We start from the raw sequence: 288,358 nt of genomic DNA on the forward strand, positions 1-288,358 counted from the left end.
ATAGTACCACTTCTTTTAAGACCCTTGACCTCAGTTTATTAGGGTCAGAAAGTTAATTTGTTCTTTGTCAGCAAAGGTGCTATAAGTTTATGTTTATTTTAAAGAGAGAGATCTCTAAAACCCCAGTGGGATCTCTGAGGCCGTACAAAGAGGCACAGATTACAATGCAGGCAACTCCCCTCCCCCCAAAAACTAAACTTGGATGTCTTTTAAATTTTTAGTTTGCCCTGTGTCATTTCTTTCGCAATCATAAACCACCTCATAAACATGAATGTCTTTTATTATGAAAATTGCTGTTACATTACAGCCAACATTCCAAAACAGTATTTTACTAAACACTTGTCTTGATTATAAAGTAGAGCAGAAACCATGATCCTTTTCCAAAATCAATTAACATCTGTAGATATTAACACAAAGCAGGAGGAGGACACTCCGTACGCTCACCCTGGTGTGTAGGAGATGAGATGGGCAAGAGCACCTACGTAATCCAGAACAGCTACTAGTGTTACTTGTACAGTGTAAACCAAACACTCACAATAGGACATTAAAAAAAAAAAAAAGCAAAATGCTAAAAGGTTGAGGTGTCACAACACTTTTGAGATGGGAGAAGCCAAAGCGAGTTTCCTTTTCCTTCCCCTCTGTGAGTTCAGTGCAAGGTACAGGGAAGAACCACAACACTAGGTCAAGGATGGATGCAGTTTTTTGTTTCTGTATTTTCCAGGCTCTAGTTCTGCTCCAAAACACAGCCTGCATGCAAAAGCTCTTCAGGCTCTCATTCACAGGCCCTGGAATACAGCGTTTGCACACGGATGAATGAGGTTCTGCAGCAGCTCGGAGTCAGTGTCTGAATTCCAGTGTATTCACTCCGTAGCATTGTAAGGAATCCAAGAACAAAATTCCTATGTTCTTTCTAGTCGGGAGGCAGAAGACTCCTATTTGGATGTGCTCCAGGTCTGGGGTCAGGGTATGGTAGAAGTAACTGCATAGAACCTCTCCCATCATGAATACCCTGGTGGGAAAGCTTAGAAAAAGTTAAAATTTCAGTTTAAAAGTTCCTCTTTCCCCTCCCTCAGCAAAGAAGCATGGTGCACACATGACTGCGAGGAATTTTGGAAGGCATAGTGTGGCTACTATAGTTTCAAGTACAATCTGCTCCTTGCAAAGGGGTCTGGGGTAACTGCAGGCAAACCAGAAACTCAAAAATATTCATCAACCTCTTTAATGTAAGAAGCTATACTGAGAATTTTTTCTTACAGCTTCATGAGCTGGCATACTCTTCACTGTAGGAAGGGATATCCTCTTTTTTCCAACAGAAGATGTATGGCATTTGGGGAACTTAACACAGGCCAGGGACTGGTCTAATCTGATTTCTACCTCCTTTTCAATCCTCCCTTTAAACTATACAGTCTTTTATTCTGGGCTCAGAGCTCCGATCATTAGCAAGGCTCAGAAATAACAACCAAAATAATACAACGTCCTAATTTCAACACTGTTCTTTTTTGCCACTACAGGAAGATGCCAGATGGTGCTAAAACACTTTGAATAGATAATCCAGTTGTCAAGCTGTTATGCAGCCTAGTTAAGCTTCTCACGCTGGATCTGGTAGTAACATGCCTGAAAAAAAGTTCAAAACCATTTAAAATTTACTTTAAAAGAAATTACATAAATATAACAATGCACATGGGACTAAGAAAGGAAATCCTTTATTAATGCTGATAGCTCAACTAAATCAGTTGCTTCCATTTTTCCCTGTTTTCTTCCAGTCCCCCTACCCTATCCCATGTCTATTTTGCCAAGTTATAATTAGTAGAAATAAAATTTTGTAAAATCCCTCTGATTCTAAAACAGACAAAAAATTTTTAACAAGCTGTATAATATTCTTCATTAAGCAGAAATACCTTAATTTGTTAAGCCACTACTGACTGGACATGTAGAATACGCTGATGATCAGTATAAGGTACACAAACAACTATAATCAGAATCACCTAGCATGTTTGATAAACATACAGGTTAAGATTAAGCATCATTCCAGACCTAGTGAGTCAGAATTGCCTGGAATGCATTTTTAAGAAGCATCTCCAAGCATCTGAAAGTATCCAGGTTTGAGAGTTCCACTACAAAGAACGCCTCATCCAAATAATATACAGTGTATTCCATTCTTTAATTTCTTGGGATAAATCACTAGGAGTAGGACTACTCAAACTCTAGAAACATTTTTGATGTTGTTGATATAAATGTTAATAACAACTGTTTTCCAAAAGGGTGATTTATTCTTTATCAGCAATGTGGGACTAATTCTGATTTCACTATAACCCCACCAGCCCTGGGTATAATTTTATAATATTTTTGCTAATTTAGCAGGGACAAAATGGCACTTTCTTTAAATCTGCAGTGAGGTTGAGCGTTTTCTTTTATATAAATATATTAATTCATTTCTTTCTTGGTGATATGTTTAGAGATGATCTTCATATAACATAAGTACTAATAATGTAAGTCATTGGTAGCCAATATTTTCCTCAGTTGTCACCTCCCTTTTCAGTTTATTTACTATAAATGTTAATGATATTTAAGTTGAAAAGTTTAGGGCTTCCCTGGTGGCGCAGTGGTTGAGAGTCTGCCTGCCGATGCAGGGGACATGGGTTCGTGCCCCGGTCCGGGAAGATCCCACATGCCGTGGAGCGGCTGGGCCCATGAGCCATGGCCGCTGAGCCTGCGCGTCCGGAGCCTGTGCTCCGCAACGGGAGAGGCCACAGCAGTGAGAGGCCCGCGTACCACAAAAAAAAAAAAAAAAAAAAAAAAAAGTTTAAACAATTAGCCCAAGCCAGAAACCTCGCATTAAATTCTAGTCTTTTCTCATTTTAATTTGCCTGTCTTTTCTTCTGTCTCCCTTTTTGTATATTTAAACCTTACTAGGCATCTGTAATTCGCTACGTGAGTGATTCTACCCTGATGCCACCCTCCCTCCAAAACTGCTAATAAGCTCTTCCAATACTTTGACCATTTATTATATAATTCTCTTTTCCATTTTTGTTTGATGTTTCCATTTTCATATGTGGAATTTTTATTATAATACTGCCTATATGGGAGCTATCCCTTCCACTAAGGTATTTGTCTATTCCTATGACAGTAACATACTATCTTAATTATTATAATTTCATAACACTTCATTAACTGACACAGTGGGTCTGTTCTCTCTTTTTTTCAGAAGTGTTTGTGCCATTTTCTATTTGTTATTCTTCCAATAAACTTCACAGTGATCGCATCAAATTCCAAGAAAAATCAAGGCAGGGGAACTGAAATGACTTCCAACAATCCCTACAGAGCACCCAGATCAGAGAAGCTCATTTGTAACCTACTGGTTACAATAAATGGGAAAGAAAGAAGATGCGATTCATATTCATTACATACCTACTGCCTTCTGTGTTTTACCTTAATGCCATTAAATAGCTCTAATGTTGAATGTTTTTTTGGACACTAAGAATTCTTTCTGTTTCCTTTTTAAAGTTACATTTATATAGATGGTCTACATTTATAAGGATTTGTAACGATTTGAATGATCAATTTACAGGGAAGACTGGGTAATGAATAATTTGCTTTAGTATTTTGAGAATGATTCTACTTTAATGTTATCATATTTTAAAATATTAACAGTATGTGCTCTAAAGGCACTTAATGTTTGCATTAAGGTTTTATATAAAAGAAAGGTTAATGACAGATTCATAATATGGTAAATGAAGGAGAGATTTTAACATAAAAAAATATTAAATAATATCTATACTTTACCTTCAAAGTGGTGAACATTATACCCTGTTCCCCATGCTGAAGATATGGGTCCATGAGATCCTCGATGAGGTGTACTTCAGAGCCTAAATTCCTAATCCTGCCCAACAAGAAAAAGATATTGAGTTATTTCCATTTATATGTATGTCCTACTTCTGAATCTATTTGAAAGGAAAAGGAAGAACAGCTCAACAAAAAGGTAACAACGTCGTGAAAAGGGTTAACAGAAATGGATGGTTTTTCCAGTGGGGGAGCATGTTCCTGTCATCAGCTCAGAAAAGCAAGGGGCAGACTTGTTAAAATAATGTCACTGATATTAAAGTCAGAAGAGGTTGATCACCTGGCCCGTAGCACCACATATAAGAAAACAGGAAACAAATCATCCATGGACCACAAGAAGTCTTCCTGAAGTGATGCCAGGACACTCTGAGAGATCTCTTCAAAAGTCTGCTGGATGACTTTAAGTTTGTCTGATGGGGTAAATGTTGTGCTGTTGTTAAAAAAAAAAATTAAAAAATAAAAATAAATGACGAAAAGATATCTTATGGTTTTCTTAATAGAGCCATTTGATACTAATTGTTTGATATAAATATACCCTCTTAGGGCTCACGTGCCTTAAGTTGGATACATCAGGCAAAAGGAGTCACTGGAGGGGATGATCTCTGTAATCCTATGGTCCTTTGAGGAAAGAAGCCTCCAACTATCAATGGTTCACATGAAAGAATTCACTAAGTCATAGATCATCTCCTTTTACCCATGTGGAATCTTATTTTCCTAATACATGTTCTTCTCTGAGTAAGAAGTTTGGTTAATTTCCATTTGGCTAAAGATACGACTATGTAGATAAATTGCTGGGTAGGTTCTCCACCACTTTTGAAAATGCAAGGGCCTTGTAGAGCAAAAGGTAACCCAAATGTCTCAGAGTCTTTCTGATCTTCAGGCTGAGTATGACACCATCTTGGGGGGTTGGGGGGTTGGGGGGTTGGGTTAGAGCTTAGGTAAAGATAAGATCTCATCAGTATCTTAATAGACTAACCACTCCTTTGATTTATGTAATTTTCAACAAATTAGAGATTACCTGATCTGCTGTAGACATTCTACAGCTGAGGCAAAACAAGCATCTTTTGTGGTTGGCAAAACCTGCAAAAAAAATAATTTATAAAGGTCAAAGAGGAAAGCTGTCTTATGCAGCAACAAGAAACATAAATGATACCAGTGGCAGAATGCAGGTCTTCAGTGAATAACTCATGCTTGGGTATTATATTACCGAAGTAAAATAGAAACTGTTTTGCTATCTTGAAACCCCCCACACCAAATAAAAGCATATTTGCTGAGGAAACTAAAATCCACTATACCTTTTTACTCTCTCCAAGGATTGACAAGGTCACTGGCCAAAATTTCCTAAAACGAAATCCATACATTGTTAATACAAGTTGTTCCTTATGGTAAATTAGTCCCCATAAAAACAGTTAATGACTAGATTGACTTCCCTGTCCCCATTTAAAGTAAGTATTCCACAGTTCCTTCATTTTTACTATTAAACCATTCCACTGAAACAATTTACTTTCCAATTAAGGCTCATTCATTTTTTTCTGATAGCACAAATATATAATTATTGAGTGTTGGGGTGATCCGTTTTATCCTAACACTTCTAGAAAGTACAGTCACTTAGTACTTTCTTGGACTAACAAGAAACAATGCCCTACAACAAAAAAGGGCACTTCTAAACTTTTACATGAAAACTGTAGATGGGGAGGGAGGGAAGAGAAGAGAAAAGAAAGGAAAGAAGAACGCCAAAGACTGAATACAATTAACTTTCTGAAAATATGAATATATGTATTTTGCTTTGAAGAACTGCAAAATATCAGGCAGGATAACTCAAATTATTTACTTATATTCAGAAGAATAATCACATTTCAAACTCATGTCTAAAAACTCTCAGAAATAAAGATTTTTAAACATCACTATTTTGCTGAAGACAGATAAGCGATAGGTAAATAAACTGCAAATCATATATACAATTAGATATCAAAGTACCAAATTCCCAATAATGCTGTTTGCACGTTGAGTTAAAACAATTAGGTTCCATTCATAATTACTGTACTGACCTCTGCACCCCGAGGAAGCCCAAAAGAGCAATGTCTGGCTGCTTATTTAGTCGGAGAACACATTCCCAGTAAACATCCTCCTCACGATCATTATCCAGGGCATAAAGCATGAACAGTGGTGGGTAGAGCCGAGGTAGGAGCACAGGAAGCAGTAGACCAGAACCTGTTACCACGTAACTACAAAATAGTGGAGAGAGAGGGAGGAGCAGTAATCTTAGAATCGAAAACAGAATCAAACACGGAGCTTTAGTTTCTAGAACCTGAAAGTAAAGATGGGAATTTTTGAGTAAGGAAGCAGTTATATTCCTTCTTTTATGTAAGGAGTTAACATGAGACATCTACCTATGGCCCCAGAGTTTTGTCTTGGGCCAACTGTGAATTCCTATCATAAACTCAAAATCTAATTGAAAGCCCACTCTGTTTCCATTTTAAGGCTGATTTCTCTGTTGTCCTAGGGCAGAATGATTTACTTTGCTCAGCAGCCTTTGTGCCCAGTCATTTGTAGTTACAGTTTCATGGGGTTTGGCTAACCTAAAAGGAACCTCAGAGATCACAAAGTCCAGCCATATCATTTTATTTATTTTTTAAAAATTGTTTATATTTTAAATTATTTATTTATTTATTTATTTTTGGCCACGTTGGGTCTTTGTTGCTGCACGCGGGCTTTCTCTAGTTGCAGCGAGCGGGGGCTACTCTTTGTTGCGGTGTGCGGGCTTCTCATTGAGGTGGCTTCTCTTGTTGTGGAGCACGGGCTCTAGGTGTATGGGCTTCAGTAGTTGTGGCGCACTGACTTAATTGCTTTGCGGCATGTGGGATCTTCCTGGACCAGGGCTCGAACCTGTGTCCCCTGAATTGGCAGGCGGATTCTTAATGACTGTACCACCAGGGAAGCCCCCAACCGTATCATTTTAAAAAGAAGGAAACAGATCCAGAGAAAACAACTTTTCCTGGGATTTTTTGCATAAGATCACTTGGTCCCCACCCCCTTTCTCACCATCTCCACCCAGCTCCACTCACCCTGGCTCTGGTGATTCAGATCTGGAATCTGACTTCCCAGTGCAAAAGGATTTTTTTTCAGTTGGCAGAGGAGCAGAGAGAGGAATTGTGGTGCCCTCTTCAGGAAGCTCAGGAAATAAGAACCTAAGGAAGAATAAAGAATATCATTACACAATTACACCTCCAGAGTGGATAAAAAGAGTAAAAACACATTTCCATTATTTAATCTTTTAAGGACCAATAAAACCAAACTTTCTATCAACTAAATAAGTCAGTTTCCTTAGTCTTAACTGATGCTTCTTACAGGATAAAATTAAGAATGTAGCTAATGAATAACACTAGTAAAAAATCTGTTGTTTTTTTCTGTCTAGTTACTAAAGAATGAACAAGTCTGATCTATATTATATATGTTTTTCTTACTGGCAAATCTCATCTGAGGTCAATGTGTATTGACTCTTCAAGCAGAGATCATTGCTTTCAGAATAGAAACAATTAAATGTCCAACATTAAGAAAAAATGAAAACTCAATTCATGCAAAAATTTAAAATTTTTTTTAAAAAGCCAAGCTGTTGAAAAACTTTTCCAAATGATTGAGCTGCTAAATTGTTGAGGATTTTTCCCTAGGCGTTGAATTCCCCCTGGATTTTATTTCCCACCTCTTGTATGCAAATGGTGGATTCTAACCATAAACAAGTTTATTGTCCTCTTTATTTTTACAGACTTAAACCTTAACTCTTTACAGGCAGTTTGCAATCTTCTGTATTTTTGTAGACTTATACCATGCCCCTGCCCCGATTTTATAGTGGAGAAAACTAAAAAGTTCAGGGAACTTATCTTCATTTCACCCATCTAGCTAATGTCAGAGCTGAAACAATCCTAGCCCAGAGATCTTTTTAGTAGATAACACTGCCCCCTCCAAACTGAAACATTTCCAAATGCATTTATCAGGGTTTTTTTTTTTTTTTTTTTTTTGCGGTATGCGGGCCTCTCACTGTTGTGGCCTCTCCCGCTGCGTAGCACAGGCTCCGGATGCGCAGGCTCAGTGGCCCTCACGGGCCCAGCCGCTCCGCGGCACGTGGGATCTTCCCAGACCGGGGCACGAACCCGTGTCCCCTGCATTGGCAGGCGGACTCCCAACCACTGCACCACCAGGGAAGCCCCTATTTATCAGTTTTGAGGCTAAATAATATAAGGAGGTTTTTCTGGGACAAATTCATAAACTTTTATATAACTATCTCAATACAGTATTTACTTGTTGGCTTAAACCCAGTAAAATATCTTGAATTTCATAAGTTCCAAACTTGCTTGCTGCCTGAAACTCTCCTTCAAAAAGATGATTGCTTGCTTGCTTTCTCACCTTCTTCAAAGTCTCTGCTCAGATATTACCCTATTAGTCATGTCTCCTTGACCTTCCATTTAAAATAGCAGCATCTCACCTCCAGCTCCATCCTCTTCCCCTCCATCACATGAATCATCATCTCACATATTACATATTCTGTTTACTCTGTCCCCAGTAGAATGGAACCCCATGAGAGTACAGATTTTCTCTCTCTCTCTTTCTTTTGGGGGGTTGGCTTACTGATAAATTCCTCCAAGGGCCAGAATGGTGGCTAACACACAGATGCACTCAAACATTTGTTGAATAAGTGAACAAACAGGCTGTTGTCAAGGAATAGGACATAAATACTCAGGCCTAAAACTTCATATTAGACTTTATCTTCTCTGTGGTTAGGTTTTAGAGACATGATTTTGCCTAGAGATTAAATCCAAATAAGACTACTACATTTCATACCAAAATTGGTATTAAAAAATTTTATTTTAGCCTTCTATTATATCCAATGAGTAAGAAAGACATAAAGGAAGTAAGTTACAATGGCTAACGTCCATCTTTTTTATAGTTATAGCATAAACACAAAGTAAAAACATGTTTTCATTATTTAATCTATTGAAGGATCTGTGGCATAAAAGCATTTTCTTGATGACTTCAGTGAAAAGATCTCTCACCTCACCAGCTGGAAAATTCGCTTCAGGTAGGACGTAATCTCCTTCACAGCCTCCTGCAGCAGCCGGCGGTTGGCTCCCACACCCACATATGTCATTCTATACACTGCAACCAGTGTCTCCACGAGCCTGCCCAGTGGGTGCAGAGGAGTGTCGCAGGCCTGAGCAGCAAGAGAACGGATGCAGCTGGTCAGTGTGCACTAACAGCAGAAACAACTGATCCATCAAAAAGAAACACTTTCATAAATGATGAGCCATTTTCAAACTGTCAAGAGTCTACTTTTGGACCAGGAAAATTTAAATACTTCAACTTTTCTGAAAGTGTTGAGTCTACCCAAATTATATGGAGTAGGAGTCCCTATTCTTAAAGAATCCTTTTAACATTTTGGGAAGATAGCTTTGGATATACTGATAAAGAATATTAAAAGAAAAGTTCTAAGGGAATTCCCTGGAGGTCCAGTGGTTAGGACTCCACTCTTCCACTGCAGGGGGCACGGGTTCGATCCCTGGTCGGGGAACTAGGATCCCAAATGCTACATGGCACGGCCGAAGGGAAAAAAAAAAAAAGAAAGGTTCTAACATACCTTAAACGTCATGAAAAATATATGAAATGTTGCTTTCCAGAAAACTGAATAATGACAGTTGATTATGCTCTGAAACAATCACTGTTCAGTTCCCTTGATTTCTCCTAATACTCCTTCCTGCACCCCCATGTCAACACATGTCATTCTTTAAATTGTGGGCTGATCTCACAGGGTTTGAGAAGGAAGCAAAGACAGCATAACCGTGGGGTGAAGGCAGCATGCTTTATTTATACAATCTCTAGTTTGCTAACGTTACAAACAAAAAGCCATTATAAACTCTGACCCTAGATGTCCAGAACCCCCTTGAACACTTTACAAAACTTATAAAGTTCTATCATAATAGGTCAATCTTTAGGGAGAAATGTGCTTTTAGTAGTCAGAGAACTAACAAAAGACATACCTCGACAGCAAAAACAGGATATGAGTAACAATAAGCTGTGAGTACATTTGAATGATATATCATGTCAGTTGTATCATTAATTCACAAGACTGGTATGGTTTTGACTCTTGTTTACCTTTATTAAATATTTCTTGATGTCATCATATTTCTCCACAGAGAAGGCACCAACATGCTGAGGAATGAATTCCAAACTCTCTAGTGTCTGAGTCTGTGAACGACTTAATATCTCTGGACTATAAAAAGAGAAGAGAAAGCCTATCATATATTTCAAGAAAGCAAGATAATTGTAAGTGCACGTGAAGCACAGTCACCAACTAAGGATGAAATGGAGCATCCAGCACAGTGTTCAGCCCAAATGTGTGCATAATTGGTAACTGACCTGCTGTTAGGTTTATGTAACAGTCATTCAAAGTAGCATTTAATGTTACTCCACACCAACCACAATAAATTAATGAAGATGTTGCACCAATAGAAACCATGGTGTTGGAAAATACTATAACGTTAGCTTGAAGAGAAAACTGGCGATAGACTTGTTAGTGATAATAAAAATGGAATAAAGGGGAGAGGAAGAGCTAAGGACTAAGGAAAATAAATCAAATGGCAAAGGCTGAAATGGAAATGAGCTCAAGAAGTAAGGAGATAATGTGGATGCCACAGCAGTGGTGCGGTAAGCACACAATGGGTAAAAGGGAAGCTCCGGATGAAGAGGCTGAGATAAAACACATACTAGTCATCAACTGAAAGTTTTGGTAATGGCACTCTATTAAGATTACAATCAATGAGAAATTAGAAACAGTGCACAATTATCATTATGATACTGATTTAGATAAACAAATAAGACCTTTGTGGCAGCAATGTGGTTTTATACAAAAGTTCTTTCATTCTTACTTCTTGGAAACACCCAACAAGAGTTAACCAAGGTTAACTGTAGGGCTCAAGTCTCAATGTCTATGCACATGGGTTCTATCAGAGAAGGGTGACCAACTGCATCCCACACAAGGGCAGGTCCACAGCTTTAATCAATCCTGGGAGTTTCCATTTTTTCTACTGATAGAAAGAGTAGGAGGTAAAAATTATAAACTTCATGAATGAAACACTATAATCAATTCCCACTTATCCCAAATACAGGAAAAAAAACAAAACAAAACCGTCTTCCTATACGGTAGGGATTAGCAAGTTCTTTAGATATGAATGCTAGTCAATGCCTGCAGAAGTGACTGGCCAAGTTAAATAAGGAAATATGAAGAATGGCAGATGGAGAAAAACAAAAGCAGGAAAAAGGAAAAGGAGAAAAGGGAAGAAAATAAGAAAAAAGTAGAAAAAGAAATGGAAAGTACATCTGTAATTTTTCTTTCAGCACTTCAAAATTGTTGTGCAACTTCCTTTTGACCACCAAGGTTTCTGACAAGTGTGCAGCCATTTGAATTGCTGTTTTCATATACGTAATGCAAAATTTTCCTCTATCTGCTTTCAAGATTTTTTCCTTCCAATTTGAATGTAACGTGTCTGTACATGGATATTTGGTTTTTTCTAGGATGCAGTTTGTTCAGCTTCTTGAATGTGTAGGTTTATGTCTTTCACCAAACTTGGGAACCTTTCAACCACTATTTATTCAAATATTTATTCAAATATTTTTTCAGCCCCACAGTTTTTCTCCTTTCCTTCTGGGATTCCAAGGACACAAATATTAGACTCTCAGGTCCTTAGAGCTCTATTCACTTTTTTTTCACATTCTGTTGTTCATTTTAAATAATTTCTACCAATCTATTTTCACATTTACTGACTCTTCTGCTGTAATCTCTAATCTGCTATTGAGCCCACCCAGTGATTTTTAAAATTTTGGTTACTGTATTTTTCAATTCAAAAATTTTGATTCAGTTCATCTTTGTATCTTCTATTTCTTTGCTGATACTTTCAATTTTAATGTTTGCTTCAAGGATGTTTGCAGTTGCTCATTTGAGCATTTTTATAATAGCTGCTTTAAAATTCTTGTCAGATAATTCCAAAATCTATGGTAGGGGGTTGTTGATGTCTATTGATTGTCTTTCCCCAAATGAGTTGAGGTTTTCCTGGTTCTTTTATTGCCAGGTAATTTTGGTTTATTTCCTGGACATTTTGAGTATTATGTTATGAGATTTTGGGTCTTGCTTATATCCTAATGGGGAATGTTGCCATCCATAACATAGTAAACACAGTAGAACTGAAACTGTTATCTTTACAAGGACCTGCTTATAAAGTTGGCCCTTGGCTGGTACCTGGGAACTAAGCTTTCTAAAAGTTCCCTATAGTAATATGAAACATTGCCTAACTGATAAGGATATTTTGCTGTCCATAGACTGTACTAACAAAGCGATTTGTGGTGAACATCTGCTTCCTTCTGGGACTATGGAATTCTGGTAGTTGCTAAGCACAGGATGCCTATGTGACTAGTCCCCAGTAAAAATCTGGGGCACTGCATCTCTGATGGGCTTCCCTGAGCAGAAACACTGTATATGTGTGGCTGCATTTTACTGCTCTGGGAGAGAGTGTGCTCTGTGTGACCCGTCACAGAAAGGACAGAGCATGGGAAGCTTGCACATGGGTTCCTCCAGACTCTGCCTGTGTCTTCTTCCCTTATGATTGGGCTGTGGAGCCTTACTCTGTTGCTGTAATAACTCTTAGCTGTGAGTACGACTATATGTTGAGTCTTATGAGTCTGTCTAGTGAATCACTGAATGTGTAGGTGATCTTGGGAATCTCTGAAACAGCTGATACTTTTGTTTCAGCCATCTGTGGGCTGTGGTTCCAATGTCAGTTCAGTTCTCAAGGGCTTTGCAGTCCTATCTGGGTCTTTCTGTGAGTACCACTGAGGTGTTTGTCTGAGACCTAGAGTTCTTAGTAGCTGAGTTCTCAAAGTGTTTGGCTGATTCGGATCAAATCCACGTATGCAGGTCTGGGGTGAATCCAGGAGTTCATAAACAACTTTACAGGGTTGCTTTCCAGAGCTCCTCTCTTCCCATGACCTCCCCAGCATTTTCTGATTCCCCTTGTAGGTCCTCCAGCCAGAAATTGCCCACTTCCATGAAGTGGTAAGAGGATAGAGAGAGAGGCCAAAGAGCAATGAGGTTTGGCCAGGACTCTTGGACCTGATGATTCATCAAGGGAGAAGAAGGGTCCACTCCTGCAAGAGTGCTGGCTCCTGCACGCATCCTGTTTCATGGCTGCTCCAGCCGCAGCCATCACTGCCCCTGCCACAGAAGTGCCTGCAGGCTGAGGCATGAGAAAGTGGAGAAAGAGGAGAGAGAGAAAACCCAGTGTACCTCCTCCACTCTTTCTGAGCTTTAGCACGTCTCTTTTCTGCATCTTGAGCCAGAAACAGAGGGGTTTTTCTGGATCTCTGTCTGTCTGCACCACAGTGCTTGTTTCTAGTTTCAGGTTATACTGGGTTTAGGATGAGGAATATTGAAGTTAAGAAACCCAGTAAACTCACCACTGGTTGGGTGGTACTCTAAATTCAGCTGCTCTTCCCCAAAACACCTGCTGATATTTACTTTTCAGAGTTTCAAATAAATGTCCATGCATTCTGCCTAGGTTTGATAGCTGAGTTCAGTAGCAAATACAAGGAGGTGTGTTTTATCCATCCTTACCCAGAAGTACATAATTGACTTTTAAGTTATATTTAAAAACGAAATGTGGGAAGCCTTGACAACTTACTGGTTTAAGTTTCATCTTCCTACCAGGCTCTGCCCTATGCTGGGCAGGCATTCACGCACCTGTCTCTGTGTTGGCGCCGGCTGGTAGTCAGGGCCACAGCAATATTGTCCCATGCTTTCCAAACTTCCCCTTGGCCTGGGTTCTCACAGCCAAGCTGATGCCAACATTCATCAAACACTGCTTTCCACTTCTCATCAGCTGGCACTGCCAGGTTTCCAAGCTTCCTGCTAACAAGGTCACGTCAGCCTCTCATTAATCACTTATTTTGTGCAAAAACCCTGAAGAACAGAAACTTTCTAATATACAACTGCAAATACTTCTGTGACAAAAACTACCTAAACTGATGGTGGTTCCATTATTTAAAAACTGAATAAAAATTTAAATGAATGGTTTTTAGCTACTTAGTGTTTATTAGATAGTAAAGTATATGAATTAAGTAGGGAGCACATCAGAACTGACTCCTTTGCTTTCTACATTTCCATAGAATTGATGTTGCAAAATTGATCCCTGCTAAAATGAGGACTTCCTGTGCCTTGCACATCTCATACTGAGAATTGTGAAATGCATTACATACTGGGTTCTAAAAATACTAAGAATAAACATGGTATAGAAAGTATATCAAGCTCCCATGAAAACAAAGAATCTGAGATGCTATCAAAATACAAAAACAAAGCTAAAGCTAGAAACAATAAAGGGAAATAAGCATATGCCAAAATCTTGGAGGAAAAACATCATACACTTAAAGACTTTGACTTTTCCCAATATATGCAGCGTATTAGTGTATATATAGGATTGACCTTTACTTTTCAAAATCAAGTTGTGCAGGGCTTCCATTTAAAACCTCTCTTTCAATCAACTTGGATACCTGCACCATTAACAGTAAGATTATTCCCGCACACAGAACTTTCATCATTTTAAACATTTAAGCTCTACAGCTATAAACTAAGCCAAGAATACAGATTTAGCTATCTATAGCAGATTCAGTTTACAATTCAAGGTTATACGTTGTTTAAAGACAAAAAGAATTTAAAAACTTCTCCTGCATTTGAAATATTAACCAGCTTTGATAAAAGCAAGACAACTCAAAACATTCAATAATTAATCCTTAATTAACACTAGTTACTCACAAAACTTTAGGTCTGTCTTTATCACTCTCATACAGACTAGGCTTAAAGTACGTTCCAGTGATTTTTATCCCAGATCCCCATTCTCCACTAAAATAACCTTCAATGTAGTCTCCATTTGGCATAGTTAATGTTCCCTAGGTAAAGTCAGAAAAAATGTGGAATTAGAGGAAATATTTTCAATCTTAAAAATCAAGGAAAAAAAGAACTAAATGGTTAACATTTTCATTTTTAACTAGTCCCTAATTCTTTTTAAAAAGGTGTATGTACATGCATGTACAAAAAGAGTGTATGAAAACAATCCGTGGATTAAAGAAAAATCACAGGAAAAATTGGTAAAATATTTTTACCTGAATGAAATGAATACACGACTTATCTAAATTGATGCGACGCTACTAAAGCAGTACTTAGAGGCAAATTTAAAGCTGTAAACATTTATATTATAAAATAAGGACGATCTCAAATCAGTAATCTAAAACTCCACCTCACAAAGTTAAAAAAGGCAAACTAAACCCAAAGCAAGAAGGAGATAATAAAAATTAGAGCAAAAATCAATGAGACAGAAAACAGAGAAAAATGAATGAAGCCAAAAGTTGCTTCTTTGAAAAGATATACAAACTTGACAAACACTTAGTAAGACTGATCAAGAAAAAAAGACACTTAACTAGATCAAGAAAAAAAAGAGAGAAGACATAAAATTACAAAATCAAGGAATGGGACATTACACCAACCTTACAAAAATTAAAAAGGTTAGAAGGGAATACTAAGAGAACAACTTTATGCCAATAAATTAGGTAACTTAGATGAAACAGAAAAATTCCTTAAGAGGAACAAATTACCAAAAGTGCCCCAAGAAGAAATGAAAAGTCTGAATAGACTAATTAGAATTAAGGAAATTAAATTAGAAATTAAAAACCTTCTCACAAAGTAATGCTCAGGCCAAGATGATTTCACTGGTGAATTCTCTAAGATATTTGAAGAAGCAATAATAACACTAAGACTTTACAAATTCTTTCCGAAAATGGAGAAGGAGGGAACCCTTCCCAACTCATTCTATGAGGCCAGTATTACCTCAGTACCAAAGACAAACATCATGAAAAAAGAAAACTATAAACATAAATATAATAAATACCTCATAAATATAAATGTAAAAATCTTCACCAAAATATTAGCATTAATTCTAGCAATATATGAAAAGGATTATATGCCATGACCAAGTATGATTTATCCCAGGAAAACAAGGTTGCTTTAACATCAGAAAAGCAGCCAATATAATATGCTGTATTAATAGCATAAAGAACAAAAACCACATAATCATCTCAATAGACACAGAAAAAGCCCTTTGACATAATCTAAAACCTGTTCATAATAAAAACTCTCAACAAACTAGGAATAGAAAGGAACTATCTCAATCTGATGAATCTATGAAAAATCTTCAGCTACATTATACTTGATGGTGGAAGATTTAATGCTTTTCCCCTAAAACAGGGAAAAAGACAAGGATGTCTACTCTTACCACTTCTATTCAACATCTACTGGAGAGTCTAGCCAGTGCAGTCAGACAAGAAAAAAAAATCCTTCCAGATGGCAAAAGAAGAAGTAAAACTGTCTTTATTTGCAGACAACATGATCCTGTATGCAAGAAATCCTAAGAAATCCATTTAAAAAAATCCTACTAGAACTAATACATAAATTCAGCAAGGTTTCAGGATATAAGAACAAAATACAAAAATCAATTGTATTTTTATATAATAGCAATGAACAATCCAAAAATAAAATTAAGCAAACAATTCTCTCTATAATAGCATCAAAAAGAATGTTTAGGAATAAATTTAACCAAAGATATGCAAGAGATGCATATTGAAAACAACAAAATATTGCTGATAGAAATTTAAAAAGATCTAAATAAATGGAGAGACATTCCACATTCAGGGATTGGAAGATTCAATATTATTAAGATAGTAATTCTTCCCAAATTGATCTGTAGAGTAAAAATAATCCCTATAAAAATCTCAGCAGGCTTTCTGCAGATTTTAACAAGCCAGTCCTAAAACTTATATGGAAAAGCAAAGGATCCAGAATAGCCACAATTATTATTAAAAAGAACAAAGTTGGAAAACTTACACTTCCTGATTTCACAACTTACTAGAAATCTATAGTAGTCAAGACAGCATGGTACTGGCATAAGGAGAGACACGTAGATCAATGGAATATAATTCAGAGTCCAAAAATAAACACATTTTATAGTGAATTAACTTCAACAAAGGTGTCAAGAAAATTCAATGGGAAAACTTGCTGAAGCAATTGGATACCCACATGCAAAAAGATCAATTTAGACTTTTAATTCACATCATACACAAATTACGTCAAAATGAATCATAGACCTAAACATAAGAGCTAAAACTATTTCGAAGAAAATCTTAGTAACCTTGAGTTAGGCAAATTCATCATAAAGTTTTTTTGATAAACTGGACTTCATTAAAATTAAAAACTTTAGTACTTCAAAAGGCACTATTAAGAAAACAAAAAGACGATTCCAAAAAAAAAAAAAGAAAACAAAAAGACAAGTCACAGACTACAGGAAGATATTTGTGAACCCTGTATCTGATAAAAAAACTTGTATCCAGCCTATATAAAGAAATCCTTATAATTCAATAAGACTATAAACAAGCAAATTCTTAAAATATCAAAATATTTGAATATACATTTCATCAAAGAAGACAGATGAATGGCTAGTAAGTACATGAAGATATGCTCTATAATGAGTCTATTAGTCATTTAGGGAAAGTCAATTAAAACCATATCACTTCACACCCACTAGAATGACAAAGAGGAAAAAAAGAAAATAAAAAATACTGGCAAAGATGTGAATAAATTAGAATCCTCATACACTGACGACGGGAATGTAAAATGATGCAGCCACTTTGGAAAACAGTTTGGCAGTTTCTTAATATGTTAAGCAACAATTTTCCATACAACCCAGCAACTGCACTCCTAGGTATCCTCCCAAGAGAAATGAAAACACATGTTCACACAAGAAGTTTTAAATGTAAATGGAACAGAAACAGACTCACACACACAGAAAACAAACTTGTGGTTACCAAAGGGGAGTGGATGGTATAAGGACAAATTAGGGGTATGGGATTAACAGATACAAACAACTATATATGAAATAGATAAGCAATAAGGATATACTGTATAGCACAAGAAATTATACCCATTACCTTGTAATAACCTATAATGTAGTATAATCTACAAAAATACTGAGTCATTATGCTGTACACCTGAAACTAACACAATATTGTAAATCAACCATATTTCAACTAAAAAAAGAAGTTGCAGTCAACTTCAGTACACATAGTAGCCCAAAGTTGGAAACAGTCTAAAGTTGGAAATAATCCAATGCCCATCAACTGGTGAAGGGATAAACAAAACGTGGTTTTTATTCAGTAAGAGAAAGGAATAAAGTACTGCACATGCCACAATATAGAAAAACCTCAAAAATATACTAAATGTGAGAAGCCACAGGGAAGAGAATACTTGTTGTATGATTCCAATTATATGAAAGGACCTGAAAGGGCAAATCTTTGGTTATAAAGTCCATCAGAGGCTGTCTGGGACTGGAGGTGGAACCAGGGAGTGACTGCAAATGGGCAGGAGATGGTGAAGGAAATCTTTTTGGGTGATGGAAATGATCTCAAACTGGATGGTGGTAATGGTTGCAAAACTCTGTGTATTTACTAAACATCATTGAAATGTACACTTAAAACAGGTGAATTTTATTATAGGTTAGCTTTTTTAAAGGTCAGGAAAAAATCAGTAAAAGATTATCAGAGAAAGAAAGAAGTTTCCAACCTTTCCACTCAGGGTCCAATCATCTGAAAATTCTCCCTCATAGATAGTATCATCTTCAGAAAGTAAAACTCCATTTCCCTATGTGAAGAAACAAAACAAAAATCACAACACATAAAACACACAGTAACTTAGGATACCCACAGTCACATCCCCCAGAGCCTTACATAATCTTAAGACAAGAAAAATAGTACTAGGAAAGGTAGAACACTAATAAAAAGATGAGTTAAAAAGTTAAGGACATAGGAGTTTCAAAAAGTCAACAGTAACTATATGTAAAATATTCCACTCACCATCATTTTATTAAGGTGGAAGTTGCCTTCATAGTATAATCCAAACTGGGTAACTACCACACCATTCCCTTGACATACATCATCTTGCCACATTCCCATGTACTTCTCCCCTCTGCAAATAGGAGAAAAAAAAGAAATGAAATAAAAAATCAATGATGATGAAGATGAGGTGGGGAAAAAATAATTATCACATGGGAGGTACCAAGCCTCACCCCTAGGTTGGTATCTGTTCCATTTCTCTAGTCAAAGTGGTCAACTCTGTCTCCTCAAACATGGGACAATGTGATTGTAAAATATATCCTACTCAGAGCAATGTTCTCTCAGGAATTTAACGTTATAGTCTACCAGACATAGATCTGTATATACTTCCAGTACTTCCTTGATAACTTTAAAATATTTAATTAATGCCAAGAATTCAACTCTAAATAATGTCATCAAAATGAGTCACTCAAAAGGTAGGCTCAAACCTGTGCACAATATTTTCTCACCCAAAAGTTTACTAACTTAAAAGAAATGGGATTTATCATAAAAGAAGGTTCATTCTTCACCTACTCAAATGTCGAGAAATCTTACTAATCTCCACTAAAAAAATTAAAATTAGTACAAACTACCTGTTAAATAATCATGGATTTTAGTGATAGCAGCAAAAATTTTTTAATCACACATTATGACAATAATATGAGAGGAAGAGTATATATTTAGTCCAAAAGCAAATCAGGCCAAATCAAATACAGAGGCAAAAGAACTATATTTCTCCCCAAGGTTTAGTTAACTGAATTTAACCAAGCTTGATTCCTGGGTTGCTGGCATGGTTACAACTCTCTAACCTGATGGGAAGACCTAGGCAGAAAGGTGTTTAGATACTATTCTACGACCCCAAAAGGGAATTTCCATTGATCCTCCTAAACTTTTACTCCTGTTACCTACTGACTGCATTAAAGGTTTCTCTCTGTATAACAGTCAAAGATTTGGTAGCCTCTTTGAGACACTAAAAGCTTTTTATGTGTGAAGCTTTAAGGAAAATGGTACCAATGTTAATTCTGAATGATCTTGATCTTGTAAAGAAGTAACCTGTTGTTTGGTTCACAAACAAATGCATAAAATGACATCTGACAACTCTGTCTTATTAAAAATGTTCGAAATACTGTCAAATTAAGGTGCTCGGCCTTCATAAAATCATCAGTTTTGGGAGAAGTATTGGAACCTTATCCTCTCGCGCTAAACTGTGAGATTAGAAGGATACTGTACCTGGTGATATCATCAAAGACACCATATCCTGCTTTCTTATCCATTACCCACTGGCCAATGAACATACTGGGAGAAGATGAAGTCAACTTTCCACTTCGTAGGAGACCATGACCATGACGCATGTTATCTTGAAAACAGCCTTCAAAAACTTCACCAGAGGCATAACTGTGGTTAGAAAGAATGAATAAAGATCACAAGCACACTGAGTTCTGATGCTCATTTTTACAAAGTTTAGGAAATTCAAAATTATACTCATGTCTCACTGATAGCTGTAATTATTTTTTATATGACTATTTTTCACCAATCAAATCTCATTTTGGTTTTTTTTCTCATGGCATTTATTTTTTTAAACATCTTTATTGGAGTATAATTGCTTCACAATGGTGTGTTAGTTTCTGCTTTGTAACAAAGTGAATCAACTTTACATATACATCTATCCCAATATTTCCTCCCTCTTGCGTCTCCCTCCCACCCTCCCTATCCCACCCCTCTAGGTGGTCACAAAGCACTGAGCTGATCTCCCTGTGCTATGCAGCTGCTTCCCACTAGCTATCTATTTTATATTTGGTAGTGTATATATATCCATGCCACTCTCTCACTTCGTCCCAGCTTCCCCTTCCCCCTCCCCGTCCATCCTCTACGTCTGCATCTTTACTCCTGTCCTGCCCCTAGGTTCTTCAGAACCTTTTTTTTTTTTTTAAGATTCCATATGTATGTGTTAGCATATGGCATTTGTTTTTCTCTTTCTGACTTAGTTCACTCTGTATGACAGACTCTAGGTCCATCCACCTCACTACAAATAACTCAATTTCATTTCTTTTATGGCTGAGTAATATTCCATTGTATATATGTGCCACATCTTCTTTATCCATTCATCTGTCGATGGACGATTAGGTTGCTTCCATGTCCTGGCTATTGTAAATAGAGCTGTAGTGAACATTTTGGTGCATGACTCTTTTTGAATTATAGTTTTCTCAGGGTATATGCCCAGTAGTGGGATTGCTGGGTCAAAGGGTAGTTCTATTTTTAGTTTTTTGAGGAACCTCCATACTGTTCTCCACAGTGGCTGTTATCAATTTACATTCCCACCAGCAGTGCAAGAGGGTTCCCTTTTCTCCACACCCTCTCCAGCATTTATTGTTTCTAGATTTTTTGATGATGGCTATTCTGACCGGTGTGAGGTGATACCTCATTGTAGTTTTGATTTGCATTTCTCTAATGATCAGTGAGGTTGAGCATCCTTTCATGTGTTTGTTGGCAATCTGTATATCTTCTTTGGAGGAATATCTATTTAGGTCTTCTGCCCATTTTTGGATTGGGTTGTTTGTTTTTTTTGAGCTGCATGAGCTGCTTGTAGATTTTGGAGATTAATCCTTTGTCAGTTGCTTCATTTGCAAACATTTTCTCCCATTCTGAGGGTTGTCTTTTTGTCTTGTTTATAGTTTCCTTTGCTTTGCAAAAGCTTTTAAGTTTCATTAGGTCCCATTTGTTTATTTTTGTTTTTATTTCCATTACTCTAGGAGGTGGGTCAAAAAGGATCTTGCTGTGATTTATGTCATAGAGTGTTCTGCCTATGTTTTCCTCTAAGAGTTTGATAGTGTCTGGCCTTACATTTAGGTCTTTAATCCATTTTGAGTTTATGTTTGTGTATGGTGCTAGGGAGTGTTCTAATTTCATTCTTTTACATGTAGCTGTCCAGTTTTCCCAGCACCACTTATTGAAGAGGCTGTCTTTTCTCCATTGTATGTTGTTGCCTCCTTTATCATAGATTAGGTGACCATATGTATGTGGGTTTATCTCTGGGCTTTCTATCCTGTACCACTGATCTATATTTGTTTTTGCGCCAGTACCATACTGTCTTGATTACTGTAGCTTTGTAATATCGTCTGAAGTCCAGAAGTCTGATTCCTCCAGCTCCGTTTTTCTTCCTCAAGATGGCTTTGGCTATAAAAATCTCATTTTGAATGACTAAGTCTAAGAAGTTGAAGATGTTGTGGGCGGTATTTTGTGTTAACATGGGGAAAAATGTGTATTTAGTCCCTTACGGGAAAATGAAATAATGAGTCATCTCTGAAAGAATGACAGGCTTTGTCCATATCAGAGTCATGCAGTAAATATAAGATAAATTTACATGCAAGATATTTAGGAGATTCTATGAGAAAGTTATGGTGTACAAGGTTTACACAGTTTTGTGAAGAACTAAATAATAACCTAATATTTTCATCTTGTGATAGATGAGAGGTTGATCTTTTAAAGAAGACTCTATATAGCTTCAGTCATAAGAAAAATAAATAAAACTTACTGCTTGGAAACTTTGGCTACACAAACATTTAGGTTTAAATGATTCTTTGAACAAGCAACACCAACCAGTCCAGCAACATTTCTAATGCTATTACCTATAGACTCCTTGACCACACATTTTTCCTTCTTTCCAATGGCCCACATAATGGTCTTCTTTGTTCAGTGCTTTGTTTGGGATTCTGTATTCTCCATACCTGCCAAGGGGAATAAAAACATCTTAAGATGCATTATGCCATATTCACCTTTTATGTGTATACATTGGCAAATATAACAAGAACAGAGAAAAGATCTGTTGATACCTAGAGGAGGAAAGGGGTAAATGGGGTCTTGGTTTAAGCTGTTATCTATTACCTAAGCTATGTGGCAAGTCTTAGAGGAGTGGGACATCAACACCACTACACAGAGCAATTAGGTGTTTTATCCAGTCCAGTGAAAAACAGAAAACGTGTGGTTAGCCCTATTTCTGCCACTAATTAGCTGCATCACCTTGGGTAAATCCAGGTACCCAGTTCCCTCATCTGTGTAATAAGGGGGGTAAATCAGATTATCTCATGTCTCTTCTCATTCTGAAATTCTATTAAATGGAGATTAAAAGACATCATAAAAATTTATATTATCACACACAAAAAAAATCACCTACACAATTTATATAATAATCTTTTGATATAGTAAAATATATCAGTTCTCTAACATGATACAAAATACTTCACTGCCATATATTTACAGTGTTAGAAAACATAAGTTTATATAAAAATAGTGTCATTTGAGTACCATTAGGATACCATATCATTTAGAAGATTTCCCCTTCAACAGATCACAGAAGTTAAAGATGAATTAAAACTACTGAAAGGAAAATTTCTCTATGTCCTTTGTGTAAAGGGTGCACTTCTATATCAACAATCTCAACATCAACATTACCCAAGGCCCTCAGTCTTTACAACTAAGAAACGGATAGAAAACACAGTCCCACGTCAACAAATGGAAGCTGTGTAACTTGAGGTAACACAGCTGTCAAGGTAAGTGATTCATTCTAGACAAATCCAGGCTGCACCCTGGATTCCTAGCTCTCTTCATGTTCATACATGTGCATTATAAGCCCTAATCCACTTCCAAAAGCACAAAACAAAATTCTACTAACTGTCTCGAAGATAACTCTAAACGCAAAATAACATAATTTAAGTCTGTAGTTGAATTTACACTCATGTTCACGAAGTTCTTACCCATCTTCCAAGCCATTCCTGAACATGCCAGAATACATCTTTCCATCTGGCCACTTCAAAACCCCTCTGGAATGCATAAGTAAAGAATAATACATGTCAATTAATGTCTCTGATAATCAGTACTTTTGCAGTAATTAGACTACCATCCTGACTCCAGGCATACATCCAACTGTAAACATTCTCACCTGCCATGAGGCTTGCCTGAAAGCCAACGTCCATCATAGGTTGCATCCTTTAGGCGAGGATCCTTGTAGAAAGTATATTTGGCACTGCGTGAAATGGGTGGTTCCTGCCTCTGAATACTGCTGCCGCTTCCATAAGGTGGAAAATCAGACGTCCCCCTCAAAGCCTGATCTACAGCTTGGCTTATAGCCCGGAGCCACTTTGCCTAGGAGCAAAAAGTAAATTCCAGTAAGCTTAAGGCAACAACTCATCAAGCACTGCTTTAAATCCTGCTAGCTTTCCTTGGTGTAAAAAAACTTCTGACTCCTAATACTCTCTTTATTGAGTAATACTGATTGGCTCTTGAAATGAACTGCTTTATGTTTTAAATTGCTACACTAAAACAACAAAAGAGAAGCAAGAAGAACTAGAATCCTGCAGGCTGTGGAACAAAAACCACATTCACAGAAGGATAGACAAAATGAAAAGGCAGAGGGTTATGTACCAGATGAAGGAACAAGATAAAACCCCAGAAAAACAACTAAATAAAGTGGAGAGATAGGCAACCTTCAAGAAAAAGAATTCAGAATAATGATAGTGAGGATGATCCAGGACCTTGGAAAAACAATGGAGGCAAAGATCGAGAAGACTGCAAGAAATGTTTAACAAAGACCTAGAAGAATTAAAGAACAAACAAACAGAGATGAACAATACAATAACTGAAATGAAAACTACACTAGAAGGAATCAATAGCAGAATAACTGAGGCAGAAGAACGGATAAGTGACCTGGAAGACAGAATGGTGGAATTCACTGCTGTGGAACAGAAGAAAAAAGAATGAAAAGAAATGAAGACAGCCTAAGAGACCTCTGGGACAACATTAAACACACGAACATTTGCATTATAGGGGTCCCAGAAGGAGGAGAGAGAGAGAAAGTACCCGAGAAAATATTTGAAGAGATTATAGTCAAAAATTTCCCTAACTGGGCTTCCCTGGTGGCTCAGTGGTTGAGAGTCTGCCTGCCAATGCAGGGGACAGGGGTTCGTGCCCCGGTCTGGGAAGATCCCACATGCCGCAGAGCGGCTAGGCCCGTGAGCCATGGCTGCTGAGCCTGCGCGTCCGGAGCCTGTGCTCCGCAATGGGAGAGGCCATGACAGTGAGAGGCCAGTGTACTGAAAAAAAAAAAAAAAAAAATTCCCTAACATGGGAAAGGAAATAGCCACCGAAGTCCAGGAAGCACAGAGAGTCCCAGGCAGGATAAACCGAAGAAGAAACATTCTGAGACACATAGTAATCAAACTGAAAAAAATTAAAGACAAAAAAAATTATTAAAAGCCACAAGGGAAAAATGACAAACAACATACAAGGGAACTCCCATAAGGTTAACAGCTGATTTCTCAGCAGAAACCCTACAAGCCAGAAGGGAGTGGCACGGTATATTTAAAGTGGTGAAAGGGAAGAAACTACAACCAAGATTACTCTACCCAGAAAGAATCTCATTCAGATTCGATGGAGAAATCAAAAGCTTTACAGACAAGCAAAAGCTAAGAGAATTCAGCACCACCAAACCAGCTCTACAACAAATGCTAAAGGAACTTCTCTAAGTGGGAAACACAAGAGAAGAAAAGGACCCACAGGGCTTCCCTGGTGGCGCAGTGGTTAAGAATCTGCCTGCCAATTCAGGGGACACAGGTTCAAGCCCTGGTCCGGGAAGATGCCACATGTCGTGGAGCAACTAAGCCCTTGCGTTACAACTACTGAAGCCCACGCACCTAGAGCCCATGCTCTGCAACAAGAGAAGCCACTGCAATGAGAAGCCCGCGCACCGCAAGGAAGAGTAGCCCCCGCTCGCCACAATTACAGAAAGCCTCTGGGCAGCAACAAAGACCCAATGCAGCCAAAAATAAATAAATTAAATAAATTAATTTTAAAAAAAAGGACCTACAAAAACAAACCCAAAACAATTAAGAAAATGGTAATAGGAACATATGTATCGATAAATACCTTAAATGTGAATGGATTAAATGCTCCAACAAAAAGACACAGACTCACTGAATGGATACAAAAACAAGACCCATATATTTTCTGTCTACAAGAGACCCACTTCAGACCTAGGGACACATATAGACTGAAAGTGAGGGGACAGAAAAAGATACTCCATGCAAATGGAAATCAAAAGAAAGCTGGAGTAGCAATACTCATATCAGATAAAATAGACTTTAAATCAAAGAATGTTACAAGAGACAAGGAAGGATACTACATAATGGTCAAGGGATCAATCCAAGAGGAAGATATAACAATTATAAATATATATGCACCCAACATAGGAGCACCTCAATACATAAGGCAAATGCAAACAGCTATAAAAGAGGAAATCGACAGTAACACAATAATAGTGGGGGAGTTTTAACACCTCACTTACCCAAATGGACAGATCATCCAGACAGAAAATTAATAAGGAAACACAAGCTTTAAATGACAAAAATAGACCAGATGGACTTAATTCATATTTATAGGGCATTCCATCCACAAACAGCAGATTACACTTTCTTCTGAAGTGCACACAGAACGTTCTCCAGGATAGATCACATCTTGGGTCACAAATTAAGCCTTAGTAAATTTAAGAAAATTGAAATCATACCAAGCATCTTTTCTGACCACAATGCTATGAGATTAGAAATAAGTTACAGGGAAAAAAATGTAAAAAACACAAACACATGGAGGCTAAACAATACGTTACTAAATAACCAAGAGATCACTGAAGAAATCAAAGAGGAAATCAAAAACTACCTAGAGACATATGACAATGAAAACACGACAATCCAAAACCTACGCGATGCAGCAAAAGCAGTTCTAAGAGAGAAGTTTAGAGCATTACAATCCTACCTCAAGAAACAAGAAAAATCTCAAATAAACAATCTAACCGAACAAACTAGTGGTTACCAGTGGGGAGAGGGAAGGGGGAAGTGGCAAGGTAAGGGTAGGGGATTAAGAGTTACACACTACTATGTATAAAATAAACTACAAGTATATGTTGTATAGCACAGGGAATATAACCAATATTTTATAATAACTTTAAATAAAAAAAATTTGAATTGCCAAAAAAGAAATCTAAACTTACACCTAAAGGAACTAGATAAACAAGAACAAACAAAACCCAAAGTTAGGTAGAAGGAAAGAAATCATAAAGATCAGAGCACAAATAAATGAAACAGAAACAAAGAAAAAAACAGCAAAGATCAATAAAAGTAAAAGCTGGTTCTTTGAGAAGATAAACAAAATTGATAAACCATTAGCCAGACTCACCAAGAAAAAAGGGGAGAAGACTCAAATCAATAAAATTAGAAATGAAAAAGGAGAAGTTACAACAGACACCACAGAAATACAAAGCATCCCAAGAGACTACTACAAGCAACTTTATGCCAATAAAATGGAAACCTGGAAGAAGTGGACAAATTCCTAGAGAGGTATAATCTTCCAAGACAGAACCAGGAAGAAATAGAAAATATGAACAGACCAATCACAAGTAATGAAACTGAAACTGTGATTAAAAATCTTTCAACAAACAGAAGTCCAGGACCAGATGGCTTTACAGGTGAATTCTATCAAACATTTAGAGAAGAGCTAACACCCATCCTTCTCAAGCTCTTCCAAAAAATTGTAGAGGAAGGAACACTCCCAAACTCATTCTACAAGGCCACCATCACCCTGATACTAAAACCAGACAAAGATGTTACAAAAAGAGAAAATTACAGATGAATATCACTGATGAATATGAGATGCAAAATTCCTCAACAAAATACTAGCAAACAGAATCCAACAACACATTAAAAGGATCATACACCATGATCAAGTGGGATTTATCCCAGGGATGCAAGGATTCTTCAATATATGCAAATCAATCAATGTGATACACCATATTAACATACTGAAGAATAAAAACCATAAGATCATCTCAATAGATTCAGAAAAAGCTTTTGACAAAATTCAACACGCATTTATGATAAAAACTCTCCAGAAAGTGGGCATAGAGGGAACCTACCTCAACATAATAAAGGCCATATACAACAAACCCACAGCAAACATCATTCTCAATGGTGAAAAACTGAAAACATTTCCTCTAAGATCAGGAACAAGACAAGGATGTCCACTCTCGCCACTCTTATTCAGCATAGTTTTGGAAGTCCTAGCCATAGCAATCAGAGAAGCAAAAGAAATAAAAGGAATACAAATTGGAAAAAGAAGAAGTAAAACTGTCATTGTTTGCAGATGACATGATACCATACACAGAGAATCCTAATGATGCCAGAAAAACTACCAGAGCTAATCAATGAATCTGGTAAAGTAGTAGGATACAAAATTAAAGCACAAAAACCTTTTGTATTCCTATACATTAACAACGAAAGATCAGAAAGAGAAATTAACGCAACAATCCCATTCACCACTGCAACAAGAAGAATGAAATACCTAGGAATAAACCTACCTAAGGAGGTAAAAGACCTGTACTCAGAAAACTATAAGACACTGATGAAAGAAATCAAAGATGACACAAACAGATGGAGAGATATACCATGTTCTTGGATTGGAAGAATCAATATTGTGAAAATTACCAAAGCAATCTACAGATTCAATGCAATCCCTATCAAATTACCAATGGCATTTTTTACAGAATTAGAAAAAAAATTTTTTAATTTGTATGGAGACCCAAAAGACCTGGAATAGCCAAAGCAATCTTGAGAAAGAAAAATGGAGCTGGAGGAATCAGGCTCCCTGACTTCAAATTATGCTACAAAGCTACAGTAATCAAGACAATATGGTACTTGAACAAAAACAGAAATATAGATCAATGGCACAGGATAGAAAGCCCAGAGATAAACCCACACACCTATGGTCAACTAATCTATGACAAAGGAGGCAAGGACATACAATGGAGAAAAGACAGTCTCTTCAATAAGTGGTGCTGGGAAAACTGGACAGCTACATGTAAAGGGATGAACTTAGAACACTCCCTAACACCATACACAAAACTGAACTCTAAATGGATTAAAGACCTAAGCGTAAGACCGGACACTATAAAACTCTTAGAGGAAAACATAGGAAGAACACTCTTTAACATAAATCACAGCAACATCTTTTTTGACCCACCTCCTAGAGTAATGGAAATAAAAACAAAAATAAACAAATGGGACCTAATGAAACTTAAAAGCTTTTGCAAAGCAAAGGAAACTATAAACAAGACGAAAAGACAACCCTCAGAATGGGAGAGAATATTTGCAAATGAATCAATGGACAAAGGATTAATCTCCAAAACAGAAATGCAAATCAAAACTACAATGAGGTATCACCTCACACCAGTTAGAATGGGCATCATCAGAAAATCTACAAACAAATGCTGGAGAGGGTGTGGAGAAAACGAACCCTCCTGCGCTGTTGCTGGGAATGTAAATTGATACAGCCACTATGGAGAACAGTATGGAGGTTCCTTACAAAACTAAAAATAGAATTACTGTATATAACCCAGCAATCACACTACTGGGCATATACCCAGAGAAAACCATAATTCAAAAAGACACATGCGGGCTTCCCTGGTGGCGCAGTGGTTGAGAGTCTGCCTGCTGATGCAGGGGACGCGGGTTCGTGCCCTGGTCTGGGAGGATCCCACATGCCGCGGAGTGGCTGGGGCCGTGAGACATGGCCACTGAGCCTGTGCATCCGGAGCCTGTGCTCCGCAACGGGAGAGGCCACAACAGTGAGAGGCCTGCGTACCGCAAAAAAAAAAAAAAAAAAGATACATGCACCCCAATGTTCATTGCAGCACTATTTGCAATAGCCAGGACATGGAAGCAACTTAAATGTCTGTCGACAGACGAATGGATAAAGAAGATGTGGTACATATATACAATGGAATATTTACTCAGCCAGGAAAAGGAAAGAAATTGGGTCATTTGTAGAGATGCGGATGGACTCAGAGACTGTCATACAGAGTGAAGTAAGTCAGAAAGAGAAAAACAAATATCATATATAAAAGCATATATGTGGAATCTAGAAAAATGGTACAGATGAACCAGTTTGCAAGGCAGAAATCGAGACACAGATGTAGAGAACAAACGTATGGACACCAAGGGGGGAAAGTGGTAGTGGTGGTGTGATGAATTGGGAGGCTCGGATTGACATGTATACACCAATAATGTATAAAATAGATAACTAATAAGAACCTGCTGTATAAAAAAATAAAATAAAATAAAAATAAAAGAAAAAGAACAACAACAGCAACAACAAAATTCTACAGTCTTGGTTTAATGAAGATTTATCAGACATAATTATGGATCATTAGGCAAGCAAGAACAATTTTTATTTCTTTCTTACCACCATAAGAGACAGAAAGAGCCAGGCCAAAGATGGAAAGAAAATACCATGATGGACTAACCTTTTCCTGGGGTGTTGATGAAATGAGAGTGAACTGCTCCTCGGGTGTAGTTATCTTTAGGCCATTCCTAAATGTTCACAAGGACAAAGATCAGTCAGTATGACAACCTGTCATTACAACATCAATCCTCAAATATGAAAAGCAACTTGTTTCTTTCAAAGGGCTCAGAAGTCAATTAAATTTAAAGATATTCAATGCTCTGGGTGTGGTTCCCACGGTGGGAAAAGGACACAGTTATTTCTCTGGGTTAAACAATGGGGATGAGAACAATGGAGAAGCCCTTCCGCCACTTGTCATGATTTGTCATGTTCTTCACAGCAGGGCACTTACTACCTACGTACTGGGAGGGTAAGCCTTCTTGTGCAGAATGGGGAGGCCTCCTGAGACTCCCCATTTTATTCATGTCTAAGGAAACAAACTGGGTAAGTAACAGAGGAAGGGAATGAGGTTGGGGGGACACTTACACACCACCAGCTTCTTCAGAAAGTGGCTCTGCCCACAGTGTGGCCAAAGGGAAAACATGGTGTGTGGAGAACTGAAACAAAGAACATGGAGACACATCTGAGAAAGCCCATGTGGGCCCTGGGGTCGCTGCTGCAGAACCCCTTTCAAATGGTTAAGTCCACCTCAGCCACATAGGCCCCATAACATAACTAACCCCAATGGTCTCGCCATGTCTGCTGCAAGGACCCCTTCAGATGGCTGACACTCATTTTCAAGTTGGAAACTATAAAAGCTCCCTGAAATCTGGCCGGTACCACAAAAGCAAGCTAAACAGTGTCTTTTACTCAAGAGTTTCAGTAAAATCACAATAGTTTGTAAAATAAACTGATACTACGATTAATTAAATATTCATAGTACGGCACCTTCCAGGGCCTCTTTTAAGGTTAGGAATCCAGCCTACCTGGGCATGGACTAGGGCATCATTAAAGAGAATGAACCAATTCACAGAAAACCTCCCAGCGTGCTGCAGAGACAGGGCCCGGTTACTGCTCTCACACAGCAGTCGACGCTCTGGCTTCCTCAAGGAATCCTGGGATTAAAAACAAATACAAAATTGAAGTATCAAAATTATTTTCTGCAAAGAGAGGATGAAAAAGATACACATCACATTTAGGAGAATTTGTTGGTCATAGCTTAGCTTGGTGTTAAACCTAAATTCAGACGGGATCCAAACATTTCACAAAATCAGTGCTCAAAGGAAAATAAAAAGATAGGAACAAACAAAAGAGGGAGAGACATATTCAGAAAGGATTCCTAGCCATGAGGGAAGGTGTTGATATTTAAAGCCCCCACTGCTGTGGTCCTTCGTTGCCCTTAGAAAAGGGGTCATTAAAGCATTATTACCATAAATAAGTGAGAAACCCAGAAAATTATGGCAGCTGTTATGGATAAGCCTGCTGTTTGTTGGGATATCAACAATTGGCACGGTTTACCGTCATTTTTCCAGGAAAGGTCTTCCAGAAACCCAGTGTGTATTCTGCTTCCTTCCTTTTCCTGCCGAGATGGAGAGCAAGAGACTCATAACAAGAACTGGAATCTTGCAGTTTCTGGTATTCTGGAGATGTCTAGAGGCCAATAATTAAGGAGGGAAAAAAGAATATAAAACAATTGTCCAGAATTTGTAGACTCAGTGTGGTTTAGATATGTAGTAATAATTTAGAGAGGGAAGCCAGCCTAAGAACAGATATGGTACACTAAAGGGAGCTGAGGAAAAAGAAGACTGGTTCCAGAAAATCCTACCACATACAGGTACATATGAAATAAGGGAAGAACTCAAGGGGAAAAGAAATACACACTGACAGTTATCAGTGAGGACAGCAGCAGAGAACTCAGGATAGGACAGGAATTCTCAGGGGTTTTGGTCTCGGGATCCCTCTGTTTTGCTTCTGTGGGTTATTATCTCCTGATATTTACCATATCAAAAAATAAAGTTTAAAAAACTTTAAATCTTTATTAACTCACTTCAAATACAATAACATTTTTAATGAAAAATAACTAAAATTTCCAAAACAAAAAGATGTTTCATGAGAAAGGTAGCATTGTTCTACATCTTTTCCAATCTCTTGATTATCTGACTTAAAAGATGACGGCTGGATTTTCATATCTGCCACTGCATTTAATCTGTTAAGATTGTTTATTTGAAATAAATGAAGAAAATCTTACTTTTTAAAGATATATAGTCGGAAAAGGGAGGAGGATTTTAATAGCCATTTCATATAATTGTGGATATTCTCCTTTGAAACTATACCAAAACTTGTTAAGTGGTAGTTTCTTAAAGAGTAGCTAAAATGTGGAATCTGAAACTACATCAAACTCTTTGTATCCTGTTACATTAAAATTCACTGGTCTATCCTACACTTTGAATAGATTTTTTTTAAACCTATGCATGATTTTATAACGTGTGAATTGGACATTTGAAAAATACTGGTTCAGTGAATTATGCAGATCTTCCAAATGTTGATACATTTTATTGTATCAAAAAGCACATTAAATCGTCACCAATCTCATCAGAAAGTCTTTAAATATTGGAAAAATGCCAAGCTTGCAGTGATACACACGTTTTCCACATTTTAATTTTTGCTTAAAAATTCAGCTTTTGGGCCTCCCTGGTGGCGCAGTGGTTGAGAGTCCGCCTGCCGATGCAGGGGATACGGGTTCGTGCCCCGGTCTGGGAGGATCCCATATGCCGCGGAGCGGCTGGGCCCGTGAGCCATGGCCCCTGGGCCTGCGCATCCGGAGCCTGTGCTCCGCAACGGGAGAGGCCACAAGAGTGAGAGGCCCGCATACCGCAAAAAGAAAAAAAAAAAAAAAAAAAAAAAAAAAATTCAGCTTTTATCATTGGCAACAAATACTGTCAGTTGTTCTCCTTGAAGTGACAGGCCCATTTAACCCCCTTTTTTGAGAAAGTATCTGTCAAATACCCAAGTCTGAATAACCATAGTTTATCTGTCAATTGTTCTTTCAAGTTAAAAAAAAAAAAAAGTGCTGCTTCAGCAGCACATATACTAAAATTGGAACGATACGCAGAAGATTCGCATGGCCTCTGAGCAAGGATGATGTGCAAATTTGTGAAGCGTTCCACATTTAAAAGAAAAAGGCAGCTTTCAACTCAAACGATCTCAATCTTGTGCTTTTCCTTGAAAAACATTCATACTTTGGGATGCAGCAGAGCTGCTTTCTGTGTACTCCCCATTTCATCATGCAGAATGTTAAAAAGATGTATTTCTGTGTGCGGTGATAAATGTTAACTAGACTTAACTGTGGTCATTTCATAATATGTACATATATTGAATCACTATGTTGTATACCTGAAACTAATAAAATGTTATATGTCAATTATATCTTTTTTTTTAATGTATACTCAGTGGTTGATGTTAAAAAGAATTAAGAGTCTTTTGCAAGGAGCCCGCGAGGGGGGTTGGCGCGCGCTAAACGGGAGAAGCACTGGTTTGAGAAAAGCATGGGTCGCAAGTACACATTGGGACCCTGCCATTAATGGAGGGGAAAAGCGGGGAGACGCCAGCAGATTCCATCCTGTAAGCTGGTAGGAAGCCTGAAGGCTTGATGGGATTCCAGTGTGATAGGAGGCAAGGACATGCTTCAGGACCCCGGAGGAAGATGGCGGAAGAGTAAGACGCGGAGATCACCTTCCTCCCCACAGATACATCAGAAATTCATCTACACGTGGAACAACTCCTACAGAACACCTACTGAACGCTGACAGAAGACCTCAGACCCCCCAAAAGGCAAGAAGCTCCCCACATACCTGGGTAGGGCAAAAGAAAAAAAGAATAAACAGAGACAATAGGATAGGGACGGGACCTGCACCAGTGGGAGGGAGCCGTGAAGGGGGGAAGGTTTCTACACACTACAAGCCCCTTCGCGGGCGGAGACTGCAGGTGGCGGAGGGGGAAAGCTTCGGAGTAGCGGAGGAGAGCACAGCAACAGGGGTGCGGAGGGCAAAGCGGAGAGATTCTGGCACAGAGGACCGGTGCCCTCAGGCACACACCAGCCCGAGAGGCTTGTCTGCTCGGCCGCCGTGGCGGGCGGGGCTGGGAGCTGAGGCTCGGGTATCGGCTTTCAGTCGGAGCGCAGGGAGAGGACTGGGGCTGGCGGCAGGAAGAGAGCCTGAAGGAGTTAGTGCACCACGGCTAGCCCGGAGGGAGTCCGGGGAAAGGGTCTGGAGCTGCTGAAGAGGCAAGAGACTTTTTTCCCTTTTGTTTCCTGGTGCGCGAGGAGAGGGCATTAAGAGGGCTGCTTGGGGAAGCGCCGGTGACAGGCACGAGCCGCGGGTAAGGCACGGACCTCGGAGACGGGCGTGGGCCGCCGCCGCCGCCGCCGCCCGCCCGCCGCGGCCCGCCGCCGCCGCCGCCGCCGCCGCCGCCGCGGGGCCTGTGTGCGAGCGCGGGTCACTGTCCGCCCCGCCTTCCGGGGGGCCTGTGCACCCCGCCACTGCTGGGGTCCCCGAGACCCGGGGACGGCTTTCCCGGGAAAGCGCACGGAGCGCCACGGGCTGCTGCAACGTCACGCCGGCCTCTGCCGCCGCAGGCCCGCCCCACACTGCGCGCCCCTCCCTCCCCTCTGCCTGAGTGAGCCAGAGCCCCCGAATCAGCGGCTCCTTTAAACCCGTCCTGTCTGAGCGAAGAACGGACGCCCTCCGGCGACCTACGCGCAGAGGCGGGGCCAGGTCCAAGGCTGAGACCCGGGAGCTGTGAGAGCAGAGGCAGGGAAATCTCTCTGTGCAGCCTCGGAGGCAGCGGATTAAAGCTCCACGGTCCATTTGATGTGCCCTGCGTCTGTGGAGTGCATGAATGGACAGCGAATCATCCCAAATTGAGGAAGTGGACTTTGAGGACAAGATTTAAGACTTTCCCCCCTTTTCCTCTTTTTACAACGAATTATTCCAAATTAAGGAGGTGGACTTAGAGAGCAAGATTTCAGACTTCTCGCCCTTTTCCTCTTTTTACAACGAATTATCCCAAATTGAGGAGGTGGACTTGGAGAGCAAGATTTTTGATTTTTCCCCCTGCTCTCTTTTTGTGAATGTGTATGTGTAATCTTCTGTGTAAGATTCTCTCTGTATAGCTTTGCTTCCACCATATGTCTCAGGGTTCTATCGGTCCGGTTTTTTTTTTTTTTTTTTCAATAATTACTTTCTAATTTTAATAACGCTACTATATTTCATACTTTATTCTATTTTACTTTACCTGCTCTTTCTTTTTTTCCTACTCTCCCTTCCTCCCTCCCTCCCTCCGCTCCTCCTTTCCTTCTTTCTTTTTCTTTCCTCCCTCCCACCCTTCTTCTTTCCACTTTCTTTTTCTTTCCTTCCTCCCTCCCTCCTGTCTTTCTTCCTTTCCTTTCTCCCTCCCTCCCTCCTTTCTTTCCATCCTTCCTCCCTCCCTCCCTCCCTCCTTTCTTTCTTCCTTCCTTCCTTCCTTCCTTTCTTCCCTTCTTCCTTTCTTTCCCTCTCTCTTTCTTTCTTCTACTAATTCTTTCTTTCTACTTTTTCTCCCTGTTACTCTGAGCCGGGTGGATGAAAGGCTCTTGGTGCTGCAGCCAGGAGCCAGTGCTGTGCCTCTGAAGTGGGAGAGCCAACTTCAGGACACGGGTCCACAACAGACCTCCCAGCTCCACATAATATCAAGAAGCGAAAATCTCCCAGAGATCTCCATCCCAACACCAGCACCCAGCTTCAGTCAACGACCAGCAAGCTACAGTGCAGGTCACCCTATGCCAAGCAACTAGCAAGGCAGGAACACAACCCCACCCATTAGCAGAGAGGCTACCTAAAAACATAATAAGGCCATAGGCACCCCAAAACACACCACCAGACGTGGACCTGTCCACCAGAAAGACAAGATCGAGCCTCAACCACCAGAGCACAGGAATTAGTCCCCCCCACCAGGAAGCCTACCCAACCTACTGAAACAACCTTAGCCACTGGGGTCAGACACCAAAAACAACGGGAACTACGAATCTGCAGCCGGCAAAAAGGAGACCCCAAACACAGTAACATAAGCAAAATGAGAAGGCAGAAAAACACACAGCAGGTGAAGGAGCAAGATAAACACCTACCAGACCTAACAAATGAAGAGGTAATAGGCAGTCTACCTGAAAAAGAATTCAGAATAATGATAGTAAAGCTGATCCAAGATTCTATTTCCATGATCCATAATCTTGGAAATAGAATAGACAACATGCAAGAAACAGTTAACAAGGACCTAGAAGAACTAAAGATGAATCAAGCATCGATTAAAAACACAATAAATGAAATGAAAAATACTCTAGATGGGATCAATAGCAGAATAACTGAGGCAGAAGAACGGATAAGTGAGGTGGAAGATAAAATAGTGGAAATAACTGATGCAGAGCAAAATAAAGAAAAAAGAATGAAAAGAACAGAGGAGAGTCTCAGAGATCTCTGGGACAACATTAAACGCACCAACATTCGAATTATAGGGGTTCCAGAAGAAGAAGAGAAAAAGAAAGGGACTGAGAAAATATTTGAAGAGATTATAGTTGAAAACTTCCCTAATTTGGGAAAGGAAATAGTTAATCAAGTCCAGGAGGCACAGAGAGTCCCATACAGAATAAATCCAAGGAGAAATACACCAAGACACATATTAATCAAACTGTCAAAAATTAAACACAAAGAAATCATATTAAAAGCAGCAAGGCAAAAACAACAAATAACACACAAGGGAATCCCCATAAGGTTAACAGCTGATCTCTCAGCAGAAACCCTACAAGCCAGAAGGGAGTGGCAGGACATAATTAAAGTGATGAAGGAGAGAAACCTGCAACCTAGATTACTCTACCCAGCAAGGATCTCATTCAGATTTGATGGAGAAATTAAAACCTTTACAGACAAGCAAAAGCTGAGAGAGTTCAGCACCACCAAACCAGCTTTACAACAAATGCTAAAGGAACTTCTCTAGGCAAGAAACACAACAGAAGGAATATACCTACAATAACGAACCCAAAGCAATTAAGGAAATGGGAATAGGAACATACATATCAATAATTACCTTAAATGTAAATGGACTAAATGCTCCCACCAAAAGACACAGAGTGGCTGAATGGATACAAAAACAAGACCCATATATATGCTGTCTACAAGAGACCCACTTCAGACCTAGAGACACATACAGATTGAAAGTAAAGGGATGGAAAAAGATATTCCATGCAAATGGAAATCAAAAGAAAGCTGGAGTAGCAATTCTTATATCAGACAAAATAGACTTTAAAATAAAGACTATTAGAAGAGACAAGGAAGGACACTACATAACGATAAAGGGATCGATCCAAGAAGAAGATATAACAATTGTAAATATTTATGCACCCAACATAGGAGCACCTCAATACATAAGGCAAATACTAACAGCCATAAAAGGGGAAATCGACAGTAACACACTCATAGTAGGGGACTTTAACACTCCACTTTCACCAATGGACAGATCATCCAAAATGAAAATAAATAAGGAAACACAAGCTTTAAATGATACATTAAACGAGATGGACTTAGTTGATATTTATAGGACATTCCATCCAAAAACAACAGAATACACATTTTTCTCAAGTGCTCATGGAACATTCTCCAGGATAGATCATATCTTGGGTCACAAATCAAGCCTCGGTAATTTTAAGAAAATTGAAATTGTATCAAGTATCTTCTCCGACCACAATGCTATGAGACTAGACATCAATTACAGGAAAAGATGTGTAAAAAATACAAACACATGGAGGCTAAACAATACACTACTCAATAACGAAGTGATCACTGAAGAAATCAAAGAGGAAATTAAAAAATACCTAGAAACAAATGACAATGGAGACACGACGACCCAAAACCTATGGGACGCAGCAAAAGCAGTTCTAAGGGGGAAGTTTATAGCAATACAATCCCACCTTAAGAAACAGGAAGCATTTCGAGTAAACAACCTGACCCTGCACCTAAAGCAATTAGAGAAAGAAGAACAAAAATACCCCAAAGCTAGCAGAAGGAAAGAAATCATAAAGATCAGATCAGAAATAAATGAAAAAGAAATGAAGGAAACGATAGCAAAGATCAACCAAACTAAAAGCTGGTTCTTTGAGAAGATAAACAAAATTGACAAACCATTAGCCAGACTCATCAAGAAAAAAAGGGAGAAGACTCAAATCAATAGAATTAGAAATGAAAAAGGAGAAGTAACAACTGACACTGCAGAAATACAAAAGATTATGAGAGATTACTATAAGCAACTCTATTCCAATAAAATGGACAACCTGGAAGAAATGGACACATTCTTAGAAATGCACAACCTGCCAAGACTGACTCAGGAAGAAATAGAAAATATGAATAGACCAATCACAAGCACTGAAATTGAAACTGTGATTAAAAATCTTCCATCAAACAAAAGCCCAGGACCAGATGGCTTCACAGGTGAATTCTATCAAACATTTAGAGAAGAGCTAACACCTATCCTTCTCAAACTCTTCCAAAATATAGCAGAGGGAGGAACACTCCCAAACTCATTCTACGAGGCCGACATCACCTTGATACCAAAACCAGGCAAGGATGTCACAAAGAAAGAAAACTACAGGCCAATATCACTGATGAACATAGATGCAAAAATCCTCAACAAAATACTAGCAAACAGAATCCAACAGCACATTAAAAGGATCATACACCATGATCAAGTGGGGTTTATCCCAGGAATGCAAGGATTCTTCAATATACGCAAATCAATCAATGTAATACACCATATTAACAAGTTGAAGGAGAAAAACCATATGATCATCTCAATAGATGCAGAGAAAGCTTTCGACAAAATTCAACACCCATTTATGATAAAAACCCTGCAGAAAGTAGGTATAGAGGGATCTTTCCTCAACATAATAAAGGCCATATATGACAAACCCACAGCCAACATTGTCCTCAATGGTGAAAAACTGAAACCATTTCCACTAAGATCAGGAACAAGACAAGGCTGCCCACTCTCACCACTCTTATTCAACATAGTTTTGGAAGTTTTAGCCACAGCAATCAGAGAAGAAAAGGAAATAAAAGGAATCCAAATTGGAAAAGAAGAAGTAAAGCTGTCACTGTTTGCAGATGACATGATACTATACATAGAGAATCCTAAAGATGCTACCGAAAAACTACTAGAGCTAATCAATGAATTTGGTAAAGTAGCAGGATATAAAATTAATGTACAGAAATCTCTGGCATTCCTATACACTAATGATGAAAAATCTGAAAATGAAATCAAGAAAACACTCCCATTTACCATTGCAACAAAAAGAATAAAATATCTAGGAATAAACCTACCTAAGGAGACAAAAGACCTGTATGCAGAAAACTATAAGACACTGATGAAAGAAATTAAAGATGATACAAATAGATGGAGAGATATACCATGCTCCTGGATTGGAAGAATCAATATTGTGAAAATGACTCTACTACCGAAAGCAATCTACAGATTCAATGCAATCCCTATCAAACTACCAATGGCATTTTTCACAGAACTAGAACAAAAAATTTCAAAATTTGTTTGGAAAAACAAAAGGCCCCGAATAGCTAAAGCAATCTTGAGAACGAAAAACGGAGCTGGAGGAATCAGGCTCCCTGACTTCAGACTATACTACAAAGCTACAGTAATTAAGACAGTCTGGTACTGGCATAAAAACAGAAAGATAGATCAGTGGATCAGGATAGAAAGCCCAGAGATAAACCCACGCACATATGGCCAACTTATCTTTGATAAAGGAGGCAGGAATGTACAGTGGAGAAAGGACAGCCTCTTCAATAAGTGGTGCTGGGAAAACTGGACAGGGACATGTAAAAGTTTGAGATTAGATCATTCCCTAGCACCATACACAAAAATAAGCTCAAAATGGATTAAAGACTTAAATGTAAGGCCAGAAACTATCAAACTCTTAGAGGAAAACATAGGTAGAACACTCTATGACATAAATCACAGCAAGATCCTTTTGGACCCACCTCCTAGAGAAATGGAAATAAAAACAAAGATAAACAAATGGGACCTAATGAAACTTCAAAGCTTTTGCACAGCAAAGGAAACCATAAAGAAGACCAAAAGACAACCCTCAGAATGGGAGAAAATATTTGCAAATGAAGCAACTGACAAAGGATTAATCTCCAAAATTTATAAACAGCTCATGCAGCTCAATAGCAAAAAAACAGACAACCCAATCCAAAAATGGGCAGAAGACTTAAATAGGCATTTCTCCAAAGAAGATATACAGACTGCCAACAAACACATGAAAGAATGCTCAACATCATTAATCATTAGAGAAATGCAAATCAAAACTACAATGAGATATCATCTCACACCAGTCAGAATGGCCATCATCAAGGAATCTAGAAACAATAAATGCTGGAGAGGGTGTGGAGAAAAGGGAACACTCTTGCACTGCTGGTGGGAATGTGAATTGGTACAGCCACTATGGAGAACGGTATGGAGGTTCCTTAAAAAACTACAAATAGAACTACCATATGACCCAGCAATCCCACTACTGGGCATATACCCTGAGAAAACCATAATTCCAAAAGAGACATGTACCAAAATGTTCATTGCAGCTCTATTCACAATAGCCCGGAGCTGGAAACAACCTAAGTGTCCATCATCGGATGAATGGATAAAGAAGATGTGGCACATATATACAATGGAATATTACTCAGCCATAAAAAGAAACGAAACTGAGCTATTTGTAATGAGGTGGATAGACCTAGAGTCTGTCATACAGAGTGAAGTTAGTCAGAAAGAGAAAGACAAATACCGTATGCTAACACATATATACGGAATTTAAAAAAAAAATGTCATGAAGAACCTAGGGGCAAAACGGGAATGAAGACGCAGACCTACTTGAGAATGGACTTGAGGATATGGGGAGGGGGAAGGGTGGGCTGTGACAAGGCGAAAGAGAGGCATGGACGTGTATACACTACCAAACGTCAGGTAGATAGATAGTGGGAAGCAGCCGCAGAGCACAGGGAGATCAGCTCGGTGCTTTGTGACCGCCTGGAGGGGTGGGATGGGGAGGGTGGGAGGGAGGGAGATGCATGAGGGAAGGGATGTGGGAACAGATGTATATGTATGACTGATTCACTTTGTTATAAAGCAGAAACTAATTAAAAAAATAAATAAATAAACTTAAAAAAAAAAAAAAAAAAAAAAAAAAAAAAGAATTAATAATTTTTACTGCTTTACCAAGAATGTTTTTTAAGTGAAACTGGCAATTTTTTGTTTGTTTATTTTGTTTTTTAACTGCAAGTACATGCCAGCAAAGAACACAATGACTGAGTATAGTTTGGTGCCACTGCCTTGATTCATGCTAAGGAGCCAGCAGTTTGACCCATCTTTATCTCTGCACCATGAGTGCAAACAACAACACAGCGTAATCAGCAAATGTCTTAGTACTGTCCTGAAAACAGTTTGATCCTGCCATCTCCTGAAAGGGTCTCTAGAACCCCCAGGTGTCTGTGACCAAGCTTTGAGAATCAACCATGGGATAGGGTATAATTGCGGTGTCTTGTGGAGAGTGAGCAGAAGGTAAGGTGAAAAGATGATTCCTCACATTCGTAATTACTTTACATTCCACAGTTCTCAGTCATTCATATCCATTTTTTCCATTCATTTAAGGAACATTTAATGGTATCTACTACATATGGAATATTCTGTTGAGTGCCAGGGATAAAAAAAGTAAGGCACAATCTTTGTCTTCTGGGAGCTTATAACTAGGCAGAGAAGACAGAAAAACATATTAACATACCAGAATAATACAGTGGTTTTGTTAATAGGTTATTGGAAGAGACAATATAGTAAAATAGTCAAAGAAAGAGACTCTGGAGCCAGAATGCTCTGATATGAATTCTAGCTCTACCAATTCTCAGCTATGCCTCAATTCTCTCATCTGAAAAAGGGGGATGATAATAATAATATCTATTTCACAGGGTCGATGTGGGAATAAAATGAATATATATAACAGGCTTAGAACAGTACCTGGCACATGGAGTGCATTTAATAAATATTAGGTATTATTTTTATTTAAAGAATTTTATACACATATAATGTCTGAGCTATACCTTACACTTACTAAATAACAATTTGCAGTGATGGAACATAGCCACGTGTTTTGAAAAACACGGACGATTTTGATCCCCAACCCTGGTTGAGGATCACCGACATAATGTGATAAGAAAATAATGGGGACATAAAGTACTAGCAAAACACAGAGAAGGGAATAACTAATTCTTAAGAGATGGGCAGGGAAAGGAGTGGAGTATGGTCAGAGAGGGTTTCATTTTCATGAGAAAAAGATTTTTGACTCAAGCCTTGAAGGTTTCCCATAATGAGGATAGAGGTAGGGTGTTTCAGGAAGGAAATATAAAGCATATGAGAACTATATCCAGGGAATCTGAACTAACATGTAGGACACAGGGTAGACTATAAGGCTAGAAACAAAAGAGAGTATCAGACTGTGAAGGGCCTTTAATTCCAAACTAAAAGAGCGTGGATTTTTTACACAGAATTAGGACTCTTCAAACTGGAAATAGTACAGTATCAGACTCTGAACAATTTGTGCAGCTCAAACCTTCATAGCTGAAATTAGATCAGTTTGGGGTAACACTGAAACCAGACAAAAGAACAGACCCACAAGCCCACAGTAGGATCAAACGTAGAAAGGCCACATCAATTCCTAGATCACTCTGGAGACAGTATCTGTCCAGAGAAGGAGATAGATTCCAAGATTTGAAAAATCCTGAACTATAAGAAACCCTAGAATCATTATGGTTTCTCTAGAGCCCTTCAGAATGGAAACAAAATAAAACAACACATTTCAGTACAATTTCAAAGGTGACTGCCTTAGGACCAGCTTTAACATACACCCATATCCTACAGCAGTGCTAATTTTCTAGGACTCCACCTAACTAATTTAATACAGAAAGTGAACTCGTTAACATTTGAGAAAATCCTGTAACACTGTGATTTCTCATAGCATATGCCAAGGTGACCCAAATACCTGGCATAAGTCTATCATGAGTCCAGGCTAGGTGCTAATGCCACTGCCGTACAAGTGTGTGTCATTATATAGGAAGCCAGGGTTTTAAACAGCTCTGTGTAATTGTACTCAGTATGTACTCAAACTTGGACAACTATTGAATGAGTAGCACAACTGGGTCTCAACTTTAGACTTTCATAAAATGAATAAAATTAATCTTGTTAAGGTCCTGAGAGGAAACTGAATCTACAGCAAAGAACACTAGATATACCTACAGTCATATTTTCTTCTTTCATTTCCCTGAAGAAAAATAAATTTAGACACGTTATAAATATAAAACTAGTGTAGTTCCAGATCTTGGGGTAGCATTATTCAAACAAACAAACAAACAATGATCCTTGACTTCCCAAGTGTCCAAAGGAGGTATACATGAGAGCTTACCACTTCAAAACAAGTAGCAAGCTTTAGCAAAACCTTGGCATAATTATGAAGTCGTCTGATTGGCAAGAAAAACAGGGTATTCAATATTTCCATCAATTGGGTGTTTTCATCATTCACTTCTGATAAATCTTGCAATAGTTCCTGGTTTTTATTTAGGAAATCACTGAAGGTAGAGAAAAAAAGGGATTCAGTTAATCATTTTGGTACTGACGACATGCATGATATTGAGTAGAAATATTTCACTTGATACTACCTTTTTCAAAATGTACATTTTTAGGTGCTATGAAAGAAAGTACCAGAAGATTAATACAATGAAATAAACCGGATGTAATTAAAAGAAATTCCCTGCCTATAAAATGGGATTTGGGGGTACAAAAAGTAGCAAATGGTAGCAATAGTAACTCTGTAATAGAGATGGTTAATCACAGGCTTGTGCCTGAAGTTCTAGGAAATGAATCATACATCCCACAGTTTCAGGGAATAATTGGAGACCAGCTGACACATTTACCTGTTAATTTCCAAGCCAAAAGTTACAGCAATAAATGGCAAGACTAACTGCTCTAGTCAGTTGTGCTACACAGAAATACTGGAGGAAAAACAAAGCTCTTTGCTCTAACAGAATTGGCGTGGAATATTAAAATACTTCTAATTTCTTATTTTTTTTTCAATTGTTTATCATCTAATAAGAGTTTATTACAGGACAGTAATAAAAAGCTGTAGATACCAGTACTACAATTAACAGGAAACAGTAAAGCAAATTACATGTGCAGATTTCAATGCTGAGATGGTCAAAAGCATTTCAAACTGAAGCCAACATTTAGTTTTTATATTCAATTATATATAAGTTCATAATTAAAATTTTACTGCAAATTTTAAGGCTGATCAGTAACCCATTGAGACTATGCTCGCCAGACTAAAACACTTAAAAGATTTGTAAAGTAGTAAGAGTTGGTGGAACAGAGTAATAATCATTATCTGCCACTTAATGAACAATAATTATGTGCCAGGTACTACCCTGACTGCTTTACAAGCACTATACTACAATTCTCAGCTACAAGGCTTCAAACAAAACAATGTCACACAAGACTATAAAGCAAAAATGAATAATTTTATAATCCCTTAGAGAACTATGGAATAAAGAGATGTTTAACTCAGAAATTATAAAAATATTATCTTAGAAAGATGGAAACATATGTAATAATTTCCAGGAAACCATAAGTTCAATGGCACAAAGTGGACTGTGGAATAGAGAACTATGGAATAAAGAGATGTTTAACTCAGAAATTATAAAATTTATCTTAGAAAGATGGAAAAATATGTAATAATTTCCTGGAACCCATAAGTTCAATGACACAAAGTGGACTGTTTAATAATGCAATTAAGAGAGCGTGCCCCGAGGAACATGGCCCAGATTTTGTTTATATTGACTTGTTGGATGTTCCTACTTCCTCCACCACATTCTATTGCTGACAGCTGCTGGGGAAACTTATTTAACCCCACAGAAGTATTCTGCTTTTACCTGCTCCTGAGAGATGGAGGTGGTAAATGGTGAACACATACTCCCTCTGACCACATTTCTTCTGGATGCCCAGTACTAGACCAGAAATGTTCCAACACTTGTAAATCCCTATTACCTTTCTGGACTCACTCAAGTCCTTGCCTATAGACTTTCCCAAAAGGGGCCCTAGTATGCTCTCAGAAAACCTGAACTACTCTGTTAAGCTTATCTTCTCTTGGGAGTTTTGAATCCAATAGTGGCAATATTGCTCTTTCCTTATATGGCTAGGTTTGCACTTGTTACTCAAAAAATAAATATATTAAAGGTAAAAACAACCCAAGTGTCCATTGACAGATGAATGGATAATCAAAATGTGGTATATACATACAATGGAATATTATTCAGACATATAATGAAATGAAATTTTGTTATATGCTACCACATGGATGGACCTTGAAAACATTATACTTAGGGAAATAAGCCAGACACGGAAGGACAACTACTATGATTCCACTTATATGGTACCTAGAGCAGGCAAATTCATAGAAACAGGGAGTAGAGGTTACCAGGGGCTCGGGTGGGGAGAGTCTCTGTTTAATGGGTACAGAATTTTTGTTGGGGATGATAAAAAGTTTTGTGTAGAGACAGTGGTTTACACAACATCTGAATGTGCTTGATGCCACAGAACCATACACATAGGAATGGTTAAAATGATAAATGCTACGTATATTTTACCACAATATTAAAAATATATATATCTGATGATCAAACCACCAGGCTAGCCTGAGGTGAATGGCTAAGTGATAAACCAGCTAAGTGATGAAAGCTTAGGCAGATTCACTAATTGCCCATGGGCTCACTAGCTATACTCTAGAGATTCTCAACGTGTTCTCTTTTTAAATGAATACCTTAAAGTAACTTAAATTACTGATTTTGTAAATAGAAGTTAAAAAATGTTATTACTGCCTTTAACTATGTAGAACCCTGGGGTTCATGAACCACTGTTTAGGAAATGCTGCCCAAATCCAAACTTAATATCTGCTTCCATAGCTCAGAGTCACCCAGAGTTCATTAACTGCTTTCCACTTGTCCAGGCTCTCGCAAGAGGCTTTCACTTATGTCATTTGCTTTAGCTGCTCTAACAAGGAATCAGGTCAACCCTTGAGAACTCGACTCTGAAATACTAGAGAAAGGTTACATTACAGAAGGGCTAAAAAGTAAAAGAATAGAAAGCGGTGTCATAATATTAATATTAAACAAAATAGCGGGCTTCCCTGGTGGCGCAGTGGTTGAGAATCTGCCTGCCAATGCAGGGGACACGGGTTCGAGCCCTGGTCTGGGAAGATCCCACATGCCGCGGAGCAACTAGGCCCGTGAGCCACAACTACTGAGCCTGCGCTTCTGGAGCCTGTGCTCCGCAACAAGAGAGGCCGCGATAGTGTGAGGCCCGCGCACCGCGATGAAGAGTGGCCCCCGCTTGCCACAACTAGAGAAAGCCCTCGCAAAGAAACGAAGACCCAACACAGCCAATAAATAAATAAATAAATAAATAAGCCAAGCATTAAAAAAAAAAAAAAATAGCAAGATCAAGGATTTAAAAATTACTACATAGTTTAAAATATAACATTCTTTAACCTGTCATTTAAAAAATGAAGGCCAAACCCCTATATTTTGGAAATGAATGAGCACGTGACATGAGTCAAATCATGATGGAAATCAGAGAAATATTTAGAACTGAATGACTACAAAAACAAAATGGATCAAAACTTTTTACATACAGCTAAAGCAACACTTAGAGGGAAATTTATAGCCTTAGATGAGAACTTTAGAAAAATTAAAAGATAGAAAAATTAATGAACTAAATGCTAAACTCATGAAGTTGGAAGACATGAACAGGTGAACATGAAGAAAGTAGAAGGAAATAAAAAAGAAATTAGTGAAACAGAAAACAAAGAAAGGAAAGGATTAATTACAGCTTAATCTTTGAAAAGAGTAACAAAAAAGGGTAAACTGCTGATAAGACTGACCAAGATAAAAAGATAAAAGGCTCAAATAAATAATAATAGGGATGAAAAACAGGAGCTACAACAAATTATAGAGGTGAACACATCTTAAGACAATGATAAAAATATTATGCCAATAAATTTGAAACAATTTTCCAGAAAAGTATAAACAATTAAAGCTGAAAGAAGAAATAAAGACTTGAACAGACCTATTCATTAAAAAAAACCAAATAGTAGCTTAAAAACTCCCTACAGTAAATGCTCCCATGAAGGCCATGCTTTTTAACAGATGATTTCTACCAAATCTTCAAGGTACAGATAATCCTGATCTGTATTTTGATAGAAAAAGAGAGGAAGCTCTCTAACTCATTTTATAATTACTACTACAATCCTCTTACCAAAACTGGGCAAGTTCAGAAGAGAAGGAAAACATCGTATTCATATAAATGCAAACATCTTAAATATTAGCAAATTGAATCCAGAAATGTATTAAAAAACTAATACATAAAGAGCACTGAATTTACCTTGGGAACGCAAGGATATTTAACATTTTAAAAAAATCAATTGCTCTTCAAGTTTTAGAAGGGAGCTGTTTAACCCTATAAATAATATTTACCAAAAACCTAAGGCAATCATGTTGAATGGTGAAATATTAAAAGCATTCCCTTTAAAACTAGAAATGAGACACAGTCATTACTATTCTTTCTATTAGGATATAAGATCAAAAGCAAACATGCTAAAACACTGACATCTGGGTTTAAACTTCAATCTTGGTTGTGAGTATATATTTGAAATGTTTACTATTAAAATATAACTGATTTCTTAAACCTGTCTTTCTTGCTAGGTCAACACTTGTTGAGAAACTACACAGTTCAGAATGACTGGCTCATGAAAGGGGCTTTTATATTTATTACTTATCCAGAGACTAAATGCAAAAACTTTGCATTTGTGTAACACTCTGCACTTTTCTCTGTACCATCACATAAATATTTGTTCCTCACAACTGGGGAGAGAACATTCCCATTTTTCAGAGAAAAAAAGTTAGGCTCAATTTGGTGAGGAGAGCTGTCCAAAGTCTTGGGGATAATCAGTGGTAGCAGTAAAGAAGGACACAGATCTTGTGGCTTTTTCAATACCATGCTACTTCCAATGATAATAAGGAGCTAATAAAACCTATCTTTCATAAGATTTAGTGAAAGTCTACATTTTGATTTGTTTGGCAAAAGGACCAAGTCAAAGCTTTTCCTGGGCACTCAAAAACACAGAATGCTATAAAACATGATCTTTGGTTGTTAGAATAATAACTGTAAAGTATGTATTTGCTTACATGGCGGGTTTAGCAAGAAGCTGGAATCCTCCCATAACCAGGAAATTTGTAATAGATGTGCAATACCTTGAGCAAAAAAGAAAACACATGCATATTAGTGTTAAAAAGTAAATTTGCTCTTCAGAGTTTTTGAACATGCATCTGGAATAGATACTTCTTGGAATCTCATCAGCGAGTTTCAGAACTTTTGTGATGCTAACATTCATGAACTATAAAGGACTGAAGAGAAGGGCAAGTTACGTGATCACAACAGTCAGGAGAAAAAGGCCATTTCAGTAAAGATGTTAATAGGAATTTTTTTTACAACACCTAAAGTTATGCAGAAGATGCTAGAATTTACTTGGTAGATTTTACTTTGGTAACTTAACAAACATGAGAAAAGATGGCTAAAATTGTTGGATTTTTAATAAAGATTTTCTCTAATCTTCTCTTTAGGTTTCCCAATTAAGTCTTCAGAAATAAACAATAGAGAAGGTAAGAAAATATGTTAAAGGAGCTTAAGTGAAAAAGGGTTAGAAAATGTTGGTTAAGTACTGATGTACAGTTAAAGAATAAGTCTTGAAATACTGCTTTGCACCGTGTACATTTCTTTCACACTCCCGGGCCAGCAAGTGGAATCAATTGACTTTGAGAGAGAAGGCAAATTCCTACTAAGACCAGCCCAAGGTACTGAACACTTAAAAATGGTTACAGTGGTATATTTTATGTTATGTGTATTTTACCACAATTAAAAATAGTTTTAAAAATTCATAAACAAATCAAGATTTTTTTACTTGCCTGATCTATATGAATACATTATTACATTTTTTAAAAAAGCCCAAGGTATCAAAATAAAAGCATTTCCAAGCATAAGTCCTGACGTATCAGAGCAGAAAAAGAAATACATTGAGATTTGTACAAGTCAAAAAAGAAAAATTAATACTAGTCAAAGCTGAACTTTCACACACAAAAAAATTTAGTTTAAAAAAGTAAATTCATATCACATTATGCTACTTTTTTTATATCTGAAATATGATGACTTAAAAGACTCTAATCAGGGTATTTCCTCCCAGACCATAGCTTCAAATATATTCAATTTTGCTTAGAACTAAAATCACATACCTCTATCTGCACATATATGCGTTAAGTTTGAAAGGAGATACACTAAGATTATTAACAGTGGTTATTTCTGGTGGTAGGATTATGGGTGACTTTAAAATCTACACTTCAGAACAACAGCAGGACCTAATATACATTAAAATAACACTTAAATTATGCCTCACATAAGAAAAAGTGAGAAATACTTAAAATTTCAAATACAGTTGGGATATTTTACTTGAAAAACATGAAAAGAACCTTGGATCACTATCTTAGGTTTTATTACAAAAATATCATTATTCTAAAGATAGTTCGGTCTTTAAACTCTCTATGTACACAACAGTGAAAAGCAGGCACTGGAAGAGCTCCATATTTACAATCAACAGTTGGTCTTAAAATAACTGCTTAGTTACCTATTTCCTCAAATTTTAGTATAATTTACTTCAGGAAACAAAATTGTTCTCTAAAGAACCATATTTATTATAATACTTTTTTGTAAACTAAGTACACTGTCAATCATTCTGCTAGAATACAGAAGGAAATTTGAGAATGCATTATACTGAAATCTTTTTTCCCCTCTTAGAGCAAACTAAAATTTTAGCGATGCAGAACTATAGTTGTCTTAAGATTAAAACGCTGCTTTGCAATTTCTATTACCTTATAGCACTCTCCCTAATCTAGTCTCTTCTGATTAAGGAGCTGTTCTCCTTGGCAGAATAACCCTGCAGAGACTGAACATGACACAGGACTGGATACTTGCTCTGTATAACTATCCAAGAAGAGACTTGCATGCTTCAGGATGACCAAACTCCTGGCTTCCTTTATCCCCTGAAGGAAGCTGCTCAGTGAGGTTCCATGTTGACCAATTAGGTAACACAGCTTGCTGAACCGGCTTGCCACCTCCTGCAACAGCTGGACTGTACTTGCAGTGCCCAAATTTTCTGGAACAAAATGATGATGATGATGATAACATAACCTAAAGATTCATTATCTGAATACTTTTTTATGACCAAGATTACGAACTTCCCTCTTCTAAAAATACTTAACGTGTTGAGATGTACTCTCAACTATGGAACTTAAATAATCAGTGTTAAAAAAAAAAAAGCAAATTCAGAGATCACAGTATCCAGTCATTTGAGGAACCTGTTAAAAACATTCACAGGACCCTACAGATTCTGACTCAGTAGGCCAGAGTTAAGATCCCCCGATGGATTTTTTTTTTTTTAAGTGCCTTCCAGTAATTCTGAAGACCAGCCAAATTTGAGAACCACTGTGCTAATCCAATTCTCCTCTCATTTTGAAGATAAGTCATCTAAGGCCAAGAGAAAGGAAGTGAATTATCTAATTTCACACAACTGGTTAGTGACAGCCAGGAATTAAACTCACTTCTATAGCTATATCTTGGTTAACATTTTCAACTTTTGCACTGACTTCTGCTCTACTTGTCCCTTGGACAAGCCCAACCCTTCACTGCAGACAAAGCAATCAAAAAATCAGACTGCCTTGGTCACTCTTAACTTTATAGAGGGCATCAGGAGATTATTGCTTTTTCCCAGTCCAAAGTTCCCAATTTGTAGGACTTTTCTCCAAGCAGTGAGGTTGATGAGCAGACCAGCTAAAACCAACAAAGAAATAAGGAATCAGAACAGGAAAACGGCAAGTTTCACTTTCCTTTCAGAGCAATCCAGGAAGCTTCCAGCTTGGATTGCTTCCATATCCCTTGCCAACGTCCTGGGGTGTTGAGCCCACCCACTGGAGGGGAATTTATAGAACAGGAACTCTACAACATTTAAAAAAGCAAAACATATTAAAAACAAAAACAAGCAGATAGTCCCCAACTTACAAAGGGATTGAATTTGGAAAGACTATAAGTTAGGTGTTTGAAAAATAGAAAAGCAACTATACTCCAATTAAAAAATAAATAAATACAAGCAACTATACTCCAATTAAAAAATAAATAAATAAGTAAAAGCAACTATATTCCAATAAAAAATAAAAATTAAAAAAAAGTAGACGTTTTCCCATTAAAAATAATGGGCTGATCTACACAAGCCAACGTCACCTTAAAGTGGAAAAATGATGTATAAACAAGGCAGAATTTAAGTACTACAGTATTGGTCTGAATTCTGTGTCCACACAGTGGGTCAAGGAGTTCAGGAGAAAGAAAGAGAAAAAAAAAATCCTGTCCATCTTCTGAGTGTAAGGCCAAATCCTGAAAAATTTTTGAACTATGGGAAATTAACCTTTAACAGCCCACCCTCATCTCCATTTTGCATTCCTTTCTAACCTCGATACCCTAAGTGGGGTCTATATGCTATACCCTAGTATATCTGGACAGTAGCACCCCATCTAGGACTATTGTAATCTATTTTCCCCATATTATCTCCTTACCTTCAATCTCTCTTGTAACTGATTACAGCTAAGAAAAGGGATCAGATTTAATCAATTCCTGCTAATGTTGGGTAAGACACTTAGCACTCATACAGTTATCCACATTTTTAGAGACTACTTGTAAATCCAAATGAAGTTCTACTTGATAAAATTCTAAGAACCAGAACAAAGAAAATGAAAAATTTGGGTAGCATATAACGTAAGGTATCTTAGGACTAGCGGGGCTAGAAGTGTTGTTTAGAAGTCTGACTCCTAGGATTAACTCTCCCAAAGTTGTTCTGCTTCTCTGCCATGAATCTTCTGAAAGCTCCATTTTTCTACTTCCGCAAGTGAAAGGAGCTCTGGGGGTGGAAGGATAGGGGCAGCTGGGCTATTGGCCAAGTGGAAATAGTTCGTAAGTTGTGGACTACCTGTGCACAAAAGAAGAGACTGGAAAGAAAGGAGAAGAGTACAACTCAAACAAAAAGTTTTCTTTATTTGTGATATAGAAAAAACAGATAAAACAAGAGTCCTGATAATTGAGTGGGTGGAAAGAGGGGAGGGGGGAGGTTCTACTTACCTAAACTGAGAAGAGGCCTCAGAACCTGAGACTTGATATCACTTAGTTTTGAATAGAACTGTCTTTCTGTAGTAGCCAACTCATGGAGACTGGCAATATATCCCATAATGTTTTTGTCCACCAAGGCTAGATAGCTGTCTTTTCCTGCTGTCACTCTGCTTATATATCCAAGCTAAAACAGGAAAAGAAAAAGATTAAAGATAAAATATAATTTATTAGTAGCAATTTGGGCACTGAAGTTGACTCATTTCAGCTGGTGAGAGCCAATGCAGGAATTCTGCAGCAAGTTGCTTATTAAATCGTTAGTAGTTTGAAAGTGGCAATAGGGAAATTACCAAAAAAAATTGGAAAACACTATAAATCAGAGCTTTTGGTTTTACTTTGATTTTTAGGGCTGGTTTACCAGTACACTGTTGTTATATATCTATAGCATGATCTATGTATAACTATATACACCTATACTATTATTTATTGCCACAATACCTTTTATTTCATTTTACATGTGGTTAGAACCACAGACCCTCTAAATATACAAAGATCCAAATGATACAGACACATGCCTCAGGACCCCTTTTTGCATGAAATAGATGAGAGCAGAGAGGATCTCTATGCTGTATGTCAAAATATCAACGATCTAGGAGCTATCTTTTAAAAGTACAACAGAAAGGGGTTTTCTTTAAAAGGGGATTTTGTCATTTATTCATGACACCACTGAATAAAAACTTTTGATGCCTTTGTCACATATCCCTATTAAACTAGGCAACCAAGCTGCAGGCCAATAGACTATTAATAGCCCATGGTAACTAAAGACACATATTGAGTCTCATCCCTTTCATCAGCCTATTTCATCCTTTATCTGGACTGTGGAATCTTTAATGAGGAATGTGGAGTCAGAATCAAGAACTACAGAGAGTCAATTAGTATGTCTGGAATAACAGTCTAATATAGGTCAAGAACCAAATCTTGGCCAGTGTTACCTTTAGCAAGGAAGATCTCACCCCTATATACATTCAGAGCTTACATATTTAGCCAGAAAAATAAACACAAAGGATAAAAAACAATCCATAGGATATATTCATCAGTAAGAATAAAAAATCCAGAAGGTACTAGCTTTGAGGGTTAATTTCCTTGCAGTGTATCACTTTGAGGGTGTGAGTTACTGAAGTGGGGAAAAAGAAAACCAGAAACAAACCAATGGTTTTATGTTTATGAAAAAGAGGTAAGAAGTAGGAAAGCAAAGAAATTCAGATCAATGAAGGAAAAATGAGTAAACAGTAGTAAACAAAATGAAAAGCTAAGAAAAGAGGGGAAGTGATGGGAAAAAGAGCACTGTTTGTGGCCTGTCAGGTCTGCCACGAGCCCACCTCAGGCCCCTGCAATTTTTACTTCCCACTTACAGTTAAAAATGCATCTATTCAATTTCTATTCTGATTCACCTCTGAGGACTCCATGAACACAGTCAGAAGACTTTGCTGTGAAATATGTATTTTAATATCCCTATGTGAGGGTGTTAATTCAACAAATATTTATAGAAATATTTACTATGAGGATCCAACAGTAAATGAGAGAGCCTAAAATCCTTACTCTTATGAATCTTACAGTAAGGGAAGACAGACAATAGACAAAATAAGTGAACTATATAGTGTGTGAGATGATGATATGCACTGTGGAGAGAAATAAGGCAGGAAAAGGAGATAAGGAGAGAAGGGGGATGGCAAGTTGGTTTGCAATTTTAAATACATTAGTCAGAGACACTTAATAATAGGCATACCATACAAAAGCAACAGAAACGAAAGACTTCTCATGTGTTATAGAATGTGGGCCTTAGGATCCAATTCCTGTTCACCTTACTACAGGAGAGAAGTATTGGAGTCTTAGTACCACTGTGATTCTCTGGAAGGTTGTCACCTTCTGTCGGGTCCTGCCGGCCACTGTAACATAATCCAGGCTGGAAGTCTTCGGTATCCACTAAAAACAGGGAATAATCCTGGCCTGCAGCTACACTCCAGACTCCATTTTCACTGTTCACCTGCAACGACAGGAGGACATTGTCTGTCCGAGATGAAGGAATCTGATGGAACTCCAAATCCACGGGAAATGGAATGTTAAGTTACTTGAACAGGTGGAGTACAAAGTCAGCCACATCTCAAGACGGCAAAACTCACCCAGCAATGTACCCGATTAACTGCAGAACAGATGCAGGAGTGAGAAGGAACCCTTGTTCAGCCTGTAAATTTAGAACTGGATTGTTTCATAAAAAACTGAAAAATGGAAATTTAAAAAGATAAAACCATAGACTTGATTTTTCATTGTTATTTTTGGAAGTTGCCACAGACTCAGCTTGTATTACAAAGGCCCAGAAACTTCTAGAGCCCTATTCTGACAGCTAGGACACACCTTTGTCCATACATATTCTGCTATGTGCACAAAAATCAAGGTGAAAAGAAAATCTAACAGGGCTAAATTCCATCCTGGCCAACTAAACCCGTGGGTGCTAAAGTTGTTTTCCCACTTGGAACTCACTACCTCTCTGATGTGACTTCACTGTGTCCCAGGATGTTGAAACAGGCAGGACCCCTTAGAAGCCCATCTACATGGATCCCCTAGACCAGTGGTGCTCAACGAGTAGTCTTTGCAGCAGCAGCAGCAGCAGCAATCATCTAGGAACATGTGAGAAATGCACACTCAGGCCACATTGCTACTGGGGGGTCCGACCAGAGCTTTGACAAGCTCTCCAGGTGATTCTGCTGTATGCAAAAGTTTGAAAACCACTGCCTTAAATCAATGGTTTTCAAACCTTAGGATTCCACACAATGATTCAGAAGCCACCATGGAAAGGCAGGTACCAGGGTTTTGCCCCCAACCCACCTCCATCCTTCAACTAAAATAGTTCCACGGTTACCTGTTTTATGTAGGGGATTCTGCATAAGGTTTCATTTGAAGGAAGTGTTCTGCTAATGAAAACTACTGCCCCAACCTGCAGACCCAGCTTCAGCCATGACTCGTATAACAATAAGCAAAAAACTTCTAATCTGTTAGATTCTCTGTGTCTAGATAGGGTTCAAATCCTAGGTGATTAGGTGAATGTGTGTGTGTGTGTGTGTGTGTGAGCTTGCACACACACGTCTCCACTACTTTATAGTTATCCTCTTCCAGCATGACATTATCTTCTCAAATTCAGGCTATCCAAATAACTGACTTCCTGTTGGTTTTGCAAAGAATGAATTAAAATTTTTGGAGGAGGAGAGAGTCGTCTTCTTAATCTCTAATCAAAACTAATTCAGATCTCACTCTGCCTTGACTTTAATTCACATATTAATTAAAATAACTTCAAAATGTTTTTCTCACCCTTCCCCCAAATAAAAACCAAAATAATGGTGCTGTATTTTCATACGCACAGTTAAAGAGGAATGAAACTAAAACCTTATAACAAATTCTATTCTCTCTTGTCTGACTCTAAAATTTTAAATAAAAATTGTATTTCCAGCGTCTCCATGCTATATTACAAGTTTCCTTAGTGTGAATAGATGCATATTCTACTTTATTCAAATAACAGAAAACAAGGAACAGTGAGTTACCATATTTTTATTTGTGATAAAATATCAGAAATTGAATAGCTTACTACTAAAATGTTTTATGCTGAAAATATTTAAGATTGGAGCTAGAATTAACAACTGTTCCCTAATGTTTTATTTAAGTCCTTTCTTCCCAGTAAAATTAAGTTCACTGGAAGGAAAGGCAGCATGTAAAGGTCTTATATAGTGATGGATGCATAGTGTACACTGAATACATGGATCAGCAGAATATGTATTAACTATAGCTTATATGTGAATGATGTTCCTGAAACTGAAGTAACTATACTGTTTTAGTCTCTATTACTCTCAGTGGAGAGAGCATGTGTTGGGATAGGGGAGATATCAGAATCAAACTATGAATACATGAGCTCCACATTCCATTCTGTTAGCCTACCAGGCTAGCAGCATGCCTACTCCCTGTCAACAACATCCCCCAAAACAAACAAATCTTATATAAGGAGTCAATACTATTGATGAATTTTGTATTTCTGCAGGACGTTGTGGCAGAAAAAAAGGTTGAGAAACAGTCCTCTAAAACTGCACCAAAGGGACTAGAAGTTACCAATCTCTGAATAGCATTACATAAACTAAAACCAATTCACACAGCAGTGAAGAAATTATCTATGCTTTTAGCTTCCCTATAGAAAATTAAAAGGGTTACAAAAAGGTTTTACTACTATGTATGTAAAAACAAAACAAACAAAACTAAACAAACCATCAAATAATGTTATATAAAAGTCACACTTAAAATAAAAGTCAAACTTAGGCGAGAAGTCAAAGAGTAGGCATTATTTGGTAGTATAAAGCTCAAAAGTCAACATCACAGTGCTAGAAACATTTGCTTTAAAAGAATGAACTTGTTCATTTTTACTTAAAAAAAAAAACTATGAATGCTCAATGAAGCCAAGAAGAAAAGAAATATAAACTAACACATCAAAAAAAAAGGAAACATTTAGCCTGAAAACAAGTGGCTTCACTTTTTTTTTTAATTTTAATGTACATCATAACAAACTTAGGTTACAAGTATACAATTCTCCTAATTTTATAAAACAAAAAATGGAGAAATATAAAGTGTTCTAACTTAGAATTCTGGAATAAGTTGCTATAAAAGTTATCAAATTCACTAAAGTACCTTTACAAGACGAGGAACTGTTGTTGGAAAATCGGAATGCCCAAGTTGACCAAAGGTATTGCTACCCCATGAGTAAACCTATTAGAAAACAACAGGAAAGTAGGTAAGAGATGTGACTCTGAGTTTCCATGTCAATTCTGAACTTTTATAATAACATATATATACCAACAGTTACACACAAATTACTTATACTAGTCTTTCCACTCTTTAGAATAAAAAATATTAAGAAAATTCACTTTAAAACAAGACTGAGATAATGGGGAGATAGAGTACATAGTTAAGACACACTCCAAGGACTAATAATAACAGTAACTAATATTTTGGGGGGGTTATTACCTGCCAGGCATTGTTCTGAATATACTTTCTGTGTATTAATTAATGTTTCATTATCACAAGAACCCTTTTTTTAATAAGGAAATTGGCCCAGGGAGGTCACAAATTTGTAAGCAGCAGGGCCAGGATTTAATCCCAGGAACTATCCTATACTGTCTCTTACAAAGAAAGCGATTTTTTTTAAAAAAGGTAAGTACCATGAAGAAAAAGTAATCATGATTCTTTACTCTGTGGATAGCACTATAGAATGACTAGAGAGCCTTTTTATACATGAAGAGTTGCTGTAGGAGACACACAAATACCTATGCTCCACTACAGACAAAAAACAACCAGATTGCAATGCCTATGTTTAATGAAAATGGTTTTGTTTATTCTGATTATAAAAGCAATTCATGATCACTGTACAAGACTGTGACAGTACGAAGAAATAAAAAGAAAGTGAAAACCACTGATGAATCAACCACTTAGAGATAACTACTGATACTACCTTGTTTTAGGAACATACACATATATCAGTATAATTCCAGAAATTTCAATATCTACTAGATATAATGAATATACAAAATGGGACTCTACTATCAATGCTGTTTTGTGACCTGATGTTTTTTATGTAATGCTCTGCATTGACATTTTTCTAGGGCAACAAGTATAGAGCTACAATATCATTTATAATAACTACATAAAATTCCACTGTGGGTGTAGTTTAATCAATTACCTAATGAAGTAAGTACATCTATTAATAATTTCTTTCCAATTATTTAATATAAAAATTACATTAAAAATCCTTGGATAGGGCTCCCCTGGTGGCGCAGTGGTTGGGAGTCTGCCTGCCGATGCAGGGGACACAGGTTCATGCCCCGGTCTGGGAGGATCCCACATGCCGCAGAGCGGCTGGGCCCGTGATCCATGGCCACTGAGCCTGCGTGTCTGGAGCCTGTGCTCCGCAACAGGAGAGGCCACAGTGGTGAGAGGCCCGCATACCACACACACACACACACAAAAACCCATGGGTATATATATTAGTGTATGTATTTCCTTAAGATAAGTTCCTAGGCAAAGAACTCTGGGTCAATGAACACACACTTTCTGATTTTTGATACATACTGACAAACTGTCTTCCAGCGAAGTCCAGTGTACATTCCATTCCCACCAGCACTGTGTGTACCTTTTCCCCACACTCTCACCAACACTTAGTACTAAATGCAATACTTGCTAACATGATAGGTGAGAAAATTTTGTTTTAATTTAAATTTGCTTACTGAGTAGTTGACCATCTTTTCATTTGTTGCTGGCCATTTCTATTTTTTCTTCTATGAATGAAATACAAATGTCCTTTCACAATTTTTCTTTATGGATCAGGTAATAACACAGTCATATATGTTACAAATTTTTTTTCCCATATGTTATGTATCTTAATTTAGTTTATGGGGTTTTTTTGGTTTGTGTTTTAGTTTTTGCTGTGTGGGACTGCTGAATTATTACGGAGACAAACATATCACCTTCACTTTCTAATTTCTGGTTTTCATGTCATGTCTTTTTCTACTCCTAAGATTACTGGAAAAAAAATCACCTAACTGTGTTCTTACACCTGTAAGGTTTTATTTCTTAAAATCTACATCTTTACTCCATATGGAATTAGAATATGTAAAGTTATCTTAATTTTCTTCTGTAAATAAGAAGCCAGTGGTTCTAACAGTACTTACTGAGCACTCAGTCTTGTTTTTTCACCTGATTTGAAATGGCCACTTTTTATCATAGAATAAATTCACACATACACTTGGGTCTATTTCAATTCTACAGGTATATTTCTGTTATAATAATCTGTTTGTAGTTTTATAATATATTTTATAAGGCTAATTCTTACTCTTCCTTTCTGTTCTTTTTCAGAATTTATGTGGCAACTCCTATGTTTATTCTCCTAGAATAATTTTGGGAATCATTTTATTAGGTTGTAAATATTCTATTGGAATATTTGGGGATTGTACTGAATTTATACTCTACTGATTTAATAATCTAGGAGAAATGGCATTTTTGCAACGTTGATTCTTCTCATCTAAAAATAAAATTTCTTGACGACAATCCTGCAGCCTGTGGAACAAAAACCACATTCACAGAAAGACAGACAAGACGAAAAGGCAGAGGGCTATGTACCAGATGAAGGAACAAGATAAAACCCCAGAAAAACAACTAAATCAAGTGGAGATAGGCAACCTTCAAGAAAAAGAATTCAGAATAATGATAGTGAAGATGATCCAGGACCTTGGAAAAAGAATGGAGGCAAAGATCAAGAAGATGCAAGAAATGTTTAACAAAGACCTAGAAGAATTAAAGAACAAACAAACAGAGATGAACAAGACAATAACTGAAATGAAAACTACACTAGAAGGAATCAATAGCAGAATAAGTGAGGCAGAAGAATGGATAAGTGACCTGGAAGACAGAATGGTGGAATTCACTGCTGCAAACAGAATAAAGAAAAAAGAATGAAAAGAAATGAAGACAGCCAAGAGACCTCTGGGACAACATTAAACGCAACAACATTCACATAGGGGTCCTAGAAGGAGAAGAGAGAGAGAAAGGACCAGAGAAAATATTTGAAGAGAGTATAGTTGAAAACTTCCCTATCATGGGAAAGGAAATAGCCACCCAAGTCCAGGAAGCGCAGAGAGTCCCATACAGGGTAAACCCAAGGAGAAACATGCCAAGACACATAGTAATCAAAATCGCAAAAATTAAAGACAAAGAAAAATTATTAAAAGCAGCAAGGGAAAAACGACAAATAACATACAAGGGAACTCCAATAAGATTAACAGCTGATTTCCCAGCAGAAACTCTACAAGCCAGAAGGGAGTGGCATGATATACTAAAAGCGATGAAAGGGAAGAAGCTACAACCAAGATTACTCTATCCGGCAACGATCTCATTCAGATTTGATGGGGAAATCAAAAACTATACAGACAAGCAAAAGCTAAGAGAATTCAGCACCACCAAACCAGCTCTACAACAAATGCTAAAGGAACTTCTCTAAGTGGGAAACACAAGAGAAGAAAAGGACCTACAAAAACAAACCCAAAGCAATTAAGAAAATGGTCATAGGAACATACATATCAATAATTACCCTAAACATGAATGGATTAAATGCTCCAACCAAAAGACACAGGCTTGCTGAATGGATACAAAAATAAGACCCATATATATGCTGTCTACAAGAGACCCACTTCAGACCTAGGGACACATTCAGACTGAAAGTGAGGGGATGGAAGAAGATATTCCATGCAAATGCAAATCAAAAGAAAGCTGGAGTAGCAATACTCATATCAGATAAAATAGACTTTAAAATAAAGAATCTTACAAGAGACAAGGAAGGATACTACATAATGATCAAGGGATCAATCCAAGAAGAAGATATAACAATTATAAATATATATGCACCCAACATAGGAGCACCTCAATACATAAGGCAACTGCTAACAGCTATAAAACAGGAAATCGACAGTAACACAAGAATAGTGGGGGACTTTAACACCTCACTTACACCAATGGACAGATCATCCAAAACGAAAATAAATAAGGAAACACAAGCTTTAAATGACACAATAAGCCAGATAGATTTAATTGATATTTATAGGACATTCCATCCAAAAACAGCAGATTACACTTTCTTCTCAAGTGCACACAGAACATTCTCCAGGATAGATCACATCTTGGGTCACAAATCAAGTCTCAGTAAATTTAAGAAAATTGAAATCATATCAAGCATCTTTTCTGACCACAATGTTATGAGATTAGAAATGAATTACAGGGGAAAAAACGTAAAAAACACGAACACATGGAGGCTAAACAATATGTTACTAAATAACCAAGAGATCACTGAAGATATCAAAGAGGAAATCAGAACATACCTAGAGACACATGACAATGAAAACACGAAAATCCAAAACCTATGGGATGCAGCAAAAGCAGTTCTAAGAGGGAGGTTTATAGCTATACAAACCTACCTTAAGAAACAAGAAAAATCTCAAATAAACAATCTAAACTTACACCTAAAGGAACTAGAGAAACAAGAACACACAAAACCCAAAGTTAGGAGAAGAAAAGAAATCATAAATATCAGAGCACAAATAAATAAAATAGAAAGAAAGAAAACAATAGCAAAGTTCAATACAACTAAAAGCTGGTTCTTTGAGAAGATAAACAAAATTGATAAACCATTAGCCAGACTCATCAAGAAAAAGAGGGAGAGGACTCAAATCAATAAAATTAGAAATGAAAAAGGAGAAGTTACAAAAGACACCACAGAAATACAAAGCATCCTAAGAGACTACGACAAGCAACTCTATGCCAATAAAATGGACAACCTGGAAGAAATGGACAAATTCTTAGAAAGGTATAACCTTCCAAGGCTGAACCAGGAAGAAACAGAAGATAGGAACAGACCAATCATAAGTAATGAAATTGAAACTGTGATTAAATATCTTCCAACAAACAGAAGTCCCGGACCAGACGGCTTCACAGGTGAATTCTATCAAACATTTAGAGAAGAGCTAACATCCATTCTTCTCAAACTCTCCAAAAAATTGTGGAGGAAGGAACACTCCCAAACTCATTGTATGAGGCCATCATCACCCCGATACCAAAACCAGACAAAGATACTACAAAAAAAGAAAATTAAAGACCAATATCACTGATGAATATAGATGCAAAAATCCTCAACAAAATACTAGCAAACAGAATCCAACAACACGTTAAAAGGAACGTACACCATGATCAAGCAGGATTTATCCCAGGGATGCAAGGATTCTTCAATATATGCAAATCAATCAATGTGATACACCATATTAACAAGTTGAAGAATAAAAACCATATGATCATCTCAATAGATGCAGAAAAAGCCTTTGACAAAATTCAACACCCATCTATGATAAAAACTCTCCAGAAAGTGGGCATAGAGGGAACCTACCTCAACATAATACAGGCCATGTATGACAAACCCACAGCAAACATCATTCTCAATGGTGAAAAACTGAAAGCATTTCCCCTAAGATCAAGAACAAGACAAGGATGTCCACTCTCGCCACTATCATTCAACATAGTTTTGGAAGCCCTAGCCATGGCAATCAGAGAAAAAGAAAGAAATAAAAGGATACAAATTGGAAAAGAAGAAGTAAAACTGTCACTGTTTGCAGATGACATGATACTATATATAGAGAATCCTAAAAATGCCACCAGAAAACTACTAGAGCTAATCAATGAATTTGGTAAAGTTGCAGGATACAAAATTAATGCACAGAAATCTCTTGCATTCCTATACACTAATGATGAAAAATCTGAAAGAGAAATTTAGGAAACACTCCCATTTACCACTGCAACCAAAAGAATAAAATACCTGGGAATAAACCTACCTAGGGAGACAAAAGACCTGTATGCAGAAAACTGTAAGACACTGATGAAAGAAATTAAAGATGATACCAACAGATGGAGAGATATACCATGTTCTTGGATTGGAAGAATCAATATTGTGAAAATGACTATACTACCCAAAGCAATCTACAGATTCAATCCAATCCCTATCAAATTACCAGTGGCATTTTTTACAGAACTAGAACAAATCATCTCAAAAGTTGTACTGAGACACAAAAGACCCCGAATAGCCAAAGCAGTCTTGAGGGAAAAACAGAGCTGGAGGAGTCAGACTCCCTGACTTCAGACTATACTACAAAGCTACAGTAATCAAGACAATATGGTACTAGCACAAGAACAGAAACATAGATCAATGGAACAAGAGAGAAAACCCAGAGATAAACGCATGCACCTATGGTCAACTAATCTTTGACAAAGGAGGCAAAGATATACAATGGAGAAAAGACAGCCTCTTCAATAAGTGGTGCTGGGAAAACTGGACAGCTACATGTAAAAGAATGAAATTAGAACACTCCCTAACACCATACACAAAAATAAACTCAAAATGGATTTGAGACCTAAATGTAAAACTGGACACTATAAAAGTCTTAGAGGAAAACATAGGAAGAACACTCTTTTTTTTTTTTTTTGGTGGTACACGGGCCTCTCACTGTTGTGGCCTCTCCCATTGTGGTGCACAGGCTCGGGACGCGCAGGCTCAGCAGCCATGGCTCACGGGCCTAGCCGCTCTGTGGCATGTGGGATCTTCCTGGACCGGGGCACCAACCCGTGTCCCATGCATTGGCAGGCGGACTCTCAACCACTGCACCACCAGGGAAGCCCCGAAGAACACTCTTTGACATAAATCACAGCAAAATCTTTTTTGATCCACCTCCTAGAGTCATGGAAATAAAAAGAAAAATAAAGAAATGGGACCTAATGAAACTTCAAAGCTTTTGCACAGCAAAAGAAACCATAAAAAAGATGAAAAGACAACCCTCAGAATGGGAGAAAAGATTCGCAAACGAATCAACAGACAAAGGATTAATCTCCAAAATATATAAACAGTTCATGCAGCTCAATACTAAAGAAACAAACAAGCCAATCCAAAAATGGCAGAAGACTTAAATAGACATTTCTCCAAAGAAGACATACAGATGGCCAAGAAGCACATGAAAAGCTGCTCAACATCACTAATTATTAGAGAAATGCAAATCAAAACTACAATGAGGTATCACCTCACACCAGTTAGAATGGGCATCAACAGAAAATCTACAAACAACAAATGCTGGAAGGGTTGTGGAGAAAAGGGAACCCTCTTGCACTGTTGGTAGGAATGTAAATTGATACACTATGGAGAACAGTATGGAAGTTCCTTACAAAACTAAAAATAGAATTACCATGTGATCCAGCAATCCCACTACTGGGCATATACCCAGAGAAAACCATAATTCAAAAAGACACATGCACCCCAATGTTCATTGCAGCACTGTTTACAATAGCCAGGTCATGGAAGCAACCTAAATGCCCATCGACAGACGAATGGATAAAGAAGTTGTGGTACATATATACAATGGAATATTACTCAGCCATAAAAAGGAATGAAACTGAGTCATTTGTTGAGACGTGGATGGATCTAGAGACTGTCAAACAGAGTGAAGTAAGTCAGAAAGAGAAAAAGAAATATCGTATATTAACGCATGTATGTGGAACCTAGAAAAATGGTACAGATGAACCGGTTTGCAGGGCAGAAGTTGAGACTCAGATGTAGTGAACAAACGTATGGACACCAAGGAGGGGAAAACCGCGGTGGGGTGGGGATGGTGGTGTGCTGAATTGGGCGATTGGGGTTGACACGTATACACTGATATGTATAAAATGGATGACTAAAAAGAACTTGCTGTATAAAAAAATAAATAAAATAAAATTCAAAAATTCAAAAAAAATAAAAATAATAATAAAAATAAAATTTCTCTTTACTCCTATTTTTATAACTAGAAGAGTTCTTGAATTTGTGTCATGTGGGCTCTACACTTTTCCTATTAACGATGTTCCTATTTCCTTAATACTTTTGTTGTAATTGTGAACAGCTTCTTTTTCCCCAAGTATGCTTTCTTCACCTTGCTTATTTTGTAACTTGGTACCTTCCTAATTTCTTATTTTTAAGCCTTTTTGATGATTCATCATGTTAATAATAATAAAATTATCCTTTTCTTTCCTAATATTTATATTTATTTATATGAGCTATAATAGCTTTTTGGCTATCCTACTATGTGATAGTCAAAATAAAGCACTTAAAGGTTTTAGAATCTTTTACTGACTTTTCTTAAAAAGATAAAGGGACTGATGAAGAATCATTATATGAATATATTTAAGAATAAGTTTGAAAAACTACTTTCCTTAGGAGGGTTTATGCATATGGGCATGGTTTTAAATGATTCTGGAGGTCACTTTCAGGTCCCACAATTTTAAGAGAGAAATGCGTTTTGGTTTCTTAGTGTCTTACATATGGATTTTCTTCATCAGAAAACAGAAATTCACCCATACCCGAGAAAACTCAGTTCTATTTTTCCATAAGAGCACGTTATAGAAAGCTTCTTTGTCAAGTAGGCCAATGTTGAATCCAAAGTCTACAGTCACGTGTGTGACTTTAGCCAAGTTACATAATTTCTCTAAACCTCCCTTTCCTCACCTGTAAAATGGAAATAATACAGTGCAATGTAAAACACTGAAAAGATCAAATGAGATACGGACTGTTGCCTGACACACAGCATATACTCAATAAATGATGATCCAATCTCATCAGGTTGGCCCTCCATGAAATGAAGATCAGCTTTTAATAGTTTGCCTCCTACCTGGGATTTCGCAGTAAGTGCAAGAGAATGGTAACCACCTGCCTCCAGATGGATTACTTCTTTACCATCCAGACATTTTACACACAATGGTTGAAGCCTTAAAGAAAAACATACACACACACATAAAATTCAAAGTAAGAAGTATTCTCAGCAAGAATCATGTCCTTTCTCAAATTATGGAGTAAGTGCTTTCAAGTAAAAATTTCAAAAGAAAACATTAAGATAAAAATACTGGATGTATGTTCAATCTACTCCTAAATATAAATACTTTTTAATGGTTTTAACCTAATCTTTTGTCTATTAATCACTAATTAACCACCATAGTTCAGAATCTGTTAAGAATCATAAAACAACTGAATGATTCATATGGCAGAGAATATACTCAGGACAATGAAATATAACCAAAGAGGGGAGTTGTCATTTTTTTAACACATTAGTTGCTTTCACTCTGCTAGGAATAAAAGAGACATTTATATTAACTGGCTGTTTTAGATAATCATTCTATTTACACACTTTCACAAATATCTATTGTTAATATCATAAGAGTTTCTCTTAAACAAAACAGTTTTTCCATGATGTACATGAATAGACATGGTTTATTACTGTGGTTATACTTATTCTGGCAGCAGCAGATAGACCACTTTCAGGTAAAAAAAAAATTGTTGGTTGTTTTCTATAAGTTAAAATTTTGAACCATTCACGTGTTCCAATGAAATACAATCTTATCCCAAACACCCCTTTCTGTATTCTAAGATGAATATACATCAAAGAAGACATGGAAAGATATACCATAGATACTTAAGTCCTTTATTGCTAGAAACGAATTCAAGACTAAGACTGATTGGGGGTGGGAGGTATTTGTTTTGTTTTTTATCAGAGTTAATGGTGTATAATAATCTAGAGCTAGAAGAAACCAGATTTCCTCTATGAGGAAATGGAGAGTTGGAGACCTTCCCAGGAGAGAGGTTGTTTAATCTAATTTCTAACAGTAAACACTGGCAGCACTCACCTAGGCAGAACATCACCATGCCCCAGCTGTCCTTCCTTCCCTTTCCCCCAGGTCCACACCTCTGTTCTCAGAGAAGGCAGGAGCGCATCCGCTTCTCCACTGTATGTCGGGGTCAGAACCACTGTCCGCGTTTTCACCCGTGCAGCTTTTCTCAAGAGCCTGGGGGAAACTGAAAACAAACCAGAGATATCATGAGGGAGTGGATGGGTAAGGAAAAAGGTACCACTTTAATGAACTGTTGATTTTCAAAGAAATACACTAACATGGTATTTGTGAAGCATATTCTACAGGTTCTCAGCAAAACTGGGGATTAAGTGGTCAAATGAGTTTGGTAAACACTGCCTACTGCATTCTTTCCTCCCCCCTACCTCCCCTGTAGAGATTCACACACACGCATTAGCATGCTAAGGGTGCTGAAAAGCCCTGCAATTAAAAGTCCTGTTTAAATCTGTTTAACTCTGCCCCACTTCCAAACATTTAGCCACAAAATCCTTTTCTGTATAACATTTGTTATACAGAATGTCTACGTGACATCCTACGGAACTGGTATTCTAAAGAATAAGCTTAACAAAATACTACACTAAGGCTAACAAATATTTTTTCCCATTTCAAAGCAGAGTTAAAAGTTAAGTCTTTCCAAATTAAGGTCTAAGTTCAAGCATACTATAAATATTGTAACAAAAGATTTATTTTAGACATAAAACTTAAAAGTTTCTACAGTGAGGAAATGGTTATGAATGGGAAGTACTAAAGAGATTTTGTATTTTGCTGCCTACTTTAAATTATTTTATAGAGAACTTAATATTTTTAAAAAAGAATGCTGACATCTTTTAGAGTGTTCAAAATTGTAACAAAGGCATACAACACTGTGTAAATCTTGTACACCAATCTGGTGACAGGATATGTTTTGAAGAAAATCATCAAATGTCACTAGGTACAGACTTAAGTCACTTGGTCAATAAGTTGTGGGCCACAAAAGAAAGTGATCATCACCGGCTAAGACCACAATCTTTTCTGGTGAGTGTATCATCCACTTGTACATACAAAGACTCAAATACACCTACTTGAGGTTTCCTCAAAGATGTATTCTAGATCATTTTAAAAGAGAGAGAAAGAGTACATGGAAAATTTTTCTAAAGATACTTTAAGTTTACTAAGTAAAATTTAACCTAAGGAAATAAGTCTGTTAGTAGAATTGCATATTTCGCATGGTCTAATGGCATGACAAAAATCAATATCCCACATTTGTGGTTCAAGGAGATCTCAAATATTATATTTATACTGAAAATGCTAAAGGACATTTCAGAATAAGAACATTTTGGCCCAAGATTATCCTTCAGACTTAGCAGAATTCATGGGATACACACACACACACACACATACAATCAGGACTAGGGTTTTATTTGCACAGATGAATCTAGTGGCGATGAGAATCAGGAGGCAGGATAGCAAAAGTGCTCAGTGGCACAAGAGCAGTAAGTAGAACAAGGGTAGGGAATAGGGACATAGCAGAAAAGGTAAGTTTTAGTCTAGTCTAGTATTCCTAACTTCCTAACCACTGGTTTATACCATTTTGTGCAAAGCTCTAAACTATAGCCCATCGGTCAAATATAGTCCACCGCCTGTTTTTGTAAATAAAGATTTATTGGAATATAGCTCATTTATTTATGTATTGTGTATGACCGCTTTTAAGAAAAGTCAAGTAGTTGTAACAGAGACTGTATGGCCTACAAATCACAAAATATTTCTCTTTAGCTCTTTACAGAGAAAGTTTGCCAGGAACTCCCTGGCGGTTCAGTAGTTAGGACTCTGCACTTTCACTGCCAAGGGCACAGGTTCAATCGCTGGTCAGGGCCCAAAAAAAAAAAAAAAGAGAAACTTTGCCAACCCCTGGTTGATCTAATCCAATACTTCTTGAACTTTAATGTGCATGTTAATCACCTTGGGATCTTGTTATAATGTATATTCTGATTCATTAAGTTTGGTATGCAGCCTGAAATCCTGCACTTCTAACAAACTCCCAGATGCTGCTGATGTTGCTGGTCTGCAGGCCACCTTGAGAAGCAAAAGTCTAGATGACTGAGACTCCTGAACTGAGTGAGAATGCAGAAGCAACAACTGTGCAATATTCTCAATATTCTAAGAAGCTGATTGCTAATGGTTTCAGAAAATGAAGCTTTCTCTTATTGAAGCTTAAGATCATCTTCACTTTCAGGGCATAAGTACATTAACTCCTCATGATCACATCTGCAACCTCATTGATCTGGAGTCCAGGCCCACCCAGGAAATAAGGAGGCTACTGCTACATTCCAGAACAATCAAGTAAGACTCAAAACAAGGTTCATAAGCAGAAGCAGGTATTATGAAAAAGTGAGGGTCTAAAGTTATTTCTAAAGCAGAGAAACATGTAGCTTTTAAAAAGCTATTTATAAATTTTGACATCTGAATATGTTAGGAAAGCGAATTTATTATAAATAGCATGTGATGTCAGGAGCATCCTGGATTCACCAAAAGTCAACTCACAAAAGCTGGTTATTTCCTTACCTTGTGACAACAATCCAGGGAGAGAGAGTCTTCGGCTGCCTCCCTCTGATTCTTCTTCTCTGATATCCACAAGACTTGAACTCTTCTTTCCTTGCATTGACTCCTGTTTAACCTGTTCTTCTCTGCTATCTTTCAGACCTTCTGGGCCTATGGGACTACTGCCTGCCTGAGCTCCAGGTTCACAAGGGGCTGTACTATAAAAGTTCATAACTTTCTTAAGAGACAAGGTCCCAGCTTCATATGTAGCAGCCACTCTCACACCAACAGCAGATGCACAAGAGACCACTAGGCTGTTCAGGGCTGAAGTGCTTGTGGTTGCTGGGCTGTGAAGATTAGGAATCGCTTCTGCTACAAGAGGCTAAAATATACACACGTAAAAAAGTATATAAAAATACAATCCCGTATACAACAAGCGATCAATAAAAAGAAAGTGTAACATCTACCACTATTTGCAAATACAAGAATCTAAAACAACAAGAGGTCTCTTAATCTCCAACCTAAAGGTATCCCTTCTTGATCACAGATTTAACACATTAGATGGAAATGAGTGCTTAAAATACAGTTCCTTATCAAAAGTACTTCCTTTTGTTTGAGTGGTGTTTTATCATGGTATTTAAAAATAGGTCCCAGCTGCTTTTATAAAATAAACACAGTAGAAGGGAGAGGGAAGGGAAGGTATGGAAAACATCACCTTCAATAGGAGGTAATAGCCCTGGATAGGAGGTTGGAAAAATGCAAGTTTTACTATTGATCACTGCTAGGAAAAATTACACAGATTTTTACTAAGAAATAATGAGAAAAAATTACATTTTAAGAAGAAAAGGCTCTTCCTAAAATGTTTTATGAACACAAATGTATATATGGCATACACAGGCAGAAAAATTAGTTATACCTCTAAACTATCCGCCCCCAAACTATGTTCTGAAATTTCTGTCCTTCTACTGTTTCATCAAGAGTTATTTTCCATGACCCAGGGGCAAGGTAAACTGAAAGATTACCTTTGCTCTCACTACCATCCAGCAATGTGGTAGGTTAATCATTAAACATTTGGATCCAAGGTTCTTAGTGTTATTCACAGCTGTATTAGAAAGCCAACTAAAGTTTTCTGATATCTTAGTGAAAAATCAGTTAACACTTACTCTGAGCTGTCAAGCACCACTGTTTACTAAAAAAGAAAGTCACTAGATATACCTATTAACACACGAAAAGGCTTTTGGCTCATGAGCATAGGTCACAATGAAAATTTTGTTTCCTATGCTACCCAAAGATCCCAAGGGGTGGGAGGGTGTGTGTGTGTGTATCTTAATTTGTCCTGAATTGCAAACCAAACCAAAAATATTTTTTAACACTGGCTTCTGATTTTTCTTAAAGGAAATAATTCCTGTTCCCTGCACAGTGCCTGGCATGTAGTAGGCACTCAATACATTTTGTTCAATTAAACACTAAATTCAACAAAATGTGAGTCTTTAATTAAAATATCCAACAAAATAAACAAATATACCATATAAAAAAAGATAAATACAAAGCCTATTACTTCCTTGGTGACACAGTTCTCATGATAACTTGTTCAGAAAAACTGGTGTCACTATTTCCAACATCTATTTACAAAAGCTCGTAACAGAAGCAGTGATGGCATTTAGGGGTGACTAATTTAGGGAGTTCTTACTGGAGGAAAGTCAAAAAAACTCTACCTTATATAAACTTTAAGCTATTGTTCTAACTGGCTCCTCTACTTAATTATATTTAACAATTCATAAAATAAGTAAATAAATAAAACAAAAACACATGACCAGCAATTTTGATGGAAGACATAATTTCAGGAGTTCCAATCAACCAATAGCAAAATGCAATAATGAAATATATGCTTCATTGCCAAATACTTTGGTTTATTTCACAAACGTGAGATATTCTTTCAATTATATCTGGCCAGAAGAAAAAAACTTGTCCTAAGCCACATAAATTCCTAATGGTTAGCTGTATGACTGAGACACTATTTACAAAGATGGAATTACACTTAGTTAAACACACACTGCCAAAACTAGCATAGGTAACCAAACCTTACATGTTTAACCAAACAGGTCCAAAGGAAAGTGCAATTTCAATGATGATAATCTATTATTCAAATAAACAGTATACAATAAACTTTTAACTACAACTTTAATAAATCAGAGAAATGACTTTTGGAAAGTCAAAATCTAACTTTTTTATAAGCATGTACAAGTCCTGTTCAATTATTACTTTTGCTTTGTTTAGATTTTTCTTTCTCCAAACAGCTTCTTAATAAAAAATTTAAAAAAAAATCAAACACCTACAAGGTTCGGTGAGTAGAGTGTGAAATAAAAACTGTTTCTAAAAACACCTCTAAGCAACGTTCCCATTCTGAACCAGTAAACAACAGTGATGAAGAATCCAGAGGCTATGTGGTTTCAAAAACCTGAAAGCAACGCCACAAGGCAGCTCTTTTATGATTAGTTTTTTTTTTTTTTTTGAGTCTTAACCACTGGACCACCAAGGAAGTCCCTAGGATTATATGTTTTTGTTTAGATTTGTTTTCTTAGAGTTTTGGAAAAGCAAAAGCAAAAGGCCTCCACTAAGAGTAAAAAAACAAGTAACCTTTAGAACAATTTGTTTTAAGTAGGGAGACACAGCTTACTACATGCCCCTGGTAAATAGCTTTTATCCACTTACTACAAGTTTTCAAAGTGAAAGTAGTTTAAAGGAGATGAAGAGAATATAAAACCCTCCGCCCAGTGATGCCCAGTGAGGACCACTGGTATAACTGAAAAGAATTCAAACAATATGTAATGCCAGTCAGTTTCAAGTCTGCCTATAATCGAGGGATCTGCCACACAGCAACCTTCTCTGATAAAGAAGGAAAGGATTTTTCTCAATAGTATCTGAAGAGTGCTACAAATACAGATAAGAGAATTCTTTGTGAATATATAGTCATGTTAGATTAAACTCTTCAGGAGCCCACCTTAGCCATGGGGGAAAAAGTACTTGGGGAAAAAAAAATGGGATTTCTCTACTTACAAAAGAATCCCAGAATAACATCTTTCAACATCATAAATAAAGGGCCAGAATGTGAACATGAAAAGTAATTCTGAATTAATCCAGGGTTCTCCTTATCTAGGCTTGCATGAGAAGACAGATTAGTAGTCAAACTCAAAAAATCCAAAATGGTACCAACACTTCGGTGTTTTGAAGTTTCTCAGGAAAACTCATACGGTTCAACTTTATATTATAAAATTTAGCAGGTACCTGAGGTGGCACTGGCTTTTCACCATTCTCTGAGTTCTCTCTCACTGAATGATCAGACAGTTTCTGCACGTATTCATTTACTGCCTGAGTGTCAGGGGACGATGGTACACTTCTTGCAGAAGAAATTTCAGCTGTTCCCATGACATCTTGTGGGGAGGAAATGGTCCCAACACTGGTGGTCTGAACATTTCCAACATTCAGTTCGGTGGCAGCAGGCAGCTCATTTTGTACGAAGGTGTTCTCAAACACTTCTCCCTGGCCATCAAGGGTTTCAGTGGAGGGGCTGATGGCCGTGCTGGCCTGGTTTTCTGACTGGGATTCTGAGAGTGTCACGCCTAATGGACAGCAATGGCTGTCTGATATAATCACATGGTCTTCTTTGTCAGTCATTGTAATTAACAGCTGGCTGCACTGGTTACATCTTTCTGGCACTGGCTTCAGATCCTGGGAAGGGAGGCACTGCACCAGGGCTAAGCTGTGGAATGCACCACAGGCAACTTGTAGCACTACTCGCCCAGCAAGATGTTCCACCTTTTGTGGCTTTGTCACTGGGAAGGTAGTGGTAATGAGACCCAACTGACAACCGGTACCCCATGCCCAAATCTCTCTGCTTAGGGACAGTGCCAGAGTGTGCTCCTCGCCACATGCCAGCTGCAAGACCCTGACCGCTAACAAAGGACTGGTCTCGGAATCAGAAATGCTGACAGGGTTTGGTTCTGGAACATACTGCTGGTTAGCTACCGCACACTGGCCAGCAGAGTTCTCCCCCCACATGTACACTACGCCACTTTCTGTCACTGCTCCGCTATGGAAACTCCCTGTTGCCACAGTAACGACATACTGCCCAACCAGCACCTCTTCTAGAATGGGGCTACTCGGACAAATCTCTGCTGGTTCACTTCTCCAGGGGAGGGTCCCAAAGCTGTAGACCTCACCATCTGAAGGTTTAAAAAAAAAAAAAAAAGGGAGGGAGTTAGTGAATTAACTAGAAATTTTGTCAGCTAACTTTTAGTCCCCTCTAGGTTTAACAAAATAGATTTTTTTTTCTTTTTTTAATTTTCAAAAGCACAGTTGTAGAAATTTGGTTGAAGCAGATAGCATTCCACACTTATCAATCTTTTAACAAATAACATCTTTTAACATTCTGAAATATAGTGACAATTTCTACAAATTGCAGGAGACTACTTCAGATGAAGGGTATTGTTCCCCTCCTTCAGCCTTATCCTACAAACTCCTAGCATCGATCCGTTACTAATGGCTATCATTGCAGGCTATTACAGAAGCAGATTCCAAGAGTTCAAAGACAAAATAATGATCATGACATGGTTAGACAAAATAAGCAGAAGATAAAACAGACACATTCGCTAATATCTACAACATTCACTACTACTGAATGAGTCAGAGCAGCAAAAAATTATGCAATGACATAAAAATATTAGAGACTCACTTTGGCCAAAACTATGAAATTAGCTTTATACCTCCAGGTTGGACTGAGAGCACCAATGTTAACATGACGTTGTGTAGCATACTATGTATAATTTTTAAATGTTATTTATAATATATATTGTGTACTAGGTAGCCTTCCTGAGATGTCATTTGTTTAAAAAGCAAATCACAACAAAACAAAGAAAAAAACAAATGAAGCCATGACTAGCTGGCTTTAGAATTAAAAGGGAAGGCACCAGTGAGTTGGGTACATGAATGACGATAACCTATTTGTGTTCACGTGTGCTACCAAGTCATAGTTTTACTGCAGGTGTTGGGGAAATTTGGGGGTATGTGCAAATGATTTATGCTAGCTAAAAACCTCAAATGGAACAAAGACTTGGCCATGGGTTTTGAAAAATATTAAACAAAGCCCACCATCCTTTCTTTCCTATGTGACCAGAGGGTCACCCATTTTCTTTAAACTAATGAAAATAGGTACTATTTTTCCTCCACAAAGCAGCAATTGAGTTGCTGATAAAAAAAGGCATACTTTATCTTTGGCCTATTACACATGGCAGATACATTTATACACTCAAACTCACTACAACATCTATGTAAGGAAAAACACAATGGTGGCTAGAGGGAAGATCAGCTTTTATTAGGGAATTTCTAATTTGTATAGAGTACTGAGAAAATAAGCTCACTGGTTAAGATCTTTTAAACTTTTCTTCCCAAGTGATATAACACACTTGCAACAGTTCACCAACACTTTCAATTGGTATTATATTCCATTAGAATAACAGTCTCTCCAGAGCAAATTGCAGAGAAGTGAATATTTAGACATCATTTTTTTAGCCTGGAATACCTCAAAAATAGTGAGTCAATGAGGTGCCCTCATTGAATTATGAGCTAATGGTTAAATTGAATAGAGACAAAGCTTGAAAATTTCTAGTATTCAATCAGAACCATTTCCTCACTTAGAAAAGAAAGTACCTGAGATCTTTGTGCCATTTCAAGCTACACATCTGTGTGAGCTGAGATTTTTTTGTTACTTTGACACTTAAACCAGAACACTGCTTAAACATGAACATAGGTTATTTACCTTTTTTTTTTAAGTTTTCCCTCAGTTTTCCCAGGCTTTTAGGTTTGATTCTATATGTTTAAAGATATCATGCTCGTGAAGGATTCCTAAATATCTTACTGAGGGGCTAATAAAACGACAGTAACAGAATTCTACTTATATGAGAACTATAGATTTTGAAGCCCATAGGGAAGGTACTGGATATAGTTCACATTTGAAAAATAAGGCTTTCTCCAAATTCTGGCCTAATACAGTAATAATAATAGTATTATGTATTATTATAATAAAAGTGACATAATAATAAAGAAATTAGAAAGAAATCCATGTTTGCCCCAAAAAACCACCATGGTCAGATTTATGCTTTGTTTCCTAGAATCTGTCTTCCCTTAGTTCCTACAAGGAAGATACCACAGCATTGTTAAATACTTAATAGATACTTACAGAGTAGAAATTTATAAATTAGTGAAGCTGATGGCAGTCCTGACCCAAATCAAATTTGCCATGACTTAGTCGGTAAAGTGCCATCAAAATTAAAGGCAGCTCTCTATATAGATTATAGCCTATGTTTCTGATATAGATTTGTAGATTTTATTATATGTTCTTATGAGCTGCTATTTATGCCTGAGAAAAACGGTACTGAGACAGTACAGCCAAGAGATTTAAAAAGCAAATTTTGAAATTAGACTTTCTGGGTTCCCACCCTAACTCTGACCCTTTACATAGTCGTGTGTGCTTGGGAAAACAATTTAATCTCCCTGACCTTCAGCTTCCTCATCTGTGAAGTGGGGATAATAACAGCAGCTACCTCATAAGGTGGCTGTGAAGAGGCAATGAGATAATACATATAAAGTGCTTAGTGCAGTGCCTGGCACATATAATTGTTTAATAAACATTAGCTATTATTAGCATTATTATTATGATACATTTAATGAACAAAGGTATAGTAAAAGGGTCTCTGAATATGTAATCTTTTAAAAAATCTAATTTTTCATGTACTTATCACTACAAGATTTTTAAACTGTAATTCTCCCTTTTATTCTAGTTATGGTACATCTTAAATATAAGAACTCATCTGATTTCTGATAAAGGGAGTAAGAACATATTTTGAAAACAAAAAAAGCATAAGCTCCAGCAAAGTTCACTCAGAATCCCTCGTACCCAGTAACCCTCAGCTGCTCCTATACGCTCCGACACTGGTCAGGGTCTCAGTTAGTGTTGGCTAAGCCATTCTTTTCAATACCTTCAGTCAGAAGAACTCCATGTTTCACTCCAAGGGCCGCATGAAGAACAGTCTTTCCTCCCCAGCCTGGCAATCTCTCTGGTGTTACAGAACGGGAGCCTGCCTGCCACACATGGACCAGGCCTCTTTCTTTGGATCCTTCAGCTTCTGTTGAGCTACAAACATCAAGAAAAATAGCTTAAAAATAGCTTGTTCCTCCAGTTCAGAACTGTATCTTTTATCCTTCATACCGTCATGAGATTTATACCTTTTACCAGTACATGGGTGACTGAGTCAGATAGTTTAGCACCTATTTTATGCCGTGGTTATGACACAGGAGCAGAGGTAAAATTACTATTTATATAAATGATTTGAGGATAAACCCACAAATTACTTATCTCTACCTAAGAAGCAAACAAAACCTGGGCTATTTTTTGAAGTTTTCTGATTTAAAATTTCAAGATTCTTACTTCTCAGTACATTAACTCCTTGTTTAGATGTTAAAGTTATAACATGTCCCAAGTTGGAGTCTTATTTTAAATTTTCAGTTTTTAATTTGGTATTTTTAAAAAAAAGTATTTGATGAGAAAGACAGAAGGAATAGAGATCCATATTTCCCTTTATACCAAGCTTAAGCTCTATAATTCTTATTTATATTTTTAAGAACTAAATTTATAACGGGTACCAGTAAAATCCTTCATGCTTTACTCACGTTCTAGCCAAAGAATTCTATCCATCTGATAACCCTAGTTCAAAGAACATAAAACACACAGCTGTGTAACAATGACCGTATCCCAACTGCCTCCCTTTCCAAGAAAAGGCCACATTAACATACTCTGGGTTTCCCTTTATATAAAATTTTCCTTTGTGTCACCATAGATGGGGCATTTATTTTCATATTCTTTTTTCTAGAACACTGATGCCAATATTTTAATGAGGCACAGAAACTTTTTTTGGTTTTCTTTATTTTATAATACCTAGGATTTTCTCTACTTTTGCTAAATAATATTCCTCTGAACTGTAATTAGGCATAACCATGTTTTTATGAAAGGAAAGCCACAAACCTAACCCTCCTTTCAAAATATCATTCATGGCGCCGAGTTCCCTAAGGATAGAATTACAATTAATAAGGCTACTTTTGAAAACCTGAAATTATGTGTGACAAAAAAAAATGGCTTCAAAAGCTTTAAAATGGTGAAGACATTTTGTGCCTTTTATAAGCATAAGAAAGGAACTAGCAACAAAGTGTACCACTAACAAGCTTTATTGTAATTATCTTTCTCTCTTTACCAATCAACACAAATGTCACTATTCCTACTTAATAGCCATCAACAAGAAAATTAAACTGAAGAGAAGCTACACATAAGTGGAACTGTCTGTTGTGTTTTCCTAGAAGGGTAGGGGAAAAGGACAAAATGGTTTTACCTTTTCTTCTTTGAGTCCATCGGTCAGTGGCAGCACTCCATCACCAAATCATTCCCTCCTTGCAAAAGGTATATAAAACCCTAAACGGCAAAACACACGTAAGCACGAAGAGCAGTCAAAGAGCACTTTGCTATTTTATCTGTCAGATTTTAAAAAAAGAAGAAAAAAAGGCAGCTCTCCAACAAGTGCACATTCACTGGGCAATAAATACACAGCAAAACTATTTAAACTATTTCATATCCCGCCTGCCAAAGTCAAATCTCTAGACTGAGCCTGCCCACTGAGCTTATAAAAATGCCTGTTGATCGTCAAATGTAATGTCAAAGTGAGAAAAGACTACCCACAACCTAGCTGTTCTTTGTCAGGCAACAGATTTTTTTCATTTGTTTTTTATTATAAATAAGTTCAATCTGAAAACTCAATGTGTTAAGTATTCATTACACACAAATTAAGGCTACTTTTTAAAAGCTGCTGGGACATATGAACACTTAAATACCAATTAAGTAAACAAGAATTTCTTGGGGCTTCCCTGGTGGCACAGTGGTTAAGAATCTGCCTGCCAATGCAGGGGACACGGGTTCGAGCCCTGGTCCCGGAAGATCCCACACGCTGTGGAACAACTAAGCCCGTGCACCACAACTACTGAGCCTGCGCTCTAGAGCCCATGAGCCACAACTATTGAAGCCCACGTGCCTAGAGCCTGTGCTCCGCAACAAGAGATGCCACCGTAACGGGAAGCCTGTGCACCACGATGAAGAGGAATCCCCTCTCACCGCAACTAGAGAAAGCCCGCGTGCAGCAGCAAAGATCCAAGGCAGCCAAAAATAAATAAATAAAATAAATAAATTAAAATTAAAAAAAAAGAATTTCTGCAATCTCTCCAGTAATGTATCAGATTCAAACAGTTTTAATTTCATTTTCCAGTAATGCACACACACAGAATTACATCATTAAAACAAAGTTTTCCATGTATTGGAACTAGCAGTGTTTTCCCCAAATCAACCTCAATTCAAAACCATAATCCAAAGGGCTGGAAGAAAGAAGTTTGAATTTAAAATATCTATTTTTAAATCTACCATTTAATAGAAAAGAGCTATATGAAAATAACAGTACAAATATCATGACCTATCATTTCAGAAACTCAATGTTTAATAAAGTAAGAGCTAGAAATACTGACAGGCAGAAAGAAACGCTCAATGCATTTCAACTAAGAAATTCACATTTTTAAGGGCACCAAAACTCATGAAAATAAGAGCAACGGGGTTTTAGATGTGTGAATGATAAAAATACTGGGGCCAAATTCATTATTTTTCTGCAAAAGGGTATGGCATCGTCACTGTGCTTTGAAAAGAGCCCACACCGGCAGGAGTGATGTAAGACCATCTGTTTACTCCAGGTTGCCTGTGAATTCTTACAGTTTCCCATCTGTATATCTGGAGGAAATAACTCTCTACCTAATGCTTATTTTAGAAAGATTTTGACTCATTCAAAGTTGGATGAAGGGTACATGTAAATGAAAGATATATCTGAACAGATTTAATAAATGCTATTCATTTAATAAATATGATTACTAAGTGGTACTATGCTTTGTGTGTCACAGTAATTAACTTTTAGTAAAATGTACAGTTCACAGCATACAGAAAAGTTCTGAGGCCAGGTCTAACCTATGCTCATCTATGAGAGATCAGGGAGTAACTGGTCCCTTGATAAAAGTTAAACAATGCCCGGGGGGAAACCAGAGAACTGCTCTGGGAGGGTGTGGGAGTGCACAAGCACACTTCATGCAACTGATTCACTGTTCGTAAACCAAATTGTGTCCTACTGCCTGTCAATCAAAACTGTTGAGAATCGGTAAAATGAATAAAGCAGATGAGCTTTCTTCTCTTTTGGTGTCATATTCTTGAATACAGTGTTTTCTTAAAGTGGATATACTCCTTATGCCACATGATTTCTAACCAACATTCAGTTTTTCAAATCCAAATGGAATTAAAACTCTACAAACTGTCTTGCAACTTTGTTACTTATTATATACTGTAGGAAGGATAATGATTCCCAAGATACCTATGTCCTAATGCCCAGAACCTGTGAATATGTTAGGCTACATGGCAAAGGGGAAGTAAAACTGCTAATCAGCTTGTTTTAAGTTGGGGAGATTATCCTAGTTATCCAGATGGACTCAGCATAATCACAGAGTCCTTAAAAGTGGAAGAGACGACAAGCCTCTTAGATAGCCACATGCACCACAGGGCAGACAGCAGAAGCAAGAAGAACTACAATCCTGCAGCCTGTAGAACAGAAACCACATTCACAGAAAGACAGACAAGATGAAAAGGCAGAGGGCTATGTACCAGATGAAGGAACAAGATAAAACCCCAGAAAAACAACTAAATGACGTAGAGATAGGCAACCTTCCAGAAAAAGAATTCAGAATAATGATGGTGAAGATGATCCAGGACCCTGGAAAAAGAATGGAGGCAAAGATCAAGAAGATGCAAGAAATGTTTAACAAAGACCTAGAAGAATTAAAGAACAAACATAGATGAACAATACAATAATTGAAATGAAAACTACGCTAGAAGGAATCAATAGCAGAATAACTGAGGCAGAAGAATGGATAAGTGACCTGGAAGACACAATGGTGGAATTCACGGCTGTGGAACAGAATAAAGAAAAAAGAATGAAAAGAAATGAAGACAGCCTAAGAGACCTCTGGGACAACATTAAACACATGAACATTTGCATTATAGGGGTCCCAGAAGGACAAGAGAAAGAGAAAAGACCAGAGAAAATATCTGAAGAGATTATAGTCGAAAACTTCCCTAACATGGGAAAGGAAATAGCCACCCAAGTCCAGGAAGCGCAGAGAGTCCCATACAGGAAAAACCCAGGAGAAACATGCTGAGACACATAGTAATCAAATTCGCAAAAATTAAAGACAAAGAAAAATTATTGAAAACAGCAAGGGAAAAACGACAAATAACATGCAAGGGAACTCCCATTAGGTTAACAGCTGATTTCTCAGCAGTAACTCTACAAGCCAGAAGGAAGTGGCATAATACACTTAAAGTGATGAAAGGGAAGAAACTACTACCAAGATTACTCTACCTGGCAAGGATCTCATTCAGATTCAATGGAGAAATCAAAAGCTTTACAGACAAGCAAAAGCTAAGAGAATTCAGCACCACCAAACTAGCTCTACAACAATGCTAAAGGAACTTTTCTAAGTGAGAAACACAAGAGAAGAAAAGGACCTACAAAAACAAACCCAGAGCAATTAAGAAAATGGTCATAGGAACATACATATCAATAATTACCTTAAACGTGAATGGATTAAATGCTCCAACCAAAAGACACAGGCTTGCTGAATGGATACAAAAACAAGACCCATATATATGCTGTCTACAAGAGACCCACTTCAGACCTAGGGGCACATTCAGACTGAAAGTGAGGGCATGGAAGAAGATATTCCATGCAAATGCAAATCAAAAGAAAGCTGGAGTAGCAATACTCATATCAGATAAAATGGACTTTAAAATAAAGAATCTTACAAGAGACAAGGAAGGATACTACATAATGATCAAGGGATCAATCCAAGAAGAAGATATAACAATTATAAATATATATGCACCCAACATAGGAGCACCTCAATACATAAGGCAACTGCTAACAGCTATAAAACAGGAAATCGACAGTAACACAATAATAGTGGGGGACTTTAACACTTCACTTACACCAATGGACAGATCATCCAAAATGAAAATAAATAAGGAAACACAAGCTTTAAATGACACAATAGACCAGATAGATTTAATTGATATTTATAGGACATTCCATCCAAAAACAGCAGATTACATTTTCTTCTCAAGTGCGCATGGAACATTCTCCAGGATAGATCACATCTTGGGTCAAAAATCAAGCCTCAGTAAATTTAAGAAAATTGAAATCATAGCAAGGATCTTTTCCGACCACAATGCTATGAGATTAGAAATAAATTACAGGGAAAAAAAAGTAAAAAACACAAACATGGAGGCTAAACAATACATTACTAAATAACCAAGAGGTCACTGAAGAAATCAAAGAGGAAATCAGAACATACCTGGAGACAAATGACAATGAAAACACGACGATCCAAAACCTATGGGATGCAGCAAAAGCAGTTCCAAGAGGTAAGTTTACAGCTATACAAGCCTACCTCAAGAAACAAGAAAAATCTCAAATAAACAATCTAACCTTACACCTGAAGGAACCAGAGAAAGAAGAACAAACAAAACCCAAAGTTAGCAGAAGGAAAGAAATCATAAAGATCAGAGCAGAAATAAATGAAATAGAAACAAAGAAAACAATAGCAAAGATCAATAAAACAAAAAGCCGGTTCTTTGAGAAGATAAAAAAAATTGCTAAACCATTGGCCAGACTCATCAAGAAAAAGGAGAGGACTCAAATAAATAAAATTAGAAATGAAAAAAGAGAAGTTACAACAGACACCGCAGAAATACAAAGCATCCTAAGAGACTACTACAAGCAACTCTATGCCAATAAAATGGACAACCTGGAAGAAATGGACAAATTCTTAGAAAGGTATAACCTTCCAAGATGGAACCAGGAAGAAATAGAAACTATGAACAGACCAATCACAAGTAATGAAATTGAAACTGTGATTAAAAACCTCCCAACAAACAGAAGTCCAGGACCAGACGGCTTCACAGGTGAATTCTATCAAACATTTAGAGAAGAGCTAACACCCATCCTTCTCAAACTCCTCCAAAAAATTGTGGAGGAAGGAACACTCCCAAACTCATTGTATGAGGCCACCATCACCCTGATACCAAAAGCAGACAAAGATACTACAAAAACAGAAAATTACGGACCAATATCACTGATGAATATAGTTGCAAAAATCCTCAACAAAATACTAGCAAACAGAATCCAACAACACGTTAAAAGGATCATACACCATGATCAAGTGGGATTTATCCCAGGGATGCAAGGATTCTTCAATAAACACAAATCAATCAATGTGACACAGCATATTAACAAACTCAAGAAGAAAAACCACATGATCATCTCAATAGATGCAGAAAAAACTTTTGACAAAATTCAACACCCATTTGTGATAAAAACTCTCCAGAAAGTGGGCATAGAGGGAACCTACCTCAACATAATAGAGGCCATATATGACAAACACACAGCAAAATATCATTCTCAATGGTGAAAAACTGAAAGCATTTCCCTAAGATCAGGAACAGGACAAGGATGTCCAATCTCGCCACTATTGTTCAACATAGTTTTGGAAGTCCTAGCTACGGCAATCAGAGAAGAGAAAGAAATAAAAGGATACAAATTGGAAAAGAAGAGGTAAAACTGTCACTGTTTGCAGATAACATGATACTATACATAGAGAATCCTAAAAATGCCACCAGAAAACTACTAGAGCTAATCAATGAATTTGGTAAAGTTGCAGGATACAAAATTAATGCACAGAAATCTCTTGCATTCCTATACACTAATGATGAAAAATCTGAAAGAGAAATTTAGGAAACACTCCCATTTACCACTGCAACCAAAAGAATAAAATACCTGGGAATAAACCTACCTAGGGAGACAAAAGACCTGTATGCAGAAAACTGTAAGACACTGATGAAAGAAATTAAAGATGATACCAACAGATGGAGAGATATACCATGTTCTTGGATTGGAAGAATCAATATTGTGAAAATGACTATACTACCCAAAGCAATCTACAGATTCAATGCAATCGCTGTCAAATTACCAATGGCAATTTTTACGGAACTAGAACAAATCATCTCAAATTTGTATGGAGACACAAAAGACCCCGAATAGCCAAAGCAGTCTTGAGGGAAAAAAATGGAGCTGGAGGAATCAGACTCCCTGGCTTCAGACTACATTACAAAGCTACAGTCATCAAGACAATATGGTACTGGCACTAAAACAGAAACATAGATCAATGGAACAAGACAGAAAGCCCAGAGATAAACCCACGCACCTATGGTCAACTAATCTATGACAAAGGAGGCAAGGATATACAATGGAGAAAAGACAGTCTCTTCAATAAGTGGTGCTGGGAAAACTGGACAGCTACATGTAAAAGAATGAAATAGAACACTCCCTAACACCATACACAAAAATAAACTCAAAACGGATTCGAGACCTAAATGTAAGACCAGACACTATAAAACTCTTAGAGGAAAGCATAGGAAGAACACTCTTTGACATAAATCACAACAAGGTCTTTTTTGATGCACCTCCTAGAATAATGGAAATAAAACCAAAAATAAACAAATGGGACCTAATGAAACTTAAAAGCTTTTGCACAGCAAAGGAAGCTACAAAGAAGACGAAAAGACAACCCTCAGTATGGGAGAAAATATTTGCAAACGAATCAACAGAGGATTAATCTCCAAAATATATAAACAGCTCATGCAGCTCAATATTAAAAAAACAAACAACACAATCCAAAAATGGGCAGAAGACCTAAATAGCCATTTCTCCAAAGAAGACATACAGATGGCCAAGAAGCACATGAAGAGCTGCTCAACATCACCAATTATTAGAGAAATGCAAATCAAAACTACAATGAGGTATCACCTCACACCAGCTAGAATGGGCATCATCAGAAAATCTACAAACAACAAATGCTGGAGAGGGTGTGGAGAAAAGGGAACCCTCTTGCACTGTTGGTGGGAATGTAAATTGATACAGCCACTATGGAGAACAGTACGGAGGTTCCTTAGAAAACTAAAAATAGAATTACCATACGACCCAGCAATCCCACTACTGGGCATATACCCAGAGAAAACCATAATTCAAAAAGACACATGCACCCCAATGTTCATTGCAGCACTATTTACAGTAGCCAGGTCATGGAAGCAACCTAAATGCCCATCCACAGATGAATGGATAAAGAAGATGTGGTACATATATACAATGGAATATTACTCAGCCATAAAAAGGAACGAAATTTGGTCATTTGTTGAGACATGGATGGATCTAGAGACTGTCATACAGAATGAAGTTAAGTCAGAAAGAGAAAAACAAATATTGTATATTAAGGCACATATGTGGAACCTAGAAAAATGGTACAGATGAACTGGTTTGCAGGGCAGAAATAGAGACACAGATGTAGAGAAACAAACGTATGGACACCAAGGGGGGAAGTGTCGGGGCGGGGGGTGGTGATGGTGTGATGAATTGGGAGATTAGGACTGACATGTATACACTGATGTGTATAAAACTGATGACTAATAAGAACCTGCTGTATAAAATAAATAAATAAAGTGGAAGAGAGAGGCCGAGGAGAGCTTGAGAAAGAGAGGTGATGATAACAAGCCGTGTCAGAGAGCTGCTAAATTGCTGGCTTTGAAGATGGGAGGGGGCAGCCATAAGCCAAAGAATGTAGGTGGCCTCTAGAAGCTGGAAGAGGCAAGGAAACGAATTTCCTCCTAGAGCCTCCAGGTAAAAACGCAGCCCTGCTGACACCTTGATTTTAACCCAGCGAGACTTGTGTCCAACTTTTAACCTAAAGAACGCTAAGATAATAAATTTGTGTTATTTTAGGCGCTGAGTTTACAGCAATGCTACAAGCAGCAACGGAAAGCTAGTACACTATTTCACACACATCTTTCTTTATCGATGTTTATAGATCGAATTTTGTTTTAATGGTGTTTAATATACTTGACTTCTCCTAAGAAGACACGTGTGCCTGAAATTCAGATACAGCAATGAGAAAAAAGGAAATGACTGGTAAGGAAACATAACTGAAAAGGAATATATTGCACCTAAATGTGGGAAGCTTATATTATAAAGTTTTACCTCACATACTTTAAATATGCAGCATGTACCAAATCCAGTTAATCTAACATTCTTTGTCAATTATGTATCCAAACAGAAAAAGCAAACCCAAAAATTTGTTTTCCTAGTATTTTTATAATCCCCTCTCTGAGAAATCTATAAGACTTGCCTCAACCATTCAAAAAGCATTTAAACTTGCTTATGTTCTTTCACTGCTAACAGTTTTAACTGCTATACAATTGCCTAATCATGGAGCTTCTTCTGGGGATATTTCTCCCCAGATGAGCTTTGGGGGTCAGGATCCCTGTACTCTGCTTCTTTTCTTCTGTTATAGTAACTTTCCCTCATAGCCTTTATTATATTAACTAGCTCTGATACAGAAGCTGTGTGATATTTACAGAGTCAGAAAATGTGGGGTCCTCTTTTACCTCACATGGCCTTTCCAGAGATCAATGGCATCTGTAAAAGGAGCAAACTAGACTACAGCATCCCTTCATTTTAAAGTATACCACTCTACACGTCAAATTATCTCCTTCACAGTGAAATGTAAAGTAATTAAACTCTCAGATGACCCTTTAAAACAAAAAGCTTGGTTCTTAATGAGCTGATTCCACTTTTAGATCCCGGTGGATACACACCCTCCTGCTACATTTAACAGAGAAATAAGCTATCTTGTACATGCAGAGAATATGGTTTTAATTCCATGATCTGGGAGTGCCCTAAAAAAAAAATCTGGTCTAGATGTTCTAATTATTGCTAGAAAGAAAAGCTACTACTATGGGTCCATGATACCGTAACCAGAAATCTAAACTCCAAAAAACTCTGAAAACTAAAAGTTTTTTCATTTAAGTCTTTTGGTGGCAAAATCTAATCTGACCTGAACTCATCCAAGAGCAAAACCAACATTAACTAATGTGATGCTATTTAGTTTTTACCCCTTTAGTGTACATCTTCATATATTTTGTCATAGAAATATTAATATGATTGTAGGGTGGTACCAAAGGTCCCACGAGAAGTGTTATATAATATATGGTTTATGCACTTTATTCTAAAGATCAGAAAAACTCTGAATTCCAAAACATGCCTTGCCCCAAGGGTTTCAAGTAAGGGACTGGGAACCTGTATTCTAAAACAACTATCATTTTCGGTAGGGGTCCTCAACTTTTTAATGGCAATGATTTACATCACTTGTTTTTAAAGTTTTAAGTCCATTTTATAGTGAACATACTCACACAGAGTGCCCAAATTAATTCTGTAAGAAATATCCTCCCTGCAAATACTCACTTGGCTCATCTTAGTGGAGGAAGGAAGCCTGGGCTCTTTAATTTCATACAAGACTACCAATTTGGTGGAAAGACGTAAATAATGAGAGAGGTGCTGTATCCTAGAACAACTAGGACTTAGTGATGTATTAGACATAAGTGGGGGGTAAAGGAGAAGGAGGTATCAAAAATGACCTCTAATTTTTCCCTTGAACAACTGGGTAGTGGTACCACTTACCAAAACGAGGAAGAGTGAGAGGGTAGGATTCTGAAGTGGAAGGTAAGATTCTCGTAAGGCAAGATTTTTTTATAAGTTCAAGATGTCTGTGAGAAATCCAAGAATACATATCAAGTGAGCAGCTGAATATGTGAGTATGGAGTTCAGAAGAAAGGTCTCAACTATTGATATAAACTTGGGAAGGCATATGGATAATATCTGAAATCAAGGCAATGGATAGTATCACTGGAGTGTGTGTTAAGAGAAAAGGGAGGCACAGAATCAAGCTGTTAAGTTATCTGGATAGGATGAGCAACAAGCAAAGACTGAGGTGAGAAGTGGCCTGAGAGGTAGAACAAACAAGAGTCTGATGTGGGCACACAAAGCAAAGCAGAGAGTGTTTCCAGCAGGAATGACGGGTCAACACGGCTGGGGTCTCAGCTGGGGACTGAAAACCAGATTGCAGCAGGCTGACTATAAATGGCAGGTGAGGACATGAAAATAAAGTTGGTGGAAATGATTCTTTTAAAAAATATTAAAATGGCAAACAGAAATGGAGAAGTAGCTGGAGAGAAACATGAAGATCAAGGGTGTAATTTTGGGGGGTGGGGGAAGATGAGAGACAGCTGAACATGTTTGTAGGACAATGACATTGATCCTAGATGCAAGGGAGACAAGGACAGAGGGCAGAACCAAAATCCTGGACAAAAGTGGAAGAGGATAGCGTCTGGAACACGCATGCAGTGGGACTGGTCTTTCACAAGGGTCTACATTTTAAAAAGAAACAAAACAACAGGTACAGATACAGGCAGGATTGTAGATTTTGTGGTGGGAGGATAAGAGTCCCACATGATGGCACCTGTAAGTGACCAGGATTTCACAGTATGTGTGCTATGTTTTCTAATCTCACACCTGGTTCCATTCATTCTGTCTCTTTATTTTATTTTGCCACATTTACACATTTCTGTAAACTGCCTTTTAGGAACAAGGCAGAATATAAATAGAAATTTAAAAAATGAAACAGAAATGTGTTAATGGACTATTATCCCAAATGCAAAAAGAAAATTAAATCATGTAGGATTCTATGTATTCACATCTAGTAAACTTTATTCTCTGGACAAAGTCCTTTTGCCTTAATAATTTAGTAAAAGTTAGTATATTAACTTTAATTAAATTTCAACAACTAAAACTACATGTAGTTTTCTTACCTACTATACTCAGGTATGGAACTAATATAAAACTTCCACGGAAGCCAAAAATATCTTATGCTCTATTACATCCCAGCTGCTTCACGTAGTCCTGACATGCAACAAGTACTCAATAAATACCTGTAGACAGACTAGGCCTATATAAATCAACAAGTTCCTACCCTTAAGGAGTTTACATACAAGTATGTTCTATCTTTCTGACTACAATGATGGCTCTAAGTAGACAGTGCCCTCAAGGCATAAGAAAGCTAACAACGCTAGCAAAGCTGGGCCCTTCTACTCTTAGTCTCCTGTCTCATTTATTGGTTTAAAATAAGTGTATTGACTAAAATAGTGAAATAATAGCAATAATTATAGTTACAAGAGTAATGATATTACTGTTTAGAATGACAAGACATTAAGATAGGAAGACAATAAAAATAATAATAAAGGAGCAAACTGTATCATAATGCCTTGAAAAGAATTTGGACATAGAGTGAATCTGACATAAAATTACTACAGATTTCATGCAGTCATTTACACCTTCTCTTTAAAGTTTGAATTAGTTGTGTTTTATTACAATGTAGTAAACCAGATTTTATATTGTGAATGCAGTAAACAATAATTGAAGACCCTATGGAATTTTACACATGGTAAATGCTTAATAAATATTTGCTTTTAGAGGCTCAGTCTACGTTTACACATGGATTAAGGCAACTTTTGACTCAAACACCTGATTTACAACTAATCTGTACGCCAACAACTGCTACTTCCTGGATATCCTGCCACTCTAGCCTTTACCCACCACCGAAGGTTGAGGAACACTCATCTTGCACCTAAGGCTTGACAAACCAACCACCATCAAAGGTGGAGGCCAGGGCTTCCCTGGTGGCGCAGTGGTTGAGAGTCCGCCTGCCGATGCAGGGGACACGGGTTCGTGCCCCAGTCCGGGAAGACCCCACATGCCGCGGAGCGGCTGGGCCCGTGAGCCATGGCTGCTGGGCCTGCGCGTCCGGAGCCTGTGCTTCGCAGCGGGAGAGACCACAACAATGAGAGGCCCACATACCGCAAAAAAAAAAAAGGTGGAGGCCACTTCAAATCGTAGCCCTCTCAGCCTGAAATGCTGCACTGGAGGCACTGCCTAATACCACTATGGGAGCTGACCAACCCCTTAAATCCTGACCCAGAGTTCAGGAGTTCAGTAAATTAATGCATTAAATAAAGTCAGTAGGCTGGCCTAGAGAGTACTTATTATTTATAATGTTGTTACTAATAGGATAATGCAGTTAAGTCATTGATTCAAAATATATTATAAACTCCTGGAGGTCAGAAACCATGATTTATTCATGGGTACATTCTTGTACCCATGGTAACCACTAGGTATAAGCTGGCTACGCATAAGTGAGTCCTCAGTGGAAGACAACCCTCAATCTTAAGTTCCAGTCCACAGACTCCCAAATGATTAGAAGGTTTCCATGCCTGTTATAAAAGTCAATGTCTGACATGAAAGGAAAGTGTCTTCTCATAATAGAAACTCTCATACATAATTTGCTAATGGTACTTCCTAACAAGGAAGATGCTTTTATTTCATGTCACTTCACAGATGTTAGACAACCTAGGAAAGAACAGTCCCTTTCTCCTTAGTACATGGAGACTGTTTCTGGGCAATCAGGGACACTAAGGCTTCACAGTCTCTTTCTCTTTTTACTTATTATTTTTTTTATGGCCTGCTAATTTCACCTTGAAATCTACTAAAACGACACTCTTCTGATTGTTGAGAATCTTCTAAAATGGATATTACTCATGGGAGAGGGGGATAAACATGGTAAAATAAACACCCAGCAAATACCCATTTAGCTCCTTTTTGCACCCACTGCCTACCTCTTTAAAATGCATTTTCTGTAAATACTAAATTCCCATGAAACATTCTGATAAATATTATAATACCAGCAACTGAATTTCAAATTCCCAGGTACTGCAACCATTTATGCCTATTATTACTTGATAGCATATAATTTCTGATATAAATTATTCCTTTAATATTTTGCTACTATTCTTTTACTAAAATGGCCACTTTGTTTAAAAAGGCAATATTACAGAAATACAGTTCAAAGTATGTTGACTTATTTTACCAATCAATAATATCCAGTGCTTAAGGTCAACAAGGGGCCACAAAACTGAACAGGGAGTACACATGTCAAAATATACTGCTCTGGAGATATAAGCTTCACTTAGAGTATTTTGAAAGTGCTAATAACAGGTATTCTTGATTAGGAATGAAAATATTGTTTTTAAATGTGTGAGTCATATTAGAGATCAGCTATTAAATTCACTATTTGTTACTCAACCATTTAACGCATTGTCGTCATGTTTACTTAACAATACCTGTAGAAAGAGCGTTATTTTGTTTGAGCAATAACTAGGACACTTGCATTCACAGTATAAAACTCAGGTTTACTACACTGTAATAAAATTTAACCAATGAAAACTTTAAAAAAGTGTTAATGACTACATGATATCTGCAGTAATTTTAGGTTTCAAAAAAATATTTAAATATTTATTTATTTATTTGGCTGTGCAGGGTCTTAGTTGTGGCATGCGGGATCTAGTTTTCTGACCGGAGATCGAACCCGGGCCCCCTGCATTGGGAGTGTGGAGTCTTAACGCTGGACCACCAGGGAAGTCCCTCTGCGGTAATTCTGTATGTGAGTCACTCTGTCAAATTCCTTGCAGGGCTTTATGATACAATGCACTCCCCTATACTTTGAGAGTTCATGATCAGTACACGCCTGCACTTCTCAAGAGTCTCTAGAATTTAAACTCCCCTGCAGCCTTTCAAGAAGGATCATTCCTCATATCCTAAGGCAAGCATCTTCCCAGGAGCACAAGTCAAACAGAAAAGTCTGTCTCCTCTCTTTAGAAAAGCTTTACATAGTGGAGCTGCACTGGCACATTCTTTTCACCATGGGGAGAGAAGCTACAAAGTAAAAAAAAAGAAAGCATATCGGGAGAGAGCCCCGATTATATATAAAAATTCTAAGGTGCTAGTTTCACAAACTATCTTAACCATTCACAAATCTGTAAAAAAATTAATAATAATGTACAAATCCATGTACCCATGATTGAGTTTTAACAAATATTAACATATTTTCATATTTGCTTAAGCTCCCTTTAAAATAGAAGAAAAAGTTATACGTAGATTTGGGACTTCCCTGGTGGTGCAGTGGTTAAGAATCCGCCTGCCAATGCAGGGGACATGGGTTCGAGCCCTGGTCCTGGAAGATCCCACATGCCGCGGAGCAACTAAGCCCGTGTGCAACAACTACTGAGCCTGCGCTCTGGAGCCCATGAGCCACAACTACTGAGCCCACGTGCCACAACTACTGAAGCCCGCGTTTCTAGAGCCCGTGCTCTGCAACAAGAGAAGCCACCGCAATGAGAAGCCCACGCACTGCAACGAAGAGTAGCCCCTGCTCACCGCAACTAGAGAAAGCCTGCGCACAGCAACGAAGACCCAACGCAGCCAAAAATAAATAAATAAAATAAAATAAATTTTAAAAAAAGAAAATTTATATATAGATTTGAAGAAGCTCTACCCAAACCTTCCTTCTCCAGAGTTACCCACTATTCCTAAAGTTAATGTGTCTTATTTCTATGTATATTCTTATACTTTTATGTACTCTCACTAGATACATACATATCAATAAACAGTAATATGCTATACTGTTTCAAAACTCTATATAAATGCATAATACAGTATTCATATATCCTTTGGCAACTTGCTTTGTTTACTCAATATTATGTACTTGAAATGTATCCATGTTATAAACAAAGATCTAGTTTATTCATTTTTACCAAGGGATAGTATTCCATTGCATGAATAAACCATAGTTTATCCATTTCCCTACTAAAGTACAGCTGGATTGTTCTACTTTATCACTATTTTAAGAGCTGCTATAATCATCTTTGTTAGATGTTTGCTTGGGCAATTGCCCCAATTTTAGTTAAGAATTCGGCTCAACAAAAATTTAGGTTGCGGAAGAAAAGAACCCTTAGAATGAAAGTAAATTCACCCAGATCCCATTGACCCAGTCTTTTATTTCATAGGAGTTGAGAAAACTGTACATTTTTCTTCAAAACCAAACTCTATGAACTGTACAATAAAAGAGTAAGTCTACAAGAGCCCCCAAAAGTACTCAATACATCTCTGATTTGAATATTTGTGCTCTATTCACGTGGATCAATTAATTCACCTACTTCACCAATTGTTCAGCTCTTCTGTCACTTGTGTGATGCTGGCAAACATCAAGACAGAATGTAAAGATGGCACCATTACATCTATAGACGAACGGGAAATGGGAATAGGAAAATAAATGTAATGCTAAAAAGGACCACGTCATAATTGGTTGCTATTTGTGGTTACCACGCATTTTCTTAAGGATTGATATCCTTAAGAAATCTACTTTCTTATAACTGATGACTGAATTAATTGGTCATTTATGAAAAGTTAAAAGAAAAAATATGTTTAAAAAAAACTCTACCAGAAATATCTATATCCCTAATACAGTTAGAGTATGTGGTAGGTTTAATTCCACAAAGTTATTAAAATCCTCACAGCATTCCTCTGAGTGTCGGAGAAAAGGGCTCAACCTCACACTACATCAAAGCAAGGCTTCTTCTACACCAGCTCAAAAATCACCACTCTCTACCTTCCTTCCTAATTTTTTAACTCATACCTTACTTAGTCTCATATTAATAAAGAATTATAAAAGGTTTTTACAACTCAGTCATATTCTTTGGAAATACCTTTAGAATGGACCCAGCAATACTGCATTTAACCCATGTTTTTCACGAAAATGTGTAAGATTGATAGTACTCTTCCCATCTAATCACATGAAAACTAAAATCAGTTCTCAGTGAGGTTGTTACCATACCTTTTGCTTCTTTGACAGTCAAAATGCCCAAAGTAAGTCAATGACAACCTAAATTCTGAAAGGCTGAAATTTGGAGAAAAGAGATTCCAGTTCACATTGTATAAATCAACTTAAAAAATAAGGGGCTCACATAATGCCACTCAAATCACCCCCCAACAAATTACGTGTTTGGTTCTTTATGTTCTACATCATCTTTTCAAATTTTAATATTGTGAAACAGCTTTTAACATTTCTTGCTATAGCTATGAATCTTAAGTCTGCCAATACTAGTCATAGTTTGGAAACTAAGTAATAAATTCAAACTAGGTATAGATTCCATCAGCATTTTCCACATTAAAAGGTTCTAAGGGAACACCAAAGTTGCTACAGACCAACCTGAAATTATATTTTCTCTAAATATACCCCTATATCATAAACCTATCTGGAAACTATCCCTTGATTTTAAAAAGTAAACTATAGTTCTTTTCTAAAAAAGTATTCAGTTCTCTTTCACATCATTTAGAAAACAGTGAGTCAGTGGATCATGATGTAGTGGAAAAGGAAATGACTTATAAAAATGGCTAATATGTATTGAATATCTACATACAGTGCCAAGCACTACAAAAAAAAATATGATACATGAACCATTACATGTAAAGGTACCATTATGAGGAAGGTACTTTTATACCCGATTCAGAGATAAGGAAATGGAGGCAGATAAGTAACTTGCCCAAACTCAAAGATGTAAGTGTATGTGACTCCAGGTATGCTCAGGTCTAAAGCACCTCACCACTATGCTTGTATTATCAAGATTAAAATACTGTAATCTACTGCAAGAGCAAATTTTTCACTCCTTAAATTCTTAATTTTATTCTTTAAAGCCTTTTAAAGAACATTTACAGCCACCAACAAATCCAAAAGGCAACAGACTAAGAATCTGCGTTTGTGTTCAACAGTGATTTCCTTTTCCATTCTAAACCAAAAAGAGAATACTCTACTTGGATAAGCCACTTCAGCCCGTGTGCTTTTGCTCTTCCCTCATCAACAAAGACCTAAGCAGTACAACACTTCGGCGAACCTACACTTGTCTGTCTCCAAAGTAGCCCTGTTACACAGAGGACCAACACCACCGTCAGGACCATTTCCTTACGACAGCCCCTATGTTATTCTGTTCCTATCTTCACTTCTCAAAAGAACTTAACCACCCTCTGCTGGATAACTTGACACGACAAAGGACTAAGGCTAAACTACTAATGCTTAATATCAAAGTCATTTTCTTTTTCCACAACCGCCTTTTCAAGCCAGCAAAACCCTCGGTTCACCCTCCACCGCGATCTGCATCTAGGAACAAACCCACCTGAGACACTCACCAAGGTTTGCCGCCAGGGACCCCGGTTTATCTGGTCGGCGCCTAGAGCGGGCATTCAATAAATCCTCCTGAATGAATTGGTGGAAAGCAGCGTGGGGGGAGGCGGGAAGGAGGGCGCGAAGGAATTTCACGACCCTGAGATCTCTGCAGTGGCGCCCGGTCTGGAGAGGAGGAACCGGGGCGACTGGGGGGAGAACCTGGAGCCGTGGGGTGCTCCTCGACAGGCAGGTCTGTTGGTCGGACGCTGGCTTGGGAAGACGCGGGCGCCGTCTCCGTGGGTCTCCGCAGCGCGCTCCCGGGCCTCGGCCTGCGCCTCCCCCTTTCTCCCGGACCCCGGCCTCCCGCACGCTGGAGGCCCCGGCCGATCAGCCCTCCGAAGCCACGGGTCAACCCAGGACCCGCGCTTGCTCACCTGCCGCTCCCGCTACAGCACCCCGGTCTGCATCCGGCGCGAGCCTGGCAGTCCCGCGGGCCCGTGAGATCAGCTGATTCACGGGGGCGGGGCTTCTGGGCAGGGGCTTCTGGGCAGGGGCTGGGCGGCGAGCGAGTGTGAAGGCCGATCACTCCCGACGCAGGTGGGGTTAGATGCCAACGGAGTCTGGTAGGGATCAAAATTACTAAGGGGGCGTTAGACACCGCGGGCAACGTTCCCGAGGTACTGCCTTTCCCTTAGGACCAGGCAGAGCCACGACTCCTAAAATGCACTTGGGCAATGACGTAACGTGGCGTCGCCAGGGCCTAACTACCCGAGCGGTTCCATGGTAACAGATGGTGAGGAGAGTGGTTGGGAGCTGCAGTCATTTTGCTGCTACCCCAGACTGCTGTAGTCCGAAGGGTAAGTTCGCTACTCTTGACAGTGAAAAGGCTAAAATGTCTTCAGACTGCTTCTATAGACTGTACCCTAATGGTAGTCACTTCCTCCCCCGAGAATGACGTCATCGCCAGGCGGCTGGGATTGGCGCTAGTATCCGCACTTTTTACTACTTCGTTGCAACCCCGAAGGATGGAGTGTGGTAGGAAGGAATGAGTTGGCCTCTCCTGTGATCCCCGCTGAGCTCTCCCGTATACAATCTGAGTAACGGCAGTTTGTTTACTCAGCACACAGTTTCACGACTGTCTGCTTGTTGCAGTCACAGCCCCACCACGACTCAGCTCGCGCCCCCTAAGTCCCCTCGTGAAGATTTTCCCGAGCCGCCACTCATGACAGTGGGTGCAAACTCTACTGCTGGGCAGTGTGCCATCGCTGGACCTGTAAACCTGTATTCAGACCATCAGCGAAAGATGTGCAGTCAGGGTCTGAAGCTCCTGTGCATAAATGGTCTGTTAAGTTCACCAACATCCTCAACTCGATTGCCTCCTTGATCCTCCATCACCTGCAAAACCGTTAGTCTACAACAGTTCAACCAACCTTGTACACTCTTGCACCACTGCTGGAAAAAACATAACCCTGAGGACTGGTACCACTGCAGACCAAGGGTGTCCAGCTTCAGTCAGGACTACCATGTGGCCAGGCAATATTGTTAAGCCCCAAATTGTCCTTAACACATTGCTGTTCAGAATTTCTCCTATCCCTATCCCCTGTTCTTCCCAACCTGTACACTCTCCTAACTTCTTATTGAACTCTACCCACCCACACTCTTTGGTAAAAATTTTAAAAAATAAACGTTGCCTCCTACATTTCTAAGGAAAATGAGACCCCCCCCCGGGATGAATTTCCTTAACTCCCAGCAGCTGCTATCACAAAGCCTACCTGCAGCCCCAGCCTTCCTTTCCTTCGCCCTCTTTCTCCTTAAAAGTGTTCTGGCCTCTCAAGGTTAATCCCTTCCAATCCACTTAGAGGCTTGCTCCTTTACTTATCGCTTCTCTTTTGTGTATTTTCAACCTCCCTGTCTCTTGTTACTCTTACTGCTAAGGACATGAGCCTGTTCCTGCATTTCCATCTTTAATTTCTTTTTCCTTTGTCCTCCTTTCTTTTACTTTCTGACCTCCCAATCTTCCTCCTCCCAATCTGCAGTCTCTGCTTTTTCAGGTCTACTGAAACCAGTAATCACCTTCTAATTTTGAAAGCTAATGATACATTCTAAGGATGGAACCATTCTATGCAACCATTTAAAAGAAGGAGAATGCTCTGTATGTATTGATGTGGAATGATCTGGAAATTAGGTTAAGAGAAGAAATGCTAGATGCTGAATCATGTGAATTGTATTCTACCAGTTACATGTTATGTATGTCTTTTCACAGGAAGAGAAAGAGAGAGGATATATATCCTTGTCTTTGTATATTCATATCTTGGCTCTGACAGGATGCATTAAAGTGACCGACACTGGGGAGGAAAATTGGGAACAAAGGTAGGAAAAAAACTCACTTTTCACTCTATGCCATATTGCACCATTTGAACTTGTAACTTTACAAATATAGTTTGAATATGCTTTTTTAAACTTATTTTTAAAGCTTTTAAATCTAAAAAAAAAGGTACAATTTTCATTCTTATCTTCCTTTCCCTCTTTTCCTCCTTGTTTTCTGGGATGCATTCCTTCTGGGTTTTCTCCTACTTCTCAGACCTTTCCTTTACATTTTCAGACTCTTTCTTTCACTTGTCCCTTATATACATGGACTAAATAAATATTTATTACACACTTATTATGTGCCAGGTACTGTTCTAAGCACTAGAGAGACACAACAATTAGCAAAACAGATAAGAGTGCCTCCTCTCATGGAACTTGCACTCTGGTGGTGTGGAAGATAGTCTCCAGCGATGGCCACAATCAGTTCCCCTTCATGTATAGAAATGCCACTCTTGACATCAAGACATGAAATCTATAGCCTTTTCCCCTGAATATGGGCTAGCCTATGGTCGTTTTCCCAACTAATAAAACGTGACAGAAATGAAGTTCTGATACTTCTGAATCAAGGCCTTAGAAAGAACTGGCAGCTTCCACATCCCCGTCTGAGAAGCCAGCTGCCTGCCATGCTCCAACTATACTATAGATTGATAAAAGACAATATGAAGAGATAGGCCACATGGAAGAGCATTAAGGTGCCAGTCTTCTGGGACCTTCCAAGCCAGCCCAGTTACTGGCTGAATGCAGCTGAGTGAGTGACACCAGCTGACATCAAGGTGAGTGTAACAGCCTAGTTAAGCCCTGCCTGAATTTCTGACCCACATTCTCAAGAAATAGTAACTTGTTGCTTTGAGCCTCTAAGTTTGGGGGATGGTTGGTTATGCAGCAATAACTGAGACAAGTGGGAAGAGTGAGAGGTAAACAAATACGGCAGTGACTAGGGCTACAAAGAAGCAAAATAGTATAGCAGCTAAAAGCACAGCCTGGATTCAGATCTCAGCTCTAGCACTTACTAGCTTAATGACCTTGGCACAAGTTATTTAACCTCTATGTACTGCTGTTTCTTCATCCATAAAGCAGGGATCGCAAAGTCAGCTACTTTATAGGGTGATATGAGGACTAAATATAAAGTGCTTAGAATGCTACCCGGCATATAAGTGCTATATAAATGTTATTTTGTATGAACAATAAAGAAATGTAAGGGAATAGACAGGGAAGAGTGCAATTTCATGTAAGGTGTGCAGGGCAAGCCCCTTTTCCGAGAAGACATCTGAACAGAGATCTAAAAGGAAGTGAGGGCACAAGCCATGTGACTATCTGACACTCCAGGCAAAGGGAATAAGTAACTGTGAAGCCTAGGAGGGCAGTGTGGCTAGAGCTGAATGAGAAGAGATTGAAAGAGGCTGAATGAGGCTAGAGGTAAATGAGAAGAGGTTGAAAGGTAAGAGATAAGATCAGGTAGACAATGATCTGGTAGTAGGGGCAGATCCTCTGGGCCATGCGAAGGATGGAAAGGACTTTAGGTTTATCTGAATGATAAGAGCAACCATTGGGGCTTTGAGCAGAGGGTGTTGTAATCTGGCTTCTGTTTTAAAGGGATGATTCTTCTGCTCTGTGGAGAGTGATCGTAGTAGTGTAGGAGTTTAAGAGCGGAAGCAGGGAGAGCTGAAAGAGGCTATTGCAGTACAGTTGTCCCTCAGTACCCATGGGGGATTGGTTGCAGGACCCCTGTGGATACCAAAATCTGCAGACACTCAAGTCCCTTATAGAAAATGGTGTAGTATTTGCGTATAACCTATGCACATCCTCCTGTATACTTTAAATCACCTCTAGATTACTTATAATACCTCATACAATGTAAACATTATATAAATGGTTGCCTGGAACAGCAAATTCAAGTTTTTCTTCTTGAAACTTTCTGGAATTTTTTTTTCAAATATTTTCGATTTGTTGTTGGTTGAATCGGTGGATGCAGAGCCTGCAGACACAGGAGGGCCAAGGCAAACAGTTACAATGGCTTGGCCTAGGATGGCAGTGGAGGAGAAGGTGAAAAGGAGTTGGATTCCTGATGTATTTCGAAAGTGGAGCCTACAGTATTCGCTCATGGATTAGAAATGAGCAACTGAGACAAAAAGAAGAATTAAGGCCTGAGTTATTGGTAAAAATGCACTGTTGTTTACTGAGATGGAAAAGACTGGGGAAAAAAGTATGTCTGGGGATATAGGGAGGAAGTACCAAGTATTCATATTTGAACATGTTATAGATTATATTGCTAGTAAGCATCTGAATGGAAATGCCAAGTAGACAATCGCATATATAAGTCTTGTGTTGAGAAGAAAGATCAGGGCTAGAGATAAAATTTAGGAAGTTGTCCACGGAAAAGATAAGCAGCCTGAGGCCCAAACTCTATTTAGAGATTAAGAAGATAGGGAGGATCTAGCCCAGAATCCTGCTAGGTTCTTTGAGAGAAGAATTTACCTGTGTTTGAGAAATAGAAAGAAGGCAAAAGTATCTAGCACAGAGGGAAGAGTGGTAGAACGTGAAGTTGTAGTGATCATGTGAGGGTTGGTAGGCCAGGATATGAGTTTGTTTTTTATTCTAAATGCAAGGGGAATCATCAGACAGTTTTAAGTGGGGAAGTGACCTGATTATATTTTTGAAAGTTCATTCTGCCTAGTACTTTATGTATACCTCCAATTTCATTACACAGAATATTAAAAAGAAGTTTACTCAAGGGTTGAGATTTAGTAATATTAATATTTTTAAATTTCATTCTGACTGAATAGTTTACAGGAGAGTAAGAATTGAAGCAGGGAGACCAAGGAGAAGGTATTTCATTAGGCCAAATGAGCGATGATGATGACTTGGACTAGGGTGATAGCAGTACAAATTGAGAATTAGGTGGATTTGAGAGTAGAATTGTCATGCTCTAGTGATGGATTAGACATAATTTTGATTCGTATCCTGCCTGGGTTTTTTCTTGAGCAAGTGATTCATGGGCATTCTGTTTTCTAAACTGGAGAAGACTAAGGAGAAGCATTTGGCATGGTTCAAGAGGTCTGTTTTTGGCATATTGACTTTGGGATACATTTTTGGCATCCAAGTGGAAATATCAAGTTGGAAGTTGGGGTTCTAGGGAGAAGTCAGGTCTGGAGATAGAGATTTGAGTCATTTGCACATAGGTGCCATTCAGAGCTAAAGGGACTAGATGAACTTACCTGGGAAGAAAGTGTTGATAGGAAGGTGTAGATAAGGCTGGGACTAAGTACTGGGTTGCCCAAGCTTGGAAGTTGAGCAGAGGAGGAGGAGCCAGGAAGGATGATTGCAAAGGAGTCCCAGAGAGGTAGGGGGGAAAACTAGGAAAGTGCCCACTTCCCAGAAATCAAAGAGACTTTCAGGAAGGATGGCATGATAAACGGTGTTGAATGCTGCTAAATGGTAAAGTAAGATAAGGTATGAGAAGTGATCTGATAAGGTGGAATCTCTGGTGACTTGGTGTGAAGAAAAGAAATGTTGCCTGCCATTCCAATTCTACAGGAATCAAGCCATTAGCCACTGTAGTTGCCCACTGACAGTGCACCCTGAGGGAAATTCAGGATGGAGGAAAACAGGAAACATTCCGGGCCTTGGATATACTGGCCCTTAGATAATTAAGATGCATATCTAAGGAAAATTTTCAAATGACCCCAGATTCTTGCTTATTCCCATACACAGAAAAGCACTAAAATCATTAACTTCAGTTATCTGTTTTTTGTGATTAGCAGTAATCTTTTGATGCTTGACTACACGTTTTTCCCAGTTAAAAAAGTTCGTATGGGGCTTCCCTGGTGGGGCAGTGGTTGAGAGTCCACCTGATGATGCAGGGGACAGGGGTTCGTGCCCCGGTCCAGGAGGATCCCACATGCCGCGGAGCGGCTGGGCCCGTGAGCCATGGTCGCTGAGCCTGCGCGTCCGGAGCCTGTGCTCCGCAACGGGAGAGGCCACAGCAGTGAGAGGCCCGCGTACAGGAAAAAAAAACAACAAAAAAGTTCATATGTATATCCTGGCTCCTCCCTTACCTCTTCAGAGGAGTTCCTCAGAACTTTCTGAGAGGCTGTCTCCCAGGCTATTGTCCTCAGTAAGTTCCCTGAATAAAACTTAACTCACAACTTTTACGTTGTGTATTTTTCTTTCAGTAGACATTGACAAGAGCAGGTTCCCTGGAGCAATAGACAAAGAGGCTTTACTGGGGGTGAGTTTAAGAAAGAATAGGAGGTGAGGTAGCCGGGACATCTCCTTCAAGAAGTTTTGCTGTGAAGTGGAATAGAAAACTGGGGTAGTAGTTGGAGGGGAATGTGATGTTAAGGTATAGAACAGAGACCCAAAACCCAAGCATTAAAAAAACAGATAGTTGATATGAGAGCAAACCCAGATTTCCCATTGGAAAGAAACTGACCTTGCAAGGAAAAAAAGAAAAGATATCCAAACATGTCTTTCTAGATATTGTCGTAGACAATACTGTCAGCACACAACCCGAGTTGAATTTAGTTATAAATATAAGCTCTTTTAGCATGGCATGTATTACACTAATTTGCAAACCTATATGTCTCTCTTGTTAGATTCTAAGGTCCCAGACAGTATTTTTCTTATTTTTTAATTCTCTAGAGACTAGCAACAGTGCCTTAAACTTAATAATTATTCAATAAATTGTTTATTGAGATCTAGCAATTTAACAATTTGTTGAAATGCAGTCCATTGAAATAGACATAAGTGCTTGCCTCTTCTGCCAGCTACCCTGACTGACATAGGACCTTATTCCTATTCTCTGATTGATTGCCCCCTGGGAGGAATTGAAGCATGATTCTCCCACTTTCCTGTCTTTAAAGGTGATGAAATAAAATTCATATTTAATGGCAAGATGAGGAAAATTAAAACATAAAATTTTTCTTTGCCCATTTGGGCCTCCTCACTTCCCTTTAGTGTGTATTTTGCATCTATATTAACCAGACCTCCTTAGGAGATACCATTCCTTCTTAATCTCATCAAGGGTCACGACTCCTTAGGAGATAACCTTCCTTCTAAATCTTGTAAGGGGCCATGACGATCCATGACCCACTATTCACTTTGTACATGTAGATCTGTATTGTGTAAACTGTCAATAATATGTCATTTGACATATGTCATTTGACGTATAATATAACCCTTTGTCTCAAAAACTTGTATAACTGTACTTTGCCCTCTAATGGGTGGAACAGTCCTCAGAGCTTTCTGGAAGACTGTCTCCCAGGTTATAATCCTCAGATTAGCTTGAATAAAATTTTCTATTTCTTTCTTAGATTGGCTGTTGACTAATGTTTCTGTTGGCGAAAGTCCTACAAGAATCCTTCTGGGCTCAAAGGGCAAAAGGATTGAAGGTGATGGTTTACCTGCCCTGAGGCAATCCATGGGTGAGTGTGTGAATGTGTGTGAGGGGTGATTAGTGGTAATGCACTCTCTGAAGGTAATGATAGTTGGACTAATTTTAATAATATTGCAATATAATATATTTTGTAATATACAATTTGCAAAATGCTTCACATGTGTGCTTTATCCTCAGAACAACCCCATGATAGGTAATTATTCCTAAAATACAGATGAAGAAACTGAGGCCCACTGACTTGTCCAAGTTAATGTAACTACTCTTAAGTGGCAGAGGGATTCAAACCCAGGTCTCCAAATCTGGATCTCCAAACTCCAAGTTCTCTGTCTTGTCCCCCACTTCAACTCCAACTGGATCAATGTGTTGAATATAGAGTTCAGGACTAAGATTAAAAAGTAGGGTTCCGGGCTTCCCTGGTGGCGCAGTGGTTGAGAGTCCGCCTGCCGATGCAGGGGATACGGGTTCGTGCCCCGGTCTGGGAAGATCCCACATGCTGCGGAGCAGCTGGGCCCGTGAGCCGTGGCCGCTGAGCCTGCATGTCCGGAGCCTGTGCTCCGCAACGGGAGAGGTCACAACAGTAAGAGGCCCGCGTACCGCAAAAAAAAAAAAAAAAAAAAAGTAGGGTTCCAAAAGAGGAGGACAGAGGATGACAGAAAAGAAGTAACAGAGGCAGTGAAGGCCAGTATTAGAAACTGAGAATAAGACCCATGGGAGGGCAGGGTTCAGGGATATGCCTCAGAGTAGGATCAGAATGAACAATAAGTGAACGCTGATTTTAGGCTCCCATCCTCTGTATGAATGTGAATATGTGTAGGGGTGCATTCATACACATATGTACATGCTGTTATTTAATTTAACAGCCATTTAATAGGAATCTGGAAGGAGTATAAGATATAGTTCATTCCCTCAAAGAATGTTTCTCTCAACTTGTTAGGAAAACATTAAAAGTAGTTATTAGAGTGTTCAGACAATCAGTGATCCAGGAGCTCATCCTTGGAAGAGATGGGGGTACAGAGTGGGGAGAATCAAAGAAGCAAGGAAAGGTTTCCAGCAGAGATAGAACCTCAGCCAGGACTTGAAGGATGGATAGGTACAGGGGAGGGAAGAACGTGTCAGTGGAGAGACACATGAAGGTTGAGTCAGAACAGCAGGGAAGGTGTGTTGGACAGTGAAGCTACTGGTGTGACTACAGTGACGAGTAGGAGGATGAGTGGGGAATAGTGGTGGGTGAGGCAGGATAGAGTCAGGTTGTCTGAAGCCAAGCTTCAGGAATTTAGACTTGATTTCATAGGTAACTGAGGGTCTGTGAGGATGTTTAATCAGAAATGATCAAAGAGGAATTTTAAAAGTATACCACAGAAACATCTCCTGGGCTTTCAAAGTAAAGCTGTAGTCTGTGTTTTTTATTCTACTTAACCATTAAAACAGAGGCTGTGTGTATTTGTGTGTGTGTGTGCGTGTTACACTTTTTATTCTTACTGAATTAGATTATATTTCTCTCACAAGTTAAATAGGTAGGTTAAAACAACTTACCCCTGTGTTTTTAAAAAAGGATGCTGAGATTCTAAATGGCTGAGATTTTAGAAAAGGGGCACCCAAATCTCATTGACATCTGGGAGCATTTTACTCTGTGGCTGAACTTCATGTAAGAAGATAATGACCAAGATGAGGAGCAAAGACCTGCTGACGACATATTGTAATTTGGGGGAATGGTTTAAAAAGAAATGCTTTTACTCACCTCATAACAAAAATAGTGGATTAAATGACTGACCATCAGATGTAGGTAAGCAGATGCTAACTTGTTATTTTTTAAATGGAAGCACATAGATGTATGAGATATGTTGAGACATATATCAATAAATCCTATATTATGACATAGAAGTAACCGTTAGAGCAAGCATATTTTAATAAAAAAGTAAATATCTATGTTTAAATGAAATAAAACCTTGCCTGAATTTCTTTAAAAACAAATTCTTCTGGATCTGAGTTATTGTTGTGTAATATGTGCCTAATAATGTTACACTTCTCTCTCTTATTCTTTCCTTACCTTATTTTTTTGAGGAAACCCATTCTACTGGCATAGCTTAGCTTTCTGATCTCAAGCTGGGCATTACAAGTCACTGTTTTTCCTAAAAGTAAAGAGCAGTAGTTTGGGCTAAAGGGCCTCCTTCCTTGGTGTGTATTACACATATAACATGTAAATTGTTATAAATATTTAAAGAAAGCATTTAGCCCCCAGCCTACAAAAAATAGCATCTCAAATATTTATTTGCAGATGAGTTTTTTGAAACTTAGAACATGTTTTCCCATAGTAACAGTGAGGTAAATAATGGATTAGTCCTGGACTAATCTACAAATGTTATTTGATTTATGATGTCATTCAAATAACGTGCATTTGCAATTAAAAATATAACTGAGGTGGGACTTCCCTGGTGGCACAGTGGTTAAGAGTCCGCCTGCCAATGCAGAGGACACAGGTTCGAGCCCTGGTCCAGGAGGATCCCACATGCCACAGAGCAACTAAGCCCGTGCGTCACAACTACTGAGCCTGCACTCTAGAGCCACGTGCCACAGCTACTGAAGCCCGTGCACCACAACTACTGGAGCTCGCACACCTAGAGCCTGTGCTCCACAACAAGAGAAGCCACCACAATGAGAAGCCTGCTCGCTGCAACTGGAGAAAACCCACACGCAGCAACGAGGATCCAACACAGCCAAAAACAAATTAATTAATTAAAACAAATATATATATATGTATATATATAACTGAGGGACTTCCCTGGTGGTCCAGTGGTTAAGACTCTGTGCTTCCAATGCAGGGGGTGTGGATTGGATCCCTGGTGGGGAACTAAGGTCCCACATGCCATGCCATGGGGCCTATGTATATGTGTGTGTATATATATATATATATATATATATATATATATATATATATATATATGTATATATATATATATACCTGAAATCAATACTTCTGCAATATTTTACAATTTAAAAAACAAGAAGGAAAACACCTTGGTATTGAATGAATAATTTTTCATGAATGCTGGTAGTTAAAGAAAGGCAGGTTTTAAGGGTCAAGGAGAAAAGTTGGATGAAAGTTTTGGATTTCCAGAGTGGGAAGCAGCGCCCCATATTGGAACCCGAGCAACAGGAAAAACCTGCGCCCTTATACCTACATGGATCTAAATATCCTCCCATATTTTTTAATCAATCAGAAAAAGTTAATAAAAACCCTATAATTTGGAAAAACATAGATAGATAGATAATAGATAGATAGGGATAAAATGCCACATTGCCAATCTGCTTGCACACCCCTGTCAATCAGCCCTCATAAACTCACAGCTGGTTGGGGTGTGGGAGGAAGGGCGGGGCTCAGCAGCCACGCTGTAGGGGCCAGGGGTTGATTGGAAATGACTGCTCTGTGTGTGCAGAGATGAGCGGTGGTAAATAAACAAGCAACAGCTTGTCTTTGTTTAAAATGTTAATACTGTATTCTGTTCATCATGGATTTTTTGCATTAATTTTTATTTTAATTAAAAAATTTTTATATTTAAAAATATTGCATCAAAAAATATTGCATCAAGATTATTTATCATTTTCATTTGTTTTGATTACTGAGGGTTGGTTTGTTTGTTCATTTTTGGTGCCCCCCGCTTCTTCCCCAATCGGGCACTGGCTGGTGGGAAGCAATGAGAAAGGAAATTGCACGGGGCTTCCTTGGTGGTGCAGTGGTTGAGAGTCTGCCTGCCGATTCAGGGGACACGTGTTCGTACCCGGGTCCGGGAAGATCCCACATGCCGCAGAGCGGCTGGGCCCGTGAGCCATGGCCGCTGAGCCTGCGCGTCCGGAGCCTGTGCTCCACAACGGGAGAGGCCACAACAGTGAGAGGCCCGCGTACCGCAAAAAAAAGAAACGAAACTGCACAAGGGTCTCCCCAGGTTAAACTTTTCTTCCTTTCTTTCTTTTTCTCTCTCTGTCTCTGTGTCTTCCTCTCCCCCCTTTTTTTGCTTCTTCCCTCTCTCCCTCTCCCCACCCCCACCTTTCCCTCCCTCCCTTTCTTTTTAATTTTTTAAAATACTTTTCTTACTCTAGGTCTCCAGCCCATCAGCTTTCCCCTAGCTGTTACTGAAGGCTCTGCCCTGGCCAGGAGCTAACTGGCTTCTGGGGGACTGGGAGCTGGTGAGGGCTCAGTATTTCTGAGAGGAAGAGGCCTAATCGATTTGTACAGGTTTAAAAACACTTAATTTTTTTTTAATGTGGTGAAATCCTCTAAATTTCAGAGCCTTGGAGCCAAGTTTGGTTTGCCCAGCCCTAGTAACTGCTAGGCTTATGTATATGATAAGGGCAAGTTGGAAGATTAAGAAAAACTTATGAAGTAACTGGGTGAGGAGAAGGAAAAAAAAAAAGATTTTTTAAAACGGATACGTGTAAATTGGAGAAAGATTGCCTGAAGTGGAATCACCGTGGCTGTGAGTGGCAACGTCCAAAGAAAATTGAGGTGAGTGTGTGGTGGAGGAGGTTGGAGCATTTTCTTGAGGAAAAAAGACGTTTGGAGGGAGGAAAAGTCGAGTTGGCCAGTTCTCCATCCTGGCCACCTAGTGGTGCTGTCGGTACAAGGCTGGCTGCTTTCCGGAATGAAAGACTAGATGGGGATCAGGCATCCTGAACAGAGATGGGGAGAGGGAGTCTCAGAGTGGGCCACACAGTTTGTGGGTATAAGAAATTTACAAGTCAGGTTTTTGTAAGTTGTGTTTGTTTGTATTTACAGACCCACAATATACACATATTATAAAGTAATAGTAAATTGCAGGAGACGGTTTCAAACAGTTCTAAAACTATTATAATACTTTTAGTACTCTGGAGAGTGCTACGCTTCAGCATGAAAAAGGATGGGTTTTCGGGCTAGACCATTTTACTCTGACAGCAAGAAACCTTAGGACAATGTTAAAGATTATGGGAGCATTTTAGTCCATTTTTCACAGAAATTAACAATGGCAAGTTGTACAGCGGTTGCATTATTTTTAGTCACCGGCCTGAGCACTTCTTTAGTGGACTATGTTCTCACTGTAAACTGACTGCTAGGGGCTACTGGGAAGAGGTGCAGATTGTGCTGAAGACCACAGGAGGAAGACACTTACTTCAGCCTCTGCTTTCAGGGATGCATGTTTCCTGTCAGAGAGGAAGTTCTTTCACATGGCTTAGAGTACCATTCTGGGTACCAAGAAACAAAATTCCTGTCCATGTACAAGAGAACACTGTGCTGAGTTAATGGACCCACTGTGTGTCAGGGAAAAGGGTGCTCATAGCACCTGGGTGCTCATTGTGTGGAGACTGGTTAAGAGCACAGATCCTAGAATCAATACCAGTGAGTTTAAATTCTAATTGTGACACTTTATACTCTAAAAAATGTGGGGCAATCCTCAGTTTTCTCATCTAAAATTGGGGGAATAAATATGTCACAGAATTAAATGAGATAATATATATATGAAGTGCTTGGTTAGAACAGATCAAAAAATGGTAGCCATATTAGGTGGCAATGCCTAATGAAAGAACAGAGGACCAAGAACAGGCGTGGTAAGTCTTTGGTATGACATTATCTCCCAACTCTTAATTTATATCAAGAAGGAAAATGGTCAAGTAGGTTTAAGGTATAGACATCAGAGCTTTTCTGCTTTGGTTTAAATCCTGGTTCCACCACTTTTTTCTTGTGTGGCCTTGGGCAAATTGTTTAATGCTTCTGACTACAGAACAGTTATGAGGAAATACAAGTAAACCATGTGTTTGCCTTATTATTATTGTCATTTGTTTTCTACCTTTAGCCAGAAGACTTGGACTAAATATGTGACTAGTTGCCTCACCATGGAACCTGTTTATGCTATAAATACAAATCTATTCTTTATAAAAAGAACGTGAAATCACTCTTCTTAAAAATCGTATTATTTCATAATATATTAAAAATCAAAAATAAAATATAAAATTGGTGTCCCCCATTTTATTGGGCACCAAATCATCACTTCAAGTCATTTCTGGAATTTTCTCAATACATTCAGACTCAAGAAATTAAGACAAACAAACAATCATACAAATGCAAATAACAACAGAGAAAACATCTAGTCTGTAGAAGCATAATTTTATTTTTTGCTTATACGGGAAATAGCGTCTTTCCATTTTCCCTGCGTCTACAGATATCCCAAGGATTCCTAAAGTTTTAGACAAAGGGTCCTCTTTAGGTATAGCGTTCAGTGTAATTTTACACTTTCATAGGCTAAGCCATTCTGTCACAGGAACACCTTGCAATTAGATTTCTTTACCTGCTTGTGAAATGTCTTTTTTAACCTGTCATTGCTTTCCAGTGGTTTTAAGATATGGACCTATACATATGGAATCACTCAGCATTCCTCAGCATTCTATCTGTAGTTCACAGTTTTGATTCACAGCACATAAGGCCAGGATGTGAGGAGCCTAGTATCAGAGTCAGGGGCACAGAATTTCAGTCTAGAAAATTGTGACTGGGGCATCTGGCATTTCTGAGCAGAAATTCCCAGGGCTCCAAAATTGTCTTCTTAAATCAACGAGAACTTGTGAAATTTGGAAATATGGCCATCTTGCTCCACATACTTCCTAATTAACTCATCAGTTTTGAATTTTACTCTTTCTTGAAGGCAATAGAAGTAAAATATAACACTAGGATTTACACCATCAGCTTCATTGTGAAAACTGAGTACAAGTAAACAAATAGCACACTAATAGGCAATAATAGTATGATGTAAATAAAGACCACAGATGCATGTAAAGGTGCAAAGGAGACCCGGATGCCATGTGTTTGCAGTTCTGCTTACTGTCAGCAGACAGCACTCTCAGCATATGGAAGTGTCAAGTTAAAGAACTCCAGGAAGAAGGAAGGCATGGGATTTCAGAATCGTACTCTAGCTTGTATTTGGACCGAAGATGATGTCACATGCCTGGTGATTAACAAACTAGAGTCACTTACCTATTACTGACTTATCCTAAATATAATAACTAATTTAAATGTAAGCCTAATAATGAATAAATAATGAGACCAAACAGAGAGATTTTATGCTCTTTATGCAGATACAATTATCAGTATGTCCTCATTAAATAAAATCTGGGGAATTTAGTAGTCTTTGAGCAGCTTTATTATCTTCTACTATTTGCTAGTTTAGTAATCTTGGGAAAGTTACTTAAACTCTCTAAGATTCAGTTCCCTCGTGATTAAGTGGGGATAATAATGATACCTTCTCATGGTCATGGAGTTGGAGGATCAGCATGAAGTCTGGCACAGAGCAGGCACTGACATGGTAGCTGTTGCTGTTACTATTACTACTTGACTTTTATCTAAAGCCTCCCCTGCCCTGCCTTGTTGGAAATAGGCAGGGATATAAGGAAATAAATAAATAATCAAAATACATGGATTTCATGTGAATGTACTTTCAAAACTATTATTCTTATTCTACTTTCTTGTTTGAAAATTCTTAAACAAAAATGAACCTCCATATAGCCATCACTCAGCTTAACCAATTATCAACATTTTTATCAATTTTGTTTTTTTTATCCCCAGCATTATTTTTCTGGAATATTTTAAAGCAAGGAAATTAAATCATTCCACCTGCAAATACTTTAGCATTCATCTTTTTTTTTTTAAGGTAGATTTTTCTTTTTTTAACTCATCCACTTATTTACTTATTTATTTTTGCTGCATTGGGTCTTTGTTGCCGCGCCGAGCAGGGACTACTCTTCTTTGCGGTGGTTTCTCTTGTTATGGAGCACGGGCTCTAGGCTCACGGGCTTCAGTAGTTGTGGCTTGTGGGCTGTAGAGCGCAGGCTCAGTAGTTGTGGTGCATGGGCTTAGTTGCTCTGTGGCATGTGGGATCTTCCGGGACCAGGGCTCGAACCCATGTCCTCTGCATTGGCAGGCGGATTCTTAACCACTGCACCACCAGGGAAGCCCCCTAGTATTCATCTTTAACCATAAGATTGTTTTAAAAACATAATCATCGTGCAAAATTGAAAATGAATTCTTAAGGTCATCTAATACAATATTTAAATGTCCATACTTGTCTAAGAAATGTCATTTTACAGTTGTTACCAGGGGTTGTGGAGTGGGAAATGGGGAAATGTTGGTCAGAGGGTACAAAGTTTCAGGTATGCAGGATGAATAAATTCTGGAGCTCTAGTGTGCAGCAGGGTGACTATAGTTAACAATATTGTATTGTATACTTGAAATTTGCTGAGTAGATCTTAATTGTTCTCACACACAAAAGTTAATTGTGAAGGGACTGATATGTTAATTAGCTTGCTTGTGGTAGACATTTCACAATGTATACATATATCAAAACATCACCATGTACATCTTAATTACATGCAAATTTTTTTGTCAATTATACCTCAGTAAAGCTGGGGGGAAAAAAAGAAACATTGTTTTACAGTCAGTTTATTCAAATCAGGATCCAGACAAGGTCTACATATTGCATTTGTTTGTCATGTCTCTTGACTGTTTTTTTTTTTTTTTTTGCCATCAATATTTTAAGAGAAATCAGTTTATTTGTCCTTTCTGATTTAGCTGTTTGCTTCCTTGTGGTATTATTTAACTTTTCTGTCCTCTGTATTTCTCGTAATTTGGTTTTAGATGTAGATATTTAATTAGATTCGGGCTAAACTTTTTTCCTTAGTCAAAAATACTTCTCAGGTGTAAGTCAGACAGAGAAAGAGAAATATCACATGATATCCCTTATATGCGGAATCTAAAAAGAAATGATATGAATGAACCTATTTACAAAACAGAAACAGACTCACAGACTTAGAGAACGAACTTACAGGGGGAAGGATTGGGGGAAGGGATAGTCAGGGAGTTTGGGATTGACATGTACACACTGCTATATTTAAAATGGATAACCAACAAGGACCTACTGTATAGCACAGGGAACTCTGCTTAATGTCATGTGGCAGCCTGTATAGGAGGGGAGTTTGGGGGAGAATGGATACATGCGTATGTATGGTTGAGTCCCTTTGCTGTGCACCTGAAACTATCACAACATTGTTAACCGGCTATACTCCAATATAAATTAAAAAGTTAAAAAACAATACTTCACAGGTGATGCTGTGCAATTTTTGTTGTATCACATCAGGAGGCACATACTGTCTGGATGTCCCAAATTTAGTGAGGCTAAAATTGATCACAGGACTCAGATGGTGTCAACAGGACCCTTCATTGCAAAATTCCTTATCAGTCCTTCACCTAATCATTTTAGCATCCATTGATGATTGTTGCTTAGAAGTATTATTGCATTAGGGATTGCATAATAGTGAATTTTCTACTTCTGTCGTTTCTTCTGTACTTATTAGCCGGAATTCTTCCGTGAAGAAGAATTTCCCCCTCATTAACTACTTGATAACCCTGGAAAAATAATTTGTATAGAAAAGACAAAATAAACACTTGATTTTTCCCCTTTATTTATCAATATTCTGAGTAATGAATTGCTGCACTAGAAACCTCCAAGTGGTCATTTTTATTTAGAATCACTATGAAGTTATGGATTTTACATATTTGGTGTGTTTCAATCCATTGCAGTCATTATTCTTTTTGGTGTTCAAATTGTCCCATGTTAAGGCAAATGGGAGTCCTTTCAAGTTGGTTCCTGTGTCCTTTTTTTTTTTTGCAGTACGCGGGCCTCTCACTGTTGCGGCCTCTCCCGTTGCAGAGCACAGGCTCCGGACGCACAGGCCCCGCGGCCATGGCTCACGGGCCCAGCCGCTCCACGGCATGTGGTATCCTCCTGGACCGGGGCACAAACCCGCGTCCCCTGCATCGGCAGGCGGACTCTCAACCACTGTGCCACCAGGGAAGCCCCCGTGTCCTTTTTGACGTGACTCCACTGATTTAAGATGACCCTTGGGGCTTCCCTGGTGGCGCAGTGGTTGTGAGGCCGCCTGCCGATACAGGGGACACGGGCATGAGCTGTTTGTATATTATGGAGATTAATCCTTTTTCAGTTGCTTCATTTGCAAATATTTTCTCCCATTCTGAGTGTTGTCCTTTCATCTTGTTTATGGTTTCCTTTGCTGTGCAAAAGCTTTTAAGTTTCATTAGGTCCCATTTGTTTATTTTTGTTTTTATTTTCATTACTCTAGGAGGTGGGTCAAAAGATCTTGCTGTGATTTGTGTCAGAGTGTTTTTCCTATGATTTCCTCTAAGAGTTTTACAGTGTCTGGTCATACATTTAGGTCTTTAATCCATTTTGAGTTTATTTTTGTGTATGGTGTTAGGGAGTGCTCTAATTTCATTCTTTTACATGTAGTTGCCCATTTTTCCCAACACCACTTATTAAAGAGACTGTCTTTTCCCCCACTGTATATTCTTGCTTCCTTTATCATAGATTAGGTGACCATATGTGCGTGGGTTTATCCCTGGGCTTTCTATCCTGTACCATTGATTTATATTTCTGTCTTTGTGCCAGTACCATAGTGTCTTGATTATTGTAGCTTTGTAGTATAATTTGAAGTTGAGGAGCCTGATTCCTCCAGCTCCAGGTTTTTTTTTTCTCAAGATTGTTTTTGCTATTCACGGTCTTTTGTGTTTCCATACAAATTGTAAAATTTTTGTTCTAATTCTGTGAAGAATGCCATTGGTAGTTTGATAGGGATTGCATTGAATCTGTAGATTGCTTTGGGTAGTATAGTCATTTTCACAATATTGATTCTTCCAATCCAAGACCATGGTATATCTCTCCATCTATTTGTATCATCTTTGATTCCTATCATTAGTGTCTTATAGTTTTCTGAGTACAGGTCCTTTACCTCATTAGGTAGGTTTATTCCTAGGTATTTTATTCTTTTTCTTGCAATGGTGAATGGGATTGTTTCCTTAATTTCCTTTTCTGATCTTTCAATGTTAATGTATATGAATGCAAGGGATTTCTGTGCATTAATTTTGTGTCCTGCAAATTTACCAAATTCATTGATTAGCTCTAACAGTTTTCTGGTGGCATCTTTAGGATTTTCTATGTATAGTATCATATCATCTGCAAATAGTGACAGTTTTACTTCTTCTCCAGTTTGTATTCCTTTTATTTCTTTTTCTTCTCTGATTGCCATGGCTAGAACTTCCAAAACTATGTTAAGAGTGGCAAGAGTGGACATCCTTGTCTTGTTCCTGATCTTAGAGGAAATGTTTTCAGTTTTTCACCATTGAGAATGATGTTTGCTGTGGGTTTGTCATATATGGCCTTTATTATGTTGAGGTAGGTTCCCTCTGTGCCCACTTTCTGGAGAGTTTTTTAATCATAAATGGGTGTTGAATTTTGTCAAAAGCTTTTTCTGCATCTATTGAGATGATCATATTGTTTTATTCTTCAATTTGTTAATATGGTGTATCACATTGATTGGTTTACATATATTGAAGAATCCTTGCATCCCTGGGATAAATCCCACTTGATCATGGTGTATGATCCTTTTAATGTGTTGTTGGATTCTGTTCACTAGAATTTTGTTGAGGATTTTTGTGTCTATGTTCATCAGTGACATTAGTCTGTAACTTTCTTTTTTTGTAATATATTTGTCTGTTTTTCACTTAAAAGTATATATTGATGATCACTGCATGTCATTACATAGAGTTGTTTTTTTTTTTTACAGCTGCACTCCATTGGCTGTAGGTAGATTATTTTTAATGTTTCTGACACAGACTTCACATTATTTCTCATATTAATATCTGTTGAATGTTTATGATTATCTACATATTCTAGAAAGGTTATAATTAGACCAAAATTCCTAATGATCTGGCTAAATCAAATAAAGACAGAATGCAAGATTAGAAAAAGTGCAAACTCTCAACTAAACATAGCTGTTTGAATACACACCAATTGAGAAAGGAAAAAAGACTCCAAAATTGTAGGGTGGGAGTATCTAGTCTGAAATTATTAATAACCTATAATTTTACTGCTAATTTAAAAAAATGGCTGCCATTTGTCAACACAGATTCCCTGCAAACAGAACCTCAAGCAAAAGCTTACATGCAGGGCTCCCCTGGTGGCGCAGTGGTTAAGAATCTGCCTGCCAGGGCAGGGACATGGGTTCGAGCCCTGGTCCGGGAAGATCCCACATGCCGCAGAGCAACTAAGCCCGTGCACCACAACTACTGAGCCCGTACTCTAGAGCCCGTGAGCCACAACTACTGAGCACGCATGCCTAGAGACCATGCTCTGCAAGAGAAGCCACCGCAGTGAGAAGCCCACACACACAATGAAGAGCAGCCCCTGCTCGCTGCAACTAGAGAAAAGCCCACACGCAGCAACAAAGACCCAACTCAGCCAAAAATAGATAAAATAAATAAATTTATATTAAAAAAAGCTTACATGCAAACACTTCATTTTGAGGGGGAGGGGTCATTGCAATCCCGGGGAAGTAGAAATGAGAGAGAAAGGAAAGTAAAGGAGGGAAGAAAGGAGAGCATAAATGGAGCATGTTTCTGAGCTGGCTTCAGCTCCACAACAAACATCTCTAGTTTCATAGTGGAAGTCCTTCCATGGGACTTCCTGCATTCCTCTATTGTGTCACCTGGCCCTTGCAGGTAGTTGCTAGAGAAGCCAGAGCCTCTGTTGGTCCATTCAGACTGGTGGCCAGACACAGGGGTCTCTCCTTGTCAGCTTCTGGTGTGAGCGATCTTTGGTCTATGAGTAAGAGTGGCCATGCTTCAAGACAGCATAGTGGGTTTCTCCTACTAAGAAGCCAACCAGACCCTGAGGCAGGTCCGGCCAATCTGGAGTGACACATAAACTGGGTCTGATTCACAATTCAAAATGAAATCATCGAAGTCTTCTGTCCTTATTCAGAAATCTTTGATAACAAAAATTGTTTATCACATAGAGCTAGAAAATATCTTGTCATCTAATATTTTTCCTTGACTTTAAACAAGACCATAAATTATTTTATTTTTGAAAATTCTGAAGGGTATTTCACAATTTCCCTCAGTAGCCCATTCTAGTATCTAAACATACCATTTTAAACTTAAAAAAAATCGAACTATTCTATTTTAGCAACTTGAGACTTAGGTCAATTACCCCTAGGCTAATAAAAATGGTAATCTTTTAAAAATTCTGAAACTTACAATAATTAGAGGGTGATAAAGAATAACTGCCTCAAACCTGGTCTGGGGTATAACTTTTCTATAACAAAATTCACAATCTTTTAGGAAGAAATCAGCATTTCTGATAAAATGTATTATAATCAAATTATGTTCAATTCTAATGGAATTAAACATTTTGAGAAACTAGCTTCTCTCACTCTCTGTTGATTATCAGGCAAAAGTTTAACCGTTTAACAAAATATTCTCTTTTTGTATTAGTGTAACTAGTCTGTTGTTGCTGTTGTGTTTACTAAATGTCTCTAATTGGAATGAATCTTTGAATTGACTTGTTTTAGGTCTCTTGTGGCAATTTTGAAATGAAACTTCATACATGCTCATAATTAAATTATCTGAAAGGCTTTTCTTGCAAGGTTCAGATATCAAATATATATAAATATTGTTGTGATAATAGACATGACTTATTTTTTCCTTAATGATTGTGTGTGTGTTTATGTGTGTCTTATTTTCCGTCTCACTCTAACTAGCACATTATAGTGACAATGACCTTAGGAGTCTATGAGAGAGAAAAGTTCTGTTCAAAGACTGCAAACTAGCTTGAGGTAGTTCCTTGACATGTCATGGTATTAATATAGTAAATGTTAATTACATTTATGTGGAAGGAAGGAGGCAGGGAGAGGGGAGGAGAGAGGGAGAGAAGGAGATATTTCATGCAAACTTCTCTCTCTCCACCATTGTGTAACACTGTTACCTGTTTAGTAATAAGAACAACACAGGTGCTCACTAGATAGTTTTTGAATTGGTGAATGAATGAGTACCCGTTGGGACTCTTAGTTACACTATTGCATAAAGGCAAAGAGATGGAATAGATATCTTCAGCTTTCTTCCTGTTTTAGGGTTCTGTGGTTTCTTTGACTACTAAAAGTTGGCTAGGTTACAATTTTATTTTGAAGTCTTAAAAACAAAATACTTTCAGATGAAGGGCAGGAGGAAAATACTCCTTAACATATCTGCTTTAGCACCAGCAAAGCCTAATAAATATTATCAATAATATGGATAAGCAATGTAAATTCATAAAAACTGTGTATACCAGTAGCACTAACTTGTGACTGCAATAAGAACTTTAATTGTGCCAAGTTTTATTCTTGCCAATATTAGCTGTCCTGGTTTCAGTTGCGCACATATGAATGCAGGCGGCCGCCTTTCTGATGTGTAGTTTCCTGCACTGATGAAGAAAAACTGCTGAAGTCATGAGGCTGCTCCAAGCAGAGCCCTCATGTGAGTCATATGAAAGCCCCAGTATTGCTGACCTCTGGCACAAAGGGAGTGAAGAAGGACAGGAGAGGCAGAGGGAGAGAGGTTCAAGTGCCGGGTTTTCTCCTTGAACCTAGAAGATTATGGGTCAAGAGCTGTGTGCAAAGACTCTGCAGCCTGGATGCAGCTGCCATTGCTGTTGGGAGGGAGGCGATGCACACAGCCGTCAGAGGAGTGCTCCGGAGATGATGGAGGCTGCGATCAAGGTATTTGTATTCCAGGAGCAGCATCCTCCTCTATCCATAAACCGAGGAGTTCAGAGGCTCCCTTTCTGTAACAGGGTCTGGTTTTCCTGCACTAGGTCTAAAGCAATAAAAAGAAAATTCTATTAAAGTCACAGAGGATTTGTGACTGTTGTTATCAAATTTGGAGATATCCTTTTAAGCCAAAAGGGAAAAATAATCCTATGCTTTGGGCTGCATGAAACTCACTTGACTTGAAGTCTAAAAAGTTATTCTCTTGAAATCCCTGAAGTACTAAATTAGAGAGCTGAACCTCAAAAAGCAAGCTGCAGTAACGGTACCCTACAGATTAAAAATTTCAGTAATTAGTTCATGTTTATTAGCAATGTTATACTAGAAAATTTTTCTCCTAAAAAGAGAAATTAAGGGGACACGAAAAAAAAAGTGTAGGTTTAACAGAGAAAAATTTGAAACCATCCATCAAAGAAATTTAGGTTAACCTAAGTGTTTAAAGGTATATTTTTAGGTGAAGAGAAAATGTTGTGTTTCAGCAGTTGATATCATTATTTTATTTTTATTTTTTTTTAAGGAACTGATGTTCAGGAAAGGTGCCTTTTGGGCGTGTAGGAAGCTTGGAAAACATTTGAAGAGTTAACATCAGGCAAATAAAGAAAAAGTGGTTTATGCTAGCCATTGAGTCTTGACTTTGCATAAATTTTATTCCTGCACTTTCCCTTTTCTCTAGCTAACAGACCTAAAAGAAGCATCATGTTCCATGACTTCATTTCACCCCAGGGGACTTCAGGCTGTCCGTGCCCGGAAGTTCAAGAGTAAAAGGCCACGGAGTAACAGCGATTCTTTTCAGGAAGAGGATCTGAGTCAGGGTTTTCAGTGGGTGAGTGAGCAGCTGATGTTGATCAAGAATTTAATGTGTGCTTGTCTAGAGAGGCTGGGCCTTATTTCCAGGGCAATTACTGAGCAGACCTTCCCAAGTACATTCTGCAATGCTGTCTAATTTCTCTGGGGGGAGAAAAAGGCAACACTAAAAAAATGCTCTTTTCTTTCCCCCCTCTCATTCCTCCTCATTCCCCTTATGCAGAGGAAGAGCCTCCCCTTTGGGGCAGCCTCATCTTACTTGAACTTGGAGAAGCTGGGTGAAGGTTCTTACGCTACAGTTTACAAGGGCATTAGCCGGTGAGTGACTCATTAGCTGGGAGAGACTAGAGATGAGGCTCTCACCCCCAGGATTTGACATTATGAAGCCAGATGACACAGGACAGAAGTTCGGGACCTATGCAAGACCCCATAGTCAATAGGGAAAGACATGGTTATTGAAGTAGCCTTGAAAGAAAACAAACTTCCCCTGCCCCAATTAAAATCAGCCCACTAATTTATCAGCTTTTCCTTTTTTTTATTCAATTCAAATTAAACTTTCTCAACTATTGACCCAAAGAACAATTACTGCTCTTCACCTGGTGGGAAGTACAGTTGATAAGGTGTCTCTACAGATATTTTCATATCCCCCCATTCAGCCCAAAACACAATGACAGAGGTTTGCAATGGCAGCCTTGAGTTTTCTCCTTCCTTCTTCCACTTGGCCTTTGTAGAAGAAACTGAAGTTGGTTTCTACAAAGTATGACATATTACGCAAAGAATGATTAATCCTGGGTATTCTACACTTGCAATTCTACACAAAATGGCTGGAGAATAAAAAGATTGTTAATCCAGAAAGCAAGTGCCCATTTTGGCTAATAAAAACTTTGTTAAACGTATTTGAAAGATTCACGAACTCCACAGCTTTTAATCAAGGTGGGATAGTCAGAAGGTCTGATTTCTTTAATTTACGTTACTCCAATGGAGAAAAATAATGGCTCAAAGTAGTTAAATGTTAATTTTAAAAATTTAATATAAATACAAGACTATTATTTATCTTAGGACTTGTGTTATAATTTTTACTTGTTAAAGAGGATTTTGGAGGAGATACCATTTTAAATATATTATGTAAAAACAGGATTTAATTCACTTCCATAAACTATCTTAGGTACTAAGAATATAAAAGATTTTCTCCAAGGGATTCAGCCTAGTAATAGAATGAAAAATACATTACAAATATATACCCTGTCCAAGTGCACAGAGATATATGTAACAGTGTATTAATTGCAGCAAGATTTATAATAGAAAAAGTAAAAACCTGGTTACAAATATCCATTAATGGAGGACTGGCTAAATTATCACTATATAATGAAATAGCATGCAACCATCTAGAGTATAAGATGTATGAAAAGATGCCCAATATTTTATGAGAAACAAGCAAGTTACAGAACAATATATGATCTCATTTAGAAAAAAAACACTGTTCATGTATAAATTTGTATGTGCCTAGAGGAATCTGGAAAAATATATGAGGGATTATTAAAAGTAGCTCCTTCTAGTGGTTGAGACTGGAATGGAGAAAGGTCACTCAAACTTTTCACTTTATTTCTTACCACAAAAGCATTACATTTATAATTTTAAAACATATAGAGATAGATGTCAAAAAGGCATTTGATAAATTCAACATCAATTTCTAGTTTTTAAAACTCTGAACGAAATAGGATTAGAATGATAATTACTCATTATGTTGTAGAATAATTTCAAATCAATAGCCTACATACTTTTTCTTTGTTAAATACTAGAGACATCACCATTAAGTTAGAGGTAGGGCAAGACTGCCCACTATTCTCTGTTGTTAAAGATTATCATAAGCATTCTAGCCAATGCAACGAGGAAAAAAAGACTGAATATAATTTTTGTGGATTATAGAATTGTCTACCTAAAAATACCCAAGAGAATCATTTAAGAAACTATTAGAAGTAGTGAGATAGAACAATAAGGTGATCAGTTACAAAATCAAAATATACTTATCAAAAGTTGTCTTATGGGGGCTTCCCTGGTGGCGCAGTGGTTGAGAGTCCGCCTGCTGATGCAGGGGACATGGGTTCGAGTCCTGGTCTGGGAAGATCCCACATGCCACGGAGCAGCTGGCCCCGTGAGCCACAATTACTGAGCCTGCGCGTCTGGAGCCTGTGCTCCGCAACAAGAGAGGCCGCAATAGTGAGAGGCCCGCGCACCGCGATGAGGAGTGGCCCCCACTTGCCACAACTAGAGAAAGCCCTCGCACAGAAATGAAGACCCAACACAGCCATAAATAGATAAAAATAAATAAATAAAAAAAAAAAAAAAAAAAAAAAAAAAAAAAAAAAAGTTGTCTTATGTATTAGCAATAACCATTTAATAGAAAATACTGTAGGGGAAATTATTCTCAAAAAGCAACAACAAAAAAATCATTACAATCAAAAATGGGCAGGATTGGGACTTCCCTGGTGGCGCAGTAGTTGGGAATCCACCTGCCAATGCAGGAGACATGGGTTCAATCCCTGGTCTGGGAAAATCCCACATGCCATGGAGCAAGTAAGTTTGTGTGCCACAGCTGCTGAGCCTGCGCTCTAGAGCCCGCAAACCACGACCACTGAGCCCGTGTGCCACAACTACTGAAGCACACGTGCCTAGAGCCCATGCTCCGCAACAAGAGAAGCCATTGCAATGAGAAGCCTGTGCACCACAGGTAAGAATGGCCCCCATTCAACGCAACTGGAGAAAGCCCACGCGCAGCAGCGAAGACCCAACGCAGCCAAAAATTAAAAAAAAAAAAAAAAAGGGCAGGATTTATATAAAGATTTAGTAAGGGACACAAAAGACTTGAAGAAAAAGCCAGAAAGGCATTCATTCATTCTACTCATATTTATTAAGCACCTACTCTGTGCCAGGCACTATTTTAACCAATAAGGACTCATTGGAAAACAAAAGAGACAAAAATCCCTGCTCTTATGGAGTGTACGTTCTAGTGGGGCTGAGAGAGGCAATAAACAAATGAACTCTTTGACTGAGTTTGTCAAAGAGTGAAAATGCTTTGGAAAAGAATAAAACAGGGAAGAGGAATAGGGAGTGCCAGAGTGGGGTGGTGAATTACTACTTTAAATAGTGAGAGAGGAGGCCTCACTGAGAAAGGAACACTTGAACAGAGACTGACAAAGGTGAGGCGTGAGCTGTGTGAGTGTGTAGTGGAAGAGAGTTTCAGGCAGAGGGAATAGCAAGTAGCAAATCCCTGAGGCAGGAGCAGGCCTGGCACTGGGCTGGGAGAATGGAAGGATGTGAGGACAGTGAGGAGTTGCAGATGCAGTAGGGCCTTATATGGGGTCTTGTAGATCATTTCAGGGACCCTTGTAAGGATATTTGGATTAGAATATCTAGTAGTACAAAGATGTCAATGATTCTGTAATTTAGAGTTTTAATGTATTCTAAGTATGTTCAAAAGCTACGATAATTAAAATAGTGTAGCACAAGTATAAGACAGATCAAAGAAATATGATCTGTAAAAGTCCAGAACAGTCACAAATCCAAGTATTACTAAGATCTAGTATACAATCATGGTGGCATGTTGAATCAGCAGGGAAAATAAATAAATAAATAAACAGTCCAATAAATGGAGTTGGGACGATTGTTAGCAATTTGGAAAAGGTAAATATACAATATAAATTCCCAGTGGATTAAAGAGTTAAATGAAAAAGGAAACATACAAGAGCTAGAAGAATAAACAGGGGAAGTCTGTGTAACTTTTGGACTGGAAAGGTCTGTCTATATGTAACACTTAAGTCAGAACCTGTAAGGGAAGATTGGACATGTCCGTGGTGCCCCATCTATCCAAGTATGTTCTAGGGACCCCCCCAGTTCTGAGACACCTTAATAGAAGTTTCACTGAAACCATTACCATTGTCCAATTGACACGGGTAACCCTAGAACAAAATAAAATGTGATCCTTTATTGTAGGTGCTCTCAGCATCTTTAAAATGTTGATGTGTACCATGACTCTCTAAAAAAGATGAAGAAAAATTTTAAAGTATAAAGCATTTTTTAAACATATTTGAACAGAAAAATTTAGGGTAGGGGATAGGGAGAATTTCACAGAGCTATGTTCTGGGTAAAACATTTTGGAAAATACTGAGCATCATAAAAATTTTTAAGTTTAAAATTTCAAAGATATGATAAGGCAAACAAAAGAAATTGGTGAAAAGTATATGCAAAATTATTTCAATAAAAAATGGGCAAACAGGTAAACCACAAAAGAACAGAAAAGACCAATAACCTTATCAAAACTCAGTTCCACAATTATTTAAAGGAATAGAAATTAAAATGTGATAATCCTTTTTACCTATTAAATAGGCCAAAAAATGAAGATAAAAACATGCCCCCCAAAAAGAAACCCCACATTTATGGGGATATGTCAACGATACCTAGGAGCCAACTGAAAAAGCTCCCAAAGAGCAAAGGTGGAAACATTTGAGCAACAAAATAAATAAAATAGTATTTATTGGGTTGTAACCCAAAGTATAAAGTGACTATGAGGGCTTCCCTGGTGGCGCAGTGGTTGAGAGTCCGCCTGCCGATGCAGGGGACACGGCTTCATGCCCCGGTCCGGGAAGATCCCATATGCCGCGGAGCAGCTGGGCCCGTGAGCCATGGCCGCTGAGCCTGCGCGTCCGGAGCCTGTGCTCCGCAACGGGAGAGGCCACAACAGTGAGAGGCCCGCGTACCGCAAAAAAAATAAATAAATAAAGTGACTATGAGTCCATAGTACTATAAATAAGTGGTTCAGTTAATTAATAAATGGGAGAGAAGAGACAAATTTCCAGATAATTTATGCAGATAACCCACCCTCAAGGTGGTGGAGCGTAACTTTCCAGTGCTTAAGTGTGGGCTACTCATAGTGACATTCTCCCAAAGTTCAGTATGGAAGGGGGTGGGGGGAGAGTAACTTTACAGTGAAGAAACCTAACAAGTATTACCTGAGCCAGGTGATTAAGGCCACATCAAAAGCCGTAAATTCTGATGACAGTATGTACCTTTAATATGATGTGATAAAACCAAAACCCATAACTGTGGTCTAATCATAAGAAAAACATCAGAAAAATTCCAATAGAGAGGTATCCTACAAAATACTTGACCAGTACTCCTCAGAACCTTTAATGTCATCAAAAACAAGGAATGTCTGGGAAACTGTCACAGCCAAGAGGAGCCTAAAGAGACATGACAACTAAATGCAATGTGGTGTCCTAGAAGAGATCCTGGAATAGAAAAGGGACGTCAGGTAAAAACTAAAGAAGTCCTGGTAATCATATTGCAATATGTATATGTATCAAATCAGTTTTTTCTCTAATGTTGAACATTTCAGCTATTTCTATTTTTTTCTATTGTAACTAACACAATGAATGATATCTTTCATGCATTTGGAATTACTGAAATCTTTGTTAAGTAACTATTGAGAAAAATTCCTGAGTGTGGTAGTTTTATGGCTTTTCACACATATGATCATGTTGCATTCCCCCAAATTTTACCAATTTACAATGCAACCCACAACAAGCAATACAATTTTACTGAAAAAAAAAACCTAAAGAATTCCTAATAAACTAAGGGCTTTAGTTAATAATAATATATCAATGTTGGCTCATTAATTTAACAAATGTGTCATACTGATATAAGATGTTAACAACAGAGGAAACTGGATGTGAGGTATATGAGAATTTTCTGTACTATCTTCTCAACTTTTCTGTAAATCTAAAACTGTTCTAAAATATGAAATCTTAAAGCAACAACAACAACAAAGAACAAACAACGCTGCCTGCTGTTGGCGAGAGGGTGCTGGAATGGCCAGGCTCATGACCAGTTAGTGGTGTGATCACTCTGTGGCACAATTTGGGAACATGTGTTCAAAACAATAAAAATTTGTGCACTGCATACTCTTTGATTTGGCAATTCCACCACGACCCTAAGAAAATAACAGAGGCTGTATGAAAAGATTTATCAACAAATATGATCGTCCAGGTATTTTTATAATAGTCAAAAGTTAGAAACAATGTTAAAATATTTGGAATTGGCAGAATACATTGTATGTATTTATATGATGAAATGTTACTATTAAATGTCAAATAATACAAGAATGACTAACAGAAAAAGTTAAATGGAGGAAAAACAGGTTCCTAATAATACGATGTGAATCCCACTGTATTAAAAACAATATACTTATACTTACATTAAAATCTTCTCTGTTCTCTGGCATTTAGCTTACATCAGCAAACAGAACAATGAATAAGGGGAGAGTAAGAGATGAAGAGAGAGAGAGAGAATGGTGGGACTGGGCAAGTCTGGTAGCACCTAGGAGGCAATTGTAAGAATTTGGCTTTTATTCAGAATGAAATGTGGAGATGACAGTGGGTTTTGAGCACAGAAGTGACTTGTTTTGACTTTCACTTTAAAAAGATGCCCTGGGCTACTGTTGGAAGTAGACAGTAGGGGTACAAACATATAAGCAGAAAGACTGTTAGGAGGTCATTACAATAATTCAGATGAAAAATAAGAATGGGTCAAACAAGTGCACAAAGGGAAATAAAAGAAACAATATACATCAAAATATGAAGCTGGCTTTGTTGGGTTATTTTTTTCTGTGCTTTCCCATATTCTCCATATTTTCTGTAATAAACATATATCACTTTGGTAAAGAGAAAACAATGGCTTGATATATACATATGACTTTTAAAACTTTTTTATTTTGAGAAACTTGTACATTTCATATACTGGAATAAATTTTGAAGGAAAGCTACTTTTGCTAAACCATCCTTAGTATAAATTGCTGCTATGGGCCATGTCAACAAATCTGCGCCCTTTCCCCCGACTCTTCTAGGATAAATGGACAACTAGTGGCTTTAAAAGTCATCAGCATGAATACAGAGGAAGGAGTCCCATTTACAGCCATCCGGGAAGGTAAGAACAGTAGAGTGGACCCAAGAGATATTTTAAGTTTTTGATTTGATAAAAATGCATTGAGCCTATCTATTCAGCATCTAGCCTTTTTATATTTATAGAAGTAATGTTATAATTGCAATTTTATTCTTCACACCAGTTTTCCAAATCATTTTATTACTTATTCCTGAGGAAATTAGAATTCAAAACTATTATATTCGTTGACCCAAACTATGAACTCAGTGAGTATTTACTAAATATCTTCTGCAAGTTTGGTCCCATGCTAAGTGCTAAGGCTGTATCTATATAACCCTAGAAAAAGCCATACAAAAGAGAAAGTAAATAATATACTCACACAAATTCTCAGTAAGCAGTTTGCCTGAAAATAAGTTGTTGAGATAGCATTTGAAAAACTCCTTAGGAAAACGTGTATTTTTAGTGTTAGGTCTGTATTTTCTCTGAACCCTGGACAGTAGAGTGGGTGAGAAGTCTGGTGGCATCAGATAGACTTGAGCTTCAATCTTAGATATACCAGTTACTAGTGGTGTGACCGTGGGTAGATTACTTTTCCTACTTAAGACTCAATTTATTGCAGAAAGAGGATAATAGTACCTATTTCATTGAGCTGTTATGAGGCTTAAATGAGAATATACATATAAAACACTAATCACAGAGTTTTATCTTCATAGTTCAACAAACGTTGGCTATTATTATTATTCCATTTTTTTTACTTTCCCTTAGTGATGTCTTGTTCACTATCAAGATAACTAACAATTTATAATTTAAAAATCAAGAAGCCAGTATAGTGAAAATAAATCATTAAAATGCAATCTATTAACCTTTTTACATAAGCCATTTGAAATAAAATGGTGGCGCAGTGGTTGAGAATCTGCCTGCCAATGCAGGGGACACGGGTTCGAGCCCTGGTCTGGGAAGATCCCACATGCCGCGGAGCAACTAGGCCCATGAGCCACAACTACTGAGCCTGCGCGTCTGGAGCCTGTGCTCCACAACAAGAGAGGCCACGATAGTGAGAGGCCCGCGTACCGCGATGAAGAGTGGGTCCCCGCTTGCCACAACTGGAGGAAGCCCTCGCACAGAAACGAAGACCCAACACAGCAAAAATAAATAAATTGATAAACTCCTACCCCCAACATCTTCTTAAAAAAAAAATGATGACAGGATTGCTATTCATTTCATCAAAAACCCAGAGAAATGGCTTCTCCCTGGTCTTTCTTTCTTCCCTTTTAACTACTTCATCTTCCCTTCCTTATGGAGCACATCCTGTACGCAAAGCATGCTGCTGGGTGTTGTGAAGAATGAGAAGAAAAAGCCTGATGTTTGCTCTCTATCTTTTCAGTTGTAACAGAGCAGATGATTCAAGTTGCAACCAGTGTTATGATGGAGGTAACAAAGACCTTGTAAACTGAGATGAGAACAAGTCAATCTCAATGTGGCTAATAGAGTCAATAGAATTTGAACTGAGCTTGGGAGGATGGGTCATGCAAACAGGCATGGAAAAAGGAATTCAGAAAATGAGTTTATAACTGAATTTGATGCCATTTTCAAAAGTCTTCCAGAGCCCCTGGGAAATACATCATTTTGAATTTCAGGAGAAGGGCCAAATGGCTATCAGGTTAGCCGGGGATTTAGCCTGGTAGGATCAGGTGCATTCTGGAGGAAAGTATGGCCTTAAGTGTTTAATATAATGGAAGCTGTACTTACTGATGTATGTATTAGTGGTCCCCCTGAAAGGATGATCAGATTTAGAAAGAGATGTGTGGATAGGCTAAAGAGGATTTCTGAGCATAATAGACAACCCCAGGTCACCAGCATAAGGGGAGGGTCTCTAGGCCCAGGTTCACCCTGTTCTCATGGTGTTTCCTTTGTGAGCTGAGCTTGCCTGTTGCTTCAGGCCTGGCTCGCTCAGATTTTGCCCACAGCCAACATTTTCGGGATGACATTTGAGTTTAACAGTGAAAACTTTTGCCGGTTTTGCTAACAGATGGTTCTTAGCATGGTTCAGAAAAACTGGATGTGTATTGCTCTGTATGCTAAGTGTTTCTTTTATTGCATATTTACCGAGGAATTGCCTCTCCATCACAGGTGTTTGCAATTACATTTAGTATTCAACTGTGGACTTTCTTGGTTTGTTTTATGGACTTACCTTACTGAATGGACTTACCTTGCTTGTTTAATATGAAAAACCACAAAAGGATTTTTTTTGACACATTTGAGGTTGTTAGGCATCCAGTTTCCAACAATGGATGTTTCTTTTTCCACCAGTGTAAAAGCTGGGAGCCCTTCATAGAGGAGCCCTCTCCCCTCAAGAAGACATGAGGCCTCATTTGAAAACTTTGGCACTGTCCCATTTTTCCTGTAAGAACTTTAAGGATGTGAGACCAGGGAGACAGGAGGTTAAATGAGAAGGGCTGAAAGGCAAAAATAAGAACAGCTGGAGTTCATTAGTTAAAATCCAGGGTCACGGGCCTCCCTGGTGGCGCAGTGGTTGAGGGTCCGCCTGCCGATGCAGGGGATACGGGTTCGTGCCCCGGTCTGGGAGGATCCCATATGCCGCGGAGCGGCTGGGCCCGTGAGCCATGGCCACTGGGCCTGCGCGTCCGGAGCCTGTGCTCCGCAACGGGAGAGGCCACAACAGTGAGAGGCCCGCATACCGCAAAAAGAAAAAAAAAAAAAAAAAAAAAAAAAAAATCCAGGGTCACTAGCTAAAAAGGCAACTGAAAGCCATGTGCAGAAAAACTAAATGAACAATACAGACTTCTCTAAAAAACCTTGAAGTAGGAAATACTTTTCCTGAACACTCTGGCTGCTCTAATGGTATATCAGCCAAAGATTTATTGAGTAGGACTTTACTACATGTACAGTCTCTCTACATACAGGTAGAAAACATGCAGCAGTTTATTAATCTGGTCATTTGGAATACTATTTGATTGTAACATGTAATGTTATGAAATTAGCAAAAGTATGAACAGCACTAAGGAAAATACATGTGCCAGATATTTTTCATGTGTTACCTCTTTCAATCTTCTTAATAACATTTGGAGATAGAGATTATTACGATTCCAGTACAGAGCTATGATTCAAACCAAATCTCTCTGATTCAAAAATCCATACAATCTCTTAGCATTCATTCCGTGAGTATTTACTGAGCACCTATTTTGGCCAGGTACTCTGATGGCTGCTAGATACACAGCAGCAGACACAATAGGCGTGTTCCCTACCCTATTCCTCTGCTAATTAAAAAGATTAGCCACCTTCATAGCAACTTAGAGAATCTTTCATAACTAGCTGTATAATTATATATATTTTTCCAAGTTTGCAAACATTTTTTTTTCTTTTTTTAATACATTTTTATTGGAGTATAATTGCTTCACAATGCTGTGTTAGTTTCTGTTGTACAACAAAGTGAATCAGCCATATGCATACATATACCCCCATATTCCCTCCCTCTTGAGCCTCCCTCCCACCTTCCCTATCCCACCCCTCTAGGTGGTCACAAAGCACGGAGCTGATCTCCCTGTGCTATGCGGCTGCTTCCCACTTGCTATCTATTTTACATTTGGTAGTGTATATATGTCCATGCCACTCTCTCACTTTGTCCCAGCTTCCACCTCCCACCAACCCCCCCAATGTCCTCAAGTACATTCTCTATGTTTACATCTTTTTTCCTGCCCTGCCACTAGGTTTATCAGTTCCATTTTTTTTAGATTCCATATATGTGTGTTAGCATACAATATTTGTTCTTCTCTTTCTGACTTCCTTCACTCTGTATGACAGTCTCTAGGTCCACCCACTTCACTATAAATAACTCAATTTCGTTTCTTTTTATGGCTAATATTCCATTGTATATATGTGCCACATCACATATACCTAAACGTTTCGATGGACGTTTAGGTTGCTTCCATGTCCTGGCTATTGTAAATAGTGCTGCAATGAACATTGTGGTACATGTCTCTTTTTGAAGTATGGTTTTCTCAGGGTATATGGCCAGCAGCGGGATTGCTAGGTCATATGGTAGTTCTATTTTTAGTTTTTTAATGAACGACCATACTGTACTCCCTACTGACTGAATAAATTTACATTCCCACCAACAGTGCAAGAGGGTTCCCTTTTCATCGAACCCTCTCCAGCATTTTTTGTTTGTAGATTTTTTGATGATGGCCATTCTGACAGGTGTCAGGTGATACCTCATTGCAATTTTGATTTGCATTTCTCTAATGATTAGTGACATTGAGCATCTTTTCATGTGCCTCTTGGCCATCTGTATGTCTTCTTTGGTGAAATGTCTATTTAGGTCTTCTGCCCATTTTTTAATTGGGTTGTTTGTTTTTTTGATATTGAGCTCCATGAGCTGTTTGTATATTTTGGAGATTAATCCTTTGTCCATTGTTTCATTTGCAAATATTTTCTCCCATTCTGAAGGTTGTCTTTTCGTCTTGTTTATGGTATCCTTTGCTGTGCAAAAGCTTTTAAGTTTAATTAGTTCCCATTTGTTTATTTTTGGTTTTATTTTCATTACTCTAGGAGGTGGGTCAAAAAAGATCTTGCTGTGATTTATGTCAGAGTGTTTTTCCTATGTTTTCCTCTAAGAGTTTTATAGTGTCTAGTCTTACATTTAGGTGTTTAATCCATTTTGAGTTTATTTTTGTGTATGGTGTTAGGGAGTGTTCTAATTTCATTCTTTTACATGTAGCTGTCCAGTTTTCCCAGCACCACTTATTGAAGAGGCTGTCTTTTCTCCATTGTATATTCTTGCTTCCTTTGTCTTAAATTAAGTGACCGTATGTGCATGGGTTTATCTCTGGGCTTTTTATCCTGTACCATTGATCTATATTTCTGTCTTTGTGCCAGTACCATAGTGTCTTGATTACTGTAGCTTTGTAGTATAATTTGAAGTTGGAGAGCCTGATTCCTCCAGCTCCGTTTTTTTTTCCTCAAGATTGCTTTTGCTATTCACGGTCTTTTGTGTTTCCATACAAATTGTAAAATTTTTTGTTCTAATTCTGTGAAGAATGCCATTGGTAGTTTGATAGGGATTGCATTGAACCTGTAGATTGCTTTGGGTAGTAGAGTCATTTTCATAATATTGATTCTTCCAATCCAAGAACATTGTATATTTCTCCAACTGTTTATATCATCTTTGATTTCTTTCATCAGTGTTTTATAGTTTTCTGAGTACAAGTCTTTCGCCTCCTTAGTTAGGCTTATTCCTAGGTATTTTATTCTTTTTGTTGTGATGGTAAATGGGATTGTTTCCTTAATTTCTCTTTCTGATTTTTCATTGTTAGTATATAGGAATGCCAGAGATTTCTGTGCATTAATTTTGTATCCTGCAATGTTACCAAATTCACTGGTTAGTTCTAGTAGTTTTCTGGTGGCATCTTTAGGATTTTCTATGTATAGTATCATGTCATCTGCAAACAGTGACAGTTTTACTTCTTGTTTTCCAATTTGCATTCCTTTTATTTCTTTTTCTTCTCTGATTGCCATGGCTAGGACTTCCAAAACTATGTTGAATCATAGTGGCGAGAGTGGACATCCTTGTCTTGTTCCTGATCTTAGGGGAAATCCTTTCAGTTTTTCACCATTGAGAATGATGTTTGCTGTGTGTTTGTCATATATGGCCTTTATTATGTTGAGGTAGGTTCCCTCTATGCCCACTTTCTGGAGAGTTTTTATCATAAATGGGTGTTGAATTTTGTCAAAAGCTTTTTCTGCGTCTATTGATATGATCATATGGTTTTTATTCCTTAATTTGCTAATATGGTGTATCACATTGATTTTCGTATATTGAAGAATCCTTGTATTCCTGGGATAAATCCCACTTGATCATGGTGTATGATCATTTTAATATGTTGTTGGATTCTGTTTGCTAGTATTTTGTTCAGGATTTTTACATCTATGTTCATCAGTGATATTGATCTATAATTTTTTTTGTGATATCTTTTTCTGGTTTTGGTATCAGGGTGATGGTGGCTTCATAGAATGAATTTGAGAGTGCTCCTCCATCTGCAATTTTTTGGAAGAGTTTGAGAAGGATCAGTGTTAGCTCTTCTCTAAATGTTTGATAGAATTTGCCTGTGAAGCCATCTGGTCCTGGACTTTTGTTTGTTGGAAGATTTTTAATTACAGTTTCAATTTCATTACTTGCAATAGGTCTGTTTATATTTTATAATTCTTCCTGGTTCAGTCTTGGGAAATTGTACCTTTCCAAGAATTTGTGGTTGTCCATTTTATTGGCATATAGTTGTTTGTAGTAGTCTCTTATAATCCTTTGTACTTCTGTGGTGTCAGTTGTGATTTCTCCTGTTTCATTTCGAATTTTATTGATTTGTGTCATCTCCCATTTTTTCTTGATGAGTCTGGCTAAGGGTTTATCAGTTTTGTTTGTCTTCTCAACCAACTTTTAGTTTTATTGATCTTTGCTATTGTTTTCTTTGTTCTATTTCATTTATTTCTGCTCTGATATTTATGATTTCTTTCCTTCTACTGACTTTGGGTTTTCTTTGTTCTTCTTTCTTTAGTTGCTTTAGGTGTAGGGTTAGATTCTTTCTTTGAGATTTTTCTTGTTTCTAAGGTAGGATTGAATTGCTATAAACTTCCCTCTTAGAACTGCTTTTGCTGCGCCCCATAGGTTTTGGGTCATTGTGTTTTCATTGTCATTTGTTTCTATGTATTTTTTTATTTCTTCTTTGATTTCCTCAGTGATCTCTGGTTATTTAGTAGTGCACTGTTTAGCCTCCATGTATTTGTGTTTTTTACAGTTTTTTCCTGTAATTGATTTCCAGCCTCATAGCATTGTGGTCAGAAAAGGTGCTTGATATGATTTCAATTTTCTTAAATTTTCCATGGCTTGATTTGTGACCCAAGATGTGACCTATCCTGGAGAATATTCCCTGTGCACTTGAGAAGAAAGTGTGTTCTGCCACTTTCAGGTGGAATGTTCTATAAATATCAATTAAATCTATCTGGTCTATTTTGTCATTTGAAGCTTGTGTTTCCTTATTTATTTTCTGGTTTGATGATCTGTCCACTGGTGTAAGTGGGGTGTTAAAGTCCCCTACTATGATTGTGTTACTGTCGATTTCCCTCTTCATGGTTGTTAGCATTTGCCTTATGTATTGAGGTGCTCCTATGTTGGGTGCATAAACATTTATATTTATTATATTTTCTTCTTGGATTGATCCCTTGATCGTTATGTAGAGTCCTTCCTTATCTCTTGTAACAGTCTTTATTTTAAAGTCTATTTTATCTCATACGAGTATTGCTACTCCAGCTTTCTTTTGATTTCCATTTGCATGCAATATATTTTTCCATCCCTTCACTTTCAGTCTGTATGTGTCCCTAGGTCTGAAGTGGGTCTCTTGTAGACAGCATATATATGGGTCTTGTTTTTGTATCCATTCAGCCAGTCTGTGTCTTTTGGTTGGGGCATTTAATCCATTTACATTCAACGTCATTATTGATATGTGTGTTCCTATTACTATTTTCTTAATTGTTTTGGGTTTGTTTTTGTAGGTCCTTTTCTCCTCTTGTGTTTCTTGCCTAGAGAAGTTCCTTTAGCATTTGTTTAAAGCTGGTTTGGTGGCGCTGAATTCTCTTAGCTTTTGCTTGTCAGAAAAGCTTTTGATTTCTCCTTTGAATCTGAATGAGATCCTTGCTGGGTAGAGTAATCTTGGTTGTTGGTTTGTCTCTTTCATCACTTTAAGTATATCCTGCCACTCCCTTCTGGCCTGCAGAGTTTCTGCTGAAAAATCAGCTGATAACCTTATGGGGATTCCTTTGTATGTTATTTGTTGCTTTTCCCTTGTTTCTTTTAATATTTTTTCTTTGAATTTAATTTTTGATAGTTTGATTAATATGTGTCTTGGTGTTTTTCTCCTAGGGTTTATCCTGTATGGGACTCTCTGCACTTCCTGGACTTGGGTGACTATTTCCTTTCCCATGTTAGCGAAGTTTTCCATAATCTCTTCAAATATTTTCTCAGACCCTTTATTTTTCTCTGGGACCCCTATAATTTGAATGTTGGTGCATTTAGTGTTTTCCCAGAGGTCTCTGGGATTGTCTTCAATTCTTTTCATTCTTTTTCCTTTATTCTGCTCCTCAGCAGTTGTTTCCACCATTCTGTCTTCCAACTCACTTATTCGTTCTTCTGCCTCAGTTATTCTGTTATTGATTCTTTCTAGTGTATTTTTCATTTCAGTTATTGTAGTGTTCATCTCTGTTTGTTTGTTCTTTAGTTCTTCTAGATCTTTGTTAAACATTTCTTGTATTTTCTCAATCCGTGCCTCCATTCTATTCCTGAGATTCTGGATCATCTTTACTATCATTACTCTGGATTCTTTTTCAGGTAGATTGCCTATTTCCTCTTCATTTATTTGGTCTTGTAGGTTTTTACCTTGCTCCTTCATCTGTGACATATTTTTTTTCTGTATCTTTGTTGTTGTTGTTCTTGGGTGGGATTGTGTTCCTGTCTAACTGGTTGTTTGGCCTGAGGCTTTCAACACTGGAGTCTGTAGGCTGTTGGGTAGAGCTGGGTCTTGGTGCTGAGATGAGGACCTCTGGGAGACCTCACTCCGATGAATATTCCCTGGGGTCTGAGGTTCTCTGTAGTCCAGTGGTTTGGACTCAGAGCTCCCACTGCAGGAGCTTCGGCCTGACTGAAGCTTGTGAACCAAGATCCCACAAGCGCATGGGGTGGCAAAAAAAAAAAAAAAGAAAAAAGAAAAGAAAAAACAGAAAAAAGGAGAACAATAACAAAGAGTAAAGAATAAACTTAGACTAGGAAACTAACAGATATGTTAGAAAGAATATAAAAATAAAAATATAGATGAAGGTAAAACAGAACCACAATTGTAAAAAAGAGAAGGAAAAAAGAAAAAAAAAGGTGGAAAAGGCCTTGGCTGTGGAGGATGAGGCCTAGGCAGGGGCGGGGTTTGGGCAGTGGGCAGGGCCTATGCTTAGGACCCAAAGGGCTGGAAAAGGCCCTGTGGGATGGGGGCAGGGGTGAGGCTTAGGCTCAACAGAAGGGGCCCAGGCATGCCTCTGGTCTCAGAGGGTGGGGGACCTGGTCTGAGAGGCCAGCAGGCCTCCTGGGCCCGAGTGGGTGGGGCAAGCACCCTCTGCTCCTCTCCTGCTCCTCCGGTCCTGGAGGGCCCCTCCCACCTGCCCCTCCTGTTCTCCCCTGCCCTCCCTCCTATGCCCCCAGGACCACTGTGGCCTGGAGGGGGCCTCTGAGAGCATAGGACCTGGCCTGAGAGCCAGGAGGCTCCCAGGCCTTTTGGGCAGTGGAAACGCTCGTCACACTCCCCCCTGATCCAAGACCCCGAGGGTCCCTCCAGGAATGGGAACCCCTCCCCACTTCCAGCCATCCCTCAGGGGCACTGGTCCTGTCTGGCCTCCACTTCTCCTTCCTTCTCGGTTCCCCCATGTCCTACCAGTTTGCTTGGGGGTTCCTCCCATCTCCTTGGGCACTGAGGTCCCCCACCAGCATCTGGCAGGCTCCCTAGTTGTGGGGAGACACGAACTCCATGTCTTCCCATGCTTCCATTCTGACTCTGCCCCCCATAATTATATTTTAAATGTTTATTTTTGCAACTAGGAGATAACACTTTCATTTGAATAGGCAAATATTAAAAGGTTTTATATAAGAACAAGTTCCCTAGTTTTATTAACCTATGTATTAATGTCTTAATAATGTGCATTATTTTGAATATCTTTCTATAAAAATAGAAACTTGGTTTAGAAAGAACTTCCAGGACTTTCAGTCTGTTAGCAGAATTAGTGAGGAAGCAATCATAGAACTAATCTTTTTTGAAGGCTAGGCATATGACATAATCTTCCTTCCAATTCAGTCTTTTTTTTGAAACTTTACATCAACTCTAGTTGGTAAAGTGTTATTTTTGTCATAGTGATGAAGGAATATGAACTTTAGAGAGGTTAGGTTACACATCTGAGGTCACAGAGCTAGTAATCAGTCATTACTTATTCAAATCCATTCTATTATATTCAAAATATCCTTTCTACTTTATTATGATAAATTTAGAAATCCTTAACTCAAGCATTTTCCTTTTGCAACAGTTAAAATAAAAATAGAAATCTATTTTTATGATAGATTTTGTATAAGTGTTAAGCAAAATACAGGAGAGACATTTTAAAGAAAATACTATACAATATTGTATATTTGTCAATTCTGATTCTTTCATCCACTCTACAGCACTGTAACTACAAGTCTTTAAGTCAGAAAACTGTTTCAGCTGAGAATCTTTTAATATCATTCTCTAGTAGAAAACATTACAAAGTAATTATTCCCAGTCCATATATGAGAAAACTGAGCCAAAAATAGACAGAGGCACCTCTGCAAGGTCATACAGTGAGGTGGAGGATAGCAATTAGAAGCACTGAGTTGCTGGTTACGACATATAGATTACGATAGGCCTGGTTGTCAAGAAGTCCTCCGTTAAATGCAATCAAATCACATCAGGGACATAACACGTTTATATGTGCATAGTTGTATTTTTATAAAACAAAATAATGCCATGTGATTGGGATAACAATTCCAAAGAAGTCAGATGATAACTATTATCTAACATTTGTCTTCATATTTTTCTAAATTTATGTAGGTGATTTCTTGGAATGCATAACTCAGCTCATTGACTTGATTTGTGACACTCAGGCCAGAGAAAACATGGCATCAGGAACTACAAATTCTTTTCAATTCAATGCCCAATGTGGGTTGGGCCTAAGAATTGGCTCCATTATTGACTGCTACATAAATTCATGACAACTGTCTGGTCTTCATTAATTCACAAGCACTTACTGAGCACCACATGCCAGGCGTATGCTAGGTGCTTAAGGAGTTCAGAGCCTAGGAGGGCTTTGACTACCAGGCACTCACTCTATATAGCTGTGCCCCAGGACTTTGAGAATCAGCCTTGTTCTTTGTCATTGTCATCTTTACATTTTCTTCTAAAGTAGAACAGAGAGTAACATCAAACATCCAGAGCCATTTCACTTGCAAAGCTTCAATTTTCCTAAAACTTCACTAAACCACAAACCCAATGAAATTAACAAAACAAAGAAATTAAATATTCTCATATCATTGCAAGATGAAAATGATAATTTTTTTCTAAATTATTACTCTCTTACATATATTAGAATCAGGTTAAATTTCATTAGCTGAAATTTCATTGGTATTTAGTTGGTCATATTAAACACCTTTTGGGACACTTAAAGAAAGAAATACTTTACATTTTTAAATGAGCTGACTAACGTTTCGTCATGGGTCATTTTTTCTGATTTTGGGATTATGTTGTTTTCTTCAGGTTTTCTCTTTGGATTTCTGGGTGTTCTCATGATCATACCAAGTTAGTATATGTAAAATTCTTAGACCAGTGCCTGGCATGTGGTAAATGCTCAATGAGTGTTAGCGATCATCATCATCATCATTATCATTATAAAAGTATTTTAGAAGCACTTAAAGTAATTCTATTATGATTCCATTTGTCTGGAGCTTTAAAGACTCCCTTGTTTATCTTTGTGTCTACTTTGAAGAAGAACAAAAATAAGTATATCTAGACTATGTGAATTATAAAAACAATAATTTGAGAGGAATCAGAATGCTCTGATTTTAGGATTTTTCCTCTTCTCATTTGGCTTTGCATCCCTCAGCTATTTATCCTGTAGAACACACCATACTCTGCTGTGAAGTTTAGGAGGTAGCCTTGAAATTAGAAGAAAAGACCTTTCCTTCTTGGGTTTCAGACCCACACATCTGAGGTGTAGGCATCTTAGATATCTCTGCTGGATGGACCAAACAAAATACCAATATCATGAGAAAACTGCTTTAAACATCATCTACTCTTTCACGTAAATTCCCTATTATTACTCGTCAAAAGTCACAGTTTCTGTATAAGTATTTCAATGGTTCTGGGGTGTTAAAAAAAAAAAAAGCAGTAGTAGACATGTCATAACACACCCGACATTTATAACTAAAATAAACATGGAATAAAAGCATCTTCAACAGAAATACTCTATGCCAACCAATAGTATGCATAGAAATATTAGGTAATTAGTGACCACTAATTCAATAGCAAATATTTACCGAGTGCTTATAATATCCCAGACATTGTTGTAGCCACTGCCAATACAGCAATAAGCAAAAGAGACAAAAGTGCCTGCTCTCATTGGAGTTTATATTCTGAAAGGTGGAGGCAGACAACAAACAGATAATATGTCAGGGGTGATAAGTGCTCTGGAGAAGGATACAGCAGGGCACAGGGATAGAGGACACCTGAGGGTGGGGCAGGGGCAGGGGTTTGGACTTATATATATAATATGAGCGGAAACCTGAAAGAAGTGAGGGAAGAAGCATGCTGAGCTGAGACAAGAAGGTTACTGGCAGGGACAAGGGCAAGTGTAAGACCTGGGGTGTAAATGTGTTTGGAAGCATCCAAGGAACAGCCTTGGATGTCCACAGTGGCCAGAGCCAAGTGAATGAGGCTGGAGTGAGGAGAGGAGGGCAGGGCAGTACCAAGGGTGGACAGACACTGTATGTCCCTTCCGTCTCACTCTGAGTGAGATGAGACACCACGGGAAGGTTTGGAGCCAGGAGGACATGTCCTGACTTCCATTTGAGAAGGGTCACAGTGGCTGGGTTCTGTGGAGAAGAGACTATCGGAAGGAAGGGAGGAAGCAGGGAGACTAGTTAGGAGACATTTGCAGTGATTCAGGCACCATATGATGGTGGCCTGGCCCTGGATGGCAGCAGAGGAGTCGGTAAGAAGGGAGGAACTCTGGACGTGTTTTGAAGGCATCGCCAGAAGATCTGCTGATGGATTGGATGAGGGTGTGAGAAGGAGTTGAGAGGAGCACTTACTGGAGTGGGGAATCCTCATCATATGGATTAAGGTCTTCAAAAGATGTCTGAAAAATTGTGAAGATAAGACTAATAATGCAAATGTAAGAGAACAACAGAGAAATGCAAAAGTGACACTTTTCCTACTCCTATAAAACAAATTATCGAGAAAACTATATGAAATAAAGATTTATACCAATGTTGTCATTAGCAGTGAGCCTCATCCTAAGTAGATATTGTTCCTTGAGCTTTTTACCAAATGACAGTGTGAGGTCATTGTGATTAACAAAACATACCATCATGGTTAAAAATAAGCATCAGGAGTTTTAGTAATATCATATTTAAGCAAGACTAAAATTGTATTAAAATAAAATTAAAATGTCAATAATATTCTTAGCCATTTCAGCTTTATCATATCCTTTTAAAATCTAATTTGGGGGCTTCCCTGGTGGCGCAGTGGTTGAGAGTCCACCTGCCGATTCAGGGGACACGGGTTCGTTCCCCGGTCCGGGAGGATCCCACATGCTGCGGAGCGGCTGGGCCCGTGAGCCATGGCCGCTGAGCCTGTGCGTCCGGAGCCTGTGCTCTGCAATGGGAGAGGCCACAACAGTGAGAGGCCCGCGTACCACAAAAACAAACAAACAAAAATCTAATTTGGTATGTGCTTTGTAGTGTGTGTGTATGTGTGTGTGTAGAGAAAGAGAGATGAAAGAGAGGGAGGGCAGGAGGGGGAGAGAGAGAAAGAAAGAGAGAGAGAAGTTCATGAACATAATTTATAAATAAAAATATAAGCATTCTCAACCAACTGTCCGAAGTCAGTGTTGTAAGTATGGATGGTGTTGAAAACTCTAGCAGAAACATGACATAAACAAAATTTTAAGATGTTAATCTGGGAATGGAGGTTTAGTGAGGTTCAAATTGATAGGGAGGCTTAGAAGCTGATGGCTGGGATATTCTAATTTGCAACAGGGGTGACGCTTTATATTTATGCATGGGATCTGATTCCATCCACATGTCAACCCTGTGAAATCAGGTCAGGAAAGGCATTATCTCCTTTTCACAGGGAGTGAATGGAGACTTGGGTTGGGATTCTTTCCTGAGCTCTCTCGGGTAGAAAGTGACAAGGCCAGGATTCACATTAGGCCGGTGGCTCTACAGTCAGTTCTCTGTTAAGACACCCAGTAAATATATTTGAAAACATTAAGTGCTTACTCTTGGCTGAACGTTGTACTAGGTAATGTGGCAGCATCCGAAAGAGAGGGAAAGTTGCTCCATTTCCACGTAGTCTTTGGTCTGGGACTAGGGACAGTAAACAGATGCCTGTGAGACAAATTACTACGTTTACAAAGCAATGTACTTGTGAAAGTGAAATAATAAATTTAGCTCATAAGAATTCAGGGGGGAAAAACTATAAGTTAGAACATTAGTCATTCAAGCAGAGTAGGGTTAGCAGGTACAGTAGGGCTCCTATGATGGTAAGGTTCCCAGCTCAAACCGAGGTAAAGAAGGAAATTCACTGGCTCACAGATCTGATAACTACAGTCTTGCAGGGTGCAAAGGATGTCACCAGGAATCTGTCCATCACCCAACACTGTTTTTCTCTGCCTTAGGTTTAGTCCCAGGCATTGGTAATCTGGCCACAGCAGCTCCCGGTTAAATCCTACAAACTCAGCCCTTACAGTGGAAAAGAAAGCATGTCTTTCCTAATGGCACAAGCAAAGTTAAAGCTCTCTTAAGACTTGGATTTTGTGCCAATCACTGTGGCTGGGGGGATGTTGTGCTCTGATTGGCCAGACCTAGGTCACATGCCCAATCTTAGGTAGGGGTGGTATCAGCCCCATCAGAATAGCATGGGCTGAGTAGGGAGAGGGTTGGTTCCCCAGAGTAAAATAGAGGTGTCCCCACTAGAAAGGAGAATGGCTGCCAGGACATAAAACAACAGGATGATTACAACAGGATAAGATTCCTGAAGGAAGTAATTGTAAAAATTTGAGTATTTGAGTTAGTCTGTTTTTAATCTTATGGAATTCTGGGAGAGAGTAGGTGGAAGAGATTCATGATATGCAGGCAGACCCTGCAGAACATTGATTTGAGTTTTTACACTTCATTTTTCCTTTCCTTTAAGTCTTAAAGACATCATTTCTTCATGCAGGGATGCCCTGAGCTTAGACTCACCATCTCCTTATTGTGCCTTTCCTGGTCTCCACCCTCCTGAAGGTCTTCCTGTCTCTGGAGCCCCCAGAGTCAACCTTTCAAACCCTCTCCCAGCCACTCACTGGCCTTTTGTGGTGACTTCTCCCCTTTAGAGCTGCCTTTAGTGACCTAATAATAACCTGTTATCGAAGATGCAGAGACAGTCCTAACCCCTTGCCACTCATCCGGGCTCCCCAAGTTTGGCCCTCTCCTCTTTTTAAGTGTGAATTTCCTCCTTTCCACAAGTTTTCAATTCTCCCATTAAGAAATCCCATCCACTCTCTATATTATGATTCAGCAATCCTTCATCCCATGTTCTTATCCCTGCCTTCCATCAGTCTTATCTACAGGCCCTGCTGAACCCCTGTGGGACTTTGAATTTTAGAGAATGGTCACATGTTGCAAAGTCCTGCTCTAGAAGGCACAGCACTCCTTTTCCTGCTCCTCCAATGGCCTTTATCTCTCCAGGCTTCCTCTCCTGTAGCTCTGAAGCAGAGATGATAAGCTTCCCAGAGGAAGGCATTTGCAAAGCGCTCTGAGTGCTTTGATGAAATTGATTGGGTAAATGGAAACATATTTTTTGCAACTGCTTTAGCCTGTAAGAAAAATAAGTTATGTAAATGCAATGATTCACCATTTAATAAATAATGAAGATTGTTTTATAGCTTTAAATATTATTTCACAACAAGAGATTTTTTTCCAACATTAAAAAACCAGAATGGTTGATTTGAAATGTTTAAAAAATAAATACTGCTTGATATTTTTAAAGCAGTACTTTCATGATCAATGATTGAATTAAAATTTTGTTTAATTTTTCTAGCTTCTCTGCTGAAGGGTTTGAAACATGCCAATATTGTGCTGCTCCATGACATTATCCACACCAAAGAGACACTGACATTCGTTTTTGAATACATGGTGAGTTGCCCCAGCATTTTATAAAGCATAAGGGAAAATCCTGGTGCTTGTATAATGAATCTGTTAATATTTTGTGGCATGATAAAACTTTCATTACAATGTGGAAAGTGTCATGGAACTTTTCATTATTGTGATTAGTGGAGCCTGTTGTTCTTATGCTCATTCTTTAGTCCTGCTCCTTTACCTGCTATATTTGCTGCCTTTTCCCCCCCTCACCAGCAATAATAAACACTTTGAGTTTGCCTCCTAAATAAAACTTTTGCACTTATTTTTTTAATCTATTTTATTCACTATCCGAGCAGAACCCAACATTTTTTCATCAACAATAAAGACATAAACCACAAGGTTTTAAAAAATTGTATACAAGTTTACTAAAGAATACCTCATTTTGTATTTCTGAAAGAAAAAACTGTTCAAATATTAGCAGAAAGGAATCATAAGGTATGTGTACCTGACTTGCCTCCAAGGACACTGAAGAGTACAAAATCCCCATGTCATTGTGTTCAGGGGAAGTCATTTAAAATGAGCCTCTCTTGTGCCGAGAAACAGGCTTCCTTCTAAGAGCAGCCAGTTAGGAAGGCACACTGTGTTTGACTTTAACAGTGGTGTCTCAGAAAACCTGGTTGTGTACCTTTTGCACCTTATTCTCAAAAATTCTGAACTTTGTAATACCTTTGAGAGTCAAGTCTGTGGTCTGCTTTGTGACACTGACCGAGCACTGCTAATGTCACTCTCTCCACCATTTTGTGTAGCACACAGACCTGGCTCAGTATATGTCTCAGCATCCAGGAGGGCTTCATCCTCACAATGTCAGGGTGAGTACTTTGAGGGTCGGGACTCTCCTCTGGCTTGCCCACAGCAGAAGAATCTTGAAACAGACTGCCATCACAAACTGAAGTTCCATGTTACTAATAAGAAGATGGATATCACTGATATTTTAGGAGAAAGTAAAAAAAAAAAAAACAAAAAAGATTTGCCTCAAGATATGGAGCAATGTCTGGCTGTTTTCTGGGCAGCCTAACCCTGTCAGTCATTGTCATCATGCAAATATGTCTTTAGAAGTATAAACCAATGAAAAAGAATTGCATTACAAGAAAAAATGTGAAGTTAGGCCATCATAAAATAAATACTTTCTTCATAGCAGACTACTGTGGTCTGTGATAAAGTTTGTGTTGTACCTATAGTTCCCCACTACAACTAGCAAACAAAGTACCTTTGTTGGATCTTTATCAGTTATCCTTTTGCCTGTTCTATCAGATCCGATTACACGTGGGACCAACTTCCATTTTTCCAGTCATTGGAATAGAAATAATAATAAACTCTTAACTAGCTGTAATTCTACATCTGTTATAAATTTTAGAAAGCATTTGTATTTCATACTTTTCATTCCCTAAGGTTTTATTGGCATCAATTAATTGATTGGCCCTTAACATAACCATATGAGATTTGTATATGATGTACTCTTTCATTTAACTAATATTTATGTGTTTATTAATTCATTCATTCAAGAAATATTTATTGACTACTTAGTGCCATGTTAAATCCTGAGGTTTCAATAATGAATAAGTTGTGTTTCTTATTTTCAATGAGCTAAAGCCCAGTAGGATATATGAACTTAAGTAGGTAGTGAGAAGCAAAGTTATAAGGGCTATGACCATGTTAACTAGGAATACTATGAGGACTCATAGTAAGGGGACCTAATCCAGTCGTGGAGGCAAGGGGGAAAGGAAGGTTTGAAGACAGGGGTTTGAAAAGAGTGAAAACATTTTAAAATAGTTAGAGGAAAATGAAATAGAAAACTAACTAGGGAAACCAAGAAGGAATGTCTAGTAGTGTGTTAAGGACGCTGGTGAGGATGAAACCCATTAAATTATTTGCATGATCATGAGATATCTTTCTTTGTTTTCTTTCTTTCTTTCTTTCCTTCCTTCTTTCTTTCTCTCTCTCTCCCTCCCTCCCTCTTTCTTTCTTTCTTTCTTTCTTTCTTTCTTTCTTTCTTTCTTTCTTTCTTTCTCTCTCTCTGGCAGTGCTTAGCAGTTCAAATAGAGGAGCAGAGAAAGTAGATAGTTGGATTGATTGAGAACTGGGGCTTTGCCAGACATGTGAGAGGAAAAGACAAGTGGGCAAGATATTTGGCGATTGTCAAGACAGAGGTTAAAGGGATGGTCAGAGGCTTCTAAACTGAGTCCAATCTGAGGGAAGGAAGTGAAGATAGGCAGGTTGCTGATAGCTAGGGAGAGGGCAGAAGAGTCAAGGGACTAGAGGTTTGATTAAATAGAAGAACAGTTGTAGGAAGAGTAACTGTGAGAAAGATAGAACATTTTCAGGGTTGAGTGACTCTTATTCCAAGCACTGTGCTAAGTGCTTAGCAAAATAGAAAGACATAGAAAACATGATTCCTCAAGGGACATAGAGCCAAAAACAGGAGATAAGACATACACACCAATACTATTACAGGACATTTGTGAATAACACCAAGTAAGAAATAAGACCTAATGTTGTAGACATGCAAAGAAGTAAAAGATATCTTCTCATTTTAAGAGGTTTTAATAAGCCAGACCTTTAAAGCTGAACTGCATTTCAAGAGGCTGGAATAGGGGAAGATGTTAGAGGAAGAAGGAATGTTTTCAGCAAAGGTACAGAGCAGGGAAGTAGAGGATGCATTCAAGGAAGAGGACCCCAGAGCCATAGACTGTTAGTGTTGAAGGGACCACAGTGTTTTTCACTCTTCAGGCTCTGACCCACTAGTGGGCTGTGAACTCAGTTGGTGATTAGCAATCAGCATTTAAAAAAATGAAATGGAATGGATAAGAAAAGAATAGAAAATATTATAGTATATTACATTTAGTAAGAATAAGTATGATTTTGTGCAACTTTTTTTCCATTTGAAGTTGTGCTTCTATCTATGTATGAATGTGAAAACTGGAAACATATATATTTCTTACTGGGGGATGCAATAAAAAAAAAAAGCCTTAAAAACACTGGGTTGGTCTAACTTTCTTTTTCTGCAGAATTAGAATCCAAGGTTTGAAAGGACAAATGTTTTGCCTGAAATTGTAGAACCAGCTTTTGCCATTGCTAAAAAGGATTCTTGGTTAAGATTCTTTTCTACCAGTGCCATACTGCGTCTCTGGTCCTGTTGGCCTGAAATAGAGACTAACTTAGTGAAATGGAGTATATTAGTCCAGAGAAATAGATTGGGTAGGTGGCTGAGAGCCTTACTTTCTAAGATGTGGACTTTATTCCTTAGACAGTAGAGTCATTAAAGGGGTTTGATTGAAAAAGAATGACACGATCAGAAGGAAATTTATGTAATTGTGGTCTGTGGGATAGATTAAAGAGAGGAGACTGGAGTCAGGGATTCCAGTTAAGAGTTTATTGATGTGGGCTAGCCTAGTGCTTCTCAAGCTTCAGTGAGCAGATGAATGACCTGGGGATCTGATTCAGTTAGTCTAGGGTGAAGCCTGAGCTTTGCATTTCTAGCATACTCCAAGGTGATACAGATGCTGCTGTCTGAGGACCAAACTCTGAGTAACAAATTTCTAGGTAAGAAGTGATAAATTGCGATAGTGAAGGTACAAATAGAAAGGAATGTGAAAAACAAAAACAAGAGTTCAGCCAAGACATGGTGACTAACTGGGCTTGTGGAGGGAAAGGATGAGGTCAAACATGACTGATTTGGGGTATGATTTACCTGGAGAATTATAGCTCTATTAACAGAAATGAAAGAAGTCGACTTAGAGAGAAGGCAGAAGAGTCCTGTTTTAGACATGATGAGCTTCTCGTTGAGGTGGGATAGCCAAAGGAAATGAGCAGCAGGCAACTGAAGAGGAGATTGGTTCTCAGGAGGAAGGTGTATGCTAGAGATGTAGGTTTGAGGGTAATTGATGCATGGAGTTTGTAGTTAAAGACGAGAGAGTGGATAGTCAAAAGAGCAAACACAAAGAGAAAAGAACTGATGGTAGAACTTTTGCTTTTGGGGGTGAGAAGAGGAACAGGACAGCAAGGGGCAGAGGGAAGCAGCTTTTAGGAATATAGAAGATCCAGAAAAATGCATTTTTATGGAGGTCAAGGCAAGAGACAGTTTCAAGGAGGGCATGGTTGAGAGTGTCACAAAGTTGAAAATCATATTTGATAGCAAGGACTTTGTGGGTTTGTGAGGGATACACTAATAAATAGAGGAATTTATTAGGGGTATATGGAAGCACAAAGGAAGAAGTTATCCAATCAAAGCAGATAGGGCTAGGGATGAGTTCCCCACAGTAGAGGCAGCAGTGAAAATGCTGGGATGCCAGGGAGGGTATGGTATATTCCAAGAACTGAAGATAACTCAAGAGTTAAGGCTGGATTAGAATGAACAGAGTTGAGGGTGGTTAGAGCTGAGACTTGAAAGGTAAGTAGGAGCCAGAGCATGAAGGGCCCAGCTATGTCATGCTATTCCATATGAGGAGCCATTCAATCATTTTAATAGGAGGTGATAAATTCAGATTTCCTTTTTGTAGAGCTCACTCTGATGACACTGTGGTGAATAGATTGGAAGGTGAGCAATACGGATTTTTTTGGAATGTTATAGTCCCCTGACCTCACTCTCCCCTTGTTTTTTTTTTTTCTCTACTCCCACCCCATACTCTCATTTCCTCCAGTCATTCTCTAAATGCTGGTGTCCATTAGGGTTCCAACTGTGACAGTGAGGCTAATGAGGACAACAGTGGTGCAGATGTGAATTGATGGTGGAGGAAACTGGATATATGTGCAATTAATTACTTAGCCAGAATGAATGGGAGATGGAAGAATCAGCAATCCTTTTTCTAACTTTAAGTAATTAGATGGATGATAGTGCCATTCACTGAAACAGAGAAATGGGAGAATAAATTTTGGAGGGATATAGTGAGTTAAGTTTTGGCATACTGAGCTTGAGGTGATTATGGGATGTCCAGGTGAACTTCAGACTATAGGGGTCTAACAGTTCAAGAAAGAGATCTGAGGTGGAGCTGAAGACTTTTAAATAATCAGAATACAGTTGTTAATTGAAGCAAGGTTAGTGGATAAGATGGCTAAGGGAGCATGTAAGGTGATAATAGAAGGTCAAGGATGGAACCCTAAGGAATATGAATATATTAGACATCAGTAGAGAAAGTGGAACCTATAAAAAGAACAGTCAGAGAAGTAGGAGAAAAATTAAGAGATTGTGTTACCAAAGTGGGGAGAGAGCTTCAGGAAGGAAGATGGTCAACAAAGCCAGATGCTGCAAAGAGAAGGAGTGAAAGGTATCCATTGGATTTTCGTAGCAAAAGACATTGGTGACCACAGTAAAAACATTATGAATAAAGTGATCGTAGCAGAAGCCATTTTGTAGGGGGATGAATTTCACATTTCAGAGGGAAAACAATTCCATATGATGGCAAGGCCCAGTGTGTGACCGTGGAGAGTGAGGGGCTGAAGTGTGTTGGAGAAGCAGACCGTCGGAGTGTGGAGGGTGACTGGACATGTTCACATGGGCACTGATGTTAGGGAAGCAACAGCTGGGATCCGGGTGCCCAAGTCTTGAGTGAATGATGGAGAATGGTAGGGAGTCATGTGGATGACAGTGAGAAGAGAGATAGAGGAAGATGTGGCTCAATGGCATGAAAGTCCAAACAACGAGGGTTTTTACTTGAGGGTGGAGAAGCAATGGTTTTGAAGTGGTATTGGAAAGTCACCCAGTACCCCACCTCGCAGTAATCAAAGGTATGAGCAAGTTGTAGAAGAACTAACATCCACTTGAGGATGCTGTAGGGAAGCAGTGAACTCAAGGTCTAATTTAAGCCAAAGGAGACAGAAGGAAATTCATCAGAGGGTGGGTTTTAGGAAATTTTAAAACCAGGATTGAGGAGTGAAAAGTGAACAATGAAAAGATTTGGGGGAGAGAGGGACGATGGATGCTGGGTTAAATGAGAGGAAGCAGAGAGCGGTATGGAGATGAGCTTTAGGGAAGAAAAAGGAATAGTCAGAGAGGCTTATATTTTTAGTGACCACAGAAGACAGGATGGGAATCATAGTGAGATTAGCCTGTGTCAGATTTCTAATAGAACAAATCCCAGGAATTCCCTCGTGAGTGGAAGGACTCAGGCTTCCCTGGAAGAGTTGGCTGAGTGATCTGATTGTGTTTTTGCGGGACTCCTAGCCCAGATGGTACTAGCCCAATGGAATTATTTTGTTCCCAAGAGCCTCATTGTGTTGGAAAGAGGACTAACCCCTGGGCTATGGGAAACCCCTCTGGAAAGAGTCACAATCTGGATGGTGACTGAGAAAACACCATCAGATTGGGTCGTATTACTGGTGAAGTTTTGGCAGTGGGAAAGGAGGAATACAGGCTGTAAGGGATTAAAGAGTAAGTGGGTGGTGAGGTCACTCAGCACACACTGCAGTTTTGACAAGCGTGGCTATGAAATCCCATACCTTAAGACTGCAGTGTTTTGCCATTTACAAATGCTTGTAGACATGCGGAGCCAGGGAGGAAAGGAGCTAAAGAGCAAGAAGGTGAGCGGCGGGCGTGTGACTCATCAGTGAGATGGTCTATGCTTGGGCCGTGAAAGGGGTTTCAGCCTGGCCCACTGTGAAGCTCTGTCTCTGACTCAGCTAGCCAATTCTCTCCTTCCCTGTCGGGTTTTAATTTTCTAACTTTTCTCTGGTTTCTCAGGATGGCGTCATGGTGTCAGGTAGGTCTGAATTTGAGACCTGGCCCTGACTCTTTTTAGACGTGTTTTGAATGTTTCCCTGAGCCCTACTTTTCTTATATATAAATCGAGGACGAGCCTATCTTCCTCACAGGGTTGTTTTGAGGATTCCAAAATACTGGGTATTCAGTACATGTTCTTTTCCCCCCCTTCCCTCTGTCTCTGTTCCTTGCTGGTCACCATCTCTCTGTCTTCTGTCTCTCACCTGTCTTCATCTGTCTTCATCTCCCTCTTTCCTTACTACTATCACGTTGAAAAACATATTTTTAAGCACCTACTATGGCATCTTATCTTTTACCTGGAATTTAAGTTGGTCCTTTATATTGTCTTTTCCACGAACATTTATGTTTATAACCGATCGGAGGGTTGAAATGTTGTTATGGGACTTTTGTGCTTTGGCAGCTGAGTGATGTGATAAATGGTAAGATGAATAATACAGTGTGTGTGTTTGAAGCACCAGCAAGAGAAAGAATTGGGATGAGAAAGACTCATAGAACCAGCGAACATTTGAAGTAGGAGCCTCAAGAAAATGTTAACATTCTTAAACGGCTTGGGGACCCTGATATGGGAACAGCATGGAGCCCATGCAGCCACAGCTGTGCAGTGGGAGGTAAACTCCCCAGGATCCTGCTTTGGTCAGACCATGGCACCCATCAACTTGATTCCAATGTGTCCAAGTCATTGCTAGGTCATTGCAGGTTCAAGCATCTCTGAAGTTCCTAGTTTCCAAGATGTGATGAAAAAAGTGGATTTATCCACATGGCTCTGCATCTACTATTTTGCCCGTGTCCCAGGAATACTGGGGCTGGCCTTTTCTTTTCAAAACTGCCAGAACGTGTTCTCAGTTGGCATAGGTCTTTGTAAACACTAACGTTGGTGTTTGAATTCTCAGTTGCCAGTGGCACTGGAAAATAGCAAAAGACACTTGGAATACTAGCATTCTTATTTTTTTTTTCCTTAAGCTTGTGTTTTGATGGGAACCTAACAATGTCTTTCATTTCTGTGCCTTGTAACCACAAGCAACATTTTAAAATTTAGGCCTAGAATGTATTTTTCATTTTGTTTCCCCCCCACACCCCCTTTTTTCTTCTCTATACTATTTATTCCTTATTCTCTTTTGATTTTTTTTTTTTGGTCTACTTCATTTTGGTATCTTTTCCCTCTGAATCTCTACTGTATATTTCCCTTGTTTTCACTTTGAACTTAATACTTTAAAAATTCATTTAAAAAGATAATGGTTCCTTTATTTCCTAATACCATCTAAGGATATATTTCCCAGTCTGGTCTCCCTGTGTTCTGTTTTTAAAAGGGTTTTATATCAGAGAGCCTGGAAAACTTAAGCAGTTGTAAATGTTAGAATATCATTTCCAGGTCAACTTTGATCTTACATGCCAAGTTCATCAGTGGGAAAAAAATTAAATCTTTCACATCTAAATCAATAACTAGTGTTCCAACGGAAACTTCAAAGTTTCGCTTTAGATTTTTAAGGAAGGGTAATTCCTTCAGTATCAAAGAAATGAGATGTCAGGAAAAACCAGAATCCCTTTGTTTAGGACATGGTCTACTTACTTGACTTTCCTTGTCCTTTTTTTCCTGTTCGAATGCAAAATCTTCATTTTTTTTGGTCTCTCAAGAGACCCTTTTAACTATATTCTTTCAGAAGACTGTTTTTGATTTAGAGGAGAAATCAACACATAGTGGCTCAAATCTGCTTAGATAAGGTGTTCATTCCTTCCAGCTTTTCATGTTTCAACTTTTGCGGGGCCTGGCGTACCTCCACCACCAACACGTTCTCCACAGGGACCTGAAACCTCAGAACTTACTCATCAGTCACCTGGGAGAGCTCAAACTGGCTGATTTTGGTAAGTCGCCTCCCGAGTCTCTTCCTGGGCTATGAACAATGATGCTTTTGTGTGCACATGTTTAAAGCATCAACTAGGGCTGGCTTTTGGAAAGTGGGAACCGGGGAACATGATGCTTTGTCAGGATTTCAAACAACCATATAGGAAGATTGAGGCAAGAAATAGGACGAGATTGGTAACTTCTTAGGGTTCCATCAAGCCTCAGTCTAATCAGATCCTAAAGCTTGGTTACCTCTACTACCTCACTGCCAGTTTTGATGTAAAGACTTTTGTAGAGTGACCGTACTTGGTAGGTTTCCCTAAACCTAGGTGGAGGTACAAATTCCATCAGACTAGATCAAAGTTATCCCAGGATGACAGGATAAGGAGGTTAAGCCCAGATTGTAGGATGGACTTCTGCTGGAATGGAGGCTCCAGGACACCTGTTCCTGCTCACCTATGTATCCATATAGGTGGGACTGTATGGGTACCTGAGGCTTTTATTCTCATCAAAGTGATGCAGATTTCCCCTGAGTATCACTGTGTCTTTCCATTTTAACACGTATCACAGTTTATAATTATACATATATACACACATATATACTTCTGTGATGATTTTGTCTCCTCCACTAAACTATAAGCATTATGAGGGCAGCCTGGATCCGTTTTTACTTATCATTATATCCCTAGTGCCTGGCACCATAGCAGGTGCTCAATAAATTTTTGTTGAAAAACTGGTTCTGTGTAAGCTGAGGAACCACTCTTCTCTGTTTGGCAGATGTCAAATGATGCTACTATAGCTGCAGTAAGCCTTTAACAGACATTCATTTATCAAATTCCCCACAACAGTGAACTCATCTATTCAGGTTTTTTTCTAGCTATAGATCATGTGATCCGGTGAGATAAATAGCTAACTGATGAAAGTACTCTCATTTTTGTAGAGGAGTACTTGAGAATGATCCAGCTAAGGTCCTGCCAAATAAGTAATGTGGATCAACAGCCCTCACCCAGTATCTACTAAACTGGGGATTCCTGGACTGCAGAAATGGAGGGTGGCCCTAGTAGTAGTGAATCGATTTTCCATTGCTGTTATAGAGAGCCCAAACTATAGAGGTGTATACGTGCTCGAAGCTTCACAATCTCTCATGTAACAGTCTGACCTAAGCAGTCAGAGCTCTGTAGTGGCTCCATGGTGTATTGGTCCACTCTCCTTCTGTCATGAGGCCCCACCACCCCTAGGTATTGCCCCACGGCCTATTTCAAGATGGCAGCCACTTCCGCCTCACTACAGCCTGGAGGAAGGAGAAAAGAGACCAACACTTAACCCCTCCATGAAGTTCGCACATCACTTCTATTCATATCAAATAGGCAAAAATTTAGTTGCCTTGCTACACTTAGCTGCCAGGAAGCCCACATCTAGCTGCAAAGTAGCCCAAATTCTGAGAAATTCATTTGATGAAGAGGTACGCAAGAATCAAGATAGTTGAGTAGCTCTATTAAAAGCACCAAAGTTTGTGTATTATTTTTTAAATATTGTTTACTCTGCCAATTATACTCTCCTTGGCAGACTGTATCACTGTGGCTCTCCAGAAGGTCTCAGGACAGTGAGTTCTGTGCTTTCCCCCTTTGGTCAGGTCTTGCTCGGGCCAAGTCCATTCCCAGCCAGACATACTCTTCAGAAGTTGTGACTCTCTGGTACCGCCCTCCTGATGCCTTGCTGGGAGCCACTGAATATTCCTCTGAACTGGACATATGGTAAGAGCTAGTGCCAAGAAAATGTGAGTCATCCGACCCGTGAAGGTTGTTTTATTACCTGTATTACATTTTAGATAATCATTTTAATAATGACAATCACATTTGTATACAGAAATAGAAAGTACTTTCAAATACATATCTCATTTGATTTTTACAATGCCCCTCCTTCTAGCTCTTCTCTTCAATCCTTTGTCTTCTCCCTTGTCCTCAGGGAAACATACATACACTCCCAAACCACAGATACACACACACACACACCCCTGTCTGCACATGCCCAAACACCATTCAGAGCCTGGTGAAAAAACCATAAATACCAAGACTCGGTAGACCTGATTTTCATGCCAATATTTCTAATCAGTTACTCTGGATTTCGTTATCTTCAAAAAAGCCATGTATCCTCTTTGTGTCTATGCTTCTTTGTTTTTAAAATAAGGGTAATAAACTCTCCCCATGAGGGGTTAAAGGGGACTGTAGTGCAAATGTAAGAACCAGATAGATGCTATCAAGTAGAGCCACACTGTTGTAGAGGCTCTTGGATTAACCGGGTGCAGTGGTGAGAATGGGCTCTCAGCCACTCATCATCCTAGAGCAGTGGTGTTATGTAACCTGGCTCTGATCCCTGGAAATATCCCAGTCATCTGTGTGGTAAATTTGCAGTCACAGCCACCTCCTCAAAGGAAACAAAATGTATGGGCTTCCTTCAACTCCTTAGATGGTCTTATATAAACAGAAGGCCCTGTTTAAAAAAAAAAAAAACACTAAAAGGCTAAACTAAGCTTTTGAATTTCCCAAAGAATTGAGGAAAGTTGAAGAGAATTTCCTCCAGTGTATCTGGAGTCATTGATTTCCTGACACCCAGTCGCACTTCTTGAAATAACACCTGCTAGTCAAACCCCCCTGAAACTATCAGCTGTCACTGCTCTGCACTGTGACTTCAAAGGCCTTCAGCAGGCTCTGGCTTTCTCAGCTCTTAATGATCACTTCCTAGCTGTGCTTCACAGACAGTGAAACTTCTTCTCGTCACTTTTAAACTTTGTTTTATTATAGAACATTTAAAACATTCAAAATATATAAATATGCACATCAGTGATTCTTAACCAGGATCAATTTTGCTTCCCAGGGCCCATGCAGTGTTTGGAGACATTTATTGTCACAGCTGGGTGGTGGTGGGTTGCTCCTGGCATCTAGTCGGTAGAGGCCAAGGATGCTACTAAGTATCTTATAATGCACAGCCCCCTATGACACAGATGTATCCAGCCCCAAATGTCAATTGTGTCAAGATTGAGAAAACGGATGTCGATTAAAAGCATAGTAAAGTGAACTCCACGAGCCCCTGACGTAACAACCAGAAACATCATCAGTACCGTCACATCCACTCGGGTCCCTTTCCCATCAGCCTGCCCCTCCACCAGAGGGGTTTCTACCCTGAATTTTTTTTTCTTGTTGTCATTCCCTTACCTTTTATAAAATTAATATTGTTTACATTTTTATGTATTTTTAAAATATTTTATTTTACTTGCTTTTGAGTTTTTATTAAAATGATATTACATTGTTTTTAGTCTTCTGTGACTTGGTTTTTTTTTTTAACTCAGTGTGTTTCTAAGGTTCATCTATGTTGATCTATGTGGCTATACTTTATTTTCTGTTGATGAACATTTCAGTTATTTAGTTTGCCTTTTGTTTTATTTCTTTTTGCTATTTTGAATATACTTGGTACTTATATTTAAGGATATGTCTAGAGTACTTACTTAAGTGTAGATTTGCTGTGTCACAGGGTATATGAATGTTCAACTTCATGAAATAGTGTCAAATTGTTCTCCAAGTGGTTGTAACAATTTATGCATCAGCAGTGTATCATAGTCCCTTATCCACATCTGCACTAACTTCATAAGATCAGATTTCTTAATTTTTGCTAAGTTAGTGGGTAGAATGGTAGCATGTTGTGATCAAATTTGCATTTCCTTAATTACTAATGACATTGGATGTCTTTTCATGGATTATTTGCCATTTGTGTTTTTTCTCCTATGAAATACCTCTGTGTGTCTTTTGTTTATTTTCTTTTGGTCTCTATGTCTCTGTCTGTCTCTCCTTTTCTCTCCCTTCCTCCCTTTCTTTCTTTATTAATTTATAGGAGTTCTTATACTCTGGATACTAATCTTTTATCAGTTATGAGTGCTACAAGCAGGCTCCCCAGTTCATGGCTTATGTTTTCATATCTTTATGTTGTCTTTTTAAACAAAATTTCTTAATTTTAATACTGCTGACTTTATCAGTCTTTTCCTTTATGGTTAGCCCTTTTATTTCTTGTTTAAAAAGTCCTTCCCTCCTTGAGGTCAAAATGATATCCAATACAATCTTTTTTTTTTTTTGCGGTATGCGGGCCTCTCACTGTTGTGGCCTCTCCCATTGCGGAGCACAGGTTCCGGACGCACAGGCTCAGCGGCCATGGCTCACGGGCCCAGCCGCTCCGCAGCATATGGGATCCTCCTGACCCGGGGCACGAACCCGTGTCCCCTGCAACGGCAGGCGGACTCTCAACCACTGCGCCACCAGGGAAGCCCCCAATACATTCTTTTAAAAGTTGTAAAATTTTTCCTTTCACTTTAAATACTTAATACATTGGAAATTGACTTTTTCTATGCTAACCCAGTGGTCTCACCCTAATTTCTTCAGCAATCTGCATGCCAAATCTCTCATATATCAGGTTTCTATAAATGCATAGGTCTGTTTTGAGCTCTCTACTCTGTTCTACTGGGGTCAATTTATCTGTCCCTGTACCAACATCCTACTGTATGAATTTCTATACCATTATAATAATACTTGATATCTGCTAGGACAAGTCTCACCACTTACTTCATCTTCTTCCTCAGGAGTATCTTGCCTATTTTTCCCCTTTGATTCTCCATATAAATTTTACACTCAGTCTTTCAAGTTTCATGAAAAACCCTAGTGGGATTTTCATTGGAATTGCATTGAAATTATAGAACACTTTGAGGATAATTAACACCTTTGTAATATCCTCTTTCAATTTTTAAACATGGTATAATTCTCCATCTGTTTAGCTCATTTTTAATGCCGTTTAGTAAAGTTTTATAATTTCCTCTCTAAGCTCTTACATATCTAGAGCAAAGGTCCTTCCTTGTAAGTCTGTTTCTGTTGTTTATTGTTTCTTTTGGTTCTTGCACATGGTATCTTTTTTCCATGCGTGTTTTGTTGTTTTTGACAATGATATGCTAAGTATCCTTGGAATTTTATTTGTGGGATTTTTTTTTTTGAGGGCTCGGATGAAGTGTGGTCTCTCAGAGAGGATTCGCATTTGATTCTTCTAGGTACATTTTTTTAAAAAAGAAATATATTATTGTATTTTACATAAGTGTTGGTCTGCTACTCAGATATTGCTTTCATAATGCCATTCCCTACTGAAAAGAATTAGGCCTTTTTGGAGAAGTAGCCAATACTGAGGCTGGGTCAGGGAAAGTATAAGATGAGCTAGGAACATCTTGTTAAGCCAGAACATTTTTTAACAAAGTGATCAAAAAATGATGCGAATATGTAAAAAGATGTGGGAAGCAGCTTGAAGAGACTCCCACTGGCCAAAGCTGGTACCTTCTGAGCATCCTAATAGTGAGAGTAATGTAATGTATTCTACCACTGAATAACATAAGAATACATAAGTCCATATTGAAGGTAGATAGATGGATGGATGGATGGATGGATGGATGGATCAATAGATAGATAGGAAGGGAAGCTCCTTTATACAGTAGAATGCCAAATAATAACTGGAAAAGAAATGACGGAATTAGAAAATCACTATTTTGCAATATAGTAATAGTTGGTTCAAACAAGAAGCATCATAGCTAAACTAGAGGGGAAGGTTTGATGAGGAATAAAATATTTATTTACATAGTTTCAAAGTGCCTCTCTACAAATTACTTATTAATTACAAAAGAAAAAAATAGTAACTATAGTAGAGAGGCTTGGCAGACATCACCTTAATCAAGGGATTAGAGTTAGTATTGTTGATAATGGCACTGACTGACATCGTGTGCCCCCTAATAGGACACACTGGAGAGACAGTATCATATACGTGGTTTTCCTGCAGAAAAAGAGCATAACCAGAGTCACATCGTGAGGCGGCATCAGATCAACTTAGTCTAAGGAACATTCTACGAGGTGACTAGACTGTACGCTTTAAAAGCGTGGCAGGGAAGGAAGAAGTTTCCTCTGTCCCCTGAGGTTCAATGGATGGGTCTGTGAAATAAACTGACAAAAGACAGATTAACAGGAGAAAAGCACACACATTTTATTTTATGTTAAGGGTTTTATGTGACACAGAGGAAGTGACTTCATGGAAAGAAGAGAAAATCCCCAAAGAAACAGCAAGCCTTGGAGGCTTTTATACCATTCTTACAAAGGACAATACACTTTAGAGAAGGAACAAGACAAAGGAAAGGGGTTTCTTTTGTTATTATTATTATTATTATTTTATTTATTTGGCTGTGTCAGGTCTTAGTTGCAGCACACGGGATCTTCATTGTGGCACGAGGGCTCTTCGTTGTGGTGCACAGGTTTCTCTCTAGTTGCAGCTCACGGACTCCAGAGCGCATGGGCTCAGTAGTTGCGGTGTGTGGGCTCTCTAGTTGTGGCGCGTGGGCTCTAGAGTGTGTGGGCTCAGTAGTTGCAATGTGCGGGCTTAGTTGCCCCTGGCATGTGGGATCTTAATTTCCTGACCAGGGCTCGAACCCATGTCCTCTGCATTGGAAGGCAGATTCTTAACCACTGGACCACCAGGGAAGTCCCGGAAAAGAGTTTCTGGACTCTTTAGGGGTGGTAATTGTGGAAGGTGAATATGTATATGGGGCACCCTGGTGGTAGATAAGGGTTACTTAGCAAGATTTGTTTACATAGATTCTTCTTGGTGGCATCTCTACATATGGTGATAAGGTTGTTCTCCCCTCCTGGAATGGGAATGGGGGACATCTTCATAAGGGGATTTTATGCCCTCCTTTCAGGCAGCTAGGGAGAGGCAAAGAGTTCATCCGGTGTTTGCTTTTTCTCAGTTGCCTTCAGCTCACAACAATTCTTATGGCAGGGTGGCATATTTTGGGGTGACATTTTCCGTTCCCCTACAGAGTCAAGGTTTTAAAAGCCAAAGAAAAGCTGAGGAAATGTTCCAGATCAAAAGAGACTAAAAAGAGATATGCCAACTAAGCACAATGCATGTTCCTAGATTGGATGCTGGGGGAGATGGAGCTAAAGAACACTACTGGGACAATCAGTGAGATTTAAATATGGACTGTAGGAGTGAAGTAAGTCAGAAAGAGAAAGACAAATACCGTATACTAACACATATATATGGAATTTAAGAAAAAAAATGTCATGAAGAACCTAGGGGTATGACAGGAATAAAGACACAGACCTACTAGAGAATGGACCTGAGGATATGGGGAAGGGGAAGGGGAAGCTGTGACAAAGCGAGAGAGAGGCATGGACATATATACACTACCAAACGTAAGGTAGATAGCTAGCGGGAAGCAGCCGCATAGCACAGAGAGATCAGCTAGGTGCTTTGTGACCGCCTGGAGGGGTGGGATAGGGAGGGTGGGAGGGAGGGAGACGCAAGAGGGAAGGGATATGGGAACAGATGTATATGTATAACTGATTCACTTTGTTATAAAGCAGAAACTAACACACCATTGTAAAGCAATTATACTCCAATAAAGATGTAAAAAAAATAAAAATAAAAATAAATAAATAAATAAATAAATAAATAAATATGGACTGTAGATTAGATAGTACTATTGGGATTGATGTTAAATTTCCTGATTTTGATAATTGCACTGTTGTTATGTAAGAGAATGCTTTTGTACTTAGAAAATACATGCGGAAGTATTTAAGGGTGAAGAGTCATTGTATCTGCAACTTACTCTCCACTGTTTCAGAAAAAATAGATGACAGATAGATAGATAGATAGATAGATAAAATGATAAAACCAAAGAGGCAAAATGTTGGCAATTGGTGAATCTGTTTGAAGAATATAAAAGAGTTCTTTCTACTGTTCTTGCAACTTTAAATTTTAAATTATTTCAAAATTAAAGGCTAGCAAAAAATTGAGAAAAACCTGGTGTTTCACCAAAGATAGTGAAGTAGCACTGGCTTTGTTAGAAGCACTAGCCCAGTACGTGATCAGTGTTTTCAATTATTTCCTGTGTGTTCAAGAAGGGTGTGTATTCCTGAATTGTTGGGTACAGGGTTTTACATATGTTCAAAACTTCAAGGTTGTTAATTGTGTTATTCACATTGTCTTTATATAATTTTTGTCTGCTTAAGTTATCAGGGAAAGATGTATTGAAGTTGTTTGATATATTGTTGATTTGTCAACAATGAACAATTCTATTCATTTTTGCTTTATATACTTTGAAGCTACTTTCATTAAGTGCAAATAAATTTAAAACTGTTCATCATTCCTTCATGCACTATAAATCTTACTTTTGGAATAATTTTCCTTTCTTTTGATATAAATCTTTTAGAACTTTCTTTAGTGTCGGCCTGTTGGTGGCAAACTCTGCTTTTGTTTCTTAAGGTAAACTCTGATTGTTGAAAGGTAGTCATGCTAAGGTTTTAATTGTAGATTGACAGTTATTTTCTCTCAGAACTTTGGAGATACCATTTCCCCAGCTTTGTCTTCCATTGCTGCTCTTGTGAAGATTGCTCTTAGCCAAATTGTAGAGAAGTTTACTTTTAGCCTTATTGTCTTTCCCTTTTTTCAGGTGATCTCCCATTTTCTCTGGATGTTTTAAAGAATTTTTTCTTTGCCTTTGTTACTATGCAGTTTTCACTATAAGGTGTCTAGCGTGGATTTTTTTTTCACTTACCCTGCTTGTTGCATATGGTGCTTCTTCCAATTATGAATTCATGTTTTTCATCAGCCATTTTCTTTTTGAGTGTTGCCTCTATTCCATTCTCTCTTTCTGGAGCTCCAATGAAAGATTATTAGACTATGTCTTTCTATCATCCATGGTTCTTATCCTCTCTTTCATATTTTCAGTCTCCTTGACTTTCTGTGCTGCATTTGGATAATTTCTTCAGCTCATGCACCAATTCTTTAAATCTCTTTTAAACTATGTATCCCTTACTTTTTACTACATATACAAAAGCGTATGTTATTCCATTGATGAATAATGGTGACACTTACAGAATAAAAGTACAGTTGTAAGTTGGAGTTATTGTCATTACTCTTATTGATTTCATTATTGTTGTTTGTCCAGTAAACCTCAAAAAGTAATGAAATAGAATAATAGGCATTTTCCACTGTTTACTATATTTGTTCACTCTCTATGTAACTGTTAGATATTGAGTGTTTACCCTGGGATTCCTCTTCCCCATTTTTTTTTCTTTTCAGAGTGATAAGAGGGAAATGGGCAGGGAAAAGATTACAACAGAAGAAAAGGGGAAAAAATCCTATCTTGCTAGGCATGCAACCCTGTAGGATACAAACTGAATGCCTTTGTAGGAGGCAGATGACATTGGGTGAGCGTTAGAGCCTTTGTCTTAATGAAACTAATTATAACATGTAGTGCAAGAGCCTCTCATTCACAGTAAACCCTGGGGAACAGCAGAGTCCGTGGGAAGCCCAGAGCAAACTGTTAGATTATGGAAACTATACAAGTAAGACATACTGGCTATTCCCAACACTTACAACCACCATCCTCTAATCTCCCAACATCTTTTCTTCTCTTTCTGCTACTTTTTCAGACCTTAAAAGATTCCATTAGCAACTTCAGTGAAGAGAAAACCTCAGTGTTTTAGGATGATTACACTGTTTTTGGTTTTGTTTTTACTTTTTTGTATTGTGTTAAAATATATATAACATAAAAATTACCATTTCAACTATTTTCTTTTTTTTTTTTTTGCGGTACGCGGGCCTCTCACTGTTGTGGCCTCTCCCATTGCGGAGCACAGGCTCCGGACGCGCAGGCTCAGCAACCATGGCTCACGGGCCCAGCCGCTCCGCGGCATGTGGGAACTTTCCAGACTTGGGCATGAACCCGTGTCCCCTGCATCAGCAGGCGGACTCTCAACCACTGTACCACCAGGGAAGCCCTCAACTATTTTCAAATGTACATTTCAGTGGCATCGAGTGCAGCCATCACCACTATCCATCTCCAGAACTTTTCATCATCCCAGAATGAATACCTGTACCCATTAAACAATCACTCCTGCTACTCTCTCCCCTCAGTCCCTAGCAGCGACTATTCTACTTCCTGCCTCTATGAATTTGACTACGCTAGAACCTCACATAAGTGGAATCATACGATATTTATCCTTCCATGTCTGGCTTATTTCACTTATCATAATGTTTTCAAGGTTCATCCATGTTGTAGTAAACTGGGTTTTGTTTTTTTTTAACATCTTTATTGGAGTATAATTGCTTTACAATGGTGTGTTAGTTTCTGCTTTATAACAAAGTGAAGCAGCTGTACATATACATATATCCCCAAATCTCCTCCCTCTTGCATCTCCCTCCCACCCTCCCTATCCCACCCCTCTAGGTGGTCACAAAGCACCGAGCTGATCTCCCTGTGCTATGTGGCTGCTTCCCACTAGCTATCTATTTTACATTTGGTAGTGTATATATGTCCATGCGACTCTCTCACTTCATCCCAGTTTGCCCTTCCCCCTCCCCGTGTCCTCAAGTCCATTCTCTACGTCTGCATCTTTATTCCTGTCCTGCCCCTAGGTTCTTCAGAACCATGTGAACTGGGTTTTAAAGAAGGATTTATTTTGGTAGACAAGTCCTCTATTCAAAACTAACCACAGGCAGCTGCTGGATTTAGGACTATGGAAAGTTGTCACTGCCTGAGAGATTCTTTATGGTCAGATTTCTTGCTGAAAACTTCCAAATATAAAGAGTGGCCCAGGGAAAGCAAATGGAAATATCATGTCACTGCCATATATCATGCTGTTCTGAATTAATGTCAATAGTGGAAAATGAAATACTGATTCACTTCTCCCAACAATGTTCTTATGTACTCCTTGCACCTCCCCAAACCTAAAACTCCTGAGATGGTTTATTTCTCCAGAGATTGCCTAAGGAATTTGAGGAATCTTTTTCTTTCTTATGGAAGAATTTGTTCATGCTCAGAATAGAGAAAAGACTAGGAAGAGAGCCAGAAAAAGCAGAAAATATGTAAGCTGTCTCGTCTAACTTGACTGAAGAACCACAGTTGGAGCAGTAAAATGACCCATTGCATCTCTCCCTTCTGGAAGGATTCACTCTTTGATATCACCAGGTCTTTTTTTCTCCTGCATGTGAAGTTCTGCTTCATCTACATGAGCTGCCCCAAGGGCATCTCCACAGAGCAGAAATCCTCTGAGAAGCCTAAAGATATGTAGGGTAAGAAGAGCCACAGGAATGAAGATTTAAGAACAAAACAGAGGAGTAAAAGGAAATAGGAGCTGGTTCCCTATCTAGACCTGAATGTCCAGATTATTTAAAATGTTTGCTTTGGGCTTCCCTGGTGGCGCAGTGGTTGAGAGTCCGCCTGCCGATGCAGGGGACGCGGGTTCGTGCCCCGGTCCGGGAAGATCCCACATGCCGCGGAGCGGCTGGGCCCGTGAGCCATGGCCGCTGAGCCTGCGCGCCCGGAGCCTGTGCTCCGCAACGGGAGAGGCCACAACAGTGAGAGGCCACAACAGTGAGAGGCCCGCGTAACGCAAAAAAAAAAAAATAATAAGGCTAGTCTGGGATGGGCAAAATAGATGATAGCCACACAACTTGTTTAAGAAGCAAATAAAAAATATGAAAGCCACAATACTTGTTTACAAAGCAAATGAAAAAAAAAACAGTTCTGAAGAATAAATGAAAAAAATAGGAAGATGAATCATATAGTTTTTAAAGAACAGTGCTTACCTGAAAAATATCTTTCCTTTTCAAACTTAAGGTGTACAGCCTTATTTTCTTACCAGTGCACTGATGTTTATGATACGGATATTCTAGGTCCTGAAATACAATTGATTTAGGAATTTTGTTTGTCTTGTAAGTGTTCTAAGTGCATTGCACATGTGCACACATACACACTATATATATATATATATATATATATGTATATATATATATATATATATATATATAACCTTAGACTCCAGATTGTTAGGTGAGAAAGGTTTTAACCTGCCCCTAAGTGAAGCTTAAAAAGAAAGACTCAAGAGAATGCCTATATGGCACCAACCATACAAATGCAAATACAAATGGGAATTTCAACCAAATATTAGCATTTTATTTCTTAGTGCAAATATCTTGTGTTAGACTGCAGTACTTGCACAATGGCCTTAAAGTCCAGCTTTCTCCAATATGTTTACACCATTGTGTACACTGTTCTAGTGGTGCAGAAGGTAAAGGGCACTAAGAAACTGTAACGAAAAGGGCTTCCTTCTCGGCTCCCCAGAGCCACCAGTATGAAAGGACATAAAAAGGCAACAAGCTTTTTCTAAGCCATGAAAGCCTTTTGAGGGGAGGGGAAAAAAGTGGACTACAGGTCCACTACCTAGCAATGACTATGGTTTGAACCTTGTTTAAAATGCCCGCAGGCCTTCTGGTGATTTGCGAGCCCCTGGGTTTCTGGAAGGTGTTAGGGTACTGGATGGAGGGTTGGTTTAAGTCTTCAAAAGCTGTTAATTTCTATTTCTATTTTGTGTCAGTTAATAAACAATTACATGTGTTTTATACACACAGATACATAAATATGTGTGTGTGTGTGTGTGTGTTTTCCTTCAAAATGAAATGATTTGAGACCTTTCAAGTATGCATAGACAAGGCATGGGGGGAGGTGGATGGAGACAGTTTGATGGTATTCACCACCTCAGTTTTTCAGCTGGCTTATCTCACTGTTGACCATTGCTAGCAACCAGGATGTTTTTTAACCATTTGGCAGTTTCCTATTACTTTTATTATTCTCCATGTATTGTTTAATTTTTACCTTTTATATCTGTTGCTTTAAAGGCAAGAAGCAAAAAGGCCATGGATATTTAAAAACAAGCTAGTAAGCAGTCTTAAAATGATAATAATTCTAAAAATTCACCTCAAGATACTGTGCACCAGATTCTTAAGCTATATTTGCCTGATCAAAATTCTTTTCTTTTTTCTTTTTTTTGGTCGTGCTGCATGGCTTATGGGATCTTAGTTCCCCCACCAGGGATTGAAGCCGGGCCCCGGCAGTGGAAGCGCCGAGTCCTAACCACTGGACCGCCAGGGAATTCCCAAAATTCTTGTGTCACATATCAAGATGTCTCTTGTACATGAAAAATCAGTAAAAAGAATATTTGGTGGCCATTTAATCTAAATTAGCTTTTTAACAACTAGGGATAAAGACAACCTGTTGTTTGAGGAAAAAAAAAACAAAAAACTACCTGCAAAACTTAGTCTGATACCTCTTATTTATATGTATACAAAATTCTAAGAATAAGCTAATTGATTAGTTTACATGCAAACCAAATATTAGGTCATGAAAATAGTTTTTGTGTCTTTTGAGGTGATAAGATACAGTTAAATGTCAGTCTTTCTTTTAATATATATTCTCTCCCCAAACTAGACACAAGATAAAAATTATTCTTAAACTTGTTTATCAAGAAATCTGCTTTCTCCTACACAAAGTAAGTTAAATAGCATGTGTCTACAGTCAGATGGAAAAAGTAAAAATTTATCATATGTAATAAATACGTATGAATAATATTAAGGACCATTTTAAAATGAACTTCATAACAACTCTTTAATAATCTGATGATCTATAATAAAATGTTTTACTGAGGGCTTTCCTGGTGGCCCAGTGGTTAAGAATCCACCTGCCAATACAGGGCACACGGGTTCGAGCCCTGGTCCGGGAAGATCCCACATGCCGCGGAGCAACTAAGCCCGTGCGCCACAACCACTGAGCCTGCACTCTAGAGCCCGCGAGCTGCAACTACTGAGTCCACGTGCCACAACTACTGAAGCCCACGTGCCTAGAGCCCGTGCTCTGCAACAAGAGAAGCCACCGCAATGAGAAGCCCGTGCACCGCAACGAAGAGTAACCCCCGCTCACCTCAATTAGAGAAAGCCCATGCAGCAATGAAGACCCAACACAGCCAAAAAAAAAAGTTTTACTGAAATTGTCTTCTTTATCATGCCACAGCAAAACGTCTAGACGATTAAGGGAGTTTGCAAGATTATGTGTTATGGTGAAAGGGATTTGGCATCAAAACTTGGGAAGTATTAGACCATGGGGATAATCTCTGTAATCAGTCACCTGAACCATTCTCAAAAGATTTGTAAGAGTTGGGACTTCCCTGGTGGCACAGTGGTTAAGAATCTACCTGCCAATGCAGGGGACAGGGGTTCGAGACCTGGTCCAGGAAGATCCCACATGCCGCAGAGCAGCTAAGCTCGTGTGTCACAACTATTGAGTCTGCGCTCTAGAGCCCACGAGCCACAACTACTGAGCTCACGTGCCACAACTACTGAAGCTCCCATGCCTAGAGCCCATGCTCTGAAACAAAAGAAGCCACCGCAATGAAAAGCGTGTGCACCGCAACGAAGAGTAGCCCCCGCTCTCCGCAACTAGAGAAAGCTGGCGTGCAGCAACGAAGACCCAACACAGCTAAAAATAAATAAATAAATAAAGATTTGTAAGAGTAAAAATGTGCATTATTAGCAAAACAGATCTTACTTCTTACTGTTCCTGAGGAAGTATCCTCCAGTTTGACTAAGTAGGAAAGGAAATTTATATTTCTCCCTATTTCATCTATTTTAAGATGCACATTCTCTGTTAAATCAGGATGCGTCTTAAAATCAGCAGCATCTTACAGTAGCCGTCAGCCATGCTTCAGTGATGACTGTAGTTACCATTGTACATGTGTGGACATCAAACATGGCAGCGTCAAAACTTGCCGAATGGGTGTCAGTAACTTGGAAGACAGGAGGCCTCTTTTTTTTTTCTTTTTAACCCCTAGGAACAAAATGGTTGTGGACAAGGCGTGAATCAGACACGTTTAGCAACATTCTTTAAGCTGGAGTCAAAAGTGGGCTAACACGTAACTGCAAGGTCAGCTTAGGAGCCCCAGCACCAATGACTCTTGGTTGTTTTATGGATTATTCTAAGAAATGCTGTATCATCAAACTCCTGACGATACCGTCAAAGGACGATACCATGGATAAATACAGACATCAAAGAGTCTGAGTCAAATGCTGAATGTCGAAAAGTTTGATGAGGGCTTCCCTGGTGGCACAGTGGTTGAGAGTCTGCCTGCCGATGCAGGGGACACGGGTTCATGCCCCGGTCCGAGAAGATCCCACATGCCGCGGAGCGGCTGGGCCCGTGAGCCATGGCCGCTGAGCCTGTGCGTCCGGAGCCTGTGCTCCGCAACGGGAGAGGCCACAACAGTGAGAGGCCTGCGTACCGCAAAAACAAAAAAAAGGAAAAAAAAAGTTTAATGAGTACCGAAACCAATTTCTTCCACTTAATATTCCATTTTTTTTGCATGTATAAGTATGCTATATGGTGAAATAATCTGTCTAATTAAATTTGTAACAGCCCTTTCAATGAATATGAAAGAAACATTCTGATCATCACAGTTTAACTTGTGGGTTTTTTGTTAGTTTGTTTGTTTTTTGGTTTCTTAAAAGTCCATACAATAATGATGCTTCTTACAATGATAGCATCTTAGTTTCAGTGAAAGAGGGTATTCAGTTTGGAGATTCAGTACTTTCCCCTCCTCTCATAGATTGTTAATGAGCTTGAATGAACTCAAATGTTTGCTTTCTGTACTGTGCTCCTAAATGCCCATTGCGTTCCATTTTAACAAAAAGCTGCATGCTGCTTTTATTTTTGTTTAACACAGGGACTTTTTCTGCCAAGACTTTTCATAGTATGTGGCCCCTATCTAATTGTCCTCAGAGTACTTCTTGGGAGGTGAAATGCTACTAGTTCAGTTTTGCATGTATGGGTTCCTTGAAAGCACTGGGTTGACTCTTATTTCTCTGTTAGGGGTGCAGGCTGCATCTTTATTGAAATGTTCCAGGGTCAGCCCTTGTTTCCTGGGGTTTCCAACATCCTTGAACAGCTGGAGAAGATCTGGGAGGTAAGAGAAGAATTCCTCTTAGGAAGAAAAAAATATATGCATTACAAACTTTGAACCAAATTTTCCTTAGAGACAAACGAAGCAGTCCACCTGCTTTGAGAGAGTAAGCCATATTTTAAGGGTTGTGGAAACTGTGGTATTTGCCAGGGGCATAAGTACCTTGGGAATGAGTGGTCAGGACCCCCCCACCCCCGTTGTCCCGTGGCAGCCCATGAATCCACTTGCTTCTGGTGATTATTGTCTCAACCTCCCAGGGCAATTTCTGCCATTACTAATTAAACACATCCCTGCCCTGCCACCCCCAGCTCTAAGTCTACCATATATTTGGCCCTGGATCCTTGTCAACTGAAGACAAGACACTGAATTTTCATAGAACCCTGAAAAAACAAAGGCTTCCCATGTTAGTGTGAGAGAAGTATGCTGTGTATCATGCTCCTCCAAAACCAGATTCCTAAGGTAACAGGGTGCTTTTGTGTGTATGGTTCCATTTCTTTATTCATTATTTATCCTTCCCTCATTTGCACCATTATGTACTTCATTTTTATGTCCCTGGTAGCTTGTATGCCATGTACTATCGTCATTTATATATTGCTGTCTTTTTTTAGATGATTTTTAAATTGTGGTTAAATATATATAGCATAAAATTTACCATTCTAACCATTTTTAAGGATACAGTTCATAGCATTAAATGCATTCACATTGCCGTGCAACCATCACCGCCATCCATTTCCAAAACTTTTTCATCATCCCAAACAGAAGCTCTGTATCCACTCAGCCAGCTCCCCATTTTCCCTGCCCCCAGCCCCTGGTAACCTCTCATCGACCTTCTGTCTCCATGAATTTGCCCATTCTAGGTTTTCATAAAAGTAGAATCTTAACAGGATTTGTCCTTTGTGTTTGGCTTATTTCACTTAGTGTAATGTTTTCAAGATCCATCCACATTGTAGCATGTGTCAAGTGCTTTAAACTGGGGTGGGGGGAGGGTATCGCTTGTATCCTGGATTCTGCTCCCTTTCAAGTTTGCTTGCTTCAAGCAGGCATCTAGAGCATACTTGCTAACAGCTTCCCAATCAGGTATCTTGGGAACTATTGCAGAGTTGGATTTTTGTGTGCAGGTGAGGAAACTTGTCTTTTCTCAAACTTCTTTATGATTTTGATCCAGTGGCCCCAAATATTTTGCCTTTCCAGGAATGGTATAAAAGTTTCATTTTTGAATTGTGTCTCCACTGTGGAGTCCTTCATTTATTTTTTTTAAAAAAGCTGAGTTTATCTTTAATGCACACATGAAGGTGAGGAAAATCCTCAGGGAACATTTAGGAAAAGGGAAGAGTTAGTTGCTAGTGCCCCAAATATTTTGCCTTTCCAGGAATGGTATAAAAGTTTCATTTTTGAATTGTGTCTCCACTGTGGAGTCCTTCATTTATTTTTTTAAAAAAAGCTGAGTTTATCTTTAATGCACACATGAAGGTGAGGAAAATCCTCAGGGAACATTTAGGAAAAGGGAAGAGTTAGTTGCTAGTGTCTGGAGGGTCAATGGCTCACCTTTAGGAAGATATTCTGTGCAAACCAGTCTAGTGCTACAGATTCATGACCCAGAAAACATTGTGCTTTGTGAATGTCAAAATAAAGTAAAATGTCCTTTGTGAAATTAAGACATTTTATAGAGATTAATCACTGCCATTAAGCTTTCTTTTGGAAACATTGGGGATATTATGGAGGAACATAGGAAAAATTGGGATGCATTCACAAACTAAAAAAAAAAAACATTTTTCAAGCCAAAAGTTTTGTTTGTTTTTTTTCTCTCAAAACTACCCTGCGGGGCTTCCCTGGTGGCGCAGTGGTTGAGAGTCCGCCTGCCGATGCAGGGGACGCAGGTTTGTGCCCCGGTCCGGGAAGATCCCACATGCCGCGGAGCGGCTGGGCCCGTGAGCCATGGCCGCTGAGCCTGCACATCCGGAGCCTGTGCTCCGCAACGGGAGAGGCCACAACAGTGAGAGGCCCGCGTACCGCAAAAAAAAAAAAAAAAAAAAAAAAAAAACAACTACCCTGCAAGACCAAGAACTGCTACCTTCAAAAAGTATCACTGGATGATATCATCATCTAAACTGGAGGCAGCCTAATGGAATTAATGGCTTTAGAGTCGAAGACCAGCATTTGAATTCTAGCCACTTTTTAGCTAGACGGACGTGTGCAAGTTATGTAGTCCTCTGAACTCCAGTCTCCTCATTTGTTAAATGGGGCTAGTGATAATGACTTTCTAACCTTGCTGTGAGAATTTCATAAGATCAAATGCATAACAAGCCCCATGTGCCATAAGTGCTCGATAAATGTTTGCTTTCTCTCTCATAGAAATTATTTTCATAGAGGTGTTTCAATGACCAAACCGTTAACAGGCATTTCCTAATATTTCACCTAATTGTTCTGTTCTTCCACTTAATATTACTTCTTGTCCACATTAGAGGAAGCTTAGCTAGCACTGCCTAGACCAGACCCTGCAGTGATCTTTTACACATTTGAAAAGTTTTTCCTAGCCATTAAATCAGGACACAATATTTATTGGACACTCATTGTCTTATAAGATGTTACAAGGCATGGAAAAATGGAAAGAATAGGAAAAATGGAAAGAATAGGAAAAATGCATGATCTATGCTTTCACCTGTTGTTCAGTCTAGGTGGGGTGATGGGTGGAATATAAGTAAATATATGTAAAACACACATAAACTATGTATAGATGCAAAATGATGTATGTATATATAGATAGTTAATAAAAATTATAATACTGAGCTAAGGTAAGCTATTAGGATATTTGAAGAGTTATATATAAACTGATTTTTTTACATTACTTCCTATTTTTAAATGATCGTGTTCTTAAAAGCAATCATTTTACAGTTCTTTGCATTTAGCATAGCACTTAGAAATCATGGGACAGAAAGAATGAGTTAGACGTTTCCCAGGACCTGATGGCTTTCTAGCTATTGGTTCAAGTTTCTGGGACTGGTCTTGGTGGCTGACACTGGCCATCTGAAGATGTTTTAGGTAATTCAGTAAGTGAAAATTTTGGACTTGTATCTGGACATAAAGTACCAAAACATGAGTGATGCAGCCAAAACAAATGTGTCTTAACAAATGGGTCCAACAGGTCCCGCCCAGGAAGCCATGTTCACGTCTACCATTATTCTTATCACACTGCAATAAATCAGAAAGGACTTTATTTTGACATTTATGACAACTCATTACAAATATAAAACAAGTAAACACATTAGAAATAACACTGGCTTGGTGTTAGTAGACATGAGTTCTGAACCCAGCCCTAACTTCAGGTTAGGTGGTAACGCAAGTCTCATAATTTATCTCCCTGGGTCTCTAGCATCTTAAGGTATATTTGATTTTCTGACTCCATGAACTTGTGACCTCTTTGAACAAAGTGTTAAGAGAATATTGTAGCTTCTATCATTTTTAATCATAATATTCTTCTCTGTTTATTGTCCCCTCCCCACAAGCCCCGTGGTTATTCCTCAGGTTTATTGACTTGTATAGCTCATTGTTGATTTTCAATCTGTGCTTATCAGGAGATAGTTCCATATTGCTTAGTTCTCCTTTATGGGCACCAAGAGGTCAGATTCATTACATCTCTTTTCCCCCCTGGTTCTGTCCAAGCAGGTAGAGGCCACAGTTTTGTTACCACATCTGTAGTTCCATGCTCTGTGGACAAAGAGAGAACCACATTCAACAGTGTGTTATCTCTTACACTACTACATCCCAAGCAGCTTGGAAATTCAAACATTACAAATGGCTCCTGAGTTGTGTTTTACTAAAGGTGGTCTATTTCGGGTTCTATGATACTTGATGTAGGAATTGCTTCTTTGAAAGTAATGGTCTAGTCTACATCTCCCAACCTCTAATCACAACTTTTCTTTACATTTATTCTGAGATCTCACACTTAGGAATAAAAACATAATAATAATAAGTCCTGAATTTTTATTTTACCATCTTTCTGAAATGCCTCCGTGTATGTGTGTGTGTGTTTACATCTGAATGGCTGTCATCGATTTTTAATCAATTTTTTAGAAATCTAATTCTTTCAATAAGTATTTTTAGCAAATAATACCAGATGTAGTTCTAAAATCAGAATAAAATAAATGATGCAGACTTGAAAGCCGTTAATCAAAATGCCTTCAGTTTCCATTCCAACAAAGGCAGAAAACAGCCCTTGCAGCCCACTGTGGTTTCAAACACAGCACTCACTAGCTGCCTTTTAAGAGCCTTCAGGGAGGGAGTAAATCAACAATTTTTGGTTTTCAGTTTCCCAGTCAGTGAAGCGGAGATTGAGTAATTTTCTCAAGTGAAAATGAATTCAATAACTTTCAAATAAAAACTGAGCATCAAATTTCCAAATAAAGGATATTGAATTTTTGTTTGAACTTTCAAAATCTCAGGCTTAAAGCTTTTAGCACAATATTCCAAAATTGTTGGTACCCATTTTGTTGGCTTTAATTACACAATAATACAAAGTAACCAACAATTCTGGTAACTTTCACCTTAGTGAAAATATGGATATGGTCGTTATTTATTTCCTTTATCGCTTTCTCTTCATTATCTTTACTTTCTTTCATTGTGCTTTGCCAGGCAACAGAAGATGTAGGGGTATGTGTGAATCATCCCACCCACTTGTTTACATGCACATCTGTGCAAATACATAACATGGTAGGCTAACAAAGAAGAATTAGCTTCCCATCCTCTGGCTCTCTCCCACAAAAGAAGAATTAGTCCAGTTGGTTTTTCAAAATGGATTCCAGGATTCTTAGTGTTTCCTCCAGCTCAGGGTGGCTGCTAGGAAAAGCCTGTAATCCTCTCAGTGGCTTTTCAGTTTGTTTAGGGAATGGATCAAAGAAAGAAGCTTCTACTGGGTGGCTTAATTTTTTTATTATGTGAGGGAAAATGGCGCTTCAGTGTCTTTTGTTTGAGGACAAGCTTAACAGGCACCACAACGTGTACTTCTCGGCTAGAGTCCTAGTCAGCAAGCTGGTAAATATTAAGAGCCTACTGGATTCCTCATTGATTATTATCAGTCATTGTTGGGCAATTGACTTCCTGCCATAACAATTGGGCCAGCATCTGTATCCAGCATTTTACAAATGGATTCACTAGACTTTTTCTATGAGAGATGCTTCTATAAAGACTTGTACTGATATATGCTTCTAAGAAGAGTTATATTGTAGTGGTGTATGAAAACTACTAGTGTTTTATTAATATTTCACAAAACAATATTATTCTGGCTCCTAGATATAACTGACATTGGGCTTTTATGATTATCTTAAAAGAACGGTAGGATTTTGCCTACAAGGGAACTCACAGTAACAGCACCATCTAAAATCTGAAGTGTTTGTCTTTATACTCCCAAAGACTTTTTATAGTAATTAAAAACTAAAGCTTCAGTTTGGTAATCCAAAGTACAAGTGGGCTCTTTTTCAAGTGATGGTGTTAATATCACTATCCACCAGTTAAAAACCAAATACCATGTTCCAAGCTGCTGGGCCACAGAGAAAACAAGCAGATGAGATGAATTTGGTAGAAAAGACTAGAGTTAGGTTTGGGATCATTTTTAGCCAACATTCCACTGCTTAAAGGTCAGTAATCTGAATCCTTTTTAATTTGAGCACATCGGGGAACAGCTGAATGCCCATGCTGAGGCATAATTTAAATTGTCAAGTGTCTCCTGTTGAGACATATATATATAAATACAGTCATCTGATGTAAGGCAAAGGGACACTTTACCACTCCTGTCTTTTTATATTCCTAACTCCCAATGCAGCATCCTAATGTATGGTGATCATGCAGTACAGCAGACATACCTCATTTTATTGTGCTTCATTTTATAGCACTTTGCAGACATTGCTTTTTTTTTTTTTTTAACACATTGAAGGTTTGTGGCAACCCTGCGCTGTCAGATGATGGTTAGCAATTTTTAGTGAGGAAACATTTTTAAATTAAGGTATGTACATTGGTTTTTTAAATTAAGGTATGTGCATTGCTCTGTTACACACTTAATAGACCATAGTATAGTGTAAACATGACTTTTATATGCATCAGGAAACCAAAAATTTGTGTGACTCACTTTACTACAATATTAGCTTTATTGTAGTACCAAACCCATAATATCTCCGAGGTATGTCTGTAGATATTTTGGGATGAGAATATGACTTTAAGCAAGGTTATATGATCTGTATTAGTCAGAGTTCTCCAGAGAAACAGCACCAATAGGAGATATGTATGTATTTGTGTGTATGTATTTGTGTGTGTGTGTGTGTGTGTGTGTATCTCTTGTGATTCATTATGGGAATTGGCTCATGTGATTTCATGGAGGCTGAGATATGTCCTTTGCAAGCTGGAGAACCAGGAAAGCTGGTGGTATAATTCAGTCTAAGGGGACCACTGGTTTAAGTCCCAGAATCTGAAGGCCAGAGAACTAGGAGCTCCAATGTCCAACGGCAAGAGAAGACAATGTCCCAGCTCAAGAAGAAAGAGAGAAAATTTGCCCTTCCTCCACCTTTTTGTTCTATTCAGGTCCTCTATCAATTGGATGATGCCTCCCACATTGGTGAGGGCCAATCTCTTTATTCAGTCTACCGATTCAAATACTAATCTCTTCCAGAAACACCCTCACAGACACCCCAGACATAATGTTTTACCAGCTATCTTGGGCATCATTTAGCCCAGTCATGTTGACACATAGGACCGTAGAAATACACTGCAGTTTTGCCCACGAAACTGCAAATGTTGGAAACACTAAAGTTTCTTTCTCTTACACATCAGCTGGCATAATGTGACATACATTCATTTCTTCCTTCTTCCTCCCTGATGTGTCCTTCATGTCTCCATACCTGCTCCATCCACCTTATTGCCCCCTCATCTTTCTTTGTCTTTCTTTGGCTTTATATAGGTGCTGGGAGTCCCTACAGAGGATAGCTGGCCTGGAGTTTCCAAGCTACCTAACTACAATCCAGGTAATATTGGCTTGAGCTTCCGAAAGCTCTGGGAATTAGCAGTGTGAGAGCACTGGCCACACAAACAGGGTGTCCCTCTTTAATTGTTAACAGTGTAGATAGCTCTAGACAGATTTTTTTTTTTTTTTGCGGTACGCGGGCCTCTCACTGTTGTGCCCTCTCCCATTGCGGGGCACAGGCTCCGGACGCGCAGGCTCAGTGGCCATGGCTCACGGGCCTAGCCGATCCGCGACATGTGGGATCTTCCCGGACCGGGGCACGAACCCATGTCCCCTGCATTGGCAGGCGGACTCTCAACCACTGCGCCACCAGGGAAGCCCTAGACAGATCTTTAGACTCATATTCCTTGACTAATCTTTTTAAGAGGAGGACTCTCAACCACTGCGCCACCAGGGAAGCCCTAGACAGATCTTTAGACTCATATTCCTTGACTAATGTTTTTACGAGGAGGACATCATTGAAATAGTTGAGGTTAGATCAGTTCTCCAACTCTGTAAAACACAAGTAACAAGCTGAATAACAATCTGGAATGACTGTTTCTGTGGATTCCACAACCATTTCCAAATACCCAATGGCTTAAAAGGACAACTCAAAAGATGGTCTCATTTTTGAGCCCAGTGACTATCATTGAGTTTATTTGCTAGGTTATTGTATCTCATAAAGTATAAAAAGAAAGCTAATACAATAGTGGGGAAGTAGAGGCTCAATGGGCCTAGGACAAGCCAGGTAACATGTCTCTAGATCGTATCAGAGTTCATCCATTGTCTCTAAACCTAACACTTGGTCATTTTCTGTCACACATTTTGTCCTCCAATACTGGCTCCTGGGGGTGGAAGTGTTGCCATGGGGGATGTCTTTGAGAAATGGACCCAAGGACATGCCAGAGAGGTCAGATTACCCAGTTGTCACTTTAAGGATGTTGAGACAGAAGAGAGGAGGCAAGCAATGAGCTATAGGATGAAGGGCCATATCAGAGGTTGAGAAGCAAGTAATGGCCATACCAGAGCTGGACTCTTGCAGGAAGGATTAAAGGGGAGGTATAAATATGTACAAATTAGGGAGAATGTGGCCCAAGTCTGATTTTCTAGTCTCTATATTATTCCATTGTCCCGTAACTAAAAATGGAATTTCCCCAAATTGTTGTCATTACTAACTTTGGTATGAGGTTATCCTGGAAGGGTTTTATGAGAGCAAGAAATTGTAAGGAGATTTCAAAGACAATTAAAATGGAAAACATGGGCTTCCCTGGTGGCACAGTGGTTGAGGGTCTGCCTGCCGATGCCAGGGACACGGGTTCGTGCCCCGGTCCGGGAAGATCCCACATGCCATGGAGCGGCTGGGCCCGTGAGCCATGGCCGCTGAGCCTGCGTGTCCGGAGCCTGTGCTCCACAACAGGAGAGGCCACAGCAGTGAGAGGCCCGCGTACCGCAAAAAAAAAAAAAAAGGAAAACAAAAGACATAGGAGGATGGGAATTTTTTTACTTTTTTCTCCAGCATCTAATAGTTTTGCTCAAACAGCTATACATACAGTTCAGGCACCTTGAACTGACCAGGACTGTGGAAAACCTACACCAGCTAAAGACCGACTGTAAAGTCATTTCAGCTGCTTTGTGAATGACCTGTATGCATTGCTAAATGATGTTCGGATTTCCAAATAGTTTATCATTTCTAATGATTTTGCTTGAGTTTACTACTTGAGCAAAATGCCACCCTCTCGCTGCAGGGATTGGAATAACGCCTTTTCCCTTTCACTCTCTGAGTGAAATGGGACCCCTCAGCTTCCTAACATGGATGCAAGCAGAAGTTTAGGGTCACAGATGGGTTGTAGAAAAGAATTTGAATGATCTCAATACAAAGCTGCCATGGTGAGCATATGCTGTTCCCCCAAACTTGAAATGTTTGGGTTTCAGGTTGATTCAGGAAATAAACAGTGATCCTTGATGAGAACAATAATGATAGAAACTTGTCCAAAATGCTTCCCTGCCAGATTCTGTACTAAATAAGATAACTGGGTTCCAATAAAACATCGAGAAATATGTTGCATTTTTTATTTTGCTGTCATTTCAAAGTAATATGCAATTTTTTATTTATGAAGAGAATTCTCCAGGCCCAACATCAATAGGGTTCATACTTTGCATTGTTTTTCTAGTAAGGATTCAATTTAATTCAAATAAGTCAAAAATTTCTGAGCACCTACTATCTGCCAGGCACTGTGTAACGTGCTGGGTCTGCATAGATGAATTCGGCACATTCATGGATCTCTAAGAGGTTGGGTTTGTATTCATTCATCCACACTCTTTCACCAGCTCTCCTTATGGGGGGGGGGGTGCTCACTTGTGAGCCCCACTTCCACGGGCTTGGGCAGTGTATAGCTGTGGGCCAGGCTAGGCTTACGAAGGGAAGGGCATTGTAACCTTAGTCACAGCAAAGATGTCTCAACTTTTACTTGTAAATCTTAAAAGTCCAGCATATCTTGGGCATGGGGTCAGTACTACTGATAACTCAATTATAAGGACTATGTTTTAAAACAGTCACCCACATCCGTGTTCCAGGAACATCCCCTTATATGAATTAAGAAGTTCCTTCAGGCTGCCTCCCACCCACCCCCTTCCCTGAGCTGTTGCTGCTGCTTCCAGGGACTTGAGCTCCAGTGATTAAGGGACCAGAAGAGGGGATGGGAGCCAGTAGAATGTCACAGAGGAGAACTGTTAAAGCCACTCTTGATGAGATTTTCATTCCTCTCCTTTTCACTCTAAGAGTCCCCAAACTTTGAATTCAGCTGCACAACAACTTTGAGGGAGCTGGAGAGCTCAGAACTTAGAGGACCATCCAGTGGCCATCTGTGCCCACGCTGCCCTTACCAGGTCTTGTCTCGACTATGTATGAACAACACAGTTTCTGTTTGTACAGGTTTTAAAAAAAACACCTGGTGCTGACCCCGCTGGACAGGTTTCTCTGACCAGTTACCTGGTTTCTTGGGACGCTGATGAGCAGGGCTGTAAGTTTTCTCGCCAGCAATTCAGACTCCTGTGCCTGATTAAATCTGGGTGAGGGAAGAAAGGTATATAATTTTAGACACTGGTCTTTCTTTCTTTCTTTCCTCCCTCCCTCCCTCCCTCCCTCCCTTCCTTCCTTCCTCCCTCCCTGCCTTCCTTCCTTCTTTCCTTCCTTCTTTCCTTATCTCCCCCAGCCCCACCCCCTGCTTTAAGCAAGCTGGCTGAGAACTCTTGTGTCTCCCACTTCAAAGGGCCAGTTGTCTTATTTTGATGTGGGCAGATTGAGAGGTAGGCTTTGAAAAGTAGGCTTTTTTTTGTTTAATCTTCTCTCCTGGGATAGCTTTCAGAGCAATATATCCAAGTGTCAGTGAGGGGTTCTGACGAGCACGGACTCCCAGACTCTCAGCAGGATCATTCTCTAACAGAAATATAAAAGTGAAATATTAAAAACCCTGGAACGTGAGCTCCATCTGTAGAGTAGCCAGTGTCTTGCCTTGCTTGAACCATGGGAAAAAAAGATCTCCTTGAAAAAAGAGGGAAGCGAAAAAAAGTGCTTTGAGTAAGAGGTTTACAGGTTTAGTAGAGCATAGTAACATCCCCTCAAAGAAGTGGGTGTTGCTCTGTGACCCCCCAAAACGCTCCTCCTTTGACTCAGCCGCCAGAACACTCACCCTCCCCGGCAACACACCCCCTTTTCACATGCTAACTGAGGCGCCTGTGATTGGCTGAACAATAAACTGGTCACACTTGCTAAAGGCCTGCCATCTTGCACACAATTAGCCAAGACACATTCATCAAACGGGCGGAACAGGGTCTGTGCTGGCCTCCTGCAGCGGGGGAGGGGAGCAGTTCGGGGATCCTTAGTGAGAGTCCACAGGAAGCAATAATAAAGAAGGCATGCTGGAGGGGATTCTACTATCAGAAAGTCTAAAAAGGTTAAAGCCCCAACTGATGCCATATCTGGGAGGCACTGTGTTTGTGACACAGAGGATCCCAGAAGCTTAGAGCAAACTGGATATTGGTCTTGATTGAAATCTGCTGATACATGACAGTAGTGTGAATTTAAAGGATGGACCCCTATAGACATTTTTACAAAGCTCTCTCAGCCCTCTTAGCTTCCCCTCCCGCTCCCAAGAAAATGCGCTCAGGAGTCCCTCCCCCTTTTAGCCTCAAGCACTTCGGCCCAACTGGAACCAATAAGAATAAAGTGTATGTAAGAAGCAGAGAACCATTTAGGATGAATTAAGAGAAAGTATTGACTGGCAAGGTATTGGTCCTAAACTAAATATTTGGAGGACATTACAAAGAGTTAATTTTGAGGGGGGGGGGAACGTTAACATTTGCACCTTCAGTGGTAATATCTTCTGACTTTTCCAAATTCCCTTTAAATAGCTCTCCCGATGGCAATATAGACCCAATAAGATCATACCTTAAAGACCAGTTTGCTACAGACTGGTGTAAGGCTTTTAAGAGAACCAACTAAATATTTAGACATTTCTCAGCTAAAGTAAACAGAGGCCTTACCCCTCTGGAGGTTGTCCAGGCACCATCTCATTAGATGCAAAGATCCTGTGATAAAGAAAAACTTTTTTTTCTGCCCACATGATTGCAGCCCAGTTGTGGTTTTTTAATGTGTCATTGATTGTTTCATCCAACTCCTTTTGCTCCACTGAAAGGGTCTGTCATGGCTCTGTTTGCTTCCTTAAACACGGTTTTTGAAAGCACTCATGCTGTGTGAGCTCAAATCCTAGCATTAATGTACTGCTGGGTTCATTTCACCACACTCAAAAGCGCCTAGTTTAAATCCCTCTCAATTCCATTTGAGGCACCAGAAGACTTTATCCTTCTCCACTAATGGTCCCAAGTTTACATCTAGATACTGGGGGTCAAGGACAGGAGAGGATTTAGAAATAACAGTGCATGACATTAGTCAATGCATTTGCCAAATTGGCAATTAGTTCCTGATGTGAGTGCAAAGCATTTTATTCCTGTCTCTTTGATGCCTGTTCCCGTTGAGAAGGGACTAGAGTCCACAGAGGCCTTCAAACTTTTAAAGAAATATCTGCTGAAAATCATGCCTGATTTGCGACATGAGCTCAGCTGCAGGGAAGCATCCGGGATTATCTTGGTACTTTCAGCCCCAGGAAAGAACACTGCACATGGAAAGATTTTCCACTGGAGGAACTTGGTAGAAATCAAAAGGCAGGAAAGCAGTACTAAAAGCCCTGCAGCGACCCAGATTCAGATGTCCTATAAACGATAGGCAAATGGATCCTGCTGACACCTAGTTATTTTCAGTACGCCTGCTTTTTCAACTTTTGACCACCAGGTGGAAGCAAGAAATAATGGGGGCGGAATACTGGCATCAGACAGGCTCACAATACAGCAATCTAGCCTTACCCGGGGAACGTTTTATTTTGACCTGAAATCCAGTGTGAGAGCTTCACTTCATCTGACATCATTACAGGACAGATGATAATTAAAAATCTAAAATGATCCTTGTCCATGTTGGGATTACATAGAGCTACCACGCTTTGGGCTCAAAGAATTATGAGCGTGTCTTTGTGTGCCTGCTGTGAACACAATCTAAGCTGTGCATCAGCATCCACTCAATAGAATGAGCTATTAGCCAAGTGAGTTACTCAGTGGGCTGAACTAAGGGAAAGGATACTGATAAGAGAGGTTTTCATTATTGGCATCAATTCATGGAGCAGCAGATCCACACTCCACCTTGTACTCTCTGGGGGTACTTGAGGAAGTGATTTCTTTCTCAGTTCCCTAATCTGCAAAATGGGAGCAATCCTATCATTTAAAAAGTGTCCGCTGTGTGCCAGGCACAGGACATACATAATAGCTAATCCTTATACTGTCTGCTAGGGTCCATGCCGGTTGGAGTAGCACAGTTTTACACCTGAGGAAACCGAGGCTTTCTCCCAGTTCCACACAGAGGGATTTCCTAGGTTGGAGATGGGTCAGTCCACAGCAAACCTGTTCTCCTTGTGTTCACCATGTTATGTCCCTCTGTCTCATTTTGCAGACAACATAATGACTTGATATAAAGCAATAGTTAACATCCACAGTCCCTAACTTTTAGGCAATGCCCCATAAAAGTTAGTTCCCATCCTTTTTTTTTTTATACAGGGTGGAAGTTCATTCAGCTGCTCAGTGACTCATCAGGGTTCAGACTCAACGGTAGTTGTATGAGAGCTGATGCAATGTCTGTTTCTTCCTGTTTAGCTCCCTTAGAGTTCTTGGCTTCCTTATAGATGTCAGGCACACCTCCTAGGCCAGAACTGACTTTGGTTTTTACTTGCTTGGGCCTAAACACTGCCTGAATTCACATACCCTAAGAGCTGACCTGCAGCTTTCAAACACCTCCCTGAGTCAGTGTGAGCGCCTGTTAAAGCTGCCCCTTCTGGTGAAGGCTCCTTTCTGCTGCCCGTCCTAAACTGCTGTGAGATGCCTGCCCACGCTGTGGCCACAGGCCTCTTCCCTGGGAGAACCCTCATTATCTACATAATGGTGTCCAGTAAGGGCCACTGAATCACAGACGGTATTCATGTTGTCATTGTTGGTTTCACCCAAAGCATGGTACAGCGGAAAGAGTGCTGAGGTTTTCTACAAAGCAAACCTGACCACTTCCAGTGTTTCTAGTATTTTACACCTGCCCCCATAACTGGCACGTAATAGTAAATAGATATTTGTTAGATGAAATCAACGGCCACCTGGGTTCTAGTTCCAGGTTCTAGCACCTTCTGGACTAATAATCCTTGTTCTGCCTGCTTTGCCAAGAAGGTACATGTAAGTTATTATTCACCTTATTGCTGGGTAAAATAACGGTCGTTTATCGAGCACTAACTATGAATTAGGCACTTTTCATACATCATACTACTTGGATTCACAACAGCTCTATCCAACAGGGGCAACGTTATCATTCCTACTTTATAGACGAGAGAGCTAGGGCTTGGGGAGTTATGTGTCTTGCCCAGGGTCACCTGGCCAAGAAGGGGGTGACCCAGAATATCCAGCCTGTTGAACTCCAAGTTGGTGCTCATAGGTAATTCCACAGTACCTTCCAAGGGCAAATATAATTTGGTAATAAAACAATGCCCTAGGCTGGCATCAGCCAATAACACTTTTCCAAGTTCATTCCCAAATGATTATGTCCTTTAACCCAGACTTGCTTTTAGAATCTGTGAGCTTGGTGACATGTTTCTGAAGTGTAATGTGAGTGGAGCTCCCGCCCTGGGACTCCAGAAGGCAACCCCACCTGCTTCAGGTAATGAAGCCACGATGTTCACCGAATCTATGAACCACCATCAGGCGCGTTGCTGTCCAACTTCTGGAGCTCGGCAAAAGCTCGTGGGAGTTACTATTAACACCTTTATTAACCCATCCCCCACATCAAGCAGTGAAATTCATTTAGATACATGGCCCACTTTGATCTTCATTAATAGTTTCTACATTTATTTTTAGTTTTCTCATCTTTATTTAGTAGCAATTATTAGTTTTTATTGAGGGGGACTGGATAATCTTAAAGTAGTTAAGATTAGGAAAAATTACAAATGAAGGAAAGCAGGTTAAAAGAAATTTTTTTCAAGTAAACCCTGCTACGTTTCTTCCCAGTTCAGGAAAAAGGCCTTAAGGTCGCAAACATCATGGATCTGGGTCAGATCAGAGACTTCTTCCACACCTTAGTGGCCTGTGCCTGGCATCATCGATCTCTGTAAGATACAGAGTGGGAATCACAGGTGGGCTCTCTAGGACTTCCCTGGTGGTGCAGTGGTTGAGAGTCCGCCTGCCGATGCAAGGGACACGGGTTTGTGCCCCGGTCCGGGAAGATCCCACATGCCGCGGAGCAGCTGGGCACATGAGCCGTGGCTGCTGAGCCTGTGCGACCAGAGCCTGTTCTCCGCAACGGGAGAGACCACTACAGTGAGAGGCCCGCATACCGCAAAAAAAAAAGTGGGCTCTCTTGAGTCACTTTTACCTCTTAAGAATAAGGTTTAGTAAATTTCATTTTTTATTTTTCACCTAAGCATCAATTTTTCATTCATTCAACAAATATTTATTTAATGCTAGGTGCTGAGACTAAGATTCAAAAATAAATAATACATTGATACCTGCCTTCAAGGCATACAGTCTAGAGGGAGAAACAAATAAATTCTACAATGTGGAAAGTATTATTATAGCAGGATCCCCTAGGGACCTCTAGGAACACTTGGAAAAGGGCCTTGGTTTGTCTGCGGAATTTAGGGACTGTTTGGGAGAAAGAGACATGAGCTCGGTTTCAGGCATGATGAAGTGGGCTTTCTCCAGCTGAGCAAGAGGGGGAAGGACATGCCAGACAAAGGAACTTGACACAGAGGAGTAGGAAAGCCGGTGTACCTGGTAATATACAAGCAGGTGAATTGCTCAGGGAAGCTAGAATGTTGTCTTTGTGGCAGACCATTGTCGGAGATTAACCTGGAAGGACAGATGGGGAACAGATTGGAAAGTGATTTGTAATCATCCTAAGGATTTGGACTCGACTAATAAGCAAAGAGAAGGCATCGGATGATTATTAGCAGGGAAGTGATATGGCAGGATTTAAATTTTAGAAAAAATTGCTTGGAAGACTATATGTAGAATTAAATTGGTGGTAGTCAGTGTGGCAATGCTCTAGATTCTAGAAGATAAATAGGAAGTGTCAACTAGAGCAGTAGCAATGGATGAAGAATGTTGGGGCAAATCTAAAAAGCATGAAGGAGGTAGACTCAAGGGGAGGTTGTAACTGATTGGATTTGACTTGCGAAGGAGAAACCTAAATCCAGTGGGTGAGAGAATGATAATACCATTTACTGGCACAGGAAATAAAAGGGGGAAGGAACAGATTTGTGGAGAATGTAATGAGTATAAGGTTTGAACATTTCAAGATGAAGATATCTGTGAGACCATCAAATGGAGATATCTGAAAAGCAATTAGAAGTACAAGCCTGTGGGGAATTCCCTGGCGGTCCAATGGTTAGGACTCTCCTCGCTCACTGCCAAGGGCCCGGGTTCAATCCCTGGTCAGGGAACTAAGATCCCACAAGCTATGCAGTGCAGCAAAAAAAAGAAAAGAAATACAAGCCTGTGATTATAGGGGTCTAATCTAGAAATACGAAATTGGAAGTCATCTGCTTAAAGTGGTATTTAAAGCTCCAGGTGTGAGTTCAATCGCGCAAGGGAGACCGTGTGGAGAAAGAAGACCATGATGGCACCCAGGGGGACCAGTGCTGAAGGATCCAGTAGAGGGAAAGGGTTCTTTGGAAGCTGAGAAGGAAGGGTCAGAGAGGCTGGAAAAGACCAAAATATGATGATAATTACCATCATTGTCGTCATCATCATCCCATGGAAATCATACGGCTGTAAACTTGGGGGAGCACCAAGTACCATGTCTGTGCATTTCCAGTGCTGAGCACAACACCTGCATGTGTGGCCCTTAAACACTTGTAGAGGCTACAGGGGAGTGATAAATGTCAAGTGATGCGTCATTAAATACCATAAACACCGAATGGCATGATCGAGCTATAGCTCAAACATCGTCTGTGGGTGTGGAGAGACATTAAACACTGCCCCCGGGAGAGGGGAGACTCCTGACCGAGCCCATCACCTCCACCTTCTCCATCCACGCACCGGGAGCCAGGCCTGGCTTCCCCTCCCTCTCCAGAGACCATTACCTTAGGAACAAGCTTCCGAGGATAGATATTTTCTTAGAATCCACAAAAAGTTTTGATGCAGGGTTAGAAATGTGAGAAGCCCCCAGTGAGCGTTGAAGTGCCAGGCTCAAATGCCAAGGAGCACCCTCCGTGACAGCGCTGGCTTTTGGTGTCCCGATGACACTCAAACAGGAATGCCAAGTTCAGACTCCCTGAGCAAAAGACTAAGCCAGCTACCTGAGGAAGAGGGAGGCGAGCAGCTGTGAGGGCTTGAGTGTGTATATCTGGGGTGAGGCTGGGGGTGAGGTAGACGAGCTACAGATTTTTGCAAAGGCTCGAGATAGCGCAGTAAGGCTAACAGCATTATCAACTATCTAAATATATGGTATCTCAAGAATGCATTGTGTCCGGGAAATTCCAGAGGTGTCGTTCAGTAGACCGCACTATAAGATAACCTTAGGGGGACTGTGGTAAAGACTATAGTAACTAGAAAATGTTTCACCTTGAGCTAAGGCTCAAAATGGTCCTGGTGATATTGTATCAACCAACCAACACATCTCTATTGACTTGAATCAGTTGTGGAATGAGCTTTCTTAAAGGTCTATGAAAAAATGCATTACTTTACTATGGTAGCAACAGTTTGGCCCTCATTTTACTTTTACTCTGTTCAGTTGGGAAATTAAAATGTTCAGCTTTTAAACTTGGCTTTTACAAAAGCGAAGTTTACTTTGCTCTTCCTGCCTCAAATTCCAACTGAACTCAAACGAGAACCCCTTTAAAGAGAACTGCAGAAGGAGCAGATGGAGAGGAATCTGGTCTAATGATTAACCATCAGCTTTGGAAGGAGAAGGGAAATAAGCTACTGACAGACCTACGATTTGAGAGGCTACTGAAGCCAGAGAAACAGACTTCTCTTGAAATGGCGCTGGGTAAAATGCCTGTTTGTGGATCATTCTCTCATTGATCCCTTGCGGTTTAACTACTGGGAAAAATCAATGGGAACGAGGCAAGGTCACCCAGCATCAGGTTATCTGCTTAAGAGCAGAGGGCTGGCCACAAGCGGGCGCTGGGCTTTGGCTCCGCTTCATAACCAGCAACCTGGCTGACGCTGGACACATCAATCCGCTATCTGGGCTAACGTAGCTACAAAATAGATGGGGGAAGAGAGTCAGGCACAGTCTATGCAAGACACGGAACCTCAAGTTCAATGTTGTCACATTGCCTCCTGGGGCCAACTCTTTTTTTTTTTTTTTTTTGCAGTACGCGGGCCTCTCACTGTTGTGGCCTCTCCCGTTGCGGAGCACAGGCTCCGGACGCGGAGGCTCAGCGGCCATGGCTCACGGGCCCAGCCGCTCCGCGGCATGTGGGATCCTCCCGGACCGGGGCACGAACCGGTGTCCCCTGCATCAGCAGGCGGACTCTCAACCACTGCGCCACCAGGGAAGCCCTGGGGCCAACTCTTACAAGTCATCCTCTACTGGTAGAATTTATGAGGAATGATTTTTTTCCTTCATCATGCTTCCTCTTTCACATCCTTGAAAAACATGTGAAGTATGCATCAGACACGGCGTTCTGTGATTTTTATGTACATTGATTAACTGAATTTTCACAAGCCTACTTGAGGAAATGAGCCCCAGAGAAGTGTGTGGGAGTTGCTGGAAGTTGCTGGTCGACCCTGCCCTCCTTGATAGACCAGTGTCCTCTGCCTCATTTAGTGCCATTCTAGAAACATCTGGAGACCATTAAACATAATAACAACCACACAACAACCGACCAATGCTGGGCCCTCCCCAGGCTCGTTGAATCAGACTCTGTGGGGTGGAGCCAGCGCCTCCTTTTTGTTCAAAAACTCTCCCAGGTGATGCTAGTGTGCTGCTTGGCTTGAGGACCACTTGTGTGAGACCAGGTTGCTTCTCCAAAATGAGAGGTAGAAACAAGAAGAAGAAAAAGGAATAAGACTAACATTGATTGAGCCCCTACTACAGGCCAAGTGCTTAATCTTATCTAATCCTCCCAGGCAACTGGAAGAGTGTTCCCACTTTACAGATTGAGAAACTTCTGAGTTACTTAACCAGAGAGGTGAAGTAATTTCCCCCAAAGCCCAGAGCTCATAAGTGGCAGAAAGGAGATTTAAGCCTGGGCTTGTGTTCATGTTACTACACCACAGAGCTAAGGCACACACCTCTGGCCCACACTGAAAACTCAAAAGAAATTAAGCTAGGTTTGTAAGAACTCAAGCTTGGAACACGTTAGAATTTCAGTAGAATGAAACAGCAAATTATGGATTTCCAAGGAGAACAATAAGCAGAAACCTTATTGAAACCTGAGAGGAGAAATACATGGTACATCAAACAACAGAAAGAGGCAGAAAGAAAAAAGGCAAAGGATGAGGAAATACTTATACTTCACTCACTGCTCTAATTCTCACAACAACCCTGTGCAGTAGGAGCTATAATTATCTCGCTCCTGCAGATGGGAAAACTGAGGCCCGGTGAGGTTAAGCAACACCCTCAAGTCATACAGCTGGTTAAGTGGCATAGTGTGTATTCAAAACCCAGGTCCAGGGCTTCCCTGGTGGCGCAGTGGTTGAGAGTCCACCTGCCGATGCAGGGGACACAGGTTCGTGCCCCGGTCCGGGAAGATCCCACATGCCGCGGAGCAACTAAGCCCCTGCGCCACAACTACTGAGCCTGCGCTCTCTAGAGCCCACAAGCCACAACTACTGAAGCCTGCACCTAGAGCCCATGCTCCCCAACAAGAGAAGCCACCACAATGAGAAGCCCTGGCTCGGCAACGAAGAGTAGCCCCCGCTCGCCGCAACTAGAGAAAGCCTGCGCACAGCAACGAAGACCCAACACAGCCAAAAATAAATAAATAAATAAATAAATAAAATTTTTTTAAAAAACTGCCAGCAGAGTAGTTCACATTTGATTGCATCTGACCTTGAAAACTCAGCTTAAATTATGTTCTTCGATCACAGCTTTCATTCTACAGCTCTTAACACCATAATGTCCATCTTTAATTGAACATATTTTTGAAGTTACACAGTAATATGTGCTTTTTATTTAAAAATAAATAAATTTAAGAAAATTAGCATAGAAGTGAGAAGGGTAAGCCCTAGTGACCATTATCACGATCAGGTGAGTGGTCTTCCAGGGCTTTTTACATACACATACAGACATGAATAGGTCAGTATTATCAAAACCATTTTTTGCCCAACTATGATTAAATTCTTTGTTGGATAAACAGTCTTGCTGTATTCCATTCCTATAGGAGCTGGAAGAAGAGAGGTTTTAAAACCAAGAGAATTATACTTCAGGCCCAAGGAAAATATAAAGCAAAAACATCCTTTTACATGAGAGTTGAAATACTCTTTTCTCAATTTGGAGTCGAAATAGAAGGATTTGATAAGTAGCATAAGCTTACATCCTTGCAGCCCCTTTTAGCACCCTTACATAGAGTAAGCATTTAATTAGTATTTCTTGAATGAATAAGAAATTGTCTCCTTTTATAGTGGTTTTATTTTGGGTTAAATAGTGTCAATATAAAAAATAATAATAATAGAAACACATGTATCCACATGTAACGTTGTAAAGAGTGCTCCAAAGAAAATTACAAATCGTATTATCATCCATTTTGGATTATTCAAGCCAGGATTCACTTCCACCTTTACTGTAAGTGACATATAAAATTAGTCCCGTTAACTTTTTAACCACTTCTGAGTTTTTAAGACTTTGCCCCCTCATTTGTCACGCGTTTTCTTGGAGGGGGGCGGGGCAAGCACGTTTTGTTCTCTCAAATGAACTGTAAGCTCTGTAAGAGTGGGGAAGCTTCTCGTGATTACTTGTGTATTCTCCCAGCACTCGGCACATGTTCTGCACCCAGCAGACATTAAATATTGTGACTGTATTATTTTAGTTTGCTAGGGATGCCGTAACAAAGTACTACAAACTGGGTGGCTTAAGCCACGGAAATTTATCGTCTCACGCTCCTGGAGGCTAGATCTGAACCTGAGGTGTTGGCAGGATTGGTTCCTTCTGAGGGCTCTGAGGGAAGGATTTGTTCAGGCCTCTCTCATTGGCTTGTACGTGCTGTCTCCTTCTGTCTATTCTTTGTCTTCCCCTATACATGTCCGTCTCTATGTCCAAAATTTCCTTTTTTATTCGGGCCCTGGTCATATTAAATTAAGGTCCACCCTAATGACCTCATCTTCACTAATTATATCTGCAATGACCCTGTGTCCAAATAAGGTCAAATCCTGAGGTACTTGGGCCTATAGGACTTTGACATATGAATTCGGGAGAAGGACACAACTCAACCCAGAATAGTGACCTTCCATTTAAACTTAAACTCACTTAGTTTGCCTACCTGATAACTGAATTCCCTGTTACCCCAAGCCAAGAAGAGCATTTAGAATTTTAATAATAGTTTTGGCCACAGGATTTTAGGGTTGTTTTTGTCTTTTAACGTGTCTGTGTATGCTTTCCAGAATGGTTCCCACTGCCTAAGCCTCAGAGCCTTGAGAATGTCTGCAACCGGTGAGTACCGCCTTGGAAAGCTTATCTTGCAGCAGGGTTGGAGGGACATTTCCCTGGGTCTCAAACTGATGAACATCCAGCCCCTGAGCACCTTGATCTGGGGGCCCTCAGCCCCAGGAAGACGCCTCTTGGACAGGCAGCCACCTGTGAGTCTGTTAGTTTTTCTCTGTGAACCATTTTACTTCCTGTGAGTTTGGTCATTAAAATTGTTTTGTGCCCCTCCACCCTGCCCGAGGCCCTGAGAACGAGGGAGCGTTGGCCTGTAAGAAGACCTAGTGGGTTTATTATTCTCCGACACAGAAACCAAATGACATCACTGAGCAGCTGTTGGGGGGCAACGTGATTCACGGAGGCCACGCTTTCCCAGGCCCTCTCTACGCAGCCTCGGCTCGGACCAGGGCAGACTTTTATTACCAGCTTTCAACAAGTCCCCGGTTTCTTTTGCAAAGTAAAACAGATAATAGAGACATTCCCGGAATAGTTAGCTAACTAAGCCGTGCCAGGCAACCTCAGAGCTAAGAAGAACTCAGTGTTTTCGGACAATGACCAATTACAATAACCAGTATTATTTGATCTGAGAGTAATTAGCCAAGGCTCTGTTCTTTTTGCTTCAGTGAGGAGACAAACAGGGCAGTGAGGAAAACATCAGAGACAGGGGAAAGGGGCTCAAATGTCAAAGAAAAACACCCTCCCGCAGGTGGGGAGAAGAGAAAGAGACCCTCAGTGAACGTTTGAACGTTGCTCTTCCCTGAAAATGTGGTAGGGTTTAACCCAACCAAAGTTTGTTTGATTTTTTTTTCCCATACTTACTGTTCATGTGCTTTAAAAAGCCTCCACGGAGAGTGGATATCAGAACACGAAGAGTGAAATAGGTCGGAACACAGAACTATGAACTACCAAAGGATCTTTTTTTGGGAGGGACACGATTCTCCCCAGGGCGTCCGCACGCTGCACTCTCATTTTCAAACGCGCTGTATCACCTGAAACTCCCCGTTGTTTTGGAGACAGGTTCCAGGGAACTGCTGTTTATCATTTCATGCAAGACGTGCAAACTTCCTCTTGCCCGCATAGTCAGGCTCCCTAACCCCTAACTAGGGGGATTTGGATTTTCATGCTGCCCTGTGGCTTTCTTCCATTTCACCACTGGCTTCCAAAATAAACGGTAACTCCAAACCTGCAGACCGCCTTACTACCCTGCACTGCTGCTGTTGGCACTGTTGCACGGCAGGAGAAAGCGCCTGCAGCCGCCCAGCCAGCCCTTCCTTCTAGGCTGAGCAGGACGTGGAGTCGCTGAATATCCCGCTGGCTTTTCTGACCATAGGCAACACCTCGGCCCACTGCCTCGTTCCCAGCAATACCTCTGCCTTAGCTCAGACTCCTGGCTTCTCTTTGCTCAGATTCTCAAAGCAAGGAGTAATGGCTAGAGATGTGCTGTCTCATGCCATAGCCACTAACCACATGTGACTATTTCAATTTACATTATTTAAAATTAAATTTGAAATTCAGTTACTCCAAGGATTTACTGTATAGCACAGGGAATTATATCCAATATCTTGTAATAACCTATAATGGAATATAATCTGCAAAAGAAAACCCCCAAAACTGAATCACTACGCTGTACACCTGAAACAAACACAATATTGTGAATCAACTATACTTCAACTTAAAAAAATTTAGCTGCTCAGTTGCAGTAGCCACATTTGAAGGGCTCAATAGCCACATATGAGTAGTGGATACCGTATGGGACGGGGCAGAAATAGGATATTTCCATCAGCACGGAAAGTTCTATTAGACAGCACCGGCCTAAGTTATCACATGAGAAAACTCTTGGCTCTGAGAAGGGCTTTGTCACTGAAAGGGGACTAAGGTTAGGTGGGATGCTTGCTGTGTGCCTAGTAGCGGGCTGCACGTGTTATTTCACTTATGCCTCACAAATCTCATTCCCATTTCAAAGAGAAGGAAACTGAAGCTCAAAGAAGTTCAGTAACTTGGCCAAAGTCATCAAGCTAAGTAAGCGGTAGGACTGGGCTTCATCTGGTACCCAGGTCTCTGTGGCTTTGTCAGTTGAGTCAAGTTGCAAGTGTGATGAGTAAAGAGTAGCCTTGTTGTCACGGGCTTTTTTACAATATTTCTGCCAAGGAGCGGAGGAACTGTGAGCGGACTGGAAATGCACCTCGAGGCCTTGGGGGTTTGATGGGATTGCGATTAACATGGGCCTAGTAAGTGCATACTCACTCGTTAGACTGATTAGGAAATTATAGGACAGCTTCTCTGATGCTGTTTCTTTCTAGTGTTGGAGATATTTCCCTTTTTTTCTTTTTTTTTTTTTTTGCGGTACGCAGGCCTCTCACTGTTGTGGCCTCTCCCGCTGCGGAGCACAGGCTCCGGACGCGCAGGCTCAGCGGCCATGGCTCACGGGCCCAGCCGCTCCGCGGCATGTGGGATCTTCCCGGACCGGGGCACGAACCCGCGTCCCCTGCATCGGCAGGCGGACTCTCAAGCACTGCGCCACCAGGGAAGCCCTATTGGAGATATTTCTTATTGGGGATATCTGCTTTACCACACCCCAAACTGACAGCAGTAAAAAAGTACCCACTCCCCTGAAACAACAACAAGACAAAAGGTCACCATCGAAAAAAACCAATATTTGATATTTGAATAAAGTCTGCAGTTTAGTTAATAATATTGTGCCTATTAATTACTTAGTTTTGATCATTTTACTATGATTATCTAAAATGTTAACAGTAGGGGAAGCTAGTGAAACATACAACGATTACTCCTGAAACTCTTCTGTAAACTTAAAATCACTTCAAAATAAAAACAAACTGAAAAATTGGAAAAAGGATAGTGACCACTCTGTCCCTGCCCTTTTTCTCTTTCTATGGATCTAGGGGAAAACAACAAAGGACCCAGCTGAACTCACCGTGACCAGCCTTGTGCTGCAAACAGATAAAGCCCCTCCCCCCATCCACCTGCTGGCAGCAATGGCAGTGGGAGAGTTCTATACTCAGCGCCAGGCTGTGCAGAGAAATCAAGGCTCTTGCCTTAGGCCCCTGAGAGCCACCAGATTCCAGATATGTTGAGTGACTCTTTCTTATTGTTCATGTTTCTATTCTGGACTTCTAAAATTAAATGTGGATGTCCTCGCACCCCGCACATCTTTCAGAATTGATTTACAATTATAATCCTTCTTACCACTTTCATGAGCAGTGGGGCCCGTGGCAATTCAGGTTGGCTGGAATGAATTTGTCTTCTTTGCACACACAGACAGGAGCTCTCCCAGACTGCTGGTGGAAATGGAAATTGGGACAACTAGCTGATAATCAAAAAATGTAACATGTTGTATAGTATCCTTCAACCTGGGAATTTCAATTTCCAGAATTTATACTAAGGAAATTATTGCACAAGTACACAATGATTTCTCTTTGAGGATATTTGTCACAGCATGATTTTAATAGTAGCCCCTTACACCCCAACAAGAAAGGAAACAACTTCAATAAGCATTTGGCTATGTGGACTATGGTATAGCTACATAGTGAAATGCTCTGCAGTCATTAAAACTTTGTCCCAGAAGGCTATTCAAAGTCCTGGGAAGATGATCAAGACACTCAAGTGCAAAAAGTAGGTTGAACAGCATGTAGAGTATGATCCCATTTTTTTGTAAAACAAAAAATATATCTGTATAAAAATAAAGGACTAAAGAATAACTAAACACTAAAGCAATGGTGATTATCTGAGTGAAAAGGGTCATCTCAGAGTGATGAGATTTCAGCTTCAGTTTTCTTTCTCTGCATTTTCTAAGTGTTCTACAACAAACGTATTATTCTGGCAATGGAACACTTCTCACTTCTGGAAATGCTACTAGTAGGAGAGGCTCACCAGAGGATTCTTTGTCTTTATTAACAGACTCTCATTAATTGGGTGGTAGGTTCTCTTAACTTTGCAAGGTACTCCTGGTATGTTCCATAGCTAATATCACAAGCCTAACAAATAAATATCTATTAACATTTAGCCTATATGGAAATGTGCTAGTAGGCAAATTAATTTTGCGATGTTCGCTTTTCATGTCAACTTTCATTTCCAAAGCAGGGGTTGTAACCAGTGAAGAATTGTTCAGGTAGGAGTTAGAGGAAGTGGGAAATTGTAGAAAGTTGCCAATAAAGGCAATGGATAGTAAACAAGACTATAGATGGCAGAAAGAAGCAGAATTATACAAACATGGAGGTAAATTAACATTTGTGCCCAAAGAAGCAACATCTGTATCCCTAGGGCTCTTTTCTCAGCTCCCAAATAAGAGATCATAGCAAGGTGGAGATTCTTAGGATGCTTGTCCAGATCAGGTGGTCCTACTATAAGCCTTTACTATGCTACGAGTAAAGGCTCGTAGTCAGGAGGGCACGTATTTGGTTTATACAGGGAAGACCAACGTGAAATTGTCTCCCCCGAGGAAAAGGCTTCATGCGTATACTCCGCCTCTGCCAGCTGAGGAGCAGAAGTAGGTGGTGGCGGTCACAGTTTGGAGGCCGTGAGATTGAAATAAGTCCCAACACCACTAAAAGCCCTGACACAACCTCGTGGGAAGGGCGGGGGCCGGGGGATGGGGTGGGGTCGGGGGAAGGTTGGTTAGTTGAAGAGGAAAGTCCTCAAGAAGAAGTCCCCGTATTACTGACCGGTTCCCACTCTCCTTTCTTTCATTTGTCCCCCGGAAGTGGCCTTGCTCTGCTTCTATGTGTCCCCACAAGCCCCGTAAGCTCCATCAGCCTTTCCTGGCTTCGGCAGCCACCCCACCTAGATACAGTCTAAATAAAACCAGTATGTACGCCCGGGCTAACACGGGTTGGAACAAGTCCCCTAGCCTTCCTTGCCCAATCAGATCGCAGCTCCTAAGCCCCTTCTCCAGAGCAGTTCTGTAACAATTCAGTTGTTATGAGCATGCTGGGTGGGAGTGTGCAGAGAAAACACATCTCTGACTGGGGTGCAGTGTGGAGGTGGATGCATCGCTCCCCTCCCCCCCCCATAACCACCTGTCCACCCGCCCACCCCCGGAAGTTCAGAGAGGTTTCAGGCCCTAATTTCGCCACGCATCCCACTCCACCACCCTGTCGTGAAAACGGACTGGCTAGAATCTTTTTCACGAGATTTTCCCTGAGTCTCCTTCCAGACTGGTCCTGGGTCCTGCTGATCTGAACCAGCTTTCGCACTCCGGACTCCTATTTCATTGGCCCTGAAAATCTGCGCCTGGGCAGGGCACCCTAGATGGAGAAAAGACCCGCCAGCATTTCAGGCCACAGGCTACTAAGCAGGCCTCCACCCCCGGTTCCCTTCTCTTCCAGCTGGCCTGGAAATTTGCAAGGACCGGGGATTTGCAGATTTCTTTTCTATTTTAAGTCTGTGAAGCATTTACTCTTGAGTTTGAGGGTAAAGTTAGCTATCTGTTTGCAGAAACAGTTTTATGTCATGGGAATCAGATACCTGAAAGTTTTTAATGCAAATCTTATGCAAAAATTAGGCAAATTCCACCTCTGGGCCAGGACTTCCTGCATCCCTGCATCATGGCACCTGGGGAGGGAAAGGGTATCTGTTTGTCGCTTCAGGTTGATATGTACATTCAACCTTAAGGAAGCCCATCTGGTTTTGCTTAATTGGGGAGTTGCACGGCCATGCAACTGAATTCTGAACATCAGGCATCAGTTCGGAAGTTAACTGTGTCTCGGGATCAGCACAGTTTTCTGTCTTGTGCTTGCCACTTGTAAACCTGTCTGTGGTCTCTAGAGATGGGTGTACTTAAATGATTGGCACTAGATTAGCAAAGACTTTCAGCTACTGTAAGTAAATAGGAAGCATGGAAGACTCACAGAGCCTGCAGGGTCAGCCCCTTGCCACCCTCCCTGGCTTCATATCAGGCCCCTCTCCTCTTTGTCCCAGGCCAGCAAACTGGCCTTTCTTCCTTTCTTTAAAATCACTCTTCTCCCTCCCACCCTGGGGGTCTGCAACGCCTGCCCCTCCCCTGCCCCAGCTCTTCAGCTCTCAGCTCAAATGCTGCTTCCTCAAGTAAGTTCTCCCTGACCACCTCCCAAGTCTGGACCTTTTTCTTCCCAATTGTGCTTATGCATCTGTATGACCATTTGATTAGTGTCTGACTCCTCTGCGAGATTAAGCTGCCAGAAGACAGCTTCCCTGCATCTCCCAGATCCAACCGCCTACATAGTAGTTGCTCAGCTAATGGATTTGCTGAACTCCAAATTTATCATTCAACATAAGGTCAACTTGAGGATTTGTCCTTACTGTCATTTGGATACTTAATTATCTTTCTTGCCTATGCTCCATCTCAGGGGAAACCAATAGAGCTTCTTAGAGACAAACCCTGGGAGCTGAGCTTCAGAAACACTGTAAATAAGGGTTTTTTCCACCCAAGTTTCACCCTCCAGAGTCTCCTCTTTCCCTCTTCCCCTCCCAGGATTCTGTGCTTCTCACCCTTGGAACATATTTCCATCTGGGCTTTTCTGCTTGCTAGAGGCTGCTGTGTCCCTCAAAGAAGAATCCTTAATTATATATTTCTGTTTCTATTATTACAATTCCAGGTCCTTTATGTGCACCTGGTACCCAGAGCCACGGTGGAGGGGGCGGGGGCGGGGGCTGAATGGTGGCAATGCTGGAAATTTCCCTTCATCTTAGTAACAGGACAGGTAAGAGTTTCAACTTGCCGTCAACTTTACTAGTCCCAGGAAAATTCTATTTGAAACTCTCCTAGCCATCTCCTTTTCTTTACTTTTCTTCTTTCCCCCTTGATTTTTCAGAAGTGAGGCCTCTGGAGAAACTCTTTTTTCTCTCTCACTTTTCCAGGTTAGGCAGGGCTCCGGAAGCTGAAGACCTGGCCTCCCAAATGCTGAAAGGCTTTCCAAGAGACCGTGTCTCCGCCCAGGAAGCACTGGTTCACAGTTATTTCAGGGCCCTGCCTGCTCAGCTGCACCAACTTCCTGATGGTGAGCAAGGGAGTGTGTGTGTGTGTGTGTGTGTGTGGTGTGTACATGTACACATGTAAGTCTCGGTGTCTAAGTATTTTCTCAGTGCACTGGAGAATGATAGAATTTGCAACCAGAAGTGAGCTTAGAGCTGGGAGAAGTGAGGTGGGTTCAAATCTTGCCTGAGGGTTTTTTTTTGCGATTTTCTAAAACTCCAAAGTTGAGGGTTGAGGTGACACAGATCTCCTTGTAATGATCCAGACTTTTCCCATGTACTCACTTACTCTTAGAAATTGGATGAGATGAAAGTTGCCTCTGAGTTTGCTTTCACTAGCATCTGCCAGGAGAAGCAAAACCAAAGTTTCTAACAACCCCCTTTTCTCTTTCCGTAGAGTAAGATGATAGGTGACACGGATATATCAGGAGAGGAGAGCTGGGCCTGTCTTGATTGGGAATCTGATGCTGCCCAAGGAAGTACGGGGTGGGGCATGGGGAGAGGGGAGCGTCCTCCCAGGCTGGACGCTCACGGGAAGCACAAGTTACCCTGAAATCAGCTTTGCTGCCTGGGCCTGAAGTCATCCTCCAAATCTGAAAACTGCTGAGAGATCATGTGGCTGGAGCGCTCCTCATGTTTCTCAGGACGTGGCCAGGAAAGGCTGTGCAGAAGTTGTGGGCAGTGCAGTCATGGCCCCGGCTGTTTGCAGGGGACTATCCTTAGGTGGAGTTTCTTTGAAAACATCCAGCATTCGACTGAAAACAGTTTTTAGAAGTCCTAAGCCAGAGAGAAGAAAGCTAATAAGGAAGGTCTAGGGGCTCAGACTGGGTGGGGGAGGGTCCTGGGCTGGGGGGTGTGATGGGGCGAGGATGGGCATGGGGTGGGGAGCTGCTGTTCAGTAGGCTTAGGCCTGTGGTCTGGCCAAAGTCTCCAGGGTTTGCAGACGCAGCTCCACTGTAACTGGGACATTGTCCTGCAACAGCCCAAAGCTCTTAGTTTAGGATTTTTTGAGGTATTTTATTATTAAAGTGAGTCATTTAGGATCTCCAAAAATAACCATAATCATACAACTGGGGTTAATGTCTTGCTTAACCCTGTAAGAAGAGTCGGTCATCAGTATTTATTAAGTTGCCATCAAGTGTCAAGAACATACTAAGTACTATAAAATTTGAGGGAAAAAAGAGGCTTGTCCTTGACCTCAAGGATCCTATGCAGTGGGAGGAAAAGAGGGTGAGGAAGAGGAAACAGGACACCCTCATACACATATTAGCACAAATCATATCTAAACAGCTAAAGTCTGTGCATAATCAGCTGCAGATGTTCAGAGAATATGTGTGCGCTAAAGGCAATTCTTTGGAGGTACTAGAATAACTCAAGTTAAGATGGATGAGACTGGAGGTGACTCTGGAATAGAATTTGGAAGGAGGGGAGGGACGTGGCTTGGCATATGGGTGGAATAAAGGACATTCCACCAGACCTACAATTCTTACGCCCTTCCTGGTACCTCACCCCGAGCTTTATCCCCATCCGCTCCCCCACTCCCATCTCAATCCCCTCTTCCCAGTCTGAACCCCTAGATCCCCCCTTCTTAACTTTCTCCTCTTGGGCTTGGGGCTTCCAGCTACCACTTCACGCAAGTATACACGCTGGGGGTGTACACACACACACATACACACACATTCACGTTCCCTCTCTCCATTTAAAGAAACTTCTCCCATGGGCCCTCCTCCAGGATTTATTATTCTGTGTACTGAGAACCACTGGGGATCTTCAAAGTTTTCTGGGCACCAGCTTTTCCTTGATGAAGAGTAATTAGGAGAAAATCACTGTGCAAACTGATGTGTTGTTAGAAACCTGGGTTTTGATTCATCCTGGTCATCTGAAGCAAAGCCACCAACAGAAGGACTCTGTTGTGTGTGTGTGTGTGTGTGTGCATGCGTGTGCGTGCACATGCAGGTGTAGGAGAGGGACCAATCTGTATTCCTTCTCTGTTCACCCAGCCACAGAGCCCAAATCTACTTTGACACTTTTAGAAAAATGAAAAGATGGAATCTTGCAGGAGCCTGCCTGTGCTGTCGGGGAGACAAGGAGTGCTCACAGCAGGAGGGAAGTTGACTTTTCTTTATACATATAGGGGTTTTTCCATGCAGAGTTTAAATTATGCCTGATAAAAGGAGTTTCGTGGATGTTTCAGTTCTTTCAGATTCTCCTGGCTTCCTCCCAATTAAATGAGGTTTGTCAAAGCCACAGGGCTCTGCTGCTGTTGCCTCGGCCGACAAGCACTTCCTGCAGCGACATCTCGAATCCCCGAGGGAGAAGATGAAAGGGCCAGCGCCAACAGACAGGGGAAGGGGGGCAGATCGGGGTGTGTGTGTGTGGGGGGGTGCAGAAATAGGTTTAGAGACAGATCGACAGATAGGACATGGACAAGAAGACAGGGAAAGCAAAGGTACCAGGAAAATTGGAAAGAAAAATAGAGTAAGACAGAGCAGCCACTGGGGCCAGTTTGTGCACCTTGAGAACAGTGGCCCTCACCAAGGGCGTGTCTTCTAAGGGTGCACTCCCTTGGCCGGGCAGTGCCAGCCTACTTCTTCATTGTCCATGGCAATGAGCCTTTATTAAGAGCCTCCTTTGCAGACGGGAAGAACCGGCCGGTAATCACAGTTCCCAACCCTCAGGGACACACAGTCTCCATGCAAGGGGTGGGCTGCCCCAGGCATAAGAACTGTGCAAAAATAAGACATACTCTTGCGAGTGGTGTGTAAAGAGAGTTTCCCTTCCATAATTATGCAAGAAATTTTGCTCTCTGGTGGCAGGATGGAATTACTTACGGGGTTATATTTGTATTATTTTATTATTCTGGTTTTATTCCGGTTGCAGGATAACAAAGTTGTCACTTTAAAATATATTCTGTTTCCCCTTTGATCTGGGAGATTCCAGCTCTTATTGTCTGCCCTCTGACGAAGACAATTTAAGCATGAAACCTGAGGCTGGGAACCGTGTGAAGAGTGGAGAGACAGCCTAAATCCCAGCGGAAGCAGGGCACAGAAATTCCCCCACAAAATGCAAGGGTTGCTCTCATCCATCCATGTCTGTTTTCACGAAGCCGAGAGGTCCCAAACAACACTGTCCCTAGTTTGTGGCAGTAAGCTTACGGCCAGAGGAAATCGGGGGGTCACTTGCCACGAAAATCCAGGAGTTCTGGGCTTAGTTCCCTTTCGGAGCACATTCTTAAGGGGAGAAGCATGAATACTAGAATGGCGAACATGTGGGAATTTCTGCCAAGCGCGGACATTTTCCCTTATTGACTCTTGAACACCTGAAGAAACATTAGTTGAAGGAGAAATAATTGGTCGTCTCTCTCAAAACACACCCAACAGCAAGCTAATTGCTTTTGCAGATGGCCTGGGAGACACGCTACCCACTCAAGTCATCTGCCTACGGTCACACTTGTGGTCCTCACGGCTCAGCCAGCAGTGCAGGACATCAGCTGGGGCAGCTAGGACCTAAAATTAGGCCCTTGGCAACTCTCTAATCTTAGCTGCAGGTTCAGCTTCTTCCTTTAATTCCCTTTGCCCTCAGCATGAACTTGGGCTCTGGGAAAGGAACGCTGCTTAACGACTTGAGAGTGAGGGGAGTAGAAAATCATTAAGCTGCCCCTTCTAGAAGCTGGCTCCACTCCTTTCTTGCAAGGAGCCTTCCAAATGTTCCCCTTGGAAAGTTAAGACTGATTTTGGAACCTAGCCATTTTGAATCACAGACACTGATCCACAAAAGTATTTTTTATCTCGGGCAGTAAATGCCACGTGATTTAAGAGTCTGGTCCTTAAGCCATGGTCCTTGATCGTCAGGACATCAAAGGCTGTCTCTCTCTGTGGGTTGGTCCCATTTTGCTTTCTAAATCCCAGACGTGAGTCTCTCCCATGCCTTCCTGGTCTAAATCCCCCTTCTCCTTTAAAACAGGTTTCAGCATCTTAAAACAAAAAACAAAACAAAACAAAAAACCCCTATAACTTAAAAGCTTGCAATTGATTTTGTAATTTTGTAAAAATCATTTACCAGAGTCCTTCCTGTCATCATATACTTTGGTACCTATAGGGATGGAAGAAGACATGGCACTTACCTCTACCCTTCGTCACATCACCCTAGTATCTATACGCTGGTCGTTCTTCAGCAGGCCTGATTCATATTGCTCCATTAAAATCTGAGTAATTTTTTGTTTTGCTCCAATAAAAGAAGTTCAGGCCTTCTTTTAATAATATCTCTTTAATATATTTGAAGATCCCTTGATATCACTTTCTAAAGCTCACTTCTCTAGGCTGACTTCCTTTGACCTCCACCAAACATACCCAATATATATTGTTTATTTTACCTTTTAACTATTTTGCTTCATTATTCTATTCTGAACCTATTCCAGTTATGTTGCTTATCTCTGAGACTATGGACCCACCCTAGACTCAGGTTTCTAACATACTGGGAGAGTTCTTTTCCAGTTCATTCATGGAAGATTTACTGAGGGTCTATTAGATATGAGATTGAGGGATACAAGTATCTAAACGGCCGTAGACCAAGTGTGAGGTGCTCAGACAGTTCAAAGGAGGTGAGATTAAACTCCAGCTCTAGGGGTCCAGGGTGGCTTTGTGAGTGGGTCTTGAAAGATGCTGGGGTCTGGATGGTTGGGGAGGAAGGGTATCCAGGGAGAGGAGTGTCATCCTCCTCTGAATGCCGTCTAATATTATCTGAAGGTATCTTCTCTTTAATAGTAGTACAATCCTGACTCATATTCCATCCTAGGTTTTACTCCTCAGCATTGTATGCCTTCGTGCAACAATTTAAACCTTCTTTAACATGTACCAGCAAAGCTTAGTTTAGCTCTTTGTGTGCTAATGATTTCAAATCTACTCTGTTTATTGCTTTTATTGTCTAGTCTATTCAAAGCTTAACCAGAATATTTTGTCATTCCACAGGCCAGGTTTCGGAGGTTGGGTTTCGTAGGGAAGAGGGAAGGGAGATTCTGAGCCAGGTCTCTCAATCCTATTCTGCTTCTAGGAGTTTATAACCTAACTCAGACCACTCTGTCTACCTTTTAAATCCTCTATTAATCAGTACTTAAGAAGCAAGTTAGGAAGTGTCCTCCATAACACACTTCTTTACCTTCTATGCTCAGTGTTGTCCTCAACCCACTCTAATACATTAGAATACAAGAGGTTGGGTTGAGACATGGCTTAAGATGTTGCGTATAGTTAACGTTGGTAGGAAAAGTCTGGGTAAACCAAGTCCCTCAGCTCTACCAACCCCTTAAGTTGGTTAAATTTGTTAGCATCATGGACTGAAAGAATCTCCAAATAAAGATAAATACTTCAGGAAAGAGTTAGAGACCCTTTGACAAGAAAAGGATCTTGGGACTCATTATTCCATGTCTTCGTTATATAGATGAGTCCCTAATACCCAGAGAAGAATAGTGGCTGCCATTTATTGGGCATCTATGTGTTTTACATAAATTCTCATTCAGTCTAGATACTAACTGTCAAATCTAGAGTTATTATCCTCATATTACCTATTAGAAAACTGGGGCTGAGAGAGGCTAATTGCTCAAAGTCATACAGCTAGTAAGTGGGAGAGGCAAAATTTGACTGTAAGTCAGACTCACAAGCCACTGTCTTCCACTTCTCATTACTGCTTGCTAAAGATCACGAGGAAATTTAGTACTGTAACACAACCAGGATTAGAACCAAGATCTTGACTCCCAGCCCTGCGACCTTTCCACTCTCTCGTCATGCCCTATGTTTATTTTAAAGCCTTCCCAGGAAATATGTCACATGTTCCCAGGTAACATGTTCAATATCTCATAATTAAGGGGGCTCAATTTTATGTTTAATAAAGACTCAAGCCCCTGACCTCTTCCTTAATCCTTAATGTCATCTGGTCTTAGTTTGTTCTTTCTTTTTCTTTTTTTGTTTGTTTGTTTGTTTGTAACACAGTCACCCTTGGGTTTTAAGATTTCTTAATCAGTGCTGGTTATTATTTTTGCCTTACTATTACTTATTCAGTTTTGTAAGAAAAATATCAGGATCCAATGGAAAATTGGGTAAAGGCACAAAATAGCAATTTACACAAAGGAAATGAAAAAAACATACCAACACATGGGATAAATAGGCAGTCTAACTAGTGATTAAATAAATACAAATAACTGTTAAAGTAGTTATTTTTTTTCCCTCAACTTAGTGACTCCTAACTCCCAGTGCTGGGAAGATTGTGGTAAAATGATTCTCTGCAGATGATGGAGTAATTTGGGGCAACCTTTGCAAAGCATTTTGCCATACCTATCAGGAGCCATAAAAACGCTAACAACATTCAACCCTATACTTTGGTTCCTGGAAATTATCCAAAGGAACAATTGAACAGAAAAGAAAAAAAAAAAAAAACCAAACCCTAGATGCATAAAAATGTTCATTGTGGTGTTGTCTATAATTTTTTTAAATTCTAAAAGATAAAAGAAACTCTAAATATTCAACACAAGAGAACTGATTGGATAAATATTGTTATATTGACTCAGCATACAGTACTATGTAACCATTTAAAATGATAATTCACAGGAGTGTGGGGTAGTATGGAAATGTTTACCTTATGACACAAGCTAAAAGAAAGGATACAAAATTGCATATTATAATGCACCTGTGAAAATGTATTATGCATATCAACAAAACTGGAAAGTAGAATACAAAAATAAAAATGCTCTTCTAGTTGAGGGGAATTGTGGGTAATTTTTTTCCTTTTTTCAAAGTTTTCTTTCATGTTGATGTTATATTGCCTTTATTGTTTAAAGGAATAAAGTAAGACAAATGGTACAGGGAGTTCAAGCTCTGGATTGAGAGTTAAAAAACTTGAGTTTTCTTCTTTTTTCCCCCAGCATCACATGCATTATTGGCCCTCATAAACCTCAATTTCTCAGTCTGCACAATGGGTTAACACTAGTTTCCTGCACCCCAGATTGACAGAATGTTTATTTTATAAAGCTTTTAACTCACTGATTTCAAGGGTTCACATAAATGCCCTCCTGGGAGAATGAGAGGAGGGAGGGAGAGGAAAAGATAAATAGGCACTAATTAATTTTAAACGGAAAGATCATCTGCTTTAATCGGAAATGCATGTGTGCTGTGCCCCTAGTCAGAGTTTTAAGTGCACTCCATGTTAGTTAGCAACTTCAATTTAAAGTACTGTGTGATCCTTTGGGCTTTGAAGATATGAAGCCTATATACATACACATGAGCTAAAATTACCGCTCAGTCACAGAGGCTGTGTGCACTATGAATAATTAAATGCACTAAGCAACTCCAGCTGATGGATTGATGATGTGCAAGAGTAGCGCGAAAACCACGTGACAAGGAAAATTACAAGACATTTTGAAATGATGGTTTAATTTCCAAGCTTTCTTTTCAACTTGTGCTTTCTCTTTCAGCCATTACAGGCAAGTAGAAGAGATTTGATTGTCTTGTTTCCTGTGAAAGGTTATTTAGCTCCTCAATGCCATTAAGTCACTTTCTGCACTCCAGTGCACTGAGACTTCAGCAGGTTATCAGCCCAGGAAGAGTAAATGGAGACACCAGGATCGGATTTCTAAAGGAAGGAAAGTTAAAGCAAAGTTTGAAAGCGGTGACAGCCAACAGCCAGGAGCTTAGGAACTCAATTAGACTGAAAGACAACTATCTCATTATCTCATTCCGAAATGATCTAAATACATAAGAATCTCAAAGTTTTAAATAAACTTGTCCTACTGACTGTCTAGATGACTGAATTTCCCTTCTCAAAAAGTTTTTAAACACCCACTTTTGTGTTTATTTATTCTAAGCGCAAAGCAGCTGCAATAATTATGCTGTCAGATTCAGAAAGCTAATGAGGAGTCAGCAAATGGAGGGTTTTGCATTTGTGAGATTGCTACAGGAGAACCACTCGGCTGCTTTTTTCCTTCTTTCTTTTTTTTTTTTCCCCCTCTTGTTTTCTTTTTCTTTCTCTGTGAGTTGGGAAGGAGAGTCGGGCAGTCCATGGCCAAATTGAAATCTCTTTGATTAACTGGTTGCTTTCCCAGCACTGTTCTGCCACATGTTTCTCTCTCTCTCTCTCCCTCTCTCTGTCTTTGTCTCTTTCCCTCCCTCTCTCACTCTTTTTTGCTCTCTCCCTCTCTCTCTCCGCCTCCCCGCCCCGCCTCCCTCATTGCTATTGAGGAGCTATTGCTTTTGAGGGACATCTTCATGCCACTGTCCCCAAGGTAAGAGGACACTTCTTCCTGAGAGACGTTCCCAGAATGGTTTGAACTTGAGTCGATTTGAGAGTAATCTGTAAAGTTTAATATGCACTGTTTATTTGAACTGTTTGACTGTTTACACTATGACCCGAGCTAAAAGAAAGTAGACTACAAAATTGCGCGTTATAATGTACCTGAGAAAATACATTATGCATATCAACAAGACTTGAGGTCTCCCCTTTCCAGTCTAGCAAATATGTAGCTCCAAACTGAAGGAGTCAGGGCCACAGCTTACCCAAGGTAGCCAAGACAGAGTCAGCATTGCAGGTTTATTTCTTCCCTTTGGGTGTGAATAGCTTCCAGCAAACAATATTATTACGGCATTTTATGCTTTCGGTGCACCAAAGCTGGAGCTTCTCTTTTTTGTGAAACTGTGTGGTATTTAGAGCAACCCAGTTTGTACAGCTTGTGAGCTTTGGAAAAGCAGTGCCCAAGTGGAAGGGTGTCCTGAGCAGGTTTTGTGGACGTGCTTTGGTGACGATATGGCTGTTGCCCCGGATGTTTTTCTCAGATGGTACCTGTGCTAATGCTTGTAACAATGGCTACTGGTTATTAAAGATATATGGCATATCAGAGCAACCCAAGACGTTTGGCACGTATTATGTTCTCTAAGCTGAGAGCAATCTGCCCGCAAGTTTTCTTATCCCCATTTTGCAGATGAGCCCCTTAACATGTTAACTTTTAGAGGACGTGGCCCATAAGTTTAGCATAGTAAAGCACCCAGGGACAGCACACATTTAACAAACACAGGCATTTATAAAAATGCAAACTGTCAGCATTCTGAGCTAACCAAATACATGAGTCTGAGGGCATAGGTAATATACATATATTTCAAAAACATTTTCTAATCTACAAAAGTTGCACCTTAGAGTCTATTTAAATGGATTGCTAAATGTATCTAATGTAACAGAAATTTGAAACTTTCCAAAACATTATCTAGCCCAGCACCATGCTCACTGCCTGTCATCACTGGGACCCGTGTCCAGACTCCTTGGCTTGATTTTGGCCCTTGTTGTTAGTGTGTGTGTGGCTCCCAGTTCTACTCCTGTTTTGACCACCTTCAGCACCAAGGTGCCTTACCCAAGGTTCATTTGGTAAATATGCATTGAAGTGAATTGAATTGAAGTGAATTGAATAGGACGCACTTGACAGCTATTCAGTAAAGTGAGTTATCCATGAGTCAGTATAAATTATTGATGTATGAGTCTGGCTCACATTTTGATGTCTCTTCGGGTGACAAATATTACAACAGACATAAAAAATACACCGTGGGGCTTCCCTGGTGGCGCAGTGGTTGAGAGTCCGCCTGCCGATGCAGGGGACACAGGTTCGTGCCCCAGTCCAGGCAGATCCCACATGCCGCGGAGCGGCTGGGCCCGTGAGCCATGACCGCTGAGCCTGCGCGTCCGGAGCCTGTGCTCCACAACAGGAGAGGTCACAACAGTGAGAGGCCCGCATACCGCAAAAAAAAAAAAAAAAAAAAAAAAAAAAAAAACCACCGTGAAAGATCCCAGGAAATAATATGTTGGTGCTTTTCTCTTTTTTTCCCTACAGTGGAGTCTTTATTTACAGTTTCAGGAGTGAGGCTAAAGCCAGAAATGTGTGACCTTTTGGTCTCCTACCAGAAAGGTCACCACCTAGCCGGGTTTAGCAAATGCTGGTGAAAAGAAAGGTCGAGATCACCAAGATTTTCCAGGTAAGTGGTTCCAACTGTTTGGCTCCTTATGGATGGAATTGAAAATCAACCACTGTCCAGTGAAGACCTGGTTCATGGGTTCAGAGCACCTCTGTCCTGTGCCCGGCTCTTCATTCCCACTCTGGGCACAGAGGCCTAGGCCTCACAGGCTGTGAAAGGAGGATGGCAGTGTGCATCAGCTCCCACTGCCAGGGGACTGACAAGACTCCTGAGACAACCCTTACACGTCCCTGTAAGGCCTTGAGCTGACACATTGGAATACAGGACTCCACTGACATGTTAAATTCCCTTAACTACCTAGTTCTCCCTGTCAGCTGATAGGACAAAATCAGAGGTCAGGGTGACCAACTGTCCCCATTTGCTCGAGACCAAGGGGTGTCCCGGGATGTGGGATGTTCGGTGCCAAAATTAACACAGTCCCGGGTAAACCAAGATGGTTGGTCACCCTAGTGCTGCAAATGACCACCTAGCCTGCCCCCAGGTGCCAGAGCAGACCTGGTTCAGCCCAGCCCCACCCAGGAGGTGGTTTCGGAGGCCTACGAGTGTCCAGTCATCGCTGCTACAGGCTTCTTAGGCTACACCTTTTTGCACCATTGCTTACAGGGAGTCCTCTCCAGGGTGAGCTTTGGGAACCATGAGGACCTGATAGGGAGGGAGGACCCATCCACAAACGTCACAGACTCAGCTGCTCTCAGGAGTCTCCTCCATCAGCCCAGGGCAGCCCAGCCTTCCAAGGTAACCTTGAAGAGGAAGGGGCGCTGTAGAGGATTTCCCCAAAGCTACTATATCCTAAAGAGTTCTGCTGGTAGGCACAAGAAGCCAGGTGGGACAACTCCAAAAGCCACCATAGTATAGACATCCCTAGATCTTACAGGAGCACTCATGCTGGGCCTTCCATGGTGGGTAGAGGGGACAGCAGTCTAGATAGAGGAATCAAGTGAGACCCATGCACACAGCCGGCCAGCCAGCCCTGTAAGTGACCCTGGCTATATCCCAGACCACAGTCATTAACCTATGATTTGGCCATGCATCTGGCAACCACAGCTTGCTGTGCTTCCTAGCAGAACTTTTGGGGCCTAGATGGTGATGACTGGCATACTCCCTGCACCACCCCTGCCCCAACGTCATTCACATGGCAGGATTCAGCTCTTTGCCAGTTCCTCTGTTAAAGGCATATACACATCAAGAACATCTGCCTTTTGGATCTTCTAAGATCATTGTATTTAGAAATTTGGAAAGATCAGGGAAGTTGAGAATTATAGGTCTTCGTCAGAGCATTTTATGAAGTACTGAAGTTTATATTTTGACAATATAAAATTGGAATTACAATGGGCAATACAACATGGTATTTCCCAAGTAAAATATTTTCTAGAGCAGAAATTTTACTGTGTAATTATGGCATTTTAAACCCACCAGTTATGAGAATAGGGTATACTTTAGGATTTGCCCTTCATAAAATTATCAGAGACATTGATGGAAATGGTCTCAGATGGTGGTGCCCCATAAGAAATTACAATTATTTCTATTGTTATTTTGTTTTACTAAGCCGCCAGAAGGTCGGGAGCTTACCCTGCCTCTCTGAACCACAGTCAGTCTCCGCAAAGAATCATTCATTACCTGTAGATGTAAATTGGTCACAATAGAAAATCAATTAAAAGCAGCGTGACAAACTTGGCGTCTGTGCCAGCCATTGCGGAAGGGAGGGGCAGGCGGAATGTGCACTGGAGTAATCTCCCGATGTCCCTGGGCCCTTGGTACTAATGTAAGGAGATAAAAGCCACAGGAGATGAACCACAACAGGGAGAAGCTGGAGCAATTAAACTGTTTAATAAACGGCTTGGGATCAGCAAAATCTGGGAGTGCTGGAGTTAGGGACTAAAAGTGGTAATCACATGGACACTTGGGGCCTGTAAATCTTTTCCACTAAATTGAATTTATGTTAAAATATTCACTTTTCAGGAGATTCAAAATGTAAATTGGGATATTAGGACTTATAACTAGCAGCAATGCCTGAAAATTAAGACTCTTAAAAGATCCTCAAAATGTCAGTTTCAGGTGTGGAAAAACTGTATGATAATGTCTACAGTAGAGAAATGGAACTAAAATTTACTGGGTATATACCAATGTGCCAGGCACTTTATGCATATTATTTCAAAGCTTGGTGTGTTTTGAATAGTTAGGGTGTGGTGAGGTATAACGATACTTTGTACATTTGGAGATAGATTTTGATTACCAGGGGTAAGATGCGGCCTCTGTTAAAATTTATTATCACCTTTTCTATCTATCTATCCATCTATATTTATATATAATTCCATCAATAACTTTGCTATAATATTTAACAGGTTTCCTTACTCAATCTGTTATTCATGATTCTGATTTTTTTTATTCTTCATTCACTTCCAGGGCTACTGGATTGCTGTTTCTGTTTTAATTTGCTTCCACTTACTAAGAAGCTTCAACTCTAACTCCACATTGGACCAAGGGTTTTTTTTTTTTTTTTCTTATATAAGATAATTTTTCCTCCTCGTTTAAATCCATTTATTTGAGCATTCCCCCACTTGCAGCTAAACATCCTAACCAACTCAAAATTTTTCCTCCTTGTTTAAATCCATTTATTTGAGCATTCCCCCACTTGCAGCTAAACAACCTAACCAACTCAAAAGGCATGTCTTTTTATAAAATTGAAGTGAATCACATACTTTGGGGATTCATATTTTTAGGAAACACTCTCATACAACTGAAAGCACCTGGAATCTTTTTTTTTTTTTGCTTTATAACAAATTTAATCAGTTATACATATACATATGTTCCCATATCCCCTTGGACCAAGGGTTTTATACCATCACCTGTGATGTGGAATATTTTAAATATGATGTCCAAGGCAACAGTGCATGATACTTGAGGAAAAAGCAATGAAAGGTTATAGCTGCTGTCATTTGCCTAGAATTTAACAGTGATTGGCTCAAAAATTAGACATAGATTGAAATCATCTGAGAAGAGAACTTCTGAACAGTTTCATTCATTTCGTTATTTGATAGAGTGATCCCTGGGCCAGAAGGAGGACAGGACAGAAGGGAGACAACAATTGAAAGACTTTGGAGACACAGCTGGTGCTTGCAGAGGCCTGTCACTCCTGTGGTCACTTACAATTTCCCGCAACAAAAGGACTTCTGTGGCAAGGAGAGGATTAGTCTAAAGTTTAGAAAAGTCTCCAGGGAAGGTGGTTTCTTGGATAAAGTTGTCAGCGAAAGGAGTCTTGCTTAAGACTCTTTGTTATGATTTCCTAGGGGGCGCTTCTTCCTTCACTAACTGGATTGTCAAAACACATTACCACCCCATCCCAGCCAGAGTTTGGGAGTTTGGATTGAGCTGCTGGTTAGAATTAAATTTCAGGCTGTCTCCTTCTACTGAATCCTAATTGTCTGTGATGACAGCAAAAGTGATGAGTAATCTCAGCTCTGACTTGATGGCAGAGATACTGAATAGATAGATAAGAGCAAAGAGTTCCAAAGTTGTAATTCAAGTCCTGTTGCACCATGAGATACACATGCTTGTGTGCACACACATAAGCCTCAAATAAAATGAGAGATCTGTCTCGGCTAACATGTGTTTCATTTTCTACAATGGGTCCTTCTAAAAGAAGCCGGGGAAACTCAAATTACTTCATCTGGGGATGATCTACTCAGGAAATGTAGTAGCCTAGAAACCAGAGACCGCTATATAGCCTTTAGAAGAACAAGGAGGAACTAATTAAGAGAGAATTTAAAAATAGTACCTATGCACTCAGAGTCTGAGATGGAAGGAGGAAAAATGTACACAGATAGTCCAAGGAAATCTACCTTATGGAGTATTTGATTTTAGTAAGGCATTTGACAAAGCCTGTCCAGATATACCTGAAAGATGAAACTGTGTGGGCTGGATGATGAGGCAGATATATGTGCTCAAAGAACAGTGGCCTTACTGGAGAAAGGCCAGCAGTGGTGTGGTACAAGTTTCAGCCCTAAGTCCTATTCTGGTCAAATGTTTTTATTATTAATCACTTGAATAAAACTAGAGAAGGCACACAATTTATTCATATAACTCATTAAAGTAAGTACTGTTATTACTCATTTATTACTTCCATTTTACAAAAGAGGAAACTGAGGCTCAGAGAAGTTAATTAACTCCTTTGTGGTAGTACAGCAGAGGTAAGGTACACACCTGAGGTCTGGCAGTCTCCAATGTCTATGATCTTTCCAGTAATCACATACCTATCAAATCTGTAGAATACACAACTCTTGAAGAGGCAGCTGATATTTAGCATTGGATCATGATTCAAAAGGCTGAGATCTTGCTAAAAGCTAATGTGTAGCATTACACACCTATTAGAATGATAAATTCCAGAACACTGACAGCACCAAATGCTGCCAGGGATGTGGAGCAACAGGAACTCTCATTGTTGGTGGAAGTGCAAGATGGTACAGCCACTTTAGAAGACCGTGTGGCAGTTTCTTACAAAACTAAGCATACTCTTACCATAGATCCAGCAGTCATGCTCCTTTGTATTTACCCAAAGGAGTTGAAAAGTTATGTCTACACAAAAACCTGCACACAGATGTTAATAGCAGCTTTATTCATAATTGCCAAAACTTTAAAACAACCAAGATGTCCTTCTGTAGATAAGTGGATAAATAGACTGTGGTACATCCAGACAATAGAATATTATTCAACACTAAAAAGAAATGGAGCTATCAAGCCATGAAAAGACGTGGAGGAACCCTAAATGAATATTACTAAGTGAAAGAAGCCGATCTGAAAGTCACATACTACATCATTACAGCTATTTGACATTCTGGAAAAGGCAAAACTATAGAGACAGTAAAAGATCGTGGCCGCTAGGGGAGGGAGGGAATGTTGAATAGATGGTGCACAGAGGATTTTCAGGACAGGGTAACTATGTACGATACTATAATGGTGGATACAGGTATACGTCATTCATCAAAAATTTGTCCAAACCCATGGAATATACAAGACCAAGAATGAATCCTAATGTAAAACGGACTTTGGATGATAATGATGAGTCAGTGTAGGTTCATACAGTGTAACAAACGTAGCACTCTGTGGAGGGCGTTGGTAATGGGGCAGGCTGTGCATGTGTGGGGGAGGGGTGTATGGGAGTTCTCTGTACCTTCTGCTGAATATTGCTGTGAACCTAAAATTGCTCTGAAAAATAAAGTCTATTAAAACTAAACCAAAAGAAAAAAAACCCAGAAGATAAAAAAAGCTGATGAGCAACAGCCAATACATTCCTATCAAATTTCATCTGGTTTAATTTCTTACACTTCAGGCTTAAAATGTCAACAAGTTAAGTAAGGCTTAGTGGAAGTTGGCACTTTTAAGTATAATATGAATTAATAGTATGTCTGGCTGCCCACAAAAGATAATGCTAATACTTGTGGGTGATATAAATGAAGGAATAAGAGGGTGTCCCAGAGAAGGGAATTAGTCAGATCACATCTAAATTATTGTTAAATTTCACTCTACCCATCACACTTTAAAAGAAACATCATATTGAAGTAAATATTTATTGTGCATCTATTAGTTTACAGATTTAATCCTGTTTAATCCTCTTAACAAGTAAGAGGTAGGTGTAATTATTCCCTGCCTTGCAGAGAAGAACACAGAACTTAATTTAAGCATCTAGGATTTGATGCTCAGACTCTGTCCCCAAAGTCTGGGCTGCATGCTTCAAGGAGGGCTGCTAGGAGAACAGAGGGTACAGAGACCAGGGCAGAAGAAGGAATACTCCAAAAAGGGAAAACCCAGGGCCAGAGAAATTCCCTTCAAGGAACTGAGGGTTCTCGTGGAGCAAAGGGGCTGGCTCTCTGCTGGGTGGCTGTAGAGCCGGGACAAATACGTACATTGAAAGCTCAGAGATGATATTTTTGATACAGCAGGAAGAGTTCTCCAAAAATTTCACCTGTCCACCAATGAAATGAGCTCCCACAGCAGTAGTGGACTTCCTTTGTGGCCCCAAAGAGATAGAAAGCTGTAGGAGGGATTCCCATATTGGAAATTAGAATAGCTGACCCCTAAGGTCCCATCTAATTCAAAGACGTCTAAAAAGGGCTTTTGAAGAGCTGTGGACCAACTATACTTGGAATTATAGTAAGATCCTATTGTTGTAAGAACAGGTAGGCTTGTTTTGGGGGTTTTTTAAAGGATTTTTTAAAAAGTAAAAATTGACAAAATTATTCTCTTTAATTATAATGGAAGATAAATCATGCTTGTGTTTCCTTCTTTTTCTCCTTTAATGAATGGATTTGCCTATTCAAAAGCTTAATAAAAATTATGTATGAAACACCAAAACATTATTCTAATCTTCGTTTCTTCCTTGATTCTATCAAAGGAGCATTCCTGTTTGTGCATATTTTTTTCCTCCCATGTTTTTGTTGATTCCTTTGTATAGGCATATACCTGACTTTAAAAAACATGGGGCTTCCCTGGTGGCGCAGTGGTTGAGAGTCCGCCTGCCGATGCAGGGGACACAGGTTCGTGCCCCGGTCTGGGAGGACCTCACATGCCGTGGAGCGGCTGGGCCCGTGAGCCATGGCCACTGAGCCTGTGCGTCCGGAGCCTGTGCTCCGCAAACGGGAGATGCCACAGCAGTGAGAGGCCCGCGTACTGCAAAAAAACCCAAAAAACATGAGTTATTTTTGTTCAATTAGATGTATTAGTTATTTAATAATGCTTACTTTTTCAGTCACTAGTGCTACTCACCTAGTATTTCTGTCTCCCAGACTCCATAATTGGATGACACTTCCTGGCTCTCTGGTGGATGAATAGGGCTGTATGATTAGCGCTAGCCAATGAATTGTGAGTGGAAGTGATATGTATCACTTCTGAATCAAGCACTTATTTGATTGCCAGTGCAAGACCCTCCAGATCTCTCTTTATTTTTCCCTCTGTTACAGTGACCAGCAGCATTCAAGATGGTCCCAGAATGAAAGGATGTAGAACGGAGTCCCCAGATGATATATAATGAATATATAGTGAGAAAGAGAAATAAAACTTTGTTTTAATCCATTAATATTTGGAGATTATTTGTTACTGCAGTGTAACCTAGCCTATCCTGACTATTCTAGGTCACATAAAATATGTTGGTCACTGTCCAACACGGCAGTTACTACCTACATGTGACTATCTATATTTAAATTTAATCAAGATCAAATTTAGTTCCTCAGTCACACTAACCACACTTCAAGGCCTCCATAGCCACATTGGGCTAGTGGCTACCATAACGTAAAATGCAGATATAGAACATTTCCATTATTGCAGAAAGTTTCGCTGAACAGTGCTGACATAGAGTGGTAGGATTTTTATGAGAGTTGGTAATGTTGTCTTCTAACATTTCTTGATATTTTAAGTGCACATCCAATACCACCTTGGAGTTATTCTCAAAAATTTTTGCCTTTTTATAATGAAATCTCTGGGAACATCCAATGGAAGTTACTTTCTGGAGGAAAATAAATTACTCTGAGCAGTTACATTTCTTAGAACCAAAGTGCTCAGACTTTCCTGAAGGTTACATTGACTGACACCTTTTTGTTACTCTCATGCCTTTCATAAATGAATTCCCAGAACAGTTTTATTTTAGTCCATCCTCTCTGAATCTATTCACATTTTCTACTTCTAACTCCTCTGCATCCCTAAGTAGGTTAATAGGCACCTGGTATAAGATCTGAGGTGCTGGGTAATGAATTCATCCAAGTTTATTGGCATTCTTGTAAACAATTGTTTCTTTTGTAAGAACTGTCATTGGATATTACAAGAAAAATCTTGCGGGAGCCCAAAACTGAACCAAGATATAAAATAATCTTTCCCATCTATTCATTAATTTAGTCCACAAACATCTGCAGTAGAAATATAAAAACGTTCCCCCAAGGATCCTATAGTCAACTGGGGCATTAGGTGGAAATAAATACAAGATCCAATGACATTTCAGTCCTCCCTGTCATAGAGGAGATGACAATTAATCTTTGTCTTCAAGTGAGAGTTTTCCAGGTGGGCAATTGGTGGGGGCGTGGGGAGGAGGGTGAAAAGAAGATAGCCCTGTGTGTGGGAAGTAAAGAAAGGACAGGATGGTTTTTGGCTGTAAGAAATTGAAAACCCCCATTCAGTGGCTTAATCCATGAGGATATTAGGTCACATAAGAAATCTAGAAGTACCTGGTTCCAGGATTAATTAACTGATGGGTCAAAGACATCATCAACAACCCAGGTTCCTTCCGTCTTTCTTCACTGCATCTTCGGTGTCCTTCATTGCCTTAATTCTCAGGCTGGTTCCTATCATGGTCACAAGATGCTGCCACAGCCCCAGGCATCACATACAGGTATGACAATGTCCGGTAGAGGAAGAGGATGTCTCTTCCTGTGTTCTTATTTTTCAAAGAAAGCATACTTCTCTTCACATCTTACTGAACAGACGGTCACATATCCACTCCTAAACTGCCAGCAAGAGAAATTAGATGACTGCTTTAGAAGGGTCAGGATTTGCTACTGATCTGAAGTGGGGATCACTTTCCTGAGGGGCAAGTTCCTGAATAATCAGTTTTCTCTTAACTGGAGAAGAAGTGAGGAATGACTGTTGAACAGTTGACCAAAGAATCTGCCATGGCAACTGTCTGTGGGGTGTAGTGGTGCAGGGAGTGGTGGGAGATGAAGAATGGCTGTAAGGTTTCCAGTCTGTGGGCCTGGATGACTTGTTATATCATTTTTAGTCAAGCAATTAGTTCAGGAGAGGAGGCTATGTGCTCATTTCTGGACATCTTCAGTTGGAGGTGTGTATCAGACAATTGGAACTGCTGACCTGGGACTGGGAAATGAAGACTGGCTATATGGGGCATCACCTACATACATGTCACTGAAGTCCCAAAGATGTGATTCCCAAAGAACAGGCTTTTTCTAAATCCTGTTATTGCTGGATTTCATGCTGTATAATTTATGGTTTACTGATTTACAGTGTTTATTGTCTTTCTCACCCCTACTAAAATGTAAGCTCCTTGAGGATAGGAAACTTTGTTTTATTCACTGATGTATTTCAAGCACCTTGAATAGTCCCTTGTACATAGTAGGCCCTTGATAAATATCTTTTGAGTGAATGAACTCCTCTGCCATTTGTTTCATTGCAACCCCACACTCCTTTACTCCCTTGACCTGATCTGGGTTTTTTTGTTTTTTTCATATATGACATACTGATGTTTTATACTTATTGTTTACAATTGACCCTTGAAAAACTCAGGGATTAGGGGCACTGACCCTCTGCACAGTCAAAAATTTGAAAATAACTTACAGTCGTTACTCTATTGGTGGTTCCTCCACATCCATGGATTCAACCAACTGCAGATCTTGTAGTACTGCAGTATTTACTACTGAAAAAAAACTGCATATAAGTGGACCCATGTTCAAACTCATGTTGTTCAAGGGTCAAGTGTATTTGCTCTCTCCCCCTCCTAGAAAGTAAATCCCAAAGGAGAAAATTTTAATATTCTGTTCACTGATATATCACAAGCATCTAGAATTGTGCATGACACATAATCGGCGTTTAATAACCATTTGTGGAATACATAAATGAATGAACCAGTGAAGAATCAGAGATTGAAGGAAATGAGATTAAGAGTTCACATTTGCCTGGAAAAGGATGAGAGACACGTATCCTCTGTGATCAGAAAAAAGAAAAGTACATGGGTAAAAGTTTAGAAAAGTTCTGAAGATTGCTCAGCGCTGAGCAGGGTCAAGATCCAGACTGCTTTTGGATCTGGCTCTGCACTAACTAGCTGTGTGACCTTGGGCAACTTACTTCACTTCTCTGTGCTCTCATTTCCTCCTTTGTAAAATGATAATATCTGTGTCACAGAGTTGCTTGCGAGGATCAAATGATTTAATACATTTAAAGTATTTTGAATAGTGCCTGGAAGATAGTAAGCACCATGAACATCAGCTAACTTGTGGTGGTGGGTGATGTTTATGGAGGTGGTGGTCATGACGGATGTCGGTAGCCGTCATAGGAGAGCGGAAGATAAATAGACCAGGAAAATGAAAGGTTCAGCGCCATGGGGTTCTAGCTAGCAAGGGGAGGCAGGAGGCCAGGAGGAAAATAAGAAACAAAGCAAAAGAGTAAAAGGGTTAGATTGGGGTTTAGAATGAAGTTGGGGAAGGAAAAGCCACAACACCTGGTGCTGGTTGTTTGTGGTTCTCCCTGGTGAGCCTGGCTAGTTAAAATTGCAGGCATTTTTATAATGAAGTGTACTCGGGTTTTATCAACCACCTGCTCTAATAAATATTCGGACATGAATATTAGTGCTTTAAAATTTGTTTCTCTCCAAATTCCAATTCCTGCGAACTTGCATGAAATATAATAATGGCACTGAATTTTTTGGTCCTTTCTGAGTTTTTTTTTGGTCTTTATTTTAGTTTTGCAGGTGTTTCGTACTTTATTATGTTTAAACAATGTTTGAGGAGAGGTGCAGGGGATTTGAGGCAGGAAATGCAAAGGGCCAGGCTAATGGCACTAACAGAACCCACTACAATGGCCACCACAGGCCACACATCTCTGGAAAAGACAATTCCCCACAAGGGTGCCTGGGGAAGGCAGATAAAAGACCAAAGTTGGGTCATGTGACAGGTGTCACTTGAGTAACAGTACTGGGGCCAGAGATGAAAGCCCACTCCTTTGGGTCACATGACACAGCTTCATTACGCTCCCAGCAGGGGGTTAGAGAGTCTGGATGCCATTTTTACTTATTTATTTATTTGTGGGGTTTTTTCCCCTTATTCTGTGATAATGAGAAAATGTTTAAACTCCCATCTCTGTGTTTAAACATTTCTCCCTGCTGACAGCAGCGGGATACCCCTTGATCAGCTGTCAGATAGGAAAGTGCAATTTTTCTGGTAAGTAAACAGCATGTTAGCTGGTTGGAAATAATTTTCTGTTTATTGGTAGCTGTTTGTGCAGGAGTGATGGAGCTCTGTGACAGCACTTGTCAAATGAGGAATAAGAAACAAGTTTGGAAATACCTTTAAGGACAGAGCTCTGACAATAGGGCCTTACTATTTTTTTGATAGAATGTACTCTAAAAAAGTTAAATTCAAATGAGAAAAAAAAAAAAAAAAAACTTTTCCAGTGTTACCAGCTCCTGGAGATCCTTCTGGCAAAACTGACACCAAGTCAAAGGCATGGGACGCTGGAGTTGGAAGGGTACTTGGCAGTTACTAAATCCAACCCACTGGGGAAACTGAGGCTCAGCAAAATGCCTTTGGATTCTTCTCACAAATAAGCGGAAAACGTAATCATTACCAATATAATAGAGAAATAGAGGTTATTTTTGCTTTTCAAATTCATGTGTGAAGATAAATGGGAAAAACTGGGGGAGGCAGTTTTAACTTTTGACCTATGTATACTTAACGACCAGGTTTAATGTATCATGTGGATCTCTTATTTTTTTTTTTTTTTTGCAGAGCGGCTACAAAGATATCACCACCATCTTTTATTGATTAACCATATCAGAAAAAATGGCAGCAATAGAAGTAATATATTGATATATTCTCAAGCTATATACAGTCAACAGTTCATGTCTATCTTGAGTTAGGCTAAATCCGAGGTCCTGATCTGTTCCAGAATTTGCCTCACTTCTTCCAGATAGCTAGAGAAGTAGTCCCAGCTGCTGACTAGGTGCCTTCACTTAGATCTTTCCAGCAAATATGTCTAGTCCTACATGTCCGAAATCTTCTCCCCCCACATCATAAACAGAGCAAAATGTCTTCTCCATTTCCATTTTGATTAATTGCGTTGCATTGTCATTCACCCCTTTGCCAGATCCCCCTCTCCCTGCCTCCAAAATACCTCCCAGCCCATTTTCTCCTCTCCATCCCACTGCCTGGCCACAGACCTGTGGTTCTCAAAGTGGGGTCCCTGCACCAGCAGTATCAGCACCACCTGGGAAATGGTGAGAAATGCACATTCTCCGGCCCCGCCCCAGACCTCCCAAATCAGAAGCTGGTTGCTGGGGCCCAGCAAGTTAACAAGGCTTCCAGGTGATCCTGATGCACTGAAGTTCAAGAACCACTGCCCTGGAGGGGTTCTCCAGGCCTCCAGTAGTCCCCTAACTGGCCTCCCAGTCACCAACTTCTTTCTTCTCTGGAATTTTCTCCACACCAGTTGTTCTCAACCTTGGCTGCACGTCGGAATCACCTGGAACGTTTTCTTTTAAATACCAAATGCCTGAGTCCTGCTCCCAGGAATTCTTATTTAATTGATCTGGTGTACAGCATCAGGCATCGAGATTTTTTAAAGTTCCCCATGTTATTCTGATGTGTAGCCAGGACTGCTAATCACTGCTCTGCACTGAAGCAAATCAGATGATGTCACCATCCCCCCTAGAAAAGACTTCATCAGTCAAAAGAGAAATTCTGAACAGGACCCTTCAACATGGCCCCACTCGACCTCTTCATCTGGCTCCTCCATCCTCAAGGCTCATTCACTCTCTCTACACTCGGCCACCCAGAATTGCTCATCATTCCCCAAATGCAGCGTTCTGTTTGTATCACTAGGCTTTTGTACTTTCTGTTCCCTCTGCTAGGAGCATCCTTCTTCCTTTTGCCTGATAAATTCCCATCTGTCCTTCAAAACTCAGCTCAAAGGTCACCCTCCCTGACTGCTCCAGCCCTGAGTTAGTTTCTCTCTCCTCTGGGATCAGAGGCCTCTGTTGCTTTTACATGAGAGTATTGGTCCATTTGGTATAATCATTAGTTGACACTTCTTTTTCTCCTTTGCTAAAACGGTCTGCACCAGGAGCAGGTCAGAAGAATACTTAGCTTTTAAATTTTACTGACACTGAGAAGATGCTCAATGAACATTGTTTAAGTGAATAAATTGAAAATAAAATCAACCACACTTACTGCCTTTCACTGAGATGGAATCATGGTGTCCTTTGGCTTTTCTTTCCAGAAACAGTAAAGCTCATGTAGCTCCTATTAAAATGTGGACAAGGAGTTAACCAGACCTAAATATTTGACCTTTGTTTTCTAATCTTTAAAATAGCGTCAATAATACGGACTTTGTAGAATGAACATGAGGACTCATTGTACAACACCCAGCAGAGTGCTTGACGCAGAGCAGGCACGAAATAAGTTAAAGTTTTTATTATCATAATAGGTAAAACTAACTGAAAACAAACAAAGTCGAACTGAGCAGCACATCTGTTTACACATCTGTCTCCCCCTTCAGAACGTGAGCTCTTGACGGGCAGAAACTGTCTTATTTATCTGCGTGTTCCCTGGGGCTGGGAACCCAGTAGGCATTCATTAATTAATTCAGTCCCTCACTCAACAGCATTTATTAAGCTAATGAATGAAATAACTAGTATTTGGATTCGAATGATGGCGTGCTGTGTGGCGGCACAGAAGGACTCACACATTTGCCCATCTTACAAAACAGAATCACAGTCTTGGCAGCTGGAAGGTATCTTAGAGATCACCTTAAAGCTCCTTATTTACAGATAAAGAAATGGAAATAACCCCACAGGAAAGCCATTTTAATTTCAATATTTAACAAAGACTTTCTGAGTTACAAATTGATGCTGCCCAAGTAGGAATACAAGTCCATGTTTGTAAAAGTTGGCCCCATCAGTGACTTGTCGAGTAAGCACTATAACTAGGACAGCACCTGACTTACCACGAGATGAGAAGCTGGCAGGTGGAAAAGAATTTCAGGGAAAAAAAAAAGATCATGGGTTGCACCTTTGAGCATTTTCAGTTCCAGATCATATAGTTCCTCTCTTGGAAAATAAAGCACATTTACCCAATACGCATTTAAATTTGTTACTCTGTCCTTTCAAAAGGCAGGTAGAAGGCACAGTTTGGGTCATTTAACAAGTTCTTATTCAAGCAACAACAAAGAACAGATAAAAGTGGTTAACAGGGCTTCCCTGGTGGCGCAGTGGTTGAGAGTCTGCCTGCTGATGCAGGGGACACGGGTTCGTGCCCTGGTCCGGGAAGATCCCACATGCCGCGGAGCGGCTGGGCCCGTGAGCCATGGCCTCTGAGCCTGCGCGTCCGGAGCCTGTGCTCCGCAACGGGAGCGGCCACAACAGTGAGAAGCCCGCATGCCGCAAAAAAAAAAAAAAAAAAAAAAAAAAAAAGTGGTTAGCAGATAGGATTGCATAAATAAGCTTCTTTAACAAAAAAAAAAAAATCACTTCAATAGAGTGTCCTCCTGGTCTGAATCCCTCCCAAGAGGTCTGAAAGCCACTTTCCACTTTCAGGGCAGTCTAGTGTGGAGTTTCCCTGGTGACCCCTGGTGACTGGCTTAGAAGTCAGGAAGGCTGCACAGGTGATGCAAAGGGGACAGCCAGGAGCACTGGCCACAGGTGTGCGGACGGAAAACCCAGGAGGATCTTTGTGCCAAACACGCAGCACCACTAGGCCTTGGTGCCCTGATCTCCAGGAAGCCTCTCACTTCAGGGCTCTCCTGGGAGGCATCCACCCTGACCCTTGTGTGCAAGGCTGAAAATGAAGTTTAGGCCTTGTATCAGTTTGCTTGGGTTGCCATAACAAAGTATCACCGACTGGGTGGCATAAACAAAGAGATTTATTTTCTCACAGTTCCAAGATCAAGGCGTCTGCAATGTTGGTTTCTTCTGAGGCTTCTCCTTGGCTTCCAGAAGACACCCTCTCACTGTATCCTCACAAGGTCCCTCCGTCTGTTATCTGGGTCCTAATACCCTTTTCTTATAAGGACACCAGTCATATTGGATTAGGGCCTTCCTATAGGACTTCATTTTACCTTAATTACCTGTTTAGAGGTCTTATCTCCAAATACAGTCACATTCTGGGTCACAGCATATGAATTTGGGGGGAACACAATTCAGTCCATAATAGATAGGCCTCTTAGCTGCAAGGCTGGCTGCCGACCTCTCTCCTGTGGAAGATGAATGAATGAATGAATGAATGAGTGCTCTAGGCCAGCTGGACACTAAGCTGCAACTGATGCTATGCTTCCTCTGGCCACTCAGGATTTTTCTTAAGTCACGGCGTGAGAAGGAACTACAGGGGCGAGGGGCAGTCCCGGGCAGGAGTCGGGGTGGACAGCCAGCCCCGGCCCCAGATAACAAGCCTCTCTCTAGGAACATGTGTTAGGAAGAGTGTTTGATCAGAGTGTCAACTTGTGGGCCGAGGAGGAACACTAAGTGGTTTTGTCTGTCACCTCCTCCACCCCCACTGGAATTTGGCCCCAGTCTGATGGAAACTGCCCACTTTCGGGAGAATTTCCCGCTATCAACGAGGCTGGGCTTCGTACTTAGGCTATCACCAGGCTTTCAGAGCAGCGATACTGCTTTCCCCCGGGCAGACGTGTGGATCTCAAGGGCTGGGGTATGGCACCAAAAGCTACTCTGTGCAGAATGTTCTGTTCATTGGGGGTTTCATTCACATTTCATTCCCTGCACCGACTGTGCCACACGCTACTCCTGCAGCCTCTCTTCATTCACCCCACGTTATAGTTGAGAAAACTGGGAGGGGCCTCATGACAGGTAAGGGAGTGAGCTGGGATTCAAGCTTAAATCCAGCCCATGTGATTCCAAAGCCCACGCTTGGACCCCTATTCACGCTGTCCTCATGTCACTGTGAAGAGGACCAACAGGCCTTCATAAACAGCTGTGTGAGAAAGGGTTAAAGGTGCTAGTTTGGAAGTCCGAGGAGCTGGGTTCCAATCCTGACTCCACAGCTTTGTAGCTGAATGCTTTGGGGCAAGTTACTTAACTCATTAGGCCTCAACTTTCCGTATCTGTTAAAATGGGTCCAATAATAGCACCTACCTCTAAAGGGGTTATAGTGAGGCTTGAACGGGTTTTCCCCACCAGGGGTGTTTAATTAATGATAGGTACTAGTACTATCACAACACAAAATACAATCAATATTATGAATTTGCTCCCACCTGTCTGTGTGTACCCAGTGTGCCCCTACTTACTGAGCACCTACTGTGTGTCATGCTGTAGACTGGGTGTTTTACATATATGACCTCGTGTTCTATGTATATGACCTTATTTATTCCTTGCAGGCATCCTCTGAGGTAGTTTATAGGATAAGCCTCCTATTCAGACGAAGAAAACAAAGCTCAGAGAGGGTAAGTGACTTGCTGGAGGTCACACAGCTGAAAAAATATAGAGCTGAACTTTGGTTCCAGGACTGACTTCAGAGCTTATGCTTTGAACCACTAAGATACAATGTCTCTCTGAAGTCATAAACCTCAAGAAAAATTCCAGAAGTTACTACCCTCAGCTGTGCATAATCTTTTAAAGAAATCACTTTGAAAGGTGCCAACTAATCCCATCAATGAGTCCATTGTTCTTACTCTTTGGCCCTCAGAACCATCTGCAACCCTCAGGAGAAAACTAGTCTCATTCAGTTATATCGGACTCATCTTTTAATCTAAAATAATATCACTTAATTTTACCTTATTTCCCAGACTTTGATACAAATTAATTTTGGCTGTTGGTAAAAATCAAATCCACCTTTAGAGGATAAATATTTGCTCCCATCAAGATACTCCAAAGTATGCACTTAAGTGTCTAAAAAGAAACGATCCAGATTGTTTTTAACAGTATCTTTGGAATAAGTGATTCATCTTCCAACGGGACTGCTTTAAAGGGGAGACTCATGTGGGATGCATATGCTCTGGTATGTTTATTTAAAACATATCTTAAGGGCTTCCCTGGTGGCGCAGTGGTTGAGAGTCCGCCTGCCGATGCAGGGGACGTGGGTTCGTGCCCCGGTCCGGGAAGATCCCACATGCTGCGGAGCGGCTGGGCCCGTGAGCCGTGGCCGCTGAGCCTGCGCGTCCGGAGCCTGTGCTCCGCAGCGGGAGAGGCCACAACAGTGAGAGGCCCGCGTACCACAAAAAAAACCCCAAAAAACCTTAAATTTCCTTATATATATTCACAAGTAACTTGCCTGGAAGCCCCAGACACTCAACTCTGCTGAGACAGAGGAAATCGATGAGGTCACTGAGTCCTTTTCAATTGTGTCTTGCCTGGACTCTTAAACTCTTATTCAGTGGATTACAAACATGAGCGAAAGGGTTCATTGAGGAAAGGGACATCCCCACACTTGCACCTCGAACCAGCTCTCTGTCCTGCAATGCTGGGCCCTAAGACAGAAATGGCAGTTAGTAGCTTGGGAGAGTTTCGGGCTCTAAAGAGACAAATGAAGAGTATTGGGTGCAGCTTTGTTGATAGGAAGTCAGCAGTTCTCTCGTTCATGGGACTACCCTGAACTTAAATGCCTCCCATTTGCTGGAAACCTGGTGTTGCTTCCGACCCCAGACAGTGCTGGTTAAATTTAGACAAAATTTCTTCATATGATTTTTATGTGGCCAGCCATATGACAATCAGTTTCATGTCAGACACATGGGACCACCCTTCCACAGTCTGTCTCGGTCTCCAGCACTTGATAAGTCAGGGTGGCTAACACGGCCCAAAGACATTCTAACTGGGTTTAGTCATTACATCAGACCCTACTTAAATCCCTCCTTTCAAATGTACTCAGAACACAGCCTTTCTTTTTGCATTGCATAAGTTAAGTTTCTTCAAGCTCTTGTCACTTTTAGTTTTGCCTACACTGCCGCCCAGTTCCTTCCAAAGCTCCCCCTCTCACCAGACTGTGCTTCCCAGATGCTCACAACCCTGAAACATCCCAGATGACAAAATGTATACACATTGTAATTGTCCAAGTAAGTCCATCTTCATTTACTTTGCTCTGGTTCCCATTTGTCTTATCAAGTTAAATAGTAAAACTTTAATTGGTGTGGTAGGCAGAATAATGGCCCCCTAAAGATGTCCACATCCTAATCCAGGAAACTGTGAATATGTTCCATTACATGGCAAAGGGGAATTAAAGTTGCAGATGGAATTAAGGTTGCTAATCAGCTGACCTTAAAACAGGGAGATAATCCTGGATTAACCAGATAGAACTAATGTTATCCCAAGGTCCTTAAAAGTGTAAGTAGGTCAGAGTGATGTAATATTTAACTGGACCCATTATTGTTGGCCCTGAAGATGGAGGAAGAAGGCCAAGAGCCAAGGAGCTTGGGCAGCTTCTAGAAGCTGGAAAGAGCAAGGAGACAGATTCTCCCCTAGAGCCTCCGAAAGGGAACATAATCCTGCTGAGACCTTGATTTTAGCCCAGTGAGACCCATTTCAGACTTATGAACTATAGAATTTAAGATAATAAATGTGTGTTGTCTTAAGCCACTAAATTTATGATTAGATGATTTGTTACAGTAGCAATAGGAAATGTATACAGTTACCTGGGACCTAAATAACCAGAAAATACAATTCACTGAAACTTTTTCTGCTTATCGCTTTCAAGAGAAATATACAGGGCTTCCTTGGTGGCGCAGTGGTTAAGAATCCGCCTGCCAATGCAGGGGACACGGGTTTGAGCCCTGGTCCAGGAAGATCCCACATGCCATGGAGCAACTAAGCTCATGTGCCACAACTACTGAGCCTGCGCTCTAGAGCCTGCCAGCCACAACTACTGAGCCCGAATACCATAACTACTGAAGCCCACACACCTAGAGCCTGTGCTCCGCAACAAGAGAAGCCACTGCAATGAGAAGCCCGTGCACCACAACGAAGAGTAGCCCCCGCTCGCCGTAACTAAAGAAAGCCCACGGGCAGCGAGGAAGACCCAACGTGAAAGAGAGACAGAGAGAGAGAGAGAGAGAGAGAGAGAGAGAGAGAGAGAAGGAAGGAAGGAAAGAAAGAAAGAAAGAAAGAAAGAAAGAAAGAAAGAAAGAAAGAAAGAAAGAAAGAAAGAAAGAAGGAAGGAAGGAAGGAAAGAAAGAAAGAAATCTCAAAAAAGTTTAAATCAACTACTTTAAGCAAGCTCTTAGATTGAGACAGACTCTCACATGGAAAGTTGGGGGCCACATGTTTCCTGGGGAGAGCTCTCAGGAGATGCACCTGTAAGGGGTGAGGACCCAGCAGAGGGAGACACTGGCCTGCAACGCAGCTGCATCTGAGGGTTTAGCTGACCCAACAGGCAACTCTGGAGCTGGGGCGGCCCTTCAATATCGTCCCAAATTGAGGCAGCTGAACTTTTGTCTCCACATCATCCAGCCTGGGAGGGAGCATAACCCTGGGCCAGGCAGCGCCTGATGGCTATGGGCCATGCCCAGCTAGGAACACAGCTGTGAGTCCTCAGAGCTGCTGGAGGACAGGTGGGTGGGCCCTGAGGAGGAGATCTGGGCAGGCATAATAGTCTTCACCACCAGCAATCAATATTTCTAGGGTATATGAGATCTATCTGAGCTCTATCTACATTCCATCTTGTCTTGATACAACAGAGAAGAAGAACTCTTATTTGCCTGGTGCTTCTTATGTAGCAGATACTATGCTTAAGGACTCTACACTCATCATCTCTAATCCTAGCCAAGTAACTACCATGAGTTCCACTTCACAGATGAGAATACTAAAGCTCAGAAGCTCAGGCTGGTGACGCAACTTGTCCCAAGTCACGCAGCTCGTTAAGTGGTGGAGCCAGGTTTTGACATCAAAGCCGGCCCCCTTAATCCCCAGTCAGCCAAGAAGCTCATGGAATGAATGAACGTTTACAAACATCTGACACCACAAGATCATTGACCATCAAAGAAAGATAAGATTAGATTCAGTAAACTCTGCTTCCTACATAGGAATAGGGGCCCGAGACCAATTGATAAGATATTAAACAAGGATTGAAATAAGTAAGGACTTCTGGTGGCCCAAAAAGGTTGGGCCACCAGATCAAGGTACAGATCAAGGTCTGTACTACATGCTATAAATCAAAGTTAACTACATTTTTGCTCCACACTGTACATGGTGAATTGGGTCATAATTTTTACGTATGCCTCAGTGTTCACTTTCCAAATGGAAGCTCCTAAGGGAAAAGCCTCAAGACAGTCTACCTTTCCTCATATGGCCCCTAGCACTGCATCAACACAGGACCACACATCATAAATACCATTTGATTATTTTCTTCCCTCGCAGCCTTGGCCCAGACCCCAACTTACAGCCTATAATGCAATAGCACTCCCTGTAGCACTCTCCCTGTGGGTTGGGTCTAAAAAATACGGTGCTCTGGAAAACGCTGTAAAAGCTCTCTTCTTTAATAAGGATCCTGGTGTCCCGTGATGGATGCTATAAAATCGTGGACCGGCTGGTGTGTTCATAGCCGTGTGGGCCCATTAACAGCGTCTGGCTCTGCGGTAACATACTTCATATCCTGGGCAGGGAAAGGTGGTCACCAGACAGCAAAAGCGAAAGCATTTATTATAAATAACACGAGGTGACCCTGGAGTAAACACAGCTGTGCCCTCACGGTGTCTTGTCAGTGCAGCTCCCTCAGTAGATTAAAGAAATCCATGTTTTATGGGGCCATCATTTATTCTGTATATACACCACAGAAGGCGGCTTTTCCATCAAACCTTGCTCATTGCATATAAGGTTTCAAGCCCTGGAATTGTATGAAGCAGAGAGGCTTCATGAAAACACTTATTCTCGCACGTTCTAATATTTTCAAAGGGGGATGAGGATCAGTTCCTATTTGTTCCTAAATGATTTACACGGCATTTCTGGCTCTGCACAACTTGTAGCTGGCCCTCTGCTTTCTTACAGACTCTTCCCATGCACGCCCTGGCGCCCTGCCCCGCAGCCGGGGTGAGCAGAGTCAGCAGGAGACTTTATCTAGGAGGGCTCGGGAGCTGGCTGTCATCTCCCAGCTGTGGGGCTTGGGCGATTCCTTCAATCCACTGGGCCTTATTTTGCTCATCCTCAAGTGGGGAGAGTGAGCTCTGCTTCCTGGAATTGCGCTGAGTTAGGTCGGTTGTCTCTGAATTGGAGGGCAGAGTGGGACGGGAGTAGCAACATAGAGAAAGGCTCTCTGTTGGGGAGAAATAGAGACACAGAATTAAAAAGCAAACATGGGGCTTCCCTGGTGGCGCAGTGGTTGAGAGTCCGCCTGCCGATGCAGGGGACACGGGTTCGTGCCCCGGTCTGGGAAGATCCCACATGCCGCAGAGTGGCTAGGCCCGTGAGCCATGGCTGCTGAGCCTGCGCGTCCGGAGCCTGTGCTCTGCAAGGGGAGAGGCCACAACAGTGAGAGGCCCGCCTACCGCAAAAAAAAAAAAAAAAAAAGCAAACATGTATAACTGATTCACTTCGCTGTACCACAGAAACTAAGAGAACATTGTAAATCAACTGTACTCCAATAACCTGCTGGGGAAAAATTAGAATATACAAGAATGTTATTAAATTTATATAACATGATTATATGATTATATGCATGTTAATAAATATTAATATTTATTAAATATATTAATCTAAAATCACACAAGGGCTATGTAGCTATTGTGTGTACATATGTATATGAGCGCGTGTCTGTGTGTATGTATAAAACCTTTGTGTGATCTCACATGTAGGCAATTAGCACAGCAGTGCATGCATAACTTACAGCTACACATGTGCTGGGGAGCGCCGCCGGGGCCGCCACACAGCAAAGACGTGGTAGCAGACTTACGCTGCCAACAGTGGTGGTGAGTCAATGGCCACCTGGGGGCTTTCTCTCAAGGTTCCATCACTTCTCCAACCACTTCCTCCTCACTGGTCAGAATGAGACCCAGAGAAACTAGACCTTTCATTGTCTTCTCTACCCTCCACAAACTGAGTCAAAAGGAGACACCCTTAATTAGATGGGTGGTGTGTCTGTAATTCCACACAATTGGATTTTTGCAGAAAAAGCTATCAGCCATCACTGGAGTGAAAACAAACTCTTAAAGGTTCTGTTTATACATGAATTTGGTTGCCTCACCTCCATTCCAAAAGCAAAAAAACACAGCATATCATCTACTCAAATAATGCAGCTTTACTGTCACAAGCCCAGGGCCACCAAGTGTTATTTATTCATTTGCATTCCGAGGGCCCACTCCGTGTCAGGCATGCTACTAAGCCCTGGGATTTCATAAATCTCCACGACATCACCCCTGCCCTTGATGGGGGGAGATGGACAAGTCCACAAAGCATGTGTCAGCGATGAGCTCTGTACAGAGTTATGGGCAAAGTCAGTTACCTGGGGACACAGAGAAGGCTTCAGTTTTCTAAGGAGTGGGTTGCATTTTGCCAGATAAGGAACAGCAGAGTGGATGGAGCAAGCTGTAAAGGACAGAGGGAACCTCATCTCTGAAGGCACAGAGGTGTGGGATTGCTCAGGAGGACCACATAGCAGGGGTGTGCCATTCTGAACGACAAGAGAACAGAGGGTGTTAGGGAAAGTGTCAGGAGAAGACCTAGTACATTAAGTAAGGGCAGCTTGTTAGAGTTATATATGTTCTGACTTTATATTATAAGCAGAGGAGTGGGATTGAAGGCTTATACAGAGGAGACAGGCATGATGGTACAGTGGGGTCCACTACTGAGGATTAAACATATATTTTCCCTTTTTTCATCAGCAAGTTAAAGGTATTGGAGATGGACTGGGACACGTTAGTCAAGCCTTAAAAAATCAGATCAGTATTTGATCATGTTAATTACCAGATCATTTTGTAGGATGCTCTTCTGTCACCACTGTTAGAGCACACATACACATAAACACACAAACACAACTTTTAACTTGCCACATGAAGATTTCCTCAAAACTGGAACTTACCCATTTTATTTATTTATTTTTTATTTAATTTAATTAATTTATTATTTTATACAGCAGGTTCTTATTAGTTATCCGTTTTATACATATTAGTGTATACATGTCAATCCCAGTCTCCCAGTTCATCCCACCACCACCACACCCCACACCGCCACTTTCCCCCCTTGGTGTCCATACGTTTGTTCTCTACATCTGTGTCTCTATTGCTGCCCTGTAAACCACTTCATCTGTACAATTTTTCTAGGTTCCACATATATGCGTTAATATACGATATTTGTTTTTCTCTTTCTGACTTACTTCACTCTGTATGACAGTCTCCAAGTCCATCCACATCTCAACACATGACCCAGTTTCAAAGGAACCTACTCATTTTATTAAAAAAAAATTTAATCTAACAGCTTTGCTTTTTAACAGTTTTCTTGAGATATAATTCACATACCGTACAATTCACTCATTTAAAACATACAATTCAATGGCTTTTGGTACATTCACAGAGCTGCACATCCAACACCACAGTCAATTTTAGAGCATTTCACCACCCCAAAAACCTTGCCGCCCTTAGTCATCACCCCTGAGCCCTCCAGCTCCCTCAACCCTAGGCAACCACTAATCTTTCTGTCTTTGTAGATTTGTCTGTTCTGGATATTTCATATAAATGAAGTCATACAATTTGTGGTCCTTTGTGACTGGCTTCTTTCACTTAGTATAAGATTTTCAAGGTTCATACGTGTATGCATCAGCACTTCATTCCTTTTTATGGTTGAGTAATATTCCATTATATGGATATAGCACATTTTATATTTATCCATTCATCAGTTGATGGACATTTTGGTTGTTTCTACTTTTTAGTTATCATCAACAATGCTACTGTGAACATTCAGGTACAAATTTTTATGTGGGCATATGTATTTATTTCTCCTGGGAATATACCTAGGAGTAGAATTGCTGGGTCATGTGGTAACTCTATATTTAACATTTTGAGGAACTGCCAGACTGTTTTCCAAAGCAGTAGCACCATTTCACATTCCCACCAGCAGTGAATGAGAGGAACCTATTCACTTTAATGCCAAACTCTCCTGTTAACTCCTGTAGGAATTCCCCTTTGGATAGAAGGACTGGCTCCCGGCCCTCAGTGCTGAAGGAAGAAGTATTTGCCACGGCTGCCTTCACTTTCAGCCCTGTTTGGAACTTATTTTAGAGTATCTAGGCCACCCCCTTGGTTTCAGGCAGACTCAACCTCTGGAACGGTTGGAATCGAATGCTTATTTTCCTGTTTCTCAGGAGTATTTTGAGGAGGGAAATTCTTTATGATCCTTGGCATGGAATGGCATGATTTTATAGGGTCTGTTGGTGGTGGTTGCCACACGAGTGGAATAGCTGTAATACTTAACATTACTGAATGTTAGCCTTGGAAGGGACAGTGAAGAGACCATTTAGTCCAGGCATGGTAAATAAGCTGCAGCAGTCTGATCAGCTGTAGGTACGCGGGATTATGGAAGTCTGTCCAGGCTCAGGAGAAGGGCTGGGATTGATTAATAATGTCTGCCCTGGTGACAGGAGGGCATCAGTGGTGGCGCATATGCTACCTATTTGCTTTCCCTGATTGAAGCCAGCCACAGTACAGCTGAGGCTGCAGCCAAGGTCACACAGCTGGTTAATGACAGAGTTGGAGCAAGAATCAGTTCAATGTTTGGTTTTTTCCCTCTGCGCTATACTGCCCCCAGTTCTGAAAAGTGCCTCATAAAGGGACCTGTTTAGGGACAGGACTATGGTTACCAAGTCAGCAGATCAGTTTCCAAAATGCTATGTTCTGACAATTCTCATCAGTGCCTATAAGAATGAGTCCATCAGTATGAAAAATATATATATATAACTGAGTCACTTTGCTGTACAGCAGAAATTAACACAACATTGTAAATCAACTATACTTCAATAAAATTTTTTAAAAAACTACTCCATCAGGGTAACCAGTTAATGATTATAAAGGCTTAGTAAATGCTAGCTAATAAAGACGGGCCATTCCCACCTCCTGAACCCCCATATCTCCAGCACTCATGTGGAATGCCCTTTGAAGTCCACAAACTTGATGCATTTGCACACAGGGAGTGTTGAGGGGGATGGGTTTGGACCAAAAAAAAAGAAGTTAAGCCTCTTCTGATTTGAAAGGGAATGCCTGTGTGTGTGTGCTTTCCATTTGAACAAAGAGAAAGAAGCTCCATATTCGACCCTTAGGTCAATCAAACCCTTTTCCTGAAACAGTAAGGGTCAAGGTCATTCTAGGGGAGAAAAATTATTTTTCTATAGGGGAGAAATGAATATTGTCTATAAAAGAGAACCATTTTTTAAATTCTCAAATCTGTTTGTTTCATTAGAATGTAAAATATGCCTTTCTCCTTTTCCACTTTATTAATGAATTAAATTAGAGACCAACAAAAAATTGCATAGAACTCAGAGAACTTTTGTACCTAATTCTTTTTTTTTTTAAATGTTATTACATAAAAATAGAAATAATACAAAAATGATCTTCCTTTTCCTTCTATCCCTCTACCTCTTTTTTTTTTTTCCTTCCCATCATCACTTGAGCACCTACCATATATCCTGCATTCCACCAGGATTCAGGTGAGTGAGCCACAGTCCCTGCACCTGAGGAGCTCAATCCCATGGGGCCTGTGCTTCTTCCCTGCCCAGGAGGAAGCAGAGACCAACTGCTTCCAAGGAAAGGCTCTAGAAGGCCAGTAGGTGGTCCGTGGGCAGAGAAGCAGGAGAAAAGCATTCCATGATCAGGATGCACCAAGGCATGGAAGGCTTCCAGAAATGCAAAAAGCTGAAGATGCTGAAGCAGAAGATGAATGTGGAAGAAGGAATTTAGAGGAGCCGCAGGAAGTGACGCTGGGAAAGGGACCTCTCTTCTCAGGCTCCTGGGGTGAACCTGGCTCCAAACCCCTTGTGTGGAGAAGACTGTTTTTTTCATCAAACTGTTGAAACCAAATCCTGAATGCAGGCAGGGGTATGTGTGTGTGCGTGCATGCATGCATGCCTGCATGTGTATGTGTGTGAGAGAGAGACCACATTTTATTTATTCATTCATTCTTTGATGGACATTTGGGTTGTTTTCACTTTTTGGCTATTATGAATAAACGTGCACATGAAAAGTTCATGTGCAAGTTTTCATGTGGCCCTGTGTTTTCATTTCCTTAAGTTGTAGATGGAGGAGTAGAAATGCTGGGCCATTTGGAACTCTGTTTGACATTTTGAGAAATTGCCAAATTGTTTCCCCAGATATCTTTTAAATCTGAATTTAAAAGGTAATTTAAAACCTTCAAAATATATAACTTTCCTTTAACAATTATACACAGGAACACATGCTCCTCAAGGATTATGTGCATATTATTGTCAAATGACAAAACTAAAACAGTTTAGTAATGAGTCTGATGTCCTTTGTTCAAAGGAAAACAATCCGTGTCTTGGGGGAATATAATGCTTTTTCCAAGGGATTTTGGTCAAGAGTGATGTTTACAGTATGTAGAGGCAACAAGGGGCAACTTGGAAATAGGGCATGATTGGCTAGGAGGTTGGGGATTTCCTTACAAGGCTACAGGTCCTATTTTCTAGAGTAAGGTGAGCTAGCTGAAGCTGAGTTGGGGGATTGTGGTTGGTGTTAGTTTTCCGTGACAGAAAGGTGTTTCCTGTAAGTGCAGGCTGACTTAGGTTTAGATTTGTGACTTGAGCTGGGCCCTGGGGCAGCCTCCATTTTGTGGGTCTGGATTTACGAATTAACTTTATCATTATATAAGCAGGACATTTCTTATGCCTGCAGTTCAGGACTAGAGCATCTGAGACTCAGGGAGGCTATGTCTAAAGAGATCTCCTTCCTCCCAGGAAATCCCAGGTTAGTGCCTCAGACTCATGGAGGAGTAGTTTCCTTCCTGACTGGCCTAAAATCTTTTCTTGGTTTTATATAGAGATACTGGCTTTGATCGATGCTCACATCTCTTAGTTCCTCCCTCCACCTATAATTGACCAATGTCTATGGGATCAATTAGGTTGAAGGCAAAGGCCTAGATAGTTCTGTGGTTTCTGAATTCCCACAGCAATACGGGAAAGGAAACTCCAAGTGAAACGTCCATCATTAGCAGAAGATCTGGGCAACACTCCCTTGACTGGTTGGGTCCCAGTAGCTCAAATTGGGGTGGGCGATGGGATGAAGAAAGGGGTCATTGAGCTAGACAGAAAGACTGGGGTGGGGAAGGGCCTAACCCAAAGAGCTGACTGCCCACCTACTCTGTGCCAGGTGTTCTGGGTCCAGCTCCTTATTTATCCCCATTTTTATAGAGGAGGAAACCGAGAGCCCACAGATACGAAACCAAGAGCTTGGATGCCCCACAGCAGTAAAAGGCAAAACAGAAATGAAAACAGAGTAGGTCTGCATCCCCACATTGGCCTCCCAACTGGACCACCATCCCTGTGATCTGAAGCATAGAGGTTGGAAGAGGAGTGAGGGCCTGGCATCCTCCCCACATCGTTCAGTGGCCTTCAAGCACCAGCACCTGGTCCTGCCCAGCAGAGCGGCTGTCACTGCTGTTTTGGAGGCAATCATATATTTTTAATGACCTGCAAAATCTCCCTGTGAGAAGGGAGGGAGAGTTGAAATTACAGCCAAGTAATTTGCATTGCGAATCAAGTTCTCCTCCCTCCTGCTCTCCAAGAATATGCAGAAATAAATGCCTCCTAATGAACCCTGGGGGGCTGAGGCTTTGATATGAACTCTGCTGCAGGGGTAAAGAGTTCTAGCCAGACTGAAACCCAGCGTGAGGTTGGAGCAGGAGGGCTGGGGCAGCCCCCTTCAGAGCGAGGGAGAAAGGAAATTGGATTATCTTGCTAGCAGTTGGTGTTTTTCTATCTCTTAGAACCGCAGGTTAGAGCTCCCCTCCTTCAGATGGGGGGAATTTGATTTAGTCGTATTTAACCAGCCGGCTGCTTGCCCGACTCCGACGCTTCCACCCTGGCCTCACTCACTAACCCTCAAGCTCCTTGCAGACTCTCTGGACCGACAGAGACCAGGAGCTCAAAAGCCTTTGCCTTTTCCAGAACTAAAGACCTATTAAAGATAGATAGATAGATAGATAGATAGATACATAGATAGATACATAGATAGATAGATAGATGATAGATAGATAGACAACCTTTCTATCTGAAGTCAGGTAGCCTTTAGTTCTGGCTACCATAGGGAAAACACCAACCCCCCCACCCCACCCCCGCCAGTGCCTCCAGGGTCTGTGTTTACTCTGCACAGTGAAATGTGTGTAGGCAAGTATGTGCTTGCAGGCCTGAGCCGTGTGAGGGCCGGCCTGTAAGCTGAGTGGTGTGGGTCTAAGGGCATGTGGATGTGGCACTTGCGTGGGCCTGAGAGATGTGGTAATGATGGTTCGTGTGGACCTGTGAAAGAGAGAGGTGGGGAGGCCTGCTCACAGCCTCCATCGGGGAGTTGGTGGGGATGGGCACAAGCCCAGCTGGGACAAAGGGAGTCCACAGAAGATCCGGAGCTCCATGCCAGCTGTGCCTCTCTGGCGCCTCCTTGCCCTCACCTTTCCCCAGAACTGCAAACACACCCTAGTGATCAAGATTCTCACTTCTCCCTGCTGGCCCTGCCTGAGAGGAGCCTGGAAACCCAGCAAAGCCCCTGGTGGGAAATAAGACCTTGTACCCTGAGGTAGGGCCCCTCAGTGGTGAAGAAATGGGTGCCTCCTTCAGACAACTTGATTTCAAAGCCCACATCCACTGATCAGAAAGAGTAGAACAGACTCTTCTTTCCTTCTGCTTCCTCATCTGGGAAAATAGAGATGGTAGAGGACCGATCCTGACGAGTAGTGGTAAATGCCTACATGCTAATAAATATGAGTTATTGGAATGAATGGGTTGGTGACTGCTCAGCACTTTAGGATCCCATTATTGCAATCAGTATTGGTCTAAGATGATTAAGCTTTCTTTTTTTATTGAATGAGAGATTCTTTAAATTCTATAGTGCTTTGCAATTTTCAAAAGTTTCACACACGTAACTTCATGTAATCCCATAACCCCTTTTTTTATGCTTACCCTTATATTGATTGCCCCTCTCCCTTCCCTTTCCCGACTGGTAACCACTAGTTCGTTCTCTATATCTGTGAGTCTGCTTCTTTTTTGTTATATTCACTAGTTTGTTGTATTTTTTAGATTCCACATATAAGTGATATCATACAGTATTTGTCTTTCTCTGTCTGACATTTCACTTAGCATAATGCCCTCCAAGTCCATCCATGTTGCTGCAAATGTTGTTCCTTTTTATGAGTAGTTTTCATAAACTGAGTAATTTTCCACTGTATATACCACATCTTCTTTATTCATTCATCTGTTGATGGACACTTAGGTTGCAATTGTAAATAATGCTGCTATGAACATTGGGGTGCACGTGTCTTTTGAATTAGTGTTTCTGGTTTTTTCGGATATATTCCCAGGAGTGGAATTGGTGGATTATATGGTAGTTCTATTTTCAGTTTTTTGAGAAACGTCCATACTGTTTCCCACAGTGGCTGCCCCAATTTACATTCCCACCAGTATAGAAGTGTTCCCTTTCCTCCACATCCTCATCAGCATTTGTTATTTGTGTTCTTTTTTTTTTTGCGATACGCGGGCCTCTCACTGTTGTGGCCTCTCCCATTGTGGAGCACAGGCTCCGGACACACAGGCTCAGCGGCCATGGCTCACAGGCCCAGCCGCTCCGCGGCATGTGGGATCCTCCCGGACCGGGGCACGAACCCGTGTCCCCTGCATCGGCAGGCGGCCTCTCAACCACTGCGCCACCAGGGAAGCCCTGTGTTCTTTTTGATAATAGCCATTCTGACAGGTGTGAGATGATATCTCATTGTGGTCTCAATTTACATTTCCCTAATGATTAGCGATGTTGAGCATTTTTATGTGTGATTTAACCGTCTTAAGGTGCTCTTAGGGACAGTAGGCAGAGGCCTGTGGGTTAGGGCCATACTCAAGGACATAAATAACTTAACCCACGGTATAAGGAGGGTCTGTGCTGACAAGGGTGCTTTCAGGATTTCCTTCTTGGTGGTGGCACAGTGTACATATGTTTCGGGAACTTGTCTACATCAAGATGTCCCTGAAAAAAAAAAAAAAGAGGAGAGGAATTGTTATAGATTAAAAAGAAACTTGGGTCATATTAAATCAAATGCAGTTGGGAACACTGATTAGATGCTGATTTAAATGAATCAAGTATTTAAAAGTCATGAGACAGTCAAGAAAATTTGCACACTGGATGGATATTAGATAATATTGAAGAATTATTGTTAATATTTTTAGATGTATTCATGACATTGTGGTTATGTGAAAAGGCCACACAGTCTTTATCTCTTAGAAAATACACTGAAATGGGTGAAGTGATAAAATGGGATTTAATTTAAAATAATCTAGCTGGTGGGGTTAGTTTAGGAAACAGGCAGAAGCAGATAAAACAAGATTGGCAAGGTGACGGTTCAAGGGGCTCCATTACATTATTTTCTCTAAGTTTGTGGGTTTGAACATTTCTAAAATTAAAATATTAAGAAGAAAAGAAGAAGCCCCTTCTGGAGCTGCCACTTGGAAGGCGGCTTCTGCTCTCCCACAATGTCACCAGGACAAGATGTTTCAGTCAGGCCCTTGGACCAGCAGGGAGGGGCACAGCTGAGCAGTGCTTTCTAAGCCCTATAAATCAACAAGCACAGCTGAAGCCATTTAGTAGGAAGCTTGTTAATAAGAAAAATCTGGTTTAAATGGGTCATTTTATTGAGGAGAGGGAGCGGAGAATGATGGAGAACAGGGCCGCCCTGGCAATGAGCAAGTTTATAACTAGTGCCAAGCTCTTCCTCGCAGGCTAGGATTGGATTGCGTTAACTCTGTCGCCACCTCGAACCTTTTCCAGGACAGTGAACCCAAGGTGGGAGCAACAGACGTGGGGTATGGGCCTGGAGCCTGTGCAGGGGAGGGTGCTGTTGGGTAATCTACCTCCTCACAGACGTGAGGGGTCTCCAAGGGCGTGCTGGGCGTTTCCATATCCTAGGGAGGCCACATCTGGGATCTAGCGGAGATTCTCATAGTCCCAGGGCAGAAAAGTGAAGGCGAAAACAGTCAGCTTGACAGAGAGAAGGTTTTAAATAGAGTAACCTGAGCCAAAGAGAGAAGGAAGGCCTCCTGCAGAAGTGGGACTTTGAATGGGGATCTTAATGGAAAAGAACCTAAGAGGGACCCTGAGAAATAATCTAGCCAAACCCTGGTGAGGATGCTTGTGGTAAATTGCACTGGAAAGTGGTTTTTGATGAAAGGGGCCTTGGAGGGCAGCTTGACTCAGCTTGCTCAGCCCAAGGCCTAAGAAAGCTCAGGCACCTGAGTTCAGGGCTTAGGTAGTGACAGACCAAGGCAAGGGGCCCTGGAGAAACCATGAACTCAGCTCTTTCTCCTTTCTGAATTTGCCAATGCCCCCAGGGCTGATGCAGGGGTAAGGGGAATAGCACTGAATCTGGAGTCAAAAAACCCAAGTTCCAGCTCCAGCTTCGCCATTTCCTAGTGGTAAAACTTTGGGCAATCAATTGCTTGCACTCTCAGCCTGTTTCTCTATTGGCAACAGGATGAACAATACCTGTTTTACAGGTTGCTGTAGAGGGGTATTTGTGCAGTAAAAAGTGCATAGGATTTGGAGGCAAGAGCCATGGAGGCTCAAGCACAGGCCTCACCAACTATGAGCTGTGTACCTTCAAGCCAGTCGGTGCCTCTGAGCCCCTATTTCCTCATCTGAAAAATGGGCGAAGAATAGCAGCTTAACATGAAGACATAAAGAGGAAATGTAAGTAATCGATTTATCACAGTGTCTAGCACAGGAAAACACTCAATAACGTTAGCAATTGGCATTAATGATATAAAGTATAAGAACCGAAATGAGGTGAAATGTGGAAAGAAAGCACACTGGGAAGAGAGAAGGGAGCTCAGATCTTCCCAGACTTCCGGACAACTCAACATTGACCTCTGGTACTTTGTTTTTATCTTTTCACTTGGACTACAGGGACCACCTGGTTTTAATGCAGGCACACTTCTGCTTTCATATGCAGTAGACTTGGTAGTGTCTATTAGATAAATAAAGGCACTTGATTGATTTGAGACCTTTCTCCACAGAGAAAAACTACAGAAACTGTAGCCTGGGCATGATCGAGGTTTTGTTTTGTTTTGTTTTATTTCATTTCATTTTATTTTTTTAATGCAGCAGGTTCTTATTAGTTATACATTTTATACATATTAGTGTATACATGTCAATGCCAATCTCCCAATTCATACCAACACCACCACCACCCCACCCCTGCTTTCCCCCCTTGGTGTCCACACGTTTGTTCTCTACATTTGTGTATCTATTTCTGCCTTGCAAACTGGTTCATCTGTACCATTTTTCTAGATTCCACATATATGCATTAATATATGATATTTGTCTTTCTCTTTCCGACTTACTTCACTCTGTATGACAGTCTCTAGATCCATACACATCTCTACAAATGACCCAATTTCGTTCCCTTTTATGGCTGAGTAATATTCCATTGTATAGATGTACCACATATTCTTTATCCATTTGTCTGTGGATGGGCATTTAGGTTGCTTCCATGACCTGGCTATTGTAAATAGTGCTGCAGTAAACATTGGGGTGCATGTGCTTTTTGAATTATGGTTTTCTCTAGGTATATGCCCAGTAGTGGGATTGCTGGGTCATACGGTAGTTCTATTTTTAGTTTTTTAAGGAACCTCCATACTGTTTTCCATAGGGGCTGTATCAATTTACATTCCCACCAACAGTGCAAGAGGGTTCCCTTTCCTCCACACCCTCTCCAGCATTTTTTGTTTGTAGATTTTCTGATGATGGCCATTCTAACTGGTGTGAGGTGATACCTCATTGTAGTTTTGATTTGAATTTCTCTAATAATTCATGATGTTGAGCAGCTTTTCATGTGCCTCTTGGCCATTTGTATGTCTTTGGAGAAATGTCTATTTAGATCTTCTGCCCATTTTTTGATTGGATTGTTTGTTTTTTTTAATATTGAGCTGCTTGAGCTGTTTATATATTTTAGAGATTAATCCTTTGTCCATTGATTTGTTTGCAAGTATTTTCTCCCATTCTGAGGGTTGTCTTTTCATCTTGTTTATAGTTTCCTTTGCTGTGCAAAATCTTTTAAGTTTCATTAGGTCCCATTTGTTTATTTTTGTTTTGTTTTTATTTCCATTACCCTAGGAGGTGGGTCAAAAAAGATTTTGCTGTGATTTATGTCAAAGAGTGTTCTTCCTATGTTTTCCTCTAAGAGTTTTATAGTGTCCAGTCTTAAATTTAGGTCTTTAATCCATCTTGAGTTTATTTTTGTGTATGGTGTTAGGGAGTGTTCTAATTTCATTCTTGTACATGTAGCTGTCCAGTTTTCCCAGCTTACTGAAGAGATGTTGAAGAGACTGTCTTTTCTCCACTGTATATCCTTGCCTCCTTTGTCATACATTAGTTGACCATAGATGCGTGGGTTTATCTCTGGGCTTTCTATCCTGTTCCATTGATCTGTATTTCTGTTTTTGTGCCAGTACCATATTGTCTTGATTACTGTAGCTTTGTAGTATAATTTGAAGTCAGGGAGGCTGATTCCTCCAGCTCCGTTTTTCTTTCTCAAGATTGCTTTGGCTATTCGGGGTCTTTTGTGTCTCCATACAAATTTTAAGATTTTTTTGCTCCACTTTTGTAAAAAAATGTCATTGGTAATTTGATAGGCATTACACTGAATCTGTAGATTGCTTTGGGCAGTATAGTCATTTTCACAATATTGATTCTTCCAATCCAAGACCATGGTATATCTCTCCATCTGTTTGTATCATCTTTGATTCCTATCATCAGTGTCTTATAGTTTTCTGAGTACAGGTCTTTTACTCCTTAGGTAGGTTTATTCCTAGGTATTTTATTCTTTTTCTTGCAATGGTGAATGGGTTTGTTTCCTTAATTTCTCTTTATGATCTTTCATTGTTAGTGTATAGGAATGCAAGAGATTTCTGTGCATTAACTTTGTGTCCTGCAACATTACCAAATTCATTGATTAGCTCTAGTAGTTTTCTGGTGGCATCTTTAGGATTCCCTATGTATAGTATCATGTCATCTGCAAACAGAGCCAGTTTTACTTCTTCTTTTCCAATTTGTATTCCATTTATTTCTTTTTCTTCTCTGATTGCCTTGGCTAGGACTTCCAAAACTATGTTGAATAATAGTGGCAAGAGTGGACATCCTGGACTTCCCTGGTGGTGCAGTGGTTAAGAATATGCCTGCCAATGCAGGGGACATGGGTTCGAGCCCTGGTCCAGGAAGATCCCACATGCCGCGGAGCAACTAAGCCCATGCACCTCAACTACTGAGCCTGCACTCTAGAGCCTGCGAGCCACAATTACTGAGCCCGCATACTGCAACTACTGTAACCCGCATGCCTAGAGCCTGTGCTCCGCAGCAATAGAAGCCACCACAATGAGAAGTCCGCGCACCACAACAAATAGTAGCCCCTGCTCGCCACAACTAGAGAAAGCCTGTGCCCAGCAACGAAGACCCAACACAGCCTAAAATAAATTAAAAAAAAAAAAAAGAGTGGACATCCTTGTCTTGTTCCTGATCTTAGAGGAAATGCTTGCAGTTTTTCACCATTGAGAATGATGTTTGTTGTGGGTGTGTCTTATATGGCCTTTATTATGTTGAAGTAGGTTTTCTCTATGCCCACTTTCTGGGGAGTTTTTAATCATAAATGGGTGTTGAATTTTGTGAAAAGCTTTTTCTGCATCTGTTGACATGATCATATGGTTTTTATTCTTCAATTTGTTAATATGGTGTTTCACACTGACTGATTTGCGTATACTGAAGAATCCTTGCATCCCTGGGATAAATCCCACTTGATCATGGTGTATAATCCTTTTAATGTGTTGTCAGATTCTGTTTGCTAGTATTTTGTTGAGGATTTTTGCATCTATATTCATCAGTGATATTGGTCTGTAATTTTCTTTTTTTTGTAGTATCTTTGCCTGGTTTTGGTATCAGGGTGATGGTGGCCTCATAGAATGAGTTTGGGAGTGTTCCTTCCTCTGCAAATTTTTGGAAGAGTTTGAGAAGGATGGGTGTTAGCTCTTTTCTAAATGTTTTATAGAATTCACCTGTGAAGCCATCTGGTCCTGGACTTTTGTTTGTTGGAAGATTTTTAATCACAGTTTCAATTTCATTACTTGTGATTGGTCTGTTCATATTTTCTATTTCTTCCTGGTTCAGTCTTGGAAGGTTAAACCTTTCTAAGAATTTGTCCATTTCTTCCAGGTTGTCCATTTTATTGGCATAGAGTTGCTTGTAGTAGTCTCTTAGGATGCTTTGTATTTCTGCAGTGTCTGTTGTAACTTCTCCTTTTTCATTTCTAATTTTATTGATTTGAGTCCTCTCCCTCTTTCTCTTGATGAGTCTGGCTAAAGGCTTATCAATTTTGTTTATCTTCTCAAAGAACCAGTTTTTGGTTTTATTGACCTTTTCTATTGTTTTCTTTGTTTCTATTTCATTTATTTCTGCTCTCATCTTTATGATTTCTTTCCTTCTACTAACTTTGGGTTTTGTTCTTTCTTCTTTCTCTAGTTCCTTTTTTTTTTTTTTTTTTTAGATGTTGGGGGTAGGAGTTTATTTATGTTTTTTGCTGTGTTGGGTCTTCATTTCTGTGCGAGGGCTTTCTCTAGTTGTGGCAAGCGGGGGCCACTCTTCATCACGGTGCGTGGGCCTCTCACTATCGTGGCCTCTCTTGTTGCGGAGCAGAGGCTCCAGATGCGCAGGCTCAGTAGTTGTGGCTCACAGGCGTAGTTGCTCCACGGCATGTGGGATCCTCCCAGACCAGGGCTCGAACCTGTGTCCCCTCCATTAGCAGGCAGATTCTCAACCACTGCGCCACCAGGGAAGCCCCTCTAGTTCCTTTAAGTGTAAGGTTAGATTGTTCATTTGAGATTTTTCTTGTTTCTTGAGGTCGGATTGTATTGCTATAAACTTCCCTCTTAGAACTGCTTTTGCTGCATCCCATAGGTTTTGGATAGTCGTGTTTTCATTGTCGTTTGCCTCTAGGTATTTTCTGATTTCCTCTTTGATTTCTTCAGTGATCTCTCGGTTATTTAGTAACGTATGGTTTAGCCTCCCATGTGTTTGTGTTTTTTACTTCTTTTCCCTGTAATTGATTTCTAATCTCATAGTGTTGTGGTCAGAAAAGATGCTTGATATGATTTCAATTTTCTTAAATTTACCGAGACTTGATTTGTGACCCAAGATATGATCTATCCTGGAGAATGTTCTGTGAGCACTTGAGAAGAACATGTAATCTGCTAATTTCAGTTGGAATGTCCTATAAGTGTCAATTAAGTCTATCTAGTCTATTGTGTCATTTAAAGCTTGTGTTTCCTCATTAATTTTCTGTCTGGATGAACTGTCCATTGGTGTGAGTGAGCTGTTAAAGTCCCCCACTATTATTGTGTTACTTTCGATTTCCTCTTTTATAGCTGTTAGCATTTGCCTTATGCATTGAGGTGCTCCTATGTTGGGTGCATATATATTTATAATTGTTATATCTTCTTTTTGGATTGATCCCTTGATCATTATGTAGTGTCCTTCCTTGTCTCTTGTAACATTCTTTATTTTAAAGTCTATTTTATCTGATATGAGTATTGCTACTCCAGCTTTCTTTTGATTTGCATTTGCATGGAATATCTTTTTCCATCCCCTTACTTTCAGTCTGTATGTGTCCCTAAGTCTGAAGTGGGTCTCTTGTAGACAGCATATATATGGGTCTTGTTTTTTTATCCATTCAGTAAGCCTGTGTCTTTTGGTTGGAACATTTAAGCCATTCATGTTTAAAGTAATTAATGATATGTATGTTCCTATGACCATTTTCTTAATTGTTTTGGTTTGTCTTTGCAGGTCCTTTTCTTCTCTTGTGTTTCCCACTTAGAGAAGTTCCTTTAACATTTGCTGTAGAGCAGGTTTGGTGGTGCTGAATTCTCTTAGCTCTTGCTTGTCTGTAAATCTTTTGATTTCTCCATTGAATCTGAATGAGATCCTTGCCAGGTAGAATCATCTTGGTTGTAGGTTCTTCCCTTTCATCACTTTAAATATATCATGCCACTTCCTTCTGGCTTGTAGAGTTTTTGCTGAGAAATCAGCTGTTAACCTTATGAGAGTTCCCTTATATGTTACTTGTCATTTTTCCCTTGTGGCTTTTAAATAATTTTTCTTTGTCTTTAAGTTTTTTCAATTTGATTACTATGTGTCTTGGCATATTTCTCCTTGGGTTTATCCTGCCTGGGACTCTCTGTGCTTCCTGGACTTGGATGGCTATTTCCTTTCTCATGTTAGGGAAATTTTCAACTATAATCTCTTCAAATATTTTCTCGGGTTCTTCCTCTCTCTCTTCTCCTTCTGGGACCCCTATAATACGAATGTTGGTGCATTTAATGTTATCCCAGAGGTCTCTCAGGCTGTCCTCATTTCTTTTCATTCTTTTTTCTTTATTCTGTTCTGTAGCAGTGAATTCCACCATTCTGTCTTCCAGGTCACTTATCCATTCTTCTGCCTCAGTTATTCTGCTGTTGATTCATTCTAGTGTATTTTTCATTTCAGTTATTTTATTGTTCATCTCTGTTTGTTTGTTCTTTAATTCTAGGTGTTTGTTTTTTAATTCTTCTAGGTCTTTGTTAAACAGTTTTTGCATCTTCTCGATCTTTGCCTCCATTCTTTTACTGAGGTCCTGCATCATCTTCACTATCATTATTCTGCATTCTTTTTCTGGAAGGTTGCCTACGTCCACTTCATTTAGTTATTTTTCTGGGGTTTTATTTTGTTCCTTCATCTGGTACATAGTCCTCTGCCTTTTCATTTTGTCTGTCTTTCTGTGGATGTGGTTTTCATTCCACAGGCCGCAGGATTGTAGTTCTTCTTGCTTCTGCTGTCTGCCCTCTGGTGGATGAGGCTATCTAAGAGGCTTGTGCAAGCTTCCTGATGGGAGAGACTGGTGATGGGTAGAGCTGGGTGTTGCTCTAGTGGGCAGAGCCCAGTGAAACTTTGATCTGCTTGTCTGCTGATGGTGGGGCTGGGTTCCCTCCCTGTTGGTTGTTGCCTGAGGCAACCCAGCACTGGAGGCTACAAGCTCCTTGGTGGGGCTAATGGCAGACTCTGGGAGGGCTCACGCCAAGGAGTACTTCCCAGAACTTCTGTTTCCAGTGTCCTTGTCCCTGCAGTGAGCCACAGCCACCCCCCGCCTCTGCAGGAGACCCTCCAACACTAGCATGTATGTCTGGTTCTGTCTCCTATGGGGCCCTGCTCCTTCCCCTCGGTCCCGATGCACATACTACTTTGTGTGTGCCCTCCAAGAGTGGAGTCTCTGTTTCCTCCAGTCCTGTCGAAGTCCTGAAGTCAAATTCCATTAGTCTTTAAAGTCTGAGTCTCTAGAATTCCTCCTCCCAAGTCCTTTGCCCAACCCCAAGTTGGGAAGCCTGACGTGGGGCTCAGAACCTTCACTCCAGTGGGTGGACTTCTGTGGTCTAATTGTTCTCCAGTTTGTGAGTCACCCACCCAGCAGTTATGGGATTTGATTTTACTGTGATTGTGCCCCTCCTACCATCTCATTGTGGCTTCTCCTTTGTCTTTGGATGTGGGGTATCTTTTTAGTGAGTTCCAGTGTCTTCCCGTGGATGATTGTTCAGCAGTTCGTTGTGATTCTGGTGCTCTCACAAGAGGGAGTGAGCGCACGTCTTCTACTCCGCCATCTTGAACATATCTCCCTGATTGAGGTTTAAGAGAAGAGAAAGGGAGCTTTGAAATTGGGAAAATAAAGGCAGAATATTGTTTTAATCTTGAGTTTAACTGGCTGGCTTCAAGAGAATCTTTAACATGAACAGTGATTTGTAGGTCAAAAATCTTAACACGAAGCAAAAAAAAAAGAGTCCTCTTTGCATTATTAATACTCATGGGTATATATATAGATCTTTAAATAAGGCCTGCAGACAGTCATCTTTCCCAGAGTTTGTACCTTGTGGTTACTAAAGAGACAGTTATGACACTTCCTTTGCTAAATTAAACCACGTCCACTTCACCCACATTTGTTCCTGCTCCTGCCCCACAGTAACACCCCTCCCTGTCCTGGCCCAGGCCTCCCCACTGGCTGGTCCCCACCCCTCCCACGGAGCAGGAGGCAATCCCAGCCGATGGCGGTTGTTTTCCTTTCCGTCTGCCCCATGGTCCCCTGATGGTAGACGCCCAGGGTGTGAAAGTGCACACCTACAAAGTCGGCCTTCTGGTCCAAGAGGCCTCAGGGGAAGCCAGCAGTCCCTCCGCTTCCTGTGGATGAAGGATTATGTGATTGAAACAGATCTTCCCAAGTGACACACACCCAGCCCAGCGCCTGACTTAACAAGCAAATGACATCAAATTAAGGCTGAGCTGAGACCCCAGAATTTAAAAATAGGTGTTTGGACTTTCAGAGGTTTGTTTGTCTCCTTCCAGCTCCATCTCCACACTCCTTCCCTGCTGGTATCTTCTCTGTAGGGAGATAGTGGGTTGGGGCCAGCCCTTGTGTGCAGAAAGGGTTAATCCCCTCTTGGAGGGATTCTACACCCCCACTGGTTTGCTTGCTGTTGTGTTCCTATTTTATTTTTTCCATTTTCTTCTCTCTTGAAGGCTCATTAAAAACTCTTTGAGTTAGAAGGGGTTTGTGTCACAGAGCTCTGCACCGCCAGCTGGACACCAGGCAGGGAATATGCACCCTGTTGACATGGGACCGCACAGGCCAGGGGGCCCCAAGGGCCCGCAGCACTTTGTACATGGAGATGAGCTGCCACTTGGCTCCTTCTGTAACTAATCACCACTGTTGGTGAAATACTACTACTTCTGTTACAACCACTAATGCCCCAAATGAGGAACGGGCACTTTGGGGTAACATCAAACACGGGTGGTCACTTCTCATTTGGGATCTCCCAGCCCTCCCAGCGAACTTCCAGGGAACCCATTTGATTTCAGGGCCGTGTTGCAGCCTCTGTTGCAGGGTTGGAATGGTGCTAGGATCTGCCTGTATCTTGTTTAAACCAAGGCTTCCCTGATGAAGGTTTTGGGGGTGCAGAATTTGAAAAAAAGAGACAGGAAGGAGTGAGTGCAAAGGGCACGAGCCTTGGAGTTCACCAGCCTGGCTCTGAGTCTTAGCTTCAGCTCTCACTAGCTGTGTGACCTTGGACCATTACTTGCCCTCTCTGAGCTAGTTGCTTCATCACAAAAACAAATACCAATAATATCGGGGTTGTTACGAGGGCTCAGAGGAATGTAGATAGGTGGTGAGCAAGTGCCTGGCACACAGAAGGCACTCCATAATGAAAGCCATTACAGTTATGTTGATCTTGGTGTGTGCTGTCTTTCACAGACCCCACCCTCCTTCCACACACACACACACACCATGCCTGACACATCCAGTGTCCCTAGCAAAATAACTGGCTTATGATTTATACTTCTCTCCATGCTGACCCTGTATCCAAACCAGATGGAGATCACAGTAATGACAACAATCAACATTTGCATTTCCCTTCCTGGTTTATAAAACACAAACACCCACATCCTACTACTTAATCCTCGGAACTGCCTTGTGGGGTATTTATGCATCCTCACTTTTTTCAGAAGAGAAAGCAAAGGCTCAGAGGGGTTAAGCAAGGTGCCCAAGGTCACACATTGTACAAATGGCAGATCCAAGACTGAAGTTCAGTGCTCTTTCTCCCACTGCAAACTGCCTGTTTCCCAGCACCCTGCCATGCAAGGAGGCAAACACCCTCATTCCCCCCAAACAACACTTACCATCTCCCCAGGGCTATCTGCTAGGGAATTAACTAATTTACCTGTAACAATGCAGAAACAGCTGTCAGTAAGTTACCCCTCCCAAGTCAAGTATTGGTATTTGGATGGGTGTCTTTTATTGACTAGGCCTTGACCCAGAGGACTTACTTTCTGATCTTATGCAGTGAATTATGCCTTTTCCTTCTGTGTGCAAGACTTGTCATACATATTGAGGCTATGACCACATGAAATGAAGGGGAGATAGCACACAATTGTAAAGTTGTCAGCAAGAATTCCCTGGCGGTCCAGTGGTTAGAGCTTCCTGGGTGCGACCCCTGGTTGGGGAACCACAAGGGGTGCAGCCAAAAAAAAAAAAGTTGTCAGCAATCTTTAACTCAGTAGAAGATAGCCCAATGATTGGGCCACTATATCCTAGACGTCACTCCATCTTCTCACCCAACTAGACCCAGCCACTGGGCTCTGGCCAAAGAGTGCCAGTTTAACCTTTCTGGGCTGAGCTGAAGGAACCATGAGCTTTTTAATGACATCCACGTCTCTGATCTTAACAACACCCTGTGAGGTTGTGTGAGGTAGATGCCATTTTCCTTTACATAGATAAGGATACAGAGAGGTTCCAAAGGCTTAGCTGAGGTGCCCGAGATCCCAGGCCAGCATGCAGTGGTATCCAGGCCAGTCCTGCCTTTTCAGAAGGGTCCCTCTTCTACTCCTTCCTGCAGACCCTGTGTTCCCTGGGTGTTTATGGAGTGAAGCAACCACAAGTTTATCCTTCCACGACACTAGGCACTGGCCAACCCTTGACTCTGCAGATGGAACAATCATGAAGACGGGCAGAACCCATGGAGACCACCCTATCCACCACCGCATCGTATCTGGGCACAGACCCTGGAACTCCGCCGTGAGGTGTATATGGAGAGGGCACAGACAACTCCCAGCCCAAATGGAAGCCATGGGAAGTAAGCCCTTGCTGTCTTGGTAGCTGGAAGGGGAGATTAGGAGTTGACCCCGTTCTACTCTCTAAGAATGTGAAGAGTTAACTGTGTCTGTCGTTTTCCTAGGACAAGGCAAGAAGTTGTGGATTTATATCATGGCACAAAGGGTCAGGGTAAACATTAGAAAGGTCTTTCCAAACATGAAGGCCACTGAAGCAGATCATACAAGAGAGGAGAGGAAGCTACTTCTTTGGAGGTTTGTAGGAAGTCGGTTAGCTGCTGGGTAGGATAGCATACCCATCATGGAGATGAGGAAACTGAAATCTAGGATTACTAGATTTCCCTTTGAGCCTCATGGCTAAAAACTGGTAGAAGACATCATATAAACAGATAGTGTAAATACACTTATTTTTAATTGAATAAACATTGCTTCTAATTTGGGATGATTTCAACAATGCTTCTTCTGTATTTCTATTTTGGCTCTCTAGGGGAAATTTGAAGTTTCCTGGTAATTTATAATTTTAACCACAGTTTTCCTGAGGCAGTAAGTTTATATGGGAAAATAGTTTACTCTGAATCTTAAAATTTTTTCCTACGGTGTAATTTACCATCACACTAAACACACATGTCATTATCTCATAAGCTCATAATTGCTGACTCTCTGACCTTGACATCTCCAGAACAGGTAGTTCTCCTTCAAAGAATATATCATTGCAACAGCAGTACAAAATTCAGGTGCCCTTGCACGACAGGTAGAGAAGTTTTTAAAAAACGGAAATGACACCCAAGAAATAGAGAGATAAAAGATGCTCTGTGACCCTGATGTCATGTTTTGTTCTCCATGGATTGGAAGTTCCTGCCCTTGATACATACAGATGAGGGTGCTTATCTGTACCCAGAGGGCATGTGCTCCACAGTCTTTCTGGGAGGTGATGGGTTTACACATATCCGGATGCACCTTGCCCTCTCTCCCTTGTGTTTGTCAGATGGCTCCCAGAGGAGCGAGTGGGGGACTAAATCACCAGCCTGCAGGGCTGGACCTGTGGCCTTATTTCATCCTGAGCTAAACAAACAGCATGAACAATACAGAAATGAATTGAATCATCCATCAAAACTATGTTACAGAATAGAGCAGTGTTTCCCAACCTTTCTCACAAGGAGGCACATAGAGACAATAATACAACGTAACGATAACACAATAATAATAATCCAGAGTAAGCAGACGAGGTTCTTTGCAAGCAACCAGGTGGCTCCCGCCACTCCAGGTCTTGCCTGGACACCCAGTGGCTGAAGGGCCAGTATTTTGTGCCACCTATTGGGAAGCTCTGGAGAGAGCAAAATGGTTAGGGCAGAGTGGCGCCAGGTGGGAGAGGGCTGTACAGTTAGATGGGTTGGATTTTTTTTTTATTAAAGTATAGTTGATTTACAATGTTGTAATATATATATATATATATATATATATATATATATATATATACACATACATACACACACACACACATACATTCTTTTTCATATTCTTTTCCATTATGGTTTATCACAGGATACTGAATACAGTTCCCTGTGCTATACAGTAGGACCTTGTTGTTTATCCATTCTATATATACCAGTTTCCATCTGCTAATCCCAAACTCCCAATCCAACCCTCTCCCACCCCTCTCCCCCTTGGCAACCACAAGTCTGTTCTCTATGTCTATGAGTCTGTTTCTGTTTCATAGATAGGTTCATTTCATATTTTAGATTCCACATGTAAGTGATATTTTATGGTATTTGTCTTTATCTTTCTGACTTCACTTAGCATGATAATCTCTAGTTGCATCCATGTTGCTGCAAATGGCATTGTTTCGTTCTTTTTTATGGCTGAGTAGTATTCCATTGTATATATTACCAAGTCATCTTTATCCATTCATCTGTTGATGGACATTTATGTCATTTCCATATCTTGGCTATTGTGAATAGTGCTGCTATGAACATAAGGGTACATGTATCTTTTTGAATTATAGTTTTGTCTGGATATAGGCCCAGGAGTGGGATTCTTGGATTATATGGTAATTCTATTTTTAGTTTTCTGACGTGGGTTGGATTTGAGTCCTGGCTCAGTCACTAATGGCCTTAGGTGATTTATTTAATCTCTCCTTGCCTCAGTTTCCTCACAGGTGTAAAAGGATTAATAATAGTACTGGTACTTCTCAGGGCTATTCTAAGGATTAAATGACAGATTAAACTAATCCATGTAAAGTGCTTAGAAAAGTGTCTGGCACAGAGCGAGCACTGGATAAATGGCATCTGCTGCTGTTCTGCTGTATTCGCTCCAGAGTCCCAGGGTCTGCTTCCCAGCCGAGGAGAGTGAGCATAAACAGTAACATGCTCCAAATCCAGTTAGAAATTGCATTCAGATGATTCATCTCTTTCTCAAAATGTGTGTCTCTTCTCTTCTCTCTCACCCCCTCCTCCTCTCCCCTTCTCTAAAGTGGCCATGGATGCCTAAGAGGTAGCCGTAAAAGAGGAAAGAGAATTGACCTGGGAGCAGGAAATTCGCATTCTGCTCCTGGTTCTTCCACCTACTCGTGGGCTCCTGCTGGATAAATCACCTCACCTTTCTGGCCCTCAGACCCCTCATGGATTGAGAGATGGCAGTTGACCATATGACTGCAGAGGTCTCTTTCTGCTCTAAGATGTCACGGCTGTTTTGTGGTACAGAATTAGAGTATGAGGTGTGTGTGCATGGTGGCTGGCGTCTAAATCTGCATCACTTATGTCCAGGAAGATGAACACAAAATGAGTTAACATTTTCTCTGAATCAAAATACCCAACACATCCCCACCTGCCGTGAGAACATACCTTCGACTCGCCACTGCTGCCCTCCCAATAGCTGAAGTCTCAATTGGAGCCTTTTTTACCTCAGGAATAAATCTGTAAATATGTCTCCTGGGTAACATCTTGTAGCTTCATTGCTCAAAGCTCTTAAAGATAATAAAACTGAATTTCTTTTTAAAAATAGTAACTCAGACATCTCACTTAGGCCTCCCACCCAATTAGTCTGAATTAGTCAAATGTGTTCATTTCTGTCCAGATGAGGACATTGGATAAATATACGCAGACTTGTATTCATCCATGAAAAATACATATAAAACGAGACTTCCCAGCACCTGGGGTTGTTCTTTCCTAGCTCTGTTTTTTTAGAGGTGGTTATAACATGTACATCCTTCTTGCTATTAAAAATTAATATTTTAGCCCAAATCATCACTCAGAAATAACAGCCAGAGCATCTCAATTTAATCCTGGTCCTGACAAGAACCAATCTCCCTCCTTCAGAGTTTGAGGAGAATTTTCTCTCCCTTTCTCTTTCCTCCATCCTCTAGAGAGGATGGTCCTCTGAAGCCGTTTCTCGTGCTGCCTGTGAACCAGCCGCACTGTTCTGGCTGGGTCTGTCAGGATGTCCCAGCATGGTGAGGAGGGGACTGGGCGCAGAGCTGTGTGGCCTGAAGGACTTGGCAGAACAAATCCCCACTAAGCAGGGCTCTGTGTTTTCACTGACATAAATGCCCTTCCTCCGTGAAGCTCAGCCCAGGCCTGTGTCAGAAAGACTTTCCTGGAGTTCCGACACCTATCACAGGCTCAAAAGACCGCCAGTCTCATCCAACGAGTAGAAAAATATTTTGCAAGCCTTGGAGAGAGCTCAGACCTGCTGAAACAGAGCCGGGCCAACACCTGGACATCCTCGGAGGCTTCGAGTGGGCAGTGGAGGAGCTACAGGGCCAGCAGGGGCATCGGTCATGGACCGGCATCCTGGGGGAGGGGAGGGCTAAGATGGATGTGGCCTGGGACATTTATTGCCCACTGCCTTTGACAAATGACAATGGCTAGCAGAATGAGTTCACCAGCAAAGAAAACACAACTCATAGGGCAGCCACAGAGCCCTTTAAGAAGTGCATTTTTTCTCCCCTAGTGACATGGCCATCACCAAGGCAGAGAGAAGCAGGTCCCTGAGTGTGGCCTGGGCCAACCAGGTGTCCCCATGGCTTGGTTCCTCTGGGAGGCTGAAGAATGGCCCCCAAAGGTATCCAGGTCCTAATCCCTGGAACCTGAGAACATCACCTTACACGGCAAAAGGGAATTTGCAGATGTGATTAAGTCTCTTGAGATGGGGAGATCATCCTGGATTATCTGGGTGGGCCCTAAATGTAATCACAAGTGTCCTTATGAGAGGGAAGCAGAGGGAGATTTGACTACAGAAGAAGACAAGGCAACATGAGGCCTGAAGCAGAGATTGGAGTGACACTCTTTGAAAAGGGAGGAAGGACCACAGGTCAAGGAGTAAGGCAGCCACTGGAAACAGAAAAGGTAAAGAAGCAGATTCTCCTCTAGAGTCTCCAGATGGGGACCAGCCCTGCTAACACCCTGACTTCAACTCAATGAAACTGACTTCTGACTTCTGACAATAGGAAACTGCAAGTTCCCAAGTGTAGGGGACGCCCTAGTGACAGGGCCTCCTGGAACTCCTGAAAGACACAAAGGAGCATCAGAGCACCTCTGGGCAGATATGCCCCCAGCCTGAACACCATGCATCTTCGGCCAACACTGGGAATACTCGGGGCAGTGGTGGAGGAAGGGAATTGGCATTTACTGAGCACCATATTTAACCCTCACAGCAGCCTGGTACGGTAGATATTAGGACTCCACTTTCTGGTGAAGAGTATTGAGCTGACATTCAGGTCATTTGCTCAAGGTCACAGTTGATCAGTAGCAATTCCCCGGGGAAGTTTGCTTGTGGTTTTCCCACTCCCCTGCCCTGTGTTCCCCTTCCTTAAGGATCCTCCAAAGTGAGAGATGGGATGAGGCAGTTGCTATGGCTACAGTTCCAAGGAGCTCATTCGTTCATTCATTCGTTCACTAAACACTTAGCCAGCACCTCCCAAGTGTTAGGTCCTGTGCTGGGAGAAAAGAAGTGACCTTCTGCCCCAGGCCACTTACAAGCCAGGGGCAGACTTTTACAACACAAGTTATGTTGGCATTTCCCTTTAAAAAGCCCACTGCCCACCTCAGGCAACGATAATTTGCACAGAGGATCGTGTACAGTCCACAATGAGAGTTCTTTTATTTTACCGAGAAGGAGCTAAAGCTTGGCCTTGTTGTTGACTTGTCAGAACAGAGGGAAGAGGGACTGAGATTCTCCATGCTAAGGGGGTGCCCCTGTTTTGCACTCAGAGCACTTTCCTGGAGGCGCACATAAGTTTGCACTGGGCCCCAGCACTCCCTGCCCACCCACGAGGGGTGAGTCCTGGTTAATGCTCAGCCAGTTCAGGGATACAGGCTGTGACCTGTAGAACATGTCTGCTACACTTGATCCAGAGTTTCACCTGGACTTATTCTATTGCAACAGCCTCTGTGGGAGGCAAGAACAGGGCCTAAGGCTTGCGGCTGCATCAGCTGCTCTGTCCCTGGGGTGGACCCGGAAGGCTCTACTGAGTTTTGACTGATGTCCCTCTCTTTTGTCCTCTCCCAGAAATGGTGCTGAATTTGTGTCCTGTGTGGTCTTCTGTTGTTAGTTGTTTTCACGTAGGATGCTTTCAGTTGCAAATAACAAAATCCAATCCAAACTGTCTCAAATAATCAAGGTATTTTATTGGCTCCATTTAAGTGCAAAAGTCTAGAAGTAGGTCTGGTTTCTAGTGCCTCAAACAAAGCAACCAGGCCTTTTGTTTTCTCTCCATTTCTCAGTTTTGTTTCCTCATCAGATTCCACCCATATGAGCTTCTCTTCTCATGACCCCCCAGAATGGCCGGCAGTACCCCAGACTGAGTCTGGTTGGCCATTATGGACAAGCTAAGGTGATGTTCCCAGCTGGGAGCCCAACAAGGCCAAAAGAAACTTAATGCACTGATGCTTTAGAGCAGGTCACCTGCTCCCTGATGCAGCACGGGGGGTGGAATCACCCGGAGGCATACAGCTTGAGAAGGGGAGGGAGGGAGATTCCCCACAGGAAACTGGGGGTGTCATTAAGAAGGGGAAGAGGAGAATGGATGATACTGGAGACACAAACCAAAAAAAATGCCATGAAATGCCTACAAAATTGATAGGGTTTTGTTGTTATTTTGATCTTAAATGGACACATTTTCTACCCTTCTTAATACTTCCTTACAAGGTCTTCCTTAATCGGGTACTTACACTGTCACATACTCCCTCACACTCCGATGGCCAGGTTTCTCCTTCATTGAGGCTACAGGGCCTTTAGATGCCAGCTCTTCCCTCTGTTCGCTCTCTGTGCTTCCCCTAAAAGAAGCAGTGCTGAAATATTGCCCTTGATTAATCAGAGGCCAATTATCTAGTTTGTGGATTATCAGGTCTCCTCCTTTTTTCTTCCCACATCCTGCCTGCTTTTTTAGCCATCCCCCTGCTCATTAACAAGCCTCCCTGAAAAGATAGGGTGGGAAAAAAAAAAAAAAAAAAAGGAAATGGAACTCCAAATCAGCCAGTTTAGCCTCTTACCAACCCTAGTAAAATTTTTTGAGGAGGAAGTTGAAAACAAATGGTGGCATGAGATTATCTTAAATTTCCATGATCTGTGATAACTTTATGGATCCCTTCCCTGATCCTCCTTAGAGATATTAAAAACAGCTGAATTCTCCAGAAAAGGCACATTCCTTAGACACCCAGACATGGCTCCCAAGTATCTCGCTACTTTTAAAAATAAACCTTTCTTTTTAAATCAAGACGATTTTTTCAAGACCTATTGAAAGGATAAGAGCTCAGCCCCACTGCCCAGATGGAGAACTCAGACCCCACAGCTCAGTTTCTTAGTGAATGGCAGTCATTAGCCCTTGCTTAATCTGATAAACAAAGTGAAGGGGGTCGGAGGCAAGGTGGGGCTCGGGGACACCCCTCCCAGCAAACAGGAGTCCTCCATCACCTTCAGCGAGCATCTGATCACTATTTCTACCCACCACCTTCATCCAGCTGATTCCTCCTAACTCTGGTAGGCTGGACAGGGATTGATGATTGCCTCCTGGGTTTTCACGTCTCCTTCACAAAATTCAAACAAAAAAAGAAAAGGACATCTTTTCTATTTTTTAAAGAACATTCTGTCCCAATATCTAAAAACAAGCCATTTCCTTTGGGATTTGTCTTTCTCCTGACCACTCCTGGTGGAACAGACTGCCAATTCGGCTACCAGGTGCAATGACAGCCGTGATTAGAAAGACCCAGCTCCGGGCTTCCCTGGTGGTGCAGTGGTTGAGAGTCCACCTGCCGATGCAGGGGACACGGGTTCGTGCCCCGGTCCGGGAAGATCCCACTATGCCGTGGAGCGGCTGGGCCCGTGAGCCATGGCCGCTGAGCCTGCGCGTCCGGAGCCTGTGCTCCGCAACGGGAGAGGCCACAACAGTGAGAGGCCCGCGCACCGCAAAAAAAAAAAAAAGAAAGAAAGAAAAAGAAAGGCCCAGCTCCTTCATGTCATCATGTGAGAGTAACCCAGAGGCTTGATGTTCACTGGTAAAACTGGGGGGAGTGTATTAAAATCCAATCCACTCGTCCCACATTCAGCCTGTAAGTCTGGGTAGGAGTTAGGGGCTGGGAGCCTGTCTCAGTCTGTTCAGGCTGATGTAACAAAATAGACTGCTGGTTTATAAACAACAGACATTTGTTTCTCATAGTCCTGGGGGTTGGAAAGTCCAAGATCAAGGCTCCAGCGGATTCGACGTCTGGTGAGGACACGCTCCTATTTCACAGACAGTTGTTTGTCTTTTCAACATGTCCTCACGTGGTTGAAGGGGAGGAGAGTTCTCTGGGGTCTCTTTTATAAGGACCCTGATTCCCCCATGAGGGTTTCGCCTTCATGACCTAGTCACCTCCCAAATGCCACACCTCCAAATACCATAATATTGGGGATTAGGTTTCAGCATATGAATTTTGTTGGGACACACACATTTAGTCTACGGCAGGACCGGTGCTTTCTATCACTAGCAATGGGGTTTGGTGACCCGCACAGTTATGGACAGAAAGTTAAATCAGACACTGACAACAACCTCTCCCAGCGATGTTTAAAAAGATCGTAAGCAACCCATGCCCTCAGCAATGTTAGCGGTGTCTATTATCATGGCATCATAATGCATCACTGGACTCAGAAAATATTAGACTCTAGATCCACCTTTGCACCCAGCCCTGTGGTCAATGGAGGCGAGTGACAACTACTCTGAGCCTCAGTTTTCTCATCTGGAAATGTGAACCTCAACAAATCTCATAGGGTTGTTCTGAGGATCAAATGCATTAATGTACATAGATGTGTACAAACTGCACCCCAAATTTGGATATAATGATAACGACAGTCATAATGCCTGGACACTTGCCTTCCTTCTAATGGCCACAGTCAGTTAGTGAATTAACTTGGGAGGAGGGCATATCCCACCCTGGAGCACCCACAGTTGCCTTCCCTCATGACAGTAATTGGCTCCCTAAAAATCCAAGTTTCAGCTCTGCTCAAACTTTGTTGACTTCACAGCTGCCTGCCATCCTACTGAGGGACATGCCATCCCCCCATTGCCCATCATTTCCAGTTCCCTCTGCTGACTGAGGGTTGAAACATCTGCCTTTGGCAATACGATTTCATTTGCTTCTGCAATCTCATTATTGCCCTAATGATGGGCACCAGGTACTATGCTAAGCACTTCACATACACAACATTATGTGATCCTTATTTGTAGGTGACAGTATAATGATAGTTGTTATTGTTATCCCATGTTCACATGGGAAGAATCTGAGACCCAGAAAAAGATTAGTAACTATAACTTTCCCAAAGTCCCATGGCTAATAAGAGATGGAGCCGGGTTTCAAAACTACGAAGGCCTACCTGACTCTGTGCATGCTCTAACCATTGAATCTTTTTGCCTCTCCATTCTGTTTGCCCAGGCTGCAGGGAGGGACCCCAGAAGGCCCCAGAGAGACAGCTTTTTCTGGGCCCTGAAGAAAGGCTACAGCTTCCCCCCAGGAACCTGACACCTCTCCTTAGGATGGCTGGTCCTGAGCCCCATTAAGCCCCATTAAGTTCCATGCAGGACCTCTGGATGAGAAGCTATTCCCCAGCCCCCAGCCAACAGGCTCACGGACAAATGGATGCCCAGGAAGGGAAGAGATCCTTCTCCAGCCGGGTCTCAGGAACCTGAGGATTAATTGCCCTGCAAGCAGCTTGTTAGACGCTGTGTTGGCAGATGAGGAGAGAAGCTATAGAATCAGCCAATTAAGCAGCCAGTGGTGCTGAACTAAACGTGCTCTTGTACTTAATGGTGGACGTTGTTACTCAGCAGTTTCTCACCAGTCTGGGTTTGGGGGAAAGAATGGGACAGTGAGGGAAGTGTGAGTGGCAAAAGAGGGTCCTGTTTGTAGAGACACATGTCTGCTCGTGACTCCCATTTCTTTCTTTCTTCAGGGGACAGTAGCATCAAGGATTCAACGATTTCCAGCACAGGAAAGTTGGGGAGGGGTAGCCTCCTCTGTAACCCAGGGGCAGCAGGCAGATGACAAAGGGACAAGGCCTTGTCAGCTGAGTGAAACGTTTCCTTAACAGGCTGGAGACCCAGACTCAGGGCCACATCCCTAACAGAGATTAGGGGACCATGCTAGAGGCAGGAGCCTGGGCTATGTTTTGCAGAGAGCTCACACACAATTTGAAAACTTTTCTTTCCTCTCTACTCATGCCACCAGCTTGGTGATTAGGGAGCCCCCCGGTCCCCTCCACTCTTTCTCAGTCAAGTCCTTGGAGCATCATGTTCAGAAAACGTGTGAGCCTGGAGGAGAGTGGAGTCGGGGGCCAGATGGAGAAGTAGACAATAATGTCTCCATACCTAGCTGGGACCAGCCAATCTGGCTGCTTCCCCAGTGCCTCCGGGGCAGCCAGGGTTGTACGCTGTTCAGACCTCCCTCCAAGAAACGACTTGCCGTTCAGCTGCAAGGAGGGCAGTGAGCTGACAAGTCCCACCTGTTAGAGCCTTTAGGTCCCACCCCAGCTTGGAGGCCATGCTCCCCCTGGGGCGCCCCCCACCACTGACTGAGCACGGAGGAGCACGAAGGCCCGCTGCCTCTAATGACAGTGCGGACTCCTCTAATGGGCAGTCTTGGCTCCAGAGTATGAAGCACCCAAAGTACAACAATGGACAAGGGAACTCAGAAGAGTCAGAGATTAACTCGGCTGTGGAGGACACTGGAGGATTTAATACATGCAGTATCGGGGTTCGGCTTTGGATGACAGGAAGGGTGGAGTTTTTTTTGGTTTTTTTGGCTGCGTTGGGTCTTTGTTGCTGCACGCGGGCTTTCTGTAGTTGCGGTGAGTGGGGGCTCCTCTCCGTTGCGGTGCGTGGGCTTCTCATTGCGGTGGCTTCTCTTGTTGTGGAGCACGGGCTCTAGGTGCTCGGGCTTCAGTAGTTGTGGCTCACGGGCTTCGTTGCTCCATGGCATGTGGGATCTTCCCAGACCAGGGCTCAAACCTGTGTCCCCTGCATCGGCAGGTGGATTCTTAACCACTGTGCCACCAGGGAAGTCCAAGGGTGGAGTTTTATGAGCAGAGATCCTTCAAGGAGCAGAGATCTAGGGTCAGAAAAATTCAGGAGGATTCAAGGCACAGTGACCAGCCCTGAAGCATGGAGTATATGGTGTTTTGAAGATAAGGTTAGAATGATGGGATATAGTTAAATAATGGAGGACTTCAAATGCTAACGTATTTGGATTTTATTCTGTTGATACTAGGGAGCCACGAAGAGATGCCACCATAAGAGCGACCTGCTTAGATCAGAATTTTAGAATTATAGGTTCTTGGCAGGACAAAAATGTAGGGTCTGGAGGTGGGTAGAACAGTTAACGGTTGTTCTAAGAGTGAAAGCAAGAATGATAAAGGACCTGACTAGGTCAGAGAAGTAGCCATGGCAAAGATAAGGCCATGACAGGGATAAGACTGGGGATTTATTGCAGAAGAGAATGAGGGGAGAGAAGATGTTGGGGTCATGAGTCTGATTGATCTACAAAGTGACCTTAGAATGGGATTGAGTCAAAGAGGAAGAGTATGGGTGTCTCTAACACACTAAGGCTGAGGTAGAAGCAGTTCTGGAGCTTAGGAGAATGATAGGATTAAACATACAATTCTGGAAGTCATTTCCACTGTCATCTTCCCATCTCTGGTTCAGGTGCTAAAAAAGAGAGAGTGAAAGGAGAAGAGAATCCAAGACCAAATCTTGGGAGGGCCTCCATTTACTGGAGCACAGGTCCCGGGAATGATTGAGAAGACATCCTCAGAGTGTGACGGGACAGAAGGTCTGCAAAGAGCTCCAAGCAGAAGTGGAGGCTCATCAATGTAAGGGCTATAGACAGGTTACCTCACCAAGGATAAGGATCTGGACCACTGAGAGACTGCCAAGTAGAGAACGCTGGGATGGGGTTGGAGCCTTAAAGAGAGTACTTACAGCAGAGAGCTGCAGGCAGAGGACAGTCGTAATATAAGAACATAAAACTTTAAAAACTTATTATTTGAAAATAATTTCAAACGTGCAGAAATGTTGCAAGAACATAAATTGGACATACTGGGTTGGCCAAAAGCTTTGTTCGTTTTTTCCGTTAAGATGGCTCTGGTAGCACTTGGTTGTCTTTAACTTCATTCGAAACAATTTTGTTAGGTTGTATGTGACAGCTATCATATCAGCGTGTATTTTAAAAAAGACTTACCAAAATTGGTGAATTTTTGTGTAGCCATTTTCACATTGAAGATGGAAGAAAAAAAGCAACATTTTTGGCATATTATGCTTTATTATTTCAAGAAAGGTAAAAATGCAACCAAAATGCAAAAAAAAAAAAAAAAAAGATTTGTGCAGTATATGGAGAAGGTGCTGTGACTGATTGAATACATCAAAAGTGGTTTGCAAAGTTTCATGCTGGAGATTTCTTGCTGGATGATGCTCCACGGTCGGGTAGACCAGTTGAAGTTGACAGCGATCAAATGGAGACATTAACTGAGAACAATCAACGTTATACCACGTGGGAGCGTTGAAAATAATTTGCACCAGCTTGGTTATGTTCATCACTTTGATGTTTGGGTTCCACATAAGTTAAGCGAGAAAAACCTTCTTGACCATATTTCCACATGTGATTCTCTACTTAAATGTAATGAAAACATTCCTTTTTTAAAACAAATTGTGATGGGTGATGAAAAGTGGATATTGTACAATAATGTGGAACGGAAGAGATTGTGGGGCAAGCTAAATGAACCACCACCAACCACACCAAAGGCCTGTCTTCATCCAAAGAAGGTGATGTTGTGTATATGGTGGGATTGGAAGGGAGTCCTCTATTATGAGCTCCTTCCAGAAAACCAAATGATTAATTCCAACAAGTACTGCTCCCAATTAGACCAACTGAAAGCAGCACTCAACAAAAAGTGTCCAGAATTAGTCAACAGAAAACACATAACCTCCCATCAGGATAGTGCAAGACCACATATTGCTCTGATGACCAGGCAAAAACTGTTGCAGCTTGCCTGGGAAGTTCTGATTCATCTGCCAGACACTGCACCTTTGGATTTCCATTTATTTAGGTCTTTACAAAATTCTCTTAATGGAAAAAATTTCAATTCCCTGGAAGACTGTAAAAGGTACCTGGAACAGTTCTTTGCCCCAAAAGATAAAATGTTTTAGGAAGGGACTTCCCTGGTGGCACAGTGGTTAAGAATCCACCTGCCAATGCAGGGGACACGGGTTCGAGCCCTGGTCCGGGAAGATCCCCCATGCCGCGGAGCAGCTGGGCCCGTGTACCACAACTACTGAGCCTGCGCTCTAGAGCCCGTGCTCCGCAGCAAAAGAAGCCACCGCAATGAGAAGCCCGTGCACCGCAACAAAGAGTAGCCCCCGCTCGCCACAACTAGAGAAAGCCGGCACGCAGCAACGAAGACCCAACACAGCCATAAATAAATAAATAAATAAATATTTTTAAAAAGTTTTAGGAAGATGGAATTATAAAGTTGCCTGAAAAATGGCCGAAGGTAGTGGAACAAAAGGGTGAATTCGTTGTTCAATAAAGTTCTTGGTGAAAATGAAAAGTATCTTTTATTTTTACTTAAAAACCGAAGGCACTTTTTGGCCAACACAGTAGAATGTCTATCTACTTTTTACTCAGATTCACCTATTGTTAACATTTTACCCATTTGTTTCATCATCTGCTCTCACTCTTTCTCTCTTTTATATATATGTATATATATGTAAATATATATGTTTACATAGATACATACACACATATATATGTAAAATATTTTTCTGAATCTTTTGAGAATACATATATATATATATCATGACCTTTTATCCCTAAACACATGAGTGTATATTTACTCAGAACAGAAGTATTCTCTTACATAACCATAGTATATTATCAACTTCAGTAAATTTAACATCGATACAATTCTTTCTTCAATTGACCCAATAATGTCCTTTATAGCATTTCCCCCGCCAACTGGATGAGTGTATAAATTGGCCTTTCTTCCTGGATTCTCAGCATCTGTAGCCCCTGAGAGTGGGGTGGGGTCTGGGTAGAAGAGAATGGTCTTCTCCATTAGCAGACACTTAAGCCCCATGTCAGTTGCCAGTGACCCTAGCTCCTGAGGACATGGGCAGGATGAAGGTCTACCTAGGAAATGAGTAGAGGTCAAAGAGCAGAACTGTGTAGAGGTAAGTCACGCTGACCTCCATGTCCACTAAGCCCACAGCCTGGGTATTAGAAGAATTCCTTGTTATTTCCCTTCTCAGTTTTACACAGAAAAAAAAAATTTGTGAGCCTTCTAAGGCTTGTTCAGCAGAGTAAACAGTACCTGCACTGGCTCTGTATTCTCTTTGGGCAAAGGATGGTTTTCTGAGCCTATGTTAATACATCCATGTCAGTGAAAATGGATCCTTCATGGAATCCATCGCCATCTCAAGGACTTTATTACTTGCTTAAACAAGATTCCGCTGAAGCTTTTCTAGAGTGGTGGTATGTTTCTCCTCATTTCCCACAGTCTCTGGCCTGTGAGGGAGGCACACGGTTTTCGTCTTCTCTTACTTCCTGAATTGGCTATTTCTAACTCTGAGACAGAATACACCTGGTGCTTTATCAACTATAAACACAAAAATCAATTTGAGAAGGAGGCACAAATAGGGGTGTTTCTGACCCGAATACTTTAGTAGTATTATTTGGCAACACGGAAATTTGTTCTCCTTAATAACTATCTTTGTTGATTCTGGCAATTCCCATACCTCACTCCGGTATTCTTCTTTTTACCAGATAAAAATTATACATCCTATTGTGTTTCCTATTTTGTGTTAGTTGCCAGAAATCTCAGAGCTACATTTAGTACTCAATTACAACAAATATATCAGCAAATATTTTTTATAACTCCATTTACCATATATGTAATATTTTATTTTTCTTAAAAAAATATATATATCCATTTACTATTTCTCTATGGGTTTCTATGCATGATTATCTATTTCCTACAGTTTTATTGTACACGTGTCCTTAACATCAAACATCCTAAAATCATTTTTGGAAGCAGATTGTCCATGCTTCATAAATATATAGTTCCTCACAGGACTCTTGTCTCCTTCTGGCCATTTATTCTACCCATTCCACATATAAAAGCAAGTCCAAGACATAGTCTCTGGTGCCTGTTAACTACCCCTCCCTGTTCCCACTATAAATGGCCTTACCACAGAAGGCAATCTGGTTTGGGGCAGGAGTTCTTAGCTGAAATAGAAACTTTTCTCCTTGGATTACATCCTGAGTTCTTGTGTTTATTTAATTTCTTCTGGGGAATTCAAGTCTGATGCTGACAGAAGCCAAAGGGAATGCTGGTGCAGAGAGGTACAACCTTCCCGAGCTGACTTTTGTAAGAGAGAAGCAGAGAAAGCCCAGCCTTGGGGAGGCCTGTAGTCCTCCAGCCACAGCAGAGACAGGAGGGAGGGTTGGAGGGCAGAGTTTCCTCACAGGTGACCTTCTGTGGACTCCTCATGGATTATGGACTCAGACCTAAAGAGTGAGACCAAGAACCAGGGACAGGCAGGTCTGTGAGGAACCTTCAAGGCACTTCCCCTGTGACATAGAAAACATCCCAAGGCAGGGAAGATACTTTCTCTCGTGGTTGATTCTGGAGCCAAGTCTACACTGGCTCTCTGTATGTTTCTAAGAGGAACCAGAGAGGTTATAAAACAGATATGTAGGTGGGGTCATTTTGCACTGTCTCTGCTATAGAAAAATAATAAGTGACACTTGTACAAACTCTCCAAGAGCCAGGCACTGTTTCACACGCTTACGTGAACATACACATGTACACATATCATCCAGGAAATAGACATATTATCATTATCCCCATTTTGTAAAGGAGGAAACTGAAGCTCAGAGAGGGTACGTAAATTGCCCAAGGTCACACAGCTAGTAAGGTGGCAGAGGTGGCTCTTGTACCCCAGAAGTCTGGCTTCTGAGTTTATATTTCCTACCATATACTCTACTTATCCAGTGACCAGCACACAACTTTCAGATGGTCCCTATCCCATGCAAGCCATAGGGAGTAGACGCCCTGAATCCCAAGTAGGATATAATATTGGTCTCAAGGCCCTGAGAATTCCAGAGAAGACTTGTTCACTAGAACTGTGTCAGCCGATTCCTAATCCATGGGCCAGAGATAATATAAAGTGAGCTGATTTAGAGTCTAATTATGTCTCTTCTGAAGAATTTCAGAAACATCGCTCTTCAACTTCTAGAAGAAGGTGAAAATTTAGATCACTCATTTATCCAAAACACAGTTATTAGGGACTTACTGCATGCAACGCACTTTGCTGGGTTATAGGGAGATGATAACTCAGCCTCAGTGGTCCCTACACTGTCAGTCCTGGGACATGACATAACGGGGTAGAGAGGAAAGGATGCTTCATCAGGTAAGGGGAGGCCTGAGGTGGGGGGCCCATCCTGCTCTTTACCTGCTGTGTGACCTCATGTTAGCCCTCTGGATCTCGGTTTCCACAGGTGTAAAGTGAGGGGGTGGTTTAGGACACTATCTGAAGACTGCTTCTAGCTCTAAAGTTTGATTCTAATGGCAATAGCTGTTAATGCTGTAAAACATTTATAAACATCTTCTGCACCAGCCATTGAGATAAGCTCTGTCCATATTTATTCTCTTATTTTTCAAACAGGCATCAAAGACAAAATGCAGCGAACAACGAAGAAGAGATTCTATTCAGGCTATTGCAGTATGAGGAACTTTCATTAGTGAGGAAGGTATCAAAGAAAAAGAAGGGGCCTGAAGTTGTACGGAGGCTGGTAGAGAAGGGAGTCACAGCCAAGTCTTTTGGGAGTCACGTGGAAGGATCACCTTGGAATAGTCCATGGCAGACAGGCTGGTCCTTTGCGGTTACCCATTTCCAGAACAAAAGGGGGAGGGATTTCTTAGCTGTCACTGTTTTCCAAGAACATAGGGCTTACGTATTGTCACAGGGACAACATACTTCTGTGATGCACAAATGTATAACCCCGGGGTACCTAAAATCACAAAATAAACATGGAAAATCTTCCTAAACTATCTATTTTTACTTGAAATTGTGGAGGCAGAATCATTATTTTACATAAAACAAACATCTAAAAAAAAAGAATGAAAATATTAATGATTTTAGAGGTAAAATCTTGAGAGATTTTATCCTTAAAATAGGGCCCTCTCTCAACCATTGGGGTACCTCTGGAAAAGTTTGAGTAGCACTGGTCATTTATTCTCTCATTGAATTCTCAACAACTCTTTGGTAATATATGTTTTTTTATCAAGGCTTTGTGGGGATGATGTTATCTTTTATGTAATGTTTGTTTCTTCATGTGCCTCTATAACTTTTTTCCTAACCTGAGAATTTTTTTAATGACAAACTTTTTATTCTGGAATATTACAGAAATGTTGCAGGAATAGTACAGAGAGTTCCTGTATACCCTTTACCTGTACACCCAGTTTCTGCTAATGTTAACGTCTTACATAACCATGTTACATTGGTTAAAACTAATACAATTAAAATTGACCATTACTTAAGTAAACTTCAGATTTGATTTAAATTACACCAGTTTTTCCACTAATGTCCTTTCACTGTTCTAGTATCCAATCCACAATTCCACATTGCACTTAACATAAATGCCTTTTGATTGACTGAGAGAATCTTTCATGAGGCCTACTAAGTGCCAGGCATCACCCTACGTCCTGGGAGCCAATGAAACCAACAGTCCTGGGTTTTATATCATGTAAAGGACACCAGCGGTTGGGAAAGCAGCTCATATTCTGTTCTGTGCTACACAGACGTATACACTACCAAGGACCACGTGCGTGGATCTGAACAGGTGTGCCAGTTATGGTACACACCCATGGATCATCAACTAGAGGGGCATCAGCGCTGGCGGCAGTGGGGTTCCCCAGCTCCTGCCCCTCAACTCTAGGCAGCATTTCTGAGCCCATGAGGTCACCCCCATTAGTCTCTGCATTGCGCGGCCCCTCTGGAGCCCAGTGCTGAAAAGTTAGTACCTTTGAAATCAGATAAAGGGCATCAAGCCACAGCTGTGTTTGTTTTATAAATTAAAGGGCGAATCATTAAAATGATTGTTTTCCTGAAAATAAAGAGATTAAACAAGTCTCCCTTCTCCCCTTCTGCCTCCCTCCCCTTTTTCCAATTTGTCTGCAAAGGATTCCAACTTCGTGTTAAAGAGAAAAGAATTATCTCTGTTTCAATCTTGGGGACTGACCCGGCCCCATAACAGTTATAATCTCTTATCTGAACCTGCCTGGAGGCAAGGGAGCCACTGGAGCAGAATTCTTTCCAGCATTAACTGCCATTCAGATGGATACAGCAGGAGGGCTTACCTGGTGGCGCAGTGGTTGAGAATCTGCCTGCTGATGCAGGAAACACGGGTTCGTGCCCTGGTCCGCGAAGATCTCACATGCCACGAAGCGGCTGGGCCCGTGAGCTATGGCCGCTGAGCCTACGCGTCCGGAGCCTGTGCTCTGCAACGGGAGAAGCCACAACAGTGAGAGGCCTGCTTACTGCAAAAAAAAAAAAAGAAAAAAAAAAAAAAAGGATACAGGAGAATAATGGAGTAATTGAGCCTTTCCTTTAATGTTGGGGACCCTCAAGGTGATTCTCAAACTTCCCTGTTGAGTATTACTTTTTCCCTCAACCTCTTCTGTAGGAGGTTTGGTGCCTGTTGGGAATTTAAGATTTTTATACAGAAAAGGAGAAAGCATGTGAAAAGTGCTTAGAAAATCACCGGACACTCAGTAGGTGCTCAATAAATGTTAGTTCTCATTGCTATACCTATGAGAAACATTTGTGCCTAATTTGGAAGGGCAATGGGGAGCCTTCAGGGTTTTTAGGAGGATTATAATGGTTGGACCAGAGAGGTGGTCCTTAAGGAGCTTAAAATCTAGTAAGGTCTTAAATCACACACACATAACAAGACATAAAGCAGTGAATATAGTAAATATCTAATAATTATGCAAAGTCCTTTCACCTGCATGATGTCATTTTATCCTCAGATCAAGCCTATCCAGTAGCCATTATTTTATCCCCAATTTACAGATGGAGAAACAGAGATTAAGAAACTAGTAAAACCAGAGCTCTAAGCCCAGGTGGTCTCAACATTTTCTCTTCTCCCAGAGAGGTGTGGTGGGAATCCTCCCTCCCCAGCCACTCTCCACACGGCTCCATCACAGCAGCGCCGGAGTGGTGTGGTCCAGACTGGGAGCAATTTAAGGGCAGAGTCTATGTCGTCTCACCTTCACCTCGAGGGGCTAGCACAGAGCCTGACTCCTGTGGATACTCAGTAAAAAAATGTGTGAAATAAACAGACAAAGAGACATGAATCCCAGGCATCCCTGCCTCAGAACTCCTTGTATCCTTGTTCTGTTGACTCATGCGCCTGTTCCCCATTCTGGGACAAAAGACTCTGTGGCCTATTTTACCAAAACATCTTGGACAATTAACAATGGGAACCCAAAAATGCTCAAAGAATGCAAAAACACAGCCAACGTCACTACTTGTGGTCAGTTCCCTGACCTCTGTAATGAAAAAAGATCCTTAATTTTTTTTAACAGGAAAATAAAGAGCTTTCCCCTTCAAGCCAGCATGGAGGTGCTACTCCACAAACAAATGCTGAAGTGGCCTGGAAGATGAAGGCTGAAAGTGGATTTTAAGCCTGAAGGTTTTTCGGGTCAGTCTATAAAGAGAATGCACTGTGAAGGTCATTCCTGTGCCTAGGTGATACTTAGAGAATTGGGGTAGACCTCACCCCCTGCCCCTCTCCCAAAAAAGAAGAAAAAGAAGTCATGCTTAACATTAAAAAATGAATAAATAACAACGAACCCGGTAGTATAGGCAGTGAACAGAAGAAAATGAACTCTCCCAGTCAACACTGACAAAAACGGACTGTTCCATCCAGTTGACATTAGAAATTCTTGTGGGAAGATCCAACACTGAGCTCAGTTTCTGGAGCCCCCTCCAGGCCTCTGAATGGTCCACCTAAAAATCCTTAGGGAGAAGTCATAGGAGGAAAATGATGGATGTAGGCCACTTCGCACAGTTAAACAGCAACAAAGCCCTACATTTTAAAAGTACTCAATGTGCTCAGAGTGAAAGACCCAGCAACCCTCAGAAAAGCCACAAAAGCCAGGCTGAGCTGGGCCAGACTTCACTGGGGAGGAGACGGCCTCAGGCATCAGCAGCTGGGTGAGGAACTGGGTGGGAGCCGGATGGCCCCCCTTCCTTTCCTTCTGCAACCCTTGATCCCCTCCCTGGGGCCTATATTATTTAATGATACAGAACTTTCTTGCCCCTAAAATTAAGCTCGAGGGGCCATTTCCGGTTCCCACAGGTGTGTGCAGGTTTGAGCCACTCTGGCTCCTGGGAAGGCTTCAGGTGAGAATCAGAACGAGAGCAGGGCAGGTACCTCTCTGGGTTAGGAGGCTGGGCGGACAGTAGAGGCTGAGGGGTACCCCAGGGGCTGAACCCGAGGAGACAGCCCCCTCTTAAGCTCACCCGAAGGAAAGTTGAGTCTGGTTTTAGCTGAGAAATTAACAGTTTTTTTCTTCTCAGCTTGTTTTGTGATAACCTTTTTTTAAAATTTTAGCTTTATTGAGGTATAATTGACAAATAACATTGGAAGATATTTAAAGTGTACATTGTGGTGATTTGATATACATGTACATTGTGAAAGGATTCCCCCCATTTAGTTAATTAATACATCCACCACGTTCCCCTCACATATGCATCTTGTTTTTGTTGACGTTTAAGTTCTACTCTCAGCAAATTTCAATTATACAATAGTATTATCAACTATACTCACTGTGCTTTACATTAGATCCTCATGTTAACTTATTTATTTTTTTAATTTTTTATTTTGTATTGGAGTAAGTAGAGTTTATTTTTAAGTTATTTTTATTTATTTACTTATTTCTGGCTGCGTCGGGTCTTTATAGCTGTGCACGGGCTTCCTCTAGTTGCGGTGAGCGGGGGCTGCTCTTCGTTGCAGAGCACAGGATCTAGGCGTGTGGGCTTCAGTAGTTGTGGCATGTTGGCCAGTAGTTGTGGCTCATGGGCTCTAGAGCGCAGGCTCAGTAGTTGTGGTGCATAGGCTTAGTTGCTCCGTGGCATGTGGGATCTTCCTGCACCAGGGATCGAACTCATGTCCCCTGCATTGGCAGGCGGATTCTTAACCACTGCTCCACCAGAGAAGCCCCCATGCTAACTTTTTTTTAAATGAAAAATATCAAACATACAAAAAACAGAATAATACAATCAAACCCCATATACACCTCACCCAGATTCAACAATTATCAGGATTTTGCCACATTTGCTCTGTTTCTTTTTCCTTTTTCACCTTTGCTGAAATGTTTTATTTAAATAAATCCAAGGTAGCAAGTCCTTTTATCCTTACACGCTTCAATATGCATCTCCGAAAGAAAATAAAGACTTTTCTTACATAACCACAACACTATTCTCATGCCCAACAAAATAAACAATAATTATTTGGTATCCTCTAATACTAAGCCTCTTCAAGTGACTATAGGAAACGATACCTCAGGTCAGAATCAGGGCTAAAGGAAAGCTCCACCCCGCCCCCCACCCCCCGGCATGCTGTTTGAGAGGAAAGAAACATTAGCCACAAATTGGTTCTCCAAGCCTCAATCCAGAATCTTTGCCTTGGTTTTGCAGAGTGGACACTTTCCAGGTAGGTGTGATAGTTCTCTTTAGATCAGGAAATTTGCCCCAGGATATGGCCTCACCTTAGCAGCACTGTGTTTGTTTCTCAGAGCAGCTGCCGCCCTGAACTAATCCTGGGGCTAGTTTCCCCCGTCTCTCAGAGGGGTCGCTCTTGGGGCTTGGACCCCTTTCTACACCAAATCCCCAGCTGACCAGCTAGTTAGTGAGCCAAACCTGCTAACCGTATCAACCCCCAGGGGAGGCCCTGTGGACAAAGACTAAGAGAACAGGTATGAAGGCCCCACCCTAGAAGAGGGGATAAATGCGTGTATTTATCCATCCATCCATCCATCATCCAAATATTCACTGAGAGGTGATGAAGACCAGGTACTGTTCTAGATACTGGGACACTACAGTGAACAAAATGGACAGTATCTTTGTCTTCATGGAGGTTACATTCCAATAGAGGAGACACATAATAAACAAATAACTGAAAATACATAGTAAAATAAGACCCTAATACAAGGGTCCAAACAATGCACTGTGTAAAATGTGGACTATTGTGAGATTCATGAAATGGCAGGGATAAACCTGCTATGGAGGATAGGAACCAATCACCACACGTTCTCTCTGCTCAAGCTAGAGCAAGGTGGGGAGTGCTATTAAAGGGCCTGACTGAATATCAAAGAATGTAAGACGAAAACACTGAGAAATAAATAATAAAGCAAGGCAGGAAGATATAGAAAGTCAGGGGAGGGCTTCCCTGGTGGCGCAGTGGTTGAGAGTCCGCCTGCCGATGCAGGGGACACGGGTTCGTGCCCCGGTCCGGGAAGATCCCACATGCCGCGGAGACGAGTGAGAGGCCCGCGTACCAAAAAAAAAAAAAAAAAAAAAAAAGTCAGGGGAGGTTAACATTTTAAATAGATTGATTTATACAATAAGTAGAATGCCTCACTAAGAACATAACCTGGGGATGGGAGCATAAGTCCCCACTGACAGGTACAGAGAAACCCAGACACACTGAGGAATTAGAAAGCATGAAAAATAATGGAGAGGGAAGGGAGTGTCTCTGAAAAGACTGCAGCAAAGAGTTAGGAATTCAGTCTGGAGGGAACCAGAAACAGATCCTCTAAGCCACTGATGCTATACTTTCTGTCATCCCTTTAGAGAGAGAAGGAAGGGGACACTCCACACAGGTGGAACAGGACAGGAGATAGCTCAGAGGTGAGAGAAAGCAACGTGTTTTCAGAGGATATATTTTCTGGACCCAGGCTAGAAGAGCAGGAGTTAAGCTGAGCCAGAGAAAAAGGACTCAGGAATGAAAAGTGTGAAAATCCAAGATCAAGAAGGAAGTTTTATCTTTGGAGAGAGGCCCTTGGATGCATCACAGATTTCAGATGCATAAGAAGGCCCAGCAGGAGGGCTGCTTCAACAGAGCCGGCTGTGGAGGTAGAAAGGCTGGAGAGGGTGGCAGCAGGAGCTGGGGGCCGTCCTGGCCCTTTTGTCTCTCCAGAGAGGGCCAGAGGTTTGCTCCTTCCTGAGCATTCCTGTTTATTCTTCTTCCTTTAATGATACAATGAGCTCATGGTCCCCAGTGGTGCCAGGAGTGAATTAGCCATTCAGCTCCCTTCAGCAGAAACCACAGAATGTGTGTCCTGCAGCAGGTAGGTCTCAGCTGCGTGTCTGGGGATGGCCAGGTTACACCATCACCCACACGTGGGCCCTGCCCTCCAGGAACCAACAACCAACCACGCTGGCTCTACGGCCAAGCAAGGGGGGTGGGGATGGGGCTCACGGCCACTGGGAGGGAGAGAACACCCGGTTGGCTGTTCAGACTACCAGGGAACAAGATGTTCCACCCCTCTTTGGAGGAAAATAATCCAGGAGATTCATTTCCTCTTTTATTTTATTTTTTTTAACTATTTTTGCTTGCTATGGCAGAGCTACAGACTCTCCAAGGAGAGATTCTTCTAAACTACCTCTTCCTTTTCTATGTCTCAGCTCCATCTATACCTGCATGTGTGTGAACCCCCCATCCCTACCCCACAGGAATCCTCATTCCTATCCAGCTGTGCCTAATCTCCCACTTGCTTTTTCTTAGGGGTGTTTCTGTTTCGTTTTTTTCAGTTGTTTTTTTGTTTGTTTGTTTTTTGTTTTTTTTTCTGTACGCGGGCCTCTCACTGCTGTGGCCTCTCCCGTTGCGGAGCACAGGCTCCGGACGTGCAGGCTCAGCGGCCATGGCTCACGGGCCCAGCCGCTCCGCGGCATGTGGGATCCTCCCGGACCGGGGCACAAACCCGTGTCCCCTGCATCGGCAGGCGGACTCTCAACCACTGCGCCACCAGGGAAGCCCTCAGTTGTTTTTTTTTTCACATCTTTATTGGAGTATAATTGCTTCACAATACTGTGTTAGTTTCTGCTGTATAACAAAGTGAATCAGCTATATGTATACATATATCCCCATTTCTCCTCCCTCTTGAGCCTCCCTCCCACCCTCCCTATCCCATCCCTTTAGGTCATCACAAAGCACCAAGCTGATCTCCCTGTGCTATGCAGCAGCTTCCCACTAGCCATCCATTTTACATTTGGTAGTGTGTATATGTCAATGCTACTCTCTCAGTTCATTTCTTAGGGGGTCTCTTGACTCCCCACCTTTCACAATACCCCGTGGTCCATTTATTCTGAATTTTCCCCTCACTTTACCCCACACCTGCTCACACCAGTCGCCATCCTGCCTCTCACTGCCTTGCCTTCTCCCAGGTCCCCAAGACAAAGGGGAAGGTAGAGCAAGTCAAATGCTTGCCATTTGGTCATGCCACTCAAGGCCTTATCATTTGGTCATGCCATCTTTTCCAGGTCCCTGCCACTTCCTGGTTTACATTTTCCCTGTTAGCATCCTCGGTGACCTCAACCTTCACGTCCATCATCTGTTCAGTACCCTGACCACCCTCTTCTGTGCCCTCGTCCACCCTGGTGACCTCTGTCCCACAGTATGGTGGCCACAGCTGGACCACGTTTCACGGTCTGCCTCCCTCCAAGACCTCGAGTGTGGTGCAGTCTCTTCAACCAGAGCTTCCTCACCTGCCGACATCCCCACTTCCTCCTGAGCCAGGTCTTTATCCTCACTGGGTCTTCTCATTTCTTAACCCTTTATAACTCACGCAGTCTGATATCCCTCTTTCGTCTACATTTCAACACACACACACACACACACACACACACGCATCCACACACAGGTCTCTGGGCTCTACCATGCCTTCTTTCCTGGTCTTCTTCCTCCCCACCAATTAGCACTGCTGAACCAGAGGAAGAAATACACTCTATGCAAAACTATTTTCTCTTCCAAAAGGGTAATAATATGTATTGTGCCCTGACTATAGGCTAGATACTATTCTATTCCAAGCACTTTGTGTGGATTGTCTCACTGAATCCTCACATAACCTGAGGGTTATACAACTATTATTCCCATTTTACATATAAATAACCTCCAAGCACAGAAAAGGGAAGGAATTTGCCCAAGGTCATGCAGTTGGAGGCATTACTACCATCAGCCAACTTTAGCCCCCAAGGTGTTGGTTTTACCTTAGTAAAATGGCAGTAGTCTTGTACCTAGAAATTTCTTGTGATTCATTCAAACCCATTTAGTGCTTCACACAGTGGAGGAGCTCAATAAGGATATGTAGGAAGTATTTAAATTACAAAAATCTAACTTGTGCATAAAATTTAAGACACTCAAATTCATGAAGTGAGCTCCAAAAGTGAGATAGCTAAAAAGAGGGAACTTTGGATGAAAGGCATAAGCATGCATATTTGGGGGAAAAATATTTTTATTATACTTGAATTATCAAACTTTAAAATGTTGATGACATTGTAATCTATGCTCATTCAGACAAAAATTTCCAAGGGTTGATGCATTTACATCCATTTAAAAACAAAATCAATGCTCGGAATAAACAGCCTTGGAAATTTTATCAGAAGTTTCTTAAGCTCAGATACTTCATGTGATCCCAGGAAATGTGATGTTTTCTGCATCTAAAAACTGATCCCTAGGGCCTCCCTGGTGGCGCAGTGGTTGAGAGTCCGCCTGCCGATGCAGGGGATACGGGTTCGTGCCCCGGTCTGGGAGGATCCCATATGCCGCGGAGCGGCTGGGCCCGTGAGCCATGGCCGCTGGGCCTGCGCGTCCGGAGCCTGTGCTCCGCAGCGGGAGAGGCCACAACAGTGAGAGGCCCGCATACCGCAAAAAGAAAAAAAAAAAAAAAAAAAAAAAAAAAAAAAAACTGATCCCTGGAAAAAGATAGCCAGTGATAAAGAAACCTCAGTTAACATAAGCATACAAATGCAGGCTTTGGTGCTGAGGCAGAGGATATCTGAGAGCTGTTGGGATCCTGACTGGCTTGTGGTTTACCAGGCAGTCGTCATTCTCCCTGTCATGTGGAACAATGACATAGAGAAGCTGTATCATCACACGGAAAAAGACCCTCGACCACTGCAAGAAATGCTTTGAACTGGTGAAGTGGATTCATGTCTAAACTTCTGCCTTCTCTCTCAAGTTAATTCCTCCAACATCAAGGCAATTACTATTAAACAGCAGCTGCTCCCAGCCAGACAGGTAACCAGCGTGACACGGCTCTCTGAATTGGTCAAAGGCAAAAACCAAACACAAAACAAAAAGAAAACAAACAAAAACCTTCCAAGATATTCCAAGAGTAAACACAAGAAATATGGGGAATGTTTTAAGAAGTGACTGAGGACCAATGAATGCACAGAGTCGGGACAAGGCACATTATAGTCTGTGCCCCAGTAAATGAAGAGAAAGAACCACCTACGAAGCAGATCAAGAATCAAAACTCAGGTTCCAGAGATCATGGCAGTTGCAGCTTTGGTGAAACCTGTTAACCCCAGAGCGGCTTCATTTGTCTTTTAAGAACAGATGTCTTTTAGAAGTCAAGTGTCGGAAGGCAATTAACTAATCTAACTCAGTGGGCCACTCTAAGTATGTCTGCTTGGCAATCAGCAAATGCTTCCCAAATGGGTGATGGCAGAGTACAGTGGGAAAAAAACAGGCTGGAAACTGCAGAGGATGTGGGGAGACGGGCTTTCCCACCCATTGCTGGGGAATGCGGACGTCACAAGATTTTTGGCAAGAATCGGGCAGTACATATTAAAACTTAAAATGCACATGCCCTTGGTTCCAGCATTCCCACTCTGGGAAATCTAATCTACAGAAATGAAAACACCCGATGGTAATAACCTGTGTACAAGGCTACTGATGGCAGTGTTGTGTGCACAAGCAAAAAACTGGAAACAACCTGAAAGTCTCTCAGTACAGGATTGACTAAACGTGTGGTGGGCATCTGTTAGCTGCCAATTCATCACCATCTGTCTCCTTCTTCCTTGCTAACAGAAACACAATTTCCTTTAGGTATCCATTCTCCAGGAAAGGGGACATGCAGGCCCAGCCCCAGGGGAAACCCTGTAATAGTCTGGAGTGAAAGAGACTTGGAAATCTGTGGTTCCAATGTGGTCCCACCACTCCCAAGCCATATGAGCTGCGCGTCACTCCATCTACCTGGGCCCCATGTTCTCATCTGCCAAATGCTCATTCACTTGTCCTGCCTACCTGAAGGTTTTTTGTTTTTTTAATTTTTTTTAAATTGGAGTATAATTGCTTTACAATGTTGAGTTAGTTTCTGCTGTACAGCAAAGGGAATCAGTTCTATGTATACATATATCCCCTCCCTCTTGGACCTCCCTCCCACCCCACCACCCACCATCCCACCCCTCTAGGTCATCACAGCGCACTGACCTGAGCTCCCTGTGCTATACAGCAGGTTCCCACTAGCTATCTATTTTACACATGGTCGTGTATATTTGTCAGTCCTAATCTCCCAATTCACCCCACCCTCCCCTTCCTTCTCTTGTCCACCTGTCCGTTCTCTACGTCTGTGTCTCTATTCCTGCCCTGCAAATAGGTTCATCAGTACCTTTTTCTTTTTTTAAAAATAAATTTATTTATTTATTTTTGGCTGAGCTGGGTCTTTGTTGCTGCGTGCGGGCTTTTTCTCTAGTTGCGGCGAGCGGGGGATACTCTTCCTTGCGGTGCGCGGGCTTTTCATTGTGGTGGTTTTCTGTTGTTGCAGAGCATGGGCTTTAAGCACACGGGCTTCAGTAGCCATGGCAGGCGGGCTCAGTAGTTGTGGCACACGGGCTTAGTTGCTCCGAGGCATGTGGGATCTTCCCAGACCAGGGCTCAAACCCGTGTCCCCTGCATCAGCAGGTGGATTCTTAACCACTGCGCCACCAGGAAAGTCCAAGGGTGGAGTATTATGAGCAGAGATCCTTCAAGGGGCAGAGATCTAGGGTCAGAAAAATTCAGCAGGATTCAAGGCACAGTGACCAGCCCTGAAGCATGGAGTATATGGTGTTTTGAAGATAAGGATAGAATGACAGGATATAGTTAAATAATGGAGGACTTCAAATGCTAACGTATTTGGATTTTATTCTGTTGATACTAGGGAGCCACGAAGAGATGCCACCATAAGAGCGACCTGATTAGATCAGAGTTTTAGAACTATAGGTTCTTGGCAGGACAAGTCATTCTGGTGGGGGAGGGGTGTGCGTGTGCACGCACGTGTGCACGTGCATGAGTGTATTTTTAAAGACCCGGGGGCCGTGTCACTTGAGGATGAGCTGGTGTAATGAGCTTGCAGAACCAAACTTAATCCATTTGGTTATAACAAAAAGTTGTTTTCTCCTAAGAGTAGCTTTGAGGCCTGCACAGAGGAACAACATATGTGGGGCAAGCGGAGGTGAGAGGGGATCCCAGCAGACCTGGAAGAAACACGGGGGGTGGCCCAGGGTTAAAGGGAAGCTGCGGTGTGTTGCCATTTGGCATTGGGCTGAGGGACTCTAGGACTCCTTCCCTCAGGCCCCCATCCCCTTCCTGGCTTCGCAATCCCTCCAGAGCCTGAGGCAGAGATGTCACAGAGGGCACCTGGGTTGTGGAGGCAGACAGACCTGGGTTTGAATTTTAACACTGCCCTTTGCTATGACCTTGAGAAAGTCACCTCTCTGGGTTCTCCGTGAAGAGGGAGTGAAAATGAAAAAAGAAAAATGCATATGGAGGCCTCTGCTCCAGGAGCTATGGCTCGGCTGCACAGGCCTCGGAAGAAAGGATTTGTGATAGAATAAGAGCAGCTCATTCTGCCCTCAAGGAGACAATGTCCTGTTAAGGGAAAAAGAAAGGAAGCCCCACACGGCAGGCATTAACTGCAGCCTTACAGTAGGAACTAGCTGGTGCCCAGCTCTGCCCTTTGACAAGTTTGTTCTATTTCTGTCAGGCTCCAGTCTAACCCTCTGAGGCTAGGTCTGCATTCTTCCCTGGATTAACAGTTATTTCTTTTTTAAAAAGGCATTTGTCACTTGGTATGCACTTAAGCAAGAGGAAACCATTTGTCTCTGTCCACGTTACAGACAGGGCCCAGCTTAGCCTCCTCAACAAAGCGACCCCAGGTTCCCTGAGGATTTACACGGTACCCCAGAAGGGAAACCTGGGCCCTAATCCAGATGCTGCACTACTTATCTGACCACAGACTGTCACTGACCCTCTGTTCGGGAACTTCAGTGTTCACATGGAGTAAAGTGTTGGAACAGGAGTGGTCTGCAGTTTCTTCCGTCTCAGACCTCCCATGATTCTGGCCCCGAGTGATAAGCCTTGACCTTATCACCCAATACTGAGCTCCTGTCCCAGGCCTGGGTCTCCCTGGGGAGTCTGAGTTATCGTGATGCCTTCTGAAGAACCAGAGTCCCAAGGCTGCAGCCACCACGAAAGGAAGAAGCTACAGGCTGGGCTGACTTTCCAGAAACTCTGCAGATGGGCAGTGGGTAGCAGGGCAGGTCCTGTGGTGGCAGGGAGGGGATTGCCCCTCCCCACCCAAATCTTGCCCCATCTGGGTTCATCGGCTTCTCCACCAGACGACTGAGTCTTGGTGGCTTCCAGGTAGAAGAGGCTCCTCCCTGCACCCCCCCTCTTCCTCATTGTTTACAGACGTGTCCCCGCATAATGACCTTTGTGAATGTGCCCCGAGAGCAAGGTGATCATGTATTCTAGAGAGAAAGAAACATCCTCAGCCAGGCCTCCCAGAGGGCGGGGGAGGCCAGGACCATTGTGCTCCCGCCTGCTCCCTTATAAAACAGGTCCCCAGGGACAAAGGGGTCAAGTGCCACGGGAGTCCACATGTTCCACTGAAATTCACCACAGGCCTCACTGCAGCCCAGTCTCAGAAAGAAAGTAACGGCCTGTACCCACTGTGAACGCATCCATCGATGCCAGCCGGGCCGGGAGCCGCAGCAGGAGGGGTGGGAGGCAAACTTTGGCGGCATGTTTCTCTTAGAGCCGCAAAACTTCCAGCAGCAGGGCAGAGACTGGGGGCCGCAAGGAAAGGAGATGAGCGCAGCGTTTTCATGGATCACAGGGCAAGGGGGAGAAGACGTGGCTCCTCCGCTGTGTGCTGACAGCTAAACTAGCCTATCCCACCACTCCTCAGCTGGTCCCACGACCTGGGCCTCTATCCACGGCCCCCTTCCCTTCAATAGTCAGCATTGTTCAGGGAATCTCGTCCTTTTGTTTTACCGTCCATTTGTACCTCAGCTCATTTGTTCTCCATTCGTGAGAGCCATTCATCTGCTCCTGGGCCCCATAATGTCTTTCTCCCCTTGATTCCTAGACAAGATGCTTGGACAGGTCCATTGTCTTAACAGGGACCAGCTCACGGCATTTAGTAAAAGTTGTGTTTTAAAAAGAAAAACCAATGGGGATTCCAGCTTCTATCCATGGTAACTTCTGGGCTGTTTGGTGCTGCTGAGTGGCTCAGCCTTTGTCCTCTTGTCTTCATTTGGGCTTTGGCGTAAACCAAGTCCAACGGGGAGATCTGGGGAAATTCCCGTGATGCCAGGACAATGCGCAGAGCTCTCCCCTGTTCCTCTCGGCCGTCCTGGGGCACTGTAAAAGCATCGGAAAATGATGCCATATTGATAGAATGAAGGGGAGACGGTATGGGGTCTTCCTTCCCCTGCCTTGTGGACAGATAGCCATTCACGGCTATTCAAAAGAAGTGGATCAGAGGAAAATGCGAAAAAGTCAGTGGGGTTCAGGGCAGTTTGGACACAGGCAGGCCGGTATGCAGGAGGGGCAGAGGCTGGCAAGAAGAGGTGGTACAAAGACCCAGCCTGAAGATCCCAGAGACAGTCCTCATTGTGCAGCGTTTTGTCAGTGCATTAGCAGTCTTTGCCCCAGGTGCGCCAGAGAAATTACTATTGCTGGGACGATTATGGGTGCAATTATCCCGGTTATTAATACTCCACCAACTGTGGGAGTGGAAGGGGTGTCCAACCCCATCCATGGCCTCTTCTGCTTCAGGTTTCCATTTCCCCATAGAGCAGGGGCCCTCTCAGTGATGCACAGAATTGTAAAGATAACTAATAGCACCTCTTGTCCCCAACAGAAAGTTGCACAGAATTATTGATAAAGGAAAGGGTGCTGAGGAAGTGGCTGTAAGAGGCTTAAGGGTTGGTTCTTCAGGAATAAAAGAAAATAAAGGAATAAAGGAAAGACACAGCTCCAAGGGGAATTATTCTTTACCCAAGCCTTTGGTTTTCCAGGCGAAATATGTTACAGGTGAGGAAAGCATTTCCAAGCAAAGCTCTAGGGTACCATAGAAAGGGTCAGACACACTACCCTCCACACAAGACCTGGGGCTCATGATATGTGTGTTTACCTGCACACACACGTGTACACACATGTGCACACACGCCTCTGCTCCAGCCCCAGGTCTATGCAGGGGTCAGGAAATACCACTGGCCTCGCTGATGTGTGGGGAGGCCACCACAGGAGCCAGTCCGCACAAAGGTGCCTTTGCAACATGGCGGGGACTCAGCATCTTGGCAGAAACACTCGGCACTGGCAGGAAATCTCAGCAGGGCGGCTTGTTTCCGCTCATCAAACACCAGTAGCTTTCACCGAGAGCAGCCGAAAATGGGAGAAATGTGTCTGATTGTATCCGGGCTGTGTGTCAGCACTTTTCAGAGGCAGAGTTAGTTCGATTCTAGCTTTGAAGACAAGGTTGTTACACTCTCTGTCCCACAGTTATCAGCCAAGGAAACAGTGGGCAGGAACTAACCTGAAACTCAGCTGCCCTCCCAATATCTCTGGAGCAAAGTGAGAGGGTCAGTTACTGAGAAACAGAAGGTAATGACAGCATTCACTCTCTCCCTGCCAATCACGGAGCTCCCAATTACTTGGGAGAACGGACTGCCCAGGAATGAGTGACTCGGGCCTCTCTTGTACCTTCTCCATGACCATCCTCCACTCCAGGAGCTTCCTGTCTGCTTCACTCTTGTTGGTCCCACCAAAGGCTGAGAGAGGACCCCATGTGTCAGTATGGCTTGCGCCCCGCGTCGCAGCTCCCAAATGAAAAACTTAGTGAGAAAATCTATGAATTATCAATGGGTCAGGTATCTGAGGATGCCCAGGCATCCCCCAACAAAGAATTGTTCTTGTAACCAAGGACCCATAGCTGCCCCCCATCACAAGAGATACCCATGAATCTTCTCCTGGCACCACAGTTTCCTGTCCAGACTAGAGAAGAGAGTGGCTATTTGGAGGACAGGATTTGTGTGTGCCACACTTGGATTCTCTCCTGTCTGCCCACCTCATACATCCAGCTGTACAAAGGACTTCTTTTTTTTTTTTTTGCGGTACACGGGCCTCTCACTGCTGTGGCCTCTCCCGTTGCAGAGCACAGGCTCCGGACGCGCAGGCTCCGCGGCCATGGCTCACAGGTCCAGCCACTCTGTGGCATGTGGGATCTTCCCGGACCGGGGCACAAACCCGTGTCCCCTGCATCGGCAGGCGGACTCAACCACTGCGCCACCAGGGAAGCCCTAAAGTGCACAAATCTTAAGTAGACAGCTTGATGAATTTTTACAGATTCACACAGACATCTATCCCCACCCACATCAAGCTATAGAACTTTTCCAGGCAGTTCCCTCAAGCCCCTTCCAAGTTAACCTCACGCTCCAGAAGCAACTACTCCTCTGTCTTCTGTCACCATAAGGGGAATGGGCTCACTTTCAGGCGTGACCATGAGATGCTGAGTGCTTACTCTTGAGTGGAGCCGCCACGGGCATGCACTGGCCTCCACCTCCCGTGACTGTGAAAGGCTGGGAAGGAGAGGCTAAATACTCAAGAAATCAGTCTCAGTGGGATTACGACCCTATAGACCAATGTGGAGAACGCTGCAGGAGTAGGGGACGTCCGGGCAGCTTGAACAAATCACTAACACGTCTGGAGCCCTGACCGCCTTCCAGAATTCCAGACCCTGGCACCTTATATGCACCCTTTCATTTGATCATCACACCGACCCTCCACAACCACCCCGGTTTTGCAGATGAGGAACCTGAGTTACCCAGAGGATAAGTAACCTTGATCTTTCCAAGGTCAAGAGGCTGCCAAGTGGCAGATCCAGGATGTAAATCCCAGGTCTGATCCCTAATCCCTATCAGCATTTCTGATTGGGTGCAGAACATTCTGGGACCCCATTTTCCCACACCTTCTCCCTGTTCTCTCTCACCCCTGATCTTCCCACCCCACACCATCTGCCGGGGTGGGGGGTGACTCACATCCATTTCTTTGCCCAAAGCCCTCCTCACCCCCAGCCTGACACGCTATTTCTGGAGGGAAGAATCTGGGGAGGAGGACCGGAGCGGCCATTTTCAACTCTAAACTCTAAAGCAGCCAAAGCCAGCACCCAGCACAGGGCCCTGCCCACTCGGGGACTTCCTAAGTGATGATGGAGATGGTGTTGGTGGTGATGACAGTTGGAGGGGAGCCGGAGGCTGAAACGTTAGGGACCGGTCAGGACAAACTGAGTAAGACTATCATGTGTTAAACCTACACCAAAATCTTTGCCAGCCACAAAATTGCTATGCTCGTGACTGGACTTCCATTCCACCTTGAATGCCCTGAGCAGCCACTCCGGGGCCTTCCACGATCCTGAGGATGGAGCCGTAAGGTGGCCAGGGCTCTCCTGGCTCCCACAGAGCTCCTGACGCCTGGGGCGTGGACGCGGTCTCCTCTAGGAGGCTGCAGGGAGCCCGAGTTGGAAGCAGAGAGAAGCTTTCTGATGTCCCCACCTCCTGAACCTGTCTCCAGCTTGAGACAAGGCTCTTGTCAAAGCCCCTGGAAGTGCCGAGGTAGGCACAATATAAACGTTCATGTAGTTACAGGATAATAATTACACCTTCCGTGTACATAACACCTTTCTTCCCCAGAGCAGCCGGCTTCTCACATTATCTCATTAATCCTCCCGTCCCTGGGAGGCAGGGAGGGCCTGGTGTGATTACCAGCATTTCACGGAGGGGGAAGGGAGAGAGGAGTTCCTTGCCTGGGGTGGCACACTTAGTCACACGGTTTAAGTGTTGTCTGTGCTGGGCTTTGGCCAGAATTCAGAAAAAGAATAATGATGGTTGCTCTCAGCTAAGTGCTTTAGTGAGACTACACCAGGCAGTCGTGGGCGTGGTTTCCCTCCATCCTGGCAACAGCCTTGTGAGGCTGGGATTATTATGGCCCCATTTTATAGATGGGGAGACTGAGCCCCTCACCAAAGGTATCAGAGGCAGTAAGGCCCCACACACTTTTCTTTCCTCTTCCAGCGAACACCTAACAGCCTGCTCCTGAATCAGGTCCCCTTCCCAGAGCAACAACAGGTAAACAAAGGCAGCACACGTTAATCAGGGGAGGGGGGTGAAGCCCTCGCCTCATCCCTGGGGAAGGTCAGAGCTGTGGCAGGGCAGGCAGGAGGCTGCAAAAGTGACTCATTACGTAGCCTTACGGAATCAATAGAAAAGCCCTAATTCACCGAGAGCTGCACCCCACCCCCACCCTCCTCCAGTCCTATTCCAGTTTCCTGGCTCATCCTTTTGACAAGATGACAATTACTGCTATTCATACCCACCCAGAGGCCACCTGCCATGGACCCATTCTCATGCACAAGGAGCTAAAGATCAGGCACAAAGCAGGCCAATGTGAGGTTTTCCAAGAGACCTAGGAGTGGACCCTCTGTGCTTACCCCCTTCAAGGCGTTCAGGGCAGTGGAGCCTCTGCATATCCCAGGGATCCAGCCCGCCCTGGGACACCCAATCAAGGAGCCTGAGGTTGGAGGTGCCTCAGGCCAGCTCTCTCACACCAGGGCCTCGAGCGTAAGTGATGAAGGTTCAGCCCATAAGAAAATGGTCTTTGGAATTAAGGCTGGGGTGGTAGCCCTGGGCAAACACATGCTTTGAGAGTTCCAAGTCCTGACACCCACAGAGCGCCCCAGATCATACAGGCTCAAGGGAGCTGAGTGTTCAATTCTCAGGAATTTTGTGAGATGCTTGATGTCACATAGCAGGCTTGAAATCAGCCCTGGTGGGAGTATTTAGACCATGTTAATTGACAAATGCTACGAATCAGCTCCACCTTCTCCCCTGCCAGTTGTTAAACATGTACCAGCACACCACTGCCTGCGGTGAGAAGCTGCAAGCTTCCAAGAGCATCTAGGGCCATCTGTAAAGCGAAGGCCAAGATCTCCTGGAGGCCGAGTAGAGGGCTGAGTGGCATTCTTCTTTACAGCATGGACTGCCTTTCTTCTTGCTGTGTTTCTGGGCATGTCTTGCTCTCAGACGGACAGATCTTTGCATTGTCACATTAGCCCAGAGGTCAAACCACGCCTTCTGCATGATTATTGCAAATTTTTGGTGACTTAGACTAAACTGAAATTTTTTTTTTAAAGTTTCAGTTTCCTCTAGTTGGATCAACCTGTAGGTGTCAAAGTTTTACAACGAAAGGTTTAGCCAGCTGCCTTTATCAATTACTGCCTTTGAATTTGGAATAACAACAAGGCCTTTCCCAGCTCAGCACTGAGAGCACTGCCAGTAACCCAGACTTCAGGTGGAACTTTTCTGAGTTTGTCTCAGTGACATTAAGTGTCCCAGCTGATTTTATCAAAGCAATCACAATCTCTTCATACAGGAAGCAGAAGGGCAAGAGAGACTCCTCCATGGGTGGCTTAGAGGTAATTTTCACAGTGAAATGCCTTGTGAATAAGACAGTGAGGACAGTGACGGCCTCCTGGGGTTGCTGCTTTATGCTTGAGTATGAAGTAATTAAGAATGTGAATAAACCCCAAGCTTGTGCCCAAACCTCCAAACACCATCAAGTGAATGTTCAGTTAAGATGTTATAAATGCTATCTCTCTGTGAGGCATTTATTTCACCCTGTTCCCAACTCTGAGCCCCCTCGTCTGCGCAGACTCCTCACATTCCCCACCCAAATTCCAAAGGTCCCTGCAGCCCCCAGATTCTGTGGCTGGACGAGGAGAGCATCTCACCTCCATCGGGCTTTTCTGAAGGACTCCAGACCTCAGCAGAGCCTCCCTACTCAAACCTCCTTGGGCCCTGGCTCTGGGCTGCACTCTGGACCGCGAAGGTGGAGCCTTAAATGCCATTCATTCATGCAACAAATGTTTACTGGTCACCTACCACGTCCCAGGCACGGTTCTTGACATTGGGGTGCATCGAAGAACAGCATGGACCTGTCCCTGCCCTTGGGGAGACGGCAGAGCAAACAGAAAATCGGGGGCATATACGGAAGGACTCCCTACCCAGTGCTGGTGCATGAACAAAGTCTTACCGGAAAACAATGGATCAGATGTGACCTAAAGGGTAAGAATGAAATACCTGCATCAGGGCTCTGCAAACTTTTCTCATCAAGGTTCCTACAGCCCTATGATAGTAAGACAACCCAACTGTAAATATGTTAAGCTCTGTGGGCTCTATGGCGTCTGTCGTAACTCTTGCTCTGCCACAGAAGAACAAAAGCAGCCACAGGCGATACGGAAGCAAGTGAGTGTGCCTGTGTTCCAATAAAACTTTATTTATGGACACTGAAATTGAAGTTTCATATAATGTTCAGGGTCACAAAACATTCTTTTTGTTTGTTTGTCTGTTTTGTTTTTGCGGTACGCGGGCCTGTCAATGTTGTGGCCTCTCCCGTTGCGGAGCACAGGCTCCGGATGCGCAGGCTCAGCGGCCATGGCTCACGGGCCCAGCCGCTCCGCGGCATGTGGGATCTTCCCGGACCGGGGCACGAACCCGCGTCCCCTGTATCGGCAGGCGGACTCTCAACCACTGCTCCACCAGGGAAGCCCGCAAAACATTCTTGTTTTGATTTTTTGTTGTTGACCATTTAAAACACAAAAACCATTCTTAGCTCATGGGCCAGATTTGGTCCCCAGATGTAGATGGAGGGTGGTGGTGTGAAGGTGAACATGGGGTTCAGGGTTTTCCAGGCTGAGGAATGGCCTGGAGGTAGCAGACAAGGAGGTGAGCATAGATGGGACCCTGTCAACCCTGGAAAGGAATTTGGACTTACCCTGTGGGACAGGGATAGGTTTTCAGTGGGGGAGTCATTTGTTAAAGAATGCCAGGCACTATCCACAGAGCTACTTTCCTGTCTATCTTTTTCTTTCTTTCTTTCTTTCTTTTTTCTTTCTTTCAGCAGTTATTTAAAATATTCATTCATATTTAAGAATATACAAAAGCAGGGGTAAAATAGAGAGAAAAGGGGTAAAACTGAAGGAAAACTGCAGGGCAAAGGCCCTAAGGCAAGAGGGGCAAAGCATCACATACCTTTGTTTAGGATCTAGTCCTGCCTGGCTGAAAGTAGAGACCAGGGGGCTACTTTTTTTTTTTTTTTTTTTAACATCTTTATTGGAGTATAATTGCTTTACATTGTTATGTTAGTTTCTGCTGTATAACAAAGTGAATCAGCTGTACGTATACTTATATCTCCATATCCCCTCCCTGTTGCATCTCCCTCCCACCCTCCCTATCCCACCCCTCTAGGTGGTCACAAAGCACAGAGCTGATCTCCCTGTGCTATGCGGCTGCTTCCCACTAGCTATCTATTTTACGTTTGGTAGTGTGTATATGTCCATGCCACTCTCTCACTTTGTCACAGCTTACCCTTCCCCCTCCCGTGTCCTCAAGTCCATTCTCTACATCTGCATCTTTTTTTTTAATTTATTTTATTTTTAAAATTTATTTTATTTTTGGCTGCATTGGGTCTTTGTTGCTGCATGTGGGCTTTCTCTAGTTGCTATGAGCGGGGGCTGCTCTTCATTACAGTGCACGGGCTCCTTATTGCAGCGGCTTCTCTTGCTGCAGAGCACGGACTCTAGGCACACAGGTTTCAGTAGTTGCGGCGTGCAGGCTCAGTAGTTGTGGCTTGCAGGCTCTAGAGCGCAGGCTCAGTAGTTGAGGTGCACGAGCTTAGTTGCTCTGCAGCATGTGGGATCTTCCTGGACCAGGGCTCGAACCTGTGTTCCCTTCAGTGGCAGGCGGATTCTTAGCCACTGCACCACTAGGGAAGTCCACGTCTGCGTCTTTATTCCTGTCCTGCCCCTAGGTTCTTCAGAACCTTTTTTTTTTTTTTAGATTCCATATATATGTGTTAGCATACGGTATTTGTTTTTCTCTTTCTGACTTACTTCACTCTGTATGACAGATTCTAGGTCCATGCACCTCACTATAAATAATTCAGTTTCATTTCTTTTTATGGCTGAGTAATATTCCATTGTATATATGTGCCACATCTTCTTTACCCACTCATCTGTCGATGGACACTTAGGTTGCTTCCATGTCCTGGTTATTGTAAATAGTGCTGCAATGAACATTGTGGTACATGACTCTTTTTGAGTTACGGTTTTCTCAGAGTATATGCCCAGTAGTGGGATTGCTAGCTCATATGGTAGCTCTACTTTTAGTTTTTTAAGGAACCTCCATACTGTTCTCCATAGCGGCTGTATCAATTTACATTCCCACCAACAGTGCAAGAGGGTTCCCTTTTCTCCACACCCTCTCTAGCATTTATTGTTTGTAGATTTTTTGATGATGGCCATTCTGACCCATGTGAGGTGATACCACATTGTAGTTTTGATTTGCATTTCTCTAATGATTAGTGATGTTGAGCATCCTTTCATGTGTTTGTTGGCAATCTGTATATCTTCTTGGGAGAAATGTCTATTTAGGTCTTCTGCCCATTTTTGGATTGGGTTGTTTGTTTTTTTTGATATTAAGCTGCATGAGCTGCTTGCTATATATTTTGGAGATTAATCCTTTGTCATTTGCTTCGTTTGCAAATATTTTCTCCTTGTTTATAGTTTCCTTTGCTGTGCAAAAGCTTTGAAGTTTCATTAGGTCCCATTTGTTTATTTTTGGTTTTATTTCCATTTCTCTAGGAGGTGGGTCAAAAAGGATCTTGCTGTGATTTATATCATAGAGTGTTCTGCCTATATTTTCCTCTAAGAGTTTGATAGTGTCTGGCCCTACATTTAGGTCTTTAATCCATTTTGAGTTTATTTTTGTGTATGGTGTTAGGGAGTGTTCTAATTTCATTCTTTTACATGTAGCTGTCCCGTTTTCCCAGTGCCACTTATTAAAGAGGCTGTCTTTTCTCCAGTGTATATTCTTGCCTCCTTTATCAAAGATAAGGTGACCATATGTGTATGGGTTTATCTCTGGGCTTTCTATCCTGTTCCATTGATCTCTATTTCTGTTTTTGTGCCAGTACCATACTGTCTTGGTTACTGTAGCTTTGTAGTATAGTCTAAAGTCAGGGAGTAGGGGACAACTTTAGACTGAGTAGCCAGGAAAGGTTTTCTAAGGAGGCGCATCTGAGCTGAGATCTGAACTACAAGACCAGGTTTATGAGGTGCTATAACCCTTAATTCTTACAATTAACTGTGAGGAGGGATTAACAGATGCTCATTTTACAGGTGGAAAATGGAGACTCAACAAGGTTAAGCAAGTTGCCCAAGGTCACAGAGCTAAATGATGGCAGCGAATCAGGATTTCAACTGCTCTGCATTCAAACCCTGCCTCTAGCCTTTATTAACTGTGTAACCTTGGCTAGTGACCTCATCTGGGCCCCCATACACCACTTATGAGTTCCCTCTTTCTTCCATCAAGAAGCATGTCTGGCAAAACTTGTGCACTCAAAAAATATGAATTGAGGGCCTACTCTGTGCCAGGACTGTTCTAGGTGCTTGGAACCATGAAGAAATAGTGCTTGGGACAGTGAACAAAGCAAGATCCCTACACCCTCAGAGGGTAAGAAGAGGGGGTTGGAATTTTTAGGGTGGTCAGGGTAAACGTCACTGAGGATGTGACATTTGAACAGACTCCAAGGAGATGAGGGAGTTGGCTACATGAGCATTTTGGAAGAGTTCCAGGCAAAGGAAACAGCCAGTGCAAAGGCCCTGAGGCTGGAAGCATGCTGGTGTGCTCAAGGAGTGACTAGGAGGTCAGGGTGGCTGGAGCAGAATAAGGGATGTGAAAAGTCTGAGAGGTAAAGTGGGGATGTTGGGGAGGTGTCAAGAAAGCTCACTTTGGTTTTACTTAAAATTTGTTATCTCAAGTCTCAAGCATCTAGATTTCATCTAGGGTCCCTCAGAGCTCTATGATTCTGGCTCTGTGACAGTCTGTGCCCATCGTCACCCACTGTGACTGTCAGCCAGGCTTGTCTCTGACAGTAGGAGAGAGACTGGCATTGGGAGAAGACTAGGAGGAGGTCTCCATCAGATCCCCAACTGGAGAATATATTAATTCTCTGCAGTTCTCTGCAGCATGAGATGGCCTAGGTTACACAAAGCTCCCTAACTCTGAAGGCTTCTCAGCTCTTAGAGAGTGGGATACATTACAAGGGACATGTTGGGTTTGGGAATCATACAGGAAAGTTTCAAAGGTTTTTTTTTTTCAAATTCTTGGTATTCTGCAACGGGCAGCTGGTTCTAACCCAATCTGAGGATGATAGGAATACATGAAACACAGGCTAGGGTCCAGGCTGCTCTACAAAGACCCTAAAGATATTCTCCCCCATCCAGTTCTTGGTTGGGGAGGGTTTGGGGTGAGGATTAGAGGAGAGCAGGAGGGAAGCTTCCAAACCACTTGGGACACACTTGACACTCATCCCTCCCTTCTAGTATGAATCTTGTTTGTTTTCATTTGTTTGTTTGTTCGTTTGTTTGTTTTGGCCACACAGCTTGCAGGATCTTTGTTTCCTGACCAGGGATCGAACCTGCACCCCTGTGGTGGAAGCACAGAGTTTCAACCACTGGACCACCAGGGAAATCCCATGAATCTATTTTACTATGTGCCCAAGGCTTCAGGTGTTTTTTTTTTTTTTAAGGGATTTGTTTGTTTTTATTTTCTTCTACATATGTTTCAGAGTTTAGTTCCTTTGCCTTAAATGCATCTGTAATGGCTCAGACTGGGTATGGGGTGTGACTTAGACCACGGGGATTCCTAATGGCCTCCCTCAGGCTCCTCCTGTCTCCCGTTGTCCTGAGGAAGTAGCAGAGGGGCCCAGAGCATCGGCCAGCATAAAGGTGAGGTGTCCCTGGTCTTGACACAAATATAGTGACAGCTCCTCCTGACTATCCTACAGAAACAGACTCTTTTGTATGCATCCCACGGAATTTCTTCTGTCCTTAAGGAATCTGAAACTAGCCAGGTTCCAGTTCTGCCAAGAAATCCACTTTCTAGTCAAGGAAAATTCTTGGAGTAAAAAGCATGCTCTGCCACTCGCCCCAACACGCACCACGGGGCACCTGTAAATAAATCCATTGTCTTGTCTGAGCTCAGTGTGAATTCCTCAGCAGTTAATAATGTTGGTTTGTTTTTCCCTGATCTTTGTAGGCTGGTATAATTTCATTAGATACATTTCCTTCATTCCTCCCTTGCTACCCCCAACTAGGAATCCCTTCACTGTTTGACATCTTCCTTTCTTGCATCTCTGAGATCCTCACAGGGCTTTGTCCTAAGTTATTCCCCCACAGATTGACAAATAACCAAGTAGTCAGTCCAGTTACTGTTCCATTTATCCCTTCACTGTCTAGGAATGCACTCACTTAAGTGAGGTTTTCTGAAAACACATCTAAGAAGGTGTGGAGATGCACAAAGAGAAAAAGATAGCGATTTTTTTTTCCTTTTTTTATTTTTGCTGTGTTAGGTCTTTGTTTCTGTGCGAGGGTTTTCTCTAGTTGTGGCAAGTGGGGGCCACTCTTCATCGCGGTGTGCGGGCCTCTCACTATCGCGGCCTCTCTTGTTGCGGAGCACAGGTTCCAGATGCGCAGGCTCAGTAGTTGTGGCTCACGGGCCTAGTTGCTCCGCGGCATGTGGGATCCTCCCAGACCAGGGCTCAAACCCATGTCCCCTGCGTTAGCAGGCAGATTCTCAACCACTGTGCCACCAGGGAAGCCCTAAAAAACTTTATTTTTAGTGACATAAGTCTTTTCTTTCAACATTCAAGATGCAAAGAAGTTGGTTCCTGGGGAGAAAGATGACTGTTCCCAAGCTAGCCAGGAAAGATGTTGCCTTATACCTCCTTTGTCTTTTGTCTGGGGCTCAACTGGACCATCTTTCCTTAGTCTTTCAATAGAAAAGGCTCTTGTTTCAAATGCTGGAGACCAGCAAGCCAAAAACTGGATTGTTCAACCCTGAGATGGAAACTCTGGTCTACCTGAAAACCCAGCCAAAATCTTTATTACCTTAACCATGAAACCTCACCAGCCTCAAGGATCTCAGGACCTATAAGAAGTGGAGGTGCAGCTGCATTCCTGGGCACAGGAGTCAGAGTTGCCTGTCGCTATGCCTGGTATGATGATGGGGCCAGGCAATCTAGTGGTTAAGGGCACGGGTGCAGGGTTTCTAAAGCACGTGCCTGCTTTACAAAACCTGCCTCAACCTCTTTCTACCTGTGCTAGCTTGGGTAAGTTACTTAACAGCTCTGTGACTCAAGCTCCTCGTTTATAAAGTGGGGATAAAAAAAGTAGCTACCTCTTAGGGTTGTTACAAGGATGAAATTAGATTGTACATGTAGAGCAATTAAAACAGTGCCTGATGCATTGTAAGCATTATATAAGCATTAGCTATTTTTCATTATTATCATTGCAGTAATATGCGATAATAAATAAAAAGCACACATCTCTCCCATGGGCTGTACAAAGCCAGGTTTGGGCAAATCCTTCATTCTTCAGATATTTATATGAACAGAGTGTGGGCCCAAGTGCAGAGCCTTTATAAATGCATCAGCCCACGCCAAGATGCTTGCACCCTAAGCCCTCGCTGTGAGCCTGCCCTCTTGCTTCCTGCCACTGAGCTGGTAGCCAGTTCCAGCCCCAGGTCAAGGTCAGGGAGGAAATCGATGGAGGGCTAGCTGCTCCATCTCCTTCAGTCTGGGGGTTGTTGGTGGCAGGGAGCAGTGACAGTTGGGACTTTGGCAGGGGAAGTGAAGTTCCCAGCCAAGGAGTGACCAACCAAGCATGAGACAGAGTCCTGTTCTCCTGTCACAGCCAAGCCCCAGCACACACCCTCACAACACCCCAGCACACACACACAACACTGCCAACACTACACAGTTCCCCACCACAGCGCCCCCCAGCACTACAAATACATCAACACACACAAGTCCCCAACACGAGCAATACCCTCCACAAACATGCCACCCAACACACACAATACCCCGACATGCATACAACACCCCAAGGCTACACAACACCCCAATACACACAGACACTGACAACGCTGTCCTGTTCTCTCTCCCCTCCCTCTTTGCCTTTTCTCTAGGGCAGACCCTCACAGGGAGGCACTCTTCGGTCCAGACTGTGATGCAGGACAAGAGTGGAAGGTGAAGGAAGCGGGAGGGGCAGCACGCAGACACTGGAGTGAGAGGGGCCGAGAGAATCTGGGATCCTCTGTGTACTAGCTGGGGAACGTGGCAGGGGAGTTCATCTCTCTGAGCCTCTCTTTCCTTGTCTGCAAAATAATCATAATGCCTACATTGGATGAGTGTTGCTGGGATTGACCTAGATAATAACTAGAACACACTCAGCACAGGTGCCTGGCATGCAGCCCATCCCTGTCCCCTGTAAACGGAAATGGTGTGGTTGTCCTTGTTCGTGATGCTTCCACTGCTGAGACGGAGCAGGTGAAGGGAAAGGAAAGCCGTGGTGAAGAGGCTCGGGGTGAACCATCGAATGAAGGAAATCCCCCCACCCCAGAAAGAAACCAGGTCCTTTGTCTTCTCGGGACGTTTCCACAGCATCCCCAGAGACTCACATCTGTCATGATCTCCACCTTGGGTCCTTGAAGGGGACAGCCGTCAGTAAATGTATTAATTAGCATCCTATTATCAACCCAGACCACTTCTCTGACCAGAAGAC

The 288,358-nt window shown here is 41.0% G+C and overlaps 2 protein-coding genes and 1 long non-coding RNA gene across 14 annotated transcripts; 2 read left to right on the forward strand and 1 right to left on the reverse strand.

Annotated features, from left to right (window-relative positions):
* Nucleotides 1–272: 272 nt before the first annotated feature.
* ALS2 (alsin Rho guanine nucleotide exchange factor ALS2) lies at nt 273–95,002 on the reverse strand. 8 transcript variants are annotated; one of them, XM_081242329.1, is made up of 34 exons: nt 94,929–95,002; nt 77,760–77,839; nt 76,356–76,510; nt 72,607–73,544; nt 69,346–69,703; nt 66,802–66,970; nt 65,793–65,889; nt 57,205–57,282; nt 54,344–54,526; nt 52,498–52,669; nt 50,308–50,488; nt 48,471–48,536; nt 43,643–43,805; nt 31,627–31,758; nt 31,095–31,223; nt 30,655–30,725; nt 30,191–30,257; nt 23,786–23,988; nt 23,601–23,666; nt 22,476–22,574; nt 20,080–20,244; nt 18,832–18,943; nt 18,542–18,619; nt 14,690–14,823; nt 13,622–13,789; nt 9,985–10,102; nt 8,889–9,046; nt 6,906–7,028; nt 5,889–6,065; nt 5,136–5,181; nt 4,859–4,920; nt 4,121–4,270; nt 3,784–3,880; nt 273–1,021 (listed from the first exon to the last, which is right to left on the reverse strand). In XM_081242329.1, the coding sequence occupies exons 2-34, from the start codon at nt 77,777–77,779 to the stop codon at nt 911–913; spliced, it is 5,046 nt and encodes a 1,681-aa protein (XP_081098455.1). In that variant the 5' UTR covers nt 77,780–77,839; nt 94,929–95,002; the 3' UTR covers nt 273–910. The 8 variants fall into 8 exon arrangements, 6 of the variants coding, with proteins under 6 accessions (XP_081098455.1, XP_081098456.1, XP_081098458.1 ...); XM_081242330.1 differs by having other exon boundaries at nt 13,622–13,786; nt 94,518–94,988; XM_081242332.1 differs by having other exon boundaries at nt 273–1,614; nt 13,622–13,786; nt 94,518–94,988.
* A 132-nt stretch (nt 95,003–95,134) lies between these two features.
* LOC308621593 lies at nt 95,135–104,149 on the forward strand. Of its 2 annotated transcripts, none has more exons than XR_014016488.1 (4): nt 95,135–95,351; nt 96,758–96,864; nt 102,174–102,284; nt 103,809–104,149. It is a non-coding gene; the product is annotated as an uncharacterized lncRNA (long non-coding RNA). The 2 variants fall into 2 exon arrangements; XR_014016489.1 differs by having other exon boundaries at nt 102,174–102,251.
* A 12,603-nt stretch (nt 104,150–116,752) lies between these two features.
* Nucleotides 116,753–203,237, forward strand: CDK15 (cyclin dependent kinase 15; the record flags this gene model as incomplete). Of its 4 annotated transcripts, none has more annotated exons than XM_081242541.1 (13): nt 116,753–116,875; nt 117,597–117,746; nt 117,951–118,045; nt 124,626–124,705; nt 140,575–140,669; nt 141,422–141,484; nt 149,124–149,247; nt 150,861–150,981; nt 165,003–165,096; nt 172,037–172,100; nt 186,266–186,314; nt 193,158–193,297; nt 203,128–203,237. In XM_081242541.1, the coding sequence occupies 13 exons, from the start codon at nt 116,753–116,755 to the stop codon at nt 203,235–203,237; spliced, it is 1,308 nt and encodes a 435-aa protein (XP_081098667.1). The 4 variants fall into 4 exon arrangements, with proteins under 4 accessions (XP_081098667.1, XP_081098668.1, XP_081098669.1 ...); XM_081242542.1 differs by having other exon boundaries at nt 203,146–203,237; XM_081242543.1 differs by having other exon boundaries at nt 117,603–117,746.
* Nucleotides 203,238–288,358: the final 85,121 nt, after the last annotated feature.

This window comes from Mesoplodon bidens, assembly GCF_964165515.1.
Source record: "Mesoplodon bidens genome assembly, chromosome: 8".
Lineage (NCBI taxonomy): Eukaryota > Metazoa > Chordata > Mammalia > Artiodactyla > Ziphiidae > Mesoplodon > Mesoplodon bidens.

Coding starts and splice junctions, on each gene's coding strand:
- ALS2 (XM_081242329.1), bottom strand. CDS start 77,779: ATGGACTCAAAGAAGAAAAG. Junction 69,704..72,606: donor AAAAGCCAGTGCCACCTCAG/GTACCTGCTAAA, acceptor TGTATATTTTAG/CCTCTTGTAGCAGAAGCGAT. Junction 22,575..23,600: donor AGGAATGGCTTGGAAGATGG/GTAAGAACTTCG, acceptor TCCCCTTGGCAG/GTATGGAGAATACAGAATCC.